This window comes from Bos mutus, chromosome 6 (assembly GCF_027580195.1).
Source record: "Bos mutus isolate GX-2022 chromosome 6, NWIPB_WYAK_1.1, whole genome shotgun sequence".
NCBI classification, from domain to species: Eukaryota; Metazoa; Chordata; class Mammalia; order Artiodactyla; family Bovidae; genus Bos; species Bos mutus.
Window position 1 is genome coordinate 60,784,370 of NC_091622.1, and position 288,358 is coordinate 61,072,727.

General features: G+C 40.1%; 3 protein-coding genes and 2 pseudogenes across 4 annotated transcripts; 3 read left to right on the plus strand and 2 right to left on the minus strand.

Moving 5' to 3' along the window:
- Positions 1 to 11,468: 11,468 nt before the first annotated feature.
- On the plus strand, positions 11,469 to 51,543 carry TMEM33 (transmembrane protein 33). Of its 2 annotated transcripts, none has more exons than XM_070372335.1 (7): positions 11,469 to 11,824; positions 14,150 to 14,244; positions 14,776 to 14,963; positions 18,603 to 18,670; positions 19,585 to 19,718; positions 24,280 to 24,363; positions 51,365 to 51,543. In XM_070372335.1, exons 1-7 carry the CDS (start codon positions 11,780 to 11,782, stop codon positions 51,369 to 51,371), a joined length of 621 nt encoding a protein of 206 aa, XP_070228436.1. In that variant the 5' UTR covers positions 11,469 to 11,779; the 3' UTR covers positions 51,372 to 51,543. The 2 variants fall into 2 exon arrangements, with proteins under 2 accessions (XP_070228436.1, XP_005910724.1); XM_005910662.3 differs by lacking the exon at positions 51,365 to 51,543 and adding an exon at positions 25,608 to 31,067 and having other exon boundaries at positions 11,471 to 11,824.
- A 375-nt stretch (positions 51,544 to 51,918) lies between these two features.
- On the minus strand, positions 51,919 to 56,200 carry LOC138988190 (small ribosomal subunit protein eS12-like; annotated as a pseudogene).
- On the plus strand, positions 56,191 to 144,372 carry SLC30A9 (solute carrier family 30 member 9). The gene is made up of 18 exons (XM_070372336.1): positions 56,191 to 56,448; positions 68,714 to 68,866; positions 82,369 to 82,431; positions 84,864 to 84,963; positions 87,069 to 87,161; positions 87,901 to 87,983; positions 94,634 to 94,692; positions 98,534 to 98,601; positions 100,972 to 101,074; positions 112,102 to 112,157; positions 114,330 to 114,465; positions 117,883 to 117,922; positions 118,859 to 118,930; positions 119,481 to 119,588; positions 122,291 to 122,456; positions 130,305 to 130,434; positions 133,188 to 133,301; positions 141,223 to 144,372. The coding sequence occupies exons 1-18, from the start codon at positions 56,337 to 56,339 to the stop codon at positions 141,265 to 141,267; spliced, it is 1,701 nt and encodes a 566-aa protein (XP_070228437.1). The 5' UTR covers positions 56,191 to 56,336; the 3' UTR covers positions 141,268 to 144,372.
- On the plus strand, positions 89,896 to 91,192 carry LOC138988302 (E3 ubiquitin-protein ligase RNF126 pseudogene; annotated as a pseudogene).
- Positions 144,373 to 174,433: 30,061 nt separating the features above from the next.
- On the minus strand, positions 174,434 to 207,335 carry BEND4 (BEN domain containing 4). Its single transcript, XM_070372934.1, has 5 exons — positions 206,749 to 207,335; positions 198,544 to 199,110; positions 185,165 to 185,256; positions 182,170 to 182,410; positions 174,434 to 178,618 (listed from the first exon to the last, which is right to left on the minus strand). The coding sequence occupies exons 1-5, from the start codon at positions 207,233 to 207,235 to the stop codon at positions 178,401 to 178,403; spliced, it is 1,605 nt and encodes a 534-aa protein (XP_070229035.1). The 5' UTR covers positions 207,236 to 207,335; the 3' UTR covers positions 174,434 to 178,400.
- Between the last annotated feature and the right edge of the window lie 81,023 nt (positions 207,336 to 288,358).

Below are 288,358 nucleotides of genomic sequence, written 5' to 3' on the forward strand. Positions count from 1 at the left end.
AAAGTCAATTATAATCACTACCAAACCAGAATTAGTAGGAGTTTCCACTGACAGGAGATAGGGGAAAGGCTTTTATAGAAAAAAAAAAAAAAGGCAGAAGCAAAGCAATAAAGCTAATTTATTGGCTATAGCTTAAATATTTGCCTTATCTGGAAAAGCTTAGTTGACTGTTTGCAATTGGTTGTCCTTAGGTTTTGATTTCTTAACCTTGAGGTATTAATAGGCTTAGATTTTTGGTTTGCTTAGTAGGTTAATAAGGTATTAGAACCACCTTGGTCTCATGGCCTTCTTGTTTAATTAACTTAACATTATGAAACAGACTAATCAAAGAAGAAAGTAAATAAATACACTAGAGGGAAAAGGGCTTCCCTGATAGCTCAGCTGGTTAAGAATCCACGTGCAATGCAGGAGATCCCAGTTTGATTCCTGCGTCGGAAAGTTCCCCTGTAGAAGGGATAGGCTACCCACTCCAGTTTTCTTGGGTTTCCTTGGTGGCTCAGACAGTAAAGAATCCACCTGCAATGCAGGAGACCTGGATTAGATCCCTGGGTTGGGAAGATCCCCTGGAGGAGGGCAGGGCAACACACTCCAGTATTCTTGCCTGGAGAATCCCCATGGACAGAGGAGTCTGGCGGGCTACAGTCCACTGGGTCCCAGAGTCAGACACAACTCAGAGACTAAACACAGCATAGCACTATAGGGGAAAAGACAATTTCCAATTGTTAGAAAACAAAAACAGGACTTCCCTGGTGATCCTTCAAGTAAGAAGCCACCTGCCAATGCAGGGGACATGGGTTTGATTCTTAGTGTGGGAAGATTCCACATGCTCTGGGGCAATGCAGCCCTTATGTCATGAGTAATGAGCCTGTGCACTCTAGCAACCATGTACCACAGGTAGAGAAAGCCTGTGCAGCAACAAAGAACCAGAGCAGCCAAAATAATAATAATAATAATAATTAAAAAAAACAAAGGGGGTTAAATATCATTCATACATTAAGCATAACACAAATCATAAAACTATTCACAATAGTTTTATTTTCACAATTTTCTTCCTACAGAGGAAAAATGATAGATGTCATGGCATTCAATAGTTAACATTAACCACAAAAGCTCTTACACAACCAAATGTCTCGACAAAGTGGCTTCAACTTCTCCCATTACAACCTCAGTACATTTTATGCTGTCCCTGAAGTTCCTGAAACAATGTCCTGGGATCCACATCAGCATCTATACTTTGTCTGAAGTCTGGGAGAATGACACAGAAATGGAGAAAATATACTCTGCCTTTCAGAGGCTTATGCTCTAGGGAAGGGCAATAGAAAAAGAAAATCTAATGTCACTAAAAGTGAGTACCATTTGTAATAAAGGTAGTTACCCCCTTATTTTTATGTATTCAAAACACATTAGTTCTTCTTTGAAATCTTTCTAGAACCTCTAATGTAGGACTACGTCTGTGGTCCTTTTTAGTATATTTTTAGCACATCTGAGAATGCAGAAGAAGCAAAGGGATTGAAATCAAAATAGCTCAGTTCTTAGAATAATATGATTAAGTTGATTCAGTCAGGAAAACAAAGTCAACCTATTAAAAGAGTTTTGATGGGGAATATCATCTTTCATAAATCAACAAGATTTGGAAAGCAACCTGGTTTGTGCCCCCTTTTCATTTATCTTAACAGCTTCTCAGATCCAAGCCTGGCAGTCTCTAGCTCAGCTTGGTGTCTAGGTTTGTCAGACAGCCTGTTTCTCTGTCTGTGCCCCATGTATTCACTTAATATTTTGATTCACCTTTAAAAGGGAGCAGAAAACTTCCAACTCATAACAAAGCACTACTTATCAAAACATAATTTTAACATTTATGCATGTATTTTCAAAATTCAAACAATGAATAATAGATGTTAATAATAACAATAGAGTCCAAAATGCAGTCAGACCAGATCAGTCACTCAGTCGTGTCTGACTCTTTGCGACCCCATGAATCGCAGCACGCCAGGCCTCCCTGTCCATCACCAACTCCCGGAGTTCACCCAGACTCACGTCCATCTAGTCAGTGATGCCATCCAGCCATCTCATCCTCTGTCATCCCCTTCTCCTCTTGCCCCCAATCCCTCCCAGCATCAGAGTCTTTTCCAATGAGTCAACTCTTCGCATGAGGTGGCCAAAGTACCGGAGTTTCAGCTTTAGCATCATTCCTTCCAAAGAAATCCCAGGGCTGATCTCCTTCAGAATGGACTGGTTGGATCTCCTTGCAGTCCAAGAGACTCTCAAGAGTCTTCTCCTACACCACAGTTCAAAAGCATCAATTCTTCGGCACTCAGCCTCCTTCACAGTCCAACTCTCACATCCATACATGACCACAGGAAAAACCATAGCCTTGAATAGACGAACCTTTGTTGGCAAAGTACTGTCTCTGCTTTTGAATATGCTATCTAGGTTGGTCATAACTTTCCTTCCAAGGAGTAAGCGTCTTTTAATTTCATGGCTGCCGTCACCATCTGCAGTGATTTTGGAGTCCAGAAAAATAAAGTCTGACACTGTTTCTACTGTCTCCCCATCTATTTCCCATGAAGTGATGGGACCAGATGCCATGATCTTCGTTTTCTGAATGTTGAGCTTTAAGCCAACTTTTTCACTCTGCACTTTCACTTTCATCAAGAGGCTTTTTAGTTCCTCTTCCCTTTCTGCCATAAGGGTGGTGTCATCTGCATATCTGAGGTTATTGATATTTCTCCCGGCAATCTTGATTCCAGCTTGTGCTTCTTCCAGTCCAGCATTTCTCATGATGTACTCTGCATATAAGTTAAATAAACAGAGTGACAATATACAGCCTTGACGTACTCCTTTTCCTATTTGGAACCAGTCTGTTGTTCCATGTCCAGTTCTAACTGTTGCTTCCTGACCTGCATACAAATTTCTCAAGAGGCAGATCAGGTGGTCTGGTATTCCCATCTCTTTCAGAATTTTCCACAGTTTATTGTGATCCACACAGTCAAAGGCTTTGGCATAATCAATAAAGCAGAAATACATGTTTTTCTGGAATTCTCTTGCTTTTTCCATGATCCAGCGGATGTTGGCAATTTGATCTCTGGTTCCTCTGCCTTTTCTAAAACCAGCTTGAACATCAGGAAGTTCACGGTTCACATATTGCTGAAGCCTGGCTTGGAGAATTTTGAGCATTACTTTACTAGCATGTGAGATGAGTGCAATTGTGCGGTAGTTTGAGCATTCTTTGGCATTGCCTTTCTTTGGGATTGGAATGAAAACTGACCTTTTCCAGTCCTGTGGCCACTGCTGAGTTTTCCAAATTTGCTGGCATATTGAGTGCAGCACTTTCACAGCATCAAATGCAGTACTTGAATACAATCTCAAAAATGACAGAAAGATTTCTGTTCATTTCCAAGGCAAACCATTCAGTATCACAGTAATCCAAGCCTATGCCCTGACCAGTAATGCTGAAGAAGCTGAAGTTGAACGGTTCTATGAAGACCTACAAGACCTTCTAGAACTAACACCAAAAAAGATGTCCTCTTCATTATAAGGGACTGGAATGCAAAAGTAGGAAGTCAAGAAACACCTGGAGTAACAGTCAAATTTGGCCCTGGAGTACAAAGCAAAGGAGGTCAAAGACTAACAGAGTTTTGCCAAGGGAATGCACTGCTCACAGCAAACACCCTTTTCCAACAACACAAAAGAAGACTCTACACATGGATATCACCATATGGTCAATACTGAAATCAGATTGATTGTATTCTTTGAAGCCAAAGAAGGAAAAGCTCTATATAGTCAGCAAAAACAAGATAGGGAACTGACTGTGGTTCAGATCATGAACTCCTTATTGCCAAATTCAGACTTAAATTTAAGAAAGTAGGGAAAACTACTAGACCATTCAGGTATGAACTAAATGCAATTCCTTATGATGATACAGTGAAAGTGACAAAAAGGTTCAAGGGGTTAGATCTGAGAGACAGAGTGCCTGAAGAACTATGGACGGAGGTTTGTGACATTGTACAGGAGGCAGTGATCAAGACCATCCCCATGGAAAATAAGTGCAAAAAGGCAAAATGGTTGTCTGACAAGGCTTTACAAATGGCTGAGAAAAGAAGAGAAGCTACAGGCAAAGGAGAAAAGGAAAGGTTTACCCATTTGAATGCAGAGTTCCAAAGAATAGCAAGGAGAAATAAGAAAGCCTTCCTCAGCAATCAGTGCAAAGAAATGGAGGAAAACAATAGAATGGGAAAGACTAGAGATCTCTTCAAGAAAATTAGAGATACCAAGGGAACATTTCATGCAAAGATGGGCACAATAAAGGACAGAAATGGTATGGACCTAACAGAAGCAGATGATATTAAGAAGAGGTGGCAAGAATACACAGAAGAACTGTACAAAAAAGATCTTCATAACCAAGATAATCACGATGGTATGATCACTCACCTAGAGCCAGACATCCTGGAATGTGAAGTCAAGTGGGCCTTAGAAAGCATCACTACGAACAATGCTAGTGGAGGTGATGGAGTTCCAGTTGAGCTATTTCAAACCCTGAAAGATGATGCTGTGAAAGTGCTGCACTCAATATGCCAGCAAATTTGGAAAACTCAGCAGTGGCCACAGGACTGGAAAAGGTCAGTTTTCATTCCAATCCCAAAGAAAGGCAATGCCAAAGAATGCTCTAACTACTGCACAATTGCATCCATCTCACACACTAGCAAAGTAATGCTCAAAATTCTCCAAGCCAGGCTTCAGCAATATGTGAACCGTGAACTTCCTGATGTTCAAGCTGGTTTTAGAAAAGGCAGAGGAACCAGAGATCCAATTGCCAACATCCGTTGGATCATCGAAAAAGCAAGAGAGTTCCAGAAAAACATCTACTTTTGCTTTATTGACTACACCAAAGCCTTTGACTGTGTGGATCACAACAAGCTGTGGAAAATTCTGAAAGAGATGGGAATACCAGACCACCTTACCTGCCTCCTTAGAAATCTGTATGCAGGTCAGGAAGCAACAGTTAGAACTGGACATGGAACAACAGACTGGTTTCAAATCAGGAAAGAAATATGTCAAGGCTGTATATTGTCACCCTGCTTATTTAACTTACACGCAGAGGACATCATGCAAAATGCCGAGCTGGATGAAGCACAAGCCAGAATCAAGATTTCCAGGAGAAATATCAATAACCTCAGATGTGCAGATGACACCACTCCTATGGCAGAAAGTGAAGAACTAGAGAGCCTCTTGATGAAAGTGAAAGAGGATAGTGAAAAAGTTGACTTAAAGCTCAACATTCAGAAAACTAAGATCATGGCATTCGGTCCCATCACTTCATGGCAAATAGATGGGGAAACAATGGAGACAGTGAGAGACTATTTTGGGGGGCTCAAAAATCACTGCAGATGGTGACTGCAGTCGTGAAATTAAAAGATGCTTGCTCCTTGGAAGAAAAGCTATGACCAACCTAGACAGCATATTAAAAAACAGAGACATTATTTTACCAACCAGGTTTGTCTAGGCAAAGCTATGGTTTTTCCAGTAGTCATATATGGATGTGAGATTTGGACTGTAAAGAAAGCTGAGCACCAAAGAATTGCTGCTTTTGAACTGTGGTGTTGGAGAAGACTCTTGAGAGTCCCTTGGATTGCAAGGAGATCCAACCAGTCCATCTTAAAGGAAATCAGTCCTGAATATTCACTGGAAGGACTGATGCTGAAACTCCAATACTTTGGCCACCTGATCTGAAGAACCAACTCATTGGAAGATACCCTGATGTTGGGAAAGATTGAAGGCGGGAGGAGAAGGGGGCGACAAAGGATGAGATGGTTGGATGGCATCATTGACACAATGGACATGAGTTTGAGTAGGCTCTGGGAGTTGGTGATGGACAGGGAAGCCTGGCATGCTGCAATCCATGGGGTCACAAAGAGTCGGACACTACTGAGCCACTGAACTGAACTGAAGAATAATAAAAGACAACACAATAGAAAGAGAGGCAAAAAAAGAGAAGACTCCTAAATGGCCAATAAAGTTGTGAAAAGATGCTCAACCTCATGTTACTTTAGTTCAGTTTAGTTCAGTTCAGTTGCTCAGTCGTGTACGACTCTTTGCGACCCCATGAATTGCAGCACACCAGGCCTCCCTGTCCATCACCAACTCCCGGAGTTCACTCAAACTCACGTCCATTCAGTCAGTGATGCCATCCAGCCATCTCATCCTCTGTCACCCCCTTTTCCTTCTGCCACCAATTCCTCCCAGCATCAGAGTCTTTTCCAATGAGTCAACTCTTCGCATGAGGTGGCCAAAGTACTGGAGTTTCAGCTTTAGCATCATTCCTTCCAAAGAACACTCAGGGCTGATCTCCTTTAGAATGGACTGGTTGGATCTCCTTGCAGGCCAAGTGAACTGAACTGAACTGAAGTACAGCCACTTGGGGGAGTAAAATTGCAATTATTTTAATATACAAGGTTGAAGATACCCTATGGCTTACCCATTCCACTCCAAATATTTACTCTAGATACATGCTTAAAACTCTTCACTGTAGAATTGATTTTAAAAGTGAAAAACTAAATGTTCATCATTAAGATTAATTTTGGTAATTCATAAACAAGGTACTATAAGATATAGTATTTATCACTAGAATAAACAAACTAAGCCTAGGTATACTAACATGGACATAGCTTAAACACTGAAAAAAGGAGGCTCCAAGAGGATACATGAAGTATGGTACCATCTATTAAAAATCTTAAAGGATTCAAAGCTGTACTGTATATTGTTTACTCTCCATGTACCTAGGTAATAAGCATGTATGTAATAAAACAATAAAAACATGAACAGAAAGAATACAGTAACTTCCGTGAAGAGGTAGCTCTGGGTGACTGGGTTGATGGGATGGAGATGATTTTCAACTGTATATGTATTGCTTTAAGAAAAAGAAAATATATAAAGTAAATATGGCAAGAGATTAACTTCTGGGACACATGGACTCCTGGGAGTTAAAAAAAGAGGTTTTCTGAAAGATCTGCTGGCACTGATAATTTTAATGGAATTGACTAAACCATAAATTCCACTGCAGGTGATGCCAGTTCGATCCCTGGTCAGAAAATTAACATCTGGCATGCCACCAGGTGTGACCAAAAAAAAAATAAAGTTTAAAAATAAATAAATAGTAAATCATAAATAAGTGTACAAGGCTATTCACCAAAAGTCCTCCACCTTCTTCTACTTTCTATTTTCTCAAGTTTCCTTTCTCAAATGTAAGACCTTTGATAAGGATATAAAAGTTATCTTTCTGAGAACATGTCACACTAGTTCTTTTCCAACCTCTTTTTCTTTCTGTAAGAAAGGCATCTCACTCAATCTTCTGAGTCTTAGTAGCTGTCAAATTTTCCAGGGCACTAAACAAAGAGACAATTTAAAATACCAGGCTAGATGTTAGGAAAAAATTTCACTCAATAACCATGTAAACAAATCCTTTTGCAATCTCAGTGACTTTTGTATGGGAGGAAAAAAGTTTTCCCTTAACCCTTCTTAGTTTCATTGGCTGCAGTCCTATAAATCAGACTGACAGAAAAGAGTAACAAGAGAAAATCAAAGTTTATTAACATGGGAAGTTTATAACATGCATGATTCATACACGTGGGAGTAACTCAAAGCGGGTGGTTAAAACTCTGGCGTATTCAGCATCTTAACAAAAAGTGACAAGACAAAGGAAGAGGACTTTTGAGTTTCTAGAGTGGCAAATTGTGGGAAGGCAACTATATAGAGGAATTAATGGAAAATGAGGGCTAGCTAGTAAAGTTTGTTACATAGATTGCTTTGGTGCCATGTCTGCGCTGATTCGGGTAACTTTCGTCCTTCTTGGTAGAGAGAGGAGGAGGAAGAATTTCACAAATTTATGTTCTGTTTTTAGGTAAATGGAGGGGAGAACAGATTCTCAATTGCTGCTTCTCAATTGCCTTCAGCTTAAAATAACCCTTATGCCAAAGTGACATATCCTGCTGCTGTTCACATTCAATACCACTGAAAAAACAGAGTTGTCAGTTGATTTAATATGATATATGATACCTGATAATAAATTACCGTATAATTTTGGGCATACTAAAACTCAGAAGGCATTACATTGCTGTAACAAATTTCCTTTTATTTTCTTCTAAGCTTTTTAATGTGGAAAATTTTAATGCAGATGAAATCAGAGAATAATACAATACTCTTCCATCTTGATGGAACAATTATTAACACTTTGTTGCATTTGCTTTTGTTCTATCTGTCCATCCATCTACTTAGTTTTTTTTTTTTTTGCTGACACTTTTGAATATAAGTTGCAGACATCCTGAAACTACCTCTAAATCACATATCCCTCAAAAAAAAATTAACAAGTCACATAATGTCTTCCAATATTCACTCTGTAATTGAGTGTCTATAATTTATAATTGTCCCCAAATTTCTTTTATTGCTCTCTCCCAGCCTAGAATCTAGACAATCAAACCGTGCACTTGGCTATTATGATTGTGCATGTGTGCATACATCAAGTGTGCTCAGTCATATCTGACTCTGTGACCCTGTGCACTGCAGGCCCCCGGGATGTTCTGTCCATGGAATTTTCCAGGCAAGAATACTGGAGTGGGTTGCCATTTCCTACTCCGGGCATCTTCCCCACCCAGGGATCAAACCTGTGTCTCTTGCATCTCTTGCATTGGCAGGCAGATTCTTTACCACTAGAGCCACCTGGGAACCCCTGCTGGGACTCTGTACATGCTTTTAATTTGGAATAACTCTTTCACCTTTTGTAGTGAGACTTCTTTTTTGAAGGATCCCAGCCAGTTATTTTGTAGAAATCAAAATCGCATTTTGATTTTTGTCTCATGCTGTTGTTTAAGTTGTTAATCTGTCTCTTTACATTTTCTGTAGCCTGGAGGTTAGGTCTAGATGGGCAGGATTGAATTTGGAGTAAATATTCTGCCAAGAATTTCTTTAGGGAATATTGTAAATATTATGTCACATCAGGAGACAGCGTCAGGATAACCCAGTGTATTTATGGTGCTAAATTTGATCTCTTGATTAAGGTTTAATTGACATGTTTCTCCACGGAAAAAATTCATTTTTTTAACTACAAATCTCTGAAGTGACACTTTAGAATTGTGTCAATATTGTGCCATCAACATTTCTCTCAATGGTTTTAACATTCACTGATGGGCCTTTCTATTATTAGTGGACATTAGTCCATTAGTGGACTAACTTCACATTAATATTATTTTATGGCCATTTTTTAATGTATTTATTTTTAATTGAGTATTTTTTTATAATCATAAATACAGGGATTTCCCTGGCAGTCCAATGGTTAACAATCTGTGCTTTCACTGCAGGGGGCTCCCAGTTTGAGCCCTGGTCAGAAAACTAAGATCCCACATGCCACCAGATGGGGCCAAAAAAACCAATAACGTTTAAAAATAAATAAATAAATTATAAATACAGTGTATAAGGCTATTCACTGAAAGTCCTCTACCTTCTTCTACTTTCCACTTTCTCATGTTTCCTTTCTGAAATGTAAGACCTTTGATAAGAATATAAATTTATCAGGTTATAATACAAAAGAGAATCAAATAAATTATCCAATAGAATAGGAATATATTGGGACTTCCCTGGCTGTCCAGTGGTTAGAACTCCGAGCTTTCACTACCACCGACATGGATTTGATCCCTGGTCGGGGAACTAAGGACTTCCCAGTTGGCTACAGTGGTAAAGAATCTGCTTGCCAGTGCAGGAGACACTAGAGACTTAGGTTTGATCTTTGGGTTGGGAAGATCCCCTACAGTAGGAAATGGCAAACTACTCCAGTATTCTTGCCTGGAGAATCCCATGGACAGAGGAGCCTAGCAGGCCACACTCCAACGGGTGGCAAAGAGTTGGACACAGCTGAGCAGCAGGCCTGGCAATGGAGGGAACTAAGATTCCACAAGCCAGGAAAAAAAGAGTCATGCTTTTCAAGCGTGGTACCAGCTGCCTATGTATCTCTAGTCAGCTTCCTCCTTTCAAAAACCTCAGGTTTTTATTCTCAGTCTCCAGATCTTCTAAGTCTTCCTTCTCTACAGCTCTTCTCTAGGTCTTGGAAGATGACCTTCCCTCTCCAGCCTACTCATACCCAGTCAGCCACCAATCTTGAATGGCCTCTCCAAGTCATCTTTCCTCTTCTCTTCCCCCACAACACTCCTTTGGTTCAGAATCCCATCACTTTTCCCCTTGTATATGCAATGGCCTCCCTATAAAGCCCCTGGATTTTTTTAAATTTTTATTTGTGTTTATGTATTTGGCTGTGCTGGGTTTTATTTGAGGCATGCAGGATCTTTATTTGTGGCATGAGAACTATTAACTGTGACCTGTGGGATCTAGCTGTCCTACCAGGGATTGAACTTGGGCCTCCTGCACTTGGAGCTCAGTCTTGGCCACTGGACCACCAGGGAAGTCCGCAAGTCCCTGGTGTTTTAAACGTTTTATTTATTTATGTTTGGCTGTGCTGAGTCTTCATTGCTGCTGGTGGTACTGGCTTTCTCTAGTTGTGGTGAGGGGGCCTACTCTGTAGCCGCAATTCACGTGCTTCTCTTGTGAGGAGCACAGGTTTTAGGGCAGGAGGCCCTCAGTCCTTCCTGCATTCCGGCTCGGTGGTTATAGTGCACAAGCTTAGTTGCCCACTTGTTCCTGGGATCTTCTCACGTCAGGGATCAAACCTGTGTCCCCTGCATTGCAAGAAGGACTCCTAACCACTGGACCACCAGGGAAGCCTGCCCCTGGTGGGCTTATGGGTTTGCCCCTCTGATCATCCCCTTCTCCTGTTTCCAGAGTGATCTTTGTGGTTATACTCAACTGTCCAGTTGCTTCATGCACTTGCTGTTGCTGTCTGCATTCCCCTTCCCCATTTAGCCAACTTCTCCTTGTACTTCAAAACTTTGCGCCAGAATTAGGTTTTCTAGGAACGCTTCCGGGACCCCTCTGATTCAGGCCCCCTGCTGTGTGCCGCCTGTGATTAACTCCGCCTCTGCACGCATTACAGAAGCACTGGGCTATGACTGCCGTTTCTCCTATCTCTCCCGCAGTCTGTGTCATAACCATCTTGAAATATTCCTTGCCAAGTACGGAGCTTGTCACATAGCAGCTCTCATTTAGTGCTTGTTGAAATAACTAATTTTAGAGGCAGCATCAAAGAGCTTCGTGGGCTTCTGAAAGAAAATGGCAAAGAAAACATTTCCGAGGCTTCTGTATCAGGGAGTAGAGAGCCTTTGTGGTTTGGCCACAGGTAGAGTGGACCAGCTCTGAGAGGACGATGAGGCAAAAGCTGCTTCGGCGGCCGGGCTTCTTAGCTTACAGAGCAATGGGCGTGTACGAAATGGGAAGCCAATACAAGAAAAACGACACTTCCCGTCATGCCTCAGGGCACCGCTCCGCTTTCCCCTCTACGTCACCGCCTCTTCCCCACGGAAGCAAAGCAAGCACTTCCGGGTTCGGCAATAAGCTGGAGCCGGTGGCGTTAGGTCGGTCCTGTTCCGAAGCTCCGCCTTCGTCTCGGTCTTTCTGGAAACGCATCTTTGCTCTTGGCCGTGCCAGGCGGGTATTTTCCGGCCGTTGCGGGTGCCCTTGGGACAGTCCGCTACACTGAAGCGGCGAGACCTTTTGTTCTGTGAAGGTTCGGAAGCTCTCGCAGAGAACAGGGAAGCCGGTTCCCGGAGTTGCGGCCCCGGCGCTGACCTTCCTTCTTTTTTCCCTTCCCGATTGCAGCGTCTCAGACGCTAGTGTGAGCGCCCCCATGGCGGATACGGCCCCCAACGGCCCCCAAGGGGCGGGCGCAGTGGTAAGTAAGCGGACAGGATCGTTTGGCTTGATTTGCAAGTTAGGAAGGACCTGGGAGTGTTGAAAGTCGGGTCCCAGGCGTTCCACCGGCTCTTTGCTTTCGGGACTGGGATTAGTGATTGGGGTGGGGGTGGGGAGAGAGCCGATCGTGAGCCAAGACGTTAGACGGAGCTAAAGTTTCTGATTCGGCAGCGACAACAGGCGGGCCTCCAGCAGTGGCCCTCACTTGTATGCCCACCTGAATGCCTAGGACAGAGGGTCTTCTCGTCTTTTCCCACCCTTCGGTCGCACGGTTGAAGGTGCGACCTGAGATTGTGCTGTGACACATGCCTCATTCCGCACTTGGGGGCTGGCAGAGAACAGGTCTGCCGCTTTTTAAGCAATAGAAGGAGAGCGGTTTTTTTTCTCTTTTCCTCCTTCTTCATTTTACGAAGAGAAATATTAAGCTTATGTAAACTTTTATTTTTAGGATGCGTATCTGCTGCTTACTGTCTTTTTTTTTTTTTTGTACCAGAAGCATAATTGTACTTAAACACTAAGCATGTGAATTGAGCCAATCACTTATTTTAAAAATGTGCAGCATCTCTCTCAGTGCACACCTTTTTTATTTTGCTGAACCATTTCAGAGTTACATGCGTCATTATAATTTACCCATAATGTAGTACTTATGTAGAATATTTTTGTACAGACCACAATGCAGTTACCTAAAAATTTTTGTAGTTCATTTTGCAAATGTAACGTTGCTACTTGTTACTACCTAATATACAATTCATATTTAAATTTCCTTAATTGTCCTTTAAATTGCTTCCTTCTTGTCCAAACTCAATAAAAAAACTTGCAGTGTGTTTACTGGCCTTTGGTCCCTTTCAGTCTGAAATAATTCCCTTGGTCTTCCCATTTTTGTCTTACCAGAGTCCACACCTGTTGTTTTGCAGAATGCTCCTTAAATTGAAATTATCTAATTTTTTGTCGTTCCCCCGCCCCCCCGACTAGATTCAGGTTAAATGTTTGGTAGGAATATTAAATAAGAGAGATTTTGTTCTTCTCAGGGCATTTTATATATATCAGGAAGCATCTTATGTTGATTTATCCCGTCACTGGAGTTTGGTCATTTGGCTTTGGTGGTGTCCACCAGATTCTCTATGGTAAAGATAACTTACTCTCTTTGTGAATAAAGAGTATTCTGTGTCATGATACTTTAAGATTATGTGAATAATTTTTCACCTCAATATTTTTTTTCACCCAAAGATCCTTTGATATTTTTTGCCTGAATTATTTGTCATGGTCAGTCAGTTCACTCTTAAAAGTGTAAACCAATACATTTTCTTAGATCTTTTTTAAACTGTGTAATTAAATGCACATGCATAAAAGTGTACGAGGTAAAATGCAAAATTCAATGATTTATCACAAAATGAATACCCTAAACAGATTTTAAAGAAAATGTTCTAAAATTAAATTTCAGACAGTCGTGTACAGTCTGAATATTTGTAGAGAAACTGAGCACTGTAAGCTGGATTCATCCTTCCTCTTGACTTACTGGTGAACATTTAAATTTACAAGAGTAACATGTAGTAGGTTTGGATAGAATAAACTCAGAGGCATGTGTCTGAAATTACCTGCATACTGTTAGAAAGCCTGCAGTAAAATTAAAAACATCCTTGAATTTTAAAATAGGCTTGCGTTTTTTTCCCCAGAGTTTTTTAAACTTTTCTCTACTTTCGAAAGAGAATTAAAGTTAGATTGCTTCCAGCAGTGTTTGAGACTCCAGGTTAAAACCTGTTAGGTTTGAAATCCTTTTTATGTAAACATTGTTTCTAAAACATTAAATAGAATACAGAATAGCAGAATCTATCACACATAGTAAAAGTAAGTATTGTTTTTGTGAAATTTATATACTCACATGTTTATCTTGGGTCTTGATGTAAAAATTGTTTATGTAGATTCTTTTAAAAAATGTAAAAGCCACTTTAGAATTTGAATATGAAATAGTTTGAGAAAATTAATTTTAAGTTATTGAATTTAGTGTGATGGACATATCTTTTAGCAAAATGCAGCAAAAGAAAAGAATGAGGAAAAAGTGGTGAAGAAAGTGGTATGTGGATGTTTAGGGCCACAGAAATCTGTGAAAGACTTGTCAGGGAGCTTTCAGGAGAAGAAAGAAACTCACTGATGAAGAAACAATTGCCCTAAGAGTTATACCTAAAAAAACCAGTTGCTACAGGAGCGTTGAGACATTTTGAATAGGAATAAAATTGCAAAATAGTCATCCTTTAAAACATAATCTGCAAGCTTAATTTAACTACAGTATTTTTCTTTTTAAATTCAGCAATTCATGATGGCCAATAAACTGGACACAGCAATGTGGCTTTCTCGCTTATTCACAGTTTACTGCTCTGCTTTGTTTGTTCTGCCTCTTCTTGGGTATGTATTATACATGTTTCTGCTGTTGGTATTCACTTGTTCAGTCATTTTTTTCTGGAGTACCTTTTTAGATGTCACACTTTGTCAAACAGCCAGGGGTTTGATAAACAATAAAACACGTCTCATCCTTAAAGGTACTAATATTCTAGTAATAGTACCAACTGGGGGTATATTTTATATTACGTGCTTTGTGAAAGTAACATCACATTGAAAATCTGAGAGAAAATGAATGTGGGGATGAGTTCATGTTTTTTCGCCTTTTTGAGTGTTTAAGAGGAAGAATGGCTGCTTTAGAAAATTCAGTTGGATATTGTACATCAGTTATACTTCAATAGAAATAAACGTTCAGTTGGGTATGTATATAAAATGATGCTTCTAAAAAGCTTCAGTAAAGTCACATAATTTTTTTTTCTATTCTGAAGTAATAGATTTAGGTATTAGGTGTTGTGCAATTATGATGCAATTCACAAAGGAGGAAGAGGTATGGTAGCTGTTTACGTCTCCTGATGATCTCTCCACTGTAATTTGCAGGTTGCATGAAGCAGCAAGCTTTTACCAACGTGCTTTGCTGGCAAATGCTCTAACTAGTGCTCTGAGGCTGCACCAAAGACTACCACACTTCCAGTTAAGCAGAGCGTTCCTGGCCCAGGCTTTGTTAGAGGACAGCTGCCACTACCTGTTGTATTCACTCATCTTTGTCAATTCCTACCCTGTTACAAGTATCCTTTTTTACCGTTTTGACAGTGAAATTGCCTGCTGAATGTAGGGAGATCACTTTTGATTATTTTTTTGCTACTGGAAGGATTCAGCAATAAGGGTGTTCCATGAAGCCTGGGTTGGTTGGTTTGTTGGTACTTCTTTTGAAAGAAGATAACGTGAAGTGTAAGAGTGTCTTGACTCTAAAATGTGAAGTCCAAATTTTGAAAAGGTGATTGGGAATTTTGAACTTCAATATTTGATCTTATAAACTTCTCTGTTAGCAATGGATATTGCAAATTTCAGATTCAAAGCACAAGCCCATGGAGAAGTTACATTTTAATATGTAAGTTTATTTCATTTAATTCACACTTTCTTTGGGAAGATACCCAGATGTCTTGCTTTAAGAAAAGAGAAATTCTTAGCTCTATCTTTTAACTTTCAGTAAGCTAGAAACAAAAGGAAATTAATCAAGAAGTAACATATTTAAGCTGAGAATGAGGTAATTAATAAAGTAAAAAGAAATTAGTATTTGCTTTGAATAGCCTGCAATGCAGGAGTGAAGTGAAGAAGTGAAGTCACTCAGTTGTGTCCGACTCTTTGCGACCCCATGGACTGAGGAGTCCCCAGGCTCCTCAGTCCATGGGACTTTCCAGGCAAGAGTACTGGAGTGGGTTGCCATTTCCTTCTCCAGGAGATCTTCCCAACCCAGGGTTTGAATCCGAGTCTCCCGCATTGTAGGCAAACACTTTACCATCTGAGCTACCAGGGAAGCCAGCAATGCAGGAGATGCTGGTTCAATTCCTGGGTTGGAAAGATCCTCTGGAGAAGGGACAGGCTACCCACTCCAGTATTCTTGGGCTTCCCTGGTGGCTCAGATGGTAAGGAATTAGCCTGTAATGCAGGGGACCTGAGTTTGATCCCTGGGTTGGGGAGATCCCCTGGAGGATGACATAGCAACCCACTCCAGTATTCTTGCCTGGAGAATCCCCATGGACAGAGGAGCCTAGCAGGCTGTAGTCCATGGGGTCAAAAAGAGTCAGACACAACTGAGCCACTAAGCACAGCACAGCACAAAGAAGAAAATAAGGACAGACTCATGGATTTTTGGAATTTGTATGTTTATACAGTTCAGAAATATGTTGTGGGATAATAGGTATTTTTTAAATGGAGGGGAAGACATTCTGCAGTTTGATGTTTGGGAAGCAATAGGTTTAACATTGCTAAACAGATTCTTTACTGTGGGACCTTTGATACGGTAATGTGCATTGTGAGACTGAGTTACCAGTCTTTCCTAAACTTAATCATTTGAATCAGTTGTCCACCCATCTACCCAGCTCCCCTTGAATCATCCCTCAGGAAGATATTCTGTACTTTAGGAAGTGCTGCTCTTAAGTGTTCTTGAATATTTATGATACAACTGTACATAATGGAAAGCACAATAAAATATGTCTCTAACACAAGTCTTAAGGAAAAGAGAATGGAAGGAAAATTTTTTTGAGCACCTATTTTGCCAGTGTATATAAACTTGACGTATTTAATCCTTGCAACATTCTAAAGAAAATTATTATGAGCATTGTATTATTGATAGTATACTGAGGCTCAAGGAGTTTAAAATAACCTGCCTGATAGCACATTGGCAAGTAAATAGTAGTGTAGGTAAAACTTGCTAGATAATCCTTGTCCTGCAGCTGTAAGCGATAAGCACGTTTGTTGACATATCATTGGATTGACCTGTTTTTATCAGCCACATTCATTGAGGTTCTTTACAATCAGCAATATTGAAATTCTTGCTTTTCTGAGATATTATAATGGGAAATTATATAGAGATTCTTGTTTCTGCCCTTAGGAGCTTAAAATTTCCTTGAAGAGAAAAATAGAAATGCTAGAAACTGTTTTCTAGATACTAATGTAGAGCAAATTGAACACATCAATTATGACCTCTGGGACAGTTCTATTGAGTGAATCCTGAGATGCTGCCAAATGACTCATAACAGTGAAGACAACCTCTCTGCCTTTTCTGTCCATTTATTTGCTGTGCCCTCTCTAGGGAATGTTGAAGATTAAGGATTTAATGTTCTTTAATTCTTATTGGGAGGGGAGTATGTAGTGGGAATAACATAAGCTATTAATTGGCAAGAAATACTAATCTGATTCCTAAAGTAGTTAGGTATTACATTAGTAAAAGTGAGCCCAAAGTCACGTTCTGATCTTTGCTCTTAGAAAGGTGATATATTGTCCTATTTCTGTTATGCACTCTTTGTCCCTTGAATTTTCTAAATAGTTTAACAATGAATGCTAAAATTATGAGTATCTTATCAAGGATTTATGAACTATAGAATGTTAGAGATAGGACTTATTAGAAACCCCTGGCTTTGATCACTGCAAATTTGTACAACAGAAGATGGAACTTGGCCTAGGGAACTGAAGTTAGTGTCAGAGCCAAGAATGAGACCCAGATATCTTGACTCTGAATTCAGGATTCTGTTAAAAGTGTAAAGCTATTTTTATGTATGTGTGATCTCTTCTCATAAATTGGCGTTTTATTTAGTTCTCAGAAGTGACAGGGAAGGTTTGGTCAGGGTATTAATCGGAGAACTTTTATGTTAGAGAGTTAGAATTCTTACAACACTTGGCTGTGGGTCAGTGTTTTACTTGCCAGTGGGAACTTTGGAACCTTTGGGTCCTAAATGATGAGTTGTGGTTATAATGAATTTGATACTCAGATTGTGTCATAGTGGGCATCATTTCCCTCACACCAAGCTTTCAGTTGGTGTAGAAAAATATCATGGATTATTTTTGATAAATTGCTACTGTTTTGAGGACAAGTGTTTTTGCCATTTATGATTAACAGTCTATTATCATTTCATGGAAATAACTTGGACAAGTGGGGGTTTTTTGTTATCAACCTAGCAGAAGTTGGGGTAAATAGAGTATTTTGAGCAATTTCCATTTTTTTTTTAAAGCTAAAAGAAAATTGTATATATTATCTATCACAAAAAGCCAAATAATGAAACTTAAAATAAGGATTCTTTGTTCATGTCTATTATTAAAACTGATGAAACTCTCAATTGAGTATATATACAAACCAGGTATACAATGTCTTTTTTATTTGTGCAGATTGAGAATACCTTAACCATGAAAGCTTGACTATAAAAGCTTGATTGGAACAGTATCTGAAAATAATGAAGTCCTTGTAGGAAAAATGAATTAAACATCTATAGTTGAGGACAATTTGGGAACTACTTTTTAAACCATTACCCTGTACTCTTTCTTAAGTTGGTGAAAGCAGTACAGAGACTGTGTTGGTATTGGATGGCTAAGGTATTCCGTCCAGAATGACCATTGTGGCGTTAAAAGCCGTATTACTTATCACTTTGAGGTGGCCTAGATTTTAATTTAATTTAGCAAATGTTCACAATATGTTATATACTAGAAATAGGTGAAAAAACTATTTCATTATTCATAAAAAGAACTGTGGGTTTAAAAAAAACTTTGACTTTGTTTACAGATTAAAAAAAAAATTTCATTTTATAAAGTATCAGTAAAACAGAAGCCATCACTGAACTCATTTTAGCAGATGTATACTTGAACATAATACATACCCTGTTGTGCAAAGTACTTGATGAATTTGTAATGTTTTCCTTAATTATTTTCTTCAGTGAGTATTTTCCCAGTCTTGTTATTTTCTTTGCTTCATGCTGCCACATACACAAAAAAGATCCTTGATGTAAGTAAAACAATGTTGGCCTTGTCTTTTGACTCCCGAATTTACAGGTAGTTGACACAAATTTGAGTTCTAAGACATTTGGGCATGTGTCTCAGAAAGTTCCTATGTTCCTTACAGACTTGCTGTAAATTAGTGATTTGAAAATTTTGGAATTTTTTATTGTTTCAATAAAATAGTACATTTTGTCATAATGGATTATATTTAAAATCACTGTCCAATTCCTGGAGGAGTGTCTGAAGTTTGAAATATATTTGATAAGTTGTCAGAAGTCTCTTGTTCTGTCAGTGATTTTAACATAGTAGATGAGTAGAGTGTACTGAATTTCTTTACACTGATGTTCAAAACTGCTGCTTTTCTGAAACATTTTCTTATTCCTGAGTTGGAACATTTAGCCTAATAACCTCCGTGTGCCAGGCAGATTGACTGCGTATGCATGGAAGTTTAAATTAAAGTATCCAAAAATTTGCCTTGTGTTGGCCTTTTTCTTTATCACCATAGTTCTTGGGTTACAGCAGTAACTGAACTTTGTGATTTCTCTCTTTAATTAACTAAGAAATCTCAGATACTTTGTATTTCTGCATAGCCAGATTTTGTTATGGTTGAGAGAAATCACCACCACTTTTAGTGGAATAATCTAATCTTTCTTAAGGAAAACAAAGCATCAGTGAATGAAAAGGGCCTTTATTAAAGTTCTCTTATTTAATCCTTCAAATGTAGAAAATACAGTAAAGCAGGAAAATCTGTTAACTTTTGTCCCTAAATGTATAGTTTGTAAATTTTTATATCATCATTTTCAAGTAATTGTCTTTTGATTATATTGCATGTTAGATATGCCATTCATATAAGGAAAGAAAATAATTGAGTGATCAAAAATGCTTTCATGACTTCTAATATTTGTTTTCTTATGTTTTAAGGCAAAGGGTTCAAATAGTTTACCTCTGCTGAGATCTCTCTTGGATAAATTAAGCGCTAATCAACAGAATATTCTGAAGTTCATTGCTTGTAATGAAATATTCTTGATGCCTGCTACAGTTTTTATGCTTTTCAGGTAAGAATAAAAATATATTTATTTTAGGAGGCTGATGTCTAAATGAATATAATAAATGTATCAACTCAAACTTTACGCTGCTTAAATCTGTTGAAGTAAACCCTGATATGTAGAGCTCGATGGATCTTAGCAGTCACCTTCTCATGTGACAGTGCAGAGCTACTGCGATAGCACTGCTACTGTGGTCGACTGTAGGAAACTAGGAATCTGTCTTCTTCATTGTTCCTTATGAGTTATTTAACATTTTAAAATTATCTTCCAAATAACTACTTTTGAAAGAGTCTTAGAAAGGCTAATTTAGTCCATTGTCACATTACTGAGATTATTTTTCCCATACTGGAGAAAAATCTGAAAAGTTAAGGTTGGTATTGATAGTTGCCTACTGCCACCTCCTTATTTTGTTTGTTAGTTATGAGAAGAATGTGTAAGTAAAGAAAACCTTCCTTTTGAAAATAGAGCATTAGGATAGTATTGACCTCAGTATCTGTATTCTTGCATTTAAGTTATAAAACTACGTTTCTCTCAAGAGGGCAAGGCTGATTCATGTTGTTGTACAGCAGAAACTTAACACAGCATTGTTAAGCAGTTATACTCCAATTAAAAAATAAATTTTAAAAAATGTAAAAATATGTAAAGGAAAAAAGCTAAATAAAACTACATTTCTCCCCAGATTATTGCTTTCTCAATTTTCAGTTTCTCAGGTAATAGGACATTACAGATAATAAACTAAAATATCATTTAACTGTGAATGCTAGTTGCAATTCTGTCCTCTCCTTCCCAGAGCTAAGGAATTTGATATGAGTACATATATGTAGTTATTTTAAAGTACTTACACAGATAGGTAGGAAATGTATCTTATTATTTTATGGGTGTGGGGCTTTGTTTAGTTTTTATTATACATCACAAGCATCAGTGGTGTGCATCTTGCTTTTTTCACTCATACAGTATGTTTTTGTGACCTGTTTATATTGACATTCACAGTTCTGGTTTGTCTTGTTTAATGGCTGTATAGTGTTCCATCATATTATTTTGCTGCATTTTATTACCCATTGCCCTGTTAATGGCCGTTTGTTTTCAGACTTTTACTTTTCCATATGTTGCTGCAGTAACCATTTTTTTTACCTGTCTGCTTATACTTTTGTGTGAATCCATATATACTTTTACTGAGTCTAAGCTGGGTATATTTTATATTTAATAGACCATGTACCAAATTGCCCTCTAATAGATCTGTGTTACCTATTTTCCATAATCTCATTAGTTTGTAACATTTTTGTCTATGAAATATTTCATTTTAATGTTCATTGCCTTGATTAACTAGTGAGGTTTTTATATACCAGCAGTACTTCTTTCCTTAGCAGTGTTTCTTTAAGCTGGTAAGAGAGTTTTTTAGATTTCCTCATAAATACATCTGTACCATTGTTGTAAATAATATTTTCCTCTGAAAATTCCAGGATCACCACATGTTGTTAAGCTGTGGGGTTCCAAACTAGATAATATAATTTAAATAGGGTCCTAGAATGGTACAATGGAAAAACTTCTTACTGGGTGTCAGGGAGCTGGATTCTGGTTGATTTGACAGTTAACTAGGCCTTCTGGGCCTTGTTTTTCTACATTTAAAAAACTAATAGTAGTTGAAATTAGTAACCCAAAAATCCTTCCAATTGTAATGTTCCATGAATATTAAGTATAGAATTTGATGCAGCTGTATTTGTCTATTATTCAGCTCTGGAATTTTCACCCTAGAAGCTAGTTCATCTTTTTTTGTGATCCTCATCATATTGGTGAAAGGAACCTTTTACCCTCTTACTTTCTTGCTCATTTTTCTGTTTCTTGGGTTGCCTGGTCTTGGGTATCCCCAGATTCTGTGATTTGCTTTATGTATCTGAGTGAAAGTTAAAATGTAGCTACCAAAACTAACTCTATATGTGGAGATAATTGGTGTCTATTCAGGTTAATAAGCAGGATAGTTTGTTCTCCTTTTAAGTAAGCTGAAGAGAATTACAGTGAAATGCTGAGATGCCAAGCACACTTAAACAAAAAACCTCATTATGTAGTGAATTTTTTGTTGGCATACCAAGTTTTACTATGTTGGTATATTAAGTCAGTTGTGGTATTTAGTCTTTTATTTAAACACTTAAAACGTACAAATTGATCTTAATTTTTAAGATTATTGTAAAGGAAATGAGAATTTACCAAAATATTTAAATAGAAGAATCATGTTGTTATTTTTAAAAAGGAAAACTAAGTAATAAAGTATTATTCAATTCCCTAATGAGAGAAGCTGTTAATGGTTCAAGTATGTCACTTGACTATAACACAGATTATAAAATTAAACATTTCAAATCATTATTCCTTAAATGCTACCTTTCATGGTAGAAGCACAGTCTAATATTAGAAGGCCTTGTTATTAAGTTAAATTTGTAGCAATAATGCATAAAACTCTGTATTTAGAAGTGAACAGTTTATGAGTTTATCTTAGACATGTAGTCTGTGAATTAGTTTATCTTACATAATACACACACATGTGCAAAGACAGATAAAAGGATGATCATTTTGGGTTTGTTCATTAGTAGAGAGCTTGTTAGTACATGCATAAAATGGAATATTTCAGGTTGTAGAAAGAATAAGATAATTTGTGGGTTGTGATAGGGGATGATTGCTAAGATACAATAAATTTAAAATGAGTTGAGAACTGTGTAGGGTATTCCCTATTCATATTTGAGGTGTGTGTGTTTAAAGGCATATATGTTTCGTTCTGTTTCATCCTTTTTTTTTGGAGTATCTTTGTTTTTTAACGTTGTGTTAGTTTCTGCTGTACAACATTGTGAATCAGTTATATGTGTCCGTGTATCCTCTCCCTCTTGACCCTTCTTCCCGCTCCCCTATCCCACCCCTCTAGGTCATCGCAGAGCACTGAGCTGAGCTCCCTGTGCTCTACGGAAGCTTCCCACTAGCTGTCTATTTTGCACATGGTGATGCATATATGTCAGTGCTGCTCTCAATCTATTCTACCCTCTTCTTCCCACCCTGTGTTCACACGTCCCTTCTCTGCCTTCTCTACATCTGCATCTCTGCTCCTGCCCTGCAAGTACGTTCATCAGTACCTTTTCTAGATTCCATATATATGCGCTCATGTATGATATTTATTTTTCTCTTTCTGACTTGTTCCCTCTGTATGACAGACTCTAGGTACATCCACAGGGTTCTTCATCTTTAAAATAGGAATGATAATACCACTTCCTTCCTAGAGTTAACAGTTCAGTGCATTACAGAGTGAGCGCTGCATGTTAGCCATTATATATACTTGTTTATGTAAGTTTCTGGAAGGCTATATTAGAGACTGCTATAACTTTGATTAAGGAACTAACTTGGATGATGGAAAATTTGTGTTTCATTGGATAGTCTTTTCTACTTAATGTGTTCTGTAATGCCTCTATTTTTCAATATACAGAGTTAAAATTTCATCACATGATTTATTGGAGAAAGTAGATATATTTAGTTATAAATTGTAATCATGTAAATTTTTATTATGAAAGTAATACAGCTGGGGGTGCAGGGAGGCTGAAAAGGAGAATTGCCTGGCAGTCCAGTGGTTAGGACTCTGTGCTTCTACTGCAGGGGGCTGGGATTGGATCCCTACTCAGGGAACTAAGATCCCACAAGTTGTGTGGGTCTGCCAAGGGTGAGTGGGGAGGCTAAAAAAATTTAACCTAAAAATCAAACCAAATTTAGGATCTTGATGCATTTATTCTACCCCAGATTTTTAAAATATAGTTGTAATAATATGTATAGCTTTATATCCTGCTTTGTTCAGAGTTCCTGTGTACTTTTCAGTAGTCAAGATTTTAAGTAATTGCATACTGAATCCATCAAATATACATATGATTTACTTAGCCCTGCTACCCAACTGGGCTTCCCTGGTGGTTCAGATGGTAAAGAATCTGCCTGCAATGCAGGAGACCCAGGTTCAATCCCTGGGTGGAGAAGATCCCCTGGAGAAGGCTATCCACTCCAGTATTCTTGCCTGGAGACCATTAGGTTCTTGCTGTGTTTTATTTGTGGTTGTTTTAGTGAACATCTTAAAATAGTTTTTCCTAGGGAAGGATTCCAGACTTAGAATTTGAGAAACATGTATATGACTCTTGGGGTATTATGATTGTCATTTTAACCAAGAAAAATAAATAATATAGGCTATGTTTAGCCTATTCTCACATTTACTAGTGAGCCTATATGGTTTTATTAATTTTCTTATTTGTTTATACCAAATAAACTACTTTTCATTTTAAATATTTTAAATATTTAATTAAATATTTCAAGTTTTAAAACTTGATTACCAATTATTAGTGGCAGTTGAAGCATTTATATAACATTTTCTGATTTGTTTAGTAGCTTTAAAAAATTTAACAATACCTACATGAATAACTTGGACTTAGATATGATGGATATTATTATGATGATTTGATGAATGGAAACACATTGTCCAGTTAAGTTGCCTTTAAATGTTGAGTATAAATATGAATCAATAATGTGTATTTATTTCCCTTGTATTTGTTTATTTCAGTGGTCAAGGAAGTTTGTTCCAGCCTTTTATATACTATAGATTCCTTACTCTTCGATACTCCTCTCGAAGAAATCCATATTGTCGGTAAGCTTGTGATTAGTTTAAATCTGTTTTATTTATTAATAGTATTGTGAAATATACCATTTGTAACTTTTAAGACTTATTTAACCTTTATGTTAGAATTTAGAAGCAAGCAATGTTTTTGCGAATCTAAGTTCTAGGATTGATGAGGAGGTGCTTGCTTTTCGGACATTAAGACTGGAGTTTTCTTGACCACATCTAAAACAGTGCTAAAAGCGTAAGGAATTTAAAACTGTGTAGGACAAAAGTCTCCCTCTCCTGGTACTGTCCTAGTTAAGGAAACACATCGCAAATAAGAAAGGAAACAGTAGTGCAGGATGTAGTATTCACATGTCAACCTGTGATGAATTTCATGTTTATTGTATCAGTACTGTAGTCCACAAGAGGGGAGAGATCATTGAGCCAGAAGAGAGAAGAGCCCAGGAAAGTTTCACAAAATATTTTAATTTGTTCTGGAAGGATTAAAGACTTTCAGTAGACAGTGAGAACAAGGAAAAGCATTTTAGGTAGGAAAACGATAGGAGCACAAGTTCAGAGGCAGTAAGATAAACACAGTTTAAGGGGCACATATGTAGGCCTGTTTGACCGGAAGGGAAATTCTGAGTGGTGAGTGGTTAGAGCAGAGATTTTAAAGGTATATTGGAACCATATCGTAAAACTTCTTGAGCCTCAGGGTAAGAAGTTTGGAACTTAGTACTTTTTAGATGTAGAGGAATGGTGGTGGGCTACAGTCCATGGGGTCACAGAGTCTTACACGATTCAGCAACTAAATGACAGCAACATTTATTGAGCATCTTCTGTGTTTCCTCATTGAAACTTCACTGTGACTCCAATAAGTACATATTCCCATTTTTCAGATGAGGAAGGCTCTAAGAGGCAGTATGTTCTTTTAAGGAAATGGTAGGAGGGATTGCTCATACTAGATAACTTTCACATTCTTGCTCTCTTTTTTTAGACCTAGTTGAATTTGAGTAAGTCAGATGTGAAGATTATGTGACTCAATTGTGAAGGAAATACAAATCATCCCTAATCTCAGCCCTTAGAGAGCCATTTATTAAATGAATATTTTCCCCAAAAAAGGACACAGGTGTTGATTTGGGGAATTTTAATTCTGTATATTGCCTGCAGTACATCCTGGTTATTACTAATTCAGATTCTTTAGTGGAAAGCCCCTTTATCAGCATTTACTCTTGAATCACATTGCTTTTTCATTGAGTTTCTGAAAGAAAACATATTTTATGTTGCAGGACCTTGTTTAATGAACTGAGGATTGTTGTTGAACATCTTATAATGAAACCTGCTTGCCCACTGTTTGTGAGAAGACTTTGTCTCCAGAGTATTGCCTTTATAAGCAGACTGGCACCAACAGTTGCATAGTGTAGCATCCAGCTAAATTATACATAATATAAATAAGCATTGTTAGCTGCTGGTACTTCTTCTACTAGGGATGGATAATTCCAGGTGTAAAACTGACCTCAATGCAATTTACATAATTTACATAAATGCATCTCAAAAGAAAAGTAATCATTTTCCTGGCATGTTAAATCAAGCCTTTCAAACACTTTCTGAGAAACTTTATTGTGATGTGTTGTTAATAGTTAAGGAAATTTGAATCTTGTGATAAATGTATCAGGAATTCTTTAGATGCTGCTGTGCCTTTGTCATGAAGTACATTTATTTGTCCGGTAAAAATCGCTCTAAACTTTGTTTTCATCTAATTGGTAACCTGAATTTACATCTGGCATGAGTTCATTATGATAATATTAACATGTAAATTCAGTATACTTTGAGACAGTATTCTTTTGCCATTCAGTAATTTTGGTTGATGGTTGTAACAAAAACACTTCCCTCCTTCTGTATTTAATTTCAAAGTGCTTTTATGTAGATTTTGTACTGCTTCATTAGGACAGATTTATTTTGGATTTCTTTATGTATCTTATACTATGACCTTCCAAAATTTTATTTTCATATTTACTTCTGTGGCTTTGGGTTTTTTTTTCTTACAGGCCCAACTGAAAGGTTGTTAACCAACTAGGTAAATACTTGTGGTCACCTAAGCATTTTACATCAGCGAGCAGTAGTCATACAGTTTTCCTCTCAGAGACAGGTTGAGTAACATTTCTCAAAAAGTAAATCCTTTTAGGATTGTGGATACAGTTACTTAGATCAGATTCTTGACTGCCAGTTCTCTCAGTTTCTTAGGCTTGAATTTTCATAGACAGTTGCACCAGTTCAGGTGCCCTTTGAAAGGAATGTAAGTGAAGATTGAGCTGTGACTGAACTTTGTATCTGTTCTGAAATAATAATGAAGATCATACATACCTACCTATCAAATTTCATATAAAAGATTAAATAGAAAGGTTTATAGGTGTTGGTTATTGATTGGGAATGGGGCCAGAGGAGTTGTGGGGGAAATAGTGTGCATTTCAGTCTTGTAATGCATGGATAAATTTAGAGGAATTGAATGTATTATGCAACTGTGATTTGAGTTGTTTAACATATGAAACACATTTGTTGAACTTCCATCAACTCCTTTTTAAAATTCATTCTGACCTTTATTTATTATTGCATGATTGGAAATGTTTAAAACATTGCAAAATGTTAATGCAGAGTAATGTAATGGTTTTTGTAACCAGTTTTCTTCTATGTGCATGTAATTTGGATTTCTCAAATACACTCAGTGACTTAGCAGTAACATCAGTTTTCTTTTTATTCTACTTTTTGGTCTATGGAAATGTGATACCTACTTGATAGCTCAACTGTAACCAGCTATTTTTGTAATTTTGTAATATTATCTACAAAGTTAGAGAAGCTTCATAACACACAGTCGATTGTTGGGGGCACTCTCATTGTCACTATGTGTGTAATCTGATGGTTTTAAAAACTGAATTTTCTAGAGCAATAAAGTAATGTTAAGTAAACAATATATTATTTCTAATGATGTTTTTAAAAATTTGAATTATATCAAGAAATTATGGCAGCTGAAGGCATATTTATTTTTTAAGTTACTAAGTTTCTTTGTTTTCTACAATTTTTTTATCTTGAGATAATTTTAGATTTGTAGAAAAGTTGTAAAAAATAGAGTTTCTTTATATCCTTTACTCAGCTTCCCCTTGTATTAACAGATTCCATAACTATAGAACATTTATCAGAACTAAGAAATTAACTGTGGGACAATATTACTAACTACTAAGATGTGGAACTTAAATTTCACCAGTTTTTCCATTTATTGATTTTCTTTCTGTGCTCTCTTTTAACCACGATTGTTTCTTTTAATGATCCGTGAAGTATGCCTGTTTTTATTTTGAAAATTATTATTGACCAAAAAGATTTTCCTAAAGGAAATAATTTAGGTGGGTTTTAACGAAAAGAATTTAACATTAATACTATTAAAATTGAAAATTCTCTGTGCTTCAGAAGTTGAGGCTTTCATCATATAATGGGATTATACTTCTGATATATTTTTTAAAGAAAAGTTTGGCTTATAAATAAGCTGCCCGGGTGGCTTAGATGGTAACGAATCTGCCTGCAGTGCAGGAGACCCAAGTTCAGTCCCTGGGTCAGGAAGATCCCTTGGAGAAGGAAATGGCAACCCACTCCAGTGTTCTTGCCTGGAATATTTCTTGGACAGAAGGGCCTGGTGGGTTACAGTCCATGAGGTTGCAAAGAGTGGGACACAGCTGAGCAACTAACACTTCACTTTCCTTTCACTAAACTCATAAAAAAATAAATCCTACAATTTGAGCATTGCCAGATGTTTAGTTTGCATGAACTTGTAGTTAGGAATTTTGCAGTATGAATATGTACAGACAGCTAATTTGACATCTGAAAGTACAGTGTAACTTTATGTCTATCAAGTTAAAATTAAAGAAATACAGGAACTTCCTTGGTGATTGAGTGGTTAAGACTCCACCAGTCCAGTGCAGAGTGTGTGAGTTCAAGCCCTGGTGAAGGAACTAAGATCTCACATGCCGCGAGGCCAAAAAAGTAAAATTGTATGTCTTGGATGTCATTTACACAATGCAAAATGTATAACAAAAAAGGAAATTATTATAATAGAGTATATAGAATGAGTATACTAGGAAAAGTTACAGCTGCTGAATTTATTTTAAATACAGCATAGCTGAATTTATTTTTATGTGTTTAAAAACAGTTGATTTAACATCTAGACTATCTGATTGTTTAGGAAGTTATATAGTGCTGCTGTTCTAGCACTTTTAAATATTAAACTTTCTTGGACAAGTGTAGGCCTCCTACAGAATCTACTTTATTCTAACAAAGATTGTGTATTCCTTTTGTATACTTGATTCCTCATTTAATGTCAGTCCAAAGAGGAATTTCTTTAATATATTAAAGTTTGAGATCAGAATGAATGAAACTAATTTTGAGGGATTGTGGTAAAGATCCTTATGTAATGCTAACAAATGTGTTTTAATTAACATAGGTCTGAAGCTCCTCTCCACCCCCTACCCAAAGCCCTTTTTGATCTGCTAGCTTAATGCTTTCACCCAGATTGAGACTGATTTTTATTCTGTGGGGAAAACCTCAAGGGAGAAAGTAACCAGTTATGCTGATGAGCAGTAGGTGGCACTCTTTGCTCAAGTAGTCCCCAGCTGTTTATCATGCCATGTTGAAAGGTTAAATGCCACTAAATCCTGAGCCAGCCATAAAACTAAGGACCTGAATTCCATGATTCTCTTTAATATGTAATTATTCAACATTCAGTAAATATTTAGTAAGCATTTACTCTTGAGTACATTTTTTAAATAAAAAATGTTCAGAAGCTGGAGTAAGTACCCTGTTAATATCTGCTTCCTAGGTAAATAGAATAGGCCACAGTTAGTGGTATTACTCAGATCATAGTCTCTCTGCTGTTTTTGTTTTTGTTTCCCTAAGTGCCTAAGTTACCTAAACATGTCAGTTATAAAATTGTTCTTTCACCTTCATTTTCAGGTATAGAGAAAATGGTACTTAATTTTTTTCAGGGTCATTTTGTAGGTAAACAAGTTACAGCCAGTTCCATCTCTTAAAATTAAGACTTCACAGTAATACAAAAGCATGTCGATAATTTTGGATATTAGGAATGGTGCCTAGATTTGTAAATTCAGTTTGAGTTACAGAGACAGCTAATTTCATTTAACACCTCACTGAAATTTCTCTAGAATTAAGAGAATTCTGAGAGGCTATATGATGGCATAGTTCAATGGATTTAGTGTATACCAATGGCATATATGTTTTGTAAATCCAGGAGTTGTTTCCAGAAATTATTTTAATGAGCAGTCCTCTTCTAATACTCTAGGTGGAAAGTTGTATTTGGATCTGGTATTAAGGATAAGAAAGAAGCTGCTCAATGTTTGGGAAGTTTCCTGGTGGTAGTTACTCTGTGACATGTGTATCTTCTAAGCTGGTGTTCAGGAGGGTTCTTGGAAGGAACGTATCTCTGTGTGAGGGATGAACTCTAGAGTAGTCTTTGTCCTCTTAGGCAGTGCAGATAGGAAAACTGACCTGCACTGAATAGGAGTTGATGTGACCACAGATAAAGTACAGTATTTTTTTAGTCTAAAACAGTTCCTTTTTCTTAGGAAATGATAGGAAAAAATTGTTGCTAGATAATCTTTGCTGGAATCTAAAAATTACCTTATATTCCAGGAGAAGGAAAGGCCCAAGAATCATTTTACTTTTTCCGTCATAGTTTTCTGAAGCTACTTTTAAAAAATACATATATGTGCTCAGTACTTTTGAACTAACTTCTTTTTTCCCTTGGTTCATAACAGTTTAAATTCCAAACTTTTGACTTTTTTTTTTTTGTAATTTTAAGATAAATGCTTTTGACATGAATTTTTGCTTACGTTTATGTTTGTAAGTTGAGACCAAATGGGCAACGTCTTAGGCAGGCAACATTTGTGATATGTATATGTTGGAACAAACGTAAAAGGGCCACAGAGATTAGAGAGTCATAGAAAATGGCTTGATTATAATAAATGCATTGCTCTGGTGCTCTATATAATGGGATATATTGAACTAAATTTGTATATACAGTATGTCAGCATTTCTTAGTAACTTCTCTTGAATCCATTTTTAATATCTAATATTATACAGGTTGGGGAGTTATATACTCTTCAGGCCAATACTATCCAGACTATATAAATTTATAAAATAAATTGAAAAATTCATCATTACTGTGTATTCAAGACCAAAGCACATAAATGCTAATGTAGGGCTCAGAGGGGAAATATACTGCTCCTGAATATTTGAGAAAATGTGAAGTCCTTTCAAGAGAATCTAATAAACATAATAATCATAGCCTGCTGACACTAAGGAAAAAGGACCTCATTCACTCTTTCTTTTATGCAGTGATTTACTGGTCCCTACTGATTTCCAAATTGGATCACTGTAGTGAATTATCTATGCTGGTACCTGTGAAAGTAAGCCCTGGGATCCATATTTGTTTTGTGTTCTGCTTAAATCAGCAAGAATGATAAATTTGATGGTGTGAAATTGGAAGTGTCAAGGGCTTTCTCTGGTGATTGAGCAAAATAATGTCTCCACTTGTAATTTATTGTGACCCTTTTCCACTGTATGTGCTTTGTGTATCTCATATTTATTTCAATACAAATTAAATTGTTATTCTTCATCTGTATTGTTATATCTAAGATTTTATTGATGTAAAAATCAAATTGTGTAATAAAAAATCTCTCTGAATTTAAGCTGATTTGAAAATGTTATGTTGCAAAAAAACATTTACAATTAGAATTTAGTTTTCTATTGTGCTTCATTGCCTTATTGTTAGAATAAGGTGAATTTGAACTCTTCTGTTTTCTTCAGCTCATCACAAATAAGACTGGTATAATTTTGTGATCTAGTATGAAGCTGGATAAAAAATGTGGCCTAAGGTGAGACTGGAAAAAAAAGAAAAATTATAGTTGTATCTCTTAGCTATTGGCTTGCTTGCTCCCCTGTACTTTTTTATCTAGTGAAATTTACAGCCTAATGGATGAGTTATTTGTAACCCTAAAATGATTCACAATATACAATATATTCAGAGTCGTAAGTCAACACAGGATAACATAGAAGATACTCAGTATCTCCCTTCGAGGGAAGTGTTTGGAGTTGGCAGATACTTTCTGTGGCAATTTTAATAACTGTTACCAAGCAATGGCACCCCACTCCATACTCTTGCCTGGAAAATCCCATGGACCGAGGAGCCTGGTGGGCTTCCGTCCATGGGGTCGCTAAGAGTTGGACATGACTGAGCGACTTCACTTTCACTTTTCACTTTCATGCATTGGAGAAGGAAACGGGAGAATCCCAGGGACAGGGGAGCCTGGTGGGCTGACGTCTATGGGGTCGCACAAGAGTCAGACACAACTGAAGCGACTTAGCAGCAGCAGCAGCAAGCAAAACACTGTTAAGGTGAGTTAAATCTTTGTCCACTTAGAGATTATAATCTAAGGCACATAATGGAAATCAGCTGTATAAAGGCGATTTTGATAGGTAAACAGTTTTAGGAGAATTGATTTCCTCAAGATTTAGTGATAAGGTCTTAGAAACTAAAACATTGTTAGTTCATAATGCTCTTTCCTTTAGCATATGGGAATATTTGAAACCGTTTAAGAAGTAATTCTGAGCTTTGGAAAGGGAAAGGTCATCTCATTCTTCAAGCTTGGTTCAATGAAGAGACTCCTCAAAGAAATGGTCATCCAAGAACCTTGAGAGTCACCAGTCTAAACAGATGATTGTCAGCAAGTTTTTGTCTGTTTTTTTTTAACCTTTTATGGTGAGGTGGTTTTTTGTTCGTTTTTGGGGGATTTGGCCTTGCTTCAAGATGCGTGGGGATCTTACTTTCCCAACCAGGTATCAACCTGTGTCCCCTGGCAAGGAAGCTTGGAGACTTAACCACTGGACCATCAGGGAAGTAAGTCCCTGGTGAGTTTTGAACATACATAAAATTAGAACAGTATGATGACTTCCATATTATCATCATCCAGCCCTCAGAATCCTCTGCCATGGTCGTCCCTATTTTTACCTCTGTTTACTTTTTCTTCTAGTTTAAACAACTCACACTATTCTTTTCCACTTAGTAAAAATTATGTTCCTAAAAGATGCTACTGCTAAGTCACTTCAGTCCTGTCCAACTCTGTGTGACCCCATAGACGGCAGCCCACCAGGCTCCCCCGTCCCTGGGATGAGGATCCTTTTAAAGATTGGTATTAAATTAACAATAGTTAACATGGGTCTTTTCGACTGAGTGACTAGAAATGGTTGACTAACAGTAAGGCCTGGACGTGAAAAAGGCTTAACAATTTTATAACAATAAATATAACATGAAGGGAAGGGAAAATTCTAGTGTCTTTCTGTAAAAGAAAGACTTTTCCCCCTGAATTGTTGTCCTCAGAGAAAGATAAAAGACCACCACCTTTAAGGGAAAGTGGTAAGAAAGATTTTGCCTTCCCACTTCACTTTCTCCCTCCTAAAAGAGACAGTGTATCCAAAGATTTTTTTCCTTGAACACAGAGTGTGGGGCTTTGGTGGGCTTACTGGAAACGGGCTAGGTCAGTGCTTCAAATGAAGAGAGTACTTACTGTTAACCAAACATGGAGGTAAATAACTTGGCATTAAATTCTTTCAATTTAGAACTCTAATCATTCGTAGACTTCCAAGAGTAATAGGCCATGTCATTGAAGTAGTAAACCCTCAAGACAGATGAAACTTGCGGTGCATGCGTGCTCATTCTAGATCTCATTCTAGGAATCATAAACATATGTATATGTACTTGTATGTAATTGATTATATAATTATGATTGTGTGTGTGCTCAGTCGTGTCCGATTCTTTGTGACCCCATGGACCGCAGCCCGCCAGGCTCCTCTGTCCATGAGATTTCCCAGGCAAGGATACTGGAGTGTGTTGCCATTTCCTTCTCCAGGGGATCTTCCCAACTCAAAGATCGAAACCTCGTCTCCTGCTTCTCCTGCTTTGGCAGGTGAATTCTTTACCACTGAGCCACCTGGAAAGCCCCAAAACCTGTAGTGATCCAGAATAAAATGGATATCTTTTTTTGTCATTAACTCATTAAAAAAAATACAGTTGTATTACAGTTGTATATGGAGGTTTCTCTGATCTGAAACAACTGACTCTGATAACTTGAGAATTATCAAGTTCATGTTTTACAATTCAATTTAGTAATATCCAAAATGTATAGTTTATCTTTTGAAGTGTTTAGAACTTACCCTTTTTACCACTTTATCTGAAAAACTAAGCTTCCTTTTAGGACATAACTGTATTATTGGGCCTATTCTGAACTGATGTTTATAATATGTTTATAATATGAACTTTGTTTTCCTTTCTTGACAATCCTCAATTTAAAAATGAAAGCAGAACATTTCTTACAAAAATATTGGAATAATTTTTAGAAAAATATTTTAATTTGGGCACTTGGATATAGTTTATAACTTTATAAATTATATAAACTATAATTAACTTTAGTAATATAGATATATTGCTGAGAATAAAATATTCTTTCAAAGTGAGTAAACATTTACCCTTATAATTAGAACCCACTAGAGGACTGACTGTCTTTCTTTCTTAACAGAAAAAATACTAACATCTTAAAGATCTCTGTGCTCCTTCTTTGTCACAAACCTTCTGGCTCAGATGCCTTTTGTGCAAGAAAATACCCAAGTTTTAACCCGACAGTGCTTCAATTTTATTCATACTCTTGCCAGCAATTTTCAGTTTTTACCAGAGAGAGCAGAGGAAGGGAAAGGAAACCAGGCACATCTCAAGGAAAGGGAATCCTCAGGTCCCTGTGGCCTAAGGCTTAGCTGCATGGCTCCCTGACAGCCTTGCCCTCTGCTCTGAGGTATTGAAAGGCAAATCCAGGAAAAAGAACTCTAACCCCAAAGCTCTGCTGAGGTGAAACCCCACCAGCAGCCTTGGAAGGCCAATGGGCGAACCATCATTCCACAGACACTCCTGCTTTCTCACCTTATCCTTGTCTTCATTTCCTTTTTCTCCAAGGGCCTCAAAATGTCGTTTGAATCTTTCTTTTGGCAGTGACCTCAGCATTTACCCAGGGTCCTATTGCAGCCACCTGGCAAAACCTCAACCTCTAAAGACTTCCCTGGTGATCCAGTGGTTAAGAATCCGTCTGCCAATGCAGGGGACACAGGTTGGATCCCTGGTCTGAGGAAGATCCCACATGCTGTGGGGCAACTAAGCCCTCACTCCACAACTGCTGAGCCCCCGTGCTGCAACTACTGAAGCCAGTGTGCCCAGCCTGTGTTCTGCAGCAAGAGGAGCCACCACAGTGAGAGGCTCGCTCACCACGACTAGAGAGAAGCCCTCACACAGCAACAAAGACCTAGCACAGCCAAAAATAAACCTCAGCCTCTAAGTTCAGTTCATTTGCTCAGTCATGTCTGACTCTTTGCGACCCCATGGACTGCAGCATGCGAGGCCTCTCTGTCCATCACCAACTCTTGGAGTTTACCCAAACTCATGTTCATTGAGTTGGTGATGCCATCTAACGATCTCATCCTCTGTCGTCCCCTTCTCCTCCTGCCCTCGATCTTTCCCACCATTAGGGTCTTTTCAAATTAGTCAGCTGTTAGCATCAGGTGGCTATTGGAGTTTCAACCTCAGTATCAGTCCTTCCAATGAACACCCAGGACTGATTTCCTTTAGGATAGACTGGTTGGATCTCCTTGCAGTCCAAGGGACTCTCAGGAGTCTTCTCCAACAACACAGTTCAAAAGCATCAATTCTGTGCTCAGCTTTCTTTATAGTCCCACTCACATCCATACATGACCACTGGAAAAACCATAGCCTTGACTAGATGGACCTTTGTTAGCAAAGTAATGTCTCTACTTTTTTTTTGTCTCTGCTTTTTAATATGCTGTCTAGGTTGGTCATAACTTTCCTTCCAAGGAGTAAGCATCTTAATTTCATGGCTGCAATCACCATCTGCAGTGATTTTGGAGCCCCCAAAAATAAAGTCAGCCACTGTTTCCACTATTTCCCCATCTATTTGCCATGCAATGATGGGACCAGGTGCCGTGATCTTAGTTTTCTGAATGTTGAGTTTCAAGCCAATTTTTTCACTCAACCTCTAAAGTCATACCTAATACCTCCTGAGCTTTTCTTTCACAGCATGCTATTTTTCCTTTACACTTTTTGTTAGAGTCAAATCTTGTATGTCCTTTCTTATTTCTTTTATTACTGAATACTCAGAAAGGTATGCCAGAGTCTCACTGTGATAAGAGATTTGTCAATTTCTCCTGGAAATCCTCTCAATTTTTGCCTTATGTATTTTAAGGCTGTATTACTAGGTGTAAGCAACTTTAGACTTTTGTCTTCTGGTTGAATACTTTATATAATAGCCCTCTAACTCTAGAAAACAATTTTTGCTTTAAAATCTGTTTTGTCTGATTTTAATCAAGTACACCAGGTTTCTTTTGCTTAGTTTTTGCCTGATGTGTCTCTTCCCACTCTTGTCCTTTCTGTTTTAGATGTGTCTCCTATAAATTGTTATTCTGGATTGTCAGCTCAGTTAACCTGGGAACTGTATTTTCCCAGGATTTCTCTTTCTGGGTTAGAGTTGGCTCCAAAAACAAATTTGTGTGAGAGTTGAGTGGTAGATGTGAAGGTTTGTACCTTCACATTCGTGTAGAATTGAGGATATGTAGACATCGGAGAAGGCGATGGCACCCCATTCCGTTCTCTTGCCTGGAAAATCCCATGGACGGAGGAGCCTGCTAGGCTACAGTCCATGGGGTCTCGAAGAGTCGGACACGACTGAGCGACTTCACTTTCACTTTTCACTTTCATGCATTGGAGAAGGAAATGGCAACCCACTCCAGTGTTTTTGCCTGGAGAATCCCGGGGACAGAGGAGCCTGGTGGCTGCCGTCTATGGGGTCACACAGAGTCAGACGCGACTGATGCGACTTAGCAGCAGCAGACAGGGAGATGGATAACTGCAGTAAATGCCCAGTAAGGTCCAGTGTGTTCTTTTTGTGCTTCTTCCTCCCGAGGGCTGCTCCAGGTCGGCTTCTACTGCTTGTCTGTGTACCCACAGAGAAGGTAGCCCCACTAGGGCAATACATTCCCAAATTCCTGTTGTTTGCAGATGAATGGGCTAAGCTTTTTTCATTTTTTCCCTCCAGTCCTCAACACTCATGTGAGTGCTCAGGAGCACTAGACAGTGTCTTTGATTCTCTTCTCTCTCCTTTTGGATGTTCAGGTCTCTACCTCCTCACACAATTTTATAAAATCTACTTTCAATATAAATTTTTTGTCTCATAACACAAAGTTCCATTTCTCTGCCTGAAACTTGACTAGCAGTAATGTATAACTACATTTTAAAAAAGGGTGTGATAACTCTTTTTTTCTCAGTGTAAAACATTGCTTTCAGTTTTGATGTTTATTTCCCCAAGACAGCCTGGCCTGTACTCTACTTGCATAAATTTTACAAGCTAGTTTTCTGCTGCTTCTAGTTTTAAACTTTAACAGTGTTTCTGATGACAAGGAATGCTGCAAAAATACTCTTAATTCAACAGAGTTATGATCACCAAATAATTTCTATCCATTCTACAGTGGTAATTTCAGAATTACCAGCTGATTTTTAAACACAGAGTAGATACAGATGCTAATGGTGGTTAATCTGGTAAGTTTCTTATAGCAAACTGATAACTTCGTTTTTTTTTTTTTTTTAAGTGCATCATTTAGTCCACTTATAATTACTGTTAATACTGATATATGTTGGAAAAGGGCTTGGCAACCCACTGCATTGTTCTTGGTTGGAGAATCCCATGGACAAAGGAGCTTGAAAGACTACAGTCATGAGTTCACAAAGAGTTGGGCACGACTGAAGCGACTGAGCACTGATATATCTGGGTTTATTTCTAGTGTCTTATTTTTGTTCTCTGCCTTTTCTGTTTCTTTTTTCATTGTTTATGCCTTTTGTGTGTGTGTGTTTATTTCCCCTGGACTTTTTTTTAAAACTCATTTCTTCCACTCTACCGTTTTGGAATTTATACACACTTGCTGCCTTTTTTTCCCCACTAAGCTTTAGAAATTTAAACATGCATACTTAACAAAGTTTTGAGTTAAAAGGATTTAAATTTGCTTTTGCCAAGTGCCTTGGGGCACTACCAAACTGGGACCACTTTAGACTGAATTCTTAGCTCTAGGTTTTTTTCCCACACAGGAAGTGTAAATTCAGGGCAGAAGTTCTGGCTTGTAGTTATTGAATTCTTAGGGGAGATTTTTCTTCCCTCCACCTGACACCAAGGTAGAAAAAGGCAACTTTGCTAGCTGTCTCTTTAGATTTCAGATGCAGTCATCGTTTTGCAAACTTCTGTTAGAAGCCACCTTCCCTGGGGACTCAGATGGTAAAGCGTCTGCCTACAATGCGGGAGACCTGGGTTCAATCTCTGGGTCGGGAAGCTCTTCTGGTGAAGGAAATGGCAACCCACTCCAATACTTTTGCCTGGGAAATCCCATGGAAGGAGGTGGCTAGTAGGCTACAGTCCACCGGGTCACAAAGAGTCGGATATGACTGAGCGACTTCACTTTCACTTTCCTGTTAGAACCCCCTCCTTGGGTGGGGCCTCTTCTTTATCTCCTGCCTTCAGTGTCCTGTTCTGGCTCCCACCCCTTACGCTAAGTTTACCAGGAGCTAGAATAGATTCACTCATTCTGAACATGTGTGTTCACTCATTCTGAAAATTCTTTACATTTTGCCATTTGGGGGTTACTTTTAAGCTGTGTGTGAGGGAGTAGCATTTTCCTGTTTAACCTGATTTTTTTTAGGTTGACTTGAGAACCAGTCAGCATTTACAAGAGAAAGGTTCACTTGGTGGTGTTTCATTCTGAAAAATCTGAAGGACCCAGAGCCTCCATCCCAGATAGATGGGAACTAAAGGGTCCTTTATTGCCAGTTCAAGATAAGAGGAGGCAGGAGACAGGGAAAGACTTGGGAGAAGGGATGAATAGAGGGAAAGAGATGGTGGGGAGGTGGAATCTGAGATATGATAGGATAAAAGACTCCATGGGAGAAGTAAATAAATGTTTTGCTCTATACTCTGGGATCTTTTTTATTCAGGGTTTTTCTGGTTTTCTTTTTGGTGATGGATTCAGCTGATATACTAGCTCACATTAAAACATGATCAAGGAGTTTTATACATATAACATCAGAAATAATGTTCAGTTCAGTCGCTCAGTTGTGTCCCACTCTTTGCGACCCCATGAATTGCAGCACGTGTTAAAAAGTCCATAGACAGTAGCTCCAATCTTTATAGACATTCTTTTAATTTCCTTGGCCCTCAGTTTCCTCGTTTGTAGAATGTGGCCAGTTGAGAATTATTTTGAGGATTATTTGAGTTGAACATATTTGTACACTGAAATTTTGTACAGATAGCAACATTTTATATTATGCTTCTCATTTTATTGTACCTTAGGAGCTTCTGGGGCTCCTGGAAATAAAGAACTTCCTTCAGAATTCTACTTGATGGGTCAGTAATGGTTAAAACTTTTTTTAAAACTTTTTTTATTTTTAAACTTTACAAATTGTATTAGTTTTGCCAAATATCAAAATGAATCCGCCACAGGTATACATGTGTTCCCCATCCTGATCCCTCCTCCCTCCTCCCTCCCCATACCATCCCTCTGGGTCGGTCGTCCCAGTGCACTAGCCCCAAGCATCCAGTATCATGCATCGAACCTGGACTGGCATCTCGTTTCATACATGATATTATACATGTTTCAATGCCATTCTCCCAAATCTTCCCACCCTCTCCCTCTGCAACAGAGTTCATAAGACTGTTCTATACATCATTGTCTCTTTTGCTGTCTCGTACACAGGGTTATTGTTAGCATCTTTCTAAATTCCATATATATGCGTTAGTATACTGTATTGGTGTTTTTCTTTCTGGCTTCACAAAAAAAAAAACAACAAAAAACAAAAAACTTCTGTTACCATGTTTTAAGTCAACACCTTTCAGGGCAAAAAAGAAACTTTGGACACTTTAAAAGAATGTTTTTCTTTTCTTCGTATTAAAGTACAAAGCCTTATGTATGTTGACAGGTAGATTTTATAATTCTCATAATTCCAGGGACATAAAGGTGCTATTACTTGGAAAAATCAGATCAGCCTCTCTAATTGCAAGAGCTCTCTCCAGAAGTACTTCTTCAAAATCAGTAAATGATTGAAAGTCCTCTCCAGAACATGCTCTAACTATCCCAAATGAATTAATAAGGATGCAAAAATAGTCTAAGAAATGCTCAAAACTAAATTTATCTGCAATGTACAGAGAATGACATTCAGAATTAACAATTCTGTCTTGAGAGAGTCTGGCAGAAATTGGGTATGACCTGAGACATGTAGGAAGTAGCAGAGACAAGATCACTGGGGGCTTCCCTGATGGTTCAGTGGTAAGGAACCCACCTGCTAATGCAGGAGACATGAGTTCAGTCCCTGGGTTGGGAAGACCCCTGGAGAGGAAATGGCAACCCACTGTAGTATTCTTGCCTGGGAAATCCCATGAACAGAGGAGCCTGGCAAGCTACGGTCCATGGGGCCGCAAAGAGTCGGACGTGACTTAGCAACTAAACAACCCTAAATAAAGCTAAGCTCTGATTTATTTCCTATAATAACATCAACAAAAAATGTATATTAAAAAAATTTCAAAAGATCATTGGAAGGCAGTAGAGCACAGCCGGGTTCTAGGACTCTGAAGTCTAACAGACCTGGTTCCAGTCACTTCTGAGCTGTGTGATCTCTGCTTCTCCCTGTAAAATGGGGATAATAATATGCTATCAATTGTGAAATGATAAAATGAGCTCAAGCATATAGAGTGTTTAGCATAGTGCTTCACATAAAGGGCTCTAAACATTTTGGCTGTCATCATCTTCATCATCTATAATTTAGAACAATTCTATGGAGTGCTATATTGAATAAATTGAGTAGTTGTTAACATAATTTGCCAGTTATTTTTATCCCAAATAGCCAGACAATAACTGTATTTATTTTTCAGGTACTCTTTAGTAATAATTGATGTTTGTAACAATGACCACCTCCCATTTTCTCTCCTACCCAGGTACTGTAAAATTTAGAATTGTCAAAGAAAGTTTAAATTTTGGAGATTACATGATATTGTGATATAATAGTAAGGGAACAGAATAAGGATCAGAACCAGGTTTCAGTAGTAACTACTTCATACAGATCTGTGACCTGGGGTAATCCATTTAACCATTCCTCACATGTGTTCCTGTTTTGAAGAATAGAGAGTAGTATAGGATCCATGGGACTTCCCTGGTAGTCCAGTGATTAAGAATATGCCTTCCAAAGCAGGGGATATGGGTTCAGCCCCTGGTTGGGCAAGTAAGCCTGTGGAGCAACTAGAGAGCCTGTGCACCACAACTAAAGAAAGTCCAAGTGCTGCAGGGAAGACCTGCGCAGCCAGACTTTTTTAAGAAAAAGAGTAATAGAGGATCCAGATTGCTAATGTATGTATGATGGAATAGGGTTTTCTTCCCTACCACTTCTTTCCATTTTCTAGAATGTTGCATTCTAAAAGCTACATTAATAGAAGGGTCAGGAGTTTTTTGTTATTTTCCCAAATAAAATTCACCATTTCTTCTATAAAAGGGTGTGTTTAAAACAGTATTACTTAATGCAGTGAAGGAGAAAAAGTATCAGTGCAATGAGGAAAGATCTAATTGAATTAGATATTCTATCTGGGGGTCAGACCCCCATGAGGAGTTTCCCCCACTGCCTCAAGCATACTCAAGTTTTGAAAACTGCTCACTATCAAAAGTAGAACCAGTTGGAGCAAAGAAAGACTGACAACGTCCTTTGGAAGCAAGACCCAGGAAGAACTGGAGCTGAGACTTTCCTGGAAGGAAGAAGTGAGTGTATCAAAAGGACGAAGGGACTGCGTATGTCTATAGAGCAGCACTGTCCAACAGTAACATAATGTAAGGCACGCATGCGATCCACATACGTAATTTAAAATGTTCTGGTAGCATATTAAAACAGCAAAAAGAGGGACTTCCCTGTGGTCCAGTGCCTAATACGCCAAGCTCCCAATACAGGGGGCCCAGGTTCAATCCCTGGTCATATCCCACATGCCTCAACCAAGAGCTTGCATTGCTGTTGTTTTAGTCGCTAAGTTGTGTCTGACTCTTTGCGACCCCATGGACTGTAGCCCGCCAGGCTCCTCTGTCCATGGGATTCTCCAGGCAAGAATACTGGAATGGGCTGCTATTTCCTCCTCCAGGGGATTTTCCTGACCCAGGGCTCGAACCCACATCTCCTGCATTGGCAGGCGGGTTCTCTACTGCTGAGCTACCAGGGAAGCCCCAAGAACTTGAAACCTACAACTAAAAAAAGATTCCATGTGCCACAACTAGAAAATCCTGCATCCCCCAGGAAAGACGGAAGATCCCACATGCCACAATAAGATCCAGTGCAGCCAAGTGAATAAATAAATATTTTTTAAAAAGTAAAAAGCATGGAGAAGGAAATGGCAACCCACTCCAGTGTTCTTGCCTGGAGAATCCCAGGGACGGGAAGCCTAGTGGGCTGCCGTCTAGGGGTCACACAGAGTTGGACACGACTGAAGTGACTTAGCATAGCATAGCAGCTTTTTTCACGGTCCAACTCTCACATCCATACGTGACTACTGGAAAAACCATAGCTTTGACTAGATGGACCTTTGTTGGCAAAGTATTATCTCTGTGTTTTAATATGCTGTCTAGGTTGATCGTAGCTTTTCTCCCAAGGAGCAAGTGTCTTTTAATTCCCTGGCTGCAGTCACCATCTGCAGTGATTTTGGAACCCAAGATAATAAAGTTTGTCACTGTTTCCAAAAAAAAAAAAGTAAAAAGCAACAGGTGAAATTAATTTTTGTAATATGTTTTATATAACCCACTATCAATAGTTATTAACTATTAATTTTATATTTTTTTATATCAAGCCTTCAATATATATTTTATTCTTCCAGCACATCTCAATTCAGACTTGCCATATATCAAATGCTCACTCTTCACATATGGTTAGTGGCTAATGTGTTGAACAACACAGATATGGAAGGTATGAAGGAGACTGTCTGAGATTCTCTGGTGACATTGGCATTATCACATGCTGTTCCCCCAGAGTCTAGGACTAAGACTCCATGGCTGTGAATGGAGCTTAGAAGCAACTTGAATAGAATAAAATACTCTCTGCTGGCTGGTGGACTTGTGGACTTCGTGTGGTTTGGATGACATGGCCTGAAAATGAAGCTGCAATTGAACATTCTTTGCAATTTTGTATGTATATTAAATTGTGTAACATTAAGACTGTGAAAGTGCTGCACTGAGTATGCAAGCAAATTTGGAAAACTCAGCAGTGGCCACAGGACTGGAAAAGGTCAGTTTCATTCCAATCCCAAAGAAAGGCAATGCTAAAGAATGCTCAAACTACCTCACAGTTGCACTCATCTCATACGCTAGTAAAGTAATGCTCAAAATTCTCCAAGCCAGGCTTCAGCAATACATGAACCATGAACTTCCAGATGTTCAAGCTGGTTTTAGAAAAGGCAGAGGAACCAGAGATCAAATTGCCAACATCTGCTGGATCATGGAAAAAGCAAGAAAGTTCCAGAAAAACATCTATTTCTGCTTTATTGACTATGCCAAAGCCTTTGACTGTGTGGATCACAATAAACTGTGGAAAATTCTGAAAGAGATGGAAATACCAGACCACCTGACCTGCCTCTTGAGAAATCTGTATGCAGGTCAGGAAGCAACAGTTAGAACTGGACAAGGAACAACAGACTGGTTCCAAATAGGAAAAAGAGTACGTCAAGGCTGTATACTGTCAGCCTGCTTGTTTAACTTATATGCAGAGTACATCATGAGAAACACTGGGCTGGAAGAAGCACAAGCTGGAATCAAGATTGCTGGGAGGAATATCAATAACCTCAGATATACAGATGACACCACCCTTATGGCAGAAAGGGAAGAGGAACTAAAAAGCCTCTTGATGAAAGTGAAAGAGGAGAGTGAAAAAGTTGGCTTAAAGCTCAACATTCAGAAAACAAAGATCATGGCATCTGGTCCCATCACTTCATGGGAAATAGATGGGGAAACAGTGGAAACAGTGCTGACTTTATTTTTGGGGGCTCCAAAATCACTGCAGATGGTGACTGCAGCCATGAAATTAAGACACTTACTCCTTGGAAGGAAAGTTATGACCAACCTAGACAGCATATTCAAAAGCAGAGACATTACTTTGCCAACAAAGGTCCATCTAGTCAAGGCTATGGTTTTTCCAGTGATCATGTATGGATGTGAGAGTTGGACTATAAAGAAAGCTGAGCACCGAAGAATTGATGCTTTTGAACTGTGGTGTTGGAGAAGACTCCTGAGAGTCCCTTGGACTGCAAGGATATCCAACCAGTCCATACTAAAGGAGATCAGTCCTGGGTGTTCTTTGGAAGGACTGATGCTAAAGCTGAAACTCCAGTACTTTGGCCACCTCATGCGAAGATTTGACTCATTGGAAAAGACTCTGATGCTGAGAGGGATTGGGGGCAGGAGGAGAAGGGGACGACAGAGGATGAGATGGCTGGATGGCATCACTGACTTGATGGACATGAATTTGGGTGGACTCAGGGAGTTGGTGATGGACAGGGAGGCCTGGTGTGCTACAATTCATGGGGTCGCAAGGAGTCGGACACTACTGACTGACTGAACTGAACTGAAGACTGCTTTATTACAGAGTAAGGGCTTCTCAGGTGGCACTAGTGGTAAAGAACCTGCCTGCAATACAGGAGACTTAAGAGACGCAGGTTCAGTCCCTGGGTCGGGAACATACCCTGGAGAAGGAAATGGCAACCCACTTCAGTATTCTTGCCTGGAGAATCCCATGGACAGAGGAGCCTGATGGGCTACAGTTCATGGGGTCACAAAGAGTTGGACCTGACTGAAATGACTTATTGCACATGCTCACTATAATATAGACCACCTTCTCTTCCATTATCTGGTGTATTCGTCTGCTCAGGTTGCCATAACAAAATCTTGTAAACTGGGTAACTTAACAGGAATTTTATTTCCTCACAGTTCTGGAGGTTGAGAATTCCAAGGTCAAGATGCCAGGAAAGTAGATTTCATTCTGAGGACTCTTGGCTTATAAGTAGTTGCCATCTCACTTTATGGTCAGGTGGCCTTTCTTTGATGTGTGTACTTGGAGAGAGAGAGGAGATTTCTCTCTTCCTCCTCTTATAAAGCCACCTATTGGCTTAGGGCTCTACCCTTATGACTTCATGTAACCTTAATTATCTCCCTATCTCCACAATCACAGTAGGGGTAGGACTTTAATATAAAAATGTGGACACAATCCAGCCTAGTTAATTAAGCAGACAAGGACTTGGCTAACAACCATTAGCCTGGCTAACATTTTTTTAAAAGGTGGGAAGGTTCAGGCTTGGGAGCTCTGAAACAGAGAATGAAGGAGCTTCCTATTGTTGTCACTCTTGCTGGGACACTCTCCTGGACTCTTGTCCCTATTGCCTCTGAATTTGTGTATTTAGGCCTCACATCTCTTCCCTCATCAAAATATGTTGCATGAGATGCCTTGCTTTTCCCATTTTCTTGCAAATTGAGGCCTTTCACAGATTTCTGATGGTTGATTGGAGCTTCTGTCGCATCTGTGGGCCCTCACTGGGAAAGAGCCTGAGAAATCAAGGGTCAGTCTTCTACCTTGGGGAGATAAATCCACAAGGTGGGAGATTGTCCAGACACTGAAAGTATTCAAAATATGCTGGGCAGCCAGAAAATATAAATGTCCTTCACTGGCACTGAGTTCTATTATTGCTTGAAAAAAAAATCCAGTTCAGGAGACATAAATTTAACTCAAAAACAACTTAGTTTGTTAGAATTTGTTTCAAAAGCAACTGTTAAATTGTCTGCTTTCAAATTTACTTTTCTTTATACCTGAATACCTGACCTTGCTTCTAACCTTTGCAGTTGCATCATATTTTTACATCCTGGTGAATAATAGCCAAAATCTACTGGCTGGAGTATGTCAGGGGCTTGTATTCCCTTGGCTGGGAGGTGGAGTGAGTGAACAATGATGTTTCACTTATGGAAAAGGTATAAGAATAAGGAATAAGTGTGAGCCCATTATTGAAAAAACAGCATGGGTGTGAAATAGTAGGCCACCTCGGAGCTTCTCACCTATTCTGTGTGCTGCTGCTACTGCTAAGTCACTTCAGTCATGTCCGACTCTGTGCGACCCCATCGATGGCAGCCCACTAGGCTCCCCCATCCCTGGGATTCTCCAGGCAAGAATACTGGAGTGGGTTGCTATTTCCTTCTCCAATGCTTGAAAGTGAAAAGTGAAAGTGAAGTCGCTCAGTCATGCCCGACTCTTAGCAACCCCACGGACTGCAGCCTACCAGGCTTCTCCGTCCATGGGATTTTCCAGGCAAGAGTACTGGAGTGGGTTGCCATTGCCTTCTCCAATGGTCCCTAACTGGAACCCAAATATTATTCAGCAATGGAATGGATAAACTATGGATACTCACAACAGTGGGATGCTATATAGTGACAGGAATGAACACAGCAACATGGATGAATCCTACAAATATAATGTTGAGATAAAGAAACCAGACTCTTGCATACGTATCATGAGAGTCCATCATATATAATCCACGCATACAGAGTCCCCAAACAGTCAAAACTAACCTATGTTGTTATAAGACAGGATTAGTGGCACACTTGATGGTTGGGAAGATCCTGATGAGAAGAGAGGTCTTCTGGAAAGCCGGTCATGCTGAGTGCTGGTTACAGCTTTGCTCACTGCTTAGAATTTTTAGAGCTCTGCCCTCAAGACTTGTGCTGTTTTCTGTGTATTATACTTCCATAAAAAGCTAAGTTTTGAAAAACTTAAGGAGAGTTTCCTTTGGCGTCACCACTTGTGGCTTTGGGGAAGAAATGAACTCTTCACAAATGCTGCTTTCCCCCAGAACATCAAATCTACAGTCCACATGCTTTCGGTCCACAGATTATTTCTCTCAAGGATAAAAGTTAACCACATGTTTCATTCTCTTTTGCCCTCTGGAGTATTTAGTAACTTGACTTTCCCTACTGTAACAACTGTAATCCCAATCTTGTTCCCTGACCTCTCAGGAAAGGAGGTGGTGGGGTGGAATGTATACATGCCAATTTCACATTTCATTTCCTTTGCTTCGGCAGGATGGCTTTGCCTGTACACACAATGAGTCTGTGCACACCCACACTGCTTCTGCCCTTGCTTGTACACCAGGTAGCGACATCCTTGGTGTGGTCCTTTTCTTTTTGAAGCGTTCAGGTGGGCAAGCTCTCTCCTTTTCTAATCCCACAGAGGAAAAACAACATGATGCCAACAAATATATCTGTGATCAAAATTAAATTTGTGTTCTTGTTAAGATTCAGGATAAAGCCACTGACTATCTCATAAAAGATTATCTAAGTTAGTTTTCCAAATAAGCAGCCAAGTTTGTCTCATGATCAGAATTACTATTTTCCCAAAGCTAAAGACAGGATGAAACTGAGGAACAGTCTGCTCAACTACAGAGGCAAATTTTTGCAAGATGTGGAACTTCTTCAGAGTTAAGGTTAATGGTAATATTCATGACACTTCACCCATTACCTACTTCTATTTCTATCTGTCTGACTTAATATTCCCTGTGTGTGCTTAGTCACTCAGTCGTGTCAGACTCTTTGGGACCCCATGGACTGTAGCCTGCCAGGATCGTCTGTCCATGGGAATTCTCCAGGCAAAAATACTGGAGTGGGTTGCCATGCCCTCCTCCAGGGGATCTTTCCAACACAGGGATTGAACCCAGGTCTCCCACATTGCAGGTGGATTCTTTACCATCTGAGCCACCAGAGAAGCCCTGATATTCCTTTTATTAGGGTATTTGTTTATATAAAAAATTCTTGAGAATTTCCTGGTGGTCCAGTGGTTAAGACTCCATGCTTTCAATGCAAGGGGAGTGGGTTCAATCCCTGGGCCAGGAACTAAAATCCCACATACTGAGCAGTGCAGCCAAAAAAAAAAAACTCCTGAAACAGACAAATTAATATAATGTTGCTCACACAAAATAGATACAAAATCTGGGGAAATGATCTCTTGACCTACATTTTAGACAACAGTGGGAAGAAAAGAAAAAAATGAGATAATGATTTTTTAAAAAAGAAAACAGTGAAAGACATTATATTTTCTTCCAAAGGACAAAACCCACTGGCTTAGAAAGTACTCTAGTGGTTGAGAGATCTTTGTGCCTCAGTTTCTTCATCTATAACTTGGTGAAGTGAAGTTGCTCATTCGTGTCCTACTCTTTGTGACCCCATGGACTGTAGCCTTCCAGGCTCCTCCGTCCATGGGATTCTCCAGGCAAGAATACTAGAGTGGGTTGCCATTTCCTTCCCCAGGGGATCTTCCCAACTCAGGGATCAAACCCTGGTCTCCTGCATTCCAGGCAGACGCTTTAACCTCTGAGCCACCAGGGCTATAACTTGGTAAGGTATGAATGAGATAATGCACATAGAGGGCATGACAATTAGTGTAAATAATCAGTATTACTATGACGACTATCATCATTTGAAATTATATGTGTTTATTTTTGAATTTTCTGTCTCTCCCAATAAAAAATAAGCTCCATGATGCTGGAATCTTACCTGTGTAGTACACACAGGCATCTGCTGAATGTGTCTCAATTTCAGCAATAAGTAAAGGAAGGATGAGATTTCTCAAAGAATTTAAGGTCAATGGAATTTTCCCCTAAGAAACTCTAAAGCTGACACTGTTACCCCAAAACTGTGTTTGCTTCTTGGTGAGTGTCCACCCAAGAGATACAACCAAGCCAAAGAGGAAGAGAGAGAAGGATTTTTTACTTGCAGCAAATAAGAACACCAGGGATCATTTCCAAAGCAGTGTCTCCCTGAACAGCAAAATTGGGGAATTTTTTAGCTAAGGGCACATGCGTATTGGTGAAGGGGCTTGAGCAGAGGAGAATTCAGCATTGAATTGGGGCAGAGATCCACAGAGTCCAGACTTTAGTTGATTGAAGTTATGAGGGTCAGGAAAGTTCAACATCACCATTCCATCCTCCATCTGGGTGGGGGCCTTTGTGCGTGCAGAACTCAGATAGGTGTCAGGTTGCTATGTATCTCCCTTAAGGAGGAACTAGGATTCTGTTTTATCACTGAACTACTGTTTTTTGACTACTTTTGTTTTGTTTCTGCATTTCCTCAAGATCACTAACTACAGAGACCTGTTCAAGGGCACGCACTGTGGCCAGACTTAGAGCACAAGATGGCTTCGGGCCCAAAATAGCTTATCTTATATCAAGAAAGCCACGCCTGGCTCTCTTTCTCTGAGGTGGGGGGTCTACCCTATGTGCTTACAGCATTACTTCAATTTTCAGCACTTGGGGAAATTTTGGAGTGCATCCACCAGGACAAATATATGATGACAATATAGGTATAAACACCAAGACAACTGCAGAAGTATTTTAATCCAAGTCCATGGACAACATATGTGATACAGCATTGTGAGGGTTAAAAATGAAACAGCATGATTTATCTTATTCAAACTTTTAGGCAAGTCAAGGCTTTTGTAGGCTTATTAAAATTAATACAGTGTCTAAGTCAAGTTATACAGTGCTATGAAGTTTTGACTTTTTTTTTAATTTAATGATGGAAACTTTTTTTTTTTTTAAGAATATTTTTTATTTATTTTTGGCTGCATTGGATGTAAGCTGTGGCATATAGGATCTTTGTTACAGTGTTTGGGCTCCAGAGCAAATCCGATCTTAGTTACCTGACCAGGGATCTAACCCATGTCCCTTGCATTTGAAGGCAGGTTCTTAACCACTGGACTTTGACCAGTCTTGATTAAAATGATAGTTGAAACTAGGGGTCAACTTTAAGAATCCAAAGCATTTAAGTTACCAATATAATAAAAGTTCATGATTATTTACATATAGTTACCAGAAAAATCTGGTCCCACCACTTCATAGGAAATAGATGGGGAAACTGTGGAAACAGTGTCAGACTTTATTTTTGGGGGCTCCAAAATCACTACAGATGGTGACTGCAGCCATGAAATTAAAAGACACTTACTCCTTGGAAGGAAAGTTATGACCAACCTAGATAGCATATTCAAAATGTTAGGTAGGTAGAATAGGGAAAAGGAGTCCAAAATGGCAATGGCTAAAAGACAAGGAAGGTCAAAGGAAGGTCCAAGGACCAGAGTGAAGACTTCAGGCAGAACAAACAGAACAAACAGCACTCCTGGCTAAGCCCAATTTGCATAGAGCAGGCCCAGGTGGAGGAAAAAACATATAAAAGGAGGAGCCAAAGCGCTTTCTCTCGGACTCTCTCTCTCCCCCACGTGTGCGTGCTCTTTTCTTTCTTTCTCTCTCTTTCTCTCTCTCTCTCTCCTGCTATCTTCTAAATAAAATGGAGCTGTAACACTGATTTGCCTAAGAGCTGTAACACGGTTTGTCCAAGACCCGAGAGCTGTGATGCGCCGAGGGCTTTAATGTCCGTTGCTCCAAATCTTTGTTGTGACGAGACAAAGAACTGAGGAACATACACTCGCGTGACAAAAAGCAGAGACATTACTTTGCCAACAAAGGTCCATCTAGTCAAGGCTATGGTTTTTCCACTGGTTATGTATGGATGTGAGTGTTGGACTGTGAAGAAAGCTGAACGCTGAAGAACTGATGCTTTTGAACTGTGGTGTTGGAGAAGACTCTTGAGAGTCCCTTGAACTACAAGGAGATTCAACCAGTTCATCCTAAAGGAGACCAGTCCTGGGTGTTCATTAGAAAGACTGATGTTGAGGCTGAAACTCCAATACTTTGGCCACCTCATGCAAAAAGTTGACTCATTGGAAAAGACCCTGATGCTGGGAGGGAGTGGGGGCAGGAGGAGAAGGGGACAACAGAGGATGAGATGGCTGGATGGCATCATCAACTTGATGCACGTGAGTTTGGGTGAACTTTGGGAGTTGGTGATGGACAGGGAGGCCAGGCATGCTGTGATTCATGGGGTTGCAAAGAGTTGGACACGACTGAGCAACTGAACTGAACTGAACCAGAAAAATTAGAGTTAAATCTTTAGGTGTTTTAGATCATAAAAACTGGATTACTGCTAAAATCTATTTACAAGGAAAGGATAAAAACTTTAATATTCAGATTTCTGAGTAATCTTGAGGTTATAAATATTTATGGAGCAGCATTTTTTAATGTTTAACCACTTAATGTTTTAATCTATGTTTGTCATAGAAAGTTAAATTTGCTTACCATTCTTGTGATAATTTAATCAATATGACCTCACTAATCTGGTTGTACTTTTTCAATTATCATAAAAGACTGTTGATTCTCTTAAAATTGGTAACATACTAATTTATTTCCCCTTGAATTAGTTATGTTGTAGTGAAACTGAGAACCCTGTGGGGCCTTTCAGTATTCCCGTTTCTCATTTGTAGGAAAAGGCTCAGTGGTGTCTGACTCTCTGCCACCCCATGGACTGCAGCCCGCCAAGCTCCTCTGTCCATGGGGATTCTCCAGGCAAGAATACTGGATTGGGTTGCCATTCCCTCTGCAGGGGATCTTCCCAACTCAGGGATCGAACCCAATCTCCCACATTGCAGGCAGATTCTTTACATTCTGAGCCACCAGAGAAGCCCAGGAAAAAGGCTATAGCCTCTAAAACCTTCCCTGTGCATGGGATTCTCCAGGCAAGATTACTAGAGTGGATTGTCATGGAGTGGTTGTCATGCCCTTCTCCAGGGGATCTTCCTGACCCAGGAATTGAACCCGTGTCTCTTACTTGTCCTGCATTAACAGGTGGGGTATTTACCACTGGCACCACCCTGGAAGCCCCAGGATATACATAACAATGTATCTCTTCAGATAAATACAATAAGACATACATAACAATATAGCTCTTTGTTCTTTTACAGGAACTAAGGCCCCCACCAGGTGAAAGAAGGTAACTGCAGCCTGGGCTGGTTGGAACCAAAAGGCTGATGATTGAGATTCATGGAACATCACTCCATTTGCTTACCATCAACCAGTCAGAGAAAGGTCACAACCCTGTAGACTTTTCTCCAAATTTTGCCCATAAAAACTCTTCCTTGAAACCCTTCCGAGAGTTTGAGCTTACTGATCATGAACCACCTGTTGCCCTTGTTTGGCCCTGCAAATAAATCTGCTCTAAATGCTGATGTTTTGATTTGTTAGGATTCACAATGCATCAGGCACATGAACTTGGGTTCAACAATGGTAGTGACCTCTGAGAGGCAGCGGTGACCAGTGACATAAAGCAAGATCTTAATTCCCTGCCCAGGAATTGAACCTGGGTAGCCTGGATGGAAACACAGGAATCCTAGCCACCAGACTAGCAAGGGCTAGAGACTAGAAGCTAATTTTCACTGGCTCTTACTCCCAGTGAAAAATTCATTTCTCACAGAGGCAAAAACTGTAAATGCAGGTACAAAGTTTATTATTAGACACAGCGTTACAACACGAGGGAGAGCACACAAAGAAACAGTTTGTTCAGTTAAGAGAGGAGCAAGGCAGAGATGCACACACTTGGAGAGAAAGGGTGCGGGCATCCCCCTGAGTGAGGAGAAGGGCAGTAAAGAGGCAGTTAAGTCATTTATATAGGATAGTTCTTTGCTTACCTTTGGCTAATTGTCTGGTTTCTTTTTCCCCACCTGACCTGCCCTAGGACCCTCCCCAACATGCGTGTGCAACTTTCCAAGATGGATTTCAGCCCAGAGGCCTATGGAATCACATATGCTGGGGTCTGCCCCTCCTTTTTATCCCCCAGGAGTCTTTCTGAGCATGTGAAATGTCTCCCTTGCCCCATGGAGAGGAAATACATGACCTCTTGATCCTTTACTCAAACAATGCTTAGCCCCTCTCTGCTCCTGTCATGACTGTTATCTGAAGGTGTCCATAGGAGACAGTCTGACTACTTACCCTGTTTCAGTTGTTATTTCCATTTCGGAGAGCAAACAGGAGGCTGGTTGTAAATGTCTAAATTGGAGCTCACCTATTCCTGCCTCAGTAGCACTATAGTCAAATGACTCATTAATTTTAAAATCATGTATTCCATTCAATTAATTTATTTGTCAGGCACTGTTTTACCCCTGGGAACCAGCAATGGGCAAAACACAAGACTCCAGCATCATGATGCTTATTTTTCATTCTGAGAGACAGAAAATTATAATAAATGCATAGATAATTTCAAGTATATACAGGCATTTTGAAGAAAAGCATACAGGGCAAAGGGGTAGAGAATAAACAAGCCTATTATAGCATCAGGGAGGAAGAAATTTTCCTCTACCTTTTGAGAAATAGACTATTTCCTGCCATACCAGTAAATAAAGGATATCCCAGTCATCAGCGATTGCAATCACTACTGATTGCAGTCACCATGAGTGGTGAGCTGGTGAGCCCTGGGGAATCTCAGGATTCCTCAGGACATATAGGACATTGTATGAACCTATAGGACACTGGTCCCAGATAGCTGAGTCATGTATCAAGGGTATGATTTCAGTGAGCACAGACTCTTGCATCTTCCCATACATAGACAGGTGCTAAATGAGGTATCTTGTATCCCTTTAATTAACAATAATCTTTTTTTTTTTTAAACCAAGAACTCAGTTTTTAATTTCATCATTTCTTGCATTTGAAGTACTCCTCGATGACATCCTTGGCCTGAGATTCTTTGCCATAGTCCTTAACCACCAAACAACTGCAACCAAACCACTTTACGGGGTTTTCCCTCTCTGTCAATTTTTCAGAGGCCTACCCGTTCCCCTAGTTTCTTGTTGTCATCAACCTTAATCAGGTTGATTTGATGCTCAGCACAAAGGGCCTCCACCAACTTGACATACATGGGCTCATCATGGTTGGATGCAAGCACACATAGATGGGCTTGGCGCTTGTCTAAAGCTTTCACAGCTTCGCCAATTCCACGTGCTAAGCCATCGTGAATGAGCGCAGTCTTCAGCACCTCTTGCAGAGCAGTATTGACGTCTATTACACCTCCAGCAGCAATGCCTTCCTTGGCCACGGCAGTGGGTTATGGGTGGAGCCCAATCTTGAATGCACCTGAGCCTCCGCCTCTGCAGCAGCAGGGAAAGAGAGCAACGATAACCTTTTGATGTTCAAACTACCTGCCCTTTGTAGCAAAACTATATAACCTGATTCTCCCCTCACCTCCTCGGAGCAGTTCTCTCCAGGTTACTTGAGATGCTGCTTCCCTGGCTTGAAGTCCTAAAAATTCCTGCGGAATAAAACATAACTCTCAATATTTTTTAAGTCTACACCTTCTAAGTTCTAGTTGGTCTAAGAGTTAAACTTACATCAGATGGATTACAGGATAAAATCAAACAAAAGTTCAACAACATGTATACATAGGAGAGACCCAGGAAAACTGAGTAACTCTCCAAAATGGCCAACTTGAATACCACCTTCAGTTAAAAAAAAAAGAGGATGTTAGGGGTGGTGGTTTGGGACTTCCAAGGGGAGGAAGGCAACTGAAAAGGAGACAAAAACAGCAGACGTTTGGTAAACAAATGTTTGATGGGTCAGCAAACACAATGGGACACAGAGGGGAATTTTAGCAGACTTTGCTAGGTTCCTCTGAGTCTACACATCTAGTTTGTACTATGGTTATCTATGGTGGTATCACCCTTGGCAGACACATCTTCCACATTCTTTTAAGCAGGTCGGGGAAAGGTCAAAGGTAATGAGTCTCTGACCTTAAAAAAAAATCAGCCTAAACTAATACACATGCCAAAGAAACTCACTTTGGGGTGGAAAATCTTGCTTCCTCCACATTCTTTTAAGCAGGTCGGGGAAAGGTCAAAGGTAATGAGTCTTTGACCTTAAAAAAAAAATCAGCCTAAACTAATACACATGCCAAAGAAACTCACTTTGGGGTGGAAAATCTTGCTCCCATACTATAGCTAGGGCGGTCAAGGCAGGTGTCGCTCTTTTGAGCTAAGACCTGAGAGCATGTCAGATAAACATCACAGTTAATGCTTGGTGAATATTGTTGATTGCTTTCTCCCTGGGACCACACTGACTCCTATTTACTTGTCTGCACACCTGCTCTACCCACATAAATCCTGAGCATGTAAGTCTTATATTACAGACAGGAGTCCCAGGTTCAGAGGTTAGTAAGGCAAGTTCTGATTCTGTGGGTACTTGCCCTCATGGTAATGGCTACACAGCAGTGTTGTGACATACTGTGGAACAGGTTCTGAGAGCACTGAGGACCAATTAGCCTAGTCTTGGGCTTATCCAATAAGGCTCAGGAGAAGGAGAGGCTCAGAAGGCCATTGTCCTTCCTTCCCATCTTCCATCCTGTTCCAACAGCATGGCCCAGGATCTGAGCCCAGAAAAAAGGAGAGTAGGCAGAGCCCCCCAAAGCTGTCACTTCTGCCCAAGTTTTCATGGGCTGTTAAGAAGCAAATAATTCACGTGTAGACATCCAAGCAAAGTGCCACAGTAGAAGCAAGGAAGACAGTTCAGTTCAGTTGCTCAGTCATGTCCGACTCTTTGTGACTCCATGGACTGCAGCATGCCAGGTCTCCCTGTCCATCACCAACTCTCGGACCTTACTCAAACTCATGTCCATCGAGTCAGGACACAATTTAAGTGACTGAACCACCGCAACCATGTTAGTCAGGGATGTTTTCACCTAAAAGTGTAGGCAAAATGTGGCTTCTTGGTTTAAAAGACTTATATAACTAAAAAACACGAGATAATTCAGTCTATTAATGATTTCAGTTCAGTTCAGTCGCTCAGAAGTGTCCAACTCTTTTGAGACCCCATGGACTGCAGCATGCCAGACTCCCCTGTTCATCACCAACTCCTGGAGCTTGGTGAAACATGTCCATCAAGCTGGTGATGCCATCCAACCATCTCATCCTCTGTTGACCCCTTTCCTCCTGTCTTAAATCTTTCCCAGCATCAGGGTCCTTTCAAAGGAGTCAGTTCTTCGCATCAGGTGGCCAAAGTATTAGAGTTTCAGCTTCAGCATCAGTCCTTCCTAAGAATATTCAGGACTGATTTTCTTTAGGATTGAATGGTTTGATCTCCTTGCATTCCAAGGGACTCTCAAGAGTCTTCTCCAACACCACAGTGCAAAAGCATCAATTCTTCAGCGCTCAGCTTTCTTTATAGTCCAACTCTCACATCCATACATAACTATTGGAAAAACTATAGCTTTGACTAGATGGATCTTTGTTGGCAAAGTAATGTCTCTGCTTTTTAATATGCTGTCTAGGTTGGTCATAGTTTTTCCTCCAAGGAGTAAGCGTCTTTTAAGTTCATGGCTGCAGTCACCATCTGCAGTGACTTTGGAGCTCCCCAAAATAAAGTCTATCACTGTTTCCGTTGTTTCCCCATCTATTTACCATTAAGTGATGGGACCGGATGCCATGATCTTAGTTTTCTGAATGTTGAGTTTCAATCCAACGTTTCTACTCTCCTCTTTCACTTTCATCAAGAGGCTCTTTAGCTGTTCTTCGCTTTCTGCCATAAGTGTGGTGTCATCTGCATATCTGAGGTTACTGATATTTCTCCCGGCAATCTTGATTCCAGACATTCAAACAAAGCGCCACAGTAAAAGCGCGGAAGACAGGGAAAACGCCAAAGTTCCTGCGCAGCCACGCCTTCCCCAAGTGGTCAGGGTCTGGCAAGGTCTCGCGATTGGTCCTGCTCGCGCACGCCACTTCCGCTGTCTCCGCAGCTAGGTCTCTAAATGATGTTACCATTTCCGGGTTCGCTGAAGCCGCCTCAGGCGGCGCAAGGGTCGGTGTTCGGTAGTGTCCGGTCTATGGAGTCAGTTGGTGGCGGCGGCGGCGCGGAGGCAGCAGGCGGTGTCCGAGTGGGGGCCTTTGCCCCGCCAGGATGTTACCGGGCTTGGCCGCCGCCGCTGCGGCCCACAGATGTAGCTGGTCTTCCCTGTGCCGGCTCCGTCTGCGCTGCAGGGCGGCGGCCCGGGGCTCCAGCGACCGCCAGGGTGAGTGTCCCGCGCCGACCACTGACTCCGCGGAAGCCGGACTTGAAGACAAGGCCGGGCTCGGAGCCGGGTGCCTCGCCTCGGGCAGTACGCCGCCTTGCCCTTCCCCAGCCAAAGAACCTTCCTTTTGGCCCTCCGTCTTCGCAGTTCAGGATACCCACCCTGCCGTGGCCCCTACAGGCCTCCTTGATCTGGTCTCGCGTACAGTTCTAGCACGGCTCCCGCGGGAATTTGGGGCATTTCGCGGTCCGATGGCATCCATGAAACCGACTACTTCGTTTCAGATGAAAGGTTACGTGAGCATCTTAGTGCATGGCGGTGACGGCCCGCCTCCTCCCCCAGTCAATAGGAAATTGCTGACTCCAAGTTCCAGGGTGTTTTAAGCTCACCGCCTTACCTTTATTGAGCACTTGTGACTCTGGATTTTCTTACCCTATTGCTTTTCTCATATGCCCAGCTTGTTTTATTAAATTTTCTGAGAGGAAGTTGGGAGTTACTACTTAACATTTACGAATAATTATTTAATATGAGACTCTGACAGTCCCGCAATTAATTGAATGAACCCAGTTCGGTTGAAGACTCTTTTTGGTGAAGAAATGTTTACTGGTTTACTGTTTTTATAATTCTTATCCAACAATCTTTTCTGACTCAAATTTCAGTTGGCAGTTTGCAAAATATCATTGAACTTGCAAGTCTGAGTCAAGCTTACCTCCGTTTTTGCCATACCAATAGTCCCTAGCAGGCCGAGAGGAACAATGAGGGAGAGACAGAATCAAATCCACTCCTAACCTAATCCCCCAGATTCTTGTGGGTGAAAAGAGAATTTAAAGAAACATTTCCCCAAAGTTTATGTTTGAAAAATCTTGTAGCATGTTTGTGACTTTGCAATAAAAGTTGGAAGTTGTAGTCATTCAAGTTTCTAAGTAACATAAGCTTTAGAAGCTCTTTACTGTGTAGGTATTTTGGCATATGGTCCTATTTTTGATTTGTAGTAAATGTAGAAACTGGCTCTTAAAATTTCAGAAGGGTTCATTTTAAAAGAGCTGTTTTGGAGACTTAGGTAGTGATAAAAACGTGTAACTGTGGAGTTTTCCTGTAATGGGAAATATACCCGATTCTCTTGTGAACAAGATGAATCATCTAGTTCTACCATACTCCAAAATCCTCATCTAAGCTTTCTAGCATGATTGCTTCTGTTGACCAAGTAGTTTTGGCATTTTACACTTAAATTAGGTGGAGTGGCTGTTGTTGCTTGGTCGCGAAGTCATGTCCCACTCTGCAACCCAGTGGACTGTAGCTAAATTTAGTCTAAACTGCCTTTAAGTGTTGGTAAAAGGAGGTGAAATGGTGTAATTTGTAATTCATTATTCTCTGTTGAAATTTATGTGCTCTTTTCTCATCCCTCTGTGATAAGAATCGCCTGTCTTCACCAGTCACAATGACTGCAAAGTTGTTTACAGTATTTATTACCAAAAAATTAAAGTGTGTTCTCATACTTAAAAATAGTAGATTGAAAAATAACCTTGTTGGTGAAAATTTAGTTTCAATAATACCTAAACAGCTTTTAAAAGGGTGACCATAATTGTTACAAAACTTCAAAAGGATTATTTAGAAAAAGTACTAATCAAGTTGGTTGCACCTAAGAAAGAAATATTGGAAGAACTTTTGGAGAGAAATTTCTAAAAATAAGTGTTTTTACTTTGTCAAGAAATAAAGTTTAGTTTGTGCTTCTGAAAGCCCTGTGTAAATTTAAAAAGAGTAGTAGAGGAAGAATCTTAAGGGAAACAACTGCTTCTTGCTGCTGCTGCTGCTGCTAAGTTGCTTCAGTCGTGTCCAACTCTGTGCGACCCCATAGACGGCAGCCCACCAGGCTCCTCTGTCCCTGGGATTCTCCAGACAAGAATACTGGAGTGGGTTGCCATTTCCTTCTCCAATGCGTCCATGCATGCTCAGGCGCTTCAGTCGTGTCCGACTCTTTGCAACCCTATGGACAGCAGCCCATCAGGCTTCTCTGTCCACGGGATTCTGTAGGCAAGAATATGGGAGTGGGTTGCCATTTCCTTCTCCAAACTGCTTCTTATGCATGCTCAAAGATGAGAAATGCTGGTGGGTCTATTTAACACTGTAAACTGCCGGGGTCCAGCCCCGGTGGATCCAGGGAATTCGAAGCGGGGACGGCATCGGCGAGGATCAGGAAACAACTGCTTAATTAAACGTTAATTAAGGATATAAAGAGTAATAGAATAAGGCTAGCTCAGTGAGGAAATTCAGTGGAGAAAAGAGGCTGAAATAAGGCTAGCTCAGTGAGGAAATTCAGTGGAGAAAAGAGGCTGAATAATTCAGCCAGAAGGTGAGAGAAAGAACGACATGGGGAGACCAAGTTTCGGTGAACAAGGTCCGCACTTTATTTTCCAAAGTAGTTTTTATACCTTAAGTTATGCATAGAGGATAATGGGGGAAGGGGTAGAGTCATGCAGCAAGCCAGGCTTTCTTCCTGCAAACTTATCATATGCAAAAGCTTAGGTGATTTGCATCATCTTCTGGCCCGGAGGCCTGTTAACACTTTAAGACCCTTTCTTCAGAAAACTTATTTTTCTCTAAAGGTGATTGGTCAGGAGCCACCCTCCAAAAGCATTAGATAAAGTTGCATTCCTACAGAGCAAACGTGTGGTGGGCTATAACAAGAAAAAGAATTAACTCAGGGGTCCCAGGTTACAAACATTAAAGCTACTACTTACACCAATTATATTAATCAATACACTGCCAGGGACACAGCAGGTAAGGGATATGGAAACTTAGCAGCAAACATTGGCCCAACAAGTGAAAATCCCTTCACCAATACAATTTTTTTTTTTTTTTTTTTTTTCACCAATACAATTTCTAATCAATCTTTTAACTGCTCAAAGGAATCTGTATTTAGACAGTTTAGAACATCTCATACCTCTCACAGTTGGGAGGCTCTGAGCAATCACATGTGGCTGGAAAAACCTATTCAGGCAGGCTAGAGGACTTCCAAAGGAGTTTGTAGGTTGAAACACTGTCACACCCAGGAATTATTAACTGGAGCTGTAAGCTAACTCTTTTTTCAGAGAGAGGTAGTGGGGGACAGCCCCCAGTAAAGTCAGAGGTGTAGGTGAAAGCACAAAGCAGAAAGTAGGCAGACTCTGGTTTTGGGGGTAGATGCTCGAGAATTTCCAGGGGGACTCCTGAGGCTCGATTACGCCGAGCCTCCTTCCTCATGACCTTTGTCATGGGTGGAGCTCCTCACGCTGGCTCCTGGCAGTGATAGAATTCCAGTTGAGGTATTCCAGATCCTGAAAGATGATGCTGTGGAAAGTGCTGCACTCAATATGCAATATGCACTCAGTATGCAATATGCCGGCTCCCGGCATCGTAAACATTTAAAGGCAACAAGGAGAACAATATTCGAGGGCGGTTCTGTCTGAAAGAAATATAATGTGTATCATGTATGTAATTTTGATAGCCGTATTTTAAAAAGTAAAAACAGATGAAATTAATTTTGTTAATATAGTTTATCCAGTATATTCAAAGTATTTCAATATTATGATCAGTATAAAAATTATTGAGGTATTTTACTTTATCTTTTTGAACTGTTTCTGGAGTCCAGTGTGTATTTTACACTTACAGCACATGTTCAGACTATCCACATTTAAGGTACTCAGTGAACAGTGACTTCTGGGCAGTGCAGATATAGAATTAGTATTCCTAATTTATAAAGAATTTTTACAAGCCCAGTAGAAAAATGGGCAAAGGAGATGAATGCATTCATAAGGGCATTCGAGTGACCAATAAAAATGCAAAAATGTTCCATATTTACTAATAAGTATAGAAATACAAATCTAAAGAGTTTACTACTAATTGCTTTCACATTAGCTAAGTTTTTCATAGTGATACTCCATATTGAGGGTGCAGGAAAGCAGAAACTCTTACTACTAACTGGGACACGTAGTTAGTTGGTCAGTGTTTTGGAGGTCAGTTATTCCTTGTACTAAAAAGAACCTTAAAGTTCTGTGCCTTCTTACCCAGCAGTTCTACTTAAAGGGATTTGCTTTCAAGAAATAACCAGATACATACTAAAGTGTGCACACAAGTTTATTATTAATAGTAATAAATAGGTAACACAGTTATGAAGAGTATATTACAGTTATGAAAAGTATATGGTATAATAAATACACCATATTTGGGTATATTTATTAAGGGCTGGTGATAGATGCAGCTGTTAAAAAAATATAATTTAGAAGAATATTTAGTGACTTGGGAAAATGTTCTTGATGTATATGTCTCACCTGTTTTTCATGTATTTGTACCTTGCCTCATTGACAAGGATTTGAGGTGGGGGGATACTCCCTTAACGACTACAAATCAATAGATGCAGGCTTTTGCTGAAATCCAAGATTAATAAAAGTATTGTTTTTACATAAAAAGATAGAAATTAACCTTTGTATTTTTAGATTTTGGTCTGTAATGTGCTGGTACTACCACATGAAAAGTAGAGTGGGGATTGAATCCCTTAAATAAGCAACAGGAACATTGACAGTTGTAAAAGACCATTTTGGCAGAGTGGCAGCAGGATTCTGTGTAGTTCAGGTTAGTGATAAGGTTGCCTGTGGAGTGAGGTTAGCCACAGCATGTGTTTCATGTGTAGGGTTTTTGTGAGTGAGGATCATTCAGGAAGAGGTATCAGGCATTGTAGCCGCTGATTGTGTTGTGCTGAACAAGACAGACTTTCCACCTTTTTTGGAAATGAGGAATGAGGAACATACCTAAACATTGTAAAAGAAGTAAGCCGAGTGGCAGTCTAGAAGCCTGCAGGGGCCATTTTATCATTTATGCTGGCCTGGGACTCCAGCTTTTCTAAGGAGGTGGTGACTGAACCAAGTCATGACAAATGAAAATCAGCAAGCCAGGTGAAGATCTGGGGCAAAGAGCAATCCAGGCAGAGAAGACCAGACTTATAGTATTCAGGAGCAGAAAGAAACATGCTTTGGCTGGAGTGTGGTTGGAAAGGGAGGGATGTGTGAAGTGAGATTTGAGAGGTATCAGGGAGACCCTGGTTCGATTCCTGGGTCAGGAAGATCTGCTGGAGAAGGGATCGGCTACCTACTCCAATATACTTGGGCATCCCTGGTGGCTCAGTTGGTAAAGAATCCGCCTGCAATGCTGGATACCTGGGTTCAATGCCTGGGTTGGGAAGATCCCCTGGAGAAGGGAAAGGCTACCCATTCCAGTATTCTGGCTTGGAGAAGGTCATGGACTGTAATCCATGGGGTCGCAAGAGTCGGATATGATGGAGCAACTTTCACTTTCATAGCCTTTTGGGCCATAGGTTTAAGGGGCCAGAAAAGGAAATGTTTTAAAAATATCATTCTGACTAATGTTGGATTGGAAAGGGGAAAGGAATAAGGAGATCAGTAGAGGGTTATTAGAGTTAGCCACACAAAGAAGATTGTAGTTGGGCCATGGTACTTAGTAATGGAGATCAGTTCAGTCGCTCAGTATGTCTGACTCTTTGCAACCCCATGGACTGCAGCATGCCAGGCTTTCCTGTACATCACCAGCTCCTGGAGCTTGCTTAAACTCATGTTCATTGAGTTAGTGATGCCATCCAACCATCTCATCCTCTGTCGTCCCCTTCTCCTGCCTTCAATCTTTCCCAGCATCAGGGTCTTTTCCAGTGAGTCAGTTCTTCACATCAGGTGGCCAAAGTATTGGGGTTTTGGCTTTAGCATCCGTCTTTCCGATGAATATTCTGAGAACCCCATGAACAGTATGAAAAGGCAATGGAGATGGAGAGATGCAGATGATTTTGAGGCATACTTTGGGATATAAATTATAGTGTGATAATACAGGTAGAGCATTTAGGACAGTGGCACTTGGTGAATCCTTAATATATTAAATATTCGCCCCCCCCTTTCTAAGAAAAAATTAAGAATTAAGCAAGGAAGTAGAGTTGTGTGCCAAGATGCAGTGCAGAAAGTTGCATATTCTTTACATACGCAAAAAAAAAAAAAGGATTCCTGGTTGCTTAGTCTGTTCTGGTGAAAAATCACATCAGCACTAGTCCTGAAGGTTGAGCTAACTGGTGTAAGTCACCAGGCAGTCCTTTTGCTTGCCTGATGATTAGACCTGAAAGGGATTTTCCTGCATTTTATTTTGCTCGCTGAAAGTATAAAAGTAAACTAGAGACAATCATTGTGCTCCTATTAGCAGAAATAATGTTAGAAGTGATTTAACAGTGCATATATTTTTAATTTAAAATTTTAGGCGTTGGGGAAAATACAGAAAAATATTAAGATATAGAGTAAAAATTATGCATAATCCAGATGCATAATCCATTTAATAGTTGAAATCAACCTGTATTTTGCTTGTTTTTAAAAATGCAGCATTATGGTTCAGTTATACACACACACATATATTATCAGATTCTTTCCCATTGTATGTTATTACAAGTTATTGAATATAGTTCCCTGTCTTATACGGTAGGTCCTTGTTTATTTTATGTATAAAAAGTTAGTCGCCCAGGTCTGACTGTTTATGACCCCGTGGACTGTAGCCCACCAGGCTCCTCTGTCGTGGGAATCTCCATGCAGGAATACTGGAGTGGGTTGTCATTTCCAGGGGATCTTCCTGACCTAGGGATCGAACCTGGGTGGATTTCCTGCTTTGCAGGCAGATTCTTTACTGTCTGACACACCAGGTGTGTATGTTAATCCCAAGGTCCTAATTTACCTCCTTTGGTAACTAGAGCTTCCCTTGTGGCTCAGCTGGTAAAGAATCCACCTGCAGTGCAGGAGACCTGGGTTCGACCCCTGGGTTGGGAAGATACCCTGGAGAAGGGAAAGGCTACCCACTCCAGTATTCTGGCCTGGAGAATCCCATCCACTGTATAGTCCATGGGGTCACAAAGAGTTGGACACGACTGAGTGACTTTCACTTTCACTTTGGTAACTACAGGTTTGTTTTCTATATCTGTTAGTCTGTTTCTGCTTTGTAAATAAGTTTATTTTCGTCATCTTTTTAGATTCCACACGTAAGCAATATGATATTTGTCTTTCTCTCTTTGACTTACTTCACGCAGTATGATAATGTCCAGGTCCATCCATCTGCAGTGGTCTCAAGTATAGAGACTGATCTCTGAAAGACTTAGGTACATGTTTATCTCTTGTCCTGAAACTAGCCTAAAGTAAAATACTTCAAACCATTAAGAAATCTTTTTGTTTTTTAGTTATTGTTATTGCAGAAGCAACACACATGGTAGATAGAATTGTCGGTTTGCCTGGCAGAAAGAGAGCTTTTTGTATTGTAGTCTGAAAAAGAAGGCCAAATTTCCTCCAAAAGCCAGAGTAAGTGGTAGGTGACAAAGCAGATTGGAGAGGACAAGGGGTGATCAGTACCAATGTCATTAGCAGCTGCAGAGACAGTAACAGTAAAATAAAAGCAGAGAAAAGTGATTGTTGCGGTTAGACAGATAAGATACCTAGCTCTGCAGTCTTGATGAAAAAACAACCCTTGTATATACAGCAATGAGAAGTTCCTTTTCCACGCCCATAGAGTAGTGAGCACTGAACTAAAGACTAATCTGTAGCTTAACATAGCTTATTTTAGAAGTCATCTTGAAGAGAGGGTATAAATGATGGGTAATATTTTTTTTACTATCTTTTTGCCTCCCAGAATTAATTAACAAATTCAGTAATTTATTCAACAGTTGAGTTTCTACTGCTGAATTTTAGGTATTCTGTGTATTTTATTGAGTCAAATGTTGTCCTATATATTCTGCAGTTTCCTTGCAGTTTGTCTTGTATTATGCCAAATATGTACGTTGAAAGTTGCTGATATCTGAAATTCTTCTAAAGTTAAAATTTAATAATTTTTTGAAACAGTGAACAAGGAAGCTAACAAGATTACTAGGGTAGTATCACAAGGACACAGGAGTTGGGAATTCCGTGGTGGTCCAGAGGCTAGGATTATTCACTTTCACTATCGAGAGTGAGGGTCTGATCCCTGATGAAACTAAGATCCCCATGCCTTGGAGCAAGTACGCTGGTGAGCTCTGGAGCCGTGTGCCCAACTAGAGAGCCTATGTGGCAGTGAAAGATCCTGTGTGATGCAACTAAAGCCCGACACAGCCAAATAAATAAATATTAAAAAACCCCTCAGTTATGGTTCAGTTCAGTCGCTCAGTCATGTCCGACTCTGTGACCCCATGGATCGCACAATGACAGGCCTCCCTGTCCATCACCAGCTCCCAGAGTTTACCCAAACTCATGTCCATTTAGTCGGTGATGCCATCCAACCATCTCATCCTCTGTCATCCCCTTCTCCTGCCTTCAATCTTCCCAGCATCAGGGTCTTTGCATATGAGTTAGTTCTTCACATCAGGTGGCCAAAGTATTGTAGTTTCAGCTTTAGCATCAGTCCTTCCAATGAATATTCAGGACTGATCTCCTTTAGGATGGACTGGTTGGATCTCCTTGCAGTCTAAGGGACTCTCGAGTCTTCTCCAACACCACAGTTCAAAAATATCAGTTCTTTGGCACTCAGCTTTCTTTATAGTCCAACTCTCACACCCATACATGACTACTGGAAAAACCATAGCCTTGACTAGACGGACCTTTGTTGGCAAAGTAGTGTCTCTGCTTTTTAATATGCTGTCTAGGTTGGTCATAACTTTCTTTCCAAGAAGTGTCTGTCTTTTAATTTCATGGCTGCAGTCACCATCTGCAGTGATTTTGGAGCCCCAAAAAATAAAGTCTGACACTGTTTCCACTGTTTCCCATCTGTAAGTGATGGGACCAGATACCATGATCTTAAGTTTTCTGAATATTGAGCATTAAACCAACTTTTTCACTCTCTTCTTTCACTTTCATCAAAAGGCTCTTTAGTTCTTCTTCATTTTCTGCCATAAGGGTGATGTCATCTGCATATCTGAGGTTATTGATATTTCTCCCCACAGTCTTGATTCTAGCTTGTGCTTCATCCAGCCCAGCGTGTCTCATAATGTTCTCTGCATATAAGTTAAATAAGCAGGGTGACAATATACAGCTTTGACGTACTCCTTTTCCTATTTGGAACTAGTCTGTTCCATGTCCTGTTCTAACTGTTGCTTCTTGACCTGCATACAAATTTTTCAAGAGGGAGGTCAAGTGGTCTGGTATTCCCATCTCTTTCAGAATTTTCCACAGTTTATTGTGATCCACTTAGTCAAAGGCTTTGGTATAGTCAATAAAGCAGAAATAGATGTTTTTCTGAAACTCTTTTGCTTTTTCGATGATCCAGCAGATGTTGGCAATTTGATCTCTGGTTCCTCTGCCTTTTCTAAAACCAGCTTGAACATCTGGAAGTTCATGGTTCATGTATTGCTGAAGCCTGGCTTGGAGAATTTTGAGCATTCCTTTACTAGTGTGTGAGATGAGTGCAATTGTGCGGTAGTTTGAGCATTCTTATTGCCAAATTCAGACTTAAATTGAAGAAAGTAGGGAAAATCACTAGATCATTCAGGTATGACCTAAATAAAATCTCTTACGATTAAACAGTGGAAGTGAGAAATAGACTTAAGGGACTAGATCTGATAAACAGAGTGCCTCATGAACTATGGACGGAGGTTCGTGACATTGTACAGGAGACAGGGATCAAGACCATCCCCAAAAAAAGAAATGCAAAAAGGCAAAATGGTTGTCTGAGGAGGTCTTACAAACTGCTGTGAAAAGAAGAGAAGCAAAAAAGTGAAGGAGAAAAGGAAAGATACACCCATTTGAATGCAGAGTTCCAAAGAATAGCAAGGAGAGATGAGAAAGCCTTCCTCAGTGATCAATGCAGAGAAATAGAGGAAAACAAGAGAATGGGAAAGATTAGAGATCTCAAGAAAATTAGAGATACCAAGGGAACATTTCATGGAAAGATGGGCTCAATAAAGGACAGAAATGGTATGGACCTAAGAGAAGCAGAAGATATTAAGAAGAGGTGGCAAGAATACATAGAGGAATTGTACAAAAAAGATCTTCACGACCCAGATAATCACAATGGTGTGATCACTGACTAGAGCCAGACATCCTGGAATGTGAAGTCAAGTGGGCCTTAGAAAGCATCACTATGAACAAAGCTAGTGGAGGTGATGGAGTTCCAGTTGAGCTATTTCAAATCCTGAAAGATGATGCTGTGAAAGTGCTGCACTCAATATGCCAGCAAATTTGGAAAACTCAGCAGTGGCCACAGGACTGGAAAAGGTCAGTTTTCATTCTAATCCCAAAGAAAGGCAATGCCAAAGAATGCTCAAACTACCGCACAGTTGCACTCTGTTTATGGTATGTGGACTGAATTAAGATCTGTTCACAGATATATAAAAATTACAACACTGGAAATTGAGAAAATTGAGATTATTGGAAGTTGAGGCTATTTTCATGATATTAAGATTTTTTTTTTTTTAACTTGCAATGGTGGTATAGCTATGTTTTATCTTTTAGAATTCATACTGAAAGTTTTATGAGTGAAATTATTTTATGTCTGAGATTTGCATCAAATTAATATGTAGATGAGATATTGGTGAGGTAGAGATACAATGAAGTTGTCCATGAATTGATAATTGTTGAAGCTAGGTAAGAAGTACATGTATGTTTATTGTACTGTTTTTTTCTACCTTTGTATATATTTAAAATTTTTTATAATAAAATATTTTTAAAATTCGGGAGAACTTTGAACAAGATCGAGGATCAAGTTACGAATATATTGTCATCTTCTGAGGCAAGACTTTTAGATTAGTAATCCCTCTTTAAACACCTTAGCACAATGTCTATAGAAGTATTTCATCAGTGGATTAAAAAAATGTTAGTGGTATATTGTTTTTGTTTGGTAATAATCACAAAAGATACTTTGAATAGGGCTGACAAGTCAGAACACCAGTGGTGGTGGTGGTGAAGATGCTTTCCTGGAGGGTGGTTTTCCAGGGAGAGTTTGCTTTAGCCTTTAGTGACATATTTATTTTAATATGAAAGAAGATACATTGTTATATTTGCTTTACTCAGCCTTTAATAAGTAGCATCAAAAAAAAAAAAAAAAAAAACCATACTGGGCCTTCAACAAATATTTGCCAAATGAAAGATTTAAGTTGGCATCAGGAAGTTTTTCAAGAAAACAAGTTCTAAGCCTGAAATTTGAGTGAATACTTAAGGCTGCCTTATGTCCCTCATGCTTTTCAGATTACCTTTGATATTCACAGTAATTGATGTTCCTGATGAATTCTCTGAGCCATTAAAAAAATATTTATTTTCTTTGATTTCAGAAGGCAATCTGCACATGCAAGTACATGAATTAACGTTTTGGGAAGATCATTATTAAGCAGTTAGAAAAGTTTGAACTCTTAAATGTTTAACTTGACTGTTTCTAATGATATAATTTCACTATTTTACCTAAATTTTAGAAAATGTATAAATTGCACCTAAACAAGGTTTTCAAGTTTCAGTCCTCAGCATAAAAAGTAACAGGGAGACAGGGTCACCCAAGAGTAGAGACAGATTTACTTTTCTACCACTTTGATGCAAATGTGGACTACATTTTTCTATTTCAGCCCTCCAAAGCCCACAATCAACCCAGATGTAGCAGCTAACGTGCTTTGTAATTAGACTTCTATTCTTCCCTCAATATATACTCATCATTATTATTCCTCATATACTGAGGAATCTCTCCAAATGTTGATTTATTTATCTGATTTTAAAAAATCAGTGACAGTATGACTGACTGATTCATATAATTCACATAGTGAATGTGAAATGGAAGAGGACCTAGTTTCAGCTAGCAGAGGGAAGACGCAATGTAATTTTGAGTAGAAAGCCCTCATGACCTTTCTCCTTTCAGAGTTCTTATTTTGAAAGGTATATTATGCCATTTTCTTTTAGCATGCAACCAACATACAAAATAAAGAGTACCTTTTATATGCCAAAGACCTTTCAGAATAGCTGAATAATATAAATGTTTATTTGACTTTATGTAATTAAAAAATTTCTATATAAATTTGCAAGTGAGAAAAGAAGCAATGTTATCTTTATGTTTCCTTTACAGAATATGGACGCTGTATACCTAAGGGCCGGTGAAACACCTGTACGGAAAGGGTGGCTTAACGTTGTGCATTTGGGTATTTAACAGAGTACAGATTTTACTGTTATTTTGTTCTCTTTCTAATCATAGGTAGGCTTTATTGGGTATAAAAATCCTTATTACTAGTTTGTTTGAAATTTAAATTTTTTTCTTTTAGAATGGCAGAGTTTAGTGACATTTGGAAGCTTTTCAAACAGTGTTCCATGCTGTACACTGAATCAAGTAAAGTTGTATTCCACAAATGTTCAGAAAGAAGGACAGGGATCACAATCTCAGAAAATGGAAAAAGTACCTTCATTTGATGAAGCAGGTATGTATAAATCTTTTAAAAAAGTTTTTTTCCCCCTGTATATGGGAATAGTTTGCATGAGATTGTTCCTTGAATGTTTGATAGAACTTATAAGTAAAACCATCTGAACTAGTGTGTTTTTCATGAGGAGCTAACTTAATTTCTTTTAATTTTTCTATTTCTTTTTGACTCGGTAAGTTCCATTTTTTTTCCAGTGATTTATCCACTTCAACTAAAATTTTAATTTATTGATATAAAGTTCATTATATTTTCTATATACATTTTAAAATAGCATATGTATTCTTTTTAATTTCATTCCTGGTGGTGGTTGTTTACTTGATTAATTTTGCCTGAGCTTTGTCAATTTTATTATTTTTACTAAGTGATAATTTTTTTACTTTCAATCTTTATATTGTATTTTTGTTTCCTATTTCATTAATTTCTACTCTTACTTAATTATATTCTCCTTTCTGCTTCCTTTGTATTTATTCTGTTATTCATTTTTAAGAAAAAGTATTTATTTGGCTGGGCTGGGTCTTAGTTGTGGCATGCGAGATTGCTGGTTGCAGCATGTGTCTTTTAGGTGTTGCATGCAGACTCTTAGTTGTAGCATGTGATCTAGTTTTTTGACCTGGGATCAGACCTGGGCCCCTGCACTGGAGCTTGGAGTCTTAGCCACTGACCACCAGGGAAGTCCCCTGTTAATCATTTTTAATGACCAGTTAGCTGTTTTGCTCATTAATCTTTAATTTTTAAATTGTTTTAGATCCTCATTAGTTATCTAATATAGTATTATATGTAATACTATATAGTAATATATATATGTCAATTCCAGTCTCCCAGTTTTCCTGTCCTTTGACTTCAAGCTTTTTTGTCCTAGTTTGATAATCTTTGTCTTTTAATGGAAGGTTTAGTCTGATTACATTTACTACAGTCGTTGATATATTTGGACATATTTCTGCCATTATATCATGTGCTTCCCTGTGTGTGTGTGTGTGTTTAATTTTTTTTGCCTCCTAATAAAATCTTAGTTTTCTTATTCCATTATCCTCTTACCCTCATATACACAACGTACACACGCTTGCTTGGGAGGTATATGCTTTATGTATGTGTTAAGTCTAAGGGTAATTGAAAAGTTTACTTTCCTTCTGAAACATACAAAGGGTTTGGAATGTTCACTGTGGTCGCCCATTCTCAACTTACATGTTATTTGCTGGCTGGTAGCTTGTATCTGTTCTCCTCTCTTTTCCTTCTCTAAAATTTATACCATTATTTGTTAAAATTTTTAATCTAATATCTTTGTTAACCATCTTTTCTTATGTCTCTGCTTTTCTATCTGATGTGTCGATACATCCTATAGAAATTTCTTTAGGTGAGACTCTTTCATGGTAAAGGCACATTTAATACATAGCTTATTCCATTGTCTTTTGGCTGACACTGTTAGTGCTGAGAAGTCAGATATCATACCTTTGTTTTCATGTCTTTTCTGTTTGCTTTTAAAATTTAACTTTATTTTGAAAGTCTTTTTCTTTGGTGTAAAGTTTAGTTTTACTATAAATGAGTGAGGTATTACCTTGCCTGAGATTTGTTGGGCTTCCTGGATCTGAGAATTGTTTTTCTACAATTCTGGAATTCTGCAGTTCTCTGTCACTATTGCTGGGCTTCCCCAGTGGCTCAGCGGTAAAGAATCTGCCTACAGTGCAAGAGCCATAGGAGATCTGGGTTCCATTCCTATGTCAGGAAGATCCCCTGGAGGAGGGCATGGCAGCCCACTCCAGTATTCTTGCCTGGAGAACACTATGGACAGAGGAGCCTGGTGGGCCTCGGTCCATAGGGTTGCAAGCAGTCTGACACAGATGAACTGACTTAGCATGCGTCCCTTGAGGTGTGTATTATTACCGCTTCTCAACTCTCTCTTGGCCTTTGGAACTCTATTAAGAAATCTGAAATGTTTACTGCATAATTTTTCATGTCTCTAAACCTCTCTGACATACTTTGTATTTCTTTATCTTTCTGGCCTGACACCTGGATTATTTTCTTAAGTCTACATAGTATACTAATTTTCTCTGAGTAGTTGCCTCTAATCTGCTGGCTGGTACCATGTTGGGCTTTTTATTTCTAATGATTGTATTTTTCATTTCTAGAAATAGTGTATTTTTATTTTTCAGCTTGCTTGGTTGGTCTCTTGTGTGTTTTCAAACTTGTCTTTTATTAGACATTAAACATAGCTATTTTTATATTCTATGAAAATTCTGCTATCTGAAATATTTTGGTTTTATTGTATTACCTTTTTCCTTCATTTCCAGCTTTCATTCATGATGATCTGTTTTTAAACTGAGAATTGTTCATTTTCCATGTAGTTTAATATCTTTGAACTATTTGATGTCTCTGATTGAGAATGTGTTCCTGCATAGAGAGTTTGCATTTGCCTCTCTTAGCTGCTGGGGATACAACTTGGGACCACATTAAATTAAATCGTCAGCTTAAGATTTTTGGACCATGTTAGCAGTATGAATTCAGACTGTAAATTTGTGTGAGCTGCCTTATCCCTAAGATTTCCAGTGGAGTTTTTTCTTCTCCACTACTTAACACGCAAGTCAGGGCAGGCTTACTTCCTTGCTGACTCCTTTTCTGTGTTTTTTCTTGTTGTTGTGTAATCTCTCAGTTGTGTCCGACTCTTTGCAACCCCATGGAATGTAGCCTGCCAGCCTCCTCTGTTCATGGGATTCTCCAGGCAAGAATACTGGAGCGGGTTGCCATTTTCTTCTTCAGGGGATCTTCCCAACCCAGGTATCAAACCCTAGGCATCTCCTACATTCGCAGGCAGATTCTTTACCACTGAGCCATCAGGGAAGCCCCATATGTGTTTTATAGGTCACAGTTATGCCTTGTCTACCTTTGTTTCTGGATATCTCCTGTTACCAGAATTCTAGAGAATTCTGCTAGAGATGGAGACTCTAAGAGGAGATACCCAGAAACAAAGCTAGACACTTGGCGTAACTGTAGAAATAGAACCTCAAAGAGTGTAAGGGTCAACAGAAATCATCAGGGAAGAAACTTTGGTGTGCTCTCTTATTCTATAGAGATCCTGCTTTCCCTTCATTTTTGCCCCCTTCAGATCATTTTGCTAGCTTAGGAATGCATTTGAAAAGATACTTTTTCAGGATATCTAGTCCACTTTGCGGCATTAAAAAGAAGTCTGTATTTATTCATTAATTTATTGAAGAAGTATTTATTGAGCACTTTTTATATAGCAGCACATGAGAATGAGTTTATATTTTTTATTACTGAAACAGAAAATTAAGCAAAAAAAGTACAGTAAGTACTGTGGTGGAAGAAGTGCTGTGTGCTGGAGGGACACCTGGGTCTTGAGTGGCTGGGGACGGTTTCCATAGGGAAGTGCTATCTGATTAGTGACCTGAGAGTAGGTATTGGTGTGATGAATGGTGGGAAGAAAAGATAACACTGCAAGTAGTTCATTGTGATCAGACTAGTGAGTAGAGCACCTCATGGTGGGGTTGGTAGTTTTGAAAGGGGTGAAACTCAAGAGGTAAACAGTAATCAGATCAGGGTTTTGTTCAGGAGTGTGGACTGTTTCAGAGGCAGTGGGAATCTGTTGGAATATTTTGAGAAGAGGAAGCACTTAATCATATTTAAGATTTTAGAAAGATAACTAGATGCAGACTGGAAAACAGATTGCAGAGGAAGGAACTGAAAACAGATGTGAATCAGGCTCTAGACTAGGCTAATGGCAATGAGTTTCTTAAGGGGGTAGGCGAGTGCAAGAAATTTAGGAGCTGAATAATCGACTTGACTGAATTTGGTGGACTAAAAGAGAGAGTCAGTAAAGGACAGTGCATGGTTATTGGATTTGACTGGGCTTTTGTATTGGTGATTTCATTGACTTCTAAAAGTAGAAATACCAAGGCTGGAATGTGTATTAATGAGAAGTTGAGGGCTCAGTCTTGGATGTCTGAACTCTAGGTGCCTCTGGGGCATTCTAACAGATGATGACTAGTAGGCAGTTGTTGTACTACTTTTCTACTGTGAGACATCATCTCTTTGGCTGGATTGCTGCAGTAGCCTCTCTGGGCTCCTTGGTTCCACTCTCACTTTATCACTATATTTTAGTCAAACCATTTTTCTTTTAGTTCTTAGAAAATAAGAAAATACCAAGCTTGTTCTTGTTACAGGGTGTTTGTTCTAGTTGCTTTAACTTTCCATGATGCCCTTCTTCATCTGGCTGACCCTTTTTGGTAATTTATATCTTACATGACATGTCAACTCTGCACACCCAGTCAGTCCTTGATATTACAGTAATTTTAATTCTCTGTGTGGACATCACTTATTACTAACTGATATTTTCAGTATCTGTATTATTTATTTTTTCCCCTTGTTTCCAAACCTCATCATAGCAGGAACTTCAGTGCTTAGCTGCTGCTAAGTTGCTTCAGTTGTGTCCGACTCTGTGCGACCCCATAGACGGCAGCCCACCAGGCTCCCCCATCCCTGGGATTCTCCAGGCAAGAACACTGGAATGGGTTGCCATTTCCTTCTCCAGTGCATGAAAGTGAAAAGTGAAAGGGAAGTCTGTCAGTTGTGCCCGACTTTTAGCGACCCCATTGACTGCAGCCCACCAGGCTCCTCCATCCTTGGGATTTTCCAGGCAAGAGTACTGGAGTGGGGTGCGGTTGCCTTCTCTGTCAGTGCTTAGAGTAGTTTGCTTATAGTTCAGTTCATTGCAGTTGCTCAGTCATGTCTGACTCTTTGCGACCCCATGAACCGCAGGCACGCCAGGCCTCCCTGTCCATCACCAACTCCCGGAGTCCACCCAAACCCATGTCCATTGAGTTGGTGATGCCATCCAACCATCTCATCCTCTCTCGTCCCCTTCTCCTCCTGCCCTCAATCTTTCCCAGCAACAGGGTCTTTTCCAATGAGTCAGCTCTCCACATGAGGTGGCCAAAGTATTGGAGTTTCAGCTTCAACATCAGTCCTTCCAATTAACACCCAGGACTGATCTCTTTCAGAAAGGACTGGTTGGATCTTCTTGCAGTCCAAGGAACTCTCAAGAGTCTTCTCCAACACCACAGTTCAAAAGCATCAATTCTTCTGTGCTCAGCTTTCTTTATAGTCCCAACTCTCACATCCATACATGACCACTGGAAAAACCATAGCCTTGACTAGATGGACCTTTGTTGGCAAAGTAATGTCTGCTTTTAGTAGGGGTTTAATAAATTTTGTAAATGAGTAAATGCATAGAGTTCTAACCTGGGGATAAAGATTTAGGAGTTTTTAGCTATATCCAGGTGGTAACTGAAGTCATAAGTGTGTTTGAGACAGTACAGGGGGATAGTTTAGATTGGGGAGGTAAGAGCTAGTCTGAAATCCCCAGTGAGTAAGGGACAGGTGGAAGAGGAGAAGCTTGCAAAGAATAGTTGAGGAGGAACAGCCTGGAGAAGGAGGAGAAAAGCCAAGGAGAGGATGGTGTTAGGAGAAGAGTGTTTGAAGAATAATAAACATTTCAAGACCATCTTTCCTTTAGTTGGATGTCTTTCACAGGAAAGATTTTACAGATTCCTTGAGAAATCTGTGTTTATGTTTATCTAGGGAAAGAGCCAGAGAAGGCAGTGGCACCCCACTCCAGTACTCTTGTCTGGAGAATCCCATGTACGGAGGAGCCTGGTAGGCTACAGTCCATGGGGTCTCGAAGAGTTGGACACGACTGAGCGACTTCACTTTCACTTTTCACTTTCATGCATTGGATAAGGAAATGGCAACCCACTCCAGTGTTCTTGCCTGGAGAATCCCAGGGATGGGGGAGCCTGGTGGGCTGCCGTCAGTGGGGTCGCACAGAGTCTGACATGCCGGAAGCGACTTAGCAGCAGCAGGGAAAGAGCAAATTAGCCAAGAGGGCGGTGGTCAGGCTCTCTCGCCCCCACACCCTCTCACTCTTGCCCCACGTTTTGTAAATAATGATTATGTAACAGCTGAGATCACTTATAGCACTGTGCATGCACGTGACAAGGTAACCACTTGGCCACAGGCTACCATGCTTTTGTTTTGTATGCATGTATATATAATCTCCAGCTGAAAAAGCCCTTGGGGCTACGTTATGGTTGCATTATGGTGGTGAGGCTGTGAGGACCCTCACAGACCCACAGCTGTGTACGCTGGGTCAATCACGAGAGAACACAGCGTGTCTGCTGCTGCTACGGCTGCTGTGCCAGCCCGGAGAGAATAAACACGTCTGCAGTTTCTACGGCTCTTCTAGTTTTCTTCCAGCCTCTTAGCTCGCACCTTACCTACCCTGGGTTCAGTGAACAGTGTGCACGGTGAGATACTGCAGGACAGTTTATCATGCCTGTTTTTCATCCTTTTCCCCAAGCCGCATCCTCTTTTTGGGCTTATTATCCAGTTTTAGTGAGTTTCTTCTCTTTTCCTTGTGATGAAGAACTGCTGGGGTAAATATTGAGAGTCTGGTATTAGAGGATGAAGGAATGGAGAGGATCATGAGTCCCTAAGTTCCAGAAATAAGCATATTTATTTAGAACATTGAGAAGAAACGGGTCGTGGAATAATGTAATTAAAGGTAAAACATGTTATAATGCTATTGTGAGGTGAACATTGACTCAGGCAAAGATATTTAATGTTGGTTCTACTTTACAGAATGCTTGAAATTGAAATCTGTGACTCAGTTTATTTTTTCTCTGCTGACTTGTGAAATTTAAATATTAGTTTATTGTATTATATTAGGACTACATTGTTTACTGATGGTTTTATTTTGGGCTTAATTTTTCAGAATCTTCTTAGGCGAGATTAGACCTTGTTAGGCATCAGATTGGAGAAGGAAATGGCAACCCAGTCCAGTATTCTTATCTGGAGAATCCCATGGACAGAGAAGCCTGGCAGGCTGCAGTCCATGGGGTTGCAAGAGTTGGACACAGCTTTGCGACTAAACTACCAGCCATCAGATAGACAGCAAGTAATTGCTTGATTGAAAGATAATTTGTATATTTAAGAGTTTGAGATTGACTTTTGAATAATTCAAATCACATGATAAAGTCAGAAACAGCTTATTAAGAGGCAGAGACTTGCTAAGGAATCGTTAAGTTTTTAAGGAGCATTCAGATGTTTTAAATTTTAGTAAAATCAGTTTTAATTTTGCTAATGACAGCAGATGTGTGGCAAACAGCCAGGGCTTGAGCTTAAAACAAAATGTCTGGAGATATTCATGGATAGCATGTCTCGTTGCTTATTGAAATCATCAAGATTCTACTCCAGGGATCCAGTGTAAATTTATTAAGATGTGGTATGTAAAAAAAGTATTCCTATATGTGTTTGAGCTTTTTACTAGCATTTCTTGTTTGTGAGTCTTAACACTATATATTTAGTAATATCTAGACAGTTTGTGCTAAGAAGAAGATCCAAAAATATCAGTATTAGAGCACCTCATTTTATGTGATTTGTTTGAATGACTTTCATCATTGTAGAAAGAACGGCTGTCTGTGAAATTTTAAATAGTAGATTTCAGTTGTTCATACACTAGATGAGTGTTGAAAGCTTAATATTCCACTACCCCATCCCTTCACTTTTATCTGCCCAGGGCTCTATTCCCCAAAACAAAATTTTAAGTAATTGATAAACATAGATTCTGTAGATAAAGATGCTTTAGAATTTGTTTGCTGTATAGCCAGACAGAAATAAAATATCAGTCATTTAACTGATCAGTGTCAAATATTGGAAGCCATAGTTACTAATTAAATAGAAGTGTTTTTAGGCCTCTTTTTTGTTTGTTTTTAACCAGTGTGTCATTATAACTTACTTAGAATCTGATGAACAGTAAAAATAAAGCCTTTTTGGATTTTCTGTATATGTTTTAGTTATGAAAACATAATATACCATGTAAGTCATTTTCCCAGTGGCTTTCCCTGAAAAATAATTGAGAAATATACTAAATATTACAGGTAAGATTTTTTTGCTTATATTTAGAAGAGAGTTTTGTTTTTGATAAATGAATAAATAGGCACAATAGAATAAGTGCCTATTCTGTTGATATTTAATTTATACATAAGAGCGTTAAAAGAAGGTAAATCAATGGATTGGCAGAAATTTGGATCAGATAGCAATAGCATTGTTGAAAGAATACTCTGAGGTAACCATTCAACTTCTCACTTACTGGTGTGATAGACTGAATATACAAAGAGAAAACTGAAGAAGTAAGTGGACTCAAAAAAAGATATGTCCAAGAATTGAAACAGAAGATACTGGCCTCTGGGTTTGTAAGCAGGCACTGGCAGCCAGAAGTTTGGCTCATTTGTGATAATGGATCTGTAAGTGCTACATGCATAGCCAGACTCAGACTGTGAATTTACCCATCCATCCTCCTATAGGAGGCTGAAGCTAGCCTCTTCTATTTGTCATCTGGGGCTCTGTGTTATAGGAGGCTGTAGGGTAGGTGGAGGCAGCAGAAAGAACAGGAACTTAAACCTTTTTGCTGGCTGGCATACTAAACTGGAGCATAGTTATTTCACAGTGGCAGTGTGAGATCTGGTTCAGGACAGAAGGGTCGGATTGAGTTTTGGACAATAGATCATGAAGAGGAGAGTGAAACGATATATCCTATTCAGAATAAGACTGCAAACTCCAAAATTTAGAAGTACAGGAAGGGTCATATTGTAATATATAAGTTAATGAAATCAATGTATTATATATACCTTAACTTTGTGTCAATATATCTCAGTAAAAAATGCACAAAGAATTCTAACACAAGAAAGCCAACAAAATCAACAATCAAATATGAATTAACTCCAGATAATTTTAAAATAAGAGCACAAATTGCTTCAAATAAGTTTAATATCCTCAAAAGAATAAATGAAGTACTCATATTTTGAAATACAAACTGACAGAAATAAAAGCATAAGAAGTAGATCTGGACGAGCCAATGAGAATGCCTAGAAATGAAAGTGTGGTCATTAAAATAAGAATATAGTATATTGAATGGCTATAGTCAAGTAGAGAATTAGTAAATTGAAATTCATTCTGAACGTGCATAAGAAAGTAAAAAGATTTTCCAAAAAAATGAAAAAGCTTTTGAAAGGCATGAAGCTTTAGCCTATATTCAACAGGCATTTCAGAGAGAGGATGGAGAAATTATATATAAAGAGATAATGGATGAGAATTTTTCAGAATTTGAGAAAATGAATCTTCAGATCAAAAGTACACTTTTAGTACTAAACAGGATAAATGAAAAGAAATCCATAGATTTCAAAACGGAAAAAGAAACAACCTAACTTAGCTTCCAAAAAGTCAGGCTGTTGTTAGTACAATTGTTATTACTCTTTTGAAGTAGACTTTTTATCTGCAACAATATACAGAAAATAAAGGAGGAATGATTTGAAGTACTGTCCATGAAATGGTCAGAGGAAAAATAAGTGTTCCCTAGAATTTTACATGGTCTAAATAATCACTGGGGCTTTAGAAGGATTATATCATCTAATAAGTTCAATCTTATGGGCTCTTGGGCTTCCCAGGTAGCACTAATAGTAAAGAATCCACCTGCCAATGCAGGAGATGAAGGTTCAGTCCCTGGGTTGGGAAGATCCCCTGGGGAAGGAAATGGCTACCCACTTCAGTATTCTTGCCTGGAGAATTCCACAGACAGAGAATCCTGGCAGACTACAGTTCATGCGGTCGCGAAGAGTTGGACGCAACTGAGCGCGCAAATAATCATTCCAGGGGAAAGGCAAAATAACATTTCACATGTAAAGATGACTTATCATTTACTACTAAACCACCCATATTAAAAAAAACACAACTATTCAAATACGTGTTTCTTACAGATTGCAGAGTAAACTCAGGCAAAGAAGGGTTGGGACAATGAAGAGCAAGAAATAGTTTAAATGTGTTAGTAAAGTTATTGATAGTAAAAGTAAACTTTATATTAAATGCTGAAATTTTAGAGTAGTAAGATAAAAGAAATTTCAGTGGTTCAGATATTTTTCTTGTTTAGAGGAAGGTAGAGATGGTGAATAACCTTACAGATGATTAGAGAGATTGACAGGAAAGCATGTATGTTAAATTTCTAAATGGAATCATGAAAACAGTAGAACTTTAATCTTGTAAATTCAAAAACCAGCAGGTGGGGTGAGAGGAGAATATAGAAAATTTTATCAATTTTATCAATCTAACAGATGGCCAGAAAGGCAAAAATAAAGGCAAGAAAAAAAAAAGGATGGTAAACCAAAGACGGACAGTAAGGTGGCAGAAGTCTGGTGATGCCTATCATTTATATAGATGCATATTCTAAATATGTAGAAACGATTATTTTCCCTATTTCATTACTTCTACCTCTATAAAAATAAAATCATTATTTTATTTTTGATAAATAATGATTCCTTGATTCCGTTCTCTTTTCCAGCTCTTACTGAAAGTCCAGATACTGCTTTCACTGTCTCATCTCCCTTTCTCACCTCTACCTGTTGCTTCCATCACTACTCTTTCTGCTGAAACTGCTGTTGTCAAAAGGTTACCAGTGATCTCCACATTGCTGATCCAGTTTTCACTTCTGTCCTCTTTTCCTGAAAACATACAAATATCAACTTATAAACCAAATATTATTTTAAATATAGAGGCAGTGTAGGAAAGTGGTTAAAAGAATAGACTAATAAAATGACTTGGGTTTTAATCCTGACTGTGCTTCCATATTTAAAATACTAGCTATGTGACTTTGAGGCAAGTTCCAAATAAGATGAATAAGATGAAGATAATAATAGTACTTACCTCAGAGCAGCTTTGTGAGGATTAAGCGAAATAATGCATGTCAAGGACATAGTACTGTGTATGGCACATGGTAAGTAGTTAGTAAATGTAAGCTCTTAATAGGCTCAAAAATGTTATTTTATTATTGAATGAGGGTATAAATATAATAAGGGAAGATATTTTAAGGATGAGGTTTTTATTACAAACTACTTGATACATGTATAAGAATATATGTAATCAACACCTATAATTTACCACCTAACCTTGTAATTTACCACCTAACCTGACTTTGCATTTTTGATCACATTCTTGTTATTCTTAATACTTCTTTTCATAGTTCCTTTCACCCTTTGTATCCATGTGACTGTCCTGAATTTTGTGTTTCCGTCTCTTGAGTAAGAAAAAAGAAATAGATTTAGACAATTGTATATGTCCTTAATTGTTTAGCTTAGTTTATTGTGATAGTTTATTGTATGCTTCTGTGATTTATTTTTTCATTAAAATTTTTTGCCATGATTTATCTTAATTGTATATGTGTCTGGTTCATTAATTTTCATTGAGATAATTACAGCATATACTTTTGGGGGCTCTTGTGTGAATTAAATGAGTTGATGCACATTAAGTGCTTAAATAATGCTTGCAGTTACCTTAATAGTAAAGGTGCAAAGAAAGATAGCCATTATTATGTTTTTTCTTCTTTATTGATGTACAAAATGCTGCTGAATGAATATAACATGGTTTCTTTATTTGTTCTCATGCCTGTGGACGTTTGGGTTGTTTCCAGTTTGAAACAGCAGAACACAGCACTGCTTTGAATGCTCATCTTTTTATGCCCTTGTACAAGTTTCTGTGTGCCGAGTATGTTGACCTAGAAATAGAATTGCTAAATTGTAGGTTATGCTTGTGTTCAGCTACATTGAAAGTGAAAGTGAAGTCACTCAGTTGTGTCCGACTCTTTGCGACCCCATGGACACCAGGCTCCTCCATCCATGGGATTTTCTAGGCAAGAGTACTGGAGTGGGTTGCCATTTCCTTCTCCAGGGAACTTCCTGACCCAGGGATCGAACCCAGGTCTCCCGCATTGTAGCAGACGCTTTACCATCTGAGCCACTTTAGATAATGCCAGTTTGGTTATCCCTGTTTGTCTTTCAGCCAGTAGTGTATGACTTGCCATTGCTCCATACCCTTGCCAACGTTAGGGTTATCATATTTCTCATATTTCATAATCCAGTGGTTGTTAAATGGCATCTTGTGATTTCATTTGGATTCTGTTAATAACGAGGCTATCATCTCTTCACATGTTTATTAGTTATTTGCATTTCCTGTGCAAGTTTGTTCTTGTATTCTGCCCCTTTCTGTCTTTCTCTTAACACATTTGGAGGAATTCTTAAGTATTCTTCATACTTATCCTTTGTTGATTGTATTTGTTGGAAATACAGTCGCCGGGTTTGCAGCTTGCTTTTCTCTATATATTGTCTGTTAATCATGCATGCATGCTAAGTTGCCTCAGTCATGTCCTATTCTTTGCGACCCGATGGACTGTAGCCGGCCAGGCTCTTCTGTCCATGGGACTTCCCAGGCAAGAATACTGGAGTGGGTTGCCATTTCCTCCTCCAGGGGATCTTCCCAACCTAGAAATTGAACCTTCACCCCTTGCGTCTCCAGCACTGGCAGGTGGATTTTTTACCACTAGTGCCACCTAATCATATAAATACCTTAGTCTTTAATCATTAATTTTCCTGGAATTGGTTATGGTATGAGGTAGATTACAGTTTCATTTTATTAAATGTTTTTTGAAGTGGGGGAGGGTTGTACCGTTGTTCCAATAACCATTTAATAGTCATCCTTTCTTCATTGAAGAGCATCTCTAGAACAGTTTGGGGGTGGAAAAATCAACAGCATGTGCCCTTGTTTTGTTCCTTGTTTTAAAGGGTTGCGTCTAAATTTTTACCATTGAATACAGTGTTTGTTACAGGTTTGCTTTACCCTCCAAGGAAATTCCTTTTGTGCTAATTTTTCTTAAAAAGGTTTGAAACTTGCATGGGTGCTGTATTTTAAGTGCTTTTTGGTTAGCTCCTGAAATGCTTCTACAGTTTTTTTCCTTCGATCTGTTAATGAGAGGAATTAATAGATTTTCTAATGTTTAACTGGGCTTCCCTGGGAGCTCAGTAGTAAAGAACCCTCCCTGCCAGTGCAGGAGATGCAGGTTCAATCCCTGGGTCAGAAAGACCCTCAGGCGAAGGAAATGGCAATCTGCTCCAGAATTCTTGCCTGGGAGATCCCCTGGACGGAGGAGCCTGGCGGGCTATAGTCCATGGAGTTGCAGAAGAGTCAGACGTGACTCAGCAACTAAACAACAATGTTTAACTACTCTTTCATTCCTAAAATAAATCCTCGGATTTATCTTGGTCTGTGATATATTATCTTTTTTATACATTGCCAGATTGGAAAATCCCATGGACAGAGGAGCCTGGTAGGCTGCAGTCCATGGGGTTGCTAAGAGTCTGATATGACTGAGTGACTTCACTTTCACTTTCCACTTTCATGCATTGGAGAAGGAAATGGCAACCCACTTCAGTGTTCTTGGCTGGAGAATCCCAGGGACGTGGAGCCTGGTGGGCTGCCGTCTATGGGGTCGCACAGAGTCGGACACGACTGAAGCGACTTAGCAGCAGCAGCAGCAGATTGTTTTAGCAAATGTTAATTAAGTTTATAGGGTTTATATGAAAACAGCTACTTAAAATAACTTTTAATCTTTACAGCAGAAAATATGGGTGCAGAACTGAAAGCTCCAATTATTAAGCAAGAACCTCTCCAAGTAAGAGGTAAATATATTTTATTCTGTTTTTTATTATAAAGGTGTTTTGAATTAAATATATAAAATTAGTTTATATAGATATCTTTATGGTTATAAAGGTGTATTCATTTTTACTTTTAAAAAAATATATTGACCATAAGGATTTGTTCTATTTATAAACTAATTTTCTACTGAAATTTGCATTCTGGTCATAAATTTTATGGTAATTGTTATTTTCAAAAGCCCAAAGAAAGTAAAGGCAAATAAAAAAGGTTTTATCATTTTTAGAAAAGTAATGTGATTAATAAGGAACTAGAGGCCAATACCTGTGGCATGTTGAAATCGAGATAGTTTGGACATTCTTGATTTCCATTTCTAGGAGTGATTAAGTAATGAAGGAATTCTTGTTTGCAGTTCTCTTCTTTATAATTGGGCTATGGCTCCCATGTCCAAAGTAGCATATTTCATGGAGGTACTAATTCTGTGAGTAGGATCACCATGGCTTTGGCGTCAGACAAAAGTAAATTCAGTTTGTAGCTTTAGCATGTACCAGCTTTATGGCTTTGAGCAGTTCACTTGATTTTTCTGAGTCATAGTTTTCTCCTCTATGGTGGTGCTGAGAATGGGACTTCTTTTTTATAGGATAACTTTGGAGATGATATATACTGTATGGTCACAATTAAGAATACTTAATGTTGTGTTACCATCAATAATCTGGGCCAGGACAGGCCAACAGGGATTTCTAGATACTTTGAAGAAATTATTAAAAAGTAATTAGAAAAAATTAATCTTTTTGAAGAGAGATTATTTCTCCTCTCTGAGAAGCTTATTTGAATTTAATATTTTAGGATTATTACAGTAAGGTAGTTCAGAGACTTAAACTTATGCAAAAAGAAACCTGAACTTCCTTATATACTTTTTTCAAATAAAGTTTTGATTTTTTTATTGAACTTTATTTTTGAAATGTTCTTATTAACTATGATTTGTGAATTTTGACTTTCATAGTTTATGTTTTAAGAGTCTTTTTACCTTCTTCAGTGGTGGATAATTTAGTCTTAATTTATTCTTTCAGTTTGCAAGTACAACAGAAGACTTAGTAGTTACTAGATATGAGAATAGAATATGAAGTAACTTGGCGACAATTTGAAACAGAACACATGAGTTTCTGCTGTATTTCTCCTGCTTTTCCAAGATATGCTTATGCTATTTATCTATATCATGTGACTAAAAGTCTAACTTTATAAAAATGAACAGACCAATGTTGGCTGTAATTTTTAATCCACAGGGTATAACTGATGCCAAATTGGTATTTTGTTATTGATGTGTCATTTTTTATGAACAGTTTGATACTTGATAATAGGGGAATATTTTAATAGAAGGCAGTGTTTTACCTATAATCTATAATTAACTTCCTATAATTTTTAACTAATAAAAATGTTACATATATTTATTTCACCTTTGTTACTTTATGTGAAATCGTTCAGTGAATTTCAGAGTTTTTTGACTGCAACCCACATAGGAAGTACTAATGATTTAGTATATATATAGATTATTATATGTAACTGAAACAAAAGTTTTCACAAAAACTGCTGATTCTTCATTATATGCAATACTCCTTGATTACTTTCTGTTTTTGTTTTTTTTTTTTAATGCTGGTTTCACCGGTGTTTATAAAACACTGAATGAGCATGTAATTTTTTAATTGAAACTTCAGTTCATTTTCACTTAGATTTTCCAAGCAATTTAAATTGTACTAGTACGATTTAACAGACCAGTGATACCTTTGCAAGGTGTCCTTTAGACAAAGGGTTGATCTTTTGGCATCAGTTGGGAAGATCCCCTGACCCACTCTAGTATTCTTGTCTGAAGAATCCCATGGACAGAGGAATCTGGTGGGTCACAAAGGGTCGGACATGACCTAAGAGACTTGGCATGCAAGCATGCACTGATGAACTATGGAGTTAAAAGCTGGGTGGTTGCGAGTTTAATTCTGTCCTATTCTATACTTTCGGAGAAGGCAATGGCACCCCACTCCAGTACTCTTGCATGGAAAATCCCATGGACGGAGGAGCCTGGTAGGCTGCAGTCCATGGGGTCTCAAAGAGTCAGATACGACTTAGCGACTTCACTTTCACTTTTCACTTTCATGAATCGGAGAAGGAAATGGCAACCCACTCCAGTGTCCTTGCCTGGAGAATCCCAGGGACGGGGGAGTCTGGTGGGCTGCCGTCTGTGGGGTCACACAGAGTCGGACACGACTGAAGCGACTTAGCAGCAGCAGCAGCAGCATTCTGTACTTGAAGTAGACTTTATTTTCCCCAGATGCCATCCAGTGCATCAGGAAAAACCTGTTTTCTATGGAACTCACTAGTGACCCCACTTAAAAATTAGTATATGTTTATCTTCAAATGTGACTTCCAGTGTGCATATTTAGTATGTTTTCCTTTTCTTTGGTTTTAGTCAAAGCAGTTCTTAAAAAGAGGGAATATGGACCAAAGTATACTCAGAATAATTTCATCACTGGAGTCAGAGCGATGAATGAGTTCTGCCTCAAATCCAGGTATGGTAATTTTTTTTTTAATGTAGTGGTTTGTTCTATCTAATCTAAATAACCAGTTACTTCATAGAATTTGTTACCAGATACCATCCATTTGGAAACTTTACTGTGGTTCCTTCCTAAATTGAAGAAATATTTTTATTCAGTTAAAAATATTTTTTTTTAAATGTTAAAATTGTTAGCTTATTAAACTGAAGACTGCTCCAGCTTGAGCAATTCCAGTCTTTCTTGGCTCCTTTAACTCAAAAAAGTAGGTTCTTCAAAAATCTGTGTGTTACATAAGAACCTTAGGAGTTCTATTGTTAACATGTAGCAGAATTATCAATAAGAGTATTTGTATATTAATATAGCTTTAAAATTTGGGGTTTTTTTGGTAGAGCAATTTTATTATGTTCACATTCCAGCTGTGGTTTGTGTTGAGTGTAAATTATTTTACTTCTTTCTGGTATCTTATTATTTTCTTCTAACTGAAGAGATTTATTGAGGTATATTTTTTTACAAATTTAAATGTTTTCCCCTCTTTTGTCTAGGAAAGCTATATATTTAAGTGGAAGATTTCTTGGCAATTTAGACATCAGATGATCTAGGCTCTCCCTCCACCACCCCCACCATGGTACATCTTCTAGAGTATAAAGTGAAAGTCCCTTAATCGCATCTGACTCTTTGTGATCCCATGGACTGGAATTCTCCAGGCCAGAATACTGGAGTGGGTAGCATATGGTATAATATCAGTAAATAAGGATTCCTATAATCAGTTTTATAACTTCTATAAATATTGAAACAATAACCAATTGTAATAATGCTATAAAACTATATTTTGTTTCCCATACAAAAACTTTGTGAGTAAAATAGCTTAGGTATAGGTATCTCCATATTATAGGCCAGGAAATATAATAAAGATGTTAGCAATGACCTGGTTCATTTAGTGAGTCAGTGACAGAGTGGGAATCAGAATACGTATCTTTTGCTACCTGATCTAGACCTTTACTTTTTTATTTTTTGGCTGCAGCACACGGCTTACAACATTTTAGTTCCCTGGCTAGGGATTGATCCTAGGCCACAGCAAGAAAGCCGGGATCCTAACCACTAGGCCACTAGGGAATTCCTCAGATTTTTGTTTATAGGTCTTTTATTGCTATTACAAAATTTCCTTAGGAAGACCAATGATCAAATTTAGAATGACTGTTTAGCAGAGTGACTTGATGCATGTATCAACCTTTCAGAATTTAAGAGAAAGGAAAATAATTAAATGGCATGAAATTGACATATACTCTTTATAAATTGATACCTATGAATGATATTACCACTTAGTATTAGTCTGGACATGAATTTGAGCAAACTCAGGGAGATAGTGAAGGACAGGGAAGCCTGGCATGCTGCAGTTCATGGGCTTGCAAAGAGTTGGATACGACTTAGCGACTGAACAATGACAATTAATCTGGATGTAAACAAATGACTGTGAATATTAAGTTTACATTCTCAAATAGAGGAGTAATATTCTAATCTGTGTTCTTTCTACTTTTTTTTTATTCATACTTCAGATATTGCAGTGGTATATCCATAGCAGATAAAGGACAAGCACTGTTTAAGGATTTGACTCACTACCTATTATATTATGGTATCTATATTGAGTCAAGAGTAATTCTTAGGTTTTCAACTCTTTCTAAACCAGTTTTATGTATAAAATATCATCTTTAAACTGATTTTTACAGGCTATCCACCTTTAGCTTTTAAAATGAGGCGCTGCTGCTGCTGCTAAGTCGCTTCAGTTGTGTCCGACTCTGTGCGACCCCAGAGACGGCAGCCCACCAGGCTCCCCTGTCCCTGGGATTCTCCAGGCAAGAACACTGGAGTGGGTTGCCATTTCCTTCTCCAATGCATGAAAGTGAAAAGTGAAAGTGAAGTCGCTGAGTCTTGTCCGACTCTTAGCGACCCCATGGACTGCAGCCCACCAGGTTCCTCCATCCATGGGATTTTCCAGGCAAGAGTACTGGAGTGGGGTGCCATTGCCTTCTCCGAAAATGAGGCTTAGTGGTTTTTATCTGCCCTTAATAATCCTGAACTATATGAACCTTCTCTGAGTAAATTCAACATATTTCTTTCTTCAGTGATCTGGAACAGCTTCGAAAAATCAGACGACGAAGTCCTCATGAAGATACTGAGTCCTTTACTGTATACTTGAGATCAGATGTGGAGGCAAAGTAAGAACATAGTTCTTTTAGGATAAAATACAAGCTGAATTTGGGATTAATAAAAATCCATTTTAGATAGACTCAGAATTTTTAAAATGATATGTTTTAAAAGCAGAATATATACATATTTTTAAAAAGTATTTAAAAATACTTTTTTTTAAATAAAATACTTTAAAAAATACTTTTTTTTTAAAAAAGTATTTAAATAAAAGTATTTACTTTTATTTATTTATTTGGCTGCACCAGGTCTTAATTGTGACACGCAGGATCTTTGATCTTCTTTGTGGCATGCAGGATCTTTAGTTGTAGCATGCAGAATCTTTAGTTGCAACATGCAAACTCTTTAGTTGTGGCATATGAGCTCTTTGTTGCAGCACGAGGGATCTAGTTCCCCAACGAGGGATCAAACCCAGGCCGCCTGCATTGGGAGCACACGGAGTTGTAGCCATTGGACCACCAGGAAAATCCAAAAGCAGAATATTTTTGCATTTGCAGATTTGTTTGAGAGTTACTAGTATATATTAATTAGCAAAAAAAATTAGATTTTTTTTTAAGAAAATTTGCTGTTGAATTTATTCTTATTGTGTAGATTTAATTTAGAAAACTTTCTTAAGTGCTTTATATTTTTCCTAAAGGACCTATGATTTGTTAAATTTTCATATAGTTTTCAGTTGTCTAGATTTAAATATGATTTTCATGAAGTCATTAAAATTATATTACTGAATGGTGGCCATGTGTATGTACATAGATCTTTGGAAGTTTGGGGAAGTCCTGAAGCTCTTGCCAGAGAGAAAAAACTTCGTAAGGAAGCAGAAATAGAATATAGAGAAAGTAAGTATATTCAGTTTAAAGCCGAGTTAACTGAAAAGCAACTTGTAAATGAGACCTGTGTCTATAATAACTGTGTCCTCCCTAGTGGTTGCCTACCTCTTGTGTTTGGCTTTGTTGGTTCTAGCAAATGCCAGTTTTCATTTTGGGGTTTAATTATTTTATAAAAACAATATGTTTGTTTTTCTCTCTATAGCTTTTTAAAGATCATGAGAGCAAGGAAAGCTAATTTGTCGTTTCTATAAGACATATGAATATTAAAACTCAGGGTCCGATTTGAAGATTGTACCTGTTGTAAAAGTGAATCCTAGTTTCTAAGGGGTTTTGGCCTCTCAGAAGAAGCAAACAGCTGTTTAGTATCTTTATATTCACAGATAAGCTAAACAGACCTGCATTTAAATCTACAGGAATGAAATGTTTACTTTCTTAATTTACTTTTTCCTGAGGTAACATTGGTTTACATAACATTTATGTTCTATTTCTGTTTACCCTACAACTTGATTACCACCAAAAATTTAGTTTCCAGCTGATACCACACAGTTGATTCATTTTACCCGTTTTTCCCTCAACCTTGCCCCTTCCCCTCCAGTAACCACTACCCTGCCCCAGATTGGTAATCAGCATTTATAGTAGGAGCCCCTTTTCCTCTTAATAGGAAATAAAATTTAGAGACCTCTGGGCATTCAGTTCAGTTCAGTCACTCAGTCGTGTCCGACTATTTGCGACCCCATGAACTGCAGCACCCCAGGCCTCCCTGTCCATCACCAACTCCCGGAGTTCACTCAGACTCACGTCCATAGAGTCAGTGATGCCATCCAGCCATCTCATCCTCTGTCATCCCCTTCTCCTCCTGCCCCCAACCCCTCCCAGCATTAGAGTCTTTTCCAATGAGTCAGCTCTTTGCATGAGGTGGCCAAAGAACTGGAGTTTCAGCTCTAGCATCAGTCCTTCCAAAGAAATCCCAGGGCTGATCTCCTTCAGAATGGACTGGTTGGATCTCCTTGCAGTCCAAGGGACTCTCAAGAGTCTTCTCCCATACCACAGTTCAAAAGCATCAATTCTTCGGCGCTCAGCTTTCTTCACAGTCCAACTCTCCCATTCATACATGACCACTGGAAAAACCATAGCCTTGACTAGATGGACCTTTGTTGGCAAAGTAATGTCTCTGCTTTTCAATATGCTATCTAGGTTGGTCATAACTTTTCTTTCAAGGAGTAAGTGTCTTTTAATTTCATGGCTGCAGTCACCATCTACAGTGATTTTGGAGCCCCCCAAAATAAAGTCTGACACTATTTCCACTGTTCCCCATCTATTTCCCATGAAGTGATGGGGCCGGATGCTATGATCTTCATTTTCTGAATGTTGAGTTTTAAGCCAACTTTTTCACTCTCCTCTTTCATCTTCATCAAGAGGCTTTTGAGTTCCTCTGCACTTTCTGCCATAAGGGTGGTGTCATCTACATATCTGAGCTTATTGATATTTCTCCCAGCAATCTTGATTCCAGCTTGTGCTTCTTCCAGCCCAGCGTTTCTCATGATGTACTCTGCATATAAGTTAAATAAACAGGGTGACAATATACAGCCTTGACGTACTCCTTTTCCTATCTGGAACCAGTCTGTTGTTCCTTGTCCAGTTCTAACTGTTGCTTCCTGACCTCCATACAGATTTCTCAAGAGGCAGGTCAGGTGGTCTGGTATTTCCATCTCTTTCAGAATTTTCCACAGTTTATTGTGATCCACAGAGTCAAAGGCTTTGGCATAGTCAATAAAGCAGAAATAGATGTTTTTCTGGAACTCTCTTGGTTTTTCCATGATCCAGCGGCTGTTGGCAATTTGATCTCTGGTTCCTCTGCCTTTTCTAAAACCAGCTTGAACATCAGGAAGTTCATGATCGTTTAGATATAATCAAACAACCGGCGAGGGAGCAGCAAACAGCCGGTGGCGGGCGCCGCGGAGGAGGCGGCCGTGGCCATGGCAGAGGCGTCGCCGCAGCCCGGACGGTACTTCTGCCACTGCTGCTCAGTCGAGATCGTGCCGCGCCTGCCGGATTACATCTGCCCAAGATGCGAGTCTGGGTTTATCGAGGAGCTTCCGGAAGAGAACAGGAGTGCAGAGAATGGTTCAGCCCCCTCCACAGCCTCTGCGGACCAGAGCCGGCAGCAACCGTTCGAGAATGTGGACCAGCCCCTGTTCACGCTGCCGCAGGGCTATGGGCACTTTGCTTTCGGCATCTTTGACGACAGCTTTGAGATCCCCACGTTCCCCGCTGGGGCACAGGCTGATGATAGCAGGGACCCCGAGAGCCGGCGGGAGCGAGAGCAGGACTCCTGGCACCCGTACGGCCCCCGGCAGCCCCGCGCCCGCCTCACCGCGCGGCGGGCCACCGGCCGGCACGAAGGCGACCCCACGCTGGAAGGGATCATCCAGCAGCTGGTCAACGGCATCATCACCCCGGCCACCATCCCCAACCTGGGCCTGGGTCCCTGGGGCGTCCTGCATTCAAACCCGATGGACTACGCCTGGGGGGCCAACGGCCTGGACGCCATCATCACGCAGCTCCTTAATCAATTTGAAAACTCGGGTCCCCCACCCGCAGACAAAGAGAAAATCCAGGCCCTCCCCACCGTGCCCGTGACTGAGGAGCACGTTGGCTCGGGGCTGGAGTGCCCCGTGTGCAAGGATGACTATGGGCTGGGTGAGCATGTGCGGCAGCTGCCCTGCAACCACTTCTTCCACAATGGCTGCATCGTGCCGTGGCTGGAGCAGCACGACAGCTGCCCCGTCTGCCGAAAAAGCCTCACAGGACAGAACACGGCCACTGACCCCCCGGGCCTGGCTGTGGTGAGCTTCTCCTCCTCCTCCTCCTCCTCCTCGTCCTCCAGCTCACCTGGCAATGAGAACCCGGCCAGCAGCTCCTGAGCAAACCGGCTAACCAGCCCCCAGGGCAACAGCAGACAGCCCACGCGCCCACGGACTGCAGCGCCACCGGGCCCGCCGCGGAGGAGGCTCGGAGGACCCACCCTTCCAAGCTGCGGAGGGAGCTCGGCCTCCCCAGGGACAACCTGGCTGGGCCGGGCGCCCGCACACACTGCCCGGGCGTCCCACCTTCCCTCCCCTTTGTCTCTGACCTCACCCTCTACATGTTCAACAGCGGAAAGGTTTTTATAATTTTAAATTATTACTGCTTTGAAATAAATGGATGTTTGAGCTCAAAAAAAAAAAAAAGGCAGAAATAGATGTTTTTCTGGAACTCTCTTGCTTTTTTGATGATCCAGCGGATGTTGGCAATTTGGTCTCTGGTTCCTCTGCCTTTTCTAAAACCAGCTTGAACATTGGAAGTTCACGGTTCACATACTGCTGAAGCCTGGCTTGGAGAATTTTGAGCATTACTTTACTAGTGTGTGAGATGAGTGCAATTGTGTGGTAGTTTGAACATTCTTTGGCATTGCCTTTCTTTGGGATTGGAATAACAACTGAACTTTTCCAGTCCTGTGACCACTGCTGAGTTTTCCAAAATTTGCTGGCGTATTGAGTGCAGCACTTTCACAGCATCATCTTTCAGGATTTGAAATGGCTCAACTGGAATTCCATCACTTCCACTAGCTTTGTTCGTAGTGATGCTTTCTAAGGCCCACTTGACTTCACATTCCAGAATGTCTGGCTCTAGGTCAGTGATCACACCATCGTGATTATCTGGGCCGTGAAGATCTTTTTTGTACAGTTCTTCTGTGTATTCTTGCCACCTCTTAATATCTTCTACTTCTGTTAGGTCCATACCATTTCTGTCCTTTATCGAGCCCATCTTTGCATGAAATGTTCCCTTGGTATCTCTAATTTTCTTGAAGAGATCTCTAGTCTTTCCCATTCTGTTGTTTTCCTCTGTTTCTTTGCATTGATCGCTGAGGAAGCCTTTCTTATTTCTTCTTGTTATTCTTTGGAACTCTGCGTTCAGATGCTTATATCTTTCCTTTTCTCCTTTGCTTTTTGCTTCTCTTCTTTCCACAGCTCAGTAAGGCCTCCCCAGACAGCCATTTTGCTTTTTTGCATTTCTTTTCCATGGGGCTGGTCTTGATCCCTTTCTCCTGCACAATGTCACCAACCTCAGTCCATAGTTCATCAGGCACTCTATCAGATCTAGGCCCTTAAGTCTAATTTCTCACTTCCACTGTATAATCATAAGGGATTTGATTTAGGTCATACCTGAATGGTCTAGTGGTTTTCCCTACTTTCTTCTATTTAAGTCTGAATTTGGCAGTAAGGAGTTCATGATCTGAGCCACAGTCTGCTCCTGGTCTTGTTTTTGTTGACTGTATAGAGCTTCTCCATCTTTGGCTGCAAAGAATATAATCAATCTGATTTCATTGTTCACCATCTGGTGATGTACATGTGTAGAGTCTTGTGTTGTTGGAAGAGGGTGTTTGTTATGACCAGTGCATTTTCTTGGCAAAACTCTATTAGTCTTTGCTCTGCTTCATTCCATATTCCAAGGCCAAATTTGCCTGTTAACTCCAGGTGTTTCTTGACTTCCTACTTTTGCATTCCAGTCCCCTGTAATGCAAAGGACATCTTTTTTGGGTGTTAGTTCTAAAAGGTCTTGTAGGTCTTCATAGAACCGTTTAACTTCAGCTTCTTCAGTGTTACTGGTTGGGGCATAGACTTGGATTACTGTGATATTGAATGGTTTGGCTTGGAAACGAACAGAGATCATTCTGTCGTTTTTGAGATTGCATCCAAGTACTGCATTTCGAATTCTTTTGTTGACCATGATGGCTACTCCATTTTTTCTGTGGGCATTAGGGGTACTCAGTTTTTTTTAATAGGTTGATATATTTTTAAGGTATTTCAGTGGACAGAGTTAGGACATACTTTTTGTTTCTTAAGAGAAAATATGTAGGTTATTTTGATAAACTTATTCCCTCCGTTTTTTCCTTTGTATCTCTTACTCTGAAAATCTTATTTCTTAATTCATTAACATCATTAATTACATTTTTTATTTGTTCTTTATGTATGTACACACACATATAGACAGAATACAGTGTTGTTTCAAACTATTAGTATCAGTATTCTTGCTAGTAAGGTGATTTAAGATTTCTATTTTTCTTTTTGTCTTTACTGTATATCTCACTGGGGATGTACAGTCAAATGCCTGTGTTTTAAAGTCACTTGTAATTTCTCACTGTATGGATAAACCATCTACTAGATATAAAAATAGGTTCGTTTGTTTCGTTCTGCTTCTGATTTTAAGAAATTTGATTTATTTTTATTTTATAATTTTGTAAAACATTTATATGGTTCCAAAGTCACCTCAAATACTTTAAAGACAAAATACTTTAGAGAAGTTTAGCTTCCATCCCTGTCTTTTCCACCCTTTCCCCTCCCTCTAGCATAGGTAATTGTTTAAAAAATTAGTTTGAGTGTTATTTTTACTAAAATAGCATACATACTGGTAATTTAGACCCTCCTTTTCATAAATAAGGCATAGTCTATGTACTTTCTGTGCTTGTTTTTTTTTAACTTGATTATGTGTCCCAGAGAACATTCCATAGCAGGAAACAGAGAGGTTTCTTCATTTCTTTTATAACACTCCATTTTGGGGGTGCACCAGAGTTTATTCAGTCCTTTTCACCTAGGTCGTTTCCAGTCTTTTACTGTTAAAATAATGATGCTGTGAATAGCGTTTACATATATTAGAGGACATACTTAAAGTACAGAATTTGAGAAAGCACACTAATAAAATATTTTTTCCTTATTTTTAAACTTTGAGCTATAGATGGAGAATTGGTTCTTATATCAAGCTTAAATAACTCATCTTGCTGCACTCAAGCTGTACTTGTCAACAGTTCTCCTGTCCCTCTAGCTCCTGGTAGCTACTCTTTTTTTCTGTTTCTATGACTCTGACTCCTATAGATACCACGTATAAATGGAGTCATTCAGTGTTTGTCTTTTTGACTAAGTTACCTCACTTAGCGTAATGTCCTCAAGGTTCGTCCATGTGACAGGATTTCCATTGTATGTATATACCACATGGTTCAGCATTTATTTGTCCATGGACGTTTTGGTTGCTTTCACTTCTTGCCCATTGTGAATGGTGCTGTGATAAATTAGGGTGTGAAAATAACCTCTTTGAGACAGTGCCTTCATTTTTTTTTGGATGTATACCCAGAAGTGGTATTACTAAATCATATGATAGTTTTTAATTTTTTGAGGAGCCTCTATATTATTTTCGATAGCAGTTGCAATATTTTATAATCCTACCAGTATAGTCAAGATCTCCAATTTCTCTGCATTCCTTGCCTACACTTGTTATTTTTTCTTTCTCTTTGTTTTTTGTTTTGTGGTAGTAGCCATTCTAATGGCTGTGAAGTGATACCTCATTGTGGTTTTGATTTGCATTTCTCTGATGATTAGTGATCTGAGCATCTTTTCATATGCTTGTTAGCCAGCTGTATATCATCTTTGGAGAAAAGTCTATCCACGTCCTTAACCCATTTTTTAATCAAGTTGCAAATTCAGATTTCTTACCATCACCTGATATTTTTGTTTGTATCTGGGAGAAGACCATTTAACATAGTCTTAGAATAATTGTGTTAATCTAAAATGTGAAAGGATAAGAATATGTATGAGCTAAATGTATTTCGTAATTCTTTTTTATAGGGCTATTTAGAAACCAAAAAATACTGAGGGAATATAGAGACTTTCTGGGAAATACCAAGGTAAGAATATTTTTCTTTTAATGTTATGTTGAGTATGTATTTCACATAAAATCCTAGAATCTGTCCATGATGAAAATCTAGCATGTCTGTGATCCTATTCCAAGGTAGATCTAATCTGCTAAAAAAAAATACGTTATCTTTCCATCACCACATTTACTGCCTTATCTACAAATGTGCCAGAATACTCTTATTTTCGTTCCTACCAGAAGGAAATTAATATTGGGACCAGTATAGAAAGCTTACTTTTACTGTCCACTTCTTATTTTCTCCTGAGTCCTTCATTGGACTTGCATTCCCACCACTCCACTGAAATAGCTCTTGTCAAAGCCACCGACACTTCCACGATGCCAAGTAGTCATGTTCAGAGTCAGCCTTGCCTTTAAATTGAGCTGGAGGTGTCTCTTGTCAAGAAGTGAGCACCATACCTGGAGAAAGGGCTAGCTTTGCAAATTGTCTCTTTTCTTCTGACTTAAATTTGAGTCATTGCTTCCTTCTTAGAAAATTTAGAAATTAGCAATGATGACAACTGTAGTCATACCTTATTTGATATGCTTTTCTTTCCCATTCATCGTATTCAAAGCCTCTTAACTTCCATTTCCCTTTTGAGCCCTGCATTTCTGGCACCCCAGTGCTGCACTGAAGACCTGGATTCTCTTCGGTGGTAGGGCCTTTGTATGTTGTGTGAGTCACTTCTATGCCTTGACAGACTCCGCCCCTGCCTCTTGCTATGGAGTAATTTAGGCTGGTGAGATCTGCCTCCTGGGAAGACTTACTGCTAGCTTTATATCTTTTGCATGGAGGATCATCAGCACCAGATTTTTGAATAGCAGCTGTTTGACTTCTGAAATCTGTGTCACTTAGAGCCCTTTTGAAGATTAATACTAATCAGCCTTGAAATGTTACAGATTTTGAATAAAATTTCTATTATACTTTTTTTTAAAATAGTAATAGAATAAGACTTTAGTATTGAATTTCCTACTGTTTCCATATTCCTTCTAGGAACACTCACTTGAGACTCTCACTAAAGATGGTTGGTTTCCTTCTCTAAAACATAACAGGATTATTCATGTTGCCTGGAATAAAAATATCTTCTTCTTTTTTTTTTTGTCTTTTTATTATTTATTTATTTTTCATTGGAGTATGATTGCTTCTCAATGTGTCAGCTCCTGCTGTACAACAGAGTGAATCAGCCATATGTATAAACATATCCCCTCCCTCTTAAACCTCCTTCTCACCCACCTACTTTGTATCCTTTTTCTCTCTGATCCAGACACTTCCTTCTCTTATTATATTCTTTTATATTCTTCTTCATTTTATGGGAACTCCAATAGTGAAATATATGAACTCACTATATTTTAGGTTTGGCACACGCACTCTCTCAATGTTCAGTGTTCTAACTGATATCTTATTTCTTATCCCTTTAATACATTTTCCCTTTAATATTTCTACTTCTTTGTGCCTTTCCTTCTAATCCTAATTCTCGAACTTCTTGGGATAGTCTTTCAGCATACTGGAGTGGGTGGCCACTTGCTACTCCAGGGGATCTTCCCAACCTAGGGATCGAGCCCAAGTTTCTTGCATCTACTGCATTGGCAAGTGAATTCATTACTACTTGCGCCACCTGGGATTGAAATGATAGTGTCACTTTGAAATTACTTGTAGCTCTTTGAGTATTTTATGCTGATTTTCCTCCTAGTCCTCTGAAATCTATCCATCTACTATGGATCTGTTGCTTTTTGAGATTTTGCTTCCCTTGCTGCTAGATTTCCTTGGACCTTGTCGCTGCTGCTACTGCTAAGTCACTTCAGTCATGTCCAACTCTGTGCGACTCCATAGACGGCAGCCCACCAGGCTCCTCCATCCCTGGGATTCTCCAGGCAAGAACACTGGAGTGGGCTGCCATTTCCTTCTCCAAGGCATGAAAATGAAAAGTGAAAGTGAAGTCGCTCAGTCATGTCTGACTTTTCGATATCCCGTGGACTGTGTAGCCTACCAGGCTCCTCCATCCATGGGATTTTCCAGGCAAGAGTACTGGAGTGGGCTGCCATTTCCTTCTCCAGGACCTTGTCGCTATTTCTGACCTAATTATTACCAACATATTTTCGCATTTCCTACAGCTCTCTCTCTCTCTCTCTCTCTTTTTGGCTGTGCCATGAGGCTTACATAATCTTAGTTCTCCAGGACTCCAGCAGTGGAAGAGCCCAGTCCTGACCACTGAACTGCCAGGGAATTCTCTCTTTCAGAGCGATTTGTGCTCAGTGAATCGTTTTTTCCTTACTATAACATTCTGTTATCGTTTTAAAATCTCATTTTCCTTCCCTATCTGTCTTGTTTACTCCATAAGTTTTCAAAACTTTCTTCTAAAGAAATCTTTTCATCTTCTTCCTTGAGTAGCATGTTTTCATTTTCTACTATTCCTATAACAATTTCATTTTTTCCCCCTGTACTAAGCAAACGATATGGTATATTCTCATTGTAGTAAAATGCACATACACTGGTTTTTGTTTATCAGTAAATGGCATAACTCAGAAATGTGGAACCATGGTCGGACTTTATAAATGAATCACTTTAAAGCTTGCAGCTCCCTCTTTTGTTCCGTTGTCCACAGGAACTTAGTAGGTGCTTTTTAAACCCTAACCTGCAGACCTGACTGCAAAGCATTATCAGAGTGCAAGATAAAAAGAAAAGCATTTTGTTCCCCTCATGCCACATCGGCCTTGTTTTTATCCTTTCTTCACACAAAACTTACTTCTGTCAGAATCTTTGAATGTGCTGTATACTCTGCCTAAAACATTCTTCCAGATTTTTCATGGTTGCTTCCTTCTCATCACTGAACTCCTTTCCCTTAGTATTCTAATCAAAATAGCCCTCCGTGTCATACCCCCAACTCTGTTCTATCAGTCTCTGTCTTAGTTTCTTTATTTATCACTCAGATATGACGGATTCATTCTCCCCTTCCTATGCTAGACCGTGAGATCTATGAAGGCAGGGACTCTCTTTTGTTTACTCTTGTGCTCCAGCATCTAGAACTGTGCCAGGTATGTAGTACTTGCCCAGTAAATATTTCTTGAATAAATTACATAAGGCAGAATACAGGACTTGCTTTAATAGAAAAGTAAAGTACAACCATAAATGTGGAGCAGTGTGAGTATTCTCTGGGGGATCAAGGAAGGCTTTACATAGAAGGGTAACCCTTGGCCAGATATGAAAGAAGATGAGTAAAGCTTAGAGAGATTATAGTGACATATGATAGCATTCCCGGGAGAGGAAAGAGCAGGAAAAGAAACACAGAAAGTATAAATTCAAAGAGTAGCCAAAGAATATTTAACTGAAGAAAAATATTCTCCTTGAATATGTTCTCTACTTGTTTGATTTCCTTTTGTTTTGTTCAGTTTTGGAATTAAACACAGTGTTATTTGAGGGCTTCAGTCTTTAGAGAATAGTCAGGAGTTAAATGAGGGGCAACAGACTTACTGGCTTTGGCTGTTCTTGTTTTAAAATTTAAGAAGTTGCTCAAGAAATGGAAAATTTTAGGTTATTTCAGTTCAGTATATTTTTATCACTTTATTTCTGTTTTTTAATGTAAACAACTCAGAATTTTTCTGGGAGTAGATAGGAAATGAATTACAAGGAAATAAACAACATTCTGGACATGCACTTTCAATTTCCATTTTCCCACAATTTAAATAGGAAAGTCTAGAGAAAAAGAATTAAGTAAATCTAGTTGTGAAGAGGCATTGATAGGGGAGATATTTTCTGGTGTGTCAGAGTCACATATAATGGTCATTGTGCCTTTTGGAAAAATGTTTGAGATTTTTTTGTTTTTGTTTTGTTTTTATAGCCACGCTCTAGAACGGCATCAATTTTTTTAAAGGGGCCAGGGAAAGTGGTGATGGTTGCCATTTGCATGTAAGTACTGAAAAATAAACCTTTAAAAATAAATTACATTGTTTTTAATGTATATATATGAATATAAATTTATTACTTGGTATCTAGATAAAGATAAAAGCGCTGTATGAAAATTTTTCTTCTATTTTCATTGGTGTTTATAGAAATCTTTTTTAAAAAGTTGAGTTGGCCGAAGTTACATTTAGAGTAAACCAACCTGCATTATGACTACTGAAGAGAATCTGCCCTCTTTATTTTTCTGCCATTTAACCCGGTAGAACATAACTGATGCTTTTGCCTCTTTCTTTTCTCCTCTGTCTTCTTGGTCTCTATTATGTTGCCTACCTTTTAATCTATTGTACTGAGTAATCTATTTTAGGATATTTATTTAAGAGCATTAATTCGTAGTTCATTAGTTTGTGCTTTTATTTCTCAAATACATATACTACACGTGTCAGGAATTTTGATGTGGTCTGGAAACATGAAGGTAAAATACGTAATTCTTATCTTCAAGGACTGGAGGGGCACTAGACTAAGAGTCATTTATAATAATACAACACAGATAGTGGCAATAGGGGTGGAGAGACATGGTTAGGTTCAAAAAGAATTTAGGAGGACTGACTAGTGATGGTGCCCAGGTTTCTGACTTGGACAATTGGATAGATACTGTACTATCGCTGAGAAAAAGGGAACACTGGAAGGAAGAGTCAGGGTGGGAGCAAAGAAAATAATGGGTTCCTTTTTGAGTCTGAGGTATTTATAGGGCACCCAAGTAGAGCTGGTCAACAGAAATAATTGTTTTTGTCAATAAAGTGGGATTAGCAGCTAAAGCTTTTTATATTGGAGGAATGTGATGCAGGGTATGTAAATTGCTTAGCATAGTTTCTGTTATATAATACGGTTGTTATATAATATTATATATTAATATATAATATATATTATATATAATATATATTATTATATAATATACTTAGTGTTTATATTATATATACTGTTATATAATACACTTGATGGTTATTATTGTTAATATATATTGGTTTGAAGCTCAGGAAGGAGACCTGAATTAAGAGATAAAGACTAGAGAGTTATTAGGATATAGGAATAATTAAAGTCATAGGAATAGTTAAGATCACCTGGAGAATGTATATGTATATACATTATAATCTATGAGGAAGGAAAAGCACTCCTGAATAAGCCTTGAAGAATGCTCACATTTAAGAAATTGGTAGAAGAAAAAAAAAAAGCCTGCAGAAGAGACTGAGAAACAGTAAAGAGAAAGGTGGGGAAAAAACCAGGAGTCTGGTAGAAATCAAAGAAGACAGTGTTTTAAGAAGATAGTGGCAAATACCTCTATAAGATTAAAGAAACTATTAAAAATGTTTTCAGGAATTTAATAGCAAGAAACAGTATATTGTTAAGAACAATCTTATGAGGTGTTGGTGGTGAAGCCATTGTTTAGGGATTGAAGACTGAATACAGAATGAGGAAAACTGAGACAGCAAGAGCAGACACAGTTCTTTGAAGAAATTATCTGAAGAGGAGAGGAGAAAAGGGTAGCTGGAAGGGGAAGTAAGGCTCCTCATTTATTTTTATTTATTTACTTAAAAATTATTTATTTGGCTGCACTGGATCTTAGTTGCAGCAGTGGGATCTTTTAGGCGCAGCATGCAAACTCTTAGTTGCTGCATATAGGATTCTCTGACCAGGGGTCAAACCCAGGTCTCCTGCATTGGGAGTGCAGAGTCTCAGCCACTGGACCACCGGGAAGCCCCTTGCCCCCGTTTCCTCATTTATAAAATGAGGATGTTATTACTTATTAATATTTGTATAATAGTTATAGTAAAACATAATAAGTGACTAAGTACAGTGTCTGAGATAAATTATACTAGTTATTACTGTCCGAATCTGAGCACAACTAGCTTCCTCAGGAGATAATCATGTTTATTTTAGCATGTATGATCTTCTAGTATGACCCAGACTACTTGGTCTAGCTTTGTTTTCACCTCGAGCATCTGCCTAATTAAACAACCTGATCTTCACCAGTGTCGTGTCTTTGACAGTGACCTGCTGAACTACATCACGTGCTGATCTTCTTTCACCTACCTAAGACACAGTTTCCTTTCTGATTCCGTTTTGTCCAAATGTAGAACACCCTCTTTTCTCATCAGTTCTTAAGTAATTTGTTTGCACATATCATGCCTCTTTCATTTAAATATTTAGTGAAACGATAATCTATATTCTTCAAATTTGTATTCTCTTGCCTAAAGTGTAATAAACTAGAAATCTGTTTTATTTTGAACAAAATCGTGTGTGTGTGTATGTGTATAAATAAGCTTTTGGTGGGAATTTTTATCTAAACCTATGCTAAATTATCTTTTCTTTCTCTCCTAGCAATGGATTAAACTGCTTCTTCAAATTTCTTGCTTGGATTTATACGGGTTCAGCAAGCATGTTTTCAGAAGCGATACACTCTTTATCTGATACTTGTAACCAGGTGAGGGGTAAAAGCTTTCTTACTAATTTAAAGTAATATTTTTTGAGATTTTAGTCTAAAAGTTGACATTTTAAAAACTGAATGATTCCTACAGTTGGGTTGTAAAAGAAAATGGAAGGTGTTTTACTTTTGAATGATGACATACAAAGAATTATGATCATAGTATTTGAAAGCTGATTGTTATGCTTTAAAAGCTTTTAACAATGAAGTATAAGATTATCAGATACTAGGTATTTGGGCAGAGGCTTTTTCAAAAGTGATTCTTACATTAAATAGAAATTTGATTTAAGAATATTAGTTCTTATAACTATAAGAGCCAGTGGATTTGTTTGAATAAATATATAAAATAGTCATATGTGATTGATGAATTAAAATGATTTTCACAATAAACTAGTATTGTGATTTTTTCCTTGAATTTACAAATGGAGAATAATTTTTATAAAATTAAAATACCTTCTTGCTGCTGCTAAGTCGCTTCAGTCGTGTCTGACTCTCTGCGACCCCATAGACAGCAGCCCACCAGGCTCCGCTGTCTCTGGGATTCTCCAGGCAAGAACACTGGAGTGGGTTGCCATTTCCTTCTCCAATGCATGAAAGTGAAAAGTGAAAGTGAAGTCGCTCAGTCGTGTCCGAGTCTTTGAGACCCCATGGACTATAGCCTACCAGGCTCCTCCGTCCAGACTCCCTTTAATTCAAATTTTGAATACTACAAATCTAAGCCTTTTTTTAAGAATACAACATTTCTACTTGTATATCATTTCACATTTTAAAAAAGTGGCCTATTAAAGAAAACCTTTTTAGTTTTTATTTGTTTATCCTCCTATTATATAAGAATGATTTGGGAGAACTTATAACAAAAGACACAGGTACGTACAGTAAGAATATTTAAGACAAAGTTAAAAATAATAATGGTAAGGAGCAGGGAGACCAATTTTAATAAAAATTAAATCTAAGAACTCATGTAAACTCACTGTCAGATTAAACCTTTTGTAAAAGTAAAGAAAAAGGTAGGGACTTCCCTGGTGGTCCAGTGGCTAAGACTCCACGCTCCCAATGCATGGGGCTCAGGTTCAATCCCTGGTCAGGAAACTAGATCCCGCTTGCCACAACTAAGAGTTGTCATACCACAGCTAAAGATCCCACATGCTGCAGAGAAGATCAAAGATCCCACGAGTGGCACCTAAGACCTGGTGCAGCCAAATAAATAAATATTTAAACAACTTTTTTTAAAGATAAGGAAAAAGTACAGACACTTGCTATTAGTACTAACAATCATTTTCTTAAATTTTTATACTCAGTAATTACTTAATAACTACTATTTATATAATATTTTGCCTGTTGAGTGGGGGAGAGGTGGGTGAGAGAGAAATACATAACACACAGTAGCTATTTTGTTTTAAGTTTATGTGAACATGAGAAAATTAAAATGTAAAAATAGTGCATATTATTAATTTTAGTTGTTACTTAAAACACTGAAGACAATTTTAAAGTGTCCATACTCTGATATACTATTGAGGGTTTAAAAGCAGGTGGTAGGGGGACTTGCACTGCAGTCCAGTGGTTAAAACTCCATGCTTTCGCTGCAGGGGGCGTGGATTTGATCCCTGGTTGGGGAACCAAGATGCCGCATGCCACGTGCCACAGCCAATAGATAAATAAAAGCATATGGTAGATAGCTATGTATTAATCTGGAATAATAACCATATGACTGAAAAATCAAGTTGCAAAACATATGTACATAATGTAATGTTTCTAGCCATGGGGACTAGACTCACAGTCTTTTGCTATAAACAGCTGAAAAACTATGCAAAGTATATTTAACAGTATTTTCAAACATTGGACATTAATAGTGCCAAGACTGTGATCCTTGAGGAAGGGGAACAGGTGAATTAAATTATGATCACTCTGATTTTTTTGCTTGGAGGCACTTTTGGGATAGTGGAGCAGGGTGGGTTACCATCATTGAGTTGAGAAGGTAGAAATTAGGGTTCAGTGAGTCTGAGGTGGCTAGAAATTACAAGGCAGATTACACAGAGGAGGGAGCTATGCAGACAAAAAGCTACAGAAGTCTACATAGGGTTTTCCTTGAGTTGAATCTTTGCTGAGGTTTTGTTACGCATGAGTCGGGTAAAGCACCATGAGACTAGGCAAAGAACCAGCAGGGAACATTAACCTGAGTAATCCCTAGAGTTCAGAAAGGGCTTGGATTAAGTTCTGACTTTCTAAGGTTGAAAGTCCTGACGGATTACCCAGGCTTAGACTTTGGTAGTAGGGCTAAATTATCTTAGTTGTTAAATTTTAGAACCTTTCTGACAAAACTCTAGAGCATCATACTGATTTGCAAGTAACTTAATTACCTGCCAGAACAAAGCCCTACGCTTATTAAAAGTAAGACAACAAATTCTAGACATGCAGTATAACGTTCATGGTGTCCATACCTAATTTGAAAAATTTGTATTAGACAACCAGGAAGCAGAAAATTTGACATTCAACGAGGAGAAAAATTAGTCAATAGAAACAGACTCAATTGACATACGATAGAATTAGCAGACAAGGATAAATGGCTATTAAAGATGCATTCATATTATGTATCAAAAGAAAATATGAATATAATGAGAAGAGAAATGGAAGATAGAAAGACGAACCAAATGGAAATTTTAGAGCTGAAAAATATCTTATATGAAAAATCCAATGTATAGAATTAAGAGCAGATTAGACTTTGGAAAGCATGATCATTAAACTCAAGTAAACATACGACTGTAGAAAGCATTCATACTAACACTAGAGTGAAAAAAGACTAAAAAAAGAAAATGAAGGGAGCCTTAGACATATGGGACGTTATCAAGAGAATTACATCAAACATGTAAGGAAGAAACAATAACCAGTAGTACAAAGATTTTCAGATATAGAGGAGAAGGAAACACTTTTCATTTCCTCTAATCAGGCTAGTGCATCACCGACTTGATGGACATGAATTTGAGTGAACTCCGGGAGATGGTGATGGACAGGGAGGCCTGGCGTGCTGTGATTCATGGGGTCGCAAAGAGTCAGACACGACTGAACAACTGAACTGAACTGAACCCTGATTGTTGTTTAATTGCTAAATTGTATCTGACTCTTTTGCAACCCCAAGGACTGTAGCCTGCCAAAATCCTCTGGGATTTTCCAGGCAAGAATACTGGAATGGGTTGCCATTACCTTCTGAAGGAGATGTTCCCGACCCATGGTCCAATCTCCTACATTGGCAGGTGAATTCTTTACCACTCAGTCACTATGGAAGAGCACCTTAACCCTGATCTAAAATCTTAGATACTGCAAGAAAAAAATATGGACCTATATCTCTCATTAACATAGATGTAGATATCCTTTCAGTTCAGTTTAGTCGCTCAGTCGTGTCTGACTCTTTGCAACCCCATGAACCACAGCACACCAGGCCTCCCTGTCCATCAACAACTTCCGGAGTCCACCCAAACCCATGTCCATTGTGTCAGTGATGCCATCCAACCATCTCATCCTCTGTCGTCCCCTTTTCCTCCTGCCCTCAATCTTTCCCAGCATCAGGGTCTTTTCCAATAAGTCAGCTCTCTGCATTAGATGGCCAAAGTATTGGAGTTTCGGCTTCAACATCAGGCCCTCCAGTGAACACCCAGGACTGATCTCCTTCAGAATGGACTGGTTGGATCTCCTTGCAGTCCAAGGGACTCTCGAGTCTTCTCCAACACCACAGTTCAAAAGCATCAATTCTTCGGTGCTCAGCCTTCTGTATGGTCCAACTCTCACATCCATACATGACCACTGGAAAAACTATAGCCTTGACTAGATGGACCTTTGTTGGCAAAGTAATGTCTCTGCTTTTGAAAATGCTATCTAGGTTGGTCATAACTTTCCTTCCAAGGAGTAAGCGCTTTTTAATTTCATGGCTGCAGTCACCATCTGCAGTGATTTTGGAGCCCCCAAAAATAAAGTCAGCCACAATTCCCATTTATTTGCGATCAAGTGATGGGACCAGATGCCATGATCTTAGTTTTCTGAATGTTGAGCTTTAAGCCAACTTTTTCACTCTCCACTTTGACTTTCATCAAGAGGCTCTTTAGTTCTTCTTCACTTTCTGCCATAAGGGTAGTGTCATCTGCATATCTGAGGTTATTGATATTTCTCTCGGCAATCTCGATACCAGCTTGTGCTTTCTCCAGCCCAGCATTTCTCATGATGTACTCTGCATAGAAGTTAAATAAACAGGGTGACAATATACAGCCTTGATGTACTCCTTTTCCTATTTGGACCCAGTCTGTTGTTCCATGTCCAGTTCTAACTGTTGCTTCCTGACCTGCATATAGGTTTCTCAAGAGGCACATCAGGTGGTCTGGTATCCCATCTCTTTCAGAATTTTCCACAGTTTATTGTGATCCACACAGTCAAAGGCTTTGGCATAATCAATAAAGCAAAAATAGATGTTTTTCTGGAACTCTCTTGCTTTTCCAATGATCCAACGGATGTAATGTTGAAGAAGCTGAACGGTTCTATGAGGACCTAAAAGACCTTCTAGAACTAACACCCAAAAAAGATGTCCTTTTCGTTATAGGGGACTGGAATGCAAAAGTAGGAAGTCAAGAAACACCTGGAGTAACAGGCAAATTTGGCCTTGGAGTACAGAATGAAGCAGGGCAAAGGCTAACAGAGTTCTGCCAAGAGAACGCACTGGTCATAGCAAACACCCTCTTCCAACAACACAAGAGAAGACTCTACACATAGACATCACCAGATGGTCAACACCGAAATCAGATTTATTATATCCTTTGCAGCCAAAGATGGAGAAGCTCTATACAGTCTGCAAAAACAAGACTGGGAGTGGACTATGGTTCAGATCATGAACTCCTTATTGCCAAATTCAGACTTAAATTGAAGAAAGTGGGGAAAACCACTGGACCATTCAGGTATGACCTAAATCAAATCCCTTATGACTATACAGTGGAAGTGAGAAATAGATTTTAGGGACTAGATCTGATAAACAGAGTGCCTGATGAACTATGGATGGAGGTTCATGACATTGTACAGGAGATAGGGAGCAAGACCATCCCCACGAAAAAGAAATGCAAAAAAGCAAAATGGCTGTCTGAGGAGGCCTTACAAATAGCTGTGGAAAGGAGAGAAGCAAAAGCAAAGGAGAAAAGGAAAGATACAGCCGTTTGAATGCAGAGTTCCAAAGAATAGCAAGGAGAGATAAGAAAGCCTTCCTCAGCAATCAATGCAAAGAAATGGAAGAAAACAATAGAATGGGAAAGACTAGAGATCTCTTCAAGAAAATTAGAGATACTAAGGGAACACTTCATGCAAAGATGGGCTTGATAAAGGACAGAAATGGTATGGACCTAAGAGAAGCAGAAGATATTAAGAAAAGGTAGCAGGAATACACAGAACTGTACAAGAAAGATCTTCACGACCCAGATAATCACTAAGGTGTAATCATTCACACTCATCTAGAGCCGGACATCCTGGAATGTGAAGTCAGGTGGGCCTTAGTAGGCGTGACTATGAACAAAGCTAGTGGAAGTGATGGAATTCCAGTTGAGCTGTTTCAGATCCTAAAAGATGATGCTGTGAAAGTGCTGCACTCAATATATCACCAAATTTGGAGAAGTCAGCAGTGGCCACAGGATGGAAAAGGTCAGTTTCATTCCAATCCCAAAAAGTAAGGCCAAAGAATGCTGAAACTATCACACAATTGCACTCATCTCACACGCTAGTAAAGTAATGCTCAAAATTCTCTAAGCCAGGCTTCAGCAATATGTGAACCGTGAACTTCCAGATGTTCAAGCTGGTTTTAGAAAAGGCAGAGGAACCAGAGATCAAATTGCCAACATCCACTGGATCATCGAAACAGCAAGATATCCTTTCAGTTCAGTTTAGTTCAGTTCAGTCTCTCGGTCGTGTCTGACTCTTTGCGACCCCATGAATCGCAGCACACCAGGCCTCCCTGTCCATCACCAACTCCCGGAGTTCACCCAGACTCACGTCCATCGAGTCGGTGATGCCATCCAGCCATCTCATCCTCTCTCGTCCCCTCCTCCTCCTGCCCCCAATCCCTCCCAGCATCACAGTCTTTTCCAATGAGTCAGCTCTTCGCATGAGGTGGCCAAAGTACTGGAGTTTCAGCTTTAGCATCATTCCCTCCAAAGAAATCCCAGGTCTGATCTTCAGAATGGACTGGTTGGATCTCCTTGCAGTCCAAGGGACTCTCAAGAGTCTTCTGCAACACTACAGTTCAAAAGCATCAATTCTTCGGCACTCAGCCTTCACAGTCCAACTCTCACATCCATACATGACCACAGGAAAAACCATAGCCTTGACTAGATGGACCTTTGTTGGCAAAGTAATGTCTCTGCTTTTGAATATGCTATCTAGGTTGGTCATAACTTTCCTTCCAAGGAGTAAGCGTCTTTTAATTTCATGGCTGCAGTCAGCATCTGCAGTGATTTTGGAGCCCCCCAAAATAAAGTCTGACACTGTTTCCACTGTCTCCCCATCTATTTCCCATGAAGTGATGGGACCAGATGCCATGATCTTCGTTTTCTGAATGTTGAGCTTTAAGCCAACTTTTTCAGTCTCCACTTTCACTTTCATCAAGAGGCTTTTGAGTTCCTCTTCATTTTCTGCCATAAGGGTAGTGTCATCTGCATATCTGAGGTTATTAATATTTCTCCCGGCAATCTTGATTCCAGCTTGTGCTTCTTCCAGCCCAGCGTTTCTCATGATGTACTCTGCATAGAAGTTAAATAAACAGGGTGACAATATACAGCCTTGACATACTCCTTTTCCTATTTGGAACCAGTCTGTTGTTCCTTGTCCAGTTCTAACTGTTGCTTCCTGACCTGCATACAAATTTCTCAAGAGGCAGATCAGGTGGTCTGGTATTCCCATCTCTTTCAGAATTTCCCACAGTTTATTGTGATCCACACAGTCAAAGGCTTTGGCATAGTCAATAAAGCAGAAATAGATGTTTTTCTGGAACTGTCTTGCTCTTTCCATGATCCAGTGGCTTTTGGCAGTTTGATCTCTGGTTCCTCTGCCTTTTCTAAAACCAGCTTGAACATCAGGAAGTTCATGTTCGTTTAGATATAATCAAATTGAATCTAGCAATATAGAAACATTATAATAGATCATGATCCAGTGAATATTCTAGGAATGCAAATTTAAATATTCAAAGTCAGTAGAAGATTAATATGCGAAAATCTATTGCATTTCTACTATCAACAAACAAATGGAGAATGAAATATTTAATAAATTCCCTTTGTAATATTAAATACTCAGTAAATTTAACAAAAGATGTGTAAGACTTTAACACTGAAAACTTAAAATATAACTGGAGGAAGTAAGACCTAAGGAAATGGATAAAGATACTATGATCATGGGTTGGATTACTGCATTAATATGTCTGATTTCCCTAAATTAATTTACAAATTTAATGTAATCCAGCAGACTTTTTTTTTTGTTAGAAATTGACAGACTGATTAAATTCTATAACTTATATGCAAATGTAAAGAACCTGGAATATTGAAAGCAATCTAAAAAAATTTTTGGAGGATTTTAAGACTTATTTCAGAGCACAATAATTAAGACAGTAGGGAATTCCCTGGTGGCTCAGACCATAAGAATCTGCCTGCAGTCAGGAGAGACAGGTTCCATCCCTTGGTGGAGAAGATTCCCTGGAGAAGGAAATGGCTACCCCCTCCAGAATTCTTGCCTGGAGATTTCAATGGGCAGAGGAGCCTTGTGGGCTATAGTCCATGGAATCGCAGAGTCGGACGTAACTGAAGAACTAACACTTTCAAGGTATTGGCTCAAGGACTGACAAATCAGGAGAACAGAGTAGAGGGTCCAACAGACAAAGGCACCAAAGCAGTTCAGTGAAGAAAAGAAACTCTTCAACAAATGGTATGGGAAAAATTGGATATTCACATGGATAAAAAACAAAGGACCTCGACTTATACAAATGCCTTCATGCCTCATACAAATTTAAGGTGGACCCAGAAGTACCAGCTAACTCTATGAAAATACTGGAAGAAAACCTAGGAGAATATCTTCTAGGCCTTTGGGTAAGCAGAGATTTCTTAAATAGGACACAGAAATAGGACCATAAAATAAGAAAAACTGCATCAGAATTAAATATTCTTACTAAGGACACTTTTAAGACAGTAAATAGGCAAGTTGCAGATAGGGAAAAAATATTGGTAAAGCTTATAATCTGACAAAAGACTGGTATCCAGGGTAAATAAGGAACTTCTATTTTGTTATTGTTGTTCAGTTGCTAAGTCACATGTGACTTTGTGACCCCACCGACTGTAGGACACCAGGCTTCCCTGTCCTTCACCAACTCCCGGAGTTGCTAACATTCATGTCCGTTGAGTCAGTGATGCTATTCAACCATCTCATCTGCTGCTGCCCTCTTCTTTTGCCTTTAATCTTTCCCGGTGTTAGGGTCTCTTCCAGTGAGTCAGCTCTTCGCATCAGGTGGCCAAAGTACTGAGCTATAACTCAGTATTAAAAAAGAAAATCTAAGTTTTTTTTAAAAGGCTGAAGATTTGAAAAGGTACTTCACAAAGATACATGAATGTAGTTGATGGACACAAGGAGGTGTTCAGCACTATTCATCATCAGGAAATGTATATTGACACCCAAACAGGGCCTCTCTACACATCCCCTATAATGATTAAAATTTAAAAGCCTGACAGTCAAATGTTGGGTTAAGATGTAGAGCACCCAAACCTTTTAGATATTGCTGATGGAGTGTAAAATGTTACAACCACTCTTAAATTAGTCAGTTTCTTGTAAACATGTGTCTATTGTTAGACTCAGCAATTCCCCTCTTAAATATTTAACCAAGAGAAGTGGGAACAAAAGTCCACAAAGACTTGTATAAGAATGTTTATAGCACTGTAAAGGTGCTGTAATGGACAAAAAATTGGAGTCAACACAAATGTTCATCAACAGTGGAATAAACAAATTGTGGTATATTCATACAATGGAATATTACCTAGCAATAAAAAGAAAAAATGAAATTCTTATCTGTAACAGCATATATGTATCTCCAACAGTATGTTAAACAAGAGATGGCAAATACAAAAGAGTAGTAATTGCATGATTCCATTTACATTAAATTCTAGAACTTTGACTTTAATCTTTGGAGAACAGTATTAGTGATATCTTATTTTTATAAGAATAAATATGGCCCATATTAAATTTATAGAACTTCTGATACCTCACGCTTCATTGCACAGCCAACCTGAACATTAAGTATTTTAAAAATGATTGAACACTTATTGACTATTTTGTAAACATTATAAACACAGACATATATAGTGTGAATCAATAATGAGTATTTTAATTTTAGTATACAAGTTTTAAAATTGTATGTTCTTAATTTACTCTCATTCTCTTAATTTATTGAAAAGCCATCATCTGTTTTAGGTAGTTTGACCCTCTTTTCCTTTGTAATCAAGTAGGAAAAAAAGTTGAAATATTCTTTGTTTTTAGGGTGGAATTTCCAATATCAAAACTTAAGTCTGGTATTTATGTGTTTTAGTAATTTTCAGGGTGGTATAATGTCCATATATTTAACAAAAGAAAATGTTTTCTATTAAATGCATGGTAACCTACAGAGAAACCTCAACTGTAAAGAATTTGGTTATCTTGAAAGTTTACCTATTTGATACCATACTGAAAATATGGAAAACCCCCAGCTTAGTCGAATAAAATTACATAGGATATTCACTCAGAGGCTTTGTGTTTTTATTAGATAAATAATTTTAATAAGGTAATCTTTTTCAGATTTCTAAATTTACATGAAATTAATAGAAAAGATACTTAGTGCAAACATAATACTGAGCAGTTCCAGTGAATCAGTCTTTTTTAACAAAAGATATGACCGAAAATATCAAATAAACAGAAATAAAGGAAGAAAAGATGAAGGCAAAGGAGGAAGGAAAGAAAGATGGTAACCAATATAAAAGACATTTTGCATTTTTATCATGCAAAATTTTGTCATTTTGTCATGACTTTTTTCCCCTAAAGAAATAAAATTTTTGTTGTAATTAGTCTTCCATCTTTATTTCTTCCTTCCACACTCCAGATAGTCACTGCTGTGTGTACATTGATATGTATACTTCACGCACATAGGTTTGGAGCTTGACTAAAAATGTAAATGTGTCATAGAATAGAATAGTCACTCAGTCATGTCCAATTCTTTGCAACCCCATATCTGTAGCCTGCCAGGCTCCTCTGCCTGTGAAATCTCCAGGCAAGAAAATAAGTGAGTAGCCATTCCCTTCTCCAGGAGATCTTCTTGACCCAAAGATGAAACCCAGGTCTCCTACATTGCAGGCAGATTCTTTACCTTCCAAGCCACCAGCAAAGCCCAAATGTATCATGTGTATACACGGTTTGTAGTCTTTAAATCTTTTATTTGTTCAGTTTATACAAGCTATTCTTCCTGTAAAAAAATTAGGTATTACAGGTTACCCTAATCCTACTTTTCTTCTCAGAGGTTAAATGTGAGTTCTTTCAGGCTTTTTCCTATGCTTTACATTATATGTTGTTTACAGAAGCTAAAAAACACAAGTTCTTTTGTATTATACATACCGTTTCTAAACTTGCTTTTTTCCCTTTCACTGAATGTTATGTCTTGGAGCTTTCACCATGTCAGCACAGAGAGCTGTATCCCAACTCTATTCTTTTACACTGAGGTAGAGGATGTTTATTATTTGGTTGTACCATGATTTATTTTGCCATTCCTTACTGAAGAAGGTTTAGGTTGCTCTCTTATTTCTCAGCTTTATAAGCAGTGTTTTTTAAACCCTTTCCTGGTCATCTTTATGTCTCGATGATAAGTACTAGAGAACAGAATTGCTGGGTTGTTGGACATACATGTGTTAAGTGTTTCTTTGCTGTTGTCAGGTTGTGCCCTCTAGATTGGCTTTACCTTATTATACTCCCTATCTTGCTAATGGTTATTTACTTTTTTTCTTCCATAGGCCTTACTAGCATTGGGCATCAGTAAGTCTGTTCAGACACCAGATCCTACTCATCCGTAAGGACTCTGTCTTTATTATGTTTTCATTTGTTTTGGCAGGAAGTCGTTGAATTACCGATATGTCCTGAAGTTTTATATACCTGCAGCTTTGTGTTAAAGAGTTGGTCCTTTCTTCTGCTGTAGTATCTAAAATGCAGGATTCAACTGCTTTGTCAAAGTAAAGTCAAGATCTAATTTGAAAATGGAGTTCAAATTATTTTTATTCTTTGTAATACAACATAAAAATCTTGTCCTCTTTGTATTTGATAATTAATAACAAAGCACATATTTTGATCTTGGAGTTGTTTTATTTGGTCAGAGGAAATACATATATTTCACATTTGGACTAATAGGCCACTCTTAAATTTTAGTGATAATTTTCTATTAAATTCATGCTTAATGTATTTTAATCCCCTTTTTGTCATTTGGAGATAGTATTGTTAATGTTTCAAAATGACTTATTTTTAAAAGAAATGTGCTCTTTAGCACATATTGTTTTGAATTATATTAGTTATTTGATACAAAGACTTGCTACTGCTTCTACTAATATAACCAGGTAAAATTTTTGGATTCTACATGTATTTTTTTCTTTTTTCAACAAGCTTCAGTAGTAGAATTTGAGCAATGAAATTTGCCTTAAGGCAAAAGAAGTACACTTTTATTTCTGTTTAGGAGTCTGCCTCTGTGCTTTATATATCTTGAAATCCAGGCACTCCTGTCTTCTTGTAAATAATAGCATATTTTGAATATCCTGTAACTGTCAGGAAGCCTTTATATACCAAAAATTTTAAAACAGGGTGAAATTGAAATTTTTTAGGTGTGTAGCTTTCATAAGATATTTTCAACAGTCTGCGTTAGTGCTGCCTGATAGAATTTTCTATAATAATAGGACTATTTATGTATATCTATTCAATATGCTAGTCACTAGCTACATGTGGCTGTTGAGCACTGGAAATGTGGCAGGTGCAATTGAAGAATTATGTTAAAATTTTATTTAGTTTTACTTAATTTACATTTAAATAGTCTTATGTAGCTAGTGACATATTGGATAGTGCAGATCTACATAATTAAAAATTTCAGTAAGAATATACACATTCCTTGAAAACACATAAAATGAAAGTAATGCTATTTACTTTAGATCTTAAATTATCTTAAATATATATAGTCTATCTATGTGGGAAAAACTTGAGAAGAATGTTAATTTTTCTAAATCAAGCTTATAGAAGACTGTCACATCTATAAACTGATAATTTCCTATGGTAAGCTTACATATTTGCAAAAGGAATTAAAAAAACAGTTTTAATTAAGATTCCAAGCAAGAGTACTGGAGTGGGTTACCATATCCTACTCTAGAGGATCTCCCCAACCCAGGAATTGAATCTGTGTCTCTTGCATCTCCTGTATGGACAGGCAGATCCTTTACCACTGCACCGCCTGGGAAGCCCTTTTAAGAACTCTTATTTAAAGTTGCATCTACTCTAGGGGTACCATGTTTGAATTTGGGGGTAAATTTCCCAGAAACTTTTGTATCAATGCGTGATTCTTTCCCTCTTACACTATCTCATATTTTTAAATTTATTACTCATTATTTTATCGGTACATACAGTAATACAAAGTAATGCACATGTTGACCAAACACTGTTAAAATATAATTGCAATTTAACAAAAAAATTATCAAAACACCCAGAAAACTGAAGCTCTTAGTCTTTTAATAATAGTAGTCAGTTACTGTGTGTTAAATTCTACAGAATCCACAAAAAGTATCTAGCATCAAATTATAGGTAATATAAATTATGTAAGACAGTATTTAATTAGAAACTTCATTACAAGGAAATTGAAATGTTACACTCTTCATTAAACATTTGAATACATTAAAAAAATAAATTTTATCTGTGTTTGTGGTATTTAAGAGTAAAGTCACTGTAGTAAATCAAAGCAAATTATAAGAAGGATTAGCAAAAACCTGAATTAAATCATATTCACTTTATTTTTATATAGTTTCAAAGATCTTGCAGTTTTTACCACTTTATATGTTATTTTCTGATTAAATTTGAGTTTGGCACTTACTTTTTACTTAACTATAAAATCATAACATCTTGATATTGTAAGAGGTTTTTCTTCATTGAACTATTAAACATATTTTGGGAGGAAATAATTTGTATTTCTTGTAAACTGTTTTTAATTTTTCAGGTATGGATTTTCAAATATGCGCTATATTGCTTCACTGATTAGTGGTGTTGGTATTTTCATGATGGGTGCAGGATTATCTTGGTACCATGGAATCATGGGATTGCTCAATCCTCAACCAATAGAATCTCTTCTATGGGTAATTTTCTCCTTCCTTCCCTCCTCAGTTTTAAAGTAATATGAAATAACAATTAAGTACAGTAGAATACCTTTGTTATATTAATGTTAATGATTGGGACTAAATATACCTTCTTGACGGTAATATAGGATTATATTACACATAAAAACACCTGTATGTGTTTTTTAGGATGTGACTGAACCTGACCTCTAGATCCATGTGATTCAATGATGTTGAGCAAGAGTATCTCTTTAGGTACAGTTGTTAAGCACTGCATCCTTGGCTAAAATTTTAGACAGTTCTATTAATTTCTGCTGTTACTAAAAGCAGAAAGGCCAGAAGACCTCTGTTCAGTTTTAGTACTAAGAATAATCTGTCAGTAGTTAAAATATCCATTCCCTTGTAACAGTCATATATTAGAATTTTTCTTAAAGCATCTTCTTTTCCCACATTCTGGTCGGAAGCCTACTTGGGAGAATGGGAGTGTGGTTCCCTTCTGTGTTTTTTCACCTCAGGGCCTGTACTCTTCTCTCCTGCTCCCTAGGCTGCGTCTGGCGGCACTGAAGGTAGAGATAGGGAGCAGAAAAGTACTGCTCTGCGGGTACCAGTGGGAGAAGGCAGTGGCACCCCACTCCAATACTCTTGCCTGGAAAATCCCATGGACGGAGGAGCATGGAAGGCTGCAGTCCATGGGGTCGCTGAGGTCAGACACGACTGAGCGACTTCACTTTCACTTTTCACTTTCATGCATTGGAGAAGGAAATGGCAACCCACTCCAGTGTTCTTGCCTGGAGAATCCCAGGGATGCGGGAGCCTGGTGGGCTGCCATCTATGGGGTCACACAGAGTCGGACATGACTGAAGTGACTTAGCAGCAGCAGCGGGTACCAGCATCACCTTGCACTGGTATCCGCTGGCCTTCATAGGTACCTAAAGCTGTCTTTTTTCTTCTCATGGGAACTTCTTGGAGATTACCCTGCTTGGCAGCTGTGACCATAGCTCCCTTGAGAAGTGCAAAGTGGTCATGTGGCACCCCTGTCAGCTTTTGTATCTCATGGTGTAGTTCCAGACTATTTCTGCTGATGTTGCCAGTAAGATTCAGTGGAAGGAGCCTAAAATTGAGATAGGAAAACCTGTATTCTAGTTCTTATTTCAATAACCTTTCCATATACTCAAGCAAATCACGTAGCTTTGGGAAATGTTAGCTTTCCTTAACAGGATGAGGAGAAAGTTGAAGTGGGTTCAAATTTTTTAAACCTCTATTTCAGGGAAGGCTGGGGTTCCAAAAATTCTATATTTGAATTTTTAAATTTCATATAAAATTTATCATTTGAATTTCATATAAAACTTTTTTAAAATCTGTTATTTCTTTCTGTATGTCTTGGACTAAAGCACAAAGGTGTTCTTGATAGTTCAGTTCAGTCGCTCAGTCATGTCTGACTCTTTGTGACCCCATGAACTGCAGCACGCCAGGCCTCCCTGTCCATCACCAACTCCCAGAGTTTACCCAAACTCATGTCCATTGAGTCGGTGATGCCATCCAACCATCTCATCATCTGTTGTCCCCTTCTCCTCCTGCCCTCAATCTTTCCCAGCATCAGGGTCTTTTCAAATGAATCAGCTCTCCACATCAGGTGGCCAAAGTATTGGAGTTTCAGCTTCAACATCAGGCCCTCCAATGAACACCCAGGACTGATCTCCTTTAGGATGGACTGGTTGGATCTCCTTGCAGTCCAAGGGATTCTCAACAGTCTTCTCCAACACCGCAGTTCAAAAGCATCAATTGTTCGGCGCTCAGCTTTCTTTTATAGTCCCAACTCTTACATCCATACATGCCTCCTGGAAAAAACATGGCTTTGACTAGACAGACCTTTGTTAGAAAAGTAATGTCTCTTCTTTTTAATATATTATCTAGGTTGGCCATAACTTTCCTTCCAAGGAGTAATCGTCTTTTAATTTCATCGCTGCAGTCACCATCTGCAGTGATTTTGGAGCCCCAAAAAATAAAGTCTGTCACTGTTTGCATTGTTCTCCCATCTATTTGCCATGAAGTGATGGGACCAGATGCCATGATCTTAGTTTTCTGAATGTTGAGTTTCAAGCCACCTTTTTGACTCTCCTCTTGCACTTTGATCAAGAGGCTCTTTAGTTCTTCTTCACTTTCTGCCATAAGGGTAGTGTCATCTGCGTATCTGAGGTTATAGATATTTCTCCTGTCAATCTTGATACCAGCTTGTGCTTCATCCAGTCCTGCATTTTGCATGATGTACTCTGCACATAAGTTAAATAAGCAGGGTAATAATATACAGCCTTGATGTACTCCTTTCCCAATTTGGAACCAGTCCGCTGTTCCATGTCCAGTTCTAACTGTTGCTTCCTGACCTGCATACAGATTTCTAATGAAGCAGGTCAGGTAGAGTGGTAGTCCCATCTCTTTCAGAATTTTCCACAGTTTATTGTGATCCACACAATCAAAGGCTTTGGCATAGTCAATAAAGCAGAAATAGATGTTTTTCTGGAACTCTCTTGCTTTTTTGATGATCCAGCAGATGTTGGCAATTGGATCTCTGGTTCCTCTGCCATTTCTAAAATCAGCTTGAATATTTGGAAGTTCGCGGTTCACATATTGCTGAAGCCTGGCTTGGGGAATTTTGAGCATTACTTTACTAGCATATGAGATGAGTGCAATTGTGTGGTAGTTTGAGCATTCTTTGGCATTGCCTTTCTTTGGGATTGGAATGAAAACTGACCTTTTCCAGTCCTGTGGCCACTGCTGAGTTCAAATTTGTTGACGTATTGAGTGCAGCACTTTCACAGCATCATCTTTTAGGATTTGAAATAGCTCAACTGGGAATTCCATCACCTCCACTAGCTTTGTTCTTAGTGATACCTCTTGATATCTTTATCTAATTCAAGAGTGTCTGGGCTTGTAAGGAAAATGGTATTGTCTTCCTCCCCCAAATTGATTACTGTGTATAACTGCTGATCCATCTGAATCAGGACCGAGAAAGAATTCTCTTGGTACTGGGCGTCCAAAGAAAATTAAGACATAACTGGGTATGGTTGTGGATCATACTGTATCCACAACCCTAGATTTCAAATGTTTGTGTTCATTTTGAAGTTCAAAAACTTTTTTTACCAGTTAAGTAATAATTCTTTTATATCATGAATTAACTTAGGTCATGGTATAACATTCTACTGTGTGTGTATATATTACTCTTCCAGGTATTAAAAAATGAGATGGTCATCAAATTTTAACTCTTGTTTCTTCTTATGAAGACACCATGTGTCTCATTGTCCTCACTTGAACTATTTCCCATCAAAATCCTTATCTGATTAGGATTGAATTGATGTTTCCTTCCATTAAGCTTATGCATGGACTGTTATAATTCTTTAGTGAAATATTAACTTATGCTTTATTTTAATATTTATTTCCTAGGCATACTGTATTTTAGCGGGATCATTAGTATCTGAAGGAGGTACGTACTATCCCAGAATTTTGTTATTCTTAATAATCTATACTCCATTTTTGTAGTTTGCTATTAATAATAAGTTCTCTTGGTTAAAGAAAACTGTAGAAATAAGAATAAAGTTTTGTCTCCTTTGAGGGAGGAAATTCTTTGTATAATGTACTATGTTGATTCCTGTAATGGATGAGGCCAAATTTGGAAAAGCTTTTTTTGTTCTTGTTCTTAAGTATCAGAACATTTGAAATGGAGTATAAATACATAACTATATAGTGAGTTTTTAACAATCAGGCTTTAGTAATGTTAACCTGGGAAGACTGTCCCTTTTTGCAGAACAAGTATTTTTAAGCTCAGAACATTTTAAATGGAGTATAAATACATAACTATATAGCGAGTTTTTAAGAATCAGGCTTTAGTAATGTTAACCTGGGAAGGCTGTCCCTTTTTGCAGAACAAGTATTTTTAAGTTTTTGAAAGTTTCAGCTATAGAAGTAATATGACAGAGAAGTGCTAGTACCATGCATGAAACTGCCTTATCTGCTGCTCTACTTATAGTATGTTTACTTTTGAAACATTGTCGTTTTCTATGCATTATCACTTCATCTTTGACAGTCTTGTAAAATGTTGATAATACCACCTGCCTCAAAAGGTTGGGAGTCTCAAAAATGATTGTGCTTAGTGTGGTACCCGACAACTAATCGTTTTCTAATAAATTAAGGCTGTTGTGATGGTAATGATATTTAAATTATGGTAGCTAAAAATATGGGATTCATTTTATTATAATGATTAACTGGGGTTCTTGATAATGGCTAGTTTAATATAGAACTTTTCCTATTGACAGCTCTTAGCATTAAAGCATTGTGCCTATTTATTTATCTTTTGAGATGCCATCTTTAAAGTTTGGAGGCATGAAGTTTCTTCCATCTGATATGAGTGCTTTTCTTTCAGCAACACTTCTTGTTGCTGTAAATGAGCTTCGTAGGAGTGCTCGGGCCAAAGGAATGTCATTTTACAAGTATGGTATGTACTTTAGAAATGTAGGTGTATTATATCATCATCGTTATTTGCCTAAAATCACCGAGTACTGTTGCTTTGTTCCACATAGATGTGTACAAAATATATCTCAGTGTCTTCCCTATGGCTCTTATATATTAGCTCTTTTAAAAAGAAAAATGTAGTGTAATTTGAATAGGAGTGCTTTATATTTGGATATTTCTGTGTATGCTTACGTAACTTGAGAAAGTAATTTGACTTTACATATCAGTTATTGTTACCATTTAAATCAAGTAACTATATTTATATTGAACAGTTTTAAAAGTCAGGATCTTATACATTAAAAAAATTTTTTTTAATGGCCATTGGGCACAACTTATGGGATTTAAGTTCCCCAGCAAGGGATTTAACCTGGGCCATAGCAGTGAAAGCCTATAATCCTAACCACTAGGCCACTAGGGAACTCCCTTTTAATTCAAATTAAATTAAGTTAAATTAATGGACATTTTATGTTACCTGAAAACATCAAATTAAGATTTCAAAATTTTCTTTTCTTGTCTCTACCCCAATGACTAAGTAATGGAAAGTCGTGATCCTAGTACAAATGTTATATTACTGGAGGATACTGCAGCTGTGTTGGGAGTGACAATAGCAGCCACTTGTATGGGCCTTACCTCCATAACAGGTAAATATTTCTCGGATTATGGGTGATTTATTTGTACTACTTAAATAATCCTTTAATATGTGGGAATTTTCCTTCTTTATCATTGAAAAAGTTTAAATCAATAGATTGTTAAATGTGAATTTCATACTAACTGTTTGTATAAGACAAATAAGATAGTAAAAGTATTCAGATTTCTGAGTTAGAAATTTCTCTTAGAAATAAAGAAAGCTGCTAATAGAGCATTTCTATAATGCTCTAAACCTTTCTAGCTGTGACTTAGTAAATCACACAACTATTCAGAGCTTTTAAGTTCTTTATGTGTAGATATTGGTGATACTTGTCCTAGTGACCTTACAGGTTTGAGATAATATACGACAGAGAACTTTAATAAACTCTAAAGTTTAAAATAAATATACATTGTGGCTCATTCATTTGTCTTTCTCCACTGTTAGTGCCAATAATAACTGCTTTTGCTTTCCTGTTTCCTTGATTCTTTAGTTGCTTCCATCCTTATTCTGGCAGCTAGTTAAATGTTTTGAAGGCCAGTGCAGCACAGGTGAATAAGACAGATAAACCATTTTATTTTTATTTTCTAAAATAAATGAACCAATTATTATGAAGAAACTAAATTTCTGAGGTTGGAATTCTCTTGGAATGGTATTTCCATTCTTTCCTGTTTGTCCTAGCATATTTAAAATAATTTTAGGTAATGAGCTTCCACCGTTCTGCAGTATTAACATAGTCTGAAGTATGAATAGATTTTTCTCATTTTGAATGTGCATATTGAGACTAAACCATCATTTTCTGATTTTCACTGTGATCCAAAATATTCCTAAATGTTTTGATTGTTTTTCTAGTTGACCTTACCATTTTAGACACTTTTTAGACATAAATACGGAGAAGGCAATGGTGACCCACTCCAGTACTCTTGCCTGGAAAATCCCATGGACAGAGGAGCCTGGTAGGCTGCAGTCCATGGGGTCGCTGAGTCGGACACAACTGAGCGACTTCACTTTCACTTTTCACTTTCATGCACTGGAGAAGGAAATGGCAACCCACTCCAGTGTTCTTGCCTGGAGAATCCCAGGGACAGGGGAGCCTGGTGGGCTGCCGTCTCTGGGGTCGCACAGAGTCGGACACGACTGAAGCGACTCTGCAGCAGCAGCAGCAGCAGCAGACATAAATAATTTCTTAGCAAAATGTAAGGCTTAAGGAAAGTATGACTTGATGAATAGGTCAACTTTTAATAGAGGGGTAGGATGGGATCAGAGGTGGGAGGGAGGTTCATGAGGGAGGGCATATTTACACTTATGGCTAATTCATGTTATTGTATGGCAGAAACCAATACAACATTGTAAAGCAATTTTCCTCCAGTTAAAAATAAATTTAAAAAAAAACGAGGTTGAAAAAAAATCAAGATAAAGATCTCGTTCTACCAAGTATGTATTATTAAAGTTTCACCTTAATTTTTATTTAATTACTTAAGTCATTTACATTAAATGACATGCCAGGAAATAAAATATTTTCCAGCTAATAATTCTGTTCATTTTTATTGTCATTCAGTTATTAAAAATGTATATTTGAAAGTAAAAATAATTAAGTTTAGATTTCTAAAGAAGAACAGTATTTGATTTGAAACTCTATAATTACAAACTTCCTAATGGATTATGTTTTACAAATGGATCATATTTGTATACTTTAGTAGTACAAAATAAGTCATCCCTTTTTAGTGTTATATTTTGACCATATGTTAATAAAACTAATGTAAATTGAGATTTTTTTTTTTAGTAAAACATGCATATTTTATCAAGCATTAAGGTAGTTAAATTTAATACTGACATTTGATCTATGGAATAAATGCTTAATTATAAAAACCTTGTGTGTAAAATTTATTATAAAGATTTAAAGTATAATATTTATTGATACATTCATAGGTAATAAGTCAACTCTTACAGGTTCTGGAAGAGAATAAAGCCCTAACAGCCTAAGGCAAACTTTACAATCAGAATCATCTGGAGGGATTGGGAAGGCATAGAATGCTAGGCCCCTGCTGCAGATTTCTGGTTTGGAAGGTCTTGAGCGAGACCTGAGAATTTGCATCACTGCCACGTTATCCAGTGATGCTGCGGCTGCTGCCGGTCATAGGACTGCATTTTGAGAACCACTGCTTTAAGGTAGCCGTTAGATGCAAATGAACTTCCATTTGCTTTCTGCTTTCTTTTTGTGTATCTAAGAATGTTACTACCTATGTTATCATTCTTGGTTGAAAGAGATAAAAGTGCCTCAAACGTATTTTTTTATATGGCTTAAATCTTTCACAGAATCTTTATAAGACAAAACACAAAAATTTTTTTTAGCTGTTGATCCTACAATTATTTTGTCAACTAGGAAAAGTGCTACCAACATATCAAAAAAGAAATGGACTCTATTACTTTCGTATATATATCTTGTCTCTAATTTGAAAATGCTCTGAACCCTAACCCATGTAACCAGGTGCAAGTAATGGATCATAAGTAATTAAACTGCATAATACTCTTTATGTAATATGCAGCAAGTTGTAGCATTCTTATTTTGTAGAATAGTAAAACTATTAGGAGAAAGTCATTAAAGGAATTAGGAATGAATTTCAGGTCCCTTGATTTACTAATTCAGGTTCTTTGCTCCCTAAAGCTCATTGAAATGGAACATGTTAATTTACTGACTTCTTATGTGCTTTTATTTAGGCAACCCACTGTATGACAGCCTCGGTTCTTTGGGTGTGGGCACCCTATTAGGCGTGGTCTCAGCATTCCTCATCTACACTAACACGGAAGCACTCTTAGGGCGATCCATCCAGCCAGAACAAGTACAACGGCTTACTGAGCTCCTGGAGAACGATCCGTCAGTAAGGTCAGCTTATTCCAGTGATGCTGTTAAAGTTTAGAGAAATAGAAATGCTTGTTTTATAAGTTCTTCCAAAAGAGGTTTTGAATCCTTAGCCTTCAGAACTTTTTCATCTATTACTTTGCAGCATTGCAACCTTACAAGAAAGCAAGTGAAAGCATTTAGCAAACTCCCTGAATTTCCTTTTAAATTTTTTATATCTTTAATTTTTCTAAAAATAAGAAACAGTTAGATCATATAATGGGAACAGAAGTTTGCTAAGTATTTGCCTCTTCAATGTGGAACCACTTATATGAAATCTTCGTATTTATATTTGCCTTATATTTATAATTACAAATTGAATATGTATTTTTAAAAATTTATTTGACTACACTGGGTCTTAGTTACAGCATGTCAGGTCTAGTTCCCAGACCAGAACTGAACCTGGGACCCCTGCATTGGGAGCTTGGAGTCTTAGCCGCTGGACCACCAGGGAAGTCCCCACAAATTGAATACATTGAACCTAAAAGATTTTTATTCATTGGGATATGACTACCAAATTGAATATAATTTATACTTTTTTTAGTATAAACATCTTATTTTAGCTTATTTTAAATGTTTTTCCTTATAATCTTTATCATTAAATGATAAAGAGTTGAAGATTTAATAGATAATCAGAAGAGATAAAGTGTTCTAATAGAACTTAGTGAACTTAAGCAGTAGTATAGTTTCAGAGTGAAGGGAAAGGAACAATCCTTTAAAATTCTAATTTTCTACTAATCTACACACACACACACACATATTTAACTCTAAGAATGTGTTTTTCTTGTGTTATAATTAAAATCTTTTTAATTAAAAGTTATAATTAAAAAGTTATAATTAAAAGTTCAGTCTTTTAAGAATGACCTCTGTATCTACATCACTAAAACAAATGAGTATGTGATTACTATATTTATATTCTAAGCCCTACATGTTTATTCTTAAAAAGTAGTTACCTGCTAGATCAAGATTAGAAGTTGAGCATTTTTAGAATCAATACTAGGCTTAGTGACTTCATGTGAGATTCTCCATGTTAATATCCTTTTCTTGTGATTTCTTTTGTGATTTCTTTTTCTACTTTTAGTATCATGGTAGTATTGACTTTATAAAATGAGTTTGGAAGTGTTTCCTCTCCTCCTCTTCTAATTTTTTAATGAGTTTGTAAAAAAACTTGTTATAATTTCTTCTTTAAATGTTTGGTGCAATTCAGCAGTGATGCCATCTGGGGATGGGCTTTCTGCTTGGTTAGTTTTTGATTACTTGCTCTATCTCTTTACACATTTATTCGGATTGTCTGTTTCATCTTGTGTCAGTTTCAGCAGTTTGTGTCTTTCTAGAAATTTGTCCATTACTTTGAAGTTATCTAATTTGTTGGTACAGCTGTTCGTGGTTTTCCTTTGTATTTCTTTAGGATTGGTAGTAATGTCTCCTCTTTCATTTCTGATTCTGCTAATTTAAGTGTTGGTTTTTTTTTTTCCTTGGTCAGTCCAGCTAAAGATTTATCAATTTTGTTGATCTTTTCAGAGGACTAGCTTTTGGTTTAATTGATTTTCTGTAGTTTTTTCTATTTCTTGAATCCTGGTCTAATCTATATTATTTCTGTCCTTCTGCTTGGTTTACGTTTAGTATTGATTTAGGTTTGCTCTTGTTTCAGTGCCTTAAGATGATACGTTACGTTTTTTATCTGATACCCATCTTCTTTTCTTAATATAGGCTTTTACAGTTATAAATTTCCTTCTAAGTACTGCTTTCACTTCATCCTATAAATTGTATTATGTTATGTCTTCGTTTTCATTTACTTCAAAGTATTTTCTAATTTCACTTTAGATTTCTTCTTTGACCATTGGTTGGTTAGTAGTGTGTGGTTTAATTTCTCAACTGTCTTCATTAATTCTTATTTCATTCCATTGTGGTTGTCAAGCACTCTTTTTATTATTTCTGTCCTTTTGAATTTACTGAGCTTTATTTTATAGCCTAACATGATCTATCCTGGATAATGTTCCATGTGTACTTGAGGATGTTTATTCTGCTATTGTAAGGAGTGTTGTGTAGATGTCTATTAGATTTGGTTGGTTTATACTGCTCAAGTTTTCTGTTTCCTTATTGATCCTCTTGCCTCATTGTTTTCTCCATTAGTGAAAGTAGAATATTGAAGTTGCCTGTTATTGTTGTTGAATTGCCCATTTCTCCTTTCATTTCTGTCAGTTTTTACTTCATGTATTTTGGCACCCATTTGTTAGGAATAATGTGTTTATAATTTGTATATGTTGTTTATAATTAAACTCTAGGGAAGAACTGTAAAAGGAAAGATGGTGACAAATTTGAAATTTCCTGAAAAGTGCTACACTCAATATGTCAGCAAATTTGGAAAACTCAGCAGTGGCCACAGGACTGGAAAAGGTCTGTTTCATTCCAATCCTAAAGAAAGGCAGTGCCAAAGAATGCTCAAACTACCACACAATTGCACTCATCTCATGCTAGTAAAGTAATGCTCAAAATTCTCCAAGCCGGGCTTCAGCAATATGTGAACCGTGAACTTCCAGATGTTCAAGCTGGATTTAGAAAAGGCACAGGAGCCAGAGATCCAATTGCCAACATCCACTGGATCATGGAAAAAGCAAGAGAGTTCCAGAAAACATCTATTTCTGCTTTATTGACTATGCCAAAGCCTTTGACTGTGTGGATCACGATAAACTGGGAAATTCTGAAAGAGATGGGAATACCAGATCGACCACCTGACCTGCCTCTTGAGAAACCTGTATGCAGGTCAGGAAGCAACAGTTAGAACTGGACATGGAACAACAGACTGGTTCCAAATAGGAAAAGGAGTAAGTACATCAAGGCTGTATATTGTCACCCTGCTTATTTAACTTATATGCAGAGTACATCATGAGAAAGGCTGGCCTGGAAGAAGCACAAGCTGGAATCAAGATTGCCGGGAGAACTATCAATAACTTCAGATATGCAGATGATATCATCCTTATGGCAGAAAGTGAAGAACTAAAGAGCCTCTTGATCAAAGTGAAAGAGGAGAGTGGAAAAAGTTGGCTTAAAGCTCAACATTCAGAAAACTAAGCTCATGGCATCTGGTCCCATCACTTCATGGCAAATAGATGGGGAAACAGTGGCAGACTTTATTTTTGGGGGCTCCAAAATCACTGCAGATAGTGATTGCAGCCATGAAATTAAAAGGCGCTTACTCCTTGGAAGGAAAGTTATGACCAACCTAGACAGCATATTAAAAAGCAGAGACATTACTTTGCCAACAAAGGTCTGTCTAGTCACAGCCCTGGTTTTTCCAGGAGTCATGTATGGATGTGAGAGTTGGACTATAAAAGAAAGCTGAGCGCTGAAGAATTGATGCTTTTGAACTGTGGTGTTGGAGAAGACTCTTGAGAGTCCCTTGGACTGCAAGGAGATCCAACCAGTCCATCCTAAAGGAGATCAGTCCTAGGTGTTCATTGGAGGGCCTGATGTTGAAGCTGAAACTCCAATACTTTGGCCACCTGATGTGGAGAGCTGATTCATTTGAAAAGACCCTGATGCTGGGAAAGATTGAGGGCGGGAAGAGAAGGGGACGACAGAGGATGAGATGGTTGGATGGCATCATCTACACAATGGACATGGGTTTGGGTGGACTCCTGGAGTTCGTGATGGACAGGGAGGCCTGGCGTGCTGTGGTTCATGGGGTCGCAAAGAGTCAGAGACGACTGAGTGACTGAACTGAACTGAACTGAAATAGTGAAGATCTATATATTAAATTGTTGGAAAAATAAATGTTAGTTATTTCAGAAAGTTTATACAGTTTTTAAAGCAATGTATTAGTTACCTTTATTGGTCTGTGACAAATTACCCCAAAACTTTGTGATTTAATACATCATTTATTACCTCACAGCTTCTATGGGTCAGGAATCTGAGCACAGTTTACCTGGGTCTCCACTCCAGGGTTTCTCACATATTGCAGTTAAGGTATTGACTGAGACTTCAGTCATCTCCTGGGGAAGGATCAGCTTCTAAGCTTACTCCCACAATTATCAACAGAATTTAGTTCCCTTCCCATGTGGAACTCTCCAACATGGCAGTTTGCTTAATCAAAGTATGCAAATAGAGAAGACAATAGATATTGAGTGTGGACAAGATAAAAGTCACAGATCAGTCACCTGATCTTGAAATGACACCTCATCATCTTGCCATATTCTTTGGTTAGGAGCAAATCACCAGGGGTAGCCTGCATTGAAAGAGACAGGGTTATACAAGGGCCTGAACACAAGAGGAGAGGATCGCTGGAACCATGATAAACACTGCCTATCACAGTTTTCTATCTGCAGTTAAGATATATAAATTAACTAAGAGTATAAGGGGAAAGTATATCAATATTTTTAACTGCTATTTAATTTTAGTCAAGTCATGAGTATTTTAAATCATTTGTTAAGACTGAGTTAGATACACTTTTCTAAAATGAATAAATTATATAGCCTCTTACAAATCTGGACAAGTTCTGTTTCAATTTGGACATATATAACTTTATAAATATTCAGCCACTAATTCTTATTTTCATCTATAAATCTATATTCATATGGATAAAGAATTTTAGACTCCATAGTAACTTGCTTAAGATCTCTCAGGCAGATGTTTTAAGAGTACTTGGTGCCTCATTTAGGCTTGTTTTCCCAGTAGAAAATCTCAATGTCCTTAGAATTCAGAGGGGTTTTAGTTTTCTTATGTATCCTGTAAACAAAAGATATTATAGTGATTACCATAAAAAGAAGGGAATTTATCAATAGTGTTCCGGGGAAGATTGATGCCTAGGATTAGGGCAGGAAGGATAAAAATCAGTTATGCTTGAGCGTCTGCTTCCTTTTCTGGGAGGCAGAATGGTATAACGGGAAGGCCACTAGGTTTGGATATCGAAAGATCTGGGGTGAGGCCTGGCTCTCCTGTTGACTAGATAAATTACCTTAGGTCTCTCATATCCCTCTGGGATTCTTTTATCTATAAATTAAACATGCCATCTTAATCTACTTTGCAAATGTCATTGATTAAAAGCCTGCTGTGTAAGTGGTGCCATATTAAACATTTTATGTATCTTGGTTCATTATTTCCCACATCCATCCTGTTCAATTCAGTTCAGTCTCTCAGTCGGGTCTGACTCTCTGCAACTCCGTGAACCACAGCACGCTAGGCCTCCCTGTCCATCACCAACTCCCGGAGTTTACACAAACTCATGTCCATTGAGTCGGTGATGTCATCCAACCATCTCATCCTCTGTTGTCCCCTTCCCCTCCTGCTCACAGTCTTCCCCAGAATCAGGGTCTTTTCAAATGAGTCAGCTCTTCACATCAGGTGGCCAAGTATTGGAGTTTCAGCTTCAACATCAGGCCCTCCAATGAACACCCAGGACTGATCTCCTTTAGGATGGACTGGTTGGATCTCCTTGCAGTCCAAGGGACTCTCAAGAGTCTTCTCCAACACCACAGTTCAAAAGCATCAATTCTACTATGCTCAGCTTTCTTTATAGTCCAACTCTCACATCCATACATGACTCCTGGAAAAACCATGGCTTTGACTAGACGGACCTTTGTTGGCAAAGTAATGTCTCTGCTTTTTAATATGCTGTCTAGGTTGGTCATAACTTTCCTTCCAAGGAGTAAGCATCTTTTAATTTCATGGCTGCAATCACCATCTGTGGTGATTTTGGAGCCCAGAAAAATAAAGTCAGCCACTGTTTGCCCATCTATTTGCCATAAAGTAATGGGGCCAGATGCCATGATCTTAGTTTTCTGAATGTCGAGCTTTAAGCCAACTTTTTCACTCTCCTCTTTCACTTTCATCAAGAAGCTCTTTAGTTCTTCTTCACTTTCTACCATAAGGGTGGTATCATCTGCATATCTGAAATTATTGATATTTCTCCCGGCAGTCTTGATTCCAGCTTGTGCTTCTTCCAGCCCAGCCTTTCTCATGATGTACTCTGCATATAAGTTAAATAAGCAGGGTGACAATATACAGCCTTGATGTACTTACTCCTTTTCCTATTTGGAACCAGTCTGTTGTTCCATGTCCAGTTCTAACTGTTGCTTCCTGACCTGCATACAGGTTTCTCAAGAGGCAGGTCAGGTGGTCGGTCTGGTATTCCCATCTCTTTCAGAATTTTCCACAGTTTATTGTGATCCACACAGTCAAAGGCTTTGGCATAGTCAATAAAGCAGAAATAGATGTTTTCTGGAACTCTCTTGCTTTTTCCATGATCCAGTGGATGTTGGCAATTGGATCTCTGGCTCCTCTGCCTTTTCTAAATCCAGCTTGAACATCTGGAAGTTCACGGTTCACGTATTGCTGAAGCCCGGCTTGGAGAATTGTGAGCATTACTTTACTAGCATGTGAGATGAGTGCAATTGTGTGGTAGTTTGAGCATTCTTTGGCACTGCCTTTCTTTGGGATTGGAATGAAAACGGACCTTTTCCAGTCCTGTGGCCACTGCTGAGTTTTCCAAATTTTCTGACATACTGAGTGTGGCACTTTCACAGCATCATCTCTCAGAGTTTGAAATAGCTCAACTGGAACTCCATCACCTCCACTAGCTTTGTTCGTAGTGATGCTTTCTAAGGCCCACTTGACTTCACATCCCGGGATGTCTGGCTCTAGGTCAGTGATCACACCATCGTGATTATCTGGGTCATGAAGATCTTTTTTGTACAGTTCTTCTATGTATTCTTGACACCTCTATCTTCTGCTTCTGATAAGTCCCTACAATTTCTGTCCTTTGTTGAGCCCATGTTTGCATGAAATGTTCCCTTGGTATCTCTAATTTTCTTGAAGAGATCTCTAATCTTTCCCATTCTATTGTTTCCCTCTATTTGTTTGCATTGATCGCTGAGGAAGGCTTTCTTATCTCTCCTTTCTATTCTTTGGAACTCTTCATTCAAACAGGTATATTGTTCCTTTCCTCCTTTCCTTTTCGCTTCTCTTCTTTCCACAGCTATTTGTAAGGACTCCTCAGACAGCCATTTTGCTTTTTTGCATTTCTTTTTCTTGGTGATGGTCTTGATCCCTGTCTCCTGTATAACGTCACAAACTATGTATAACATCCATAGTTCATCATGCACTCTATCTATCAGATCTAGTCCCTTGAATCTATTTCTCACTTCCACTGTATAATCGTAAGGGGTTTGATTTACGTCATACCTCAATGGTCTAGTGGTTTTCCCCACTTTCTTCAATTTAAGTGAATTTGGCAATAAGGAGTTCATGATCTGATCCAGAGTCAGCTCCCTCTCTTGCTTTTGCTGACTGTATAGAGCTTCTCCATCTTTGCATGCAAAGAATATAATATATCTGATTTTGGTGTTGGCCATCTGGTGATGTCCATGTGTAGAGTCTTCTCTTGTGTTGTTGTAAGAGGGTGTTTGCTATGACCAGTGCATTTTCTTGGCAAAACTCTATAATCCGTCCTGTTAGGTAGTTATTATTAAGCTCATTCTAATACAGTACTTCTGAGCATTGTGTGAAAAAGGAGCTATTGAAAAAAAGATTATGAGATAAAATGACAGTATTGTAAAAAGCAATTTAGAGTTGATTTTTTAATCTACAAACTATGTGATTAATGTATATTAAAATTACCGTAAAATAGTATTGTTTGCACCTTTGTATGGCATTATATCAAAAAAAAAAAAAACTTAACGAGCAATTTTTTGGAAAATGGTAGGTGGTTAATGGTGAGCACTCTGGAAGCCATCTTAGTCCATTTTCATCACTGGTGGAAAAAAAAGAATTCTAGACTTTTGCCACTAAAAAGTTTGTGTGTGTGTATAAATTTGTATGCATTGTTATTGATTACAGGGCAATTCATGATGTTAAAGCCACAGACCTGGGATTAGGGAAAGTGAGATTTAAGGCAGAAGTAGATTTCGATGGACGAGTTGTTACAAGATCGTATTTGGAAAAACAAGATTTTGACCAAATGCTACAAGTAAGTTTATGTATTTTAAAATTTTTTTTCTAATATAGCCAAGGGTTGAAGAGTTACTTCCTGAGTAAATAAAATAAAAGCTTTTCTTTGTAAGTCTTAAAGTCACTTCAAGTTTCAGCTTCTTAGGGCTCTAAAATTTGACAAAGACCTTTTTACTTAGTGTAAGAGTGTTTCAAAGGAGACAGCAGAAAAGGTAATTTATTATTAAAGTGCTTGTTGGTGCCACACATTTTATATATGTTATTTTATTTACTCTCAACAACCTGTGAGGTGAAGAATTAATATTTTCATTTTTATTTTATTTATTTTTAATAATTCGTATTTATTTAATTTAGGTGTAGTGGGTCTTCATTGCTGTGTGGGCTTTCCTCCTGTTGCAGCATCAGGGTCTACTCTAGTTGTGGTGCGTGGGCTTCTGATTGTGGTGGCTTCTCTTACGGAGCACGGACTCTAAGGTGTGTGGTCTTTGGCTGTTGGAGCAAGTGGCTCAGTAATTGCAGCTCCTGGGCTCCAAAGTGAAGTGAAGTCGCTCAGTCATGTCCGACTCTTTGCGACCCTGTGGACTGTAGCCTACCAGGCTCCTCCGTCCATGGGATTCTCCAGGCAAGAATACTGGAGAGGGTTGCCATTTCCTTCTCCAGGTGATCTTCCCAACCCAGGGATTGAACCTGGGTCTCCGCATTGCAGGCAGACGCTTTAACCTCTGAGCCACCAGGGAAGCCCAAAGCACAGGCTTAATAGTTGCGGCCCAAGGGCCTAGTTGTTCCATGTCATGTGGGATCCTCCTGGACCAAGGATCAAACCCATATCTCTTGCTTTGGCAGGCAGATTCTTTACCACTGAGCCACAAAGGAAGCCCCTTAATTTTTATATATAGGCAAATTCAGACACAGAAAGATTAGATAACTTGCCTAAATTTCAGAGCCATAATATGGAGTCAGATATTCATTTAGATATCTGTATCTCCAGAATCCATGCTTTTTTATTAGGAGTACTTTAAAAGAAAATTTATAGACGATAGTATAATGAATAGAGCAGAGGTTGCTGGTGCTGCTAAGTCGCTTCAGTCGTGTCCGACTCTGTGCGACCCCATAGACGGCAGCCCACCAGGCTCCGCCATCCCTGGGATTCTCCAGGCAAGAACACTGGAGCGGGTTGCCATTTCCTTCTCCAATGCATGAAAGTGAAAAGTGAAAGGAAAGTCGCTCAGTCGTGTCATTCTGATAGTGACCCCATGGACTGCAGCCCACCAGGCTCCTCCATCCATGGGATTTTCCAGGCACGAGTACTGGAGTGGGGTGCATTGCCTTCTCTGAGAGCAGAGGTTACCACTTGCCTTTGTCTAATATTAACATTTACAATACTGTATTTGCTTAAGATTGTAAAAAACGAAAAGAAATCATTACAAAAATAGTTATAGTCCTTGTTTCTCCTTCTAGATCTCATTCTCTTTTTTCCATTCCAAGAACTAACAATTATCTTGAATTTAGTACTTGTCATTTCCATTCAGATTTTTATATTTTTCAAGATATTTTTCTTAGCACAAGATAGAATAACATTTTAGATGTTTGAAAATTGTTATAAATGGTATAATATGATTATCTATATAATTTGTTTAGCAGTGTGTTTTATGGTAATATATACCCTATTAATTTACTTTTACTTGCTATATAGTATTTCATTGTATAAATGAACATACTGCAGTTTATTTATCCAGTCCCCATTTGATGGGAAATTATATTGGCCCCAGTGTTAAACTATTGGAAACAACACTACGATGGCATTTTTATACATGTTTCCTTGTTTGCATGTGCAAAACTTTAGGGCACATGTGCAAGAAATTTAGGGCATTATTATATAGCTCGATTTAAAATATGTGAGCAATGGGCTGAACATATCTTCAGCTTCCTTAGATATTGGCAAATTGTTCTCCAAAGTATGTCAGTTTAACTTCCATCATCAATGTAGCAAAGTTTCTATTGCTACATCTTCAGTAGACTGTATTGACAGAGTTTTAAAAATTTTGTCATTATGATAGATATAAAATACTATCCTGTTGATTTAGTTGATATTTCCGTGATAGTAGTAAGGATAATAAGCATAGAAATTTATTGACCATTGGAATTTCCTCTACTTACTTCATTGTTAATTTACTTTCTCTTATTTTGACAGATTTGTAAATGTTTTATTTTTAATACGCTGAGTACTAATCGTTCCTCAGTTACGTATATGTGGATAACTTCCTAGTTTGTAACTTATCATTCCACTTTGTTGTTTTACAGAAGATTTAATGCAGTTTTTAATTTTATGTCAAATTTGAAATGCTTTTTATTATCTTGATTGAGAAACCTTTCTGTATCCCATTATCATAAAATATTCTTTTCTTCTAAAAATTTTATGGTTTACTTTTATACCTTTGGTTTTCAGTCCACTTGGAATTATTTATTAGTTTAAGGGATTTAGGCTTTTTTTCCTATTAAAAAATAATTTTCTCAGCACTACTTACTGATTTGTCCATTCATTTCTCACTGATTTTGCAGTATTACCTCTGTGGGTCATTGTATTCAATTTTTCTGAGATTGATTTTTTTTTTTTTTTAGAAATAGATGGTCCATTGCTTATGGCTTGAAAGTTTTCCATATTTCATAAAACTCAATGGTATTTGTTATAATTTTTAGAAGAAATTATCAATGTATGACTATGATTTTTTTTAAGAATTTATTTTGTTTTTATCCTATCATTTTCTTTTATAGGAAATTCAAGAAGTGAAGACTCCTGAAGAACTAGAGACCTTTATGCTTAAACATGGAGAAAATATTATTGATACTTTAGGAGCTGAAGTAGATAGACTTGAGAAGGAACTGAAAGTAAGATATATTCATAATAATAATATGCTAACAGTGTCACCTATTTTTTGAATATTTATCTATGTCAGGCACTTTGCTAATTGCATTACTTGTGTGCTTTTATCTTCTCAGTAACCTCATAACGTATCAGTAGTTACGGTCAACAAAATGACCAGGTTAGAGAAGTTAGATAATATACTCAAGGAAACAGGGGACTTGGGATTTGAACCTTTATTGTTTAGTTTAAGATTCAGTATTTTTAACCCCTGTTCTATACTGATTGCTTAGTTTCTAAAATAGTCAGAGGTTTGTCTTTAAGAAGTGGTCTCTAATATTTTTAGAGAAAGGTAAAGGGGAAACCTTAGATTCTGTTCAAAAGTTTAAAGAAAGTGACTTTAAGTATATACATTTTTCTTTAATCTGTCTGACATTAATTTATATTTTCTGTTTGTTTCTGTTCAGTTGGATAGCATTACAACCTATCGTTTTTTTAACTAAAATATTACGTAACCAGACTGCCTTTAAAAATACCTCTGTGTTCTGAAATTGTCGTTTGTTGACGTTGGAGTTCTAATCGTTTGCAGTGAAGAAAACTTGTAAATGATTGTTAACATCTATAGCTTGTTGAAGGCAGTGAATTTTCTTCAGTTGATGTTGATCAATCTTTAATATTGTTAAAAGTTGATGAGGAATGACAAATTGAAGGGAAACATTTTTATCACTATTTTACTATCTTTTAGAATCTACGTATGTGATCAAAGCCCTTCAAAAAAAGATGATTTTGTTAATGTATTTGTTTTAATTTTGATGATTTTGTTAATGTTAATATTATAGTTCATGAGCTCTATCAGGCATGATTTTCAGAACTTCTGGATGAGTAATTGTCACGTATTTTGATATTAGGATTCTACTGTCTTAAATATTATTGAGGACTTGAGCTTTTTTTGGTAGGTTATATTTATTGATACTTAGCAAATTATAAATTACAATTGAGAAATTCAAGAATATTTATTCACTTAAAACGGAAAAGGCAATGGCACCCCACTCCAGTACTCTTGCCTGGAAAATCCCATGGATGGAGGAGCCTGGTAGGCTGCAGTCCATGGGGTTGCGAAGAGTTGGACACGACTGAGCGACTTCCATTTCACTTTTCACTTTCATGCATTGGAGAAGGAAATGGCAACCCACTCCAGTGTTCTTGCCTGGAGAATCCCAGGGACGGGGGAGCCTGGTGGGCTGCCGTCTATGGGGTCGCAGAGTCGGACACAACTGAAGCGACTTAGCAGCAGCAGCATTCACTTAAAAAGCTAAATTGTTATATTCTCTTTTAATATTATATCAAAACCTGGCAATTGGTAACCTCTTAAAGCTTAGTTGTGATGCGAAATATGAAACCATTCAATGAACTTTTCATACAGTGTTTGAAGTTAGAGGGCATAGTCCAGGAGACCATCTTCATTTGTGATACCAGTTGCAAAGTTCAAGGAGTTTCTAAGACTATCCTCAGGTTTGATAATTCACTAGGAGGACTCACAGAACTCACTGAATGGTTTGTTACAGTGAAAGGATACAGATTAAAGCTAGTCAAAGAAAGAGGTGTATAGAGCAGAGTTCTGAACCTGGAGTTTCTCTGTCCTCTCCCCGGGGAGTCATGGACAGTGTTACATTCATGGTAATGATGTGTGACAATTTGCATGGAGTGCTGCCAACCAGAGAAGCTCAGCTGAGCTTTGGTATCCAGGAGTTTTCTCGGGGCTCTGTAGTTGACTGCTTGAGTAGCCTATCTCTCATCTCCAGCCCCTCTAAGGAAGAGCTGACACCTCTAGTCTCCACCCCTTTCTGGAGATACAGCAGCCACCATGTGGCCAAAGATAAAAACATAATTATCAGGCAGGATTTCCAAGGGCCTGAAGATTATCTCCCAGTAGCCAAGAGCAACTGTCAGAACTCTCTTTGGGTACAATAAGTTCTGTCCTATACATTATTATATTAAAATCTGTTAGCCTGTCTTTGTTCTCTGTCTGATGGGATCTTTTAACCCATGCATAATTCTTTAGCATTATGAATTGGTCATTTGGAAAATACTGGCTCATTGAATTTATGCACATCATTCAAATGTTGATACATTTCTAAATATTGGGAAACTGTCAGACTCATCATGGTGGATATGAGTTTTTCAGCATCCTAATTTTGACCTGAAAGCTTGCATTTTATTATTAGCAACAAAATACTATTAGTTGTTTTTCTTGAAGTAGACTCATTTTGTTTATTTCCCAAGAGGGTGCCTACCAAATAACCAGATTTTAATAACCATGGTTTGTTAGTTATTTTTTCAAGTAAAAATGGTGTTCAGATAAAAAGCATCTGATTGAGCTCGTAATTCAAGCAGTCATGGGGGTTCCTTTCCTTGTGACATCAGACTTCTGTGTGGCACTAGAGGGCTTTATACATATTTCCCATTTTATCACAAAACATTTTTTAAAAATTGTATTCACAATTTCAGTTTAATAAATTAGTACTTTTTACTGCTTCATGAAGGACATTTCAGAGTGAAACTGGCTTAAAAAAAAACCAATGGAGTGGCAGTAAAGAAGCAAAATGAATGTCAGTATAGTTTGGTGTAAGTTGTCTTGAGTTGTATGAAGGTCCCAGCAGTTTTATCCACCATTGCTTTTATGCCATTGGAGGAAATGTCAGCATAATACAAAAGGCAAAAAGCGTCTTATGTAATTAGGAAAATAGTTTGACCTCGGAGTCACCCCTGAAAATATCTCCATAACCCAGTAATCCTTGGACCAAACTTTGAAAACCATTGTTCTTAATAAAATGTGAGATGATTCTTTTTATGCTGGGTAATTGGTGAATGAATATATGTTACATTTCCATTCTATCTGCTTTTATGTCCCTGGCAAGGAAAATAATGGATTTTTAAAACTAATTTTTAATTTTGGCTTTACTCTTATTGGAAACAGTACATCACAGTATGGACTGGAGAATACTTAACAAGTTGGCCATTCTTAAGTGTATTTATTCTTATCATAATCATATAAGCTTATTATTTTTAAGCTTATTTTGCTTTAATTGGGACATCCCAGGTGGCTCAGTGGTAAAGAATCCACCTGCCAGTGCAGGAGATGCAGTTTTAATCCCTGTATCAGGAGATCCCTTGGAGTAGGAAATGACAACCTGCTCCAGTATTCTTGCCTGGAAAATTCCATGGACGGAGGACCCTGATGGGCTGTAGTCCATGGGGTCACAAAGAGTTGGATGCAACTGACGGTGCACGTGATTTAATTAGAAGCCATTAAATCATTAATTATAGTCTTTGCAGCCAAAGATGGAGAAGCTCTATACAGTCAGCAGAAACAAGACCGGGAGCTGACTGTGGCTCAGATCATGAACTCCTTATTGCCAAATTCAGACTTAAATTGATGAAAGTAGGGAAAACCACTAGACTATTTGGGTATGACCTAAATAAAATCCCTTACAGTGGAAGTGACAAATAGATTCAAGGGATTAGATCTGATAGATAGAGTGCCTGAAGAACTATGGATGGAGGTTCATGACATTGTACAGGAGGCAGTGATCAAGACCATCCCCAAGAAAAAGAAATGGAAGAAGGCAAAATGGCCGTCTGAGAAGGCTTTCCAAATAGCTGAGAAAAGAAGAGAAGCTAAAGGCAAAGCAGAAAAGGAAAGATACACCCATCTGAATGCAGAGTTCCAAAGAATAGCAAGGAGCAATAAGAAAGCCTTCCTCAGTGATCAATGCAAAAAAATAGAGGGAAACAAGAGAATGGGAAAGACTAGAGATCTCTTCAAGAAAATTAAGAGATACCAAGGGAACTTTTCATGCAAAGATGGGCTCAGTAAAGGACAGAAATGGTATGGACCTAACAGAAGCAGAAGATATTAAGAAGAGGTGGCAAGAATACACAGAAGAACTATACAAAAAAGATCTTCACGGCCCAGATAATCACGATGGTGTGATCACTCACCTAGAGCCAGACATCCTGGAATGCAAAGTTAAGTGGGCCTTAGGAAGTATCACTATGAACAAAGCTAGTGGAGGTGATGGAATTCCAGTTGAGCTATTTCAAACTGTCAGAGATGGTGCTGTGAAAGTGCTGCACTCCATATGTCAGCAAATTTGGAAAACTCAGCAGTGGCCACAGGACTGGAAAAGGTCCGTTTTCATTCCAATCCCAAAGAAAGGCAATGCCAAAGAATGCTCAAAGTACTGCACGATTGCACTCATCTCACATGCCAGCAAAGTAATGCTTAAAATTCTCCAAGCCAATCTTCAACAGTACGTGAATGATGAACTTCCAGATGTTCAAGCTGGATTTAGAAAAGGCAGAGAAACCAGAGATCAAATTGCCAACATCTGTTGGATCATGGAAAAAGCAAGAGAGTTCCAGAAAAACATCTACTTTTGCTTTATTGACTACACCAAAGCCTTTGTGTGGATCACAACAAATTGTGGAAAATTCTGAAAGATACAGGAATACCAGACCACCTGACCTGCCTCCTTAGAAATCTGTATGCAGGTCAGGAACCAGCAGTTACAACTGGACATGGAACAACAGACTAATTCCAAATCAGGAAAGGAGTATGTCAAGGCTGTATATTATTACCCTGCTTATTTAACTTATATGCAGAGTACATCATGCAAAATGCAGGACTGGATGAAGCACAAGCTGGTATTAAGATTGCCAGGAGAAATATCTATAACCTCAGGTATGCAGATGCTGCTGCTGCTAAGTTGCTTCAGTTGTGTCCGACTCTGTGCGACCCTGTAGATGGCAGCCCACCAGGCTCCACCGTCCTTGGGATTCTCCAGGCAAGAACACTGGAGTGGGTTGCCATTTCCTTCTCCAATGCATGAAAGTGAAAAGTGAAAGGGAAGTCACTCAGTTGTGTCCGACTCTTCTCGACCCCAGGGACTGCAGTCCACCAGCCTCCTCCGTCCATGGGATTTTCCAGGCAAGAGTACTGGAGTGGGGTGCCATTGCCTTCTCTGATATGCAGATGACACCACCCTTATGGCAGAAAGTGAAGAAGAACTAGAGAGCCTCTTGATGAAAGTGAAAGAGGAGAGTCAAAAAGTTGGCTTGAAACTCAACATCAGAAAACTAAGATCATGGCATCTGGTCCCATCACTTCATGGCAAATAGATGGGGAAACAGTGATAGACTTTATTTTTTTGGCTTCTAAATCACTGCAGATGGTGACTACAGCCATGAAATTAAAAGACCGTTGTTTCTTGGAGGAAAAACTATGACCAACCTAGATAGCATATTAAAAAGCAGAGACATTACTTTGCTGACAAAGGTCTGTGTAGTCAAAGCTATGGTTTTTTCAGTAGTCATGTATGGATGTGAAAGTTGGACTGTAGAGAAATCTGAGTGCTGAAGAATTGATGCTTTTGAACTGTGGTGTTGGAGAAGACTCTTGAGAGTCCCTTGGACTGCAAGGAGATCAAACCATTCAATCCTGAAGGAAATCAGTCCTGATTATTCTTTGGAAGGACTGATGCTGAAGCTGAAACTCTAATACTTTGGTCACCTGATGCGAAGAACTGACTCATTTGAAAAGACCCTGATGCTGGGGAAGATTGAAGGCAGGAGGAGAGGGGGACAACAGAGGATAAGATGGTTGGATGGCATCACCAGCTCGATGGACATGAGTTTGAGCAAGCTCTGGGAATTGGTGATGAACAAGGAAGCCTGGCATGCTGCAGTCCATGGGGTCTTAAAGAGTTGGACACTCTGAGCGACTGAACCGAACTGAAATCATTAGTAGACTGAATTATCTCATGTTTTTGAGTTATGTAAGTCTTTCAAACCAAGATGCCACATTTTGCCTACACTTTTAGGTGCAGATATCCCTGACTAATGTGGTTGTAGTGGTTTAGTCCCTTAAATTGTGTCCAACTCTTGCCAACCCATGGACTGCAGCCTCCTAGGCTCCTTTGTGCATGAGATTCTCCAGGCAAGAATACTGGAGTGGGTTGCCATTTCCTTCTCCAGGGGATCTTCCCAACCCAGAAACCAAACCCAGGTCTCCTGCAGTGCAGGCAGATTCTTTACAGACTGAGCTATGAGGGAAGCATAGCTACTAAGGTGGTCATCAGTTCAGTTCAGTCGCTCAGTCGTGTCCGACTGCTTGTGACACCATGAACAGCAACATGCCCGGCCTCCCTGTCCATCATCAACTCTTGGAGTTTACTCAGACTCTTGTCTATTGAGTTGGTGGTGCCATCCAACCGTCTCATCCTCTGTTGTCCCCTTCTCCTCCTGTAGGAGGAGAGGAGGAGAAGGTGGTCATAAGGTACAATTAATCTCAAGTCAAAGGAAAAGTTCTTGCGTTACGTATCATATCCATAGTGGGAAAATCCTCCCAAATCTTAACTTGCTCTGTAGTAGCATAACGTTATAATGTCTGCTTACTTAACGTGTGTTTCCTCACTAAAGATAAGTTCTTTCCAGTCAAGTGCTGTTTGTTTCTTGTTCATTGTTGTATACTTCAGTGCTTGCTACAGTCTAGGCCTATAATAATTTTTGTTGTTGAAATTTCTTTAGATTTTTCTACAGTCTGACTTCTGCTTATCTTTCCAGCCTTATCACTAACCCACCCTTTTGCAGTTTCTGTGCTGATCACACTGTGTTGCCAGTGCAGAGTTCGCAGGCTGTCTGACTTTGCTCATGTTTCTTCTGTCTAGACCCTTTTCCTCATCTGTCTGGAAAACTCACTGTATTCAAACCTTGGTTAGATATTATATCCTCAGTGAATTCTTTCTGGATCTCGTGAACGAAAGTAATAGATCTCATGTTATTATAACCAGAATCATTATTTAGTACATAAAAATAGTTAGGAGCTTTGGGGTCTGGAGTCAGGCCTGGAATCGGTCTTGCCTCCATCACTTACTAGCTGTGTGACTTTGGATGGTTAGTTAATTTCTTTAACCTTCAGTTTTCCCATATGTAAAATGGAAATAATTGGTTATTATGACAGTTTTAAAGTGCATACTATTCCATGAAGCCTCTTACACAGTGTTTGACACAAGAGTAACTGCTCATTAAAGGTTAACTGATTATTATTATTAGTTATAATGCTTTAACTCATAAAGGTTATTCATATACTTGCCTCTGAGTAAACTAAGTCCCTCAGGGTTAGAAGCAGAGTCTTATTTAATAACCATAGCTCTACTTTCTAGAACAGTCTTAGATCAAGACTATATGGACCGTTACTGGAATATGTAAAATAAGTTAATATCAGCTTAATTCTGATTATTATTGTTCTGCAGTGATTTTCACCACAAATGAGTATTTGCACTGCTTTGCAATACTTTGCATGTACTAGATTCTTAATTCATTATTGTGTTAATGAACATATGGACAAAACTCAGGGAGGTTGGACTACTTACTGTTACTGTTTATAGTGTATAATTGGTCATTATCTATTGATCTTGTGTTTTTCCCTATGTAAATATTTCTCTTGATACTATGCTACAGCGAAATAGTTTGATCAAAAGTTTTCATTGGCTTTAGGGAGCAAAAGAAATAAAAAGAGCGACTCTCCTGGCAGTCCAGTGGTTCAGACTCTGAGCTTCCAATGCTGGAGGCACATGGGTATGATCCCTGGTTGGGGAACTAAGATCCCACATGCCATATGGTGGATCTACGTAAATAAAGTAAAGTTGATAAAAAGGAACGGGGAGGGATGTGGGAGGGGGGTTCAGGATGGGGAACACGTGTACGCCCGTGGCGGATTCATGTTGGTGTGTGGCAGAACTGATACAGTATTGTAAAGTAATTAGCCTCCAATTAAAATAAATAAATTTAAATTTAAAAATAAATAAAATTTTTAAAAAAGGAATAAAGGAAATAGAAGATTGTCTTTTGCTATTAATAACGTAACGGTGATTTTTTTCCTTCCAGAAACGAAATCCTGAAGTTCGACATGTAGATTTAGAGATATTATAAACTTGATGGGATGAATCACCTTGGAGGGAGCCTTGGAACCAAGTTTGCCAAGACTACTTTCCCACCCTGAGGGAGTCAATGCCATTCAGAAGCCGTTTATTTGAAGATGGAGGAAGTATTTATATGAAAAGGGCAATTCAACAGTCCATAGAACTAAAACAGCTTCTTCTAAGAGACCTATTACAAGTTGAATCAATTTGGAAATCATGTTTTTATGTTTCAATGGAAACGTTTTAGTTACTTAAATTGTTCATAATTTCTTACTTTAGCCTGTCAGTGTGTATTGTACCTGCAATCATGTTTCCTTCCTTCACATGGGTAAAAATAAGCAGCATCCGTAAGATTATGATTTTTTTTTTGTGGCCAGTGAAGATTTCACTCCATCAAAACCTGTCAATCTTGAACATTCTGGCTAAATCTTGTATTCTGGTTTTTGAAACAGTCACTCCATTTTCAAAGTCTGTCTTTCCTTACAGAATGTAGAAATTATTTTGACATAGGTTGTCAAACCTGAGCACTAAGAGGAACACTGTCGTAATAACTTGGTTATCCATAAATGTTCATTCCAATAGGACTCTGTTACTGAATTGAAGGAAGATAACTTCAGTACACTCTTTTAGGTCATGCTAGTTGCCATTTTGTAAAATTTCTTTTCTCTCCTTTGTTTTTTTCCTTATTTAGTTTAATTTTTCTAATGGTAGGAAATATAAAATAACCCTAGATGTTTCCATGGGCCAGTGTGATGACTGGTTTTTAGTTTTTGTTTTTTTTAACTGGCTCCAATGCTGCCATGTGTATTTACTAGGAGATAATGCATTTATAAGTATTTTAACATTCTGTAAAGTGGACTAGAAATATTTATAATTTTACAGACACCACAGCATTTTATTTTTAATTTATTTTAAAAGAGGCACTACTTATGTAAATCTGAACTGTGTGATATTTCTTGCTTTAAGAGATAGAGACATAAACCTCTTATACAAAAACTTGTGACCATGACTTTGTTTAATATCATAGTCAATAGTGTAACATGAGTTTCTTGCAGTTACAAATGGGCATTTAGCATAAAGTATGATTATAAATTATGTAAGTAGCTTTCTGATGATCATAAAGTATCCAGGTGAAAAAACATAATTCAGTAATTAAAAACTGAGTGCAAAACTACAGCTGTGTCTCTCCATTCATCAAACCAGTTCACACGCACTTTAAGTTGTTCAGGTACCGGTGAGCGTTGTCCACGCAAGAGGGATAGCTGGTGAATAATCTCTTTGCTGGATAAGGGGGTGTTTAAGGACCTAGGTCAGTGTCTATAAACTTATTTAGATTGAAGTTTACCAATTATAGCAAATTGTAATGCCAGAAACAAAAAATAAACATTTGATTAAAGGGTTTGTAGTGGTAATTTTTTGACCCAGAATTGTCATTTACTGGAAAATTGTGAAAATCTAGTTTTCTGTACATTTTTTACCATTACAATTGTAGCATTTTGCATGCTGTATATTTTAAGAAAAATAACATTCCAATTTTATTTTTTAAGATATTAAACTCTTTTATACATATACCTGTATACACCCACAATTTGTTCTTACAGTTTCAAATTCTTCACCCTTTTTAAGAAACTTTTTTTACCCATTATAATTCACTCTATATTTTCTATGTCTTCCTCCCTCCCCTTTCCCACCTGCCGTTTTGTTATTCCATGTCAATGCCATATGGAAAGGTACCAAATTATATCCAGTTTCCTCCTAGTAAAATTACTCGGAAAAATATCACATAGCTAGACAAGAATATTAACTTATTAAAAAAAATCTCAAGTTGATGTGCAATAGTTATTCCAAGTGGTAGATTTTGTTTAAAGGACTCCCTGAAAGAAGCCAATTCCTGATACTTCTTTGACTTTTCTAATCTGATTTTGATTGAAGTAATACCTAATTGAAGGTTATGTTTCTGTCCTTTCTTCTTGGTCTTGTCCTGCACTGATACTTTAAGTGAAATCTGACATAAAGAAGTACAGCCTGTCTAGGAATTTAATGTATAACAACACTGGTCCTTTTTTTGTTTTGTTTTGTTTTTTTTCTTTTAAATGAGAGTCAAATTTGAATTTTGAAATCAGGGAATTTGATCCCCTTTCTTTAAAAATAAGATGATATCTAATGTTGGACAGAGAAGAGGTCAGTTAAGGCCACTACTTCTCTTTGTATTAAGCTGAAATCTGGAAAGTAGCAAAGGTGAAATGTACTTGTTAGTAACAGGCCCCAGACTATGGAAGGTGGCATGTCTCTCAGACCACAGCAGAGGATGAGGAGTAGAGATCTGTTTTTAAGTGGACTATGTTAGTGTCCACTTATTATGTTAGTAATATTCAGTTCCAAAGAGGGAGATTCCTGAACATATACTTAGGAAACTGTAAGATAGATTGGAAAACCTTCAAGTTTTTTAAAAAATAAACTGCATACATCCTCCTACACACCAAATAAACCAGAACAACAAAATGGCATTAGATTTGAATTTTGGGTATATGACTTCAGTGTGTTACCTTAATTATCCTGTACTTTGGGTAATGCTTTTTGGTAAAGTTATACCATCTAAAGGAAATGGCTTAAGTTTTAAATCTGATAACTTTTTGAGAATGCTGGAAACTACAGAAAATTGCACAGGCATTTGGAATTTATACTATTTTTCTTAGATTGCATTTGTCAAACTTTGGCATTTCTTTTAAATGTGATGACCCCCAATTTGCCAAACTGTCAGAAGTCACTGAAGCAAAGAATTGAAGGTAAAATGTTGATTCAAAGATTGTCCCCCCTAAATCCCTCATCTTTGTCTCTGAAATGGAACTTTGGAAAGCATTTATATAGAAGATTGGTCTGGCAGCCTTTATATTTGCATTTAAGTTTACTAGCATCTCTAGACTTGGTTTTATGGAAAAGAGAAAATTTTTGTTTCTATTACATTGTATTTCATCTGTCTGATCTCTGTGGCAGGTTAGATTTCCCTGGTCCCTCAGGATGCATTCTTCCTTAATAAATGTTGTATGTAAATAAGAATGTTTTACTTCTTAGTTTGGGATTTTTCCCCCCTGATAAATAAATGTTTGTTAAATACTTCTTGTGCTAACCTTAAATATCATACCTTTGTTTCCAAACAATTTATTATTTCTTGAGCATGGTTGTTAATTTGTGGGTGTCCTCAGTTTTACAAAACTAAGATATAAAAACCCTTAATTGTTTTATAATCCATTTTCCGTATAAAGAGAACTATTATTAATATACTGTTAGAATATCATGTACGTGGTAAGGTGAAAATTAAAACATATATATTTCTTAGTGACACATACTGTATCACTACATTTTAACAAAATAAGATTATTGGAACATGTTAGTTGGTTTATGTCTTTTGAGATATACCTATATAGTATATTTAGGGGGAAAAAAGTACAAAAATTAAAACAACAAAAGATTGAGCCTAGAGCCAGCCTGCAGTGTGATCCAGGTTGAATTCTGTACTAATCCTGCAGGAAGCCCAACTGTGTTTCCTTTTTCACAAGAAACTGAGCCATATTAGTTATTCAAAGTAATTTGGTATTTTGAGAGGGCATATCTCCCTCCAAATCAAAACATATTGAAAATAAAAGCAATACAGTTTAGAATTTGTGAAGCAAAATACAAAATATGTGTGTGTCTTTAAGAGCTCGTAGAAGTTTTAAAATAGACAAAAGTTTAAAAAAAAAAAAATCTGTTGTATAATACGGCTATCAACAGGATAATTTGAGCTGTTTATGCCAAGTGCCATTTTTTATGTACATGCATCCCTCAGAGAGATTGCAGGTTCTGTCCCAGACCACTGCAATAAAGCAAACACTAAAGCAAGTCATACATTTTTTGGCTTCCCGTGGCATATAAGTTATGTTGGACTTCCCTGGTGGTTCAGTGGCTGACTCCGTGCTCCCAGTGCAGGGGCCTGCGTTTGATTCCTGTTCAGGGAGCTAGATCCCACATGCCACAGCTTAAGAGTCTGCATGCTGCAACTAAAGTTCCCCAATGCCGCAGCTAAAAAAAATTAAAAATTAAAAAAAAATTTTTTTTTAATTAAGAAAGGATTGCACATGCCCAAAATGAAGACCCAGCACAGCCAAAGAAATGTTTAGAAAGTTCTGTTTACACTGTAGTCTATTTAGTGTGCACTAGAATTATGCCTAACAGCACGATGTAAATACCTTAATTTAAAAGTACTTTATTGCCAAAAAATGCTAACCATCCTCTGGGCCTTTTGAGAGGCCTCATGCTGATGGAGAGTCTTGTCTTCATGTTGATGGCTGCTGACTGACCAGGGTAGTGGCAGTTGCTGAAGATTGGGAGTTGCTGTGGCAATTTCTTAAGATAATGGTTTCCTTACATCATTGGACTTGCTTTCTTGAACAGTTTCTATGTCATTTGATAGCATTTTACCCACAGTAGAACTTTGTAGATTCTCCTCCAATTTTCTATACAGTAGAAAATTGAAGTTAATCTTCCCAAACCCTGCCCTGCTTTATCAATTAAATTTATATTATATTTTCAGTACTTTGTTGTCATTTCAATATTCTTCACAGCATCTTCACCAGGAGTCAGTCCACCCCAAGAAACCACTTTCTTTGCTCATTCATAAAAAGCAATTCCTCATCTATTACAGTTTTATCATGAGATTGAAGTAATTCAGTCACATCTTTAGGCACCACTTCAAATTCCAGTTTCCTTGCTGTTTACACCGCATCTGCAGTTACTCCCTCCACTGAAGTTCTTGAACGCCTCAAAGTTATGAGGGTTGGAAGCAATATCTTCCAACCTGCTGTTAATGTTGATAATTTGTCCTCTTTTTGTGAACCACTTCTGTTCTTAATAACATCTACAATGGTGAATCCTTTCCAGGTTTTCAATCGACTTTACCCAGATCCATCAGAGGAATCACTACAGCTTTATGAAATATATTTCTTAAATAATTAGATTTGAAAGTCTTGGTCCATGGGCTGCAGAATGGATATTGTGTTAGCAAGCATGAAAATAGTAGTTTTGTGGTACATCTCCATCAGAGCTCTGGGGTGATCAGGTACATTGTCAATAATGGAGAAGCTCCATACAGTCAGCAAAAACAAGTCCTGTATCTGACTGTGGCTCAGATCATGAGCTCATTGCAATATTCAGACTGAAATTGAAGAAAGTAGGGAAAACTACTAGGCCATTTAGGTATGACCTAAATCAAATCCCTTAACGATTATACAGTGGACGTTACAAATAGATTTAAGAGATAAGATCTGATAGAGTGCCTGAAGAACTATGGACGGAGGTTCGTAACATTGTACAGGAGGAGGTAACCAAAATCATCCCAAAGAAAAAGAAATGCAAGAAGGCAAAATGGTTGTCTGAGGAGGCCTTACAAATAGCTGAGAGAAGAGAAGTGAAAGGGAAAGGTATGTAGTGTTCCAAAGAGAGAGAAGAAAGCCTTCTTAAGTGAACAGTGCAAAGAAATAGAGGAAAACAATAGGCAAGACCAGAGGTCTTAAAATTAGAGATACCAAGGAAACACTTCATGTAAAGATGGGCTCGATAAAGGACAGAAACTGTAAGAGCCTAACAAGCAGAAGAAATTAAGATGAGGTGGCAAAAATATACAGAACTGTATAAAAAAGATCTTACTGACCCAGATAACCACAATGGTGTGATCACTTACCAAGATCCAGACATTCTGGAGTGTGAAGTGAGGTGGGCCTCAGGAAGTATTACTTCGAACAAAGCTAATGGAGGTGATGGAATTCAACTGAGCTATTTCAAATCCTAAAAACAATACTGTTAAAATGCTGTGTTCAACATGCCATCAAATTTGGAAAACTCAGCAGTGGCCACAGGACTGGAAAAAGTCAGTTTTCATTCCATTCGCAAAGAAATGCAATGCCAAAGAATGCTCAAAACTACTGCACAATTGTGCTCATTTCATATGCTAGAAAAGTAATGGTCAAAATCCTTCAAACTAGGCGTCAGCAATACATGAACTGAGAACTTCCAGATATAAAAGCTGGATTTAGAAAAGGCGGAGGAACCAGAGATCAAATTGCCAACATCCATTGGATCATAGAACAAGAGCAGTATTTTGAAAGGGAATTTTTTTTTTTTGAGCTGTGTGTGACAACAGCAGATACGTTGTCTTCTGAAGGCTTTGCTCTTCCACTCATAGAGCACAGGTAGAGTAAATTGAGCCTAACTTTTAAGGGCCCTAGGATTTGGGGAATGGTAAAAGAGCATTGGCTTCAAGTCATCAGCTGCCTTAGCTCCTAACAAAAGAATCAGTTTGTCCCTTTAAGCTTTGAAGCCAGGCATTGACTTCTCTTTAGCTATGAAAGTCCTAGAGGGCATCTTCCAATATAAGGCTTTGTCAACACTGAAAATCTGTTACATAGTGTAGCCACCTTCATTTATTATCTGAGCTAGATCTTCTAGATAACTTGTGGCAGCTTCTGCATTAGCACTTGCAGCTTCTCCATTACACTTGCTAATATAAAGTTCTGTATTAGCACTTTTATATTATGGAAATGGCTCCTTATCTTAAACTTCATGAACCAACCTTTGCTAGCTTCAAACTTTTCTTCTGCAGCTGCCTCATCTCTCCCAGCCTTCACAGAGTTGGAGAGAGTTAGGTAGGGCCTTGCATTGGATTAGGCTTAAGGAATGTTGTGGCTTGTTTGTCTTCCAGCCAGACTACTAAAACTCTCTCCATATAAGCAATAAGACTTTTGTTTTCTTATCATTCATCTGTTCATTGGAGTAGCACTTAAGATTTCCTTCAAGAACTTTTCCTTTGCATTCACAACCCGGCTAGTCGGTGCAGACTTTTGGCCAGTCTTGCTATGTTTGACAATGTATGAAATCTTCACAAAATGTCTGGATTTTTATCAATATGCTCTTATGTCTCCCATCATAGAAAATGAACTATAACAAACATCAATCACACACACTCATGAATTTCTAAGAACAAAAAAATCCTTCAACTACTTTCCCAATTTTCTGTTTCCCTTTACAGGAAAAAAGCTCAAAGGAGTCATTATATTTGCTGCTCTTCTTTTTTCCCATTTTCATTCTTTCTGCTAACCCCTTGCTAAACCTCCATACTACTAAATACGATGGTCAGTCTTAAGTGATCATTTGACTTGACCTACCCAGCAACATGTGATGCTGAATCTTTGACTTTCTGAACCCCACTCTCTTGAGTTCTCCTCCTACCTCAGTGGCCTCTTTTCCAGTCTCTTCTGCAAGTTATTCCTCACTTCCCTTACCTCCAACAATTGGCATGTCCCAGGGTTACATCTCTTCTCTGGCCACACTCATTCACTGGTGACTCAATTCTATGCCTTCAAAAACCACTGTTTATTGAAATCTGAATTTTATATCTTGAACCCTAGGTTCATACACCCAGTTGCCAGCTTGACTTTCCACTTGGGTAAATTAGGTGATTGGTCCTGATTATTCACTGCCTTTATGAAAGAACATTACACGTCCCTGTTGAATAATTATCCCATGGCCATAAGACCTACAGTACTTTCCATTAACATCAGGCTTTGTCATGCAACAGGCTTTGGCTAATATATTGTGAGCATGAGTGGTATATGCCATGTCTGAGCAGATTAGTTGATTTAAAGTGTTGTGTTAGTTGAGCAGATGTTTTAAGAGCTATTGCATGATTCTACCATAGCTGTTTTCCCTCTTTCTTGAGAATGGCATGTTCCAGATAGGGGCTGTTTTATTTTAATCTGGTTTCCTGAATAAAAAAGGCACATGGAACAGAAAGACAACCAACCCATAACCATTGCAATGTGAGCATTACTGAGATTTGGGAGATCACTAATATCTCAAATTCAACATATCAAAAAAGAAAACTCCCAGTTTCTTCGTCTCACCTTCAAAACAATTCTCTTGCAGTCTTTTCCTTCTCATTAAGTGACATCTTCATCCTTTCAGTTGCCCTAAACTTTGTCTTTATGCCTGGCTCCTCTTTATTTTTCATACAATGAACATTCAACCCCTTAGCAAGATGTACGGGCTCTAGCTCCAAAATATACTTAGAATCTAGTTCTCAGCATCTCAATTATCTTCATGTCAGCCATCATCATATCTTGCTTGAATTTTCAAAATAGACTCTTCAGTGATTTCCTCCTAATCCTAGCCCTCACATTGCTTCAACACAGCAGCTTGTGCTTTTTTGAAAAGGTATTAGATCATGTCACTTCTTGAAGCCCTCCCTGTAGTTTCTCATCTCATACAGACTAACAAAGTCTGTTCGGACGAAGCTTACAAGTCCTCCATGATGACTTTCTCCACCATCTCTCAGACCTCATTTTCTATTTTCTTCCCCCTGTTCCAGCTAGACTGGCCTCCTTTCTGCTTTTTATACATCCTACGGCTGTACATATGCTCTCCACCTAGGGCCTTTGTACTGCCTGAAATACTCTTTCCACCACATGCCTGCACAGTATGTTGCTTTGCTTCTTCAGATATCTGTTCAAAGGCCACCTTAACAGGGACTTCCCTGGTGGTGCATTGGCTAAGACTCTGTGCTCCCAGTGTAGGGGCCGGGGTTCAGTCCCTGGTCAGGGAACTAGATCCCACACGCCACAGCTTAGGGTTTGCCCACGCTGCAGCAAAGATCAAAGATTCCGCAAGTGGCAAGTAAGACCTGGTGCAGCCAAATAAATATATTAAAAAAAGCATAGATTAAAGGTGAGGCCTTTCCTCACCACCCTTTATAAAGTAGCAAACCCTCTCCATTTCTCTCCTCACACCTCTAATTTTTCCTTGTTTTATTTTTGACAATAGCATTTATTACCTGCATACTACAATTTTATTTTGTTTATTGTCTATCTCTACTAACATGTAACATCCATGAGAGCTGGATCTCCAGAAACTAGATTGGCATCTAGATTGGCATCGTAGGCATTCAATAAATATATGTTGACAAGTTAATATTTCATGTATGGTGCTATCTCTAGAGGTATAAAAATTAAAAAAAAAATAGACTCACAGTCTAGTTAAATGACCAACACAGCGCAGCTGCATGGCACTGCAGCAACTGTGAGGAGATCCCTACACCCCAGGGCAGAGAAGCTCCAGCAAGACGATAGGTGCTGGAGCAGTGGCTAGGCGGCACTGGAGCGACTTTGAGGAGATATCCCATGTCCAGGGGCAAAGGAGAAGCTCCACTAAGATAGTAGAAGGGGAAAGATTGTGTTTAGAATCAAACCCCATACCCGCCAGAAATTTTCAGAGGACTCAAATATACCTATGTGCATCAGGACCCAAAGACCCCACAGAGGCTGAGACAGAACTGTGTTTGGTATCTCCTGAGGAGGTACGGGTCATCAGTGGACAGCTGCGGGGGAAGGGGCTGTGGGTGCAGTAGACCTGGGTGTGGCACAAGTCCTCTTGGAGGAGGTCACCATTAACCCCATCACAGAGCCACCAGACCTTACACAGGACTGGGAAATGGACTCTTGGAGGGCACAAACAGAACCTTGTGCACACCAGGACCCAGGAGAAAGCAGCAGTGACCCCACAAACCACTGATCCAGACTTGCCTGTGAGTGTCCAGGAGTCTCTGGTGGAGGCATGGGTCAGTGGTGGCTTGCTGCAGGGTTGGGGGCACTGAGTGTAGGGTTGCCTGCATGGGACCTTTTGAAGGAGGTCACCATTATCTTCATTACCTCTACCATAGTTTGGCCTCAGATCAATTAACAGGGAGAGAACACAGCCCCACCCTTCAACAGAAAATTGGATTAAAGAGCATGGCCCCGCCCATCAGAACAAGACCCAGTTTCCCCCTCAGTCAGTCTCTCCCATCAGGAAGCTTCCATAAGCCTCTTATCCTTCTTCATCAGAGAGTGGACAGAATGAAAACCACAATCACACAAAACTAACCAGTCTGATTACATGGGCCACAGCCTTGTCTAACTCAATGAAACTATGAGCCATGCTGTGTAGGGCCACCCAAGACAGACGGGTCACGGTGAAGAGTTCTGACAAAACTGGAGAAGGGAATTGCAAACCACTTCAGTATTCTTGCCTTGAGAACCCCATGAACAGTATGAAAAGGCAAAAAGATAGGACACTGAAAGATGAACTCCCCAGGTCAGTAGATGCCAAATATGCTATTGGAGATCAGTGGAGAACTAACTCCAGAAAGAATGAAGGGATGGAGCCAAAGCAAAAACAACACTCAGACTGGCGATGGAAGTAAAGTCCAATGCTGTAAAGAGCAATATTGCATAGGAACCTGGAAGGTTATGTCCAAGAATCAAGGAAAATTGGAAGTGGCCCAACAGAAGATGGCAAGAGTGAACATTGACAACTTAGGAATCAGTGAATGAAAATGGACTGGAATGGGTGAATTTACCATTATATCTACTACTATGGGCAAGAATCCCTTAGAAGAAAAGCAGTAGCCATCATAGTCAACAAAAGAGTCCAAAATTCAGTACTTGGAAGCAATCTCAAAAATGACAGAATGATCTCTGTTCATTTCCAAGGCAAACCATTCAATATCATGGTAATCCAAGCCTATGCCCCAACCAGTAATGCTGAAGAGCTGAAGTTGAACAGTTCTATAAAGACCTACAAGAACTTCTAGAACTAACACCCCCAAAAGATGTCCTTTTCATTATAGGGGACTGAAAAGTAGGAAGTCAAGAAACACCTGGAGTAACAGGCAAATTTGGCCTTGGAGTACAGAATGAAGCAGGGCAAAGACTAAGAGTTTTGCCAAAAGAACACGCTGGTCATAGCAAACACCCTCTTCCAACAACACAAGAAAAGATTCTACACATGGACATCACCAGATGGTCAATATAGAAATCAGATTGATTATATTCTTGCAGCCAAAGATGGAGAAGCTCTATACAGTCAGCAAAAACAAGACTGGTAGCTGACTGTGGCTCAGATGATGAACTCCTTATTACCAAATTCAGATGTAAATTGAAGAAAGTAGGGAAAACCACTAGACCATTCAGGTATGACCTAAATCAAATCCCTTATGATTATACAGCAGAAGTGACAAATAGATTAAAGAGATTAGATCTGATAGAGTGCCTGAAGAACTATGGACAGAGGTTCATGACATTGCACAGAAGACAGGAAACAAGATCATCCCCAAGAAAATGAAATGCAAAAAGGCAAAATGGTTGTCTGAAGAGGTCTTACAAACAGTTATGAAAGAAGAGATGAGAAAAGCTAAGGAGAGAGGAAAGATATACCCATTTGAATGCAGAGTTCCAAAGAACAGCAAGGAGAGATAAGAGAGCCTTCCTCAGCGATCAATGCAAAGAAATAGAGGAAAACAAGAGAATGGGAAAGACTAGAGATCTCTTCAAGAAAATTAGAGATACCAAGGGAACTTTTCATGCAAAGATGGGCTCAATAAAGGACAAAAATGGTATGGACCTACCAGAAGCAGAAGATATTAAGAAGAGGTGGCAAGAATACACAGAAGAACTGTACAAAAAAGATCTTCACGGCCCAGATAATCACGATGGTGTGATCACTGACCTAGAGCCAGACATCCTGGAATGTGAAGTCAAGTGGGCCTTAGAAAGCATCACTACGAACAAAGCTAGTGGAGGTGATGGAATTCCAGTTGAGCTATTTCAAATCCTGACAGATGACGCTGTGAAAGTGCTGCACTCATTATGCCAGCAAATTTGGAAAACTCAGCAGTGGTCACAGGACTGGAAAAGGTCAGTTTTCATTCCAATCCCAAAGAAAGGCAATTCCAAAGAATACTCAAACTACTGCACAATTGCACTCATCTCACATGCTAGTAAAGTAATGCTCAAAATTCTCCAAGCCAGGCTTCAGCAATACGTGAACCATGAACTTGCAGATGTTCAAGCTGGTTTTAGAAAAGGCAGAGGAACTGGAGATCAAATTGCCAACATCTGCTGGATCATGGAAAAAGCAAGAGAGTTCCAGAAAAACATCTTTCTGCTTTATTGACTATGCCAAAGCCTTTGACTGTGTGGATCACAATAAACTGTGGAAAATTCTGAAAGAGATGGGAATACCAGACCACCTGACCTGCCTCTTGAGAAACCTGTATGCAGGTCAGGAAACAACAGTTAGAACTGGACATGGAACAACAGACTGGTTCCAAATAGGAAAAGGAGTATGTCAAGGCTGTATATTGTCACCCATTGCTTATTTAACTTATATGCAGAGTACATTATGAGAAAGGCTGGGCTGGATGAAGCACAAGCTGGAATCAAGATTGCCGGGAGAAATATCAATAACCTCAGATATGCAGATGACACCACCCTTATGGCAGAAAGTGAAGAGGAACTCAAAAGCCTCTTGGTGAAAGTGAAAGTGGAGAGTGCAAAATTTGGCTTAAAGGCTCGACATTCAGAAAATGAAGATCATGGCATCTGGTCCCATCACTTTATGGCAAATAGATGGGGAAAGAGTGGAAACAATGACAGACTTTATTTTTTGGGGCTCCAAAATCACTGCAGATAGTGATCACAGCCATGAAATTAAAAGACACTTACTCCTTGGAAGGAACGTTATGACCAACCTAGACAGCACCGAAGAATTGATGCTTTTGAACTGTGGTGTTGGAGAAGACTCTCGAGAGTCCCTTGGACAGCAAGGAGATCCAACCAGTCCATCCTAAAGGAGATCAGTTCTGGGTGTTCATTGGAAGGACTGATGTTGAAGCTGAATCTCCAATACTTTGGCCACCTGTTATGAAGAGCTGACTCTTTTAAAAAGACCCTGATTCTGGGAAAGTTTGAAGGTGGGAGGAGAAGGGGACGACAGAGGATGAGCTGGTTGGATGGCATCACCGACTCAATGGACATGAGTTTGGGTAGACCCTGGGAGTTGGTGATGGACAGGGAGGCCTGGTCTGCTGTGGTTCATGGGGTTGCAAGGAGTCGGAGATGACTGAGTGAGTGAACTGAACTGAACTGAACATGAGGTACCCACTTTAAGAGCTTTTTCAGCTTTCTAATTTGCTTCAAATACCAAACGACAGTAAAATGGTTGATGTTGAGTTCTTGGGTAACTTCTCATGTAAGTGGATCAGCTTCAATGATGGCTCTTGATTGGTCGTTGTCAACTTCCAATGGCTGGCCATTGAGCTCCTCATCTTCAAGGTTCTAATCTTGTTTTCAAAACATCTTGAACCACCACTGCACTATACATTCATTAGTGGTTCCTGGGCCAAATGAGTTCTTGATGTTGCAAGTTGTCTCGGCTGCTTTATGACACATTTTGAACTGGAATAAGAATATTGCTCAAGTTTGCTTCTGTCTAGCATCATTTCCATAACTAAAACACATGTAAAATAAATAGCAAGTAATAATTCACTAGCAGAAAACATAAAACAAGAAATGTGCATTAAAATGTTGTATAACATAACCACATTTATTTAAGAATGTATTCCAATATCAAATGGCAAATTTCAACAATGCAAAACTTGCACCAACCTAATACATACACTAAGCAGTAACAATGTTCAATATGACTTTTCTCTTTTTTTGTCATTTAGAGATTTCCAGTGATGAATGTGTCTTTCATTGGGTTGATCAAAAAGCTTGTTCAGGTTTTCCATAAGATGTTATAGAGTATAACAAAAAGATAATTGAAAAGGACCGACAATTCTTCAACTGTCCTGATATAATTGAAAACATCATAGAGTATCGTAAAACTAAGATGTTAGAATTTCTGAATTAGAATTCTAACTTTAATACTCCCTTTCAAAAAGAAATAAGAACCAAAAATTTTAAAGGGAAAAGGCTGAAGATAAGATGGTTTCTTTCAATTATTTTTAAAACTTGAGTTTAATACCATTAGATTTCAACTTTCCCATAGGAACTTCCAGCCCTAAAAATAGGGGTATATTGTGCTATATAACACAGGATGCCCAGCCTGGTGCTTTCTGATGACCTAGAGGGTGAGATGGGTGGGTGGGAGGTTCAAGAAGGAGGGGGTATAAATATAGTTCTGACTGATTTGCATTGTTGTACAGCAGAAACCAACACCACATTGTAACACAATTATCCTCCAATTTAAAAATAAATTTTAAAAAACAGTTGTATTTCAAACTCAAGAAGGCCATGTGCTTAATTCTTCATTTATATAATCTGTCATGGTCTTGGAGCTCACTATGGGTTATTGTAAAAACAGATACTTCTCTGTCAGAGAAGCCTAGAGAAATTGTCTTATAAAATTGGAAAACTGAAAGAGAAATTTAAAAAACCGAGGCTTCAATTATTGCATTCACTCAACAGATGTTTTGAGAGCACCCTGTGTCACTGGGCACTGTCCACCTCATTCCTACCTGGGCAGTAGGGATGGGAAAGCCTCCTCCAGGCTGTGCCCTTGGAGGTCAGACAGAGAGCACGGGGTGGTGTGTTTCAGGAAAGAGGAAAGGAATGTGTACAAAAATATGGTATTGATCTTCAACTGATAGCTCTAACTGGGCTCATGCAACCTCATTCTAACAGGAATATCAGAGTGCATTTTCATTCCTGAGAACCTGTTCCTCGAGTGTTCATGCAGACTGTCTCTAGCCGTCAGTACTGAGTGAATTCCACTCTGCTACATCTCTGCTGGATCTGGAGAGGCATAAAGGATGAGACTCTCACGCTTATTTTGCAATGGTAGATAGAGTGTCTCTGGTGGTTCAGTAGATTTAACTTGTTTCCTCATAAGTGTAGCTTCAAGGTATTGTTTCTTGCTGGAGTTCTGAATTGTGATTTATTTGTTCTCAGTAGAAATATTGAATAAATCTGTGAAAACCCTAAAACCCATTTTTATTGTAATTTTTCCTATTGAATTCTAGATGTAGCTTTAAGATGATTTAGTAAGAGGTGAAGGGAGAGGTGGCTGTTAAACTCAGATTGAAGCAGTTTAAAACTTTACAGGCAGTTGTATTTGGTATAAACATTCTCAGTTTATTCCAAATGGGGAACAGTTCAGACCTCCAGAAGGGATGAAATGGATGTCACAGCTCTTTCCTTTGTCGCCTGGGACTTCTTTCCTGCCCCAGCCTGCAAGGCTCCTCCCAGGCCTCTCAGCTCCACCTTCACATCTCTGAAGCCCAAGGCCTTGCTGTGTCCTGAAGATGGGCTTAGTGCTGCAGTAGGAGCACCTCTCAAGCTTGGCAGTGTTTTCAGACTAAGGCACTTCAATTTTCTTACAGGTTATTTACTTACTTAATTTTATTGAGGTATAACTGACATATTACATCATATAAGTTTCAGGTGCACAGGATTATGGGTCACTATGCTTGTGCACTGAAAATGATCACCGCAAGTTTAGTTAACATCCATCACCAGTCATAGTTACAAACTTTTTTTCTTGTAATGAGAACTTTTAAGAACTACTCTTAGCAATTTTCAAACACGCAATTGTTAACCGGTGTATGGGTGGTTCAGTAGTAGAATTCTTGCCTGCCAGGCAAGAGGCATGGGTTTGATTCCCGGGCCATGCAGCCACAGTGTCCCCTCTGGGGCTTCCCTGGTGGCTCAGATGTTAAAGAATCTGCCTGCAATGTAGACACCGGGGTTCGATCCCTGGTCAGGAAGATCCCCTGGAAAAGGGTATTGCAACCCACTCCAGTATTCTTGGGCTTCCCTAGCGACTTGTGGCTCAGATGGCAAAGAATCTGCCCGCAATGCGGGAGACCTGGGTTCAATGCCTGGGTTGGGAAGATTCCCTGGTGAAAGGAATGGCAAGCCACTCCAGTATTCTTGCCTGGAGAATCCCATGGACAGAGGAGCCTGGCCGGTATAGTCCATGGGGTCTCAAAGAGTCGGACATGACTGAGCGACTAACACTTCTTTCTACTATAGTCACTGTGCTGCATGTTACATCCTCCTGACATTTTTTATAACTGGAAGGATTGTACTTTTTGACTCCCTTCACCAATTTCATCCATTTCACAGCCCCTACACCAATCTGCTCTCTGGTTTTTTTTTTTTTTTTTTAAGACTCCACTTAGAAGTGATAGCATATAGTATTTGTGTTTCTCTGTCTGACTTATTCCACTTAGCATAATGCCCTTGAACATGGTTCATCCATGTTGCTGCAAATGGCAGGATTTCTTTTCTAATGGCAGAATCAGTTCAGTTCAGTCACTCAGTCGTGTCCGACTCTTTGCGACCCCATGAACTGCAGTACTCCCGGCCTTCCTGTCCATCACCAACTCCCAGAGTCCACCCAAACCCATGTCCATTGAGTTGGTGATGCCATCCAACCATCTCATCCTCTGTCGTCCCTTCTCCTCCTGCCCTCAATCTTTCCTGCATTGATCTTTTCAAATGAGTCAGCTCTTGGTATCAGGCGGCTCAAGTATTGGAGTTTCAGCTTCAACATCAGTTCCTCCAATGAACAACCAGGACTGATCTCCTCCAGGATGGACTGGTTAGACCTCCTTGCAGACCAAGGAACTCTCAAGAGTCTTCTCCAACACCAGAGTTCAAAAACATCAATTCTTCAGCACTCAGCTTTCTTTATAATCCAACTCTCACATCCATACATGACTCTTGGAAAAACCACAGCCTTGACTAGATGGACCTTTGTTGGCAAAGTAATATCTCTGCTTTTGAATATGCTGTCTAGGTTAGTCATAACTTTCCTTACAAGGAGTAAGTCTCTTTTAATTTTATGGCTGTGATCACCATCTGCAGTGGTTTTGGAGCCCAGAAAAATAAAGTCAGCCACTGTTTCCACTGCTTCCCCATCTATTTGCCGTGAAGTGATGTGACCAGATGCCATGATCTTCATTTTCTGAATGGTGAGCTTTAAGCCAACTTTTTCACTCTCCTCTTTCACTGTCATCAAAAGGCTCTTTAGTTCTTCTTCACTTTCTGCCATAAGGGTAGTATCATCTGCATATCTGAGGTTATTGATATTTATCCCAGCAATCTTGATTCCAGCTTGTGCTTCATCCAGCCCAGCGTTTCTCATGATGTACTCTGCATAGAAGTCAAATAAGCAGGGTGACAATATACAGCCTTGACGTACTCCTTTTCCTATTTGGAACCAGTCTGTTGTTCCATGTCCAGTTCTAACTGTTGCTTTCTGACCTGTATACAGGTCAAGAGGCAGGTCAGGTGGTCTGGCATTCCCCTCTCTTTCTGAATTTTCCATAGTTTATTGTGATCCACACAGTCAAAGGCTTTGGCATAGTCAATAAAGCAAAAATAGATGTTTTTCTGGAACTCTCTTGCTTTTTCAATGATCCAGCGGATGTTGGCAATTTGATCTCCAGTTCCTCTGCCTTTTCTAAAACCAGCTTGAACATCTGGAAGTTCACGGTTCACGTATTGCTGAAGCCTGGCTTGGAGAATTTTGAGCATTACTTTACTAGCACGTGAGATGAGTGCAATTGTGTGGTAGTTTGAGCATTCTTTGGCATTGCCTTTCTTTGGGATTGGAATGAAAACTGACTTTTTCCAGTCCTGTGGCCACTGCTGAGTTTTCCAAATTTGCTGGCATATTGAGTGCAGCACTTTCACAGAGTCATCTGTCAGGATTTGAATTAGCTGAACTAGAATTCCATCACCTCCACTAGCTTTGTTCATAGTGATGCTTTCTAAGGCCCACTTGACTTCACATTCTAGGATGTCTGGCTCTAGGTGAGTGATCACACCATCGTGGTTATCTGGGTCATAAGATCTTTTCTATATAGTTCGTCTGTGTATTCTTGCCACTTCTTCTTAATATCTTCTGCTTCTATTAGGTCCATACCATTTCTGTCCTTTACTGAGCCCATCTTTGCATGAAATTTTCCCTTGGTATCTCTAATTTTCTTGAAGAGATCTCTACTCTTTGCCATTCTATTGTTTTCCAATAATTCTTTGCATTGATCGCTGAGGAAGGCTTTCTTATCTCTCCTTGCTATTCTTTGGAACTCTTACATATGCATTCTTACATAATTAATACATATATATTCTTACATAATTCTTACATAATTAATACATATGCCTTCTTACATAATTAATTGTTGGGAGTTAATCTGGAATTGTATCCAAAGTATGATCATAAAACAATGTCAACATATTTTTAATAAACATTAAAGCGCAAGAGAAACCAATATGCAGGTCAGGAAGCAACAGTTAGAATTGGACATGGAACAACAGACTGTTTCCAAATAGGAAAAGGAGTACGTCAAGGCTGTATATTGTCACCCTGCTTATTTGACTTCTATGCAGAGTACATCATGAGAAATGCTGGGCTGGAAGAAGCACAAGGTGGAATCAAGATTGCCGGGAGAAATATCAATAACTTCAGATATGCAGAGGACACCACCCTTATGGCAGAAAGTGAAGAGGAACTAAAGAGCCTCTTGATGAAAGTGAAAGAGGAGAGTGAAAAAGTTGGCTTAAAACTCACCATTCAGAAAACTAAGATCATGGCATCTGGTCACGTTACTTCATGGAAATAGATGGGGAAACAGTGCAAACAGTGTCAAACTTTATTTTTGGGGTCTCCAAAATCACTGCAGATTGTGATTGCAGCCATGAAACGAAAAGAAGCTTACTCCTTGGAAGGAAAGTTATGACCAACCTAGACAGCATATTCAAAAGCAGAGACATTACTTTGCCAACAAAGGTTCATCTAGTCAAGGCTATGGTTTTTCCTGTGGTCATGTATGGATGTGAGAGTTGGACTGTGAAGAAAGCTGAGGTCCGAAGAATTGATGGTTTTGAACTGTGGTGTTGGAGAAGACTCTTGACAGTCCCTTGGACTGCAAGGAGATCCATCCAGTCCATTCTAAAGGAGATCAGCCCTGGGTGTTCTTTGGAAGGACTGATGCTGAAGCTGAAACTCCAGTACTTTGGCCACCTCATGCGAAGAGTTGACTCACTGGAAAAGACTCTGATGTTGGGAGGGATTGGGGGAAGGAGGAGAAGGGGATGACAGAGGATGAGATGGCTGGATGGCATCACTGACTCGATGGACATGGGTCTGAGTGAACTCCGGGAGTTGGTGATGGACAGGGAGGCCTGGTGTGCTGCGATTCATGGGGTCGCAAAGAGTCGGACACGACTGAGCGACTGAACTGAACTGAACTGAAAGCGCAAGTCAATGTTCCTTTAAAAATAGTCCCTTGTGAGACTCTTGTCTTATTCTAACAATGCTGCCATCTTTAGGATATGTTTGGAACACCTGCTTGGGAGTTTAGTATTTGTAACTCGTTTGTAAAATTAGGCTGATGAAGTGATAGATATCTTCACCTTTTGAGGATAAATGGAATTTCGGGTGAAGCTGTCAAAACCACTTGGATCTAAGACTTATGAATGTGGATGGGTAAGCTAGTTATCATTGTTTGGGGATGATAAATAAGGAGCAGTATAATGAAATCTATTTTGCGTTTGTGGCTCATTATTTCATTTTGTAGGAGAAGCCTCACAAACAACATGAATATTGTCATTATATAATGAGTTCAAGTTCTTTCAAGGTAATTACTGATTTGAAGAATAATGTTTACCTTAAGATATAAATTCCGGTTTCTTGGTTAAAGAAATCAGCCTCATTATCTAACAGAGTTTCAAAATATATGAGGCAAAAACTGATAGAACTGGAAGAGAAATAGATAAATGCACACAATGGTCCTCTCACAATAATCAATAGACACAGATGAAAGTCCTCTATATAAGTATAGAGAAGATGTGAACAACACTGTCAGCTACCTGGACCTATTTGACATTTGTAGTACCTTTCATCCTGAAACAGAAATGCACATTCTTTTGAAGTTCACTCAGGTTATTTACCAATAAAGACCTTCTGCTTCACCATAAAACATGTGTTGATGAAATTAAAGGGATTTGAATCATGCAAAGTATATTCTTTGACCAAAATGGAATTGAGTTTCGAAACCCATAAAATGTAGAATTAAAATATATGACAGCAGTAGCACAAAAGGACAGGAATAGAGACATAGAAGACTCTTACACTCTTAATGAAGTGTTACACTTATATTTCCAGGCAGCCTGAGCAAGGCTAAAGGACAGTATGTTTTAGCAATGCTAAAACACATTATTAGCTAACCCTCATACAAAGAGGTACAGCTAATAAGCCAACAGTGGAGATAAAATGGAAACATAATAAATATTCAGTAAATCCTAAACAAGGAATAAAGAAAAGATGAGGCAAAAATCAAATAGTAAGATGTTAATTCTTGTGTTAATTCAAAGTGGTATTGTACAGATATTTTACAAATAAGCAAAGGTATTTTACAGATAAGCAACCTAAGGTTTAGCTTTAAATAACTTGCCCAAAGTGACATAGCCAGGATGTCCTGGGGCTGGGATTTCAATTCAGGTCCCCTGTCTTCCAAGATCTCTGCCCTTTATTTAATGCCAAGGTACTGTAGTAGTAGTAGTAGCAGGGTGTGTGTGTGTGTGTGTGCATTCTAGCTCCTGCTGCTACTGTGTGGCATGCTCAGTCATGTCCAACTCTTTGCAACCCCTCATGCTCGCTCCCCTGTCCCTGGAATTTTCCAGGTAAGAATACTGGAGTGGGCTGCCTTTTCCTTCTCCAGGGGATCTTCTCGACCCAGGGATCAAACCCCCCGTCTCTTGCATCTCTTGCATTGGCAGGAGGGTTCTTTACCGCTGTGCCACCCAGAAATCCCTTCTAGGTACTATGTGTACAGAATAATTTGGACAACGAAACCTATGTCTTCCAACATTTGTGCATATAATTGACATTTACATTTCTGCATGCCTATATAACTAAAATATATTCTCACTTTTCAAATTACAGTGACGTTATATAGAATTATTTCTTGGGGGTTTCCTGTCTGTCTTCACTCTCCAGCGCAGGTCGGGATATGCCTAGGTTCTCTACAACTGAGGGAGTGGGATGAGATGGTGTCAGTGTTGCCTGGCCCTGCTGCACTGCCCACGGTGAGGATGACCGAAGTCTCTTCTCACAAACCTCTTCAAATCTCTACGAACTTCTTGCTGTGCTCATCATCTATGTATAATACACACATATGAGCATAGTACACTAACACATTAAACATGTTTTGGCACTTCATAAAATATGCAAGATTCTGTGGTAGGTAAAAGATATTAAAAGATGAACAAACTATGTCTCCTGATATTATAGAATTAGAAGTCTGATGAGGCATGCAAACTTTATACAGAGAATCACACAAATATACACAATAATGTCATAAATGATATGAGAGCAACAGGTTATCATGATTGGATAATAGGATGACCTATTTGCAGGGTCATCAATGGAATAGGCATTTTCTTCTTTTACAAATATATTGAAGACTTTGAAACTATTACAAATACTACTATTATTTGTAATACTACTACTATACCATTACTATTCTAGCCACCAAGCTAAAAGTTGATATTTTAGTAATACTACTACTATACTAATACTATCCTAGCTACCAAGCTAGAAGTAAGATAATTTATTAACAAAAAAATTATTTCAACCTCAGCATGCTTGGAGCCACGTGATGTATTTCTAACAGAATATATTTCTATTCTCTTGAATGTGAAGTGCTGTCACTTGCAATTATTTTCAAAGTTATTCAGCCTTTTCCTTCCAATCTGCTAAAAGAATGATGGTTTTTTAAGAGTGAAGATTAGCTAGGAATTTTTCATTACAATGCAGGCTTTAACTACAGGACTTTAGAATAAAACTCTTCACTTCCAGCAGTGCATTTAAAAAATGGCTGTGGATGCATTTAAAAGAGCAGTAAAATCAGCTGTAGCTGATAGAGTGTAAGGGGCTCACCTAGACCCTGCCGTGTTCATTCTGAGCTGTGTTCTGGGGGGAAGCTGAGCAGGAGTGATTTTGGGAGTAGCCCGCTTCCTTGTCTCAACAAGACCAGATCACACTGGGGCTATTTCTGATTCTCTCCAACCAGAGTCCACCGGTTGGAGCCCAGTGACCGGCTGCAGTCGGTGTGAAAGCTGCACCATATCACTCTGAAAAGACCACAATACTCTTTCCTTCAGATCCCATCTTTCCCTGGTGATAGGGAACTGGAGACCCAAGGACAGGCCCAGGACCGACCACTTGCACAGTGCCTACACATACTGAAGACTCAATAAATGCTTAAAAAAGAAAAAAGTAAAGCAAAATTGAGGGTTTGTGTTCAGATAGCTCAAAAGGAAGATGGAAATAAAACTAATTTTTGTTAGTTGTTGGATAAGAACTGGAGCAGGAAGAGACAAAAAATAATATGACCCAACAATCCCACTGCTGCTGCTGCTAAGTCACTTTAGTCGTGTCCAACTCTGTGTGACCCCAGAGACAGCAGCCCACCAGGCTCCCCCGTCCCTGGGATTCTCCAGGCAAGAACACTAGATTGGGTTGCCATTTCCTTCTCCAATGCATAAAAGTGAAAGTGAAGTCGCTCAGTCGTGTCCAACTCTTAGCGACCCCATGGACTGCAGCCCACCAGGCTCCTCCATCCATGGGATTTTCCAGGCAAGAGTACTGGAGTGGGGTGCCATTGCACTACTGGGCATATATATGGAGAAAGCCACAATTCAAAAGACACATGTACCTCAGTGTTCACTGTAGTGCTATTTACTGTAGCCAGGACATGGAAGTAACCTAGATATCCATCGACAGATAAATGGATAAAGATGTGGTACATACACACAATGGAATATTACTCAGCCATAAAAAGGCATGAAATTGGATCATTTATAGAGAGGTGGATGAACCTAGAGTCTGTCATACAGAGTGAAGTAAGTCAGAAAGAGAAAAATAATGTATATTAATGCATATATATGGAATCTAGAAAAATGGTATGCTGCTGCTGCTGCTAAGTCGCTTCAGTCGTGTCCGACTCTGTGCGACCCTATAGATGGCAGCCCAGCAGGCTCCACTGTCCCTGGGATTCTCCAGGCAAGAACACTGGAGTGGGTTGCCATTTCCTTCTCCAATGCATGAAAGTGAAAAGGGAAGTGAAGTCGCTCAGTCCTGTCCGACTCTTCGAGACCCCATGGACTGCAGCCCACCAGGCTCCTCCATCCGTGGGATTTTCCAGGCAAGAGTACTGGAGTGGGGTGCCATTGCCTTCTCTGGAAAAATGGTATAGATAACATATTTGCAGGCCAGGAACAGAGGCGCAGATGTGTCGAACAGACATGTGGACACAGTAGGGGAAGAGGAGGGAGGGACAAATTGGGAGAGGAGCATTGCTGAATATCCACTATCACACGTGAAACAGCTAGCCTGTGGGGCTCAGCGCTATAGCCCAGGCAGCTCAGCTTGGTGCTCTCTGATGACCTACGAGGGGGCTATGAGGGGTGGGAGGGAGGTTCAAGAGTGAGGGGACATTTGGAAACATACAGCCGATTCACTTGATTGTACAGCAGAAAATAACACAGCATTGGAAAGCAATTATATTCCAATAAAAAAAGGAAAAAAGGAAACTGATTTTAAAGACATTTTACAAAAACACTGGGTCATTGTCTGATGACTTGTATGTAAAAATTGCTTTATTTTGGGAACAAATTTAAGTGACCCGATTTTAAACATTCTCCCCAAGTATTTTCCTGGTTAGACACTTAGTACCTAGGCAGTAAGGAACATCTGCTCGCTGAACAGATATCATGGTGTAGAGTAAAGGCACTCAAACAACTGCATTTGCTTTTCTGATTAGAGTGAAGGGGAGGGAGGGGAGGCAGGAACATGGGGGAATAATGTGGGTGGCTGAGTCTGCAGTGCCTGCCTGCTTGCAATATAAATTGGCAGCTTGTCTGCTTAACAAAGTGGGAAGGATTGTTTCTAGCACAGAATAACCATCCTTAGAAAATGTTTCCTAATAAATATTTTTATTAGTATACCATAAAGTTTTCAGTATTAATATTAAAGAACCCACCAGATTAAGGCTGGGCATCATTTTGAGAAGGTATATGCATTCATTTTAGGGTATTTGGGGAGCAAAGCTGCTTTGTTTCAATAAGGATTGTAGCACAATGCTTTTTTGAAAAAAATAACATTTGCTCATTTTGTGCAGGTGATGTTTATTATTATTGATTAATTAATATTAATATTTTTGGCTGTGCTAGGGCTTCTTGGCTGCACGTCGGCGTCTCTCTAGTTGTGGTGAGTGGGGGCTGCTCCTCGTTGCGGTGCGTGGGCTTCTCGTCGCGGTGGTTTCTCTTGAGACACAGCACAGGCTCTGGGTGCGTGGGCTTCAGTAGTTGCAGCACTGTGCGGCAAGTCCCAGGGCAGTGCTTTCTTAAGAGTGAGACTTCAAGTTTGGAACAGGTTCGTCCATTTGTCTTTCTGATGTCCTCTTTCTAGCCTAATAATTTGGGCATAGTACTTTTAATATTTTACAGCAACATATTTTACTGCAAAGCCTTTCAATGTAGCCAACACCTACTAGGAAGAAACAAAAAAGCTGTGGGATAAGCTGCCAGGGAAAAAGCGATTCAGAGCTGAGGAGAAGGCTCTAGATTAGGAGGCGTTCTTAACATGGGGACCATGGATAAAACTTAGCGTAAGAATCCCTTGGAATTGCCTGGAAATTCTGAGTGTATCTAGGGAGAGAGTCCCAAGTTTTTATGATTTTCAGAGTGGTCTTTACCCTAACAGTTAAACTCTTGTAGTGTGTGTGTGAGTCCAGATAGACTAAGTTATGTTGCAGTAACAAGACAATTTTGAGACCTTGATAGCTTAAAACCCCCACTGCTCCTCACTCCCTAAGGTACTTCCACTTCCCACTTGTGTCAGACAACAGATCCTTGTTCAGAGGGGCTTCTGCTCAAAGTCTCCTAACTAACTAGGGCCCCAGAGAGGAGGGGGCAGGTCCCCTGGACATCACATGTCTTTACCTCTGGACAAGTTCCTCATTTTTCCTTATCCACCAGATTCAATTTAAATTATTGAAGTTTAGTTAATTTAAAAGCTGTATTAGTTTACACTGTACAGCAAAGTGAATCAGTTGCGCATATACATATATCCACTTTTTTAGATTCTTTTCCCGTATTGGGCATTAGAGTATTGAGTAGAGTTCCCTGTGGTATACAGTAGGTCTTTGTGAGTTATCTATTTTTTGGACAGCAGTGTGTATATGTCAATCTCAACCTCCCAATTTACCGACAGGGGAGCCTGGTGGCTGCTGTCTCTGGGGTCACACAGAGTCGGACACGACTGAAGTGACTTAGCAGCAGCAGCAGCAGCAGTGTGTATATGTCAATCTCAGCCTCCCAATTCACCCCTCCCTCCCTTCTTCCCCCATAACTGTAGGTTTGTTTTCTACACCTGTGACTCTATTTCTGTTTTGTAAATAAGTTCATCTGTACCTTTTTTTTTTTTAGATTTCATATATAAAAGGTATCATATGATATTTGTCTTTCTCTGTCATCCACCAGGTTCTTAACCTCATTGCAGACAAAGAGGGGAGAGAACCCTGGCAGGGATGTGACCACAAGGGCTGAGACAATAGATTCCAGATAGGTGAGTTGGGACAAGCAGTCTGCATTGTTTTTGTTAGTGCTGGGGGGGTGGGTGGGGCAGCTGGCAGAAAGGGGTGAAGATTTCTAATTTCTGGGGTTAGCTTTTGAATATGACAATATATGTTCTAGGAAGCATTCTAACATACTTACCATCCCTACTTCCTCCATTTCCAGGTAAAAATAGCTCATAATAATAAAGCACTGCTACAATAAACTTTCAAAGATAAATGCAAAGACGAGAATAGAAACTGATGGCCGGTAGTGGTGGAGAATAAGCAGACTGGAAAAGGTGAGCTAAGGGAAGCTGCACTTGGGGAAAAAGGGAAGAGCCCATAAGAAGTTTGGACAAGTAGCTGTAAAAATTTTACGGCTCTAGGGCCTTAAGAGTTTTGATATTCATATAGGCACTGCTAGCAAATAGCTGCATGAATGTAACAGGTTACTAGTAGAATGTTCTGGGCCTCACTTTTCTACGTGATAGTAATTGCCTGCTGAATTAGACAGTATTTAAATTTGTTTTATTCATAACTTCTCAATTATTAATGACCCTTCAAAGAAATGTCTTCCTTTATACATTTCATTAGGATTATTCACTTCTTCATTAAACATATGTTTATGGTTCATAGTAGATTCAGGAGATTTTCCTCATTAAGCATCCTTAAAGGGAAATGTGACAGAATTATCTAATCTTTACTAATTTTAAAGCTAACATATATTTCACATGTCACTAGTTTTTACTTTGACATTCTTCTGAAGTCACAGAAAAAAAGTACCCGAAATTACATAAGAAATGAAAGGGTAATTATTTAGTACAATGTGTTAATAGAAAACATAACACAAGTCACAATCAAACATAATTATTATGTTTTAAAAATTGAATTGAAAATGCTTCTGTGTTGCCAGGAAGGAGAAAACAATCATTGTCATTCGGACCAAGAAGGAGACAGGCTAGAAGACATTTCCCTACCCCTGTTCCTCACATCTTGACAGGCCTGCGTTTCTTCCTAGAATCTGGCAGACACTGAAAAATGTTTTAAATCTCACTTACTGCTGGGAAGTGCACCTTAGCCTTTAAAAGCAGCCTATATTTATACATTTTCTGGTCTCTCTGTGTGTGTATCCAACCACACAGTTTATTGTTCACTATATTTCATTTTCATTAGTGATATTCTTATATACACTGTGCCTTGATGAATTTTTATTTTTTAGTAGTAAAGAAGTTAAAAGAAAAATCGAAACTAATCTGGTCCATGACTTTTTTTTTTGGCTGTGTCACGCAACTTGTAGGATCTTGGTTTCCTGACCAAGGATTGAACCCGGCCCTTGACAGTGAAAGCCTGGAATCATAACCACTGTGGCCCATAACGTTTTTGTTAGGTGAGAATGAAAGTTGTATTTCAATCCCATGTTTTAACCTAATTTATTAAAATTTGACAATGGATCAGAACAAGTTCGAGATAGTCTATTTTGATGTATCTTACTCTACCTTATCTATTATCTATCAATCATCTCTTCACTCATTCATTTATAGAAGCAAGCATATGTTTTAAACATCAGGATCACTGAACACGGAGGACTGCTGATAGAGGCATTAAGATCTCTATGGATCTTTAGGACTGAATCAGAAACAAGACTCACCTGGGACCCAGGAATTCCACCAATATTCACTGGGGCATTTTTTGTTTTTAGGATTTTGAGCAGTTTTCTCAGGCCATATGAACAGAAGAATTATAACTTGATCAGTCAAAGCTGGGTAGACTTAAGAGGTAGTTACGGGCTTCCCTTGTGGCTCAGCTGGTAAAGAATCTGCCTGCACTGTGGGAGACCTGGGTTTGATCCCGTGCGTTGGGAAGATCCCCTGGAGAAGGGAAAGGCTACCCATTCCAGTATTCTGGCTTGGAGAATTCCATGGACTGCATAGTCCACATGGTCACAGAGTTGGACATGACTGAATGACTTCTACGTCCACTATTTTATCAGCGTTATTGTTGCCATTCTTTTTTCAGCCTTGAAGGTCTTCAAAGGTCAGTTTTACTGGCATGGGTGAAAGCTGGGTTTCTCACCTGGAGCTGGACTGCCTGGATGAGCACCTTGCCCTCAGCATGCCACCACCACTAGCTCTGTGACCTTGGGTCCATGCCTCTAAGATTAGTTTACTCATCTGTTGAGCAAGGGATCCTATTAAGTTTTCCTCACAGGCCGTAAGAAGATTCACGACAATGAGAGAAAGCATTAAACTACTGGCTTGATATGGTAACTATTCAAATTATTAAGAACTAAAATGTCATTTATGTAAAGAAGTCATCTCTCAGGATTTCAGGGAAGGGGAACCAAACAGATCCTTTGAATTCTCCAGCTTGTCCCTGTATCAGTTGTGACCAACTTCTTCCCCTGACTCCGTCTCCACCTTGGCTCTGCGCCCGGGGGCTGACCTGCATGGGCTCCCACCTGTTCCACTGCCCTTTGCTTTCCAGGTACTTTCGGCCGGAGGGGAGCATCGGGAGAGAGAAAGAGGGGGCTCAGGTGGTGATTCTTCCGGCTCCTTCCCTGCAAGCTTTGTGGAGTCCGACCACGTCTCCTCGCACGGAGACCACATCTCCTAGCAGGCACTGCCAATTCCAGCCCCACCGCTGCTCACCTCACTTCTTCAGGCTGACGACAGCACCCTGCCAACGCAAGGGCTAGATGCCCCTCCCCACTGTAGTTTCAGGCTAACCTGCTCACACCTTTGGACTGTGTCTTTATCAAATTCTTCTCAAATCGACTGTGCCATCTATTTCCTGACAGGCTGGTTCAAACACCAGGTGTGTATCACTAAGATGGTGTCTTATGTGAGGCCTGAAAAACAGCTTTAAGAGGAGGGAGGAATTATGAGAAAGAGTCAACCAGGGTTTGGGAGTACATTAAATTATATGTGAATAATTCCCTGAACTGGCATGTACTTTGGCTGAGATGCTCAGATTGAATTATCTTAGTGTGACAGAGACAGACATGTATTTTCTCTTTGTATGACTGATGCGGTTTTTAAAAAATATATTCAAAAATGAGTTGCTCAGTGGAACTTAGAATTTTCTCATAACAGGTGTTGGTCCTTTTTCTCCAAATAGTTACTTAGCTATCAGCTGTATTTATTCCATTCCTGGGACACAGTACCTGTATAGTGCCAGGCAATCAGGCTCTCAGTAAATATATTGTATGAATGTATAATCAACTTAAAAAGGGTTCATCCATGGTATAGAGTTCTGACAAGACAATGCACTGGTCATAGCAAACACCCTCTTCCAACAACATAAGAGAAGACTCTACACATGGACATCACCAGATGGTCAACACCGAAATCAGACTGATTATATTCTTTGCAGCCAAAGATGGAGAAGGTCTATACAGTCAGCAAAAAGACCAGGAGCTGACTGTGGCTCAGATCATGAACTCCTGACTGCCAAATTCAGACTGAAATTGAAGAAAGTGGAGAAAACCACTAGACCATTCAGGTATGACCTAAATCAAATCCCTTATGACTATACAGTGGAAGAGAGAAATACATTTAAGGGACTAGATCTGATAGACAGAGTGCCTGATGAACTATGGATGGAGGTTCGTGACATTGTACAGGAGACAGGGATCAAGACCATCCCCAAGAAAAAGAAATGCAAAAAAGCAAAATGGCTGTCTGAGGAGGCCTTACAAATAGCTGTGAAAAGAAGGGAAGCGAAAAGCAAAGGAGAAAAGGAAAGATATACCCATTTGAATGCAGAGTTCCAAAGAATAGCAAGGAGAGATAAGAAAGCCTTCCTCAGCGATCAAGGCAAAGAAATGGAGGAAAACAAGAGAATGCGAGACTGAAGATCTCTTCAAGAAAATGAGAGATACCAACGGAACATTTCATGCAAAGATGGGCACAACAAAGGACAAAAATGGTATGGACCTAAGAGAAGCAGAAGATATTAAGAAGAGGTGGCAAGAATACACAGAAGAACTGTACAAAACAGATCTTCACGACCCAGATAATCACGATGGTGTGATCACTGACCTAGAGCCAGACATCCTGGAATGTGAAGTCAAGTGGGCCTTAAGAAGCATCACTACGAACAAAGCTAGCGGAGGTGATGGAGTTCCAGTTGAGCTATTTCAAATCCTGAAAGATGATGCTATGAAAGTGCTGCACTCAATATGCTAGCAAATTTGGAAAACTCAGCAGTGAGCACAGGACTGGAAAAGGTCAGTTTTCATTCCAATCCCAAAGAAAGGCAATGCCAAAGAATGCTCAAACTACCGCACGATTGCACTCATCTCACACGCTAGTAAAGTAATGCTCAAAATTCTCCAAGCCAGGCTTCAGCAATACGTGAACTGTGACTTTCCAGATAGATGTTCAAGCTGGTTTTAGAAAAGGGGGAGGAACCAGAGATCAAATTGCCAACAGCCGCTGAATCATCAAAAAAGCAAGAGAGTTCCAGAAAAACATCTATTTCTGCTTTATTGACTATGTCAAAGCCTTTGACTGTGTGGATCACAATAAACTGTGGAAAATTCTGAAAGAGATGGGAGTACCAGACCACCTGATCTGCCTCTTGAGAAACCTATATGCAGGTCAGGAAGCAACAGTTAGAACTGGACATGGAACAATAGACTGGTTCCAAATAGGAAAAGGAGTACGTCAAGGCTGTATATTGTCACCCTGCTTATTTAACTTATATGCAGAGTACATCATGAGAAAGGCTGGGCTGGATGAAGCACAAGCTGGAATCAAGATTGCCGGGAGAAATATCAATAACCTCAGATACGCAGATGACACCACCCTTGTCAGAAAGTGAACTAAAGAGCCTCTTGATGAAAGTGAAAGAGAGTGAAAAAGCTGGCTTAAAGCTCAACATTCAGAAAACTAAGATCATGGCATCCGTTCCCATCACTTCATGGCAAATAGATGGGAAACAGTGGAAACAGTGGCAGACTTTATTTTTTGGGGCTCCAAAATCACTGCCGATGGTGACTGCAGCCATGAAATTAAAAGACGCTTACTCCTTGGAAGGAAAGTTATGACCAACCTAGACAGCATATTCAAAAGCAGAGACATTACTTTGCCAACAAAGGTCCATCTAGTCAAGGCTATGGTTTTTCCAGTGGTCATGTATGGATGTGAGAGTTGGACTGTGAAGAAAGCTGAGCGCTGAAGAGTTGATGCTTTTGAACTGTGGTGTTGGTAGAAGCCTCTTGAGAGTCCCTTGGACTGCAAGGAGATCCAACCAGTCCGTCCTAAAGATCAGTTCTGGGTGTTCATTGGAAGGACTGATGCTGAAGCTGAAACTCCCAATACTTAGGCCACCTGATGCCAAGAGCTGACTCATTTGAAAAGACCCTGATCTGATGCTGGGAAAGATTGAGGGCAGGAGAAGGAGAGGACAGAGGATGAGACGGCTGGATGGCCATCACTGACTCGATGGACGTGAGTCTGAGTGAACTCCGGGAGTTGGCAATGGACAGGGAGGCCTGGCGTGCTGCGGTTCATGGGGTTGCAAAGAGTCGGACACGACTGAGTGACTGTACTGATGTAGTATGTAGTTTCCTCCTTTTTGGTAACTGAACACCACTCTGTTTTGTAGATATATCACATTTTATTTGTCCATTCATCACCTGATGAATGTAAATTGATTTCACTTTTTGGTATTGTAAGTAAAGCTCTTATGAATATTTATGTACAAGTTTTTGTTTAGACATATTTTTTCAGTTCTCTTGGGTATATACCCACTAGTGGAATTGATGGGTCAAACGACATTGAGCTTTTTAAGGAACTGCCAAATTGTTTTTCAAAGTGACTTACACCATTTACATTCTTACCAGCAGTGTATGAGTATTTCATCTTTCCATATTCTGATACGTTATCACATTACCTTTTTCATTGCTATTTCACTGTGGTTTAATCTGCATTTTCCTAATGACAAGTGGTGTTAAGCACCTTTTCACGTGCTTATCGGCCATTTGTATATATCTTCATTGGAGATATGTATATTTAGAACCCTTGCCCACTTTTAAATAGGTTATTTGTGCTTTAATTAATTAGGTTGTATTATTGTGTTGTAAAAGATCTATATATTCTGGCTACAAGTCTTTTATCAGATATATAATTTGTTAAGTATTTCCTCTATTCTATGGGCTTTTTGTTCTTTATGTTGCTTTTGGAAATGTAAAAGTTTTAACTTTGATGAAGTACAATTTATCTTTTTTTATCAGTTATACTTTCTGGTGTCGTATTGAGGAAAACTATTGCTTAACCCAAGATTTATTCCTGTTTTCTCCCAAGAGTTTTGTAGTTTTAGCTCTTCCATTTATTTTGAATTACCTTTTGCACATGGTATAAAAGTAGGGGTCCAACTTCATTCTTTTGGATGTGGATATCCTATTGACTCAGGATAATCTGTCCTAAAGGCTATTCTTTCCTTATTATCTTAGCACCCTTGTTAAAAATCAACTGACCACCAATGTAAACATTGTTTGCATTTCCATAAGAACTTTAGGATAAAGTGGTCAATTTCTGCAGAGGTCACCTGAAATTTGGTTAGGAACTACAATGGACTCGTAGATCAATCTGGGAAGTACTGCCATCTTAACAATATTGATTCCTCCACTTTACTATCATGCAGTATCCTCCCAGTTATTCAGAACTTCTAAAATTTCTTCCACTAATGTACTGTAGTTTGCAGAGTACAAGTCTGGCACTTATTTTTAAAAATTCATTCCTAAGGGTTTGTTTCTGATATGATTGAAAATAAAATTGGTTTTTAAATTTCAGAGTGTTGCTAGTGCATAGAAGAGTTGATTTTCATATACTGATCTTGTTTCCTGCAACCTTGCTGAATTTGTTCCTAACATTTGTTTGATTTGTAGCTTTTACTGTGTGACCTGCTACAAAATATTAAAAACCAAAGTGACTTAATAATCCTGTTTCAATGCTTTAGAATAGCAAAATAATTTAAATTTCATTTTAATTTATATTCCAATTCAAACTCAAATTATTTGGACTAAATTGCTTTTCCATCCAAAACTGCTGTTTAGGACACTCACCTTGTAGTGCAAAAATAAAACGTTTTCCCTAAATGAAAAAATGTATTAGTTTTTACTTGGTCTAACTTATGAATGATACATTCAGTCTCAATGTTCAATAGTATTTGGTATTTTAGATTCATTTTATGTAGTAACTAGTGGGAAGCCACCATGCCATCTTATTTAGCCATAGCTACTTTGCTTTTGTAATGAGGTCACTGTTCATAAACAATCAACATCTTTTCACTGTTAAAAGGTCAAGAGAAGAAACTGTAGTATTCGTCCTCTCCCTGAGCAATAGAACTACAGAAGCATGTATGTTTAAAGTGTGAATGCAGAAAATGCTGGACAGAAATTTTGGATCACATGTCACTTTCACTTCATCACTGGTTGTCCCCTTCATTCACTAGATCAAATGGATTTTTTGGACGAGTTCTGGTCAGTTCCCGGACATAACTATCTTTTATATGGGTATTAAGCATGTAACATTTTCTTGGCATTCTGAGTCATGCAGAAAAGCCCTAGTGTCAAGGCAAAAAAAAAAGTTTTGTTAAAGAAAAAAACACCCAGAAAAGCGTCTTGAATAAATTTGAGAAAGATGCAAAAAGCAAGTTAAAACACTTAACATAAACTTGACATTTATTGTGCAACTTTATCTCCAACAGAACAAGTGGCATTCTAGAGGTATATGAAGTAATAAAATCAATACTCCAGTTAGAACACCTGAAATAACTGGCTCTAGTAACAAATGTTGCTTATAATTAAAAATATTGAATGTTTAAAAAACTCTTATAACATTTTAAGTTCCTAAAAGAAATGTGCCTAACACTTAAAAAACAACTTACTCTTCTATATAAATTGTTCACAAAAAATCTTGCTATCCTGTATTACACTATGCATTTATAGCTTTATTAACATATCTCTAGTGGGTATTAACTCTACACAGTACAATCAAATAGAAATTATTAATAAAGAATCAACAAGACTTCAACAATAAAAATATCAGGATCAATGGATTTGTCACAGTTTCTGCACATGTGTTCTTCATAGAAAATAGAGTAAAGGCAAGTTGGCCCCAGTGTCAGGCTGCTACACGAGTTCCAGGGAGGAGACACACACAAAGGCAATGCCTACATGGGGCAGGGTCGGACTGGAGCAGCGACCTTCAGGGTTTCAGGACCCCTCTCACGGCCTGGCATGCCCTGTTCCCTAGAAACAAAGCCAGGCACTGATGGCCGAGGCAAGCTCTTGAAACTTCAAACACAGCCAGAGGTGTTAAAGCCACAACTAAAGGAAAGGATCAACAGATTACTGTATTTTCCTACAAAACCTTCACGACAATTCTCACAGTGACATCATGGTTAGAACCCTCTCTTCCAAACCAGACTCATCAAATCTAAGGCTACGAATACAACTGATGTGAAAAGTGAATGAATGCTGGCTAATGATGTCCAGTGCCACATCTAACATCTATCTGTTCCCAAAGAACATCACTTCACTGAGTTCAAAGTTTTGCTTTTATATCCCTGCATTTTTGTACTGGGAACCCTATGATGGAAATGTGAACAAATTAGTCATTTTATTCACTACTTCAATTAAACAACAAATCTATCCCCAAAGTGTTGATGGGTTTTGAGAACGGGAGAAAACTGGAACTATTGGAGAAAACTGAACGAGTCATTCCACTTTCTAAACCCAAAGATTTCCCCTTACTAGCTGAGTAATAATAAGCTCAATAAAATGGGATAACAATAACAGCCTAGGGAGTGCTTGTGAGGATTAAAATGAGAGGAGGCATAAAGTGCTTAGCAAAACACCTGCACACAGGACTCTGAACTATAAGCTATAGCTTTGTCAGTGGTTCTGAATGGGTCTGAAGAGTTTCCAATGCAGGCAAGACCCATCAGGCTACTTGTACTGGGCCAATTCTGACAATGAACATGCTTTTGAGTAAGTCATCTTAGCAGATGTATTTTTTATTGTAATTTGGGGAACTGTGATTCAGTGAAAGCCTAGTGCTTCTATTAGCCAGTTTTGGACAGTCATGAGGAAATTTAATCTGGTGCTTTTACCACAAAGATACAGTAATTCAGTGCTATCAATAAGCCGTACTGACCGAGCTGGTCGTTAGATGACTGAAGTCCTCTGAGCGTTCTCTGCAACTGAATACACCATGGAGGGTGAAAGTGGTCTCTAACAGGTAAATATACTCTTTATAGTTTTGAATTTTAATTAGGAGGCAAGTACTGGTGAGTTATTACTTCTGCACTTCATGTTGTCCAGCATTAATTCTTCACTGTTTAACCACTGGCTGATAATTCAAGTAACTGCAGAGGGCCCTCAACTGGGTGGCATTTTCCATATTATTTCAAGTGAAGTGGTTATTTTTATCCAGTACTTACATGACTGAAAGAAGCCATCACTATGTTTACAAAAATATATCATAATGATACATACTGCTGTTTAGAGACATTTCCACTAGCGTTCTGACTCAAGCATCCTATTTGACATGTTTTGCCAAGCAGTTTTGGCAAGTGTCACCACATTAAACACACACCAGCAAGACTTGCACCATATGTTGAAAATCACTATTACGTTTTAAAAATTGGTATATAAGAGCTGTCAAAAATTAGCATCTGTATGGTGAGATGACATAGCATTGAATGAGAAAAGTTTAAATGTTTTCTAAAAATGAAGCTATCCAAGAATGAGACTTTTTTAAAATGAATGAAATCTAAGAAAAACTAAGGAGGTGGTCTGTGGGCATCAGGTCAGGTTCTAGAGTTCACGTTGAGTGACAGAATTCAAATGAGGGCAATATTCACTTGTTTTTCTGAAAACAGTGCATGCTTCCTACTTGATACTCCATTTGTTTTCTGAGAGCATCAGGAGGTCAAGCCATTCAAAGCGGCAGGAAGATGCAGACATCATGAACTTGCAGATTCCCCAGTTTGTACTGTTGTCTAGATTTTGGGGAAAAAATCTGCTATTATAAGAATTTACTGGACATAATCATCCTATTGCTATCTGACACACGGGGAAGCTGGATCAAATAATATACTAATATATCACCTTATAATTCTGATGAAGGTCAATGAGTTTATGACTGACAGAAGACTACACAGTCAATGTTTGTGACTAACGAAGGGCTAAGAAAGATCCAGAATATAAAATCACCCACTTGCTCTACGGCTGTGAAGCAGCCACATATATAACATCTCTCAATTTCCCTATCAAAAGAGATGATGACTTTTTTTTTTTTAACAAATGCTCTAACGTTATCCTCTCCATTCCCAGTGAAGCCTAAAAAGCAGCAGCCTTTAATAAAAGCTGCCCATTTAGCCCTAAGCTTTACAAAGAATGCAGTTATCTGGATTAGGGTGATAAAGGAAGCCTCCCCTCCTACCCACACCTGAAGCAGAAACAGATTCTATCATCTCTAGAGCATCTGCTGACACGAAATGGTTCCAAAGACATTACTACAAACTTGAGCTCAACAAATTAAACTGGGTAAAGTAGTGGGGAAATTCAGGGGAATACTGGAGGGAAGCAAGTACAACAACTGGGGTGAAACATTTCCATTGGTGACAAAGAGAAACAAGATTTATGCAAATTCTAAAGATCAACTCAGCACAAAAAGACCCTCAAATTTCAGAGACATTACAAACACGCCCATTGCATAGTTGTCAGAATGGCCTTGAAACTGTGTGTGTACAATTCCAGAACAAATTCAGTGAACACCATCGGCCTCACCGTTTGTTTGGTCCTCAGCGCACCAAACGACTAGCTGATTGAAACTCTCATTGTGCAGCCCCTCACTTTGGCATTGTGTCAACAGAGCCTGATTTAAGGCTGTGGAAATTGTGCATCTATGAACCTACAAAGTTGAGCATTTGAAAATGGTTTTGGATCTTTGGATGTTTCTTGACTAACACAGTGAAAACTTTTACTGTTCGTCAACTCCAGAGATCATATAGTGCCTTCCTTATCAACACAGTAGAAATTTTATTTTTTGGTAAAAAGTAACAGAGAGAAACAGCTAGCTTCCAACTCATCATTGTCTAGAGGTGACCTCTGATCTCTGGTTTCTGTTTTAGTAACAGGTTCTTGTCAATGCAGACACAATATACAATGTCACCTATCCTATGTCTTTGCTGAGAAGTATAAATTCAAGTCTTTGGAAAACATAAAGACAACTTATCTGAACTAAAATGAGAATGCCTGTTCCGTGTCCCTCAGGACAATGCTGCGTCTCCAGCTTCTCCCATGAGCACCACACCAACCTCCATGGGGACCAGCCCTGCTCACGAAGCAGAGCTTACCTGAAGGCATCAGACAGGCGAACAAGAACTCACCTATCTTTTTTCACCCTCACCATCTAACTGAAATCAACTGTAGTTTTTTCTTTGTATAATATAGTATTCTGAAAACCTCTGCAGGCTCCATACACTTTCCAAACTTGTATTGGGAGCTGTTTGGCAGTAGGTCAAGAGAGTTAAGGTTTAGGATGTGTAAAGTCTGACAGAGTGACATGCTTTGGATTCTAAAGTGATGGTAACAGAACATTCACCATTGGAACTCGAGAGGACTGGCTGCTCGTGTGGAAAGATTTTGTCCACTAATCACCAGATCCATCCTGGGAATTTTTATTGAAGACTTCATCCTGGGAAGGCTGGTGATCGATCCCTTCATAAAAGGAACCTCCGTTGTGCAGGAAAGTGCCCACGGCTCGCCCCTGCCGGGCGTGACCCACAGCATCGCTGAACACTTTGTTTATCTGCTCCTCTGAGGGCATCCACCAGTCGGGGTTGGAGGTACAGTGCATCCTAATGAATTCTGTGGGAATATACACAACAGTAAAAAAGAAAAAAAAAAGAGAGAGAGAAACAGCTAGTTTTTGCAGTGGATGACAAGAAGGATGCTTAAACTTTAACAGCAGCTCTATAAGGAAAGCTTTATGGGACATCAGATGTAGTGCCATGATGACGTCACTTATTAGACTTTAAAACTTACACCATCTACATTTTCTACTCACGTGCAAAAATAAAAATTATGTGAGTGATCCCTCTAAGACACATTTGCTATGAATGGTAAATCTGATTTGTGAAGCATGGTCTGCACCATGCTAGGTTCAAACCCTGTTGTTACATGCCCACATTTTTAACTCTTTCCAGAAGCACAGCAAGTATCATTAGTATGGTATTCTTTAACCAGCTACTAATTTGTAGATTAAGTGCAAGAAAATAAAATCTCAGTAAGAACCTGCATAAGTTTTGGTTCAGAAGAGATTTCCACATTATTACAGGCTGTATTTATGTCTCTAATTATGATATCTATACATGTACTGACAAATATTTTTTAGATGAGTTTTCCTCTAAATATTTAATTTCACCAGATACAATTAGGAAGAGATAAGTGTATAAAGAGTAGCTAAGACTCCAGTAAAACAATCTTGGCCTCCCTCCAGCTGAGTTCAGATCAACCTATCCTGTTTTCTCAGTCAGGGGACATGCAGAGTTCCCATACAGCTGTTTCATTAATAACATGGGCATCTGAAAGCTGAACTGAGCACTCTGGAAAAGGTCCTAAGTCAAACTGTGTTTTTTTATTTTTTGCACAGCTGATTCAAAGTTCAGGGTGACTGCTGTTTACACATCATTTCTTCTCCAGCACTGCTCCCTCTATAAGACAATGGTTCTGGTCATAGGATTGGATTTGTCTGAAATTTATTTATGAAACCCTGATCCTATTTGCCCTTTGAAGCTGATGCTTTTAAGAACTTGGACCAGAAAAATCTCATGAACTGAACTGTGTCTATCTTAGCAGATAAACAGGGGCATTCCCTTCAATTTCATGCCTGAGGTGAGAGACTCGTTCATCTCGTTCAAGTCCCAGCTCCGGTGGCCTTCGCTGGGGTTGAGAACTGTGTTTATTCAGCATCTCATCCTGCAAAATCGTCAGGAACCAGATGGCTGATGGTGGGGTGCAAGCCTAGGAAACACCGAAGGACACCTACATCCTCAAACCCGGGTCATGGTCACTACAACGCTGAACAGAGAGAAAGCAAATGGGACCACTAGGGCTCACATAGCTAGATCTCTCCCTATTATCTTCCTTGTGTTCACACTTATTCCCAACTATAACTGTCCTCAGATCACCTCCAGCTAGGCTGTGAGCTCCACAAGTCAGGGATTCTGTTTTCTCCTCCTCTCTGCCTTTCTCAGGTCTCCTACCTCAAGTGTTTACAAGTATTCCATAACTGTTTAAGAAGTTCCCCTACCTCTGTCCAGATGCCCCATTCTCATAGGAACATAAAGAAATGAAAGAAAGGTGCCTGTGAGCAGAAATCAAGGCTAACTGTCGAGGGCGCTGTAGCCCTGCCACTCTGAGAACGTGCTGCTCTGTGATACCTACACTGCCCCCTCCTTAGCACCCACTGCTGTGACAGGACTTACTCCAACACTGTGCCAGATGATTACAAGCTCAAAGGAGAGGTCATTCTGTTACACAGACTGGAAGCATTGTCACATCCCTGACCCCTCTCTTCCTGCTGGAGTCAAACCACCCCAGGGAACAGGCCCGCCTAGAATTTGATTTCACTCCCTGAAGCACCCTGCTCTCCATCCCTCAAGTGTCCAAACATCTGCCACTTCCTTGGCCCTCCTACACTTGCTGACCACAAGGACGTCACCCTGGGAGTCATCACACCTCAGCCTTCAGGAAGGGAATCCCATTTAGGTCAAAGAAGGCCCCAAGATTTCAGCCTTTGGGACACACACAAGGGCTCTAACCAGCTGCCCTGACACATCAGCAGTTCCTGCCTATGCCTTCTCCACCCATGGGCAGGGGAGGCCTGTGCGTCCTGCGCAGCTCTCCTGTGTTGGAGAGTACATGTTCTGATTGGGCAGCCTGGGCTGCATCGGTGTCCCAGCGGGCCTGGCAGCATTCCCAGGGCAGCAACACTAGTGCTTTGGGATGTAAGTTAATCCCTCAGTTTCAAAGACTTGCTCATTAAAATGTAAAATGTTTAACAAGGATTTATGGAAAGGGACAGTGAGCCCCCTTATCCTGATTCTTCACAAGCCGCACGGCAAATTCCTGAATACATACTGAGCACGCTCTCAGCAGACCCCCTCCCCCTGCTAAGCTTACCACCCCTCTGGTACCTCTGTCTGCTCTGACGATATTGGGGAATAAAGGAACGTGTGGCTAGTTTGCTAAGACAGACACTGGAAATGTCCATCACCCAGACACTCTAAATGGAATTTTTAGACTGGCCAACAGGGGGCGCTCCAGCGCACCTGCGCCAAGTTGTCCATAATGGTGGCATCTTCATTCTAGGTGGCCTGTCAAGTCTGGGCCACCTGGATCAATCACCTGGGGAGGCTGCGAGGTGCAATAATGCGCGCCTCTCCTGTCCTCCCCCCCAGACCCGCTCAGTCGGAAGTTCAGGGTGGCTCTGGGGATCTCTGTTGCTAACGAATGCTGCACAGGCACCCTAGTCACTGTGGGCATCAGGACAGGGGTGCGGGAGTGAGTGTCCTTCTGATGAGGAAGGCCTTATCAGTTATCAGGTTTTTCCACTGTGACTTCTTCACCAGGAAATATTTTGATTCCTATCAGGAGTAAATCATTATTAAGTCTTCCAAGCAATAAAATCACTCTTGAACTGTATACAAGTCAACACTCTGATACGGACTTTTCAGGTGTGAACAGAGCCTACGCTGGCGTTGTAACGTTTGCACTTGTCTGTGTTGATCTGCACCCACCCGGTCAACCATCTACATCTGGCCTCTTCCTCCTCACTCTCTGCCTGGCCTATCCGTAGTGTGCATCAGCTAGAGTCATCAGCTCTTAATACTGATGACATGGTGTTATCTGAGCAGTATTTTTTAAATACGGAAACTTAAAAAAAACTAGAACAGAATCTGACTGGGCGAGAAATACTTTAGGCCTATGGAAAATTAACTAAATAAATTTAAGGAGCAGGGGCAAGTATTCTCGACAAGGGTAGCTAGACTGGGGGAGGGTGCCATAGGCTTCAAATGAAAACGGGGTAAATTTTAAAATCCCTTGTCTTCTTTTCCTGTGTGCTTTACCCAGTGTTCCAGCTTTCCTGGAGGTGGCCTTCCCAGGCAGCAAAGAAAATCTGAACTTAAAGCGTGAAACATGAGGTGCTATGCAGTGCTTATGTGCCACTAAGCGCTAAAGCAAACAAAGAATTTTTAAAGAACTTCTCGATACCAAAGAGATGGGCTACATGAAGCCTACAAAGTCTCAGCGGAAAAAAACCAAAATACAGTCAAGGCTGAACACTTGCACGGGGAGCCACAGCCAATGCGGTGAAATGAGATCACAGATGGACACTGAGCGGAAGGATGCAGTACCTCGGAGGCATGTTACTTTAACTGGATCCAGAGGGCGTCTCTCAGGACCTGTCTCTCCTGACTGCACTGACCTTTTCCTTTTTCCAAGGCCGCATGAGTACTTAAGCTCATCGGTAGTGAAAACAAATCTGATGAGGTATCGAAGGAGCCGCCTCCCATCTTTCTTTGAAGAATTTACAGCCTCATCCCACTGTTTGCTCGTTATGTAGACAGGATAGTTGTTCAACAGCTGCTTGCTTCCCTGGAAAAGCGAAACATTTTCTCATTACCTACTTAACTGGCCAGCCGGCAGCCCAGGCGATCTCCATTTCAAAGGCAAACATGCTTTTTAACCAAGTGGCTATGCTGACAATGAACCGGGTACTGAAGAGCACAAGTAATTGCTCACTCTCAAAACGGGCACTTTTCAAATTACATTTGCATTTTCTATAACAAGAGCCAATGAGGTTTAATGAACACCTTTGAAAGAGGAGCTATTTATAACTTGCATTTTAACAGGTAGGTTAAAACGTGTCAAGATCCAATGACAGGAAACACTATTTAAATATAACCTGTAACTTTCCTTTTCAATCTATTAAAATATGCAAAAATGACTTTGAAGAGTGTGATCAAACAGGTCTCCTCATCTTTTGGCTGGTGGTTAAGTACTTTTAGAAATGACGCTGGTGGGTTATTTCCATAAGGTCTTTTTTTTGTGTGTTTAATGTACCTAATATCTGATAGCTGTTGCATTTCAGTGAAACAGCATTAAAAAGTGAATTTAAAAAAAGTGGAATTGTGGAAACAGAAAAAAAATCACTAATAATAATGCAAAACAAGTTTCCTCAAATTATAGCTTCTGCAAATGCCACTATTTTATCAACTCAAAATTTTTCTTACTTTTCACCTTTATAATTTATGTCTGCTATAAAATTCCCAGGCTAAATAGCTGCAATGGGACTAATTATAGGAATTTCTGTAACATTTATAAGCCATGTTTAGTCAGTTGCACCTACACAACCATTATTTTAGTTCTGGTTGTCCATAAAATTCTACAGTCCAGGACAAATTAATTAACCCATGATCTCAGTTTTAATGTACTTCTCCCCAGTAATTAAGGTGTACAAAATAAAGAAGGGAAACTCATTCAGTTTTACAACTTTGCAAATTTACTATAGGTTATAAATTGGCACTGTTTGGGTCTCACAGGTTTTTATTTTAAAAAGTGCTCTGTTCACAAGGTCTGAGGAGGGCAAATGGTACAGGAGCCAACAGGAAAGGAAGAGACAGCAGACACAGCTATGAAACTGTCACTGGACTATACCCACAGAAACTCAGCACCGCAGTGTCATACTCCCGCGAAGTAGCAGGCGTGCGACTGAGTGTCCTTTTTATAGAAAGCAACTGAGGGACAGCGTTTGAGGTTTGAATTTAGTCAGTTTGGGTTTGAACTGAATCTTAGTTCTGCATCTTATTTGGTGTTTCTTGAGCAAGTTACTTCAACTGAGAGGAAGAACTAAGCTATCATAGGTTTAAACTATGAGTATTTGGGAGCATAAACCAGCCCTTGGCTGTGTCCTACATATGATCAAAAGACGGGCAGGAGCCCGGAGGTTCCTAAGGGCCTCTTAGCCCAGACTGCTGTTTCATGGCAGGAGGGGCGAGACAGAGGGTTGACTGGCATGTGTGGCAGTGCAGACAGGAAAGCGAGGCTGAAAGACGTAAGACCAAGGGGGTTAGGCAACCAATCCCGTGAGCCAGGCTACAGGGGACTGAGGTGTTGCCGATTCCCAGGTGAAACAAGACGTCCTCCACAAAGATAAGCAACAGAGGGTTTATGGCTGGGGGACGGGGAGGCAGATACTAATGAGGAACAATGTCTGTCACACAGCAGGTGCAATGAACATCTGTTGAATGACTACTGCAGGGACTCCCCTGGTGGTCCAGGGGTTAAGACTCTGTGCTCCCAGTCCAGGGGACACAGGTTTGACCCCTGGTCCGGGAAGATTCAACACACTGCAGAGCAACCAAACCCATGAGCTACAACTACTGAGCTACACTCTAGAGCCTGGGAGATGCAACAAGAGAAGCCACCACAATGAGAAGCCCACACACCAAAATGAAGAGTAGTCCCCACCTGCCTCAACTGGAGAAAGCCCATGCACAGCAACGAAGACCCAGCACAGTCAAAAATAAAATAGAGAAAGAAAGGGGAAAAAAGAGAAAGGAATGGGGAACCAGAAGGGAGTCCTGACACAAAGGCCTAGAGAAAGAGAGCAGGTGCAGCAGGGAGGAGAGGCGAGACTCTGGGGATGATGAGGGCTGGGAAATGGGCCCTGGACGGGACAACTGGGAGAGTAGCCTGGGGTGGGGAGGGGGCAGCTCTCTTAGAGCATTCTGACAAGGAGTGGAGGTGGAGCCAGACTACAGACAGGGCAGGGTGGGGGCAGAGCAAACGGAAATGAGACTGGAGAAATGAAGACAGATCAGTCTTTCAAGGGTTTGATCACTGAGGTTACCATTCAGCAAGTGCCTTCAATGACAGGCAACAGGGCTGAGGCCTGAACCTACCCTTCAAGGAGCAGGATGCGTTGTGGTGTTAGGATGAAAGTGCCGCAGGGTGCTTTGGGTGACGGAAGGAGAAAGAAAAGATAATCGTTGAGGGAGGGAGGGAGCATCAAAGAGGGGCTGATTTTCAGAGTGGGAAGACTTGGAACAAACACTGTCTCTGCCTGAGGGAATGACAGGTGGGTTCTCCCATTTCAGGTCCCTCTGAGCCAAAAGAATATTGCCCACAATATTGAACTTCTGTTTCCCGCCCTCAGAGTACAGAGGTGAATGTACTTCATGATGCATGGCCTTTCTCTGCAGGATATATCCTCACTCATAAACCTCAGAGTCTCCCAGGTCTTCTGTTAGCCAATCTGTTCTGGTGTATAGGTGGTTAAAAACCGAGATGCTTCATCTTAGGGCCCTTCCACATGGTGTACCGTTTACCTTGCCACTGGAGACCTACCTCGGTCGGCTGGTCAGCTGGCTGTGGGATCATGAGCTGGTTGTGGTGCTGGAGCACCATCTTCAGGTAATCTAAGACAGTCTGGCAGGGCACTGGGTGGAAGAAATTGCAACAATTGCACATGAGCTGAACTGTGCTGGGAAAATAGAAAGCTTTCTTTTAAGGTTTAAAAAGATTTTTGATGTAAACATCTAAAAAAAAAAGATTTTCTAAAGGAAACAGAATCTTCTTTCATTTGACATCCGCAGTTATTTCAGTTTGTAAACATGGAACAGATGCTACAGTTTGGGGAGAAATTTCGGGTTCAGCACAATTTAAGTCAAACTGACTCTAAGATGAATTTGGGTCAATAATAATGATGGCACACTGAACAAGTCACAGAACAGACATGTCTTCTCTGATTCAAGTTGTAACATGAGCACCCAATGGTGCTTTTGAAAATTAAGGTACTGAAGACTGTGATGTTTCACTCATTTAAAATCAATGATACAATGCTCATTATTAGTGCCATTCATCCCTAGTTCTTCAGGAAAGCAGTAAGTCATGCACTTTAGACCTGCTTCCTGACATGGACATGCCTGACCATGTAGCGCATCCTCTCTCCAGACACTCACCTGATCTGGTCCAATTCAGATTCAGTCAGTATGTATATCATTAACTGTTGTATTATATTTTTTGAGGCATAGTCTTATAGAGTTATCAAATAATTACAATAAAACTGAACACACGAGCCCAATATGGAGCCTGACATATTTTTGTACCACTGCAGAAATAATTCTTACATCTTAAGATTTATATTAGATCCCTTTCTGGAGTATTAACTAATTGCTTTTAAAGGTCTCAGTAGATTAGTTAATAACCTAACTGACATGGATCACTGGCATTATCTGTCCTGGCTATGTGTTTTCTTAGAATGTTTTCATCACGTTAGAGAAAATAGTAAATATTTAACCTAAACCTTAATTTTAAAGTATTATCACTGAGCTTTCTTCACTTTTTCTCTCACATTTTTTTTTTTAAGAGAGCAAACTGAAGTTATCATCTTTATCCCCTGCTAACAGCTCTGGGTTTTTTTAGGTGACATTACACTGCAACATAAGAAATCACTGTATCAACATCCTTTGGGAGAATGTGAATGAGTAGAAGTAGGTTAGGAAATTTTTCTTCTTGCCAAGAAATATTTTCTTAAATAACATCCTTACAGATTTGTCTTACACATCAGTGTCACAGGTCACTCTTGCATAGTCATCTGAATATGTTCTTCAAATTAAAGAAGCATTTTGGGGACAACCACAAAAGTCAACAAAAAGAAGGCATATGTGTTTCAGTTTGAAGCAGGACTTTTACTAAGCCAAAGTTCAATAAAACCTGTCAAGTATCTCTAATTTTACCACTCTGTTAAAAGCCTAACTCACTTTAAAGTCCATCCTGATGTAACTAAATCCTGTGATTTACAATTCTGCCAAATCTCACCCAAATTCCTCTTAAGGGGTGCACTTACTGGATAACAGTTCTGTGTTCTGATGGACACTTTTACCCTGGATATGGCTGAGTAGGGAGTTTGAGTCACTGAGAGCTAGAAACTCCACTTTCTAAACCATACCATTTCTGCCCAGGTGTGCAAAGTTCATGGAAGAGTCTGAGCAAGCTAACTGAATGACAAACGGTACTTCCCATATTACTAGAGTCCATAAGCAAAAGTCCAACCACTTGTTCCATAAACAGACAATCCGACCCACTTGCTGACGCCACAGTGAGTCAGAGTGGATCTTCTGGCAACGGGAATCGATTACAGGAAAAGCGTAGAAGACTTGAGAAGCTAATGGAGACAGGAAACAGGTTTGCTATTGAGTTCTGGCTTTTCACTAACTGTGTGGCCTTTGGGATGCCATTTAACTTCTGTGTCTGTCTCTTCTGTACATTGCCAAATATAGGGGTTTCAGTAGCAGCAATGCAACTGTATATATGTCAGTGCATTGCCAAGCAATCTGCGTGAGGTATTATTCTGGATTTAGTTTGGAAGTTTTAGTAAAAGTTGTAAATACTCACCGACTAATTAGGATTTGAATGAAACTCCTTTTGCTGCTTTATCCATATTTTACATATGTTTACAGAAAAAATGTTTTAAGAACAAAATGCTTATAAAACTGAATATTCAGTGTGACCTCAACCGTGTTAAAAAATAATTATGTGCAAAGAGAAGAGATTGGAAAGAAATAAACCAAAGTGTCAATAATTAAAAATGATTTTAAAATTAAAATCATTTTAAAAAATTAATTTAAAATAATTAAAAACTTTATCCTTTACCATCCTTGTAAAGACCAATTAAAAAAAAATTTCTACAGTGGGCATGGACCATAATAACTTCAAAGTTGTTTAAAGAATGTCTACATAACTGTTATCTCCTCTTCCTTTGCCATCTATGACCTTCAGTGTTGCCTGTGTAAGCTTGGAGGCAGACTCTCCCATTTCTACATCCCCAATATTCAGGAGCAGTGATAACCTCTGAGCAAGGCCAGTTGACCCAAACATTCTGGAAGAAAACGGAATTTCACCTGCATTTACCGGCCATGGGGCTCTGCTGAAGGCAAGTGGGTCCTGCGGGCTGATATCTGGGCGCAGGGCTGAAGCCAGGAGCACTGAGGACAAGACTCAGCTCAGGTCTAGCTACTGGAATCGACTCTGGCTGCTGATTGTCTGAAAGGCTTGTTAAGTAAGGTTCTTCACAGAAAACTGCTCTCTTTGCCCTTGTTAAGGATGCTTGGGTGTCAAGTACCTAATTTTCCTGACAGATCATTGCATTAACGTCTTGATCAGCTTCTCTTCTTGTTCATTCTGCATTATTTAATCTACTCTGCCATATCATTGTTTTTAAAGACTCAAAACATTTACTCGAAATCCAGCACATACTGTTTTATAGGGAGAATGAAATTATTTACCATCCCGACAAGCATGCCATCTGTGTGCTGTACTAGTGTCTGTCCTAGTCACACTGTCTCTGGAGAGTATAAGTTCCTGAATTGTAAACATCTAGAAATAAACAGTGAGCTTTAAATATTACTCAGCCTACAGACACACGGCTGTTCTCTTGATAATGAAAATGTTCTGTCTCTGATTAATTTAACTGATATGTATAAATGTTATAACAGAACATACCTGAAACTGGGCTGGAAATCAAGGATGACTCTGACTTAAGTCTCTGCCCTCAAGAACCTTACATGGCCTGCCTCTCCTTGTACCAAGACACCAGGAGAGACAAAGAGTAAAAACTTGCCCTGCTACTGACTTCAAGAGAAGCAAGCATGATGTGCTATAGAAAGTGGTCAATTCTGCCTGGGAACTGGGGGACGGGTCTGTTAGGGAAGTGCCACCCGACTAGGGTACTGAAGGATGAGTAGGAGCTCCTCGAGTGGGGAAAAGGGAGGGTATGTCCTTCGACTGGAGGGACAGCAGAAGTTAAGGGAAGACCAGAAGCAAGCGGTAAAGAATCTGCCTGCCAGTGCAGGAGATGTGGGTTCAATCCCTGGTTCAGGAAGATTCCCTGGAGTAGGAGATGGCAACCCACCTCAGTATTCTTGCCTGGAAAATTCCATGCACAGAGGAGCCTGGCAGGCTACAGTCCATGGCATTGCAGAGTCAGACATGACTGAGTGATTGAGCACGCAGAAGCAAGTGCATGGAGGTTTAGGAATCATAAATTGTCCAGAGGGGTTGGAGCACTCGGGGCATGGTGGGAACTCAGGGGTGAGCCTCCAAAAATGAACAGGAAGACGCGGGTAGTGAAGGACATCATGCCGTGCCACACTACAGGTGCTGGAATTTACTCCGTGGACCACGTGAAGCAAAGAGGCATTCAGCAGAGGGTGATGTGGGCTGTTTCAACTGGGAGAGCCTGGGATTGAACAGATACTGCAAGAGGCCACGTTCTGAGTCAGGCGTGGATGAAAGCCGTGGGGAGAGAGAGGAGGACTCCATACCGATGGGCACGTACGAGGTGGAATCCAAAGGACAGAAGACTGACATGAAATAGGAACAGAGATGCTTATGAATGGAGCTGAAGTTCCCCACCCGGGTAACTAACTGAACGCTGACCTCTTTATCACCTCTTTACAACCACCACCAATCTAAGAAAACCACTTAAGATTTCTGTATTCTCAGGCACAGGACAGTGTCCCTCTCGGTCTCTTAAGGTTGCTCTGTACGGAGTGTTTCCTAGACGATCCTGCAGGCACTTCGTTGTTACTTGATGAACTTAATGCTTCAGCATTCCGGTATTACTAACCTCATGTTACAGAAAACAGAAACTGAGGCTCAGAACGGTTAAGCAATTTGCCCAAACCACTGCTAGCAAGTAGCAGGAGCAGGAATCCAAGCCCAGGTTTGACTCTAAAACCATTTTCTTCGGCTCATGCTCTTTTGTGTCCCACAGTCTCTCTCACAGCTTACAGCAAGAGCGGTGTGACTTTTACCAAATCCTAAGTCAAAGAACTCAATTGTTTACTCCTCTGTTCCTGTCACTTATCTAATTTTTTTTTACTCAGAACATATTTGTGTCTCTTCGTTCTCCCTAGAACGCCCGCATTAAATGTGATCACTGTGTTTGTCAGGACTGGAAGTCGACCTGAGCCTTCTCCCACAGGCACTTCTGGTGCGTGTGAGCTGGAGGGCAGTGCAAGCACGGTAGGCACTACCACAGAGACACTGCAGCTCCTCCAGGGGCTTTTTGTTCTTGCAAAACTAGTTATCCAGAAACTGACAGATTTATCTTTTTAAAACCTTCTTAGAATATCCTTAAGATCAGACTGCGTAATTCAAGGCTAGTTCTCCAGCGTGTAGCCTTGTGAGTTAGTACAATTGATCCTCATTATTTGCAGACTCTGTACATTTGCCTACTCGCTAATGGACTTCACAGGTGGTGCTAGTGGTAAAGAACCTACCTGCCAATGCAGGAGACATGAGAGACTCAGGTTCGATCTCTGGGTCGGGAAGATGCCCTGGAGGAAGGCCTGGAAACCCACTCTAGTATTCTCGCCTGGAGAATCCCATGGACAGAGGAGCCTGGTGGGCTACAGTCCATAGGCCGCAGAGTCGGACACGAATGACGTGACTTAGCGCACACGACCCACTGACACGAATCTGTAATGGTCAAATTAGCACTGGTGGGCTTTGGCAGGTCACCAAGAAACCCGAGCTGCTGGGATCACACACTCTCAGCTGAGGCTGAGCACGGATACGTTCTGCCCGCTTCTTTCAGCCCTCATATGACAGTGAGGGTTCTTTTCATGGTCTAGTTAGTGCCATGCTTTTCATTTTCGTGCTTTTCCTGTTGGTGATTCTGCTAAAGTGGGTCCCAACGCAGGGCTGAAGTGCTGTCTAGTGTCCTGAGCACGAGGCTGGGACGCGCTTCCAGGGGAGACGTGTATTAGATAAGCTTTGTTCAGATGTGAGGCACAGCACTGTGAGTTCAGTGTCAACTGACCAGCACTATATATTAAACAAGGCCCCTTTAAACAAAAATATACTTAAAATGAGGTTATGAATTGATTGGTTGACAAAAACATTGCGACCTGAGGCTGCACAGAATACAGTGAATAACAAGAATCGACTATATTTTGAGGGTGGAAGAGGGTAATAAACTAGCTCTGTAAAATGTGAACATTAATTTTTGGACTTATAAAGATAAATTGAGACGATAAAAAATGTACATTTAAAAAAGGAGAATGTTCTTTAATAATATCAACAGTTAAGTCTACCTTCCCTATATCTGCACTTAGAAAATTTGAAGGTATTTTTAATGTCATAGTTATTTTACTTTGCAAGTTACCATTATTTCTAAAATTTTATTGTAGTTGATTAACAATATCATGTTAGTTTCAGGTGTACAGCACAGTTATTCAGTTATATATGCATGAAAGTGAAAGTCACTCAGTCGTGTCCGACTCTTGAGACCCCATGGACTGTAGCCTGCCAGGCTCCTCTGTCCATGGGATTCTCCAGACAATACTGGAGTGGGTTGCCACACCGTCCTCTAGCAGATCTTCCTGACCCAGGATCAAACCTGCAATTTTATGTCCTACATTGGCAGGCAGGTTCTTTACCACTAGCACCACCTGGAAAGCCCTCAGTTACATATAAATGTGTGTGTGTGTATGTATGAATATATATATATGTATGTATTTTTTCCCAGATTATTTTCCCATATAGGTAATTACATAATATTGAGCACAGTTCCTGGGTCTACATAGCAGATCCTTGTTGGTTATCTATTTTGTATAGAGTACTGTTGGAAGTGGTTTTTTAATTACCATATATTATGTTTTTAATACCAACATTTTATCATATTTTAAAATCTCTAAACTTGGTGTTCAAAGACAATTATAAAGGGCAATTAAGATTTGAAGTGTTTCTTCTTAATGGAACATAAACTATTGGTGTGTCTTACATTCAATGAAGGTTGAAATTAGATGAAATATGGTATTTTATACCCATCTCCTTTATGAGTTCCCTTTAACCAGTGCTGACTGCAAGCTTTCTAAATAAAAGTGACTACTGTAACTTAATACCTTCTCCACTGAGATGTCTGCCCATCATTTTTCTTCTTTTAATAACTTCTCAGCTCTTTGTATCCCTGACCCCAGTATCTTCCTTTTGTGACTTCTTTCTTTTAACCTATTTCTTAAAAAAAAAAAAAAAAAACTTCCAAAGACTCTGTAATTTCTAGTGTGATGTAGTTATCTAGTGTAATGTCAAGTGTAACTTCTAATACAAAAGAAAATGTGCTAATGCTACCTCCTGGGATAAAATGTTAAGTTACCTACATCTGCAAATAACTCTGGAAAGTAAGTTACAGAGTACTTTCTAGAAGCCCCTCGCTTGCATGTAGCTGATACTCAATACAACTTTGTTGGATGTTTCACAAATAATACAATAAACAAAGGCTGTCTCAGGTGGTGCTGGAAAGAACACCTCTTCCCAGTCTCTTTCCTTGAGGTGAGGGCTGTCGCCTTCCTGTCCCCCTCTTATAGCTAAAAGTACTTTCCCCCTGTAGACTAAATAGACTCATTTCTTTTGAATTCTTAGTTCAAGAACTACTCCCAGGTATGAATGCCTTATTTTGGGGAAAAACAAGAAACTGGAATCTCAGAGCTGCTCAACAGCATGACTCTGGAGAGAGGGACGTGCTCGAGGAACTCCGCCCCTACTGCAACCCACGACAGGTGCCCCCATCATGTCCTGCACCTGACTCCCTCTGCTCACTCTGCATGCTCCTCTCCTCTTTGTACTCATCCACCTGCTTGGCTGCAAGAAGAGTGATCCTATGACACAAGGGCAGATCCTACGAAAAGAAAGCCCCAGGTCCTTCCACGGAAATATACTGGCCTCTAGGATAACAAAGGCCCACTGTGATTGCTGGGAAGCATGGATACTGCTTAGGGAAAACTGACCCCAAGTCTCACAGGAAAGTTACTGCTTGCAAAATACTCTTGTTATGTGCAAAACCAGACATTATCTGCCACACTTTTCTTCATATGGGTAAAAAATAACAGATTCCCCTGACCCCCAACACCAAAGGGATACTAGCTCAGAACAGCTAGCCAGACTGGTTTCTTGGGTGATCACCTACAGTCTGGTTTGTGTTTAGCCAAAGATGGAGCTTGGGGGGTGAGGGCAAGAGCTCAATGATGTCCTTTTGATTCAAGTTTTCATCTTAAGTGGCACTTTCAACCTGACGCCCAACACTCATGTCCCTAGGCAATAAACCCATGAGTCAAGTAATCAAAAATAGCTGGTCTTTCCTGCATTTCACACTGTTTTTCACTATACGTAATGGACAAAGTGACTTTTACCTATATAGTTGAGTTTCAGTCTGGGCTAAAAGCAACTAAACTCATCGACATTTAACAAATCAGTGAACTAAAATGGACCTAAAGGGGCAAATTTAATTTAATGACCATTATACCTACTACTGTGGGCAAGAATCCCTTAGAAGAAATGGAGTAGCCCTCATAGTCAACAAGAGTCTAAAATGCTGTAGCACTTGGGTGCAATCTCATGAACGACAAAATGATCTCTGTTCATTTTTAAGGCAAACCATTCAATATCACAGTAATCCAAGTCTGTGCCCCAACCACTGATGCCAAAAAAGCTGAAGTTAACATTTCTATGATGACTTACAAAACGTTCTAGAACTAACACCAAAAAAAGATGTCCTTTTCATCATAGGGGACTGGAATGCAAAAGTAGGAAGTCAAGAGATACCTGGAATAACAGGCAAATTTGGCCTTGGAGAACAAAATGAAGCAGGGCAAAGGCTAATAGAGTTTTGTCAAGAGAACACACTGGTCACAGCAAACACCCTCTTCCAACAATACAAGAGATGACTCTACACATGGGCATCACCAGATGGTCAACACTGAAATCAGACTGATTGTATTTTTTGCAGCCACAGATGGAGATGCTCCATACAGTCAGCAAAAACAAGACAGGGAGCTGATTGTGGCTCAGATCATGAACTCCTTATTGCAAAAATTCAGACTTAAATGGAAGAAAGCAGGGAAAACCACTAGGCCATTAAGGTATCAGTTCAGTTCAGTTCAATCACTCACAAGTGTCTGACTCTTTGTGACCCCATGGACTGCAGCATGCCAGGCCTCCCTGTCCATTGCCAACTCACAGAGTTTACTCAAACTCATGTCCATTGATTCAATGATGCCATTCGATGGATGATGCCATCCAACCATCTCATCCTCTGTCATCCCCCTTCTCCTCCCACCTTCAATTTTTCCCAGCATCAGGGTCTTTTCCACTCAGTCAGTTCTTTGCATCAGGTGGCCAAAGTACTGGAGTTTCAGCTTCACCATCAGTCTTTCCGATGAATATTCAGGACTGATTTCCTTCAGTATGACCTAAATCAAATCCCTTATGATTATTCAGTGGAAGTGACAAATAGATTCAAGGGACTAGATCTGATAGACAGAGTGCCCGAAGAACTATGGATGGAGGTTTGTGACATTATACAGGAAGTGGTGATCAAAACCATCCCCAAGAAAAAGGAATGCAAAAAGGCAAAATGGCTGTCTTAGGAGGCCTTACAAATAGCTGAGAAAAGAAGAGAAGTGAAAGGCAAAGGAGAAAGGTCAACATATACCCAACCGAATGCAGAGTTCCAAAGAACGGCACGGAGAGATAAGGAAGCCTTCCTAAGTGAACAATGCAAAGAAATAGAGAGGAAAACAATAGAATAGGAAAGACTAGAGATCTCTTCAAGAAAATCAGAGATACTAAGGGAACATTTCATGCAAAGATGGGCACAAGAAAGGACAGAAATGGTATGGACCTAACAGAAGCAGAAGATATTAAGAAGAGGTGGCAAGAATACAGAGAACTATGCAGAAAAGATCTTAAAACCCAGATAACCACGATGGTATGATCACTCACCTAGAGCCAGACATCCTGGAGTGTGAAGTCAAGTGGGCCTTATGTCGCATCATTACGAACAAAGTTAGTGTAGGTGATGGAATTCCTGCTGAGTTATTTCAAGTCGAAAACATGATGCTGTTAAAAGTGCTGCACTCAATATGCCAGCAAATATGGAAAACTCAGCAGTGACCACAGGACTGGAAAAGGTCAGTTTTCATTCAAAACCCAAAGGCAATGCCAAAGAATGTTCAAACTACCATACAACTGTGCTCATCTCACATGCCAGCAAAGTAATGTTCGAAATTCTCCAAGCCTGACTTCACCATGACGTGAACTGAGAACTTCCAGATGTTCAAGATAGATTTCGAAAAGGCAGAGGAACCAGAGATCAAATTGCAGAGAATTCCAGAAAAACATCTATTTCTGCTTCACTGACTATGCTAAAGCCTTTGACTATGTGGATCACAACAAACTGTGGAAAATTCTGAAAGAGATGGGAATACCAGACCACCTGACCTGCCTCCTGAGTAACCTGTATGGAGCTCAAGAAGCAACAGTTAGAACCAGACCTGTAACAACGGACTGGTTCATGGGGAAAGGAGGACATCAAGGCTGTATATCGTTACCCTGCTTATTTAACTTATATGCAGAGTACATCATGCAAAATACTGGGCTGGATGAAGCACAAGCTGGAATCACGATTGCTGGAGTAATAGCAACAATCTCAGATATACAGAAGACACCACCCTAATGGCAGAAAGCAAAGAGAAACTAAAGAGCCTTTTGATGAAAGTCAAAGAGGAGAGTGGAAAGGCTGGCTTAAAATTCAACATTCAAAAAACAAAGATCATCGCATACAGTCCCATCACTTCACAGCAAATAGATGGGGAAACAATAGAAAACAGTGACGAACTTTATTTTCTTGGGCTTCAAAATCACTGCAAGATGGTGACTGCAGCCACAAAATTAAAAGACGATTGTTCCTCGGAAGAAAAGCTATGACTAACCTAGACAGTATATTAAAAAGCAAAGACTTTAGTTTGCCAACAAAGGTCTGTCTAGTCAAAGCTATGGTTTTTCCAGTAGTCATGTACGGATGTGAGAGCTGGACCATAAAGAAAGCTGAGCGCCGAAGAATTGATGCTTTTGAACTATGGTGTTGGAGAAGACTCTTGAAGAATCCCTTGGACTGCAAGGAGATTAAACCAGTCAAACCTAAAAGAAATCAAACCTGAATATTCATTGGAAGGACTGATGCTGAAACTGAATGCCACCTGATGGGGAAGAGTTGACCCATTAGAAAAGACTCTGAAGCTTGAAAGACTGAAGGCAGAAGAAGGGGACGAGAGATGATGAGATGGTTGGATGTCATCACTGACTCAACGGACATGAGTTTGAGCAAGCTCCGGAACATGGTGAAGGACAGGGAAGCCTGGGGTACTGAAGTTTATGGGGTCACAAAGAGTCAGACAGAACTGAGTGACTGAACAACACATGGACTAATTAAAGCAATCAAGGTTCTCTATGTAGAATGGCTAATCATTCAAGTTCCTGGAGGTGACTCTCTATAGCAGCAGTGGTAGGTGTTTACACTAACAGTGGGGATCATTAGCCTATTTTCAGCAAGAGTCATTCAATGTCTGGCCATCAAGAGGACTCAAGAAATTGCAGCATTTTTGTTTTTCTGGGTAGTCGAAAAGGATGATTAGTGGCAGGCCAGCAATGATTTACTCCTGACACAGACATTGCACCTGTGCAGATTCAGGAAAAAGCAGGTGGAGTGAACCCCACATTGGCTGAGTAAGTTTACCAAGGACAGACAGCTTGCCACAGATTCAGGATGAGGAGTTGGGCAGCAGTACTCTGCGTGCGAGTCACCCATCCTTGCACCATGAAACCCCTACCCACAGTGCTGAATGGCTAATTCAAGAACCTGCAGTTGGCTGACCCCAGGACACCGTGTTCTCTCCTAATGAAACAGCAGTGGGGAGTGAGATGTGACATACCCTTTTGGTATTAAAACCCACAATTAATGGATCATAATTCACACAACTGTGAAAGCTGTAAAATTTCAGTCTGTTAGCTGCACCCATATCTCTCTGACCAGGAGAAACCAATAGGGCTCTGGTTCTACTGCATTGTTCTGGGTTCCGCCAGTCTCTCTCCTGTAATCAGTCTGCCTGGCAGGGACAATGCCAAGACTTTGCATCTAACTCCAGAGCTCAACTGCAACAACCAAGAATGGATTTACTTCACCTCTTGCTTGTCTCCCAGAAGGACAAACTGCACTCAATCTAACTCCAAGATATTCTGAGCCAAACCTCAGCACTATCCGGGAAATGCTTTAAATGAAAGGACAGGAGCAAAGTAGACTTTTTGTTTGGCACTTCTAATAAACAAGTGGGTAACTTAAGTCAACATTTCCTTCTTTCTACATAAGCTGCCAAATTTTGTGATGCAAAGACATCGAATGAGGAAAAAAACATAACTTCTGTTTATGGATCAGCCTTAAAATTTTTAAATGTATTATGTATGCTTTACTTTGAACATAATATATTAGTATAGTAGTACATGCAGGTAAATAATCAATGGATGTGTACACTGGTGGATACATGCTCAAAATTTTTTATCAATGGGCTGCATGATTACAAAGGTTTTATTGTCTCTTGTTTCTTTGGCCATTCCTTGCAGCTTGCAGGATCTTAGTTCCTGGACAAGGGATTAAACCCAAATCCTTGGCAATGAAAGCAGAGTCCTAACCACTGGACAGCCAGAGTTCCCATAAAAAAAGGTTTTACTGTCTTTTATTTATTTAGCATTGCTATATATTCTTTGAAAAAAATTGAAGTATAGTTGATTTACAATATCGTGCCAGTCTCTCTGCAAAGCCACAGACATGTAGTAATGAAGTCAAAGCTATATACAAAATCAGAACCTTCCCAAATAAGGAAAAAATGGCTTTGCAACCCACAGAAGATCTTGCCATAAAGATGACTTTACTACTCTGCAAATCTAGTGTCTCTGAGAGGCAGTGAATGCCTCATGTTTAGCCAGGAGCACAACTGGTTTGGGACTAGCCTACTGCTACTGCTAAGTCCCTTCAGTCATGTCCAACTCTGTGTGACCCCAGAGATGGCAGCCCACCAGGCTCCCCTGTCCCTGGGACTCTCCAGGCAAGAACACTGGAGTGGGCTGCCATTTCCTTCTCCAATGCATGAAAGTGAAAAGTGAAAGAGAAGTCGCTCAGTCGTGTCCGACTCTTAGCGACCCCATGGACTGCAGCCTACCAGGCTCCTCCATCCATGGGATTTTCCAGGCAAAAGTACTGGAGTGGGATGCCATTGCCTTCACCAACTAGCCTATCTTTGAACTATTCCTTTTAGTTCACAGTAGCTTGTTAACTTTAAGGGGAGTTTGGAGGCTAAAGAAACCACACCTGTTGAAACTTAACAAGAAAGGCGAGAGATTAATGGAATAGAAGAGACAATTTGTTCTCTGAGTGCTGCCTTTGTAGGTGTCATTTCATTTCAATTTCTATCACAGACTGATAAAACACATATATCAAAATCTTTACAGATACAAAAGCTATTTAAAAGGAACAGGATCACTTTTTGAAGAAAACTCAAGCCCACAGCACATGGCCTATTTCAATCTCATTGCACTACACCTTGGGATCATGTTTGTATCAATGGAGACATCTTTTAATAGGACTACAGCCTTCAGGTCTATACCCTAGAGGACTGTGACTTAAACACAGGACAGGATTAGTAGCTCAACCTGAAATTCGTTTGGCGCTGGCAGACTAAAACTGCGCATGCCTGCTTTTCCAAGTTTTCTACATCACTGGTTCCAACAGACAACAACAGAAACCACACGTACATATACACATGCACACACACACACAAATGGGACAACGGAAAATGGGCAGCAAGTGGCTTTTAAGTAACAGGGCAGGGTACCTGGGATGCTCTCTAACTTTCTTCTGAGCTCTTCATTTTCTTGTTGCAGTGAAATCACCTCCTGCTCCAGCTCTTGGCATCGGGGACAGTAGCCTTCCTCTTCCTCCTCTTCCTCCTCCTCAGGCAGCGTAGATGATGATGGGTGACCATGGGATTCAGATGTTGCTGGGGAGGTCCAGCCACCTAGCGTGTGCACGGGGGATGTTGACAGAGGATCCACATCCGCCAGGTGGCCGTACTCGCTGACCGAGGAGGTGTTTGGAGTTGGAAAGCTCCCTGAGAGCAGGTAATTTTGCAGGGAGTCAGTGAAAACTCTCAAAAATGCAGAAGTTTGTTGTTTCCTTTGCATATATTGCATTTCAATGTCTAAATTGTCTGAGGTCTGACTGTGGACCCCTTTGCCAACAGGACATGGTTCCTGTCTTTCAGTGTAACTTGAGCCTTCCTGCTTCACACAAGATATCATGGATTGAGAATGGTTGGAGTCTAGAAGTTTGCCTCCACAATTTAAGAGGCTAAGGACTCGGCTGCATTGTTGAGCAAAAGCGTCCAAGATCATACGACTCTCTGAAACAGAAGAGAAGACACATCAGAGACTCACAGCCAAGACAAGGGACAAAGAGGGTCCTCGACTTGGAGTTCAACATTTGAAACTGTCAGAAACATGGACTTCTACTCTCTGCCGCACAACAGTGTGACATAGTGAATCCACATGTACCTGGATGCACAGCTTCCTGTCACTCCTGATGAGCCACCCCAACTCGATTCTGGGAAATGGCTGGATGGGACTGGGGAACCGAATAGAGACTCCCCTCTCAATGGCATTGGCTGGCCCGCACAGCTCTGGACTCACACCTTTGGCTTCATTAACATCCTCACTCTAATGAATCAAGCCAGCCCTGCAGACTCAACTCCTCATTGACAGCGGAGCTTACAGCAATCATTACTGCTATTTCTGGAGTGCCCTCATGCCCTTGCTATTAATCAGCTGATACAATCCCCACTGAGAGTACGTTGCTCCCAGATGCAAACTGGAGAAGACCGAGAGGTGTCTGTGAAGTGCTCACTAAACACCTAAGAAAAAACAAGGAGTAGGCCTGAGGCAAATGAGGAGGAGCCCCAAAGCAACACTTTGTCATCCACCATCTGGGCTGGCAATCCTTTCCTGTATCTGATACCTTAGCCTGATCTATAGCAGTAGCATCTGAAAAGCAACAAGGCCCTTCTCAGGGCTTTTCCCACCAAATCTCTTAACTGGCACGCACAGACAGGGCCAGTCAGTTTCCACAAATGTATTCCAAAGCATGTTAACTGTCAATCAGTGGAAAGCAAAAAACGGATAGAAAGCAATCAGTTCACCTCAAAAAGAAAAAATATGGAAAGGCCCCCGCGCCCCGCCCCAGTCAGTATTGTGAAGATGTGACTCAATGTTGTCAGTCCAAGGGTTTTGAAAATTCACCCTAAACGTAAATGCTACATCAACATTCTCTTTGTAGACCACCACCCAGAATGGGCAATTTATAAATACCCAGAGAGAGATATTTTTTTAGGGTTTATATTTGGCAATGAGGGTGCCTCTTATTTCCTCTCCCCTCTATGTAAAATAGTGGCAACAAACAAAATACTGTAGATTCTAGATGCCAATAACTATTGTTTATTATAGAAATATAACGTCACTGAAGGACTGACGCTAAAGCGCCAATACTTTGGCCACCTGATGCAAAGAGCCTACTCGTTAGAAAAGATCCTGACGTTGGGAAAGATTGAAAGCAGCACAAGAAGGGAACAACAGAGGATGAGATGGTGGGATGGCATTACTGACTCAGTGGACGTGAGATTGAGCAAGCTGCGGGAGCTGGTGAAGGACAGGGAAGCCTGGCGTGCCACAGTCCACGGCGTCTCAGAGAGTCGGACACGACTCGGTGACTGAAACAACAACTAGCTGCTTGTTGTCCCTGGAAATGTTGTGTAGCTGTATCTTTACTGAGGAAAAAAAGACCTTTAAAAGTGAAAAATGGTGAGATGCTCAAGGGTTTCTTTGGGGACAACAAACCAGAATAATTGTGACTTAAGAAAATTGGTTTCTCTAGAAAACCCAGGTTAATGACCAGCAAAACCAACCTTTAGAAACCTCCATGCAGTACTTCATGCTCTTCTTTTTCTTACTAGTCTTCCTAAAGTAACTAAGATATCAGGGGGAGGGGGTTCAAGTCTCCTTTTCTAATTATTTAATGATTTATCTAAGGCCCAGAGCATATAGGAAGCACCCCTCACATCTCCCAAATCTATAAAATGCTACCATTCCTAAACCCTCAGGAAAAATGACAAGTCAGAACACAGAGGCCAGTACTCTTCAGCTCAGCAGAGACCTAAGAGACTGTATATTCTATGAGTGGACTCGAGCTTGAGGGCCAGCACAGTATCTCAAGAAGTATTTACTGAATACATGCGGGGACTCTTATAGCTAAAATAGTATCTTAGTTTACAGCATTTGTATCCTCACCCTGAATCCCACAAATATTAGGCACAGGCCAGCTTTTTAACCACAATTACTTTGAGTGCTAACGAAAGAACGAGATGCCACGTATAGTGTTCGTCTAGAGCTGACTGATGGGCCGTGAAACTTGACCCAAGTAGCAGCCGAGATAAAGTTGGCTTGCTACTTCGGAGAAAAGGGGATGTGTATATGGGAACTATCTTTCCTACATCAAACACTGGAAGTCATGATGACTCTGCCCCCAGCCAGGTGGAAAGGAAGAAACAAGCTCATGATTTGAACTGAATCGTAATGGAGAAAGACTTCAAATAGTTGGGTATTATATTTTGCAATGGCCAAAACTGAATAAATCAGAAAGTAAACAGCTGAACCATACAAGTGGGGAGGTTTAAGATGTTGCATTCTCATTTTTCACTCCCAGGTTTTTGTTCTTTTATTAGTGAAATCAAAGGACAATATCGATTGGGGATTCTCAATTCTGGCACATTAGCAGTTTTCATTCATTTAATCCTATAATCCCATTTCAGACCTGAAGTTGTACTTACTGTTTGCATTTTAATCAGAACAGTCCTAATCGATTCATAGGCTATACACCTTTAATACAACCCTGATGAAAGAAACAAAATATGAAAGGAAAGACGAAAACAGAATTGCTTAGAAAGAACAGCTAGAATATATTTGTCCAGTGTCCTAAAAGGAGTTCAGTTGTCTGAATACTGATAAGTCACATTACAGTATAGATTTTAAGGGGGAAAAAATCTGATGTATAGACAAGCATGATTTGTTTTCTTAACTGAAGGATAAACTCGTAATATGTTGAGAAAAAGTCATTATGCATTATGCTATATTATGAAGATAATGTATTAAAGTGCATTCAGAACATCAGAGAATAGTTATAGCCACCAAACAGTTCTTGCTTGCAGGTTTTCCAAATGTTTTATTCAGAATTTGTTCTCAGAACTGATATATGTAAAAATAGCCACTGTAGCCATTAAAAGGCTGAATTTTCTTCTTTTCAGTACCTTCTAACATTTGAATAGTATTTTATGTCAATACATTGAAGAGTGTGATGAAAAATGTTACTATTATACTTGGTGGAAAACAGCAAATCTTTCCACTTAACACATATTGCAGCCAGCAATACTTCACCTTTCCAGACAGAATATAATTAGAAATGCAGGTATTGTGTAATGCCCCTTACTGCTAAGAAATGGAGAAAAGTTCTGTTTTTATATGAACACAGTTGTATGACACACTGATCCATGATTCTTAATTGAGCAGTGTGAACGTGTATTTTAAATTTTTTGAACTCCCCGCCCCCCTTAGTCACAGAATGTTCCACTCAAGTGATAGCAAGGAATACAAAGTTAACAGATTACAGAGAGGCTTTAACACAACCTACTTTATCCCTAACTTCTCTAAAATGAAAGATCATAAAATGTTTTTAAAAAAAATCACAATCATAAAGCACTCTAAAATGACCACATTTCTCAAATTTATTTTGCTTTTTTGTAAAACCTGTCTGGAGATAACATCATGTTGCAAATTGTGCCTAGTCTGATTCCAGAATCTGAACCCATGATTATTTTTGTAATTCAAAAAATCATTTCTAGAAATTCTTCAGAATTTAAGAGGTTTAATCCATCCTAAATCTGATAAGTGAAGAGGGATGGGAACTCAGCAATGAAACACAGGCTCCCTACTTTAACATCCTTCTTTGTAAGTAAAGCCTTGAATGGAATTTGCCCATCACAGCAGATCCCCAAGAGTATTCTGCTTCTATGAAGGAGATCACAGTAGTCAAGATTAGTGGTAACCTTTTGATTTTAGCCCAGTGAAGGGTGAAATATATTAATATTAAAAATGCAGAAGCAGAAAAAAATTTCTGTGACCTATACTACCACGTATCCATATATTTATTACAATCTACCAAAAGGATTTCCAACTAGCTCAAAATGGATGATTTTCTTAAAACATTAATATAACTTCTTTCTATGGGAGGACTTTGTGGCGTAGAAAATAGAAGTTACAAAATGAAAGCATCTCTGGAAGCATCATCCTGTTCTTAAATCAATGAACTACTGTATGTCTTAAAAAAAAAAAATGCCATCAGTTTTTTTTTCCCTAATGGCAAACATCAACACAGCAAAACAGGATGCAATTTTTCTAAATAAATAAATCAATGATGTGTCAAAAATTAACAGATGAGTTAATATACTCGGTGCTATCAAAACCAGATGGTGCTTCCTAATATTCATCCTGCTCAGTCAATCCCTGAATATTTTCTGGACCATCGGTATATAAAATAGGATGCTGCTATTTGTGATGGCAAACAAAAGCAATCATGCCTGCCAAGCACATACTATAACAGGCAGCATTTCAGCTCTGCTAGACAGAAAGTAATTAGAATGCTTTTAATGTCCAAAAGAATGATGCTGATAGGCTGCCACAGATGTGTAGATTTATGAATATTTATATGGTGGTTTATAGCTGACACTTTTATCAGTTGAAGAAGATAAAATATCTGCCTGACTCAAAAGCTTGACAGTCAGGTTAATAAAATCTCATTAAAGAGAATGACCTATGCAATTATATAGGATTTATTGTAATTCATTTTTGATTGTACTCTGCTTAAAGATGCAATTTCCCATTTCCTGATGCCAAATTTAGGCTGCATATCAAGATCTACGTGGGTTTTAACTCTAAGCCTCCCACAGAGGAAAAATATGCTTTTAGAACCATGGTATATTACCCCTTTTAAGGAAAATTATTCTCTTCAGGAGATTTTATAAGAACACTGAAAAATCTATTTTAAAACACGTGTCTCCTCTCAATGGTTTATGGCCCTTAATGGCAAATAAGGTTCACTTCAACCCTTTCATCTTTTCACAGCATTTACTCTGGACACTCAGTTCTCTCTCTTCCATCCTTCACTTATTTCATCTCATTGATGTTTTGATTATTTTCAGTTTACCAGGGGGCCTGAGACATTGCAGTAACACTGCAGTGAGGGTGCAACAAGCCAATCACCACCCTGCCTCCACTCCACCAAGTATGCTCACATGGCTGTCTGGGCACACATGCTCATTGGTTCAAAGTGGCGCCACTAGTTCCTCAAAGAGCCAATCAACTCTTCAGGCGCCTGTCCTTCTGAGGGCCACTAATGCCACTGTGCCCATTAAGAGATGGCTTTGTCCCCAATGATTAATATTATGACCAAAATTCATGATGTCTAGTACTAAGGTCTTTTTTTTTTTTTTTGCCCCTGACCATTTGCCAAGACTCACTGGAAAAGACCCTGACGCTGGGAAAGACTGAAGGCAGGAGAAGGGGACGAGGGAAGATGAGATGGTTAGATGTCGTCACCAACTCAATGGACATGAGTTTCAGCAAGCTCCGGGAGTTGGTGATGGACAGGGAAGCCTGGTGTGCTGCAGTCCATGTGGTCACAAAGAGTTGGACACAACTGAGCCACTGAACTGATCTGATTTTCCTTACTGAGAAGAAGAAACCTACAACCCAATTCCTGTCTTTCCAACAAGCACATGGCATCCTATTCTTGGGGCTATCAAGCTTACTACTCCAGGAGCTCTCTTAAAAAAAAAAAATAAGAAGAAATGTTGAAAATAAAGGGAAATAAGAAATACAGGGAATCTGAGGAGCATCAGCAAGCTCCTTTTCACTCTTTTAGATTCAGTGACATGATTTCCACCTGGGGACAGAGACAGACTAACAGGCCATCAGAGTAAATACTGAGAGAGGTCATTCAGAACAAGGTAAGAAGGAAAAACAAAACAACAAAAACTCTTTATGGATAAGAGTGGGGAAACTGCCACCAGAGTAGAAGGGACCCTGGAAAGGATAGCAAGTAACGGTGCAGAAAACAGAATACAGGAAAAACAGCAGGAAAAAGCAAGGTTAAAACTATGGATGAACACGGAAATGAAAGGGGGCAGACTTACACGGTCTTAAAAAAGGTAAAAGACTGAAAGACAGTCAGCAAAGTCTCAAAGGAGAAAGCAAGACGAGATTAAAGAGTGAAGTGGGCGGATAAAGAGGGGGAAACCCCCAATGAACACGATGGCTTGGAGGTTGTGCTAAGGGGTACGCCAAGTACCGAATATGGGAAAAAGACCCTAACTTCTGAACAAGAAAGCAGAGCTAGGAAATTAACAAGGAATGACCATGAAGTAGTTTATAAGAAAATCAGAACCCAAACCCAGAAAGCACACAAACCTAAGAAAGCGGGAAAACACTAGAAAAATAAGGAAAATGAAAGTAGATAGCCTAACAACGAATACAAAAGTACAACAGAATATAAACACAGGAAAAAAAAACCACCTCTTGCAAACAGTGAGGACATCCACACAAGAACCCCTCCAAATCAGTGAGGGATGTGACAGGACAAGTCTTCACTATAACCTGTAATTAGATTTTCTTTCTCAAAACCAATCCTTCATGTGTCAAAATATTGACAAACAACAGAACATGAGCTTAGGCTTCTATAACTCATTTCAAGACAATGCTCCTATTTTCATTAGGGGAAAAAAAAACCCTTTGGATTCACTTATATGCAGGATTCGGAGGGCTCCAAAGTGCAGTAAAAGGCCTGAGCAGGAACTTTTTAGTTCCGAGGAGCGGGATAAACGGGGCTGCGCGTCCTCAGGGAGCAGAAAGCACCCTTGGGCCAGGCCCCAGGCTGCGGCCTCTCCATCAGCCCGCCTCCCTCCCCGCAGCTGGGCAGGAGGACCGGCTTCTACCAGAAGTCTCGTACCCGGGGTGAGCGCTCCCCGAAAGGCATTTCTGAGGGGCCCGGGCCCAGAAAGCTCGAGAGGCGCGGGATCCCGGCGTGCAGCAGCGCCCACCCGGTGCGGGGAGGGCGGCGGGACCTGGAGCGCCCGGGGTTCTAGGTACTGGGGGAGGGGCAGGAGTCTCCGTCCCTGAAGTCGCGGCCGCCCGCCCCACCCGCGTGACTGCTGCGGGGGGAGCCCCGCGTCTTACAGCCACCCGCGGGGACCCTGGGGTTGGGGGGAAAAGGGGCAGGCAGAGACCGCGCGCGCCCACACAGAAAAAACGAAACTGCCCTAGGGCCCGCTGAGTGACCGCGACACAGCGAGGGAGAATCAGAAAGCAAACGAGAAGGAAAGAGAAGAAAAAGCAAATGGAGGGGAGAGAGAGATATAAAGGGAAGAAGTAGAAGGAAAAAGTGAAGCCGCAGAGAAGAAAGGGAGGGCTTCCCCGAGAGTCGCCGGAGAGCGCCAGCTTCTCCCGGAGCGGCCGCCGCTGCCACCCGAGGGTGTCCCGCCCCCACTCCCAGCTCGCGCGCGGCCCCCGGCTCCCCCCGCCACCAGCCAGGTCGCCCATCGCCACCGCCGCGTTCCCCGGGCGCCGAGCGGGAGGCGAGCGGCGGAGACACCTGTTAAGAGGCGCGCGCGCGCCGTCGGAAGCCCGGGACGCGGCGGCGGCGGCGGCCGGGAAGCGCCAGAAGTTGCCGCCAGCGCGTGGAGGCCTCCGGAATGCGCTCGGAGGTCCGAATCCTCCCTCAGCCGGTGTGCGCGCCCCCTGCCCACCCTCGCGCTCCCCTCGCGGCCCTCCCGCTGGGCCCAGCGCGCCGCAGGCTCTCCGCGGTCCCTGGGCTTCTCCTTCCCGGGGCCCCACCCCTCTCCCCGGCCGTGGCGGGACGGAAAGTTGCGCCCGAGAGTTGGTACCTGCGCTGAGCTCCAGACTGGCGCCGTCGCCGCCCGTGCTGCTGCTGCCCGCGGAGGCCGCCGGGCTCGACCCGTACCTGACGACGGCGGCGAACGAGGAGGATGATGACGCGGCGGCGGCGGCCGCGGGCGGCGCCGCCGTAGTCCTCAGGTGGCCCTGGGACGCGGCGGGGGTGCCGGACGGAGACGACGACGACGCGGCGGCGTTGGCCCGGCCGGGCCCGGGGGGGAAAGATCCCTGCGCCTGGAACTGCTGCTGCTGCGGCGGCGGCGGCTCGCTGCTGCTGATGGAGACCACGGCGTGCGGGGCGAAGGGCGGCGGGGGCGGCCGCACGTGCGGCAGCTCCACCAGGGTGGGTCGCTCGTAGCGCTTGGCCAGCGCTGGCCTCTTGCCGGGGAACGTCTTGAGGACGCTGTAGGGGCCGCGCTGCTTGTAGATTTTGGGGACGCTGGGCCCCTCCTCTGCCGGCTGCATCTCTTCCTCCATCCTGCGCCTCCCGGCCGCTTCCCGGCCGCACGCCCCCTCGGCGCCCGGCGCCGGGCTCCGAAGATGCCGCTGCCGCCCGCCCGCCGGCTCTGCCCGGGTGCGCGCGTGTGGGAGGGTGGGTGTCTGTGCCGCGGCCGCCGTCACCGCCGCCGCCTGTCGCGAAGCCTGGCATCGCCGAACCCCTGCGCGGGGGGCTGCCGCCCGAGCCCTGATTGACAGGCTGCCTCGCCAATGCCTGGAGGGAGAAAGGAGGTAAAGAGCAAGTGTTTAGGGTAATATCTGCTAATGATAATGGGGGCGGGGGCGGAGCCTGGTGCCGCCGCTGCCGCCCGCGTGGTCGCCGAGCCTGGTGTGCGCCTCCGACGGGGGAAGGGAAGGAAAGAGCCGGGACCCCGAGGGCGTCCTGGTAACAGCGCGAGGTTCTGGCCGGGACGAGACTTTGGAGCCCCGTGCACTTGAGGCTCCTGCTGTTATGGGCGGGGCCCGGTTTTAGGAAGAAGCTCTTGGCGACCCCTGCACGACCCCAAACTCTCGGGTTGCACCCAGCTGGGAGTAGTTGGGGCGGGGCGGGGTTGGGGTAGCTGGAGTGCGTGTGTACCTTGGGAAGATAATACACCGCGTTCTTCTGCCTATGGGAAATTTCTGCGCCAGCCTTCTGAAAAGAACATCTTGAAGGCTTGACCCAGGTTGCTGCGAGTTGTTTGCGCGCCCAGGGGCTTTTGTCTATATCCAGCTCATGGCCTTCGAGTTCATGTTGTCATAAGAGCACACTAAGCATCAGACTTTTACATTATTTCATTAGATTTCTATGAGAGGGCATAAGAGAATCCGTTTCCCCATTCTACAGATGAGAAAACTGAGGCTCTTTGAGGAAATTGCCCATAGTCAGATACTCAAGTGTGTGGCTGAGTTACACAGATGTACCCAGATATGCAAATTCTCACTTCTTGTAGCAGGTAGACTGCAATTTAGGGGAAAAATTATGACCTGATACCCCCTTTGGGGATGGTGATTAGATACTGGCAACAATATCGTTTGGGGGGTGTGTGTGTGTGTGTGTGTGTGTGTGTGCGCGCGCGTGCCCTTGTTGGACCAAGATTGCCCAAAAGCTCTGGCTCTCTGCGTTGCCCAGGCAGCTCCTCACTGTGTCTGGGGCCACCAGGGCAGGGTTTCTGGACGACACACAATTTCAGTAGTTGTTTGAATGAGGGAAGCGCCTCTGTGTTTCAGAGAAGGATCCCATGGGCTAGAGATGTCTTCAAATCTAGAGGACGGCCCTGGCTTCTCCCAGCCACTTTGGGAACAAATCTCCCCTCCCCTAGGTTAATTCCAATATCAGCAACTCCCTCCCAGGTTTGGTTTCTAGCCTTCAATCTTCACTCTCCAGGTTAGAATTCTGGGTATGTCTCCTCCTTGATGTGTGACTGTCATCTCTCCACTGTGAAGTTAGTTTCCTTTTAGTCTTGGAAGAGTGACCTATTTTCTTCTTCTCCGGGCTGAGGACCTTGGTCTCTCATTCGCCAGACTTCCCTTCCTCTGGAAACCTCTCTCTTTGCGGGATCAGCTTCTGCGTTCCTCCACCCTCCATAGTCTCCCTCTCTCCTGCGGCCTCCTCAGATCCTGCTGCGGTTTTCTCCCCTCCATTTATTAGAGATGAAATAAATAATGCCATAAATAAAAGTATTTGGGAGTCCAGGAACTGTCAGGGCTGATTAGGGCATAGAGGACATTTTCTTTCTCATTATGCAAAAGCATTTCATGGGGAAATAAAAGAGGTTTCATTGTAACTCATGCATGTCATATTTCAAGGAATTCAAGATATTAATCATATTTAACATTATTTGCAACGTTTCTCCCTGGCTTCTGAAAACTGCTAAATGAGGACACGTGGATCAGTAAGAAAAAGGGAGACAAGCATGAGAGGGACAGTTAAGAAATAATGAAATGCTGGTGAAAGACAGGGAAAGAGAATGAGATGCCAGGGAGATGTTTCTTAGGCACATAAGTGAAAAATGGGGGAGCTTCTTCTCAGAGGTGAGACAGCTGAAATTGAATGATACACTGGAGGAAATAAATGATAACAAACCTCCCCACGCTTTTCTTTCTATAAAGCAGTTCTGAATTTTGCATTGAAATGTTTTCCTCCCACTTTACTCCCAGATAATTTGCCAATAAGTCCTGGCTTTTGAAAGGAAATTGGGTGGTGCCAGTGTGAGTAGGTAGGGGGTGGTTAGAGGGGAGAAATTCATCAGTTCTACTACTGAAGAAATAATTTCCTATACCTGGGAGCTTTTTCTTCTCTTATGTATTTTTAATTTGTATCAGCCTCACCACTTAAGCACCTTAAGAGACTGGGAACAGTACTTGTGTTGTTATGGTTTACCAGTGAAAAGGATCTGCCATTCTGTATGTTGAAAAGTGGATGTTTCTGTAATACTGAATGGTAAAATTAGTGGTTTAGCTAAAAAAATAAGAAGAAACCCTAGAGGAAAAATATTAGAATTTTTTAAATGACCAGCTTTTAGGTCCACATGCTAGCAGTCACCTATATCTGGATCCATTGAAAAATGAAGTGCTTAATAATCACGTTTTAGAAAATGAAATTGGCATTTACTCCCAAGTGTGGAGTTGAACTCAATTTTAAAATTGTAAGTGACCACTGTTCCCCGCCTGGGGTTGTACATACCTGAGTACTGTATATAAATGTAATATATTGAGGTGTTTATAAAATCACTGGCAGCACTTTTGTAAGCATCTTACTGTAAATTTTAGTCCAAATTATCAGTGATTTTGCTGATATCCTTTCTTTAGGGTCTAAGGGGCTGACAGGATGGTAATTACACCCATGCTTTAAATCTTGTTATATATTTACTCTTACTTAAAAAAAAAAGATAATGAACTTTTAAAAAGCCAAGTGGCTATTTATGGATAGGGTGATTTTTTGATTGGCAGCATGTCAATTCCTTGAGCCATCCAGAATATAGCTTTTAAATAATAAGTCAGCCATGGGAAATGCTTTTTATTGCACCAATTTCAATGATATTTAATGAGCTTCTGATTGACTGTTTGATCTCCCAATGTTTTGTGCTACTTTTAATTCATTTCGTATAATAGAAAAAAAAAGTAATTGGAATAAAATTTTGTGACAAGATAATGACCTTCCACTTTGAAATTAAATGTCTGATTAGCTTCAACATTTTAATGCTGAGATGATATTGCAGCAGGAACAGGGGTGTGCGTACTATCACTCCGTGGAAAATGACTGAGGAATACTCCTTTACTTTTCCCATTTGCATAGTAGAAAGGGCATGGTAGCCACGGAATCATAAGCTCACAGTCCTAGAGGGACCAAAATGGTCTTTTATTCTTGTGATTGAGTCTATGCCCATAGTTTTACTAAGACCCTGTCAAGTGGTTGTATAAACCATGCTTAAATACCTCCAGGGATGAGGACTTCACTACTTCTAGGAGCATCATTCACCCAGAGATTTATTCAACAAATATTTATTGAGTGCCTACTATGTGCCTGGGATCTTTCTAGGCAGTGGACAATACGCATGCTAAGTGGCTTTGGTTGAAACCACATGGACTGTAGCCCTCCAGGCTTCTCTGTCCATGGGATTTCCCAGGCAAGAATACTGGAGTGGGTTGCCTTTCCCTTCTCTAGGGGATTCTCCTGACCCAGGGATCAAACTCACATGTCTTAAGTCTCCTGAGTTTGGAGGTAGGTTCTTTACCAATAGCACCACCTGGTAAGCTCTGGATATAGTGGAGCCAAATATCAAGATCCTATTATGATAGAATTGGGGTGGGCAGGTAGTAAATAATCAAGTAGCTAGCTGAAGGATATTAATATATTTATATTACAAATATATTTATAAAATAAATTATTATGCTTATATAATATTTAAAATGTTAAATAATATATAATGCATAATAACACTATTATTATTATTTCAGATAGAAATAGTTATGATTAAAAAAACAGCATGGGGATCTTACTTTTGATAGGGTGACTGAGAAGAGTTGTTTGAGGTGGAACCACCCAGTTGAGAGTTACTCCTAAAAAAGAGCCATCCATCAGAAGAGTCTAAAGGAAATCAGTCCTGAATATTCATTGGAAGGACTGATGCTGAAGTTGAAACTCCAATACTTTGGCCACCTGATGCAAAGAACTGACTCATCTGAAAAGACCCCGATGCTGGGAAAGATTGAAGGTGGGAGGAAAAGGGGACGACAGAGGATGAGATGGTTGGATGCCTTCACTGACTCGATGGACATGAGTCTGAGTAAAATCTGAGAGTTGGTAATGGACAGGGAAGCCTGGCATGCTGCAGCCCATGGGGTTGCAAAGAGACACGACTGAGCGACTGAACTGAACTGAACTGATGAGAAGAGCAGTCTAGGCTGAGGGACAATAGTTGTGGAGCCATAAGGCAGGAACAGGCTTGAAGTTCTCAGAGAGCTGGAAAAAAGGCCAGTAGTCCCAGTGTCCTGGCTAAGGGCAGAGTGAGGAGATGAGGTCCGAGAGGCGGGCTGGGCCCTGGCTGGGCAGGGCCTTATCCATCTGAGGAAATGTTTGGTTTCATTCCGAAAGCAGTTTGGAAGTTTGCAGGCAGTTAAGCTGGGGAGTAACATGACCAGATTTATGTTTTTAAAAGATAATTTTCAGAAAAGGTAAAATCATGACTCCCATACATAAAAATGAACAGATGTTAAAGCTTTTATTTAACTTGCTCAGTGCCATCATAGTATTCAAAGGACAATTTGATGTGGAAGAAGGAATGCTGAATTGAATGCATAAATATTTTGTGTATGTTAGTTGGTTTTCCCACGAGGGATGTGGGTGACAGCTGAAAGGGAACCTCTACCATGAAGGCAGGTTTGTGTATCTATCAGTTATCTAAACTTTCAAAATTGTAAAAACAGTTCAAAGACAATGAAAGAGTAGATTCAGATAACTGGGGAAGGTGTGCTGTACGTAGACAATGCAGTTTTCCAATGAAATACAATTTACTTCCTGCAATACTTTAAAAAAAACCTTTTAATTTTGACAGTTATAGATTCTAAACTTTTCATTTTAGAATAAGCTTATTAATAAGCTTAGTATTTTTAAATAATTACAGATTCACAGGAAGGTCCAAAGATAGTGCAGAGAGGTCCCAGGTACCCTTCATCCATTTCCTCCAAAGGGTGGAATCGTGCAACATGTGATCTTCTGAGATTTTTCACTTACGTTAATGCCCTGGAGATCCATCTATGTTGTTGTATCATCAGTTTGATCCTTTTGGTTGCTGACTAGTACTCCACAGTGAATATCCCACAATTTGTTAAACTCTTCACCTGTTGTAGTATATTTGGGTTGCTTTCAGTTTGGGACTATTGCAAATAAAGCTGCTCTGAATAGTCTGGCACAGGTTTTAGTGTAGATGCAAGTTTTGTTTCTCTGAGTGTTTCTACAATATTTAAAAAGATTCCTTCTGTTTTGTGAACAATGGACTGTAGAGGATCAGACAGGAAGCAGGGAGACATTTATTTTCCAAACAGTGACTGAGTAACCCTTTCAAAATACAATCATGTATTTCCACTGCCCTCCATTGTCTTCCCCCTCCTTAAAATCCAGAGTGTGCCATTGCCTGCTAAAGTCCCATTAGGAGCTGCAACTATCCCTTGCCTCTCAGGCCTCATTCCTTCTGTCCCCTCCCCCCGTCACTCCATTCCAGCCTTAATGGTCTTTCAGTTCAGTTCAGTTCAGTCTCTCAGTCGTGTCTGACTCTTTGCGACCCCATGAATCACAGCACTCCAGGCCTCCCTGTCCATCACCAACTCCCGGAGTTCACTAAGACTCACATCCATCAAGTCAGTGATGACATCCAGCCATCTCATCCTCTGTTGTCCCCTTCTCCTCCTGCCCCCAATCCCTCCCAGCATCAGAGTCTTTTCCAATGAGCCAACTCTTTGCATGAGGTGGCCAAAGTACTGGAGTTTCAGCTTTAGCATCATTCCTTCCAAAGAAATCCCAGGGCTGATCTTCAGAATGGACTGGTTGGATCTCCTTGCAGTCCAAAGGACTCTCAAGAGTCTTCTCCAACACTACAGTTCAAAAGCATCAATTCTTTGGTGCTCAGCCTTCTTCACAGTCCAACTCTCACATCCATACATGACCACAGGAAAAACCATAGCCTTGACTAGATGGACCTTTGTTGGCAAAGTAATGTTTCTGCTTTTGAATATGCTATCTAGGTTGGTCATAACTTTCCTTCCAAGGAATAAGCGTCTTTTAATTTCATGGCTGCAGTCACCATCTGCAGTGATTTTGGAGCCCCCCAAAATAAAGTCTGCCACTGTTTCCACTGTTTCCCCATCTATTTCCCATGAAGTGATGGGACCGGATGCCATGATCTTCGTTTTCTGAATGTTGAGCTTTAAGCCAACTTTTTCACTCTCCTCTTTCACTTTCATCAAGAGGCTTTTGAGTTCCTCTTCACTTACTGCCATAAGGGTTCCAAATGTCCCACGTCAAGATTCTTACCTTTAATGTTCCTTCTGCTTAAAATGTTTCTCCAGATGTCTGCATAACTCCGTACCTTATCTCATTCCAGTCTTTGCTCTAGTATCTCTTTTTCAATGAGCCCTTCACTAGTCACCCTATTTACAATTGAAGCCCCGCCTCCCTTCCCCATACTCCCCACCGCTTTTTCTATCCAGCACCTATCACCGTCTGTCATGCTATGCAGACTATATGCTGTGTAACATCATGTATATTACACGGTCAGCCCTGCATATCCTTGCATTCCCCATCTGATTTCAACCAACCAAGGACTGAATTTCAAAATTTGATTTACTGATACGCAGAGCTGACTGTACCACTGCCATTTTATGGAGGGGACTTGAGCAGCCATTTTATGTAGGGTCTTGAACAGCCATTTTGTATATGGGACTTGTGCAGCCATTTTATTTATGGGATTTGTGTAGCCATTTTATATAGAGACTTGAGCAGCTATTTTATGTAGAGACTTGAGCAGCCATTTTATGTAGGAAGTTGTGCAGCCATTTTGTGTAGGGTTTTGAACAGTCATTTTGTATATGAGACTTGAGCAGCCATTTTATGTAGGAAGTTGTGCAGCCATTTTATGTAGGGTTTTGAACAGCCATTTTGTATATGGGACTTGTGCAGCCATTTTATGTAACATACTTAAGCATTGGAGGCTCTTGGTATCTTCAGGGGATCCTGGAACCGATACTGAGGAATAACTCACTCATTTTTTGCTTCCAGTGAGTAGTATGCAAACTCCGTAAGGGTAGGAGTTCTGTTTTTGTTCTGTTCCTTGAGTCTGCAGCATCTAGAGTAGCATCTAGCACAGAGTTGAGGCTCAGGAAGGGCTTGTTGGATGAATGGGTGACTTTAGGACGCGCTGGCAATAGTCCAAATGAGAACTTGTACTGCTTGGACCAGTGCAGTGGTGGTTTCAATGGAAGGAAATAGATAAATGCAGAATATATTCAAGAGGCAGTTGTTCCTTTTTATACAGCTTTGGAAAGTGGAAAGTTTATGCTTATGTCAAGCCCAAATTTTCTTCTTCTAACTGTTGGCTGTTGGGGCTATTCAGAAGAAGTTTAATACTCTCCCTAACTTGAATTTAGAATGAAATCTTACAACGTTTTTTCTTTCCTTCCTGTGATGGTTCCTAGGACCTATTTGAAATGGATCCATCCTTTTAAACAGTAGATTAGGATAGACATCTTTGGTCTAATTACTATTTTTCTCACTAATAAGATTCTGTGTTCATTAGGACTCTTTCAGTAGCATGTGGCAGAAACCCAACACAAATGAATTCTGCATAAAGATGCTTATGGCTGTCATAACCCTGAAGACTAGAAGTAGGCCATGTGTAGAGCAGATATATATGCTCATATAGTATTATTAGGAATCTACCTCTCTCCATTGCTTGCCTTCAAATTTCTTTCTGTTTATTCATCTTCTAGCAGGCTCTTCCTTTGTGGTGTTCATCTGGCCACCAGCAGTTATCACCTGTGTGAAAAGAGAGCCCCTTTTCCCGGTCAGCTCCAGGGAAATGCCAGAATGAACCGTCATTGTTTTGTTGTGTCTTGATTAGTTTACTTGTTCCTTGATCCTTCCAGTGTTATGATGTTGGGGCTGTTTCCCTTAAGGGGAAAAGAACTAGAGAACAAGGAACTGAAGGAATTTTCCCGAAGTAAAAAAGTGAATTAATTGGAATTTAACTCGAGTGAAGATTCTTATGTTTAATCAGAGTAGCAAATATAACTTGTTAAGCTTAGTAAATATAATCTTTTACTCTCTATTGCTCACTTCCCTCCAATTTCTGAACGAACATTCCTCCCAAAGGGCTGAAAGCACCCTGGACAGAAGTATGAGCTTGAGAAGTATATGAAAATCAAGTTGGATATTAAAGCCTGGAGGGCAAAAGGAGGAGCAAGTTATTAAGGGAAAGTTGAGGAGATCTAGTAATAGTAAGTTGAACTGTGGGTGATTCAGGTTTTAAAAAATTTGCAGTCTTCACCAGCAAGGTCAGTTTCCATTTTGCCCTCTCTTAATTTCTTTAATTAATTAATTTTAAAATTGTTTGGCTGTGTGGCATGTGGGATCTTAGTTCCTTGATCAGGGATCAAACCTGCATCCCTTGCATTGGAAGCACAGAGTCAGGGAAGTCCCTCTTAAATTTTTTATATGAGTATTGTATCACAACAGGAAACGATCAGTTCCTAATGTTAATTAGCATTTGAGCCAGAATTTTAGTTCATAGTACCACCAGAGGACCAACTTCCATGCAGAAGGTCCTGAAATGAGCAAGTGAAATGCAATCTGAAGTATTTGGCAGTTAAATATTGAGATTTTGTGACATCACACATTGTATGCTTTACCGGAATTTTTACAAATTGATGCATGCCATATGTCCCCAACCAAGAAAGTTATTTTTCTGTTGTCCTGGCTGCTTGGAGTATTTCATGGTTTGCTAACAGAGCTTCTTTGTTTTATTTACTTTTAAAATTTTATTAAAGTATAGTTGACTTACACTGTTGTGTTAGTTTCTGACATACAGCAAAGTGGTTCAGTTACACACACACACACACATACACACACACACACACATACACATATAAAAGTTTGCATTTTCTAATCCTAAACTGTCAATCTTCTGAACCCCCTTGGGAACTACAAGCGTGTACTCTATGTCTGTGAGTCTGTTTCTGTTTCATAGGTAAGTTCATTTGTATCATACTTTATATTCCACACATAAGTGATACCATATAGTATTTGTCTTTCTCTTTCTGACTTACTTAATATGATAATCTCTAGGTCCATCTATATTGTTACAAGTGACATTATTTCATTCTTTTTGTGACTGAGTAATATTCCATTATACATTTGTATACCACATCTTTTTTATTCATCCATGTATTGATGGACAGTTTAAGTTGCCTCCATGTCTTAGCTATTGTAAACAGTGTTACGAACATAGGGGTGCACGTGTCATTTCGAATTAGAGTTGCATCTGGATGTATGCCCATGAGTGAGACTGCTGGATCTATGGTACTTCTCATTTTAGTTTTTTGAGGGTACTCCATACTGTTTTCCATAGTGGCTGCACTAATTTACATTCCCAACAGTGTGGGAGGGCTCACTTTTCCCCACATCCTCTGCAGCATTTGTTATTTGTTGACTTTTTAATGATGGTCATTCTGACTGGTGTGAGGAGATACCTCATTGTAGTTTTGATTTGCATTTCTCTAATAATTAGTGATATTGAGTATTTTTTCATGTGTTTTTTTTGCCATCTGTCTTCTTTGGAGAAATGTATATTTCGGTCTTCTGCCCATTTTTTGATTGGGTTTTTTTTGTTGTTGTTATTAAATCATATGAGATGTTTGTATATTTTGGAAATTAAGCCCTTAATGAGGCTTCTTTAAATACCCATTTTTGAAAACCAAGAGAAATATGTTTTTCTGCAAAAATTATGATAATTTTCTAGCTGAATTCTATAATGTCCAGGCAGCTGGGCTTTTTGTATCTGTTTTCAAGGCTACAAAACAGGAAAGTTTTATTTTTCCCCCCTGTGCTTTTGTCTTCAAAAAGCAACTGGTAATAAATGTCATGTGTTGCATGAATATTAATGATAACACTTTGGCCTTGTTTTCAGGTTAGTCAGACTTCTAGGTGCCCCACCCCCCAATAGCTTCAAAGATGACTGATTGTAGAATCATAGACTTTGCTTTTCAATAAGAAATGATATTAGTTTCCTAGGGCTGTTGTCATAAAGTAGCGCAAATTTAGTGGCTTTAATCACAGAAATTCTCACAATTTCGGAGGCTGGAAATCTGATATCAAGGTGTCAGCCAGGTTGGTTTCCTTTTGAGGACTATGAGAAGAACCTGGCCCCTACTCTCACCTGACTTCTGGTGGTTGGCTTGCTGGCTGTCTCTGGTGTTCCTAGGCTTGTAGAAACATCACCCCAACTCTGCCTTCATATTCCTGTGGCATTATCCCTGTGTGCCTGTCTCTGTTCAAATTTCTCTTTCTATACTTTCTTGCCTCAGCCCTAGCAAACTAACACACGTACCGTTTAGGCAGATTATATGATAATCTCTAGTAACAAAAATGAATTATGGCAGAAAGGTCAAATGTTTGATTTTTTTTTAAAAGTAAGACTACTAGAACTTGTATGATTTAAAATACATTGCTGGAAGACTTATTTGCACATAATGCTGCTGCTGCTGCTGCTAAGTCACTTCAGTTGTGTCCGACTCTGTGCGACCTCATAGATGGCGGCCTACCAGGCTCTGCTGTCCCTGGGATTCTCCAGGCAAGAACTCTGGAGTGGGTTGCCATTTCCTTCTCCAGTGCATGAAAGTGAAAAGAGAAAGTGAAGTCGCTCAGTCGTGTCCGACTCCTCACTACCCGTGGACTCAGCTGACCGGGCTCCTCCATCTAAGGGATTTTCCAGGCAAGAGTACTGGAGTGGGTTGCCATTGCCTTCTCCATTTGCACACAGTAGATATGCACAATTGGGCATAAACAGTGGCTTCCCACAAGGCTACAGCTCACAGGGCCAATTGTAAGTGAGGTTATGAGCAGGGACCTTTGACTATTCCCATCATGCCCCTTGAATTTAATGAATTCAAGCACATCCCTGAAAATGCTGAACGAGAGTTACTCAGAGCTAATACCTCTATGCTTCTCCAACCCCACCCCAAAAAGTATGGTCAGAGAACAAGTTGAGTCACACATAAAACTTATTAAAAGCATGTATAAATATATATTTAGTCAGCCAGTCTTAATGTTGGCTGATTTAACTTTGCTGGGAGAATTTTCAAACATACTGTTGCCTAGATCTTTCCTCAGACCAGTCAAAACAGTGTCTGGGGTGGGGCCTCGTCATTGGTGGTTTAAGAATCTCTTTGGATGATTTCAATATAGAGCTATCTTTAGACTCACCGACTGAAGCAACAGCAGTGTCACTAGAATATCAGATCAGATCAGATCAGTCGCTCAGTCATGTCCGACTCTTTGCGACCCCATGAATCGCAGCACCCCAGGCCTCCCTGTCCATCACCAACTCCCGGAGTTCACTGAGACTCACATCCATCAAGTCAGTGATGCCATCCAGCCATCTCATCCTCTGTTGTCCCCTTCTCCTCTTGCCCCCAATCCCTCCCAGCATCAGAGTCTTTTCCAGTGAGTCAACTCTTCACATGAGGTGGCCAAAGTACTGGAGTTTCAGCTTGAGCATCATTCCTTCCAAAGAAATCCCAGGGCTGATCTCCTTTTGAGTGGACTGGTTGGATCTCCTTGCAGTCCAAGGGACCCTCAAGAGTCTTCTCCAACACCACAGTTCAAAAGCATCAATTCTTTGGCGCTCAGCCTCCTTCACAGTCCAACTCTCTAGACATCATTATATCAAGGTAGCTGTGTGGAAGCCTAGAATACATTGGGATGCTTGAGCATTTTGCTTTTAATGAGTGAACAATGTATCTCCCTGTTGCCCCAAAGATAAACTGATACAGTTAGAGAGCAATCATATTGGCCTGGAGTCTGAGCTAAGCAGGGCTGAAACATAGGAAGAAATGGACTGAATGCAGAAGAGATTGAGACTAGCCAGAAAACAGGTTTACTGGGTATGAAAGAAACTCAGTCCTTTGCAAGAGAAGAAAATATAGTCAGCTCAAATAGGCATCTTCATGAGAGGTCAAGGCAGTGGTTTTAAACTTTGAGTCTTTAATATTATAACTCTTTTGGTTGCAAGAGACAGAAATCCAACTCAAACCAGATAAGCAAAAAGGGAAGTTTATTGACTCATTCAGCTCAGAAGGATTTCTAAGATATCTCATAGGAAAGGTGAAAGGACTGCAAGAATTAGTCTTTGAGATTAGAAAAAGGGACTCACTGACAGTAGAATTTTTTCTCTCTCCATCTAACTCTCATCTCTCCATGTTGCATGAGAGATGGCCTCCAGTAGACCCAAAGTGTTGTCTTACTAGCTTAAAATCCACAACAGAAAGATGGCTGTCTCAAGCCATCCTTAGTTCGGTCTTCATTGTTTTGGAGAGAGGGTTCTGTTATGGGCTAGGCCGGGGTACTGCACATGGGAAAGTGATTCCCTGAGGATGGGATGCAGGTAGACAAAAACAACTGTTCTCTACCCCATCTTGAGAGTGAATTAATAGCTCTTCTTTCAGCCTTTAATAAAAACCATTTTTATGGGATTCGAATGCTACCTAAATCAAGGAAAAAGCCTTCTTTGGAAATGTAAGGGAAAAATGAAATGACAACAGAAGACAAGCTTGAATATCAAGAGTGAGAATCAAATGGTTTTAGGTTTAACTGTTTCTCTCTTCTAGTTGGTGAAATTTAGGACTGTTCTGGACTTGTTTGTTCAAGGACAGGTGTACCTGTGCAAACAAGGACTTGACTTACTCTTGCCACTCTGTACCTGCTCTGTAAACCAGGTACAGCATTTTCTGTAACATGCATGACAACAGCTGTTACTTAGGTTAGTTATTTTCCCTTTAATGATACAGCCTAGTGGTTTGGTTTTGCTTTTCTCTCCCAGTGGAACTCCAGGCTTCCCAAGAAAGGTCATCCATGAATTTGGAAGGTAAGAACAGACCTATGGATGTGACACCCACCTTGGGGAGACTTGAACTTGGGGGCATGTGTTTTCAGCCTGTTGAAACTATTGTAGATGTTTCTGATTTCCAAGAACACAGGTATGGTTACAAGTGTATAGATTTGTTTTTCTATGATGTAAAGTTGAAAGAGATCTCCTTTTGTTTAGAAACTTGTAAGCCACTCCATATCCCAGGTGTCTCATTTTTGCTAGTAGAAGGATAGCATGAGTAAAAGTCTGAGTGGTACAATGTACAATTACAAAGTTCTGGGCTGGGCTAACCATTCATTATCCATGTGTCTTAGTAGAAAACATAGAATAGAAATTAGGGATATGAGCTCTGGAGCCAGTGCCTTGGGTTTTATGTTGGCTCTTCTGCTTACCAGCTATATATTCTTGCACCAGTTACTTAACCCTTACTGCCTTGGTTTGTCCATCTTTAAAATGGGGATAATAGTAGTGGCAGCTTGGCAGCATTGTCCTGAAGGTGAAAGGAATGTGGCACATAAGCAGAGCCTGGCACACAGAAAACATTTGGTCAAGATTAGTTCTTACCATTGTCTGTAGTTCTTACCATTGTCTGTATCATTAGATACAATCAAGTAAAGTGTTTTGGCTATATCTTAATCCCAAAGGAACAGCTGCCCCAGAGAGGGATCTGTGAAGCTTATGCTTCTCTGCTGGCCTCTTCCCAAGCCCCATAAAGAGCATGGACCTTGGTACCAGCAGCCCTGAACCCAAATTTAGGCTCCACCACTCTTTGAAATATGGGCAAGTCTTGTGACTTCAGGCAGATTAGGCGTGCCTGTGCATCCCATCATCCTTGGTCCTGTAGCCAGGATGGTCCTGCTACACTTATGGCTTTACTGGGCGGGCAGGTCAGTGAGGCGGCACTTGGCAGCTGCCCCAGGCCTGAGGTCAGCAGTGGTGAGCAGCCAGCAGGTCAGAGGCACTCCACACTTGCCTTCCTCTCTCCCCCAACACTGGTAATGTTTCAGTAGACGGAAGACACCTACAGTGCTCTTGTTTTTAACAGTCTCCCATTTTGTCTCTATCTTGCTCTCAAGTTTTTGCTATTCTGGATTTCAGAAAATAGTTCAGCTGCCAAAATTGGTTGAATGAGCTACTTTTAAAATTAGTCAAGTGATACAAAGTATTGCTTTGCGGAGCGGTTCTAGCAATTTCCCTTCACAGAACCATCCTCTAAGAGGGTGTTTTGACAAAAGGGGAGGATTTACAAAATTCACTTTATGAGAAACATCCACACCCAGGGAAATTCATGTCGTAGAAATCTCTTCCCTTCCCTAACTATGATAAATCAAGACATGGATCATCATCCAAAGATAGACATTTTAAATTTATTATTATTATTCACTTCAGCATGAGGTCCTTCTTGGGCTACTGGTTTAGTCCTGTCTGGATGGCCTCAGGTTCTAACCTCAGCTATTTAATTTCATCTCAGTTCAGTAGCTCTTGTTTATGGATAAATGAGCAAAACAGTAAAGATCAAAAGCAAAAAATAAAATTACTATGGAATTCAATATTTCAGAAGCTGGAGCCCAGTAAATGTTAGTGAAGTGTGGCGTTCAGAACGAAAGGCCCGCACTTATGATAATACGCCTAACAAGGAAATGAGATTGACACAGCAATTCTCTGTTTTTGTTGTCCCCTGAGGTTAGAGATTATGCAGTGCGTGTTTCTGTTTTTAGCTTCTTTGGTAATTCCTGTGGTGAGAGACTACACTCTGCATATTTGTCAAGGTTGCACTCCTGCGAGGTGCTGGGTCTTTGAGGTAGCACAGGAAACATGGTTCTCCTCTGAGCCTTGAACTCCATCCCTCCCCACTCTGGTCACCCTGTGATCCAGGGCCCCCCTCTTGTGACTGATTTCTTTATTTATGCTCAGTTGCCAGGGAATTCCACAGAGGAAGCATAAGTCTATCTTACCCACAGTGGTTGCTGTGAGAAATGTTGAAATGAGTGTCCAAATGACAAAATGTTTATGTTCTTTATTTGATATCTCATTGTAATCGTGAGGCCTTTTAACACCAATTGAAGGAAGCCTAAGAATAGGAAACTATGGAACATCAGTGTGGATTTGAATGAACTAGTTTGGCTTCTTTTGTGACAAAAATGTGGGTTTGGGATCAGTGCCTCTTTGATAATAGTTATTCTGGCCAAGTCCTTGGGTTGCAGTGTCATCAATAAATTCAACTCAGACCAGTTGTAGGAGCTTAGGGCTGTGTCAATTGACGTAGCTGGGAAGGATATGGGGTAACAGATTTACTACAGCAGTCAAGGTTGTAGTCACTGGCATCAAGGGGTTGGTGCTGGCAGGCCTCTTCCCTCCTCATCCACACTTTATCCCTGCTTGCCTATTTTTTTAAAAATATATTTGTTTATTTGTCTGTATTGAATTTTAGCTGCAACAGGTAGAATCTTTTAGTTGCGGCGTGCAAACTCTTAGTTGTGGCATGTGGAATCTAGTTCTCTGACCAGGGTTTGAACGTGGGCCCCCTGCACTGGGAATATGGGGTCCTAGACACTGGACCACCAGGGAAGTCCCCCTGCTTGTCTTGCTTCTGTGTAAGTGATCCTTAGTCTCTCCTGTTGAAGATCCACCCTGTCCACATGGCAGAGCACACAGCCACCCTCAACCTCAGCTTAGTACCCAGGTAAAGAGAGTTCCTTTTGTCCACTGTATGCTCAGTCACTCGGTTGTGTCCAACTCTGCAACCCCATGGACTGTAGCCCACCAAGCTCATGGAATTCTCCAGGCAAGAATACTGGAGTGGGTTGCCATTTCCTACTCCAGGGAATCTTCCAGACTCAGGGATTGAACCTGAGTCTGCTACATTGGCAGGTGGATTCTTTTCCACTGAGCCACCTGGGAACCCTTCCTGTGTTTGTATGTAGATCCCAGGTGAGGAAGCAAGTTTGCTCTGCTTTGGAACATACGCCTACTCCCTGGACCAGTCCTTCTCTGTGGATGGATATTATGATTGGTTGGCCTGGGTCTGATGCTTCCTACTGTAGCCAGGACAGAGAGTGAGTTCCCAGAAAAGAGGCAATCCAATAGTTGTTATTTGAATCCAGGACAGTCCACCCCTTGTCTGTATGATGAGCATATCGTACAATCACTAGCATGCATTCACTGATAACTGTGCCATGTTCAACCAAAACGCACTCACATACTCCCTCTGAGAGAAGCAACCTGATGTCACATCCAGTTACCACATCTAGCTCCAATGCGTGGCTCTTTATGACCCAGAAACCTGTGACTAACCATTTCCAAAATACCCAATGGATATCAATGGGTGTATCACAATGGAGGCAAAAGAAGATAGACACATAAAAACTCCTAGTTAGAGAAAAGGGAAAATGGAGAGCAAATCGTGTCAGTGGCTGGTCCTTAGCCTTTTCCATATGCTGCTAGATAGACAGGGACAGGAGGCAGTCCTTCCCCTAGCAGTGAAACCCTTCCAAGATCCAGTGACTTGAAGTGGTTTTACTGGCAAGCTTATAATTAAGCAATAGGATGGGTATGGCACATTCACTTTAGGAGATGTGGAAGACATACTCTGATCCCCAACATCCATGCCATCCTCAAACTAGTCTGTTTATGGGTTAGATTACATGGCAGTCCTATATTCCAAAACCCAAACCCAGCTTCCTGATCAGTGATTCAGGATTTAGATAACAAAACATTAGCTTTGCAGGGACTTGCTTTTTTTATCTGAACCATTTGTATTGGAACCTTCTACAATATAATGCATACTTTCCTGTCTCTTAAAAAAAATGTGAGCAGTCTGTGTTCATTGTGAAAAAGGAAAAAATACAAATGAACAACAAAATGTTACCCATAATACCACTATCCAGAAAGCGACTGTAAACACTTGACTTACATTCTTCTGGATGTTCTTTGTTAGTATGTGCGTGTGTGTTGATGTGTATGTTTAGCAAAAATGAAATCATAGCGTACAACTTCGGAGAAGGCAATGGCACCCCACTCTAGTACTCTTGCCTGGAAAATCCCATGGACAGAGGAGCCTGGTAGGCTGCAGTCCATGGGGTCCCTAAGAGTTGGGCACGACTGAGCGACTTCCTTTCACTTTTCACTTTCATGCATTGGAGAAGGAAATGGCAACCCACTCCAGTGTTCTTGCCTGGAGAATCCCAGGGACGGGGGAGCCTGGTGGGCTGCTGTCTATGGGGTCGCACAGAGTCGAACACGACTGAAGCGACTTAGCAGCAGCAGTAGCAGCCATTCTAAAAGGTGATAGGATAACTCAGGAGAGAGGGAAGAGAATTGGTCTTTTTAAGTGCCTGGGTATATGCACATTATCTTGTTTAATCAGAACTGTGAACCTAGGAACGCAGGAATGAATAGTGGTTCCAGCCTAGGGCTCAACCACTGTGCCCTGCTAAATCTCCTCTGTCCACTTCCTCACCAATCCTGAGTTAGTTTCCCTTGAAAGAATCTCTCCTCCTCCAGCCTTCCATTCTCTTTCCTCTCTCTGTGACAGACACCCCTGATGCTTTCTGTTTGCAGCTTTGTGGGAAGTTCTTTAGGTTCGTTTAGATGATTCGTGGGGCCAGTGGGATACAAACTATGAAACCACGACTGTCCTGGGATTTCTAGAACTGGAGGTCACCATCCAACATCAGAGTAAGTGCTGAGTTCCTGGTAGAGAGGGCATGCTGCCGTCTGGGGCAGTAATCCTTGGTTCTGTCGTCAAGACTGAATTTTAGGATTTGGGTCAGGTGCAGTCTTTTTTTTTTTTCTTTCTTCTCCCCTCAGGTTCCTTTCGGCAACTGTACTTGCAAACCTTTGCCTGGACCAAAACTGAGCTCTGAGTGTGGTCCAGAGGCTATAGACTTGGATGCACACAGAGCCTGGCGTCCCGTGGAGGGGCAGCTCTGTACCCCACCCTGGACTGCTCTGGTCTTCTCTGTAGTATGTGTAAAATGACGGAATGGCTGTTTTCTGCATCTTTGCCAAGTGACCTCTCAGTCCAGTTTTGAATATCTCAGTGGGAATATTGAATTTGAATTGGTGGATGGGTACAAACTTTGGAAGCTGATCTTCATCTTTTTGGGGGAACTTCAGGTCAATGTATCCAGCACCTGTACTGCTGCCCCAGAGGATGATTTTTAGAGGGAAGTTGGGTCATCACTGCTTTGCTCAGATTCCCAGTGGTTTCTGCTCTCACTCAAACCAAAGCCAACGCAATGCCTGCCAAGGCCCTTACTATCCACCCCTCTTTTTTTTAAAAACTGTATTTATTCATTTTAATTGGAGATAATTACTTTACAATATTGTGCTGGTTTTCGCTATACGTCAGTATGAATTGGCCATAGGCACACATGTGTCTCTTCCTCCCTCTTCCCCCCTGACCCCACCCCTCCAGATTATCACAGAGCGCTGGTTCTGGGTGCCCTGCATCATACATCAAACTCCCACTGGTTATGTATTTTACGTACGGCAATGTGTATGTTTCAGTGCTTTTCTCTCAGATCATCCCACCCTCTCCTTCTCCCACTTAGTCAAAAAATCTGTTCTTTACATCTGTGTCTCCTTTGCTGCCCTACGCATAGATGGTTGGTATCGTCTTTCTAGATTCTGTATATGTGCATTAATATCCCATATTTGTCTTTCTCTTTCTGACTTACTTCAATCTGTAGAAATAGGCTCTGCATTCATCTACCTCATTAGAACTGACTCAAATGTGTTCCTTTTTTTTTTTTAGCTGAGTAATATTCTATTGTGTATATGTGCCACAACTTCCTTATCTATCCACCCATCTTGTGCCCTGTCTTGTTCTCACCCTTTTGTGCTCCCCCCACTCCATCCACACCAGCCTTGCTGTTTCTGGGGGTCACTTTAGGGGCTGCCATTTCAGCACTGGCTGTTCCCTCTGCCTGAATTCTCTTCCCTGCATATCCACACAACTTGCTCTTTCAGCAGCAGCTTCTTTTTTTTTGGCCATACCATAGCATGTGGGATCTTAGTTCCGCAACCAGAGATTGAACCCATGTCCCCTGCAGTGGAAGCTAGGAGTTTTAACCATTGGACTGCCTTCCTTCTTTAAGTCTTTGATCAAATTCTCCGTGTAGGTAAAGCAGGCCCTGAGTGAGAGAGCAAACCCTCAGTTCTCACTGAGATCATCTCTGCTCCCCTGACCTGCTCACCACTTCCTGTCCAGAGTTGATCACTACTTCTTTCTGCTTGCCTCCTGCATTTGCAGTGTACCTCCCTCGCTAGAAAGGAAGCTCCTTGGAGATGGTGGTTTTCTCTGCAGTATCCCTAGCATCTGTAACACTGCCTGGCTTGATAAATATTTGTTGAATTAATGAATTGATGGCAATTTCTTCAGAGGCTAAATGATCCTTACCTAGAAACCCCCTTGCCCCCCCATTAAAAATAAATAAATACAGATGTCCACTCACTAATGGAATAGGTATTTTTTTGTAAGTTGGCTATGAAATCAAATCTGTTTACCTCTTGATTTTCATAATGAAATTAAAGATGCATTTCAATGAAAAAAGTCTCCCAGGAGATTAAACAAGGATTAGGAAAGCTTCCAAATCTATGACATTCTGGGCATCATTGTCATACTGTGTTTACTTGCTGCCTTGGCATTCACCTGTCTGTTCTTGCTTCTGTACAACACTTATAGCCCACAGTGACAATTCTAATGCTGCCCCTCTCTCTCCAAGGAGGGTTTGGTTTTTTTTTTTTTGATGCTGCTGCTGCTAAGTCGCTTCAGTTGTGTCCGACTCTGTGTGACCCCAGAGACGGCAGCCCACCAGGCTCCCCCATTCCTGGGATTCTCCAGGCAAGAACACTGGAGTGGGTTGCCACTTCCTTCTCCAACGCATGAAAGTGAAAAATGAAAGCGAAGTCGTTCAGTTGTGTCCGACTCTTAGTGACCCCACGGACTGCAGCCTACCAGGCTCCTCTGTCCATGGGATTTTCCAAGCAAGAGTACTGGAGTAGGGTGCCATTGCCTTCTCCGTTTTTGCTGCCAGGATCCCCTCATTCCATGTTATACATTGTTCTGATCATTCCTCTCCTTTCTTTCTCTGAGAGCCTAATGTATAATGATATCCTTCAAGGTTATCAAGCACACCATCTTACAGTTTACAGTTAGAAATGAAGCACAGCATCAGTTTAGATTTCCTGTTCTTACCCTCATTTATGCTGCAGAGTCTCTTGCCCTGAAACCATCTTTCCTAATAGGTATTTCTTAGAGTCCTCAAAGGTGAGCCCCACAACTTGAATGTCAGCTGTAGACACCATTCGGTGTCTGCTGTATTCTTTCTCTCCTGCTTTAGCTGTCCATAATCCAGGTCCAGTGCCAAAGACATCTCTTGAAGGACTCATCATTATCAGTGCAGGTGGTGTTCACTGGGGGCCGCTGCTCCCTGATGCTCCCAAGGCTGCCAGTCCTCTGGAGTTCTCACTGCTGAGAAGTGGAGGAATGACTGTGGGCCAAGGATATTGCTGCATTTGGTCCTCCGGATATTGAAAAGCATTGTTGGGTGCTTTTTTTTTTTTTGGTTGCTGTTTGTTTATTGTCTTCTTAAAGCTTTGAAGTGATGGTTGACTTGACTTCTACCATTCCTACCAATGTTTCAAAAATCTTAAGGTCAACTTTTAATCAGAACTCAAACCCAAGATTCTACATGAGCTTCTTTTTAAAAATAATTTTATTTATTTTTAGCTGTGCTGGCTGTCTTTATTGCTGCTAGGGTTTTTCTCTAGTTGCATCACTCCAGGGCTACTCTCTAGTTTCAGTGCATGGGCTTCTCCTGTTGCTGAGCACAGGCTCTAGGACACACGGACTTCAGTAGTTGCAGCTCCTGGGCTCTAGATAACAGGCTCAATGGTTGTGATGCTCAGGATTAGTTGCTCCACGGCGTGTAGGCTCTTGCCACATCACGGATTGAATCCATGTCTTCTGCACTGGCCGGCTGATTTTCTTTACCACTGAACCACCAGGGAAGCCCCACATGAGCTTCTTGATGCTGTCTGAGCTTGCAAGGATTTGAATTACCCCATGGGGGGAGGTCTGGGAATGAGAGCCATGAGAAAATGATCTTCCTCTTGCTCTAAGAATCGCTGCTTTATTCTTGTAGAACCCATTACCCCAGTGAAGCCGACTGTTGCAAGGATCCATGGTGGTGGTAGCGCATCGTTCACACTGTGTTCCATTCATTCCTTTATTCACCAGATCCACTGAGCGCTTACTCCATGACCTGTTGAGAAGACAACAGTGAACCATACAAACATGACTCCTGTCCACCTGTGGTCTAAAAAGGGGGCAGGTATTACACAATCAAATGCACGTTGATTACAGATGAGTTAAGAGCATTAAAGGAAAAGCCAGGTTTATTAAGATTGTATGGGGAGGGGGTACCGGGACAGTCTCCTGGGTTGTGGGAAAGGGGTTCTGGGACAGCACCCCCTTGAGTACTGAAAGAGGGAAGCCGAGACCTGAAGCATGGGTAGGAGTTACACAGGAGTAAAGAGGAGAATGATGTTCTAGGCAGATAAAAAATTCTTTAAGATCAAGGTATCAGGGAATCTATAAAATATGTAAAACATTAATTTATCACTAGTAAAATGGCTGACTGCAGCATATTCAGTTTAAACATGAGTTGTAGTAATAATAATACCCAAAATAACCCATCTTATTCCCAGTGACTCAGGATACATTTTCTTTGTACCTGCTTCCTGCTCTGCAAAACCTGTGGTAAGTGAATATTTATGAGAATGTCAGGACCCTTTGGTTGATCAGGGTTGTTTTTTTGTTTTTGTTTTTGTTTAGTTTTTGATAATTTAAGTCATTTTCCAGGGAATTCTCTGGCAGTCCAGTGGTTAGGACTGTACTCTCACTGCCGAGAGCCCAGGTTCAATACCTGGTCACAGGGAACTAAAATCCCACAAGCTGCATGATGCAGCCGAAAAATAAGCCATGTCCAGAGCCTAGTCCTTTGCTTACGCCATGGAATTTCTTGGTATGTTTTTTAAAGTGGTCGTCAGCTTTGTGCTTTGGTGGGCTGGATCAGTGCTTGAAAAGCCCCTAAGTGTACATGTAAGGAAATTTCTGTGTCTTGATGCACAAATGAAGGAAAAAAACATGCTGTGTAAGAAAGGTGCAGCAAGAATTTCAGTATGGAGAGCTTGGACATCAGGGCACAGTGAGGCAGCTGGATGATAAGCACATTTCTTGCTCTTTGGCTTATCTGGTGGCGCTAATGGTAAAGAACACCCCTGCCAGTGCAGGAGATGTAAGAGACACGGGTTTGATCCCTGGGTCAGGAAGATTCCCTGGAGGAGGGCATGGCAAACCACTCCAGTATTCTTGCCTGGGAAATTCCATGGACAGAGGATCCTGGCAGGCTACAGTTCATAGGGTCATCAAGAGTCAGACATGACTGAAGCTACTTAGCATGCACACATGCACACGTACAGGTATAACTGTTTCTGGGAACTGACATGACCTTTCTGGAAGAGGGTGAAGTAGAATTAAGAAGCCTTTCTGTGCAGCCTTTGGACATACTGGAGTTTTCATGAATCATGGTGGATGCCAGAAACATCTAGCAGTAGCCTTTGCTTCTGTCATTCTCATATTCTTTTATCTTTACAGTTTTATTCATTTGTTTATTGGCCGTGCTGGGTCTTCGTTGCTGTGTACGGGCTTCCTTAAGCTGTGGTGAGTGGGAGCCACCGTCTGGTTGCAGTGCACAGGCTTCTCGTGGCGGTGACTATTCTTGTGGTGGAGCGTGGGCTCTGGGCAAGTGGGCTGTGGGAACTGTGGTGGACCAGCTTAGGTGCTCCGAGGCATGCAGGATCTTCCTGGACCAGGGATTGAACTCATGTCCTCTGCATTGGCAGGCCGATTCTTAACCACTGGATCACCAGGGAAGTCCTCATATCCTTTTTGATAGTTCCTGAAGCTTGTGAGTAAAACTAATCTGCATTCCTGAGATTTATTTCCACCATCCACAAACCCATCTCTGTGTCTCCTGCATCTAAGACAAGGATACAAACTTTGGATATCCAAGCAACTTGTACTCCTGGGTGTTATGTACATGATAACACCCAAGTGTCCCTTTTCTATGCCAATTTTCATAAGTTCCCATATTTGTCTATATTATACTCCAGTGTCCCTTTTTTATGCCAATTTTCACAGAGTTCCCATATTTATCTATAGAATAGTATTGACTTATGCATAGCACTTTAAAACTGCCTCATGAGCCATGCATAAGTGTCTCATCCATTCATTCATTCAAGCAGCACATATTTATTGTACTAATTGAATATGGGGCTTCCCTTGTAGCTCAGCTGATAATCTGTCTGCAATGCAGGAGATCCCTATTTGATTTCTGGGTTGGGGAGATCCCCTGGAGAAGAAAACAGCAACCCACTCCAGTATTCTTGCCTGGAGAATCCTCGTGGACAGAGAAGCCTGGCTGGCTACAGTTCATGGGATCACAAAAAGTCGGACATGACTGAGCGACTAAGCTCAATAAGCACTGTTTATCAAGTGCTCTTTTATGAGCTGGTGGTGAACAAAACAAATTTCCTATCCTAATGAGCTCACATTTAACTGAGAGGCACAGGCAGTGAACAAGTATATATGTATTATAAAGAGAGAAATATGTCAATAATATAAGTGCTAAGAACAAAAAAAATGACAAGCGAAAGGGAGTGATGGGAGTAGGGTATACTACTTGGTACAGGGCAGCCAAGAAGACCTCTCTGAGGAGATAACATTTTAGCAGAGACCTGAAAGAAATAAGGGAAGAAATGCCATGGTTTTGTGGGTAAAGAGCATTTTGCACAGTTGTTTAGTCACTAAGTCATGCACAACTCTTCTGTGACCCTGTGGACTGTCTGTAGCCTGTCAAGCTCCTCTGTCCATGAGATTTTCCTGGCAAGGATACTGGAGTGGGTTGCCATTTCCTTCTCCAGGGGACCTTTCCGACTCAGGGATCGAACCTGTGTCTCCTGCATTGGCAGTAATAAGCATTATATACATTGGCAGGCAGATTCTTTATCACTGAGCCACCAGGGTTTTGCACAGGGGGTACAGCAAATGCCAAAGAACTGAGGAATGAGTATGTTTTACTTGTTCAAGGAATAGTAAGCACAGTTGTGGGTGTGGGATGGGGCATTGAGATGATGGTGGGTGGGAAGGAAAATGTGTTGGGACATAAAAGTCTGAGAAGTGGTCGGAGGCCAGAACAAGTCAGGCAAGGTTTTAACAAACTCTCTGTGATGGGCAGGACTTGGAAGGTCTTGAGCAAGGTCTGACATGATCCAACTTAGGTTCCATCCAAGAGATCCCAGAATGGCAGAGGCCTTTGTTGTCAGACTGCGAGTGGTTGTCCCTGGAAGGGCTCCAGGACTCCCACCTTGCTCTAACCAGGGCAACCTCACTTTGGTCTACTTCACGTGTTTGACTTCTGGATAGAAATTTTTAAAAGAAAGGTTCTCATTATTTCAAAAACTTCTGAAAATTGTTGTTTTATATTACTTTTGATATTCATAGAAATGAGTGGCAAGTGGAAAAATTAAAGTAATAGGAAATGAGTATCTCATACATTTTACTCCATTGAGAAGACAAACATGGAAACGACTATGAAGGCAGGGGCGGTCAATCTGAACCTCTAAATGCAGCTGGACCATCTGCATTTAGACCAGTTTGGTTGTTCCTTTGTGTTAACTACAAAGTAAAAGGGCGAAATTACGGGGGAGGATTATGTAGGGAAATTATAATACTTTTCAGTTGGGTGGGGATAGAAGGCTGTTCAAAACAAGTGGATTGTTCACATCCATCTTTAAGAACACATGTAGTCAAGACGGGGATTCCTTGTGCAGTGCAAAACTGAGCTTTAAAAACATAAGCTGTAAATTTACATTTTAGATAGAACTTGTCATTTTTGCCTCTTGCCTTTTGCATTACTTTTTTGAGTAGGAAAAAAATCTAATGTCGGAATTTTAAAAAATTGATATTTTAAAATATTTTCATGAATTTTTAAATTCATTATCTCACAGAGGTATTTTTAAGGTATTATTAAGTTATTGGCTACATTGACTAAGTGACAACAATATGATAGGGTGTGTGTTTTTAATGCAATTGATTTAAAAAGACATAAATCTTTAAAACTCAAAACCTCAGTAAAAGTATGTCATTATTGAAAGGAAGCTTGCTCTCTGCTAGCCTCTGTGTTGAACGTTCATTTTATATGCATTAGGTGTTTTAATCTCCACCGCCACCCAGAATCTGGCATTATTTCACGTTCCACAGATAAACTGAGTCACAGAAAGTAAAATGATTGACCCCGACTAGGAGAGCTGAGCTTGGGAAATGGATCTGTCAGCCTCAAGGCCAGCCCTTTTGTGGCTGCATGGAGCCATTCTCCCAGGAAGGGAAGGGTGGTTTGTCTGGAATTCTCCAGACGTGGTCCAGATCTTGGTAACAGAAATTTCACAGCCTCTGTGCCTTTGTGAAACTGTCTTCACGTGAGCCTGTCATCCTGTGACCACATATGAAAGTCGTTCCTAATGCTCTGGGGTTTGGAACCTTTGCAGATCAGCATCTTGGGGTTCTTCTGGGGATGGATATTTACCATCTGAAGTAACTTTAAAAAAATTACCTAATGAACCCTCAGAATTTTGATAGCCATAAAATAATACTAATTGTGCTTGCCTACATACTGGGTTGCTAGATGTGAACCCCTGATATTAAGATATGTTTGTCAATATCTTTTTCCTCAAGAAATCAAGATATCTAGGAATATCAGTCCTTAGAATGTTCTTTGCTTGAATAAATTTATTTCTTAATCCTGAAAACATAAAAGCCTAGTCTATAGTATTTGGGTTTTAATGTGTAAAAAAACGGAAATGGATTAAAAGTTAGATATTGACACTAAGGAGAAGGAACAGACATTACTTGTGTGAATGCCCCTGGGTCACAGTGTGTTCATTAAATGTTGATGGAATCTGAAGTTCTTCAGCTGGAGGAATCAGGCTGAGGAAGAATGAAAATAGTCAGTTTTCTTCAGTGTCCTCTCTACCTTCTCTGTCTGAGTGTGTCTCTCTCTGTCTCTCTCTATCTCTCTGTTGCCCTCCTTTTAGCTGAAAGATAAAAAGTACTAGGATAACCAACAAAATTACAAAAAAAAAGTAGAATAGAAAGTGGGAACTTAACCTAGTAATTTGAAAACACATTGTGAGATTACAAATATTAAAACAGTAGTTGACCAGGGATTAGGCAGCAGTTGTTCAGTCCCTAAGCCATGTCTGACTCTTTGTGACCCCATGGACTGCAGCACACCCAGCTTCTGTGTCCTTCAGTCTCTCCCAGAGTTAGCTCAAACTCATGTCCATTACAGTGATGCTATCTAACCATCTCATCCTCTGCCGTCCCCTTCTCCTTTTGCCTTCAATCTTTCGCAGCATCAGGGTCTTTTTCACTGAGTCAGCTCTTCTCATTAGGCAGGAGATTAGATTAGAAGATAAGAATCAGATTACTTCCAGTTGGGTAAAGGAAAACAGAATCAGTGAGAAAGTGACTGGATGGATATTTAAAAATTAATTTGTTCTGTCATTTTCTAATTCTTTAGGAAAAAAGAATGACAAGGTATTTTCTCATTGCTTACATCAAAGTAAATTCCATTTGGAGGAGATTTTCATGTAAAAACTTAGCTCCATAAAATATTAGAAAGAAAAGAAATATCTTAGGATGGTAAAAGGTTTTTAAAGCATAACTCTAAAGTAGAAATAGGAACAGTTGATTGATTTTATTAAATTTTAATTAAGAGCTTGTATATGATTAAAAATATAATACCCAATTGAAAGACATGTAAACTTGGACCAAGATATGCAATCTTATAAAAGTTATTATCTTTATTATATGAGGAGCCCTTCTGAGTAGAAAAAAATCATCCCTCCAATATCATAGTTTAACAGAATGATGAACATACTTAACATCAATTTTGCTGGAAAAAAAAAACCTGTTTAGTAAGTGTTTAAGAAAATGCTTTTAATGTCACAAGCAATCACATAGTTGTATATTGAAATGAAGAAGGAGGTGGAAAGTAAATCCTTGGGATGTCCTAGAACTCAGGGGAGAAGTGTGCTAGATCCATGGGCTTAAAACATCAAAGGACAGGAGATGGGTGATGACACAAGATGGGTGAGTGACAGAGAGTGGAGAGAAGAGAGGTGACCTAAGAATGGTACTACCAGAATGCTTCCAGAGGTTTCAGTGGAGAGTGCCCACGGGCAGGAGAAGCTCTGGTTAGTGATGGTGACACTGAGAAAGGATACAGTTCCTGAAGGACGTGCTTCACAGGTTGAAAAGCCACAAAGAGGTTTAGCAAGATCAGGGTTAAAAAGAAAGATGTTTAAAGCTTAGACAGTTGTTGGCAGCCTCCCTGAGAACACGGGGTGCCCAGCCAGATTACAGTGGGTTTAGGAATAGATGGATGAAGAAATTGAGAGATGACTCTTTTGAGAAGCTGGCTGTGAAAGGATGGAAAGAATTCAGGTTATGGTAGGGGCCATTATTATTCTTTAGTTTTATTTATGAGAAAGGATTAGTAGAGCATGCTTATATACTGAGGGAGTAGGGGAGTGTTATGGGGTGAATTGTGTCCTCCAGAATTCATGTGCTGAAGTTCTAACCTTGAGTACCTTAGAATGTGACTTATTTGGAAACAGGGATTTTGGAGATATAATTAATTCATATGAGGTTATATTGGTGTAGGGTGGGCCCTAGTCCAATATGACTGGTTTCACAGGTGGGTTCTTTATGGCTGAGCCACTGGGGAAGCCTTAAAGGAAATGTTGTGTGGAGATATGCAAACAGAGAGAATGCCATATGAACAGGAAGGCAGAGCTTAGGGTTATGTGTCTACAGGCCTAGGACCACCAAAGATTGTCAGCAAACCACCGGACTTGAGGTGGGAGACTTAGAACAGGTCTTTCTCTAGCACTTTCAGCAGGCCATCACCTTGGCAACAGTTTGATTTCCAACTTCTGTCCTCCAAAACTGTGAGACAATACTTCCGTTATTTAAGTGGTACTTTGATGTGGGAGCCCTGGAAAAAAAGAGACAACAGAGGAGGAGAAGGGAGGGATGGGAAGAGGAGACCTGAATAAAGCCTAAGTCGAAGGCTCTGGCTGGGTGGTAATGTCAGCAGCATCTGCTTAGTGACCACCGTGGGAGATTTGTTAAAGGATATGTGGAAATGCTTCCGAACCAACTAGGCAAGTTGTAGAGCCCTACATCCAGTGTTTTGGTTGCATCTCTTTGATCAAATGACCTAGAAGTCACTTCTACATACTGCCTGCTGGAGACAAAAATCCTTGTGATTTTTTTTCTAATTGATCATTTCTTTATTATGTAAGTTCAATAAAATCTAACATCACATAGCATAATTCAGAGTGCTTTTAAAGATAACAATTATAGGAACTTGGCAAGATAAATCTTGGTAGTATTGACAAAGTGTTTATGTAGATTTTTCCAAATACCTCAACTTGAGCAGGAAAGTGGGAGTGAATAAGTAACAAATTACACTCAACAATATTTTAACAAATTGATTTCCACTAAAATGAAAAAAGATTCATATCTTGGCTGAATATTAATTCTTATGCTCTTTATAGAGGGCCAAATTAATCTTTAGAATAAAATTCATAATTCAACCAAATAAAAACTACATACATCAAGCAAAAGAGCTAGAAATTTGTTCAATGAATTGCAGCTGCTGCTTAACTCAACTTGATCTTCATCTGTTTACTTTTGGGGAACAAATGCATTATCAGACAATTGCTACCGTATCTACTTTGCACATGACTTTTAATATTTATTTATTTATTTAGCTGTGCCGGGTCTTCTTTGTGGTGCACAGGCTTTCTCTAGTTGCAGTGAACCAGGGCTACTCTTTGTTGTGGTACACAGGCTTCTTCTTGTAGTGGCTTCTCTTGTAGAGCATGACCTCTTGGCGCTCGGGCTTCAGTAGCTGCAGCACAGGGTCTCAGCAGTTGTGGTGCATAGGCTTAGTTGGCCCATGGCATGTGGGATCTGTGTTTGGACCAGGGACTGAATGCCTGTCCCCTGCATTGGCAGAGAGATTCTTAACCACTGGACCACTAGGGGAGTCCCTGTAAATGACTTTGGATGATGTTGTTTTTGCTAAAAGGATATGAATACTATGATGAGCAGGAGAAGGGCTATTTTGTGTTTATGGATTGCCTGGAAAATCCTACATCTGAGCAGCAGTTATGTTCAGTGGTGGCGTATGAGGTGAAGAGGGGGGAAAAGGAGCACTAAACAGACAGGTTACGGCTTGCCAAACTGTGTGGTCTAGGGCAAGTCACTTCACTTCTCTGCTTCCTTATCTTTGTTGTTGTTTAGTCACTCAGTAAGGTCCAACTCTTCTGCAACCCCATGGACTGTAGCCTGCCAGGCTCCTCTGTCCATGGGATTTCCCACGTCAGAATACAGGAGTGTGTTGCCATTTCCTTCTCCAGGGGATCATCCCAACCCAGGGATCGAAACCACATTTCTTGCATCTCCCACATTGGCAGGTGGATTCTTTACCACTGAGCTACCAGAGAAGCCCTTCCTTATGTCTCAGTTCAGTTCAGTTCAGTTCAGTCGCTCAGTCGTGTCCGACTGTTTGGGACCCCATGAATCATAGCACGCCAGGCCTCCCTGTCCATCACCAACTCTTGGAGTTCACTCAGACTCACGTCCATCGAGTCAGTGATGCCATCCAGCCATCTCATCCTCTGTTGTCCCCTTCTCCTCCTGCCCCCAATCCCTCACAGCATCAGTCTTTTCCAATGAGTCAACTCTTCGCATGAGGTGGCCAAAGTACTGGAGTTTCGGTTTCAGCATCATTCCCTCCAAAAACATACCAGGGCTAATCTCCTTCAGAATGGACTGGTTGGATCTCCTTGCAGTCCAAGGGACTCTCAAGAGTCTTCTCCAACACCACAGTTCAAAAGCGTCAATTCTTCGACACTCAGCTTTCTTCACAGTCCAACTCTCACATCCATACATGACCACTGGAAAAACCATAGCCTTGACTAGATGGGCCTTTGTTGGCAAAGTAATGTCTCTGCTTTTGAATATGCTGTCTAGGTTGGTCATAACTTTTCTTCTAAGGAATAAGCATCTTTTAATTTCATGGCTGCAGTCAGCATCTGCAGTGATTTTGGAGCCCCCCAAAATAAAGTCTGACACTGTTTCCACTGTTTCTCCATCTATTTCCCATGAAGTGATGGGACCAGATGCCATGATCTTCGTTTTCTGAATGTTCAGTTTTAAGCCAACTTTTTCACTCTCCTCTTTGACTTTAATCAAGAGGCTTTGTAGTTCCTCTTCACTTTCTGCCATAAGGGTGGTGTCATCTGCATATCTGAGGTTATTGATATTTCTCCCGGCAGTCTTGATTCCAGCTTGTGCTTCATCCAGCCCAGCATTTCTCGTGATGTACTCTGCATATAAGTTAAATAAGCAGGGTGACGATATACAGCCTTGACGTACTCCTTTTCCTATTTGGAACCAGTCTGTTGTTCCATGTCCAGTTCTAACTGTTGCTTCCTGACCTGCATACAAATTTCTCAAGAGGCAGATCAGATGGTCTGGTATTCCCATCTCTTTCAGAGTTTTCCACAGTTTATTGTGATCCACACAGTCAAAGGCTTTGGCATAGTCAATAAAGCAGAAATAGATGTTTTTCTGGAACTCACTTGCTTTTTTGATGATCCAGCGGATGTTGGCAATTTGGTCTTTGGTTCCTCTGCCTTTTCTAAAACCAGCTTGAACATCTGGAAGTTCACAGTTCACGTATTGCTGAAGCCTGGCTTGGAGAATTTTGAGCATTACTTTACTAGTGTGTGAGATGAGTGCAATTGTGCGGTAGTTTGAGCATTCTTTGGCATTGCCTTTCTTTGGGATTGGAATGAAAACTGACTTTTTCCAGTCCTGTGGCCACTGCTGAGTTTTCCACACAGGGTTAACTGGGCCTACTTCACTATTGTATGGGGAAGCATCTAGCAGAGTGTCTGAGGCAGAGTAAAATTGCAATTGATGTTGGTAGCATCTCTTTAATAATGAGGATCTGTAATGGGTGACAGTATAGTGGAATGGGAGACAAGTGAGTTTTGGAATAGGCTGATCTAGATACAAATTTTAGCTCAGCTTCTTACCAGAGCTTGGTTGACTGAACTCCTTTGAGTCTTGTTGTCTTCATCTTCACACTCTTATTTTGGAAAGTTATATATTGATTAAATGAGATAGCATAAAAGAAGAAAGCATCTGGCATAGTGACTCTCAGAGTCACTGCTGGCCTATATGACATCTTTATATGAATTGCAAAAATCAAACCCTTCTCCAAGTGGTTTGACTTCTGCCTATTAAAGAATCTTCCTAATTTACTGATAATTAGAACAAAGCACTTTACTGCTTACATTAATTTTCCAGAACCATGGAAGGATATCACATGTTGGGTGGCTTTTAAACAGCTAGAGCTTATTTCTCATAGTTCTGCAGCCTATGAAGTCATGATCCAGGTCCTGACAGGGCTGATTTCTCCTCAGGCCTCTCTTCTTAGCTTGCCAACGGCCGCCTTCTCACCCTGTCCTCACATGGACTCACCGTGTGCATACACCATTGCTGTCTCTTCCTCCTCTTGTAAGGACACCAGTCCTGTGGGTTTAGGGCTCCGTCCTTTTGATCTTATTTAACTTAAATTACCTTGATAAAGGCCCTATCTCCAAATACAGTTACAGCGGGTTAGGACTTCAACGTACGCATTTACAAGGCACACAGTTCATTCCGTAACACTACTGTCTGCCAAAAAATTGTCAGACTAAATAGTCAAATCTGTGGTGTTTACACTTTGAGTGTGGTGCTGCTGTGCAGAGTGTGACTTGGAGAGCTATTCACAAGTCTGGCACATAGTAGGTGCTGATTTAATGTATATTTTCTCTTCTTCCCTCTGTCTCCTGTCTTGGTCCCTCTGTCTGCTATCCCGGTCTTCCTTTCTTCCCCCCAGGCAGAGCACTCCCATTGGTAGACCTTGCAGCCTTATCTGAGTTGTCTCCATTCTGATTCGAGTGGCCATGACCCCCTAATGAGGACTCTCCATGGGGAGCAAATATAACTTGATTTTTTCTGGTCCCCACATATATTGAGTCAGAGTTGATGTTTCCACTGTATATCCCACTGTCTCCTCATCTTTATCCCACTGTCTCCTCATCTCCTCAAGCTCACCTGTGAGCATGAAACTGGAGGAAATCAAATGGAGCTCCTCAGCAGTAAAAGGCAGGGGAGTTCTAGGAGCAGAAGCCAAACAAGGAAACACTTGGTGAAGAGGTACTGATGCTGGACCTGGTGCTATGTGTCTGCCCTTTCATCTTAGCTCCACCATTCCTACTCACTTCCTGAAGTCTTTTGTCCAGTGGTCTTTCTGGTCACCCCTATGCTTGTCATCATTGATGACTTCAGCTTCTAAGAGCTGATCCATCCGACATCTGAGCCAATGACTTTCATCTCCATCCCATTGCAGCTGCCATACTACTCATCTTCAAATATTGCAACATTCCAAAATGACTGCTCCACTCATCCCACTCCTTAACTGAAACCTCCTATACTTCCATTTGTTTTGCTTGATTCCCTGCTGTAACATTTCATTGCTGTCATTGAGATGGCTGGTCCACTGATCAAACTCCTTTCTCTGTATCTGCGGAGCCCTCCTGCCCTTTCCTTCCCTCATTATCTAATTTAGATTCCACGACACATCATTGTGATCACCGTCTAATAGATATCGTGAATTCCCTTGATTCTTTCATCTTTTGTTACTCTTACGTGGTAAAATTCTGACCTTGGATGAACCCAAGCATTTGCCTTCTCTAGCCTTACACCTGAATACTTGGGCATTGCTACCTTGTACCTGTGGTGGTCTTACCTTAACATGAAATAAGCTTGCTTTCCTACTTTCCCAGTGACATTTTATGACTCGCTTGATACCCAGACTTCCCAACCCTTCCTCCATTTTTTTCCAAGTAGTTGTCAGCTGGTGAAATTATCTTCTTGGAGAAATAGAAGCTATCAAATGAGATCTCCTTTATCTTTCCCTTATGGTATCTACAGACCTTTCTGTGTCTGCATCATCCTGGCTCTCCCTCTGTCATGTACTTCCTGTACTTGCTATCTCTGTGCCTTTTCCTCTTTCCCTACCTGACTGTCTCCTCTTCTTAATGGAGCATATAAGCCTCCTCAAATTCCTTCCTTGACCCAATCTTCTTCCTGTAATTGCTCCATTTCTCTGCTTCTCATCATTGTCAAACTTCTCAAAGGGGCTGTCTTTTGTCTCTGTATTTCCACCAAAAACACTCTTCATTTTCATCGATTGCCTAATATGATGGACCCTGTTCAGTCCTCATTTTGTTTGGCTTAGTAGCAGCAAGTCAACAAAGTTAAAAAGTCCTCTTTAATACGAGGTACACTGCCTTCTAGTTTTATATCTGTCTTCTTATACAGTCTATCTCTGAGTATCACATTTTCTTAGGAATTGGTCATAGGCCCTCTTTTTTTCCATGCTATCTTTCCACATCATCGTCTCCATTCCCATGCTTTTAGATACCATCTATATACCCTTATGGCAGAAAGTGAAGAGGAACTAAAAAGCCTCTTGATGAAAGTGAAAGAGGAGAGTGAAAAAGTTGGCTTAAAGCTCAACATTCAGAAAACGAAGATCATGGCATCTGGTCCCATCACTTCATGGGAAATAGATGGGGAAACAGTATCAGACTTTATTTTTCTGGGCTCCAAAATCACTGCAGCCATGAAATTAAAAGACACTTACTCCTTGGAAGAAAAGTTATGACCAACCTAGATAGCATATTCAAAAGCAGAGACATTACTTTGCCAACAAAGGTCCGTCTAGTCAAGGGTATGGTTTTTCCAGTGGTCATGTGAGAGTTGGACTGTGAAGAAAGTTGAGCATCGAAGAATTGATGCTTTTGAACTGTGGTGTTGGAGAAGACTCTTGAGAGTCTCTTGGACTGCAAGGGGATCCAACCAGTCCATTCTGAAGGAGATCAGCCCTGAGATTTCTTTGGAAGGAATGATGCTAAAGCTGAAACTCCAGTACTTTGGCCACCTCATGTGAAGAGTTGACTCATTGGAAAAGACTCTGATGCTGGGAGGGATTGGGGGCAGGAGGAGAAGGGGATGACAGAGGATGAGATGGCTGGATGGCATCACTGACTCAATGGATGTGAGTTTGAGTGAACTCCGGGAGATGGTGATAGACAGGGAGGCCTGGCGTGCCACGATTCATGGGGTCACAGAGAGTCGGACACGACTGAGTGACTGAACTGAACTGAGCTGATAGAGTGATGATGATTCCAGCTCCACTTTCTCTTCTGAACTTCAGAACTGATGAAGATCTGACATCTCTACTTGGATGTTTTGCATAGATCTTAGTCATGAAATGTCTATAATTCTTTATAGCCACTTCTCAAAATATTTATCTCAAACTCTTTACCATGTCAGGAAATGCTAATACATAGTAAACCAGCTGAAAAACCTGGGAGTTAGTCTTTTTTTTTTTTTAAGTTTATTTATTTAATATTTTTGGCTGCACTGGGTCTTTGTTGCTACTCATGGGCTTTCTCTAGTTGTGCCGAATGGGGGCTATTAGCAATGCATGGACTTCTCATTTTAGTGGCTTCTCTTGTTGCAGAGCATGGGCTGTAGGGCACATGGACTTGAGTAGCTGTGGCATGTGGGCTTAGTTGCCCCTTGGCATATTGAATCTTCCTGGATCAGGGATTGAACCCGTGTTCCCTGCATTGGCAGGCAGGTTCATAACCCCTGGACCACCAGGGAAGTTCAGGATTTTTCTTGATTTTTTTTTCTCTGCCTTACCTTCCATATCTAATACATCACATTTGGACTTGACTTCCAAAATATTTTTGCAATTAGGCTACATCTCTCCATTTCTACTGCCATCAACAAAGTGCAACCAATATAACTTCACTTCTAGGCCACTTGTTCCTAACCTGTCTTTCTAATTATATTCTTGCAGCTCTCCAAACCACTTTCTACCCAGCTGCCACAGTGGATTACACAATGTAGATTTCATCCTTCCATTTCTCTGATAAAGACTATTTAGAGACTTTCTGTTCTTTTGGAATAAAAACTGAACACTGTTCCATGTCCATACAAGCCTGCCCTGCATGGATTGTTGTTGTTTAGTTGCTAAGTTGTGTCTGACTGTTCTACAACTCCATGGACTGTAGCCCGCCAGGCTCTTCTGTCCATGGGATTTCCCAGGCAAGAATACTAGAGTGGGCTGTCCTTTCCTTCTCCAGGGTATCTTCCTGATCCAGGGATTGAATGCACGTCTCCAGCATTGCAGGTAGATTCTTTACCACTGAGCCATGTAAATGATTCCCAATCATTTAGCTGAAGTGATTTCTAAGCAAAGTATTGAAGGTATGGCTCAACCCTTCCTGACTGCTGATAGTAAATGCCAGAAGAGAGAAATGAATGGAAGATGGAATTGTTAAGGAGAAAGGAACTAGACTTAGAGATTTGGACAATTCTCAGCCTATCCATATCAGAAAAAGTGAGAAAGCGTGTTCAGGAAAGAACTCTAAGGGTATATCCAATTGACCATTGGATAAGGAGATTAGTAAGGGTTGCAACACGGACCTCATCAGCCATCTAGACAGAGGCCAGGTGTTATCCTTTAAGATGAAGGGGAAATGACCTCAAAGGTGACAGAGATCTTTAGGACTGTTTCCTTCGTTTCAAAAGGGAGAACCATTGCCTTACTTTCAGCAGGCCAGCTGACCTCTGCCTAAAGCCATGGGGATAGGGCCATCCAGAACCTGGGAGTCCCCACCCCTGCAGGACAGAATTTCAGGTCAGGGTGGATCACTCCCCCAGTGGGTCCAGAAGGTGGGACTCTTGCCCTAGTGGGTTTGAAAGGTAGGACTTCTGTTTCAATAGGCCTGGGGCACAGAGAATTGTGCTAAAGAGGATTATTTTTGAGCTTTAAGATGAAGAAGAACTAAAAAGCCTCTTGATGAAAGTGAAAAAGGAGAGTGAAAAAGTTGGCTTAAAGCTCAACATTTAGAAAACTAAGATCATGGCATCTGGTCCCATCACTTTATGGGAAATAGATGGGGAAACAGTGGCAGACTTTATTTTGGGGGATTCCAAAATCACTGCAGATGGTGACTGCAGCCATGAAATTAAAAGATGCTTACTCCTTGGAAGGAAAGTTATGACCAACTTAGATAGCATATTCAAAAGCAGAGACATTACTTTGCCAACAAAGTTTCATCTAGTCAAGGCTATGGTTTTTCCTGTGGTCATGTATGGATGTAAGAGTTGGACTATAAAGAAGGCTGAGTGCTGAAGAATTGATGCTTTTGAACTGTGGTGTTGGAGAAGACTCTTGAGAGTCCCTTGGACTGCAAGGAGATCCAATCAGTCCATCCTAAAGGAGATCAGTCCTAAGTGTTCATTGGAAGAACTGATGTTGAAGCTGAAACTGAAATATTCAGCTGAATATTCAAAGCTGAAATACTTTGGCCACCTGATGTAAAGTATTGACTCATTTGAAAAGACCCTGATGCTGGGAAAGATTGAGGGCAGGAGGAGAAGGGGACGACAGAGGATGAGATGGTTGGACGGCATCACCAATTCAATGGACATGAGTTTGAGTAAACTGTGGGAGTTGGTGATGGACAGGGAGGCCTGGCGTGCTGCAGTCCATGGGGTCACAAAGAATCAGACACGACTGAGCGACTGAACTGAACTGAACTGAACTGAAGATCTCATGGAGTTTGCTTGGCAGTTTGGACTTATTTCGGACCCATTAACACTTTATTCTTTCCTGTTTCACCCTTTTGGAATAGAAATGTCTATCCTATGCCTGTCCCACCATTATATTTTGGAGCCATACAACTTGTTTAATTTCACAGGTTCTCATATGAAGAGTAATTTTCCTCAAGATGAATCATGCCTTGAATCTTACCCATGTCTAATTTAGATGATATTTAGATGCGACTTTGAACTTTAGACTTTAGGGTTGTTGCTGGAATGAGTTGAAACTCCGGGGCTGTTGAGATGTAATGAATCTATTTTCATGTGAGAAGAACATAAATTTTGGAGGGCCAGAGGTGAATGGCTATAGTTTGTATATTTGTGTTCTTTCGATTTCATACGTTGAAACTCTAACCCCTACCATGATGTTACTAGGAGATGGGGTCTTTGGGAGGTGATTAGGTCTCTGAAGAGCTCCCCCATCTTTTCTGCCATGGGATGACACAGTCGTCTGTGAGCCAGGAAGCAGGCTCTCACCAGATACAAAATCCGTCAGCACCTTGCTCTTGGACTTCAGCCTCCAGAACTTAAGAAATAAATTTCTTTTGTTTACAAGATATTGGTGCCTACACACTTTCCTTGGGGTTTTGATACATGCTGTTCCTCTGTCTGGGATTATCTTCCCTTCAGTCTTTGTTAGGCTGGTTCCTTCTCAACTGTGAAGTCTCTTTGTACATGTCTCCCCTCCTATAGACAAGAGGGTCTTGGCCACCCTTTATCAAGTGTGTCTCCACCTCTGTTATTCTCTTACATAGCATGCTGCTCTTTGCCCTCACAGCATTGATCACAGTGGTGATTTCATATTTATGCCTTTGTTCTTGTTTATGTCTGGCTCTCCCACTAGACTGTCAGCCCCGTGAAGGCAGGAACCATGCTGGATTGTCCTCCATAGTGAGCCCAACACTTAGCATAATGCTTAGCATCTAGGAGGCACATTTGCTGAAGTTTTGAATGAACCAGCTGTTAGATATTGGTTAAGTCAGTTATCATTTCTGAACTTAAACTTCCTCACCTGCATCCCCTAAAGTATCACCCTATGCTATGCTATGCTAAGTCACTTCAGTTGTGTCCGACTCTGTGCGACCCCATAGACAGCAGCCCATCAGGCTCCCCCATCCCTGGGATTCTCCAGGCAAGAACACTGGAGTGGGTTGCCATTTCCTTCTCCAATGCATGAAAGTGAAAAGAGAAAGGGAAGTCACTCAGTCATATCCGACTCTTAGTGACCCCGTGGACTGCAGCCTACCAGGCTCCTCCGTCCATGGGATTTTCCAGGCAAGAGTACTGGAGTGGGGTGCCATTGCCTTCTCCGAGTATCACCCTAAGATTTATAAAATGATTATGAGAAACCTTATGAGTCATTATGTTTTTAAAATGATATTTCCATTTTAATTAGTACCTGTTAATTCCCTGCTAGGAAAGGTGAGGGAATTAACACTCCCACTTCTTTCTCCACATCCCCCTCTGTTTTTCTTGGTCATATTATTTTATTATATATTGGCAAGTTCCGTAACATCTACACCTGTGAATTCCCTCAGTTACTTATCTTAGCTTTCTGTTTAAATGGATTAATTGCTCACCATCTGTATCAATTTAGATTCGTGATTTCAAACAACAAAACCCAACTTTGGTTAATTTAAGTAGAAGAGGAATTGATCAGAAGGATATTGGGTGTCTCACAAGTGGGAAGGTAGGGGAAGCCTGCTCAGAGGTGGGCAGGAACTGAGAGAGATGAAGCAATGAGAAAACTCAGCTGAGGTCCTGCCATGTGAGCGCCTGGCTAGGATGCACCTCAGGATCCCTCTCCCACTGGACAATCCCTCTCTTTCTTCTTTCCTCCCTCTTCCTTCCTCCTTTTCTCCCCTTTTCCCTCACATTTCTCCCTCCTCCTTTGCCGTAGCTTGTGTGGAAGCTTTCTTGTCATCTCTTTTCATTTTATTGGTATACTTAGGCTTACTCCGAGAAGATTTTCCAAATGATATCTACTCTCATGTCATGTGGATGAATTCCACATGGATGAATTCCTCTCGACCCTTTCCTTCCCCTGTGTCTGAAACCTAATCATCGTCTATTCTGTGTTGTTTAAAGGATAGGTATCTTGTTTTCTTTCCACCTTTTTTTTTTTTATCCTTTGAGAATGGGTAAAAAAAAGAGGGAAGATGGGGCTGAAGATGTGGGAAATCTCCACCAGAAAGCCTATGCTTTGTTTTGTCTGTTAATTTTGTCAAATGTACTTTATGATAATTCACCCCAGTTAGTTGGAGTGGATCACATTCCCATGTGTTAGAGCTCCAGAGTATTCCATCCCCACCCTCTAGGACCTAGATTCACTGGAGGGTCCTGAAGCTTTCATTTCTAGCAGAGAAAATGGGCCCTGGGTGTCTCTTCCTATTTCATCCGTCCATCTATTTTCTATTCTCTCCTCTTCTGTTGGGAGCCGTTCTTATTCCCTCCCAATAAGAAGAGGGAAAATATGAAGATATACCCTCAATCCATTCTCTCCTGGTTGAAAATAAAGGAGCTGAAGTTTAGGATTTTTTTTATTCCCTGTTACTGCATCTGTGGGGGACCAGGGGAGGGTGATGGTATGGCTGGAGGTGATATGGTCCAAAGGTCATATTAGGGAGCTGTGTTAGATCAGAAACTTCTTTCTCGTTCATTAGCTGCCCTCCCCATGTTTGGTTGATATTGGTGAAATTTCTGCTAATTGTTTGACTTTAGTATTGAAGGGGGAGAGTCTGTCTATCTTCACTGGTTCTAGTGTCCTGATCATATACCTCCTGTTTGCTTAATCTGGTTCAAGTTGGAGTTCTTTCGCTTGTGAGTCAAACAGTGCTAACAAATGCAATGTAGTAGATGTAGGAGGCAGCCTACTAGTCAAAAATGAAGGGCCCAATTTGTATCTGATCAGCTCCTAGCCTTTCAGCTCAGAGGTGGGTCAAATGGAGCTTACAACCAGGAACATCTCTTTCTCTAGGGGCAGCATTAGGTTATCTGCTTAAATACTCAGTTTGCAAACCCATAAAACTACCGTTGTTGTTGTTCTTCAGTTACATAGTTGTGTTCAACTCTTTGCAACCCCATGGACTGCAAGATACCAGGCTTCCCTGTCTTTTATGATCTCTTAGCATTTGCTCAAACTCATGTCCATTGAGTTGATGATGCCCTCCAACCATTTCATCCTCTGTCATCCCCTTCTCCTCCTGCCCTCAATCTTTCCAGCATCAGGGGCTTTTCCAATGAGTTGGCTCTTCATATCAGGTGGCCAAAGTATTGGACTTCAGCTTCACTGTCAGTCCTTCCAATGAGTATTCCAGCTTGATTTCCTTTTAGGATTGACTAGTTTGATTTGCTGCCCAAGGGACTCTCAAGAGTCTTCTTCAGCACCACTGGTCAAAAGCATCAGTTCTTTGGCATTCAGCCTTCTTTATGGTCCAACTCTCACACCCATACATGACTACTGGAAAGACCATAGCTTTGACTAGATGGACCTTTGTCGGCAAGGTAATGTCTCTGCTTTTTAATATGCCGTCTAGGTTTGTCATAGCTTTTCTTTCAAGAAGCAAGCATATTTTAATTTTGTGGCTACAGTCACTGTCTACAGTGATTTTGAACCCAAGAAAAGAAAGTCTGTCACTGCTTCCACTTTTTTCTCTTCTATTTCCCATGAGGTGATGGGACCAGATGCCATGATCTTAGTTTTTTGAATGTTGAGTTTTAAGGCAACTTTTTTACTCTCCTTTCACTTTTTTTTCTTTTTTCTTTTAATTGGAGGCTAATTACTTTACAATATTGTGGTGGTTTTTGCCATGCATTCACATGAATCAGCCATGGGTGTACATGTGTTCCCCATCCTGACCCTCCCTTCCACCTCCCTCCCTATCCCATCCCTCAAGGTTATCCCAGTGCACCAGCCCTGAGCACCCTGTCTCATGCATAGAACCTGGACTGGCAATCTATTTCATATATGATAATATACATGTTTCAATGCTATTCTCTCAAATCATCCCACCCTCACCTTCTCCCACAGAGTCCAAACATCTGTTTTTTACATCTGTGTCTCTTTTGCTGTCTTGCATATAGGGTCATTGTTAACCATCTTTCTAAATTCCATATATATGCATTAATATACTGTACTGGTATTTTTCTTTCTGACTTATTTAGTTCTGTATAATAGGCTCCAGTTTCATCCAGCTCACTAGAACTGATTCAAATGCATTCTTTTTAATAGCTGAGTAATATTGCATTGTGTATATGTACCACAGCTTTCTTACCCATTTGTCTGCTGATGGACATCTAGATTGCTTCCATGTCCTGGCTATTGTAAACAGTGCTGCAATGAACATTGGGGTACATGTATCTTTTTCAGTTCTGGTTTTCTTGGTGTGAATGCCCAGCAGTGGGATTGCTGGGTCGTATGGCAGTTCTATTTCCAGTTTTTTAAGGAATCGCCACACTGTTCTCCATAGTGGCTGTACTAGTTTGCATTCCCACCAACAGTGTAAGAGGGTTCCCTTTTCTCCACACCCTCTCCAGCATTTATTGTTTGTAGACTTTTCAATAGCAGCCATTCTGACTGGTGTGAGATGGTACCTCATTGTGGTTTTGATTTGCATTTCTCTGATAATTAGTGATGTTGAGGATTTTTTCATGTATTCTTTAGCCATCTGTATGTCTCCTTTGGAGAAGTGTCTGTTTAGTTCTTTGGCCCATTTTTTTTGATTGGGTTGTTTATTTTTCTGGAATTGAGCTGCAGGAGTTGCTTGTATATTTTTGAGATTAATTATTTGTCAGTTGTTTCATTTGCTATTATTTTCTCCCATTCTGAAGGCTGTCTTTTCACCTTGCTTATAGTTTCCTTCGTTCTGCAAAAGCTTTTAATTAGGTCCCATTTGTTTATTTTTTCTTTTATTTCCATTACTCTGGGAGGTGGGTCATAGAGGATCCTGCTATGATTTACGTCAGAGGGTGTTTTGCCTATGTTTCCTCTAGGAGTGTTATAGTTTCTGGTCCTACATTTAGATCTTTAATCCATTTTAAGTTTATTTTTGTGTATGGTGTTAGAAAGTGTTCTAGTTTCATTATTTTACAAGTGGTTGACCAGTTTCCCAGCACTACTTGTTAAAGAGATTGTCTTTTTTCATTGTATATTCTTGTCTCCTTTGTCAAAGATAAGGTATCCATAGGTGCGTGGATTTATCTCTGGGCTTTCTATTTTGTTCCATTGATCTATATTTCTGTCTTTGTGCCAGTACCATACTGTCATGATGACTGTAGCTTTGTAGTATAGCCTGAAGTCAGGCAGGTTGATTCCTCCAGTTCCATTTTTCTTTCTCAAGATTGCTTTGGCTATTTGAGGTTTTTTGTATTTCCATACAAATTGTGAAATTATTTGTTCTAGTTCTCTGAAAAATACTGTTGGTAGCCTGATAGGGATTGCATTGAATCTATAGATTGCTTTGGGTAGTATACTCATTTTCACTATATTGATTCTTCTGATCCATGAACATGGTATATTTCTCCATCTATTTGTGTCATCTTTGATTTCTTTCATCAATGTTTTATAGTTTTCTATATATTGGTCTTTAGTTTCTTTAGGTGGATTTATTCCTAAGTATTTTATTCTTTTTGTTGCAATGGTGAATGGAATTGTTTCCTTAATTTTCCTTTCTGTTTTCTCATTGTTAGTATATAGGAATGCAAGGGATTTCTGTGTGTTAATTTTATATGCTGAAACTTTACTATATTCATTGATTAGCTCTAGTAATTTAGAGTTTTTAGGGTTTTCTATGTAGAGGATCATGTCATCTGTGAATAGTGAGAGTTTTACTTCTTTTCCAATCTGGATTCCTTTTACTTCTTTGTCTTCTCTGTTGAATAGTAGTTGAGTAGTAGTGAGAGTGGGCATCCTTGTCTTGTTCCTGACTTTAGGGGAAACACTTTCAATTTTTTACCATTGAGGATAATGTTTGCTGTGGGTTTATCATATATGGCCTTTATTATGTTGAGGTATGTTCTTTCTATTCCTGCTTTCTGGAGGGTTTTTTTTTTTTTATCATAAATGGATGTTGACTTTTGTCAAAGGCTTTCTCTGCATCTATTGAGATAATCATATGGTTTTAATCTTTCAATTTGTTAATGTGTATCACATTGATTGATTTGTGAATATTGAAGAATCCTTGCATCCCTGGGATAAAGCCCACTTGGCCATGATGTATGATCTTTTGAATATGTTGTTGGATTCTGTTTGCTAGAATTTTATTAAGGAGTTTTGCGTCTATATTCATCAGTGATATTGGCCTGTAGTTTTCTTTTTTTGTGGCATCTTTGTCTGGTATTAGGGTGATGGTGGCCTCACAGAATGAGTTTGGAAGTTTACCTTCCTCTGCAATTTTCTGGAAGAGTTTGAGTAGGATAGGTGTTGGCTCTTCTCTAAATTTTTGGTGTGAAGCCATCTAGTCCTGGGCTTTTGTTTGTTGGAAGATTTCCGATTACAGTTTTGATTTCTATGCTTGTGATGGGTCTGTTAAGATTTTCTATTTCTTCCTGGTTCAGTTTTGGAAAGTTATTCTTTTCTAGGAATTTGTCCATTTCTTCCAAGTTGTCCATTTTACTGGCATATCACTGCTGATAGTAGTCTCTTATGAGCCTTTGTATTTCTGTGTTGTCTGTTGTGATTTCTCCATTTTCACTTCTAATTTTGTTGCTTTGATTCTTCAACCTTTGTTTCTTGATGAATCTGGCTAATAGTTTGTCAATTTTATTTATCTTCTCAAAGAAGCGGCCTTTAGCTTTGTTGATTTTGGCTATGGTCTCCTTTGTTTCTTTTGCATTTATTTCCGCCCTAATTTTTATGATTTCTTTCCTTCTACTAACCCTGGGGTGCTTCATTTCTTCTTTTTCTAGTTGCTTTAGGTGTAGAGTTAGGTTATTTATTTGATTTCTCTCCTGTTTCTTGAGGTAGGCTTGTATTGTTATGAACCTTCCCCTTAGCATTGCTTTTACTGAATCCCATAGGTTTTGGGTTGTTGTGTTTTCATTATCATTCGTTTCTATGCATATTTTGATTTCTTCTGTGATTTGTTGGTTATTCAGAAGTGTGTTGTTTAGCCTCCATATGTTTGTATTTTTAATAGTTTTTGTTTTTCCTGTAGTTGACATCTAATCTTACTGCATTGTGATCAGAAAAGATGCTTGAAATGATTTCAATTTTTTTGAATTTACCAAGGCTAGATTTATGGCCAGATGTGATCTATCCTGGAGAAGGTTCCATGTGCACTTGAGAAAAAGGTGAAATTCATTGTTTTAGGGTGAAATGTCCTACAGATATCAATTAGGTCTAACTGGTCCCTTGTATCATTTAACGTTTCTGTTTAGTTGATCTATCCATAGGTGTGAGTGGGGTATTAATGTCTCCCACTATTATTGTGTTACTGCTAATTTCCCCTTTCATACTTGTAAGCATTTGCCTTACATATTGTGGTGTTCCTATGTTGGGTGCATATATATTTATAATTGTTATATCTTCTTCTTTGATTGATCCTTTGATCATTATATAGTGTCCTTCTTTGTCTTTTTTTCATGGCCTTTATTTCAAAGTCTATTTTGTCTGATATGAGTATTGCAACTCCTGCTTTCTTTTTGTCTCCATTTGCATCAAATATCTTTTTCCAGCCCTTCACTTTCAGTCTGTATGTTTCCCTAGGTTTGAGGTGGGTCTCTTGTAGACAGCATATATAGGGGTCTTGTTTTTTATCTATTCAGCCAGTCTTTGTCTTTTGGTTGGGGCATTCAACCCATTTACATTTAAGGTAATTATTAATAAGTATGATCCCATTGCCATTTACTTTGTTGTTTTGGGTTCGAGTTTATAAACCTTTTCTGTGTTTCCTGTCTAGAGAAGGTCCTTTAGCATTTGTTGAAGAGCTGGTTTGGTGGTGCTGAATTCTCTCACATTTGCTTGTCTGTAAAGCTTTTGATTTCTCCTTCATATTTGAATGAGATCCTTGCTGGGTACAGTAATCTGTGTTATAGGTTTTTCTCTTTCATCACTTTAAGTATGTCCTGCTATTCCCTTCTGGCCTGAAGAGTTTCTATTGAAAGATGAGCTGTTATCCTTATGGGGATCCCCTTGTGAGTTATTTGTTGTTTTTCCCTTGCTGCTTTTAATATTTGTTCTTTGTGTTTGCTCTTCATTAATTTGATTAATATGTGTCTTGGGGTGTTTTGCCTTGGGTTTATCCTGTTTGAGACCCTGGGTTTCATGGACTTGAGTGGCTATTTCCTTCCCCGTTTAAGGGAAATCTTCAACTATTATCTCCTCAAGTATTTTCTCATCGCCTTTCTTTTTGTCTTCTTCTTCTGGAACTCCTATGATTCGAATGTTGGGGCATTTAACTTTGTCCCAGAGGTCTCTGAGGTTGTCTTCATTTCTTTTCATTCTTTTTTCTTTTTTTCTCTCTGCTTCATTTATTTCCACCATTCTATCTTCCACCTCACTTATCCTATCTTCTGCCTCAGTTATTCTACTGTTGGTTCCCTCCAGAGTGTTTTTGATCTGTTATTGCATTATTCATTATTGATTGACTCTTTTTATTTCTTCTAGGTCCTTGTTAAACATTTCTTGCATCTTCTCAATCCTTGTCTCCAGACTATTTATCTATAACTCCATTTTGTTTTCAAGATTTTGGATCATTTTTACTATTATTATTCTGAATTCTTTTTTAGGTAGACTCCCTATCTCCTCCTCTTTTGTTTGGTTTGGTGGGCTTTTATCATGTTCCTTTACCTGCTGAATATTTCTCTGCCTTTTTATCTTGTTTAGGTTGCTGTGTTTGGGGTGGCCTTTCTGTATGCTGGAAGTTTGTGGTTTCTCTTTATTGTGGAGGTTCCTCCCTGTGGGTGGGGTTGGATGAATAGCTTGTCAAGGTTTCCTGGTTAGGGGAGCTTGCATTGGTGTTCTGGTGGATGGAGCTGGATCTCTTCTCTCTGGAGTGCAACGAAGTGTCCAGTATTGAGTTTTGAGGTGTCTGTGGGTTTGGTGTGACTTTTGGCCACCTGTATTTTTGTGCCCAGGGTAATGTTCCTGCATAGTTGGAGAATTTGCTTCTGAAACTTGTTGGCTCTTGGATGGAGCTGGTTTCAATGTAGGTATGGAGGCTTTTGGATGAGCTCTTGTCGATTAATGTTCCCTGGAGTCAGGAGTTTCCTGGGTGTGTAGCGGAAGCACCATCTCTCAGGTGTGCCGTGTGTCTCTTTTGGGGGAGCTGATCCCTGGCTGCGACCCTCCTGGCGGATGTCAACCGTCCAGGATCCCAGGAAGACTTGGTTAGCAACTGGGAGCCTGCTTGCAGTTTGGTAGAGTATGCCATCTCTGGGGCTGAGTTTGCCCTTAGCCTTCTGGCTCTGGCTGTTGCCCGCCTGCCTCCCTGCCTCTGGTGGGGGATAGGCTGGTCCGCTGCCCGCTAGCTCTCCTCTCGCATTTGCTTAGTCCTTTGTTCTGTGAGTGGGCCTGGCAGTGCCTTAGGTTAGAGCTTTTCGTGAGAAAGTTCTCTCTCTCTCCTCTTTTTTTTCTCCCTCTGGATATCCCACAGTTTGGCTTGCTATCTCACCTTAGCTCCTTCAGATTGCCCTCAGGGCATTCAGGCCTGGTCCTTACCTAAGCAATGCAGCCCGCGCCTCTCTGTTTAGCTCCTGCTTGCTGGTGGCGGATGTGAGTGTCTGGGCTACTTCTCCACTGGGAGTTGCTGTTAGGCACGTAATCTGTGGGTTTTATTTATTTATTTATTTTTCCTCCCAGTTATGTTGCCCTCTGAGATTCCAAAACTCCCCACAGACCCACCGGTGAGAGGGTTTCCTGGTGTTTGGAAACTTCTCCACTTTTATGACTCTATCCCCAGGATGGGTCTCCATCCCTAACTCTTTTGTCTCTCTTTTTATCTTTTATATTTTGTCCTACCTCCTTTCGAAGACAATGGGCTGCCTTTCTGGGTGCCTGGTGTCCTCTGCCAGTGTTCAGAAGTTATTTTGCAGAATTTGCTTAGCGTTCAAATGACCTTTCAATGAATTTGTGGGGGAGAAAGTGGTTCCTCCACCATCTTAGGACCGCCCCTCCTCTTTCACCTTTATCAAGAGACTCTTTAGTTCCGCTTTGCTTTCTGCCATTAGGGTGGTGTCATCTGCATTTCTGAGGTTATTGATATTTCTCCTGGCAATCTGGATTCCAGCTTGTGCTTCATCCAGCCCAGCATTTCACATAATGTAGTCTGCATATAAATTAAATAAGCAGGTTGACAATATACAGCCTTGATGTACTCCTTGCCCAATTTTCAGCCAGTCTGTTATTCCATGTCTGGTTCTAATTTTGCTTCTTGACCTGCATACTGGTTTCTCAGGAGGCAGGTAAGGTGGTCTGGTATTCCCATCTCTTTAAGAATTTTCCACAGTTTGTTGTGATTCATACAGTTAAAGACTTTGGTGTAGTCAAGGAAGCAGAGGTAGATGTTTCTCTAGAATTGCCTTGATTTTTCTATGATCCAACAGACGTTGGCAATATGATCTCTGATTCCTCTGCCTTTTCTAAATCCAGCTTGAACATCTGGAACTTCTCAGTTCATGTACTGTTAAAACCTGTCTTGAAGAATTTTGAGCATTATCCTGCTAGCATGTGAAATAAGTGCAGTTGTGTGGCAGTTTGAACATTCTTTGGCGTTGCCCTTCTTTGGGATTGGAATGAAAACTGACCTTTTCCAGTCCTGTGGCCACTGCTGAGTTTTCTAAATTTGCTGGCTATCGAATGCAGCACTTTAACAGCATCATATTTTAGGATTTGAAATAGCTCAGTTGGAATTCTATCACTTCCACTAGCTTTGTTGGTAGTAATGCTTCCTAAGGAGTGACTTCACACTCCGGGATGTCTGGCTCTAGGTGAGTGATCACACCACTGTGGTTGTCCGGGTCATTAAGACTTTTTGGTATAGTTCTGTGTATTCTTGGAGAAGGCAATGGCAACCCACTCCAGTACTCTTGCCTGGAAAATCCCATGGACGGAGGGGCCTGGTAGGCTGCAGTCCATGGGGTCGCTAGGAGTTGGACACGACTGAGCGACTTCCCTTTCACTTTTCACTTTCATGCATTGGAGAAGGAAATGGCAACCGACTCCAGTGTTCTTGCCTGGAGAATCCCAGGGACAGAGAGCCTGGTGGGCAGCTGTCTGTGGGGTCGCACAGAGTCGGATACGACTGAAGGAACTTAGCAGCAGCAGCTGTGTATTCTTGCCATCTATTCTTAATATCTTCTGCTTCTGTTAGGTCCATACCATTTCTGTCTTTTATTGTGCCCATCTTTACATGAACTGTTCGCTTAGTATCTCTAATTTTCTGGAAGAGATCTCTAGTCTTTCCCATTCTATGTTTTCCCTCTATTCCTTTGCATTGTTCACTTAAGAAGACTTTCTTATCTCTTCTTGCTGTTCTCTCAAACTCTTTGTTCAGACTGGTATATCTTTCCTTTTCTCCTTTACCTTTCACATAAAACTATAATGTTAAGCATTAACACATCCAGTTTAGATTGGATTATTTTAAAAGTAGCTTGTGGTTAATTTTTTGTGTCAACTGGATTGTGCCATGATACCCAAATACTTGCTCAAATACCAGTCTGGATGTCTCTTTGAAGATATTTTAGAAATACGATTAACATTTAAATTAGTAGGACTTCCCTGGTGGGACAGTGGATGGGAATCTCCCTACCAGTGCAGGGGACACAGGTTTGATTCCTCGTCCTGGAGGGATTCCACGTGCCTTGGAGCAAGCTCGAGCCTGTGTGCCACAAGCACTGAAGCCCACGGTTTTAGGGCCCACAAGCCCTATAGCCTGTGCTCCACAACAAGAGAAGCCACTGCAGTGAGAAGCTCATGCACCACCATGAAGAGTAGCCCCCACTCACTGCAGCGAAAGAAAGCCCACGCGCAGCAATGAAGACCCAGCACAACCAAAAATAAAAGAAAAAATACATGGTATCACTCATTAGTTTAAAAAAGTTTACATTAATAGATGTCACATAAAGCAAATTCAGAGAAGGCAATGGCAACTCCAGTGTTCTTGCCTGGAAAATCCCAGGGATAGGGGACCCTGGTGGGCTGCCGTCTATGGGGTTGCACAGAGTCAGACACGACTGAAGCGACTTAGCAGCAACAGCAGGAGCAAAGCAAATCATCCTTAATGTAGGTGGGCCTTATCTAATCAGTCGAAAGCCTTAGGAGAAAAAAGATTGAGGTCTCATGGGAAAGAGGGAATTCTGCCTCCAGAATCTTCAGACTCAATCTGAAACATCAACCCTCCCATATGTCTCCAGCCTGCTGGCCTATCCTATAGCTTTCAAGATTTTGAATTTGCCAGCCCTATAACAGCTTAAGCCAATTTCTTAACCAACCCCCCCCCCCCGCCCCATATACATATATGTATATACACACACATTCACACACCCTAACTAAGTCAAGTAGAAATTACTGAACACCTCCGCCGCTACAGATTTTCAATATATCTCCTAAGGTGTGACTAGCTTTGCCTGTTGCTAACTCCTGTAGGATTTACCAAGATGAGTTTGCTGCAAAGAGAAGAGGCAGACTCTGGAGGCAGACTGCTTCAAGTAGATTTCAGCCTTCAGCTCCACCACTTACTTGCTCTGTGACTTGACAGCTTATTTACTCTCCCTGTACCTCAGTTTTTTCATTTGTAGAATGGGACAGATGTTTGGATAAACCTTGTAAGGTTCTGTGAAGATTAACTGAGATAATAGATGTCAAGCATTTAGAATAGGTTCTGATATGTAGCAACTTTTCAATGTTGTTGTTCAATGTTGTTGTGTCCGACTCATTGCAACCCTGTGGATTGCAGGACGCCACGCCTCCCTGTCCCTCACCATCTCCCTAAGTTTGCCCAAGTTCGTGTTCATTGAATCAGTGATGCTGTCCAGCCATCTCATCCTCTGATGCCCTCTTCTTCTGCCCTCGATCTTTCCCAGCATCAGGAACTTTTCCAAAGAGTTGTCTGTTCACATCAGATGACCAAAATACTGGAGCTTCAGCATCAGTCCTTCCAGTGAATATTTAGGGTTGATCTCCCTTAAGATTGACTGGTTTGATCTCCTTGCTGTCCAGGGGACTTTTAAGAATCTCTTCCAGCACCACAGTTTGAAGACGTCAATTCTTTGCTGTTCTACTTTCTTTACGGTCCAGCTCTTATAAAAGGCCAACTTCTCAGTAAGTCTTGAACTTACAGGTTCACTGTGGTTCCATATCTGAGGCCTACAGAATGTGTACTGTATGCTGCATAACATCCCTGGTAATCAAATACAGTCATATTTCTACAGTGAAATCCACTAAGAGGAGTAAATAAAGACCATAACCTCCTACTCGTTCAGGTCAGTTTTTGCCACCAAATCAGTTTGGGAAAAACTTCGTTTTCAGAGCTCTGGATTTTGGAATTGTGGCTAAGGAATTGCAGACTCACATCACACAATAATGTTTTGAAGCTCCTGAAAAACAATTGACTTGCCAGATGAGCTTAATATTTTCTGCTTGAACACTGGAGTAAATCTATTAGAAAAATGCTTTTTGTTTAGGCATAATTGATAAAGAGCCATATTTTAGACTCAACTTGGCACTGATATCAGATGCTTCTGGAGATCTCTCCTGGTTTCCCTGGCAAAAGCTGTGCCTTCAGTATAAAGAGAATGCTTGTCTTCATGCTGAGCTGTTTGTCACAGCAGAGGGTGTCCTTTCACTCCACACCAAGTCCTCCCTGTTTCTTACACAGGCTGCTAGACTGAGAGACCAGACTAGCCAGGTGCTGGGAGGAAGCCAGGCTCTTGGTGGGATGTGGGGTATTAGAATCATACTCCTATATCTATTCAACATATATATTTTTGAGTACTTGTTCTGTGCTAGACATTAGAAGCTCTATCTATGCAGCATTTTATGTTTAGCAAGTGCTTCCACATTCATTGTCTCTTTTAGTAATTTGATAAGGGGGCTAGAGTAAATGAGATTATCCTTGTTTTATTGGTGAAGAAGCAGAGTCTTAGACCATTTGTGTCACTTTAAGGTACAGTTGTAGCTGACCTTAGGCACAAACCTGGCTCTTTTTTTCTTCATGTGCTTTGTGAAAATAGGGATGAATATATATTTTTAAACTCCAAAAGAGTAAAATGTTTAGCAGCCATTGGTGCCAACAGTCACAATAGGATCTAAATAGCTTTGGCAAAACATTTCATGGAACCTGTTTCAGCTTTAGGTAAATAATCAAATATTTCATATTATATGGGGTTACCCTGTGCTAAGCATGGTGGGGTAGAGACCATGGGGTCACAAGGAGTCAGACACAACTTAGTGACTGAATACAAACACACCCTGTGCTTTGGATGCTATTGCTGTATCACCCAGATCCGCCCTTCAGGACTAAAAGGCTCAGCCCCTTAGCTCCTGGGAAAGTTGTTGGCCTCTCTGTGGGAATTGCCATCAGGTGGAAAGGGAGTCCCACTCCCGCTTTGGGGGCAGCCCCCTTCCCCTGATGCTGATATAGAGGCCCGGCCCCTCTTACCCTGACTACCTGACTGGACACACAGCTCTGAGGTCCATTCCTGCTCTAGACTTGCTGTGGCATTGGCTGAGACCTTGCTGTGCCTGCACCGTCACCCAATTCCTCCCCTGTCCAATCCTCCTTCCCCTCCTTCCTTCCACAGGAGTTGAGCCAAAGGGTGTTCACCTAAATAAACCCCACACCTAAATCATCCTGTCAGAATCTACTTCCTGGGGAACCCAACTGCAGAACCAGGTCTCAGTGGGAAGTGGAAAAAAAATAGTTTCTAGGTTTTTATTGTATGAGAGAAGACCCACTTCTGAGATTTCCTGTCCTTGTTCATTAAAGGAAAGAAATGACCCTCTTGGAATTTACCATCTCTTTTGGTGGAACTACTCTGCTGTTTGTTGTTTCCTTTTATTTACCAACTTTCACTCTAGTTTTAATTTATCTCAAATACAAATAGCCAAGCCTACTTGAATTCATTTCACCATTGAAATTTTTGTGGAACAGAAAATTACACAAGGAACTTAAAGGACAGGGCATTCGTTGGAACAGGAAGCACAGAACATTACAGGAGACTGGAGTACTTTTGGTAATAATGCATGGGGTTGAAATGATGCAAAAGGGATATCATTTAAGCATATAAAGTGAACAAAGGAGAATTCCATGTTAATGATTCCAGGCCTCAGTTTTTAAGAAATGAAAACAGTGGGCATCAGAATCAGATCACCCTGACACATGTGGCATCTTAGATCCATCAGTCCACTTGCATTTGGCAGCCTGGTTTGATTCTCTGCCAGAGCATGAGTTAGTTTTAATCTCAACAATCCTTCCTCTCCTTTGAGGGCAAAAAGTAGGCCCATTTTATAATACACCACAAACTATCTCAGGGTAAGAGCTATTTTAGGGAAGGAGCATTTTCACAAACAAATTGGCAACTCAATTTGCACTGGAGTTTCCAGGTTAAAACAGTTGCATTTACTGGAGAAAAAGAAGAGGAGGCAGGGCTGTTATTGTGATTGCTTTTTCTAATATTTCCTATCAAGCTACTGCTTTGGGATAACAAAATGATTTCAGTATGGAAAATATGCAAAGAAAAGAAACTGGGGCTGTTTGATTGGCTAATAATGAACATAAAGGACTTCATGCTTGTTGAATGGCAGATTGAAATCCAGTGTGTATTCATGCAGATCTTATGGGGGTGGTATTGGATTGGACCACAAATTAGTGCTGGCATTAATGAGATGGAAGCCATAAAATACAGAGAGTTCCTATAACCATGATCTCTGGTAAGGCCCAGTTGAAAGCATCCGGACCTTTCAGACAAGTCCTCTGTGAGAGCAGAGCAGTAAACAACAGAGACAATCAAAATGGGGGAAAACTGGGGGTTACATAACGGACTGAAGTGGTGTTAGACATCTTGGTTAAAAGGACACAGCACAGCTGAATGACAAACATAGCCTTGCCTAGAATAATGATTTTTAGAAACAGACATTGTTTCTAAAACAATGCTGCTCAAATGATCAGGAGAAAAAGGTTATGCACCTTCATTTTAGGGAAATTAGTCTAAATAGGAACTTCTCTGTGATAATACCCCTACTGCTACTATTACTACTACTACCTATACACTTTATATGTGATATGTGTTGTGATTTCGTGTTTATCTCACACTTGACATTTGTTATCCTGTTTAATCTTCACAATATTTTCACATTAACAGTTGAATCCATATCTGCACACCCAGTTAGTGTTTGAATTCCATGACTGCAGGAACTCGATCTTTCTCATTTTATGAAACTCTTCCTCTTTCCATTTAATTGTTCACGTACAAGTAATTTGTCTCAAAGAACACTGCCAGGTGGAAAGATCTCTCTTTGCCAGCATTTTTGGGATTATCTGGCATAAAGAACAAATACTGCTATGGCAAAATCATATGATTAAATTAAGTTGATAAATGAGCAGAAAATACCATGTCACATTAACACAGGTGGATTGAATTTGCACATGGAATTCTTGGATGACCCAGTCTGCAAAACTCATCCACAGCCACTGTCACTGTATTCTCTTTCTCAAGTACACTAACAAGGTCTTGGCGAACATGTGTACATCTTCACTCAGCCTCCTGGTGTCCTAGAACTCCATCAGTAAGTTTTCAGGAATTCTTCTCAGTTTTGTCTCAGGTGGACGAGATGGGACCTCTCCTGTTGGTGCCACCCATGCCTATGTGTTGCTCATCGTCCAGTGTTTTATTTCCTGCTCCTCTGGGGAAGCCCTGGGTAATGAAGAAGCTATGGCCTGTCCAGCATGCTTTTTGTTTGAGGCATACATAGTGGTTGCTGTGATGCTCTGGAAGGAGGATTGGGAGGGAGAATTTGTTTCATTTCCTTGATGGTTGCCATCTTAGTTTTGTTCTTCCATATCATTTCCTCATATAACTTGAGAGTTATTTAAATGCCTATAGGTCCTCAAGGGTATCATTGGGTACACTGTCCTTTAACTTGCCTTTTTTGTAGTCTGTCCTTGTTATTATAACTTGATACCTTTGTGTCCAGCACAAGGCCTGACATACAATGTATGTTTATTTAGTAAATGTTGAAATGAATGGCACAACTACCCTGTGATATAGAGGCCCTTCCATAGTCATTAGACATATGAGGAACAATTAAACCAAAAGACGTATATCAACAATCTTAGATAAAAATTTACAGCTAGGAAAACCCTTAGAAATCAATTAAACCTCTCCACCTCATCTCCACTATTTGTATTGATTAGAAAATTTAATTAAAAGGAAGTTGACTTTTCCAGTATCTAATAGTTAGAGGGTAGATTAGTAAAGTCTAGAATCCTGAGCCATGATCAGTGTCTATCTCCCCCCACGTCTTTCTCAAGGGTAAAGACTGTAGATGTAGAGAGGCTTCTGTGTGCATTGTATCAATCTTATTTCAACATCTTTCTGCCAGTTATGGCATACAGATGGATTTTTATTCCTTGATGACTGCTTGTCTTTCCAATCAGAGAATTTAAGAAATGTCAAGGAAGGAGAGGCTGGAAGCCTTCCTGAACTGGCTGGTTCAGAATCATTGAATCTAAAGGTCAGAAGAGGTTTTACAGTTTCCTCAGGCCAGTCATACTGTGAAGTTTGAATCTCCATATATGACGTTTTGATAAGTGGTCATCAGATGCTATTGGAATATTGTGGCCTCTCTTTGGGCAGAGCTGGCTCAAGATTTGACTGAAATTCATCTTCCTGAAGCCTTTACTTGAGTTACAAGTCCACCACTATAGAGACTCAGAACAACTGAATTTTTGGCCCCCATCGCTATTCTTCTGATTTGGTTTTCCATGATGTTTCTCCTACATGAACAATTTTTTTCTAGTAGTGTTTCCGAGGCTTTTGAACTCCGAGGCTGATACAGAAAATGATATTTGCATGACATCCTGGGGTGAACCTGAAGTGAATTAAGGATGTCTGTCTGGAGATTAATGAAAAACTCATTGTATTTTCTTTTTAGTAGTATATAATTATGATAAGAAAATAAATATAAAATATTAGGCAGGAGATTAACTATTGAATTTGTATAAAGCTTCCAAATAAAATCTTTTTGAAGCTTTGACAGTGAAACTTAGCTTGATTCCATGAATATAACCTGTGATATCAGGTTTGACATTTGAAATGGCTACATATAATTCCTGATCAAGACTTGTTAATGCTGGTTTCTTCAAATTCTTGGTAGCCATAATGGACAAGAAACAATGATTTAAAATATAATACCACTTTTTACAACCTTCAAAATGTATGACAGTTGCAGATATAATTAAAGACTCTCATAGTTCTTTCTTTACTTTCATTGACAAACCCAATGTGTAAATTTCTAATGTTGGTGAGAAAAGACTTCTAATCCAGTTGAACTTTTTCCTATTAAGTGTTTCAAAATATGCTGAAGCTCTATTTTGCAGAATGCAGGTGCATTGTTAGAGCAGCTGGTGCCAGTGGTACCAATGCCTCCCGGAGGGGTATGTGAGCTCCACAGGGAGAGAAGTAGCTGTTGTATGTGAAGAAAGGTTCTGAACAGCCCTGGAACCACATCCACTGGGGCACCTATCAGCTTCCTTCCCCAACCCCCTGTCTCTGACTGGCAGCACCTAGGGTCAGACACATGCTCTTTGGGCATCTGGAATATGAACTACCTCAACATCAGGTTCCTCGGTCCTGCTTTCAGGATGGGCAACAGTGTGCTCTGACTCTGGCTGCCAAGGGGGATGTCTCAGGTGGTACAGCATCTTGTTTATGCTCAGTATATCCAGGCTGAGAATCAGGGCCAAGAGTCATTTTTTGCCCTCGTGCCACAATCACTAAAGCCTGTGCTCCAGAGCACGTGCTCTGCAACAAGAGCATGCTCAGTCACTTCAGTTATGTCTGACTCTTTGTGACCTTAGGGACTGTTGCCCACCAGGCTCCTCTGTCCATGGGATTCTCCAGGCAAGAATACTGGAGTGGGTTGCCGTGCCGTCCTCCAGGGGATGTTCTCGATCTAGGGATTGAATCGGCATCTCTTATGTTTCCTGAATTGCAGGCCAGTTCTTTACCACTAGAACCACGTGGGTAGACCCTGCAACAAGAGAAGCTACTCTAATGAGAAGCCTGCACAGAGAGAGTAGCCTCCACTCACCACAACTAGAGAAAAGCCTGCACGCAGCAAGGAAGACCCAGCACAGCCTAAAATAGTTACTTCTTGTGCTTTCCTTCAGGGAATCATGAAAGGCATCCTCAGACCCATTGTGCTTGAACAATGCAGAGCCCCTACTAGGGTTGCCTTGGCCACACCTGGCTGGTATGGAGTCTTCAGCGGTTCCAAGTCATGCTCAAGGACTGAACAATTCATCTCCAGGCACAGCTGCACACGATTCGGAGCACAGGAATGCCAAGGCACACAGGTTGGGAAGATAGGCTTTCAGTCATTGTTTCCATGATGTGGATTCAAGTTCATTCATCACTGTGGCCTCTTTCTGATGATCATGCTTGATTGATCTCCATCTTTTTCACAGCATGATGCCCAGACCTAAACTCCAGGAGTAGTCTAATTAGCAAATGTATATATGTGAATATATACATTCACATCATTATGAAACTATCACCACCATCCATCTCAAGAACATTTTTCATCTTCCCAAACAGAAACTCTGTACCTATTAGACAATAACTCTCCAGTCCCCTTTGTTCCTCGTTCCTGACAACCACCATTTTGACTTCTGTTTTCATGATTTGACTATTTTGACTACAATATTTATCCTTTGAGACTGACTTATTAGCATAATTTTTTCAAAGTCTGTTAATGTTAGAGCATGTTTCAGAATTTTCTCCCTTTTTAAGGTTGAAAAATGTTCCATTGTATGTTTATACCATACTGTGTTTACCCATTCATACATGGATGGGTTGCTCCCCACCTTTTGACTATTGTGAATAATGCTGCTAAGAACATGAATGTACAAATATCCACTTGTGTCCTGGCTTTCAGTTATTTTGCTATAGACCTAGAAGTAGAATTCTTAAATTATATGTTAATTCTGTGTTTGATTTTTTTGGGGAGCCATATTCTGTTTTCCTGGTGGCTCAGTTGGTAAAGAATCCGCCTGCAATGCAGGAGACCCAGGTTCAGTCTCTGGGTGGGGAAGATCCCCTGGAGAAGGAAATGGCAACTCATTCCAGTATTCTTACTTGGAGAATCCCCATGGACAGAGGAGCCTGGCAAGCTGAAGGCCATGAAGTTGCAAAGGGTCGGACATGACTTAGCGACTAAACCGCCACCATACTTTTTTCCACAATGGCTGCACCCTTTTATATTTCCACCAATAATGCACAAGGGTTACCAATTTCTCTACAACCTTGCCAACACCTTTGAGATTCTATTTTTCTACTTTTGTGATTGCTTTTAAATAGTAGTCATCCTAATGGGTGTGAAGTGGTATCTCACTGAGGTTTTGATTTTAATTTTCCTAATGGTTGGTGACATTGAGCATCATTTCATATGCTTATAGGTCATTTATTCTCCAATACCCATTTTTGATTGTTTATTAGAAGCACATGCTCCCCCTCAACTTTAACATTTCATAAATTTATACTAGGCAAGTCACAACATAATATAGTGGTAATTTCTTTTATATTTTCACGATATGTGCATACCCTCCTAATCACATTTCTGGACCATCTTACTTGTTACTTGTGAGTTACTTGTGATAAATGGCCAAGCTCAATTACTAGATGTTGATTTTTTTTTACCTTTAGTTTCAGAGGGTACTTTTTCATCCACCATGTTGCCATAGTCTGATGAGCAAGAAAGCTTTTGGTAGAGATTACAGCAATGTGGAAGTAGACCCTATGTGTTGAATGAACTCATGATGCTTTCCCAAAAGATATTTAATGAGTATATCTTGAACAGCCCCTGACAATGTTGACCACTTTATTCTTTTTTGAAACTTTTTTCTCCTTTGGTTGTCTTGACACCATTCTCTCTGGCTCCCATCCTACCTCTTTAACATTCTTCCTAAGCCTCCTCCTTTCCTCATTCTTTGTCTCCTGTTCTTCTGCATCGATTGAATTGGTTGGATGACATCACTGATTCAATGGACATGAACTTGGGCAAACTCAGGGGGATGGTGAGGGACAGGGAGGCCTGGCGTGCTGCAGTCCATGGGGTTGCAGAGCCAGACATGATTTGGGGACTGAATGCCCACAGCAACAATGGCAATTGTCTCCTGTTCTTCTACATCCAGTCTTGTTCCCATCAAATCCATTCCTTAAATTCTTTCAGTCAGGACTGATTTTTCTCATAACACAATCTTATCATCTCACTCTCCTGCCCAAAACACCTTGAAAACAAAAAAGTGAAAATGTTTGTCACTTGGTCGTGTCTGCCTCTTTGCAACCACATGGACTGTGGCCTGCCAGGCTCCTCTGTCCATGGGATTTTCCAGGCAAGAATACTGAAGTGGGTTGCCATTCCCTTCACCAGGGGATCTTTCTGAACCAGGGACCGAACCCTGGGTCTCTTGCATTTCAGGCAGACTACCATCTGAGCCACCGGGGAAGGCCCAGAATATCTTAGTGGCTCCCTATTGCCTCCTGATTGTCTTCAAGCTCGGCACAGAATGTCTCCAGGATCTGGCTCCTGGCCCTGTTGCCTCCATCTTTGGCTGCTTCCTCACTGAGCCCCACATTCCTGAGCAGATGCCTTCAGTCCTCTGAACACAGCATCCAGTGACACAAGTCTGTGTCTTTGCCCACACTCCTTCTTATTCATAAAACGTGTTCTTTCCCTTTGTCCTGTGACCACAGCTCATCGCTTGAAACTCACCAGGTGACTTCTACCCATTGCCTTCCCTGACCTCAGGTTTTCCAGAATCACCCCCCAGCGGACCATCCCCTCAATTGTGCTGCTGTAATTTGCACATCATCGCAGGCAGTACAGGTCTCCAATCAATAAAACATCATCGCTGGCAACATTTTTGATGGACGTTTTTCCAACATTGAAAATAATATAAAATCGTAAGGTCCAGTTCTCACTGGCAGTCCTGTCACAGTACCTTTTTTTTTCAGATTGCTTTGTAATCATCTTTTAAAATGTCTGCCTTCTGACTAATGCGAAATATGGGGAAAGACCTGGGTCTTCTTTGCTTTTGCAGCGCTTGGCATGACAACTGATAGCTAGTATTTATTGAGCACCATCTGTATGCCAAGCACTACTTTAGGGGTGGGGGGAATCATAAGGAACAAAATTCCTGCCCTCCCTGAAGGGAGCCTGTGTGCTGCCCATAATTTTCCAGTCTCTTTCCAAACCAAAGGCTGATGTTATTCACTGAGTTTTCTGTGATTAGTAATATAAAGGGGGGAAAAATCACTCAGAGAGAAAATATGAACTGTCAGATGAGAATGAAATTATAAGTGGTAAGAGGAGAATTAAATTAAGAGCAGTAAGCATCATGGATTTATAAAAACAAGTCATGTCAGACAAACTTAATTGCTTTTCCTGATAGAATTACCAAATTAGGGGATGGCAGTGTACAATATCCTGAGAGCAGTTTCCTTCAACAACCAGGTAATGAATATTATTTTTGAAGTTAGCAGAGCCCTTTGAAATAGTATCTGTTGAAATTGTACAAAATGAATTCAAATTGACTTTGATGTGAGTCTGGTTCTCTGACTTGACGGTAGTTTAAAGAGGAGAAGAGCTAAGGCAACTATAAGCAGTGTAGTGCTCAGCTGAGAGATACTGCCGAGCAGGAGCTCAGGGGGGGTTTATTCAGATGGGTTTATTATGATCATTGTCAGGGTCAAAGTAGGATTTTATGGCATTTAAGCAACAATGAAAGAAAATCATAGGACTTTAGGGAAATCATTGCATGGAGCACAGAAATGAGATGGTTTGATGCCATCATTATAATGGTATGGCCTTTGGAGTGCTGGGCTTCCCTGATAGCTCAGTTGGTAAAGAATCTGCCTGCAATACAGGAGACCCTGGTTCAATTCCTAGGTTGGGAAGATCCCCTGGAGAAGGGATAGGCTACCCACTCCAGTATTCTTGGGCTTCCCTTGTGGCTCAGCTGGTAAAGAATCCACCTGCAACCCAGGAGATCTGGGTTCGATCCCTGGGTTGGAAAGATCCCCTGGAGAAGGGAAAGGCTACCCATTCCGGTATTCTAGCCTGGAGAATTCCACAAACTGAATAGCCCATGGGATTGCAAAGAGTCAGACACAACTGAGCAACCTTCATTTTCACTTTGGAGTGATAATACCTAATATTTTGTGTGGTGCTTTAAAACCTTGCTACTCAAAGTGTGGTGTGCAGACAGCAGGAGCCTGGGGAGCATCTGAGAGTTTGTGAGAAATGGGGACTCTCAGTTCCCACCCCAGTGAAGCTGAATCTGCATTTTCACAAGACCCTCATGCGATTGATTTACGCATTAGGTTTTGAGAAGCACTGCTAGGTTTATTTCATATGCTGCTATATGTCTTGATGTGTAGACCCTTCTCAGAGGTACAAGGTGTTAGGTCAGTCTATTGTATTTAACCAGTACATAATATGAGAGCATTTTTTACTACTAAATTAGTAAATATTAAAAGAAAAAAAAAAGCCCTAGTCTCAATAATTTCACTGTTTCCCCCTTTTACTTTCCTTAAAGTCAAGAATATGAAGCTGATGAAGTTGCATCTGTGGTGAAGTTATTTCAGCTCAGTGGGTCATACCATCTTCTTTTGTAAAGGGGGACTAACAACCGGTGCCTCCTCACAGCATTTTTATGTGCAACACATGTTCATCATCTGCTTGTGTCCTTTAACATCACTGAGAAATGTATTATTGTTCCCATTTCACAGATGGGGACATTAATGTTTGGAGTGTTAATGTAATTGACTTAAATTCATAGTTTCAGTAAATGGCAGAGCCAGGATTTAAACCTAGGTTCTGTCTGACTCCCAGAGCCTTACGATTTCACATCTAGATGTTACGGGGGTTCTAATACAGCAATGTGTGAAAAGAATTTCAGAAGCTGAGACCAAGAAGGGGATTCAGTTATAAAATATTTACTGAGCACCTATGATGTTGTAGGAACTACTGAGAGTATTCATTAGGGAATAGAACGAGGGCCCTGCCTTTGTGAGGTTCAGAGCAGAGATGGGAAAATGTGTGTGTGCTTTGCAGCGCTGAGAGTGTGAGGGTATTGCTTCCAAACTTGCACCATGTGTTACATATAACGCAGATGTCAAAGATGCTGGAAAATGGCTCCAAGTGTAAGGTCGACTGGGTGATCAGTAGACATGAGAGTATGGAAACATAAGTTAAAATATGTAACATGCTATTCAGCAATTAATGACAAACTTTTAGCCAAACATTTTGCCAAACATTTAGAATTTATTCCAACCTTCAGTTCAGTTTAGTTCAGTCACTCAGTCATGTCCGACTCTTCATGACCCCATGAATCACAGCACGCCAGGCCTCCCTGTCCATCACCAACTCCTGAAACTCACGTGCATCAAGTCAGTGATGCCATCCAGCCATCTCATCTTCTGTCGTTCCCTTTTCCTCCTGCCCCTAATCCCTCCCAGCATCAGGGTCTTTTCCAGTGAGTCAACTCTTCACATGAGGTGGCCAAAGTATTGGAGTTTCAGCCGCAGCATCAGTCCTTGCAGTGAACACCCAGGACTGGTCTCCTTTAGGATGGACTGGTTGGATCTCCTTGCAGTCCAAGGGACTCTCAAGAGTCTTCTCCAGCACCACAGTTCAAAAGAATCAGTTCTTCAGTGCTCAGCTTTCTTCACAGTCCATCTCTCACATCCATACATGACCACTGGAAAAACCATAGCCTTGACTAGACGGACCTTTGTTGGCAAAGTAATATCTCTTCTTTTTAATATGCTATCTAGGTTGGTCATAGCTTTCCTTCCAAGGAGCAAGCATCTTTTAATTTCATGGCTGCAATCACCATCTGCAATGACTTTGGAGCCCAAAAAAATAAAGTCTGACACTGTTTCCACTGTTTCCCCATCTATTTGCCATGAAGTGATGGGACCAGATGCCATGATCTTAGTTTTCTGAATGTTGAGCTTTACAAGAACCTTATTGGGTCCTTACAGAATTTTGCTCTTCAGTGTGTGCCAATGAGAGCTTTGGAAAGGAAAGTTGAAGGAGGCCCTTAAAATGCCAACAGTGTTATTACTGACTTTGCCCAGTGTGTAGGTCTGACTCTCTGTTGGTATTTGAGGGCTTCCCTGGTGGCTCAGACAGTAAAGAATCCTCCTGCCAATGCAAGAGACCTGAGTTTGATCCCTGCATCGGGAAGACCCCCTGGAGAACGGAAAGGCAACCCACTCCAGTAGTCTTGCCTGGAGAATTCTATGGACAGAGAAGCCTGGTGGGCTATAGTCCATGGGGTCAGACAGAGTTGGACACGACTGAATGACTAACACTTTCACTTTCAAGAGAAAGATACTTGTTTTTGGTGTGAATCTGGCCTTTAAAATACTGCTGGGTGACAAGTATTACAGAAATCCAGAGCCCAAGAGACCTCAGTGGGGAGATGGTGTGTTGAGAAATGTTCCATGATCAAGCATCCCTTAGACCCTTTTCTCCTATGAATTCTGTTTCATTCCTCAAGTTCCACTGAATGCCTCTTCCCCAGGAAGGTTTGTCTGTTCCTGTGGGCTGGGTCAGGAGGATGGCATCTTTCAAATGGTCCTGTACAGCTTTCAATTTTCCTTCAAAGTCCTCATCAGATTCTAGCTTTTTGAAATATTCATCTCTCCCGACTAGCTCTCAGCTCCACGAGCACAGAGCATGGGTCTCTCACGGTAAATATTGTATCCCTAGGACCTAGCTGAGTACAAGGCATATAGAGTAGGTGTTAAACAATGACTCGATAGCTGTATTAGAATTTGAAAATGTGATATTTTTTAGTTTAAAAATGTGGTTCAATAATTATCTTTTATTATTTTTTTATGGTAAAACACACTTAACATGAAATTTATCATCTTAACCATTTTAAGCATATAGTTCAGTAGTATTAAATACACTCACGGTATTGTGCCACCACCATCCATGCACAGAACTCACCTGGCAGAACTGAATCTCTGTAGCTATTAAACACTAACTCCCCACTTTCTCCTCCCAGTTCCTGGCATCTGCCACTGTGCTTTCTGCCTCAGTGAGTGGACTCTTCCAGTGTTTGTTCTTTAAAGACCGTTTTACTTTATCCTTCTGTATTAGCAAGGGACACAAACTACATGGTAGTGTTCGTGGGTGTCTTCTTAGTATCTAATTTAAAAGGATGTATGCGTACTCTTTGGTTTCCCAGGTGGCACTAGTGGTAAAGAACCCACCTGCAAATGCTGGAGACATAAAGAGATGCAGGTTCGATCCCCGGTCAGGAAGATCCCCTGGAGGAGGGCATGGCAACCCACTCCAGTATTCCTGCCCAGAGAATCCCATGGACAGAGGAGCCTGGCGGACTATGGTCTATAATGTCACAAAGAGTTGGATATGACTGAAGCGACTTAGCAGGCATGCACACATGTGTGCTTATTCTTGGCTGTTTATATTGATAGAACCAGAGAATAACAGAGAAGAGTCTTCTTCAGGCACCTGGCATTTAAGCCTCAAGTATAAGGTTTGTTGATAGACTGAAATTTGAGTGGTACAGAAATTATCCAGGTTATTTCTTCTCCAACTGTCGAGCTACTGAATGTGAAAATCCAGGACAATGTAATTAAAACAGCGTTTTAATGTATTTTAAAAATGATGTATTTATTTTTACATTGTACACAGATTTCCAGCATAGTATTGGAGCGAAAGCACAGAGTCAACCTACGGAATGCAAATAAGAAATAAAGACAAAATGAATGTGGCAGAGATCCTTGGGCAATTGTGTAATACCTGAATCTGGGGCCCAAAGAAGGGTGGGCTCTGGTCTATCTGATCGAATGAGACTGGCCAGGCAAGTTACATGATTCCCATTTATGCTTGGGCTGAAATATGCTGATGCTGAAGCTGAAACTCCAATTTTTTGGTCACCTGATGCGAACAGCTGACTCATTGGAAAAGACCCAGATGCTAGGAAAGATTGAAGGCAGAAGAAGAGAGCAACAGAGGAAAATAGGGTGACAGAGGATGAGATGGTTGGATGGCATCACCGATTCGATGGACATGAACTTGGGCAAACTCTGGGAGATGGTGAAGGACAGGGACGCCTGGCGTGCTGTAGTCCATGGGCTTCCAAAGAGCTGGACATGACGAGGAGACTCAACAACAACATACTTGCCAAAAAAAAATTTTTTTTTATTTAGTGGTTTGGAGATGGCAGAGGGGGCTTGTAAAAAGTCAGATCTACAAATGTAACATGTCTTGACAGGCCAATAAATTGAGAACAGTAAAGGTGAGACTTTTGAGACCTGTGTTTAGATTAGTTATCTGTATTACTTAAATTCCCCTCTCTGTGGTATGGGGAGGAAAAGGGGGAGATGGAGTGCCTGGAGGTCACACAGCTCCATGAGCAAGGCCAGGAAACAGGATTCTCCTTTGTGGCTTTGAGCATCCTGAGATTCTGGGGGACACATGAGCAAAGAGCTGAAGAAGACATCCAAGTTCAGTAAGCTGGTTTAAGAGGTCTGAAGGGTTGTGAAATGCAAACAGGGTCAGAGATCATTATCAGAATCAAGAACTATAAAGCTAAGGATTTATTAAGTAACAGTTAAGACATAATTGGGCTGCAGTCTTGGGCAACAGCCAGGATGAGATGTTTTCTGTGATCATGGCCCATGATGAGTGTAATCCAGGCAAGTTTAAAGGTCTAGGAAAATTACAGGCATATGGTGCCCAAATTGCTAAACAAGTTGCAAGTATTTTACTATGTAGACTTGTCCAAGGTGCCATGTCACTATCTCCTTTCCCTAAAACCTGTCTCCTCTAGGTGTGGGACATTAGCCCAAGCTCTGTGACCAGCCTCATATTCCTGTTATGGATCAACCACCCAGATACCAGATGCTAGTGTAATGGGGGAGGGGTGTCCTAACAAGGTAAGTTCTCGACCCTCAACGATTCTGCCTGGACTAGAAATGTGCATCCCACTTTGAGAGCCCTGCAGTTGTCTGAGAAACTTTGGGTCTTACACAAAACCATTTTCATGTCTAATACACATTTAGCTCTTGCAGAAGTGATAATGGGCCTCCATTTATTCTTTTAACTTCCTTTGACTATTGAAAGAAGTAGTTATAGAGTTTGCTGAGAATCTTTGCAGCCCAAGTGCAAGAAAAATGCATATATCATGGATAATATAAATGTTGTATATATGTGTGTGTGTGTACATATATATATATGGCTTCAGAAATCAGCCTTTGCAACCTCAGGTCCTACTTCTGGACCAGATGATGTTTTTCTTCTTGGGTCATGTGATATGTGCTTCAGTCTGAATAACATTAAAAATATTTCTCTTAGCAGGATGTGGTGGGTTGTTTTCTTTTTTAATTTCAAATAACACCACTCCTTGAACTGGGAACAAACAATTCACTTGCAGCTCGGCTCTGCATTTATTTGTAATTTTCACATAAATCAACTTATATGAAAATGTATTCATAATTTGAGCTTTCTCTATAGCGATAAAATGTTTCTGCTTCTGTGGTAGAAAATAGCTTATTATGCAAACAACATTGCCACTCTTACATTATGCATGGGATTTACCTGGAGAACATCACAAAAGCTTCAAGAAAAAAAAAGAAAAAAAAAAAGACTGGGGAGGGTGAAGGGTGCTTCATTTACTGCACCACTTACCTGTAATAATTAGCTACAAATGAGGTAATACCTGTATTTAGCAACTTGTTTAATATTGCTTTGGTTAATTCAGTGAAACAATGGAAGGAAAAGAAAAAAATACAAGGGAGGTCTCCTGACAAATGGTGCCTTTCAGGATGTCAGCCCAGTGAAAAATGAGATCTGGTGGTTTCAAACTTAGGCCAGTGGTGGTGAGTAATTAATGCCTAACTCATTTGAACTTGCGTGCTCGATCTAATTTGGGATATTGAGAGTTCACACTGATTTGCCTTTAAAAAAGAATGTCTCTGTCAAATAAAGTGATTGTATAAGATTGATATGGAGATCTCTGACTTGGATGTATAGCCTATTTTATATTTACAAAGGCAGCAGCAAACAGTATTATTTCTAACTGTGTGTGCAGTGGGACCACCATTTCTGGAGGGAAAGCTGTTGTCCTTTCTAGATAGGATTCAAGCAGGGATCACTTTGGATATAAATGGTGTATGGTACTTATTTTTTCACTCTTATAATAAATACATTTTGAATGCCTTTTCACTGTATTCAGGCCTGTGGATAAAGCAATAGTATAATATGACCTCCTATGTTACCTCCATTGTAACTGGGGAGGGCAGTGGGTAGGCAAAGAACAAGTAGCATAAATAAATGAAATAATTGCAAGATGAGTGATAACTGCTATGAAGGAAACACACTAAGAGCATTATTTAAAAAGTATGGGGGGAAAATGAAGAATATGGAGTGTTGCATCACCTTTAAGATATAGAGTGTAATCCTTGACAAACGATTAACCTCTTTAAACTTACTCTTTGTAAATTACAAAAAGAAGATATGTACATGAATTATCATTATTTAACATAGTTTTATACAACCCTACACAGTTGCCCTTCATGAATCCACTATCTTAAATCACTGTTTGTGGTCCATTTGCTCCATCTGGATGATCCCATTTCAAAGGATCAGATACCAAGGAGATGGTTCTCTGGTTGTGGCTTCTCAGCAGTTCACAACTCTTTTTTGTAAGGCTTGTGACTGCTCCACTGGGTATTCTCCAAAGGTGACTTCTTGCATTGGTCCTGCTGTAGAGTTTCTGATGTCTTTGTTTCGGTCAGGATTTGAGGCTTATCCTGGAGAGAGGAGGTGGTACACGGTTAGACCAAGGTCCAGGCCTGGAATCACGACCCTGGTATTTCATTCCTAACTTCATACATAATAGCTGCTTCATGTTAGTCAGCCTACATACCTTTCTGAACGTCTACTCCTTGTCATGTTTAAAAGTTGCATAACAATAATACCCTTGCTCCAAAGAAAAATAATAATAATACCCTCTCTCATAATATCTAATAATACCTTTCTAAGTTGATGAAGTAAAATTATGAAGTAAAATGAAAATTCCTATGTTATGTAAATAATTTCAGGCCCTAGGAAAAAACAGACAGTCCCTTAGTTCATTTTATAAAACTAATGTAATCTGATAAGTATATATTGATTTCACTTATAAACATGATGCAAAAGTCTAATTAAAACATTGGTTTACCAAATCTAGCCCTGTATAAAATGAATAACACACCATAACTCAGTAGGCTGTATTATCTACATGAAAGTTCTTTAAATGAGCAAACTAAAAGAGGAAACAAGCATGGATTTAAATTATAACATACTGTAACATAACTTTATAAAATTAAATAGCCATTCTTGACTAAACTATAAGCAAAATAGGATTATAGGGATATTTACTTAAACATGAAAAGACTATCAAATCCTTTTAGCAAATCTAATATGAAGTCCAGTGTTGAAGTTATTTTGTTTAAACTCAGGAACAAAATAGAGCTCCCTTTTATGACTGCAATTATTTACATTGATTTGGAGGTACTAGCTAATGTAATAAGATGAGAAAAGTAAGTAATAGATATAAATATTAGGAGAGATAATGTATTTGTAGTGATATTGATTGGTTACTTAGCACACCCATGGAGACTTAAAAAATGTTCTAGATTTGATAAGGTGTTTGGATAATTGATGGGAGAAGGCAATGGCACCCCACTCCAGTATTCTTGCCTGGAAAATCCCATGGACAGAGGAGCCTGGTAGGCTGCAGTCCATGGGGTCGTTAAGAGTCCGACACGACTGAGCGACTTCACTTTCACTTTCACTTGGATAATTGATAAATATAAAAAATCTGTAATTTTTCTTTTTTACTAGTGTCAGTAAGCTAGAAATAGACTTTGAAAAAAAATCCCAATTATAAGCACAAAATTTAAAATACAGAAGAATAGTTTTACATGATTTGAACCCATATTAAAAAAAAACCTAAAACAACTTATTGAATAAATGGAGAGATGTACAATCATCTATAAGGAATACTTAAAGCTGTGTAATTTTCTGTTCTTTCAATAAACAAATATTTGCAGTTTCATTCAGAATTTTTAATGTTTTTGTTGAATAAAATAATTTAAGTTCAAATGGAAGAATAGGTATCTTAAAGTGGGTGCATGCTCAGTCTCTCAGTCTTGTCCAACTGTTTGTGACCCCATGGATTGTAGTCCCACCAGGCTCCTCTGTCCATGGGATTCTCTAGGCAAGAATACTGGAGTGGGTTGCCATTTCCTCCTCCAGGGGATCTTCCCAACCCAGGGATTGAACCCATGTCTGCTGTGTCTCCTGCACTGGCAGGCAGATTCTTTACCACTGAGACATCTGGTAAGCTCATCTTAGAGTACAAAATGCAAAAGAATAATAAGACATACTTCCCTCACTAGATAGTAAGCCTAGTTTTAGAGCCACTGTAGTCAAAATGGCTTGTTATTGGCGTAAAATCAGATAAATGTAGCAGTGAAACAGAATTGAAACTCAAGAAAGAGATCCAGGTGTTCATGAGAATTGCCCATATGTTAAAAGTGGCATTGCAACCTATGAAAAGGGTGGCTTATTTAATAAATGATGCTGGCAAAATTGGCTAAACATGTGGCAGAAAGCAAAATTTGTAATTCCTACCTCTTAATACAAAAGATAAAGTCCAGATGGATTAAAGAAAGTAATATGTCGATAGCTATTAAAAGGAGTAATGTACCTAAGCTCCGACCTTGCAGAGTGAGTAGAATTCTAGCCAATAGAATTAAAGCACCAGTATATAAGGACGTGTGTACTAATATTTATTACAGCACTGCTTTCATTGGCAAACAAACAAAAATTGGAAACAACCTTACTTTCCATCAAAAGAACTATTGAATAAGAAGATCCATACATTGGAATTTTATGCAGTCGTTTCAAAGAATGAATTCCACCTCTAATTGTTCACTTGGAAGGATGTCTATAATGTAATTAAAGGAGAAAAGTAAACTGCAAAATTATGTGAAAAGTATGATTCAATTTTTGTATCTATATATTATATACACATAAAAAGGTTTGAAAGTGTATAGCTGGCCGTTAATATCTGTTTTCTCTGGGAAGAGAGTAAGAATAGAGGAAAATTTAAAGAGAGATGCATAATTTTTTCTTTATACGTTGTTAGATTGTATCACTGGTTACAATGAGCACATGTTCATTTAAAAATTTTAAAAATGATTAAAAATATTTAATGACCGAATGAGAGTAGATGTGATATGCTTTGTCTGATTGGCATTATTTCTTGCCTCTGCCTAATTTTTTTTTTTTTTTTTGGCCCTAGAATAGAAAATCAGCTTATTGAGAATGGGCCAATTCTTTAATTAAATAATATTTTTCCAAATATACTCCATGAAGTAAGCCTTCCTAAAGAATCCTAGAATCTCAGCTCTTCAAATCCCAATTACTTCCCTTCAGACTCTAATCGTTTTTCAGTCACCCTGTCGTGTCTGACTCTTTGAGACTCTGTGGACTGCAGCACACCAGGCCTCCCTGTCCCTCACCCAAGTTTGCCCAAGTTCATGTCCGTTGCATCAGTGATGCCATCCAGCCATCTCATCCTTTGACACCCTTTTCTCCTTCTGCCATCAATCTTTCCCAGCATCAGGGACTTTTCCAATGAGCCGTCTGTTCACATCAGATGACCAAAATCCTGGAGCTTCAGCTTCAGCATCAGTCATTCCAATGAGTATTCAGGGTTGATCTCCCTTAAGATTGACTGGTTTGATCTCCTTGCTGTCCAGGGGACTTTCAGGAGTCTTCTCCAGCACCACAGTTTGAAGGTGTCAGTTCTTTGGTGTTCTGCCTTCTTTACAGTCCAGCTCTCACAACCACACGTGACTACTGGGAAGACCAAAGCCTTGACCATATGGACCTTGTCGGCAGAGTAATGTGTCTGCTTTTCAACACACGGTCTAGGTTTGTCATTCCTTTCCTGCCAAGAAGCAACTGTCTTCTGATTTCATGGCTGCAGTCAGCATCCACAGGAATTTTAGAGCCCAAGAAGAGGAAATCTGTCACTACTTCCACCCTTTCCCCTTCTATTTGCCATGAAGCAATAGGGCTGGATTACATGATCTTAGTTTTTTTAATATTTGGTTTTAAGCTGGCTCTTTCACTCTTCTACTTCACCCTCATCAAGAGGCTCTTTAGTTCCTCTTCACTTTCTGCCATTAGAGTGATATTATCCGCATGTGGTTAGCATCCACATAGTCTCTAATTACTAATATTAAAAAAGTACATTGGACAATGTTGTTTGTTGTTTAGTACCTAAGTTGTGTCTGACTCTTTGTGATCCCATGTACTGTAGCCTGCCAGGCTCCTTTGTCCGTGGGATTTCCCAGGCAAGAATACCGGAGTGGGTTGCCATTTCTTGCTCCAGGGGATCTTCCTGACCCAGGGATCAAGCCTATATCTCCTGCATTGGCGGGTGGATTCTTTACCACTGAGCCACCAGGGAAGCCACATTGGACAATAAGAACAATTGAAAACAATTAAAAACCCTTTGGTTGGAAAATGACATGAGATCAGTCTCCAAAGGAACAGATTGTAGGGCCTGTGGAATTCTGAAAGGATATTGGGGTTCCACTTGGGAATGCTAGGGCCCCCTCATGCCTGACTGAGAATCTGTTCTTTCTAGGGCCCCATACTACCTCTCAGTCTGGACAAAGGGCACCAAACCTACTCCAAAATGGAAATATTTTCTCTCCCACCAATTTAGAAGACCTCTGAACATTTTACAGACTCCTATCCTGAACTGTGAGTATCACATAGCTCTGAGGATGGTGTGTTGTTTTGAACTCTTTGGTTTTCAAGACACTGAAGTAAACATTTTCATAGGCTGGCCCTGACCATTTTCTGCCAGACCTGGCACGACACCTGCAGTCAAACTGATGCCAGCTTCTGTCTTGTTCATTTTACTGCGGATCCGGTGAAAGTTAGAGATGGTTTGCAGTCTGGTGAGAACCGAAGCCTCTTGGTCCAGTGCCATGAATCTCTAGGTGTCTGACATGGGCCAGGGTAGCCTGGGGAGGCAAGCTGGTGAAATGGATGAAGCACATGCTCCAGGATTAGAGGCATGCCAGCCCAGGCCTTCGTGTGTGTGTGTTTGCAAGGCTTAGAATTGCCTCGATAATGATCACAAGCACGTCCTGATGTTTGCAACCTGTGAGCAGATGCCAGCAATTGACTGGCTAAGCTGGATGAGTGTCCCAGAGGATGGGCTGTTGGCAGCTGTTCTTGGTGTACCTTTAAGCATCGTTACTTGTGAGAGAAGAAATAAAATTTGAGCAAGAGAACAGCTTGGCTTCATTCCTTGAGTAGTGGGAAAGGATTGTGACTCAACCTCATCTATCTGTATCCTGATGTTAAGAGTAGCTCAGACGTAAATTTCAAATTAAATAAGAAAGTCTGAGAGAATGCATTATGAGCTCAGTGCTCAATGAACAAAATAGAAAAAGATTTCAGCCAAGGGAGTTAATTTTACTCTGGGGATAAGTTTCTGTTTCCTCTTTAAGCATGCTTGGAATTCAGTTTGTTTGTTTGTTTGTTTAATATAAATTTATTTAATTGGAGGCTAATTACTTTACAATATTGTATTGGTTTTGCCATACATCAACATGAATCTGCCATGGGTGTACTCCCACCTCCCTCCCCGTACCATCCCTCTGGGTCATCCCAGTGCACCAGCCCTAAGCTTCCTGTATCATGCATCGAACCTGGAGTGGCGATTCATTTCACATATGATATCATACATGTTTCAACGCCATTCTCTCAAATCATCCCACCCTCACCCTCTCCCACAGAGTCCAAAAGACTGTTCTATACATCTGTGTCTCTTTTGCTGTCTCGCTGGAATTCAGTTCTGAGGGTCAACTATTGGCATTTACGAGATGACTTCTTGTATTATACAGCATGAATAACTGTAAATACAGTCATCCTTCGTATCTATGGGGGATTGGTTCCAGGCCCCCTGCCCTCACCTTGACTACATGCTGTATTATGAACAAATCACACAAACATAATATCAGTCACAAGAAGCCAGATATGAAAGAATACACTCTATGATTCCGCTTATATAGAATTCAAAACCATGCAAAACTCATCAATGGTGTCAGAAGTCAAGAATGTGGCTGTCCCTGAGGCAGGAATGACAGGAAGGGGCAAGAAGGGGTTTCTGGTCACAATTTCTTGATCTAGGTGCTGAGTTTATGAGTTTGTTCGGTTTCTGAAAATTTCATCTACCTGTATACTTATGATAAGTATATTTTTCTTATGTATATGTCAATAATTATACAATAAGGAAGTAACAAAGATGTAATGTACATTATTGTGACTATAGCCAAACATATTGCAGTGCATATTTGAAAGTTGCCGAGAATAAATATTCAAAGTTCTCATCACACACACACATATATATGTACCTATCATAACTATACAGGTAGATGAAATTTTCAGAAACTGAACAAAGTCATCCACGCACAAAATTTTAACTTCATGTGGTAATTGATGGTAATTAGAGTTACTGTGGTTGTCATTTCACAGTATACAAATATTGAATAGTTATGTTGTACATCTGAAACTAATATAATGTTATGTGTCAACTATACCTCAATAAGAAAAGAACCTCCCCCCCAAAAAAAAAGTAAAAAGAAAAGTCCATTTCTTGTGCCTTTCTTACCTGCTTTAGTGTCTGTGGTAGACGGCAACTGTTCTTTCTCCATGACACTTCCATCCTCCAGGTAAATCTGTAATCAGGGCTGCAACTGACGAAGTGTTACAGTCAGCCCTCTGTATCCTCTGCATCCATGGAGTCACACTATCTTGGATTAAATATATTTGGAAGTAAAATTCCAGAAAATTCTAAAAACCAAAACTTGAACTTGCCACACATTGACAACTATTTACAAAGCATTTCCATGATATGTACAGCTATTTACATTGTATGTACAGCTATTTACATAGCACTTACATTGCATTAGGTATTATAAGTAATCTAGAGATGATTAAAGTATTCCAGATAAGCACAGATTCTATGCAAATACTTCACCATTTTATATAAGAGACTTGAGCAGGCTTGGCTTTTGGTTATTCATAGGGGTCCTAGAACCAACCCCCTGTGGATACCGAAGGATGACTTACAAACTGTTTTGAGTCCTTGACTACTTAGAATGACTTCATTTGTTACAGTTTTTTCCACCTTATATTTTACAGAGGAGGCGGCCTAATAAAGAGAATAGGTGCAGACAGCTTTAAATAAATGTTAAGCATGAGGAAAATAAGGCCCATTAACCTCACACAGTGAAGGGTGCTATAACTGTAGATAGAAAGACAGCTTTCATCCTCTTCACAAATTTGCCTAGGGTCTGGTCAGCTAACTGAACTTTTAATCTTTGTTCTGGATAGTTTCTTTATTTATTCTCTCTAGTGGCAGGGCATTGATTGGAAACCCTCTGGAGATCTTTTCTCCTTTTTATTTCAGATAATTAAACCTATCGGGACAATAATCATGAATGGTAAAGCTGTAGAATCTTTCAAGCATGGTTAGGAGATGAAATATTATTATCTTTCTAATAGAAGGAAGACCTCCAGCATCCTCCGGCTGTGAGTAGACCACTTTTTCTGTGGGTGGTCCCAAGCAGAGACCACATAGGAGTGAATGAAGGCAATGATGACTTCTGCTTGGCCATTAGGTCAGGACCTCTTGCCTTCAGCTCAGTAGCATCTTTTCAGCCCCTATCCCAACCCTTTTCCTCCTGAGCCCATCCCAGCTGCCCATGGCTGACTTACCTGTGGTTTGTTTGCAAATCTTACTTAACCATTATTTATGTTGAGGTCTCCTGGTACCCGCTCTCTGCACAAATCCATCTCTCACCCCTGAATTATGAGCCCAGGCATCATTCTGAGTGGTTTCTTTCAGTGAGAGATGGCCATCCGCCTGTTGGCACTTGCCTAGCATTATACTTACCTTTTCTCTCCAAGAGGACTCCACCCCAGCTTATCTTGGAATGTTTTTTCACTAGGGCTTCTACTATCCCTTCCTCATATATCAATGGATCTTAGCTGGCACTAAATAGACAAAAAGGAGAAGTGGGAGGAGAAGAAGAAGGAGAAACTGATAAAATGTGCTAGTCTGTCTTCAGGGTGCTTTAGTTCAAATGTTAGTTTCTTATACAAACCTTCTCTAACCTCCCTTTCTAAAATGACTATCATTTTCTATCATAGTACTCTCTTTGTTTTTTTCACTACTGAAATTATCTTGTTAATTATTTTACTTGTTTGCTGTGTAATTCTCTACTTCTCCACGACTGTAGTCTCTATAAAGAGATTCTTACCTTTCTTGTTCACTGTGACATCCTAACATGAACAGGACTTGAAACCATGGTAGGACTTACCTGATAATTTTGAAAGAATAGGTGAATCACTAAAAATACACTAAAACATGGAGAAAGTTTGAGCTACTCTTACTCTGAGTATAATACATGAAAATTAAAATAGCCTTGATCACTATCAGTTCAGTTCAGTTGCTCAGTCGTGTCTGACTCTTTGCAACCTTGTGGTCTGCAGCACAACAGGCCTCCTTGTCCATCACCAACTCCTGGAGTTTACCCAGACTCACATCCATTGAGTTGGTAACGCCATCCAACCATCTCATTCTCTGTCGTCCCCTTCTGCTCCTGCCCTCAATCTTTCCCAGCATCAGGGTCTTTTCAAATGAGTCAGTTCTTCGCATCAGGTGGCCAAGGTATTGGAGTTTCAACTTCAACATCAGTCCTCCAGTGAACACCCAGAACTGATCTCTTTTAGGGTGGACTGGTTGGATCTCCTTGCAGTCCAAGGGACTCTCAAGTCTTTTCCAACACCACAGTTCAAAAGCATCAATTCTTCGATCCTCAGCTTTCTTTATAGTCCACTCACATCCATACATGACTACTGAAAAAACCATTGCCTTGACTAGATGGCCTTTGTTGGCAAAGTAATGTCTCTTATTTTTAATATGCTGTCTAGGTTGGTTATAACTTTCCTTCCAAGGAGTAAGTGTCTTTTAATTTCATGGCTGCAGTCACCATCTGCAGTGATTTTGGAGCCCCCCAAAATAAAGTCTGACACTGTTTCCACTGTTTCCCCATCTATTTGCCATGAAGTGATGGGACCATATGCCATGATCTTCGTTTTCTGAATGTTGAGCTTTAAGCCAACATTTTCACTTTCCTCTTGCACTTTCATCAAGAGGCTCTTTAGTTCTTCTTCACTTTCTGCCATAAGGGTGGTATCATCTGTGTATCTGAGGTTATTGATATTTCTCCCGGCAATCTTTATTCCAGCTTGTGCTTCATCCAGCCCAGCATTTCTCATGATGTACTCTGCATATAAGTTAAGTAAACAGGGTGATCATACACAGCCTTGACATACTCCTTTTCCTATTTGGAGCCAGTCTGTTCTTCCATGTCCAGTTGTAACTGTTGCTTCCTGACCTGCATATAGGTTTCTCAAGAGGCAGGTCAGGTGGTCTGGTATTCCCATCTCTTGAAGAATTTTCCACAGTTTATTGTGATCCACACAGTCAAAGGTTTTGGCATAGTCAATAAAACAGAAATAGATGTTTTTCTGGAACTCTCTTGCTTTTTCGATGATCCAGCGGATGTTGGCAATTTGATCTCTGGTTCCTCTGCCTTTTCTAAATCCAGCTTGAACATCTGGAAGTTCACAATTCACATACTGTTGAAGCCTGGCTTGGAGAATTTTGAGCATTACTTTGCTAGCATGTGAGATGAGTGCAATTGATCACTATAGTCATAGTGATTTTGTCTTACAATATCTAACTGGTCAAAGACTGTAGAACACCCACTTGGGTGTTACACCATGATGCCAACTTAGACTTTCTTAGGATAAGTGCAGATCATTGGCCTATGTGGAGAGGTTGCTTCTGACTCTGGAGAGGAGTGTGGCTTTTAGTTACGGAGTTGGGAAAGCATGCAAGGTGAATTCTGAGTTAAGCTTCAGGATTTTCTCCCTAGGGAGATCTAGAAATTGCTAAGACTTTACATTAATATGTAACCAAAATTTAAACTCATATTTCAGCAACAAGGAATAGTAAATAATGCATTGCTTCATGAAGATTTGCTTAGTTTATTTACTTACATTATTTATAGGTTATGTTGGGAATAGACTTGGCTTGCTTTGCTTTGTTCACAGTAACATTCCATAAATATAACAGCAAGCGATAAAATAGCATTGATTCAGAAGTGAGCTCATGGCTTCATAGAACATCAAACATAAAAGCTGTGTTACAATGATAAATACTAAATCTTTAAAATATCTTTAAAATATCATTGGCTTTTTACTGCCATTACTTATGCAGTGTGTATTTCAGATTTTCCTATTCAGTATTGAATATGAAATGTATAATACTGTGAGTTATATCCTGAGCTTTGGTGCAGTCTGTACAAAATTGGCATTTTGAAGTTGTGGATGGTGGCAGAAGAACTTGATTCAGGTTCAAAAGATCAACCTAAATGGTTCAGGAAAATCTCAGGAAAAGAACAATTGGCAATAAAATATATTAGCTTTTTTTCCTATGTGTGACGTTTAAGTGATTTGGGCAAAAATAGTGAGAGTTAATAAAAGTTGTGAGAAACAGACATAGAGAACAAACATAGGGCCACCAAGAGGGAAGGGGAGATGGGATGAATTTGGAGGCTGGGATTTAAATATATATACACTATTGTATAAAATAGATAACTAATGAGAACCTACTGGATAGCACAGGGAACTCGACTCAGTGCTCTGTGGTGACCTAAATGGGAAGGAAATCCAAAAAAGAGAGGATATATGAATACATACAGCTGATTCACTTTGCTGTAGAGCAGAAACTACCAAACATTGTAAAGCAACTGTACGCCAGTAAGAATGAAAAAAGGTCTTTTATTCTTTCTATGGTAGGAGATGCCTTTGTTTTCCTATTTGGTGTCTCCTTGAGTCTTCTCAATTCCAGAGAGTGTCCACATGGCCTCATGTTGGTGTGATGTAAGCCAAGATGGTGCTGTGAAGACCAGGGGAGATTGGTGTGCTAAGATGTAGTGGTGCTAAATCTGGACCTTGCAGTCAGGTAGGTCTGGCTCAGGTTCTGGCTCTGCTATTAACAAGTTGTATGTCCTTAGGCAAATGACCATTTGAGCCCCAGTTTTCTCATCTGTGAAACAGAGATAATCCCATATTCCTAATAACGAGACTATCCAACAAGGTACTGTTTGTAGAGTGTTGTGCCTGATATATAGTGAAGGTCTATAAATACCCTGTTGCCTTGCAAATATGCTGAGGGAGAGGAGATGAAGGTTATCGTGGCCATGTAACCAAACTAGGATTTGCAAATTACTTGGTATTTATAACAGAAATGAATTACATGAAATGGTCATAATTATAGATTGAAACCTCATCTTAACACTACTTGGCATAAAGCATGTCTGTCATGGACTTTTTTTCAAGAAAATTTTTAAAAGCTGGTTTAACAAAAAAGCCTGTCATACAGGTGGATTTATGCATGTCTATTTCTGTGGCAAAGGCCTGAGGGCAGTGTGAATATATTTTAAAAACAGAATCTGTGATATAGCCGAGTCTGAGTGTTGCATAATTTTGTGATTTTTTTTCAAAGCCCTTATGAAGGTACAGTTGAGTTTTTAATATAATGAAAGACTTAAAGGAAAATGGAGAAGATGGAGGGGATTAAGCCCCAGGAGGGATGGCCCCCATATGGAATCAGTGAGAGCAAGCCTCAATATTTATGGGGCACCCCTCTCTATCTGCAGTCAGGTAGTCTGTGCTTGACTCTCAGATTGGAAAGCAGTGGCTCTGATGGTTAGAGCCCCTTGTGAGGTGACCTGAATTACAGCCTCTGTATACGGAGACACAGGGGATTTGTTACAAAATTATCTTTTCTCTCTTATGGCATCCTCAAGACTTACTTAATCCTCTCTCAAAGTTTGAAGAATACATAAAAATTATGGTATCTTGTTGGGAGTATCCTTTTAAAAAACTGTTCACCTTTTAATTTGTAAAGTTTCATTTATTGCTAGGTTCAAGAGTAATGTAGTGAATGGCCACATATCTTAACCTGGCCAACCTGTTATTATTTTTGTACATTTGCTCTATCTATGCATATCTCTATCATAGATGATATGTAATATATTTTATTTCTTTGTTTCATGCTGAACCCTTGGAAAGTAAATTGCAGAAGCAGTGATGGTGGCAGCCAGTGTTTCCTGAGAACATTGACATTGTGAACCCATCAAATCTGGCATATTTTGCATTGATCCAAGGCTATTATCTATTACACCATCCATATTCCAATTTTTCTATTTGTTCTAAAAGTATCCTTCCTAGCAATTGTTTTTTTCCACTCTAGAGTCACACATTGCGTTTAGGTGTTGTGTTTTTTAGCCTCTTTTAATCTGCAGCTTTCCCTGGACCTTCTTTTCTATTTCCTGACATTGCCATTTTTGAAGAGTACTGGCCCCTCATCTGGTAAGATGTCCCCCAGTGTGGGTTTGTCTGATGGTTTCTTTATGATCTGTTCCGTTTTTGTCAGGAATGCCCCTGCTGGGAGGCTGTGTCCTTGTCAGTGCCTCATCACAGGGGATATGCAATGTCAGTTTGAACATTTTCATTGGCATTAAAAAATATTTCTAATAGTTTTACTTCTTATTCGTTAACATGAAGACTCTGGAGTATTTCTTAGTTGGAAAAGTCTCCTTGAAAACCTTACTACATGAAACATTACAACCATAAGACTTGCCACCATTTCTTGGAAAAATGGTTGTAGATTCATCATTCTGGTCTGTATCACTAGCAATAGTGCTGATGTGTTTGAATGTTTAAATATCTTAGGGACTTCTGCTAAGATGCCTTGTTATCAGGAGAATTCAATTGTGCTGGAAGTCTGAGGGTGCTAATTAATCACTGTCCCCTTTCTACAGGTTCTTAACACAAGGAGTAAAATGCTGATCAGCTTTGTTATGAGCAAGGCTGGAGAATGTGGCAACGTCTCTAATCTCCCTCTCCAAAGCAGAACCTTTAATGCTATCCCAGTCCTGACCTATTCATGCTCAGCCCATATTGGAAAGGTTGAGGCCTGACCAGGCTCAATCTGTCCGCTGCCTAGTTGGGAGAGGAAGGAGCCAGCCATTTTGTTGAACCCATGCAGATCTGAGAGGCGGAGGGCAAGTGAGAAGGGTGGGCCCAAGCTGGCCCCACTCCTGAAAATGGCCCATGATTGTCCTAAGGGGTCAGTAACTGAGGAGAGAACGTGCAGATGCTCCAGTGTTCCCCTAGAGACCAGAGATGAAGCCTTGTCTATGGTTCAGGGTAAGAACATGGAGATGGAAGGAAAAGTATTCTTATAATATTGCCCACGTTGATTTCTCAGGTTGTATCAGATGGGGTGGAAAAGGAGACACTTTGAAGACTACTTGGGAAGTCAAGTTACTTCTTTCCAGCTGATGCTACAGATTACCAGGACGTCAACTTTCCTTTTCAACTTGTAAAAAGCTATTGAAGAGAGAGGAAGCATTTGTCAGTTTTGCCAGCCTAGTTAGACCATTACTAAAACAGTGTCTCCTGAACTGTTGTTCATTTTCATAAACAAATAATATTGATACATTCACATGATGAAACATTTTAAAGTCACAAAATTTACAAAAATCGCCTTTTCCCCTTTTCCCTCTACTGTCCACTCTCTTCCCTGAGGCACCAGGCTGCCCTGTACTGTTTTATTTTATGTTTTTAGTTTTTAAATTAATTTTTATTGGCTATAGTTTCTTTACAATGTTGTGTTAGTTTCTACCAGATAGTAAAGTGAATCAGCTATACATATACGTATATCCCCTCTTTTTTGAGTTTCTCTCCCATTTAGGTCACCGTAGAGTGCTGAATAGAGTTTCCTGTGCTAAATGGTGGGTTCTCATTAGTTATCTATTTTATACATAGTATCAATGGTGTATATATGTCAATCCCAATCTCCCAATCCATCCCACCCTCTCCTTCCCCCGTTTGGTGTCCATACGTTTGTTCTCTACATCTGTCGTAGAGATGTCTCTATTCTATTTTTGCAAATGAAGTCATCTATACCATTTCCTAGAGTCTACATATTTGCATCAATATACAAGACTTATTTTTCTCTTTCTAACTTACTCCAGTCGGTATGACAGTCTCTAGGTGCACCCCCTGTACTGTTCTGAGAATTTATTCATCTTTCAGACGAGTCTTAATCACCTGAAGCTTCCTCACCCTTCCCTCCCGGTCCCAATCTTTTGATATTGAAACCATTTAAAATCAGAGTCCACCTCCATGCTCTGAGTGCCTCCTCTCCTGCTCTGGATTTTCCATAGCACTTACCAGTTTCTAAGACATGGTATCATCTAATTTTTAATATTATGTTTGTTGTTTATTTTCTGTCTGTCCCACTGGAAGCAAGTTCTGTAAGGGCAGAGATCTTTGTTTGTTTCCTTCTCTAGTGTAGCTTTGGCACCTGGCTACCAGCCCACAATAGGTAATCAATAAATGTTGTTGAAATCTGAAGGAATAAAGCCATCTCTCCCTTTCCTCCAGACAGAAACTGAGGAGGTAGAGGATCCAATTAAAATACATCACATTACCCCTTGAACTGAAGACTTCTCCTTGCATTTCTAAGGGAGCAGCTATTAAAAATATATGGCTCAGAGCTGGGTGTCTTTCTTATTTTCTGTGGGTCTGAGGAGACATGGTTTGGAAGTGGA

Coding starts and splice junctions, on each gene's coding strand:
- SLC30A9 (XM_070372336.1), top strand. CDS start 56,337: ATGTTACCGGGCTTGGCCGCCGCCGCTGCGGCCCACAGATGTAGCTGG. Junction 68,867..82,368: donor ACCTTCATTTGATGAAGCAG/GTATGTATAAAT, acceptor TAATCTTTACAG/CAGAAAATATGGGTGCAGAA. Junction 117,923..118,858: donor ATCATTAGTATCTGAAGGAG/GTACGTACTATC, acceptor CTTTTCTTTCAG/CAACACTTCTTGTTGCTGTA.
- BEND4 (XM_070372934.1), bottom strand. CDS start 207,235: ATGGAGGAAGAGATGCAGCCGGCAGAGGAGGGGCCCAGCGTCCCCAAA. Junction 199,111..206,748: donor CAGTCTGGAGCTCAGCGCAG/GTACCAACTCTC, acceptor CTTCTGTTTCAG/AGAGTCGTATGATCTTGGAC. Junction 185,257..198,543: donor AAAGTTAGAGAGCATCCCAG/GTACCCTGCCCT, acceptor TCTTCCACCCAG/TGCCCTGCCAGACTGTCTTA.
- TMEM33 (XM_005910662.3), top strand. CDS start 11,780: ATGGCGGATACGGCCCCCAACGGCCCCCAAGGGGCGGGCGCAGTG. Junction 14,245..14,775: donor TTTGTTCTGCCTCTTCTTGG/GTATGTATTATA, acceptor TGTAATTTGCAG/GTTGCATGAAGCAGCAAGCT. Junction 24,364..25,607: donor CGAAGAAATCCATATTGTCG/GTAAGCTTGTGA, acceptor TTTATGTTGCAG/GACCTTGTTTAATGAACTGA.